General features: G+C 55.3%; 20 protein-coding genes and 3 long non-coding RNA genes across 53 annotated transcripts; 13 read left to right on the top strand and 10 right to left on the bottom strand.

Annotated features, from left to right (window-relative positions):
• Positions 1-6,895: 6,895 nt before the first annotated feature.
• On the bottom strand, positions 6,896-10,516 carry AUNIP (aurora kinase A and ninein interacting protein). The gene is made up of 3 exons (XM_086765181.1): positions 10,279-10,516; positions 9,565-9,700; positions 6,896-7,827 (listed from the first exon to the last, which is right to left on the bottom strand). Exons 1-3 carry the CDS (start codon positions 10,369-10,371, stop codon positions 6,896-6,898), a joined length of 1,161 nt encoding a protein of 386 aa, XP_086621307.1. The 5' UTR covers positions 10,372-10,516.
• An 846-nt stretch (positions 10,517-11,362) lies between these two features.
• PAQR7 (progestin and adipoQ receptor family member 7) lies at positions 11,363-15,347 on the bottom strand. 4 transcript variants are annotated; one of them, XM_086765183.1, is made up of 3 exons: positions 15,222-15,347; positions 13,543-13,675; positions 11,363-12,688 (listed from the first exon to the last, which is right to left on the bottom strand). In XM_086765183.1, the coding sequence occupies exon 3, from the start codon at positions 12,647-12,649 to the stop codon at positions 11,618-11,620; it is 1,032 nt and encodes a 343-aa protein (XP_086621309.1). In that variant the 5' UTR covers positions 12,650-12,688; positions 13,543-13,675; positions 15,222-15,347; the 3' UTR covers positions 11,363-11,617. The 4 variants fall into 4 exon arrangements, with proteins under 4 accessions (XP_086621309.1, XP_086621310.1, XP_086621308.1 ...); XM_086765184.1 differs by having other exon boundaries at positions 15,302-15,345; XM_086765182.1 differs by lacking the exon at positions 15,222-15,347 and adding an exon at positions 15,074-15,107.
• A 2,256-nt stretch (positions 15,348-17,603) lies between these two features.
• Positions 17,604-20,500, bottom strand: STMN1 (stathmin 1). Its single transcript, XM_010116724.2, has 4 exons — positions 20,405-20,500; positions 19,486-19,658; positions 18,508-18,699; positions 17,604-18,104 (listed from the first exon to the last, which is right to left on the bottom strand). Exons 1-4 carry the CDS (start codon positions 20,415-20,417, stop codon positions 18,036-18,038), a joined length of 447 nt encoding a protein of 148 aa, XP_010115026.1. The 5' UTR covers positions 20,418-20,500; the 3' UTR covers positions 17,604-18,035.
• Positions 20,501-33,097: 12,597 nt separating this feature from the next.
• PAFAH2 (platelet activating factor acetylhydrolase 2) lies at positions 33,098-37,228 on the bottom strand. Its single transcript, XM_086764828.1, is given in 11 exon segments — positions 33,098-33,663; positions 33,844-33,992; positions 34,101-34,209; positions 34,212-34,270; positions 34,386-34,477; positions 34,840-34,953; positions 36,202-36,316; positions 36,494-36,562; positions 36,673-36,769; positions 36,822-36,972; positions 37,139-37,228. Coding segments are annotated over 11 exon segments (1,140 nt in total). The 3' UTR covers positions 33,098-33,568.
• A 2,562-nt stretch (positions 37,229-39,790) lies between these two features.
• On the top strand, positions 39,791-47,717 carry EXTL1 (exostosin like glycosyltransferase 1). 3 transcript variants are annotated; one of them, XM_086765177.1, is made up of 12 exons: positions 39,791-40,091; positions 40,281-41,550; positions 44,442-44,535; positions 44,626-44,733; positions 45,165-45,284; positions 45,374-45,506; positions 45,586-45,704; positions 46,067-46,162; positions 46,264-46,350; positions 46,534-46,694; positions 46,771-46,942; positions 47,069-47,717. In XM_086765177.1, exons 2-12 carry the CDS (start codon positions 40,616-40,618, stop codon positions 47,207-47,209), a joined length of 2,166 nt encoding a protein of 721 aa, XP_086621303.1. In that variant the 5' UTR covers positions 39,791-40,091; positions 40,281-40,615; the 3' UTR covers positions 47,210-47,717. The 3 variants fall into 3 exon arrangements, with proteins under 3 accessions (XP_086621303.1, XP_086621301.1, XP_086621302.1); XM_086765176.1 differs by having other exon boundaries at positions 39,792-40,091; positions 47,024-47,717; XM_086765175.1 differs by having other exon boundaries at positions 46,771-47,717.
• A 103-nt stretch (positions 47,718-47,820) lies between these two features.
• Positions 47,821-50,133, bottom strand: SLC30A2 (solute carrier family 30 member 2). The gene is made up of 8 exons (XM_086764827.1): positions 49,868-50,133; positions 49,483-49,682; positions 49,224-49,370; positions 48,865-49,018; positions 48,620-48,776; positions 48,357-48,462; positions 48,137-48,271; positions 47,821-48,038 (listed from the first exon to the last, which is right to left on the bottom strand). The coding sequence occupies exons 1-8, from the start codon at positions 50,131-50,133 to the stop codon at positions 47,893-47,895; spliced, it is 1,311 nt and encodes a 436-aa protein (XP_086620953.1). The 3' UTR covers positions 47,821-47,892.
• Positions 50,134-50,904: 771 nt separating this feature from the next.
• On the bottom strand, positions 50,905-54,505 carry TRIM63 (tripartite motif containing 63). 2 transcript variants are annotated; one of them, XM_086764963.1, is made up of 9 exons: positions 54,318-54,505; positions 54,007-54,173; positions 52,685-52,853; positions 52,288-52,383; positions 51,896-52,129; positions 51,756-51,778; positions 51,446-51,570; positions 51,258-51,335; positions 50,905-51,149 (listed from the first exon to the last, which is right to left on the bottom strand). In XM_086764963.1, exons 1-9 carry the CDS (start codon positions 54,474-54,476, stop codon positions 51,139-51,141), a joined length of 1,062 nt encoding a protein of 353 aa, XP_086621089.1. In that variant the 5' UTR covers positions 54,477-54,505; the 3' UTR covers positions 50,905-51,138. The 2 variants fall into 2 exon arrangements, with proteins under 2 accessions (XP_086621089.1, XP_086621090.1); XM_086764964.1 differs by having other exon boundaries at positions 52,685-52,850.
• A 4,082-nt stretch (positions 54,506-58,587) lies between these two features.
• On the top strand, positions 58,588-67,202 carry PDIK1L (PDLIM1 interacting kinase 1 like). Its single transcript, XM_086764920.1, has 3 exons — positions 58,588-58,648; positions 60,823-61,124; positions 63,826-67,202. Exons 2-3 carry the CDS (start codon positions 60,840-60,842, stop codon positions 64,564-64,566), a joined length of 1,026 nt encoding a protein of 341 aa, XP_086621046.1. The 5' UTR covers positions 58,588-58,648; positions 60,823-60,839; the 3' UTR covers positions 64,567-67,202.
• LOC147598104 (uncharacterized) lies at positions 65,324-68,561 on the bottom strand. Its single transcript, XR_015260911.1, has 2 exons — positions 65,801-68,561; positions 65,324-65,689 (listed from the first exon to the last, which is right to left on the bottom strand). It is a non-coding gene; the product is annotated as an uncharacterized LOC147598104 (long non-coding RNA).
• Positions 68,562-71,625: 3,064 nt separating this feature from the next.
• Positions 71,626-75,236, top strand: FAM110D (family with sequence similarity 110 member D). Of its 3 annotated transcripts, XM_086765238.1 has the most exons (3): positions 71,626-72,336; positions 72,492-72,578; positions 73,565-75,236. In XM_086765238.1, the coding sequence occupies exon 3, from the start codon at positions 73,688-73,690 to the stop codon at positions 74,723-74,725; it is 1,038 nt and encodes a 345-aa protein (XP_086621364.1). In that variant the 5' UTR covers positions 71,626-72,336; positions 72,492-72,578; positions 73,565-73,687; the 3' UTR covers positions 74,726-75,236. The 3 variants fall into 3 exon arrangements, with proteins under 3 accessions (XP_086621364.1, XP_086621362.1, XP_086621363.1); XM_086765236.1 differs by lacking the exon at positions 72,492-72,578 and having other exon boundaries at positions 71,627-72,336; XM_086765237.1 differs by lacking the exon at positions 71,626-72,336 and having other exon boundaries at positions 72,448-72,578.
• Positions 75,237-75,259: 23 nt separating this feature from the next.
• On the bottom strand, positions 75,260-76,608 carry C22H1orf232 (chromosome 22 C1orf232 homolog). The gene is made up of 4 exons (XM_086765235.1): positions 76,367-76,608; positions 76,196-76,282; positions 76,014-76,111; positions 75,260-75,810 (listed from the first exon to the last, which is right to left on the bottom strand). Exons 1-4 carry the CDS (start codon positions 76,451-76,453, stop codon positions 75,552-75,554), a joined length of 531 nt encoding a protein of 176 aa, XP_086621361.1. The 5' UTR covers positions 76,454-76,608; the 3' UTR covers positions 75,260-75,551.
• Positions 76,609-77,156: 548 nt separating this feature from the next.
• On the top strand, positions 77,157-78,691 carry ZNF593 (zinc finger protein 593). Its single transcript, XM_086765071.1, has 3 exons — positions 77,157-77,372; positions 77,973-78,035; positions 78,221-78,691. Exons 1-3 carry the CDS (start codon positions 77,176-77,178, stop codon positions 78,360-78,362), a joined length of 402 nt encoding a protein of 133 aa, XP_086621197.1. The 5' UTR covers positions 77,157-77,175; the 3' UTR covers positions 78,363-78,691.
• A 2,849-nt stretch (positions 78,692-81,540) lies between these two features.
• On the top strand, positions 81,541-88,343 carry CNKSR1 (connector enhancer of kinase suppressor of Ras 1). 2 transcript variants are annotated; one of them, XM_086765024.1, is made up of 21 exons: positions 81,541-81,592; positions 81,979-82,136; positions 82,412-82,602; positions 82,706-82,790; positions 82,986-83,027; positions 83,118-83,417; positions 83,501-83,560; positions 83,974-84,042; positions 84,332-84,451; positions 84,607-84,692; positions 85,161-85,285; positions 85,371-85,492; positions 85,740-85,770; positions 85,868-86,040; positions 86,123-86,196; positions 86,587-86,658; positions 86,737-86,810; positions 87,037-87,101; positions 87,187-87,292; positions 87,542-87,723; positions 87,818-88,343. In XM_086765024.1, exons 1-21 carry the CDS (start codon positions 81,541-81,543, stop codon positions 88,016-88,018), a joined length of 2,388 nt encoding a protein of 795 aa, XP_086621150.1. In that variant the 3' UTR covers positions 88,019-88,343. The 2 variants fall into 2 exon arrangements, with proteins under 2 accessions (XP_086621150.1, XP_086621148.1); XM_086765022.1 differs by having other exon boundaries at positions 87,184-87,292.
• Positions 88,344-90,057: 1,714 nt separating this feature from the next.
• On the top strand, positions 90,058-101,557 carry CEP85 (centrosomal protein 85). Of its 2 annotated transcripts, none has more exons than XM_086764992.1 (14): positions 90,058-90,099; positions 91,469-91,540; positions 92,142-92,294; positions 94,561-95,285; positions 95,932-96,065; positions 96,983-97,100; positions 97,476-97,661; positions 98,022-98,174; positions 98,410-98,564; positions 99,050-99,170; positions 99,638-99,688; positions 99,775-99,882; positions 100,526-100,754; positions 101,015-101,557. In XM_086764992.1, the coding sequence occupies exons 2-14, from the start codon at positions 91,486-91,488 to the stop codon at positions 101,176-101,178; spliced, it is 2,352 nt and encodes a 783-aa protein (XP_086621118.1). In that variant the 5' UTR covers positions 90,058-90,099; positions 91,469-91,485; the 3' UTR covers positions 101,179-101,557. The 2 variants fall into 2 exon arrangements, with proteins under 2 accessions (XP_086621118.1, XP_086621117.1); XM_086764991.1 differs by having other exon boundaries at positions 92,142-92,300.
• A 1,913-nt stretch (positions 101,558-103,470) lies between these two features.
• SH3BGRL3 (SH3 domain binding glutamate rich protein like 3) lies at positions 103,471-105,448 on the top strand. Its single transcript, XM_086764990.1, has 3 exons — positions 103,471-103,656; positions 103,990-104,157; positions 104,551-105,448. Exons 1-3 carry the CDS (start codon positions 103,486-103,488, stop codon positions 104,614-104,616), a joined length of 405 nt encoding a protein of 134 aa, XP_086621116.1. The 5' UTR covers positions 103,471-103,485; the 3' UTR covers positions 104,617-105,448.
• A 27-nt stretch (positions 105,449-105,475) lies between these two features.
• UBXN11 (UBX domain protein 11) lies at positions 105,476-117,608 on the bottom strand. Its single transcript, XM_010128154.2, has 12 exons — positions 117,471-117,608; positions 117,063-117,163; positions 116,241-116,295; positions 115,116-115,192; positions 114,497-114,611; positions 112,314-112,531; positions 111,895-111,972; positions 110,407-110,527; positions 109,175-109,260; positions 108,866-108,933; positions 107,977-108,123; positions 105,476-107,158 (listed from the first exon to the last, which is right to left on the bottom strand). Exons 1-12 carry the CDS (start codon positions 117,475-117,477, stop codon positions 106,978-106,980), a joined length of 1,254 nt encoding a protein of 417 aa, XP_010126456.2. The 5' UTR covers positions 117,478-117,608; the 3' UTR covers positions 105,476-106,977.
• On the top strand, positions 108,818-110,370 carry LOC147598099 (uncharacterized). The gene is made up of 3 exons (XR_015260914.1): positions 108,818-108,948; positions 109,842-109,958; positions 110,192-110,370. It is a non-coding gene; the product is annotated as an uncharacterized LOC147598099 (long non-coding RNA).
• Positions 117,609-119,133: 1,525 nt separating the features above from the next.
• LOC147598098 (uncharacterized) lies at positions 119,134-122,714 on the top strand. 4 transcript variants are annotated; one of them, XR_015260925.1, is made up of 5 exons: positions 119,134-119,355; positions 119,849-119,930; positions 120,307-120,363; positions 120,566-120,797; positions 122,355-122,714. It is a non-coding gene; the product is annotated as an uncharacterized LOC147598098 (long non-coding RNA). The 4 variants fall into 4 exon arrangements; XR_015260924.1 differs by lacking the exon at positions 119,849-119,930; XR_015260926.1 differs by lacking the exon at positions 120,307-120,363.
• Positions 122,715-124,683: 1,969 nt separating this feature from the next.
• On the bottom strand, positions 124,684-132,504 carry CRYBG2 (crystallin beta-gamma domain containing 2). Of its 2 annotated transcripts, none has more exons than XM_086765152.1 (19): positions 130,501-132,504; positions 129,907-129,954; positions 129,687-129,805; positions 129,311-129,467; positions 129,078-129,217; positions 128,864-128,990; positions 128,538-128,573; positions 128,331-128,458; positions 127,999-128,125; positions 127,559-127,701; positions 127,361-127,487; positions 127,209-127,241; positions 126,984-127,096; positions 126,689-126,818; positions 126,406-126,545; positions 126,107-126,230; positions 125,456-125,614; positions 124,915-125,074; positions 124,684-124,772 (listed from the first exon to the last, which is right to left on the bottom strand). In XM_086765152.1, the coding sequence occupies exons 1-19, from the start codon at positions 132,490-132,492 to the stop codon at positions 124,684-124,686; spliced, it is 4,092 nt and encodes a 1,363-aa protein (XP_086621278.1). In that variant the 5' UTR covers positions 132,493-132,504. The 2 variants fall into 2 exon arrangements, with proteins under 2 accessions (XP_086621278.1, XP_086621277.1); XM_086765151.1 differs by having other exon boundaries at positions 129,907-129,951; positions 130,501-132,492.
• A 10,551-nt stretch (positions 132,505-143,055) lies between these two features.
• Positions 143,056-154,679, top strand: LIN28A (lin-28 RNA binding posttranscriptional regulator A). Its single transcript, XM_086765160.1, has 4 exons — positions 143,056-143,086; positions 143,946-144,124; positions 153,176-153,360; positions 154,466-154,679. The coding sequence occupies exons 1-4, from the start codon at positions 143,056-143,058 to the stop codon at positions 154,677-154,679; spliced, it is 609 nt and encodes a 202-aa protein (XP_086621286.1).
• Positions 154,680-160,655: 5,976 nt separating this feature from the next.
• DHDDS (dehydrodolichyl diphosphate synthase subunit) lies at positions 160,656-172,853 on the top strand. Of its 4 annotated transcripts, none has more exons than XM_086765048.1 (9): positions 160,656-160,970; positions 161,894-161,974; positions 162,849-162,965; positions 163,603-163,745; positions 165,076-165,192; positions 165,395-165,496; positions 166,146-166,260; positions 168,160-168,267; positions 171,236-172,853. In XM_086765048.1, the coding sequence occupies exons 2-9, from the start codon at positions 161,912-161,914 to the stop codon at positions 171,470-171,472; spliced, it is 1,002 nt and encodes a 333-aa protein (XP_086621174.1). In that variant the 5' UTR covers positions 160,656-160,970; positions 161,894-161,911; the 3' UTR covers positions 171,473-172,853. The 4 variants fall into 4 exon arrangements, with proteins under 4 accessions (XP_086621174.1, XP_086621173.1, XP_086621176.1 ...); XM_086765047.1 differs by having other exon boundaries at positions 161,891-161,974; XM_086765049.1 differs by lacking the exon at positions 160,656-160,970 and adding an exon at positions 162,189-162,388 and having other exon boundaries at positions 161,891-161,974.
• Positions 172,854-174,580: 1,727 nt separating this feature from the next.
• Positions 174,581-178,402, top strand: HMGN2 (high mobility group nucleosomal binding domain 2). Its single transcript, XM_086765234.1, has 6 exons — positions 174,581-174,959; positions 175,762-175,806; positions 176,165-176,194; positions 176,535-176,585; positions 176,945-177,040; positions 177,495-178,402. The coding sequence occupies exons 1-6, from the start codon at positions 174,945-174,947 to the stop codon at positions 177,528-177,530; spliced, it is 273 nt and encodes a 90-aa protein (XP_086621360.1). The 5' UTR covers positions 174,581-174,944; the 3' UTR covers positions 177,531-178,402.
• A 2,926-nt stretch (positions 178,403-181,328) lies between these two features.
• Positions 181,329-236,332, top strand: RPS6KA1 (ribosomal protein S6 kinase A1). Of its 14 annotated transcripts, XM_086765309.1 has the most exons (31): positions 181,329-181,534; positions 182,788-182,905; positions 183,887-183,984; positions 184,844-185,900; positions 185,984-186,076; positions 188,810-188,837; positions 189,290-189,327; positions 191,454-191,628; positions 192,044-192,965; positions 202,433-202,477; positions 218,279-218,332; positions 223,048-223,164; positions 224,277-224,358; positions 224,644-224,724; positions 225,525-225,604; positions 226,212-226,318; positions 226,921-226,958; positions 227,092-227,234; positions 227,796-227,866; positions 228,112-228,200; positions 228,420-228,484; positions 229,218-229,320; positions 229,628-229,755; positions 230,241-230,366; positions 230,833-230,922; positions 231,175-231,333; positions 231,525-231,686; positions 232,316-232,392; positions 232,559-232,676; positions 233,107-233,244; positions 233,577-236,332. In XM_086765309.1, the coding sequence occupies exons 9-31, from the start codon at positions 192,924-192,926 to the stop codon at positions 233,697-233,699; spliced, it is 2,238 nt and encodes a 745-aa protein (XP_086621435.1). In that variant the 5' UTR covers positions 181,329-181,534; positions 182,788-182,905; positions 183,887-183,984; positions 184,844-185,900; positions 185,984-186,076; positions 188,810-188,837; positions 189,290-189,327; positions 191,454-191,628; positions 192,044-192,923; the 3' UTR covers positions 233,700-236,332. The 14 variants fall into 14 exon arrangements, with proteins under 14 accessions (XP_086621435.1, XP_086621429.1, XP_086621434.1 ...); XM_086765303.1 differs by having other exon boundaries at positions 186,786-188,837; positions 189,290-191,628; XM_086765308.1 differs by lacking the exons at positions 181,329-181,534; positions 182,788-182,905; positions 183,887-183,984; positions 184,844-185,900; positions 185,984-186,076 and adding an exon at positions 186,566-187,046 and having other exon boundaries at positions 188,094-188,837; positions 189,290-191,628.
• The last annotated feature ends 11,262 nt before the right edge of the window (positions 236,333-247,594 follow it).

Below are 247,594 nucleotides of genomic sequence, written 5' to 3'. Positions count from 1 at the left end.
CGGGGAAGGCTTGCGCTTACCGCATCGACTGCGAACGGGACCCCCGCAGAGCGCCCCAGGGAGCGGCTGGAGCGGTTTGCGGCTGCCTAGAGCTGCCAGGCCAGGAACCGGCATCTCGGCTTCCTCCATTTGCCTTGCTTGGGAAGGAGGGGAGGTGAAGTCCTGGCTCTTTCTGCAGGGGGAAAAAGCCTCCAACGGAAAACCAACAAACAAAACATTTTCCTTTGGTTTCAGTCTAGGCAGAATCCCAGAAGGGTTTGGGTGGGAAGGGACCATTAAAGCCCACCCAGTCCAACTCCCCTGCCAGGAGCAGGGACATAGAATCATAGAATCATAGAACGGTTAGAGTTGGAAGGGACCTTCAACGGTCATCCAGTCCAACCCCCCTGCCAGGAGCAGGGACATCTCCAACCAGATCAGGTTGCTCAGAGCCCCGGCCAACCTGGCCTGGAATGTTTCCAGGGATGGGGCATCCACCGCCTCTCTGGGCAACCTGGGCCAGTGTGACACCACCCTCAGCGTAAAACATTTTTTCCTGATGTCCAGTCTGAATCTGCCTCCCTCTGTTCCAAGACCATCACCCCCCGAAGGTGTGTTATTTCCTTTTCTTGATGCGAGAATTCAGGTCAGGGAGGCCGCTGGCTTGTCTATGAGCATATGGTTGGAGTTTTTACCTTCCAGTGAGATGGGAATCTCTCTTTTTCCTTTTCATGCCCTGCCTAAATGGGCATGAACTGTGGGAGGGAAACATGTTTCTATCCACCTGGTAAGAACTACCTGCTTTTTTCCACCTCAGTCTCTGCGAGGCAAATGAGAAAGGGAGAGGAGTGGAGAGGTCAGGAAGACCTGGGGTGAATTGGCCTGAAACCATTTGAGAAGCTTTCTCTAGCTGCAAGCAAGTTGTATGATTTCAGCTTATTTCTTTGTAGTATGAAACAAATGGAGTGCTTAATGTTTGGAGCGGTGGGTGAAAATTAAGACCTGGGTTAGGAATAGCAAAACTCTCCTGCAGATTTAGAGCCAAAGGAGGGCCTTGAGAGGTGTCTTGGGAAGGAGAGAAGAGAGATAAAATAAGAACGTGGAGCTCCGGGGCCACAGATCTGCCCGTGACCTTCTGCACATCCCCATTATTCCCCTACAAGTTCTATAGTTCTGCAGTTTTCCTGTTGGGAGAGGCTGTCTCCTAGATCCCAGCCTGGATGGTATATGGTAGGGTGAAGAACAGTCTTCAAGTATGAGAAACCTACTGCTGGGGGGTGGCTGTTGTTCCCCCTTCAGAATGGAACCTTCCCCCTTTCCAAAATCCAGGAAAGTCCCCTCCTTGCACAAGACCTCACAGCTCGCCCTGGTTTGAGTGGGAAGTTAGACTAGAAACCTCCTGGGGTCCCTGCCAGCTGGAATTACTCTGTCATTCTGACATTTTTTAGTATTTTAGACAGAGTCCTGGGCAGGGAGCCCAAGAAGGTGAGCGCGTGGCCAGAGGTTGTCTGCCTTCTCTCTGAGCTTGCTTGTGTCCTGCTGACCTTTCTCTCGGCTGGGAGGGACAAGGGCTGTATGCACTAGGCCTGTGCTGTCTGTGCCAACGCCTCTTCTGGCAGCGGGGGAGGCCAGAACGGACTCCTCATGGCAGATCCGCAAAGTCGACAAAAGAGCAACCAGGTCATTGAATGAGTTGGTAGAGCTGGCTGGCGTGTGATGGCCCCTCGGGAGCGTTAGGCCTTGGTTTCTCTCTCACGCCATGCTCAGGAGAGGACCACGACAGCCTGCCAGGCACACTTGACCTGGCAGATCTGACTCTCCCTGTTAACTGTAGGCCGCCATAGCCTGCTGCCGGGCCCTCCGCGTGCCGGCCGCTCCCCTGCCCATCATCCCGGGGTGCCGGGGGAGAGCAGCCAAGTACGTGATCCTGCAGCGAAGAGCCAGCCTGAGAGCTTGAACGAGTTTGAACCTTACCTGTTCTCCCAGCAGCTATTAGGAAAGGAGGGAGGAGGACAGATCCTTGTAGAACAAGACCTCTTTTCCATCCCTCTTGCCTGATGTTTTTAACCTTCTCCCCTCTCCCGGGTCTCGATTCTGCTCTCCTGTTGAATGGAGGCTGGGGCAGCGGGAAGCCTCTGCATTTCATCCTGCAGCAGCAGGTCGAGGCGCTGGGGACGCGCAGAGGGAAAAAGTGGGGATGTGAGTCCACCTAGAGGCACGGCGCAGGCATTGCACGGAGGGGGGGATCACAGTGGAGTGTTTATGTGAATATCCGTATGTACAACAGAGATAAATATATTTTATATGTGTTTGTACACCTTCGTACGTATATGTTAGTTATACATGTTCAAATGCATACATATATGTAGATAGATAAAATATATGCTTTTAGTTATATATGTGTGTGAGAGCCGTTGAAGTAGTTGGAAGATAAACCTTCCCCTTTACCCTGGAGTAACATTAAAGGCTCTTCGGGCCAGGACATTGTCCTGAGCCCATGTTCTGTCTCACAGCGGGTACCTGGGATTTAACAACTTCTTGCCGCTGGTTGCCAGCTGAAGTCCAATATTTTTGTTTGCACACACTTTTTATAATATATCTACATAAAAAGGTATAAAAGGTTTCACATTTGCATCATGCTCAGGTCCCACATCATTTAATACATGTATGTATCTTCTAACAATCCAATTGTATTTAATTCTCGTTACTGAAATCTCTTCTTACCAACACTTAGAATTATACTACGTACCTAAACTGTCTTTATACCCACATACAGATCGATACGTTCTCATTAACTACTGTCCCCTGCCCCTTAACAGATAGAGATTATTCTGCCATTCCATGGGCTTCTTCCACTCCTCCAAACATCCATAAGAACAGGCTATGACTTGGGTCATCTGTCAAGGTGGGTGCTCAGGACAGGAGAAGCAGCTTGTTTGATTGTTAGGTGCCAACAACAGCTTGGTTTGGGCCGTTGCTGCACTCGCCCGGTTCCTTGCAAAGCTCAGCCTTCATCGGTTCAGGTTCTGCCTGCTACATTACTTCCTGCAACATACAACTTGCATCACAGATCATTTTTCCTCCTTGAGGCACACGCTGGGTCTCCCCATCCTTTCACATTACCCACCGAGCACGCCCAGGTCCTTCAGCAAAGACAGTCCCATGAATGGATCTACCTTTCCCCAAGCGTGTGAGGGATCTCAGTGATGGTCCGTCTCAGGCCACTGTGGGAAATTACAAGCTGCACACAGCTGTGAGAGTGCCACCTTGGAGAGGGGAGCTAGGAGGGCTGTTATCTCGGAGAGGGGAGCTAGGAGGGGTTCTATGGAGCAGGATGTTGCTGCTGTCCGGGAACCGCCGTTAGCCAGCAGGGCACATACTTGGCAGCCTTGTTGCATGCACTGGCCACGCGTGCGCCAACGCCTGGTCAGTACTCTGCCACTGAATCTGCTGAGGGGATAAACAGAGGCGGCTCGGAGCACAGGGAGAGAGGAAGGACCCAGTGCACACTCTACAAACAGGGGAGGCCCTGAAGGTGCTGCGCCTTCCTCCCTTTGCTGCTCTGACCCCGCTGATCATCATCCTCCTGCTCAGCGGTGTCTCCAGCTTAGTCGGGGCGGTGAGACTCTCACAAAAGGAAAACAATGCGCTGGTAACTGCTTATGCTGGGAACTGTAACTGCTTATGCTGGTAACTGCTTACGCAAGGCGAGAAATACTGTTGTGCTTTTAAATATCATATGCTGGGTGAATTTTGTGCATGGGAATCCTACGAACCAGCTACATAAATCGGCAACGAGGATGGGATTCCTGTAGCACTATATACAGGCTCCAAGGGGGTATAGGGTGTCCAAAAGAGCATCTGTAGGGTCCCTAAAGGGGATATAAGGGCTCCAAAGCGGTATATAGTGTCTCAAAGTGGGTCTATAGGGTCCCTAATGATGATATAAGGGCCCAGAGGGGCTAGAGGGAGTCCCTAAGAATGATATAAGGGCTCAGAGGCTGTTTTTAGGGTCCCCAAGGGGGTATATAGGATCCCAAAAGGAGCATATGTGGGTCCTAAAGGGAACATTAGGGCTCACAGGGCATATATGGGGTCCTAAAGGGGCCCTTAAGGGCTCACAGGGTGTATTGGGGGATCCCAAAGGGGCATATATGGGTACATAAGGGGTATAAGGGGTCCTGAAAGAGGATATAAGGGCTCACAGGTGGTATTTTGCCTGCCAAAGGGGGTATATGTGGTCCCAAAGGGGGTGTAAGGGCTCATAGGTGGTATTTTGACTCCCAGAGGGTGTATGTAGGGTCCAAAATGGGGTATAATGGCTCACAGGTGGTATTGTGGCTCCCAAAAGGGGTATGTGTTGTCCCTAAAGGGGATATAAGGACCCAGAGGGGCTAGAAGGGGTCCCAAACAGGGATATAAGGGCTTAGAGGGCTTTTTTATGATCCCCAACGGGGTATATAGGATCCCAAAGGGAGCATATGTGGGTCCTAGAGGGGTTATTAGGGCTCAAGGGGCATATATGTGGTCCTAAAGGGGACTATAAGGGCTCACAGGGTGTATTTAGGGGTCCCAAACGGGCATACATGGGCACACAACGGGTATAAGGGAACCTGTAGAGGGTATACGGGGTCCTGAAAGGGAATATAAAGGCTCACAGGTGCTGGTTTTGCTCCAAAGTGGGTACATAGGATTCCTAAAGGGGATACAGGGGCTTCCAGGTGTCCCAAGGAGGGTCTATAGGGTCCCTAAAGGGGATATAAGGGCTCCTAGGGGGTACGTGGTGTCCCAAAGTGGTACAGTGTCCCAAAGTACAGTGTTTGTGGGCCTGTAGATGCAGTGGCAAAGGCCAGTGAGGAGCAGCGAGAGCTTTCAGAGCTGGCACTTTTAGTGTGGGAGCAACCATCCGACATTAAATATTTTTGAGATTTATTTCCTATGGGTGGCTGGGTCGAAGTGATGGCTAATGTCAGGGTGCTGGTTGTCCAGGAGAGCCCAGAGCCGCAGTGTTTGTGGGCCTGTAGGTGCATGTTCTGGTTTTATTTAGTGGAGGGGGGCGGGGGTGGGCTACAGCAGTAGCTTCTGTAAGAAGCTGCTAGAAGTTGCTCCCCTTTGTTCAGCAGACTTGGCCAGGCCTAGCACAGACCCGCTGCTGGCCAGGGCCAAGCCAATTGGCGACAGAATGTTCCCTGATAACGCCTCTGCCATAACGTGTTTAAGACTGGGGAAAAACAGGGAAAAAAAGGGGAGATGTGAAGAAGCTGAGCAGGTGCAGAGAGGGGGAGGCACAGGCCTTGCAGCCGTCTGGCCCCAACTCGGCCCGGCCTGGCTGAGAGAAGTGGAGAGGAGATGAGATGTGGAGAGACCCTGAGAGGCGTCTGCCAGCCTGTTGTGAAGGATTTCTGGTGAGAGGAACGGCTGCAGACGCCAAGGGCAGTGCAGAAGGAGGGGGAGCAGCAATGCGGCTCCTGGCCAGAATTCCCCTGCAGCCCGTGGTGATGGCCATGGTGGAGCAGGCTGTGCCACTGCAGGCTGTGGAGGCCCACGGAGGGGCAGAGATCCCCCTGCAGCCCGGGGAGGCCCACAGATCCCCCTGCAGCCCATGGAGATCCACGGAGGAGCAGAGATCTCCCTGCAGCCCAGGGAGGCCCATGGAGGAGCACAGATCCACCTGCAGCCCGGGGAGGACCCCATGCTGGGGCAGGCGGGTGCCTGAAGGAGGCTGTGGCCTGTGGAGGCCCCACTGGGACAGCCGTTCTGGAGGGACTGCACCCCGTGGAAGAGATGACCCACGCCGGAGCAGTTCCACGAAGGACTGTGGCCCGTGGGAGGGACCCCACGCTGGAGCAGGGGAGGAATGCGAGGAGTTCTTGTCCCAATGAGGAAGCAGCAGCATAAAGCAACGTGTGATGGACTGACCATAACCCCCATTCCCTCTTCCCCCCTGTGCCGCTCCTGGGGGGAAGGAGGTAGAGATAATGTTAAGCCTGGGAAGAGGGAGGGGTGGGGGCGAGGTTGTTTTGTTCCCTGTCTCATTATCCTGCTGGTTTTAGTAACAAACAAACAGTTTTCCCCAAGTCAAGTTTGCTTTGCCCGTAACGGTAACTTTAAGAATCTCTCCCTGTCCTTATCTCACACCTCGAGCCTTTTCCTTACATCATCTCCCCCAGTTCTCTCGGAGGGTGCGGGGAGTGAGAGAGAGACTGTGCAGTCAGGTCCCATGTGGGGCTGAACTACAACAATGCGCTGGCAAGAGCCAATGAGAAGCAGCAGGAACTTTCAGTGCTGGCACTGCTGGTGTGGGAGCAATCGTCCGATGTTTGAACTTTTAAGACATTTTTTCTTGTTGGCGGCCAATACAAGGTGACGGTAAATGTCAGAGCGCTGGTTGTCCAGGAAAGCCCAGAGCCCCAGTGTTTGTGGGCCTGCTGTGTACAGGGGCTGGCACAACCACAGTCCTGAAATAAGCAGAGTGGAGCTGAGCCCAGTTCTTCCTCGAAGCAGCTAACGTGAAGCAGACGGTGTGGTTCCTGAGCTGAGGCTAGAAAAACCTTTAAATTTGGACTTTCAGGATCCTAAGAAATACATTCATGTTACCATCAGGCTTTCAGGCTGAACAGCAGCATGCTACATAAACACCAGGCAGTACCAAAGCCAGGCCTCAGCCACACAGACTGTAATCGTAATCGAAACAGTCAAACCATTATAAACACCCCTTCAAAAACTGTATTTTTATTAAAGGAAAATTTCAGAGAACAAAGAGGTTCTGCCCATTGCATGGGTCTACTGCATGTGCTGGCTACCCCACATATATAGAAACAATGGGCACACTTACCTAATTCCGACTGCTTTCTTACCAAAAAATGCTTTCCTGAGGCTTCACGAGGTCATTAAGCAACCCATTCAGGGTCACCTATCAGTGTTTAATCACTCTGTTCCCTTCTGAATCCTGCGTGAACAGCAAATCATAGCACACATCTAACCGCTGCTCTCCCGGTTTGCTCAAACTGCTCTTGGCACAGCCCTTGTGGGGAGAGTCGGGGAGCTGCCTGCGAGAGCTGCCCCTGTTCCTGCCAGGAGACAGGAGGTTCCGGCAGCGGTGCGCGATGACTCTGTTCCCCTCTGAATCCTGGCTGAAGAGCTGCCTGCAGGGACTGCCCAGTCCCCTCTCGCTCCCACATGCCTCCCGGGCTGAGCCGGCACCAGCGTTCTGGCTGCGCTCTCTCAGAGGCTGTGCTCTGGCTGGTCTTTGTGGAGATGAATCCAAGCCAGCAGCCCAGGTAGTGTCTCTCGTTATAGTAGGCTTTATATTCTCAGTCTCAGTGAAATCAATTAAAGAATTAACACTGCTCGACCGGTGTAGTTTCTTATTCTGGTTTGCACCGAGCCTTGGTTGGAAATCGAGTCTAGTCTTTGCCTCCTCTGGGAGCAGCTGGCCCTCTCGTTCGTTTATCTCGCAGTCTAAAGTTATGCTGCAGCTTGCTGAAACCATTCCTCCAGCAAATAAGTCAGACACGTTTCTGTGAGCGATGATCCGGTTGCCCTCTGAATCCTGGGTGAAGCTGAAGAAGCAGCAATCCTCTCCCGCCCCACTCTCCCTGTGGGACTCTGCTTGTAACAAGCAAGAGTCTGGCAAAGGAGTCGATGAGACCAGTGCTTTCTGTGCACGATGCTGGGCTGTAACCCGCACCCTCTTCTCCTCAGCTCTGAAGGATTCCTTCTGGGCTTCCTCCATCTGCGGCAAAGCCAAGATCTTCACAGGAAAGGCAGTCAAAGAAATACCTTTTTCTTTACAGTCTTTATTTGACATGAAAGGAGATGGCCTGGAGTTTTCCTTGCCTTTTCCATCTGAAAACAACATGGAATTGGTTAAAGCCAGAGCTGGCACACACGTTTCTCAGGGTTAGTCACTACCCACAGCATCATTATTTGATGCTTGAATCAACTGCTGCTTTCCTGCTCCTTCAAGTAGCGCCACACAGACTGTTCTACGCTGCTGAGCATTGCTGCTGCTGAGGCTGCAATGAAATGGCAGCCTAAAACATTGGAATGGTTCAAAAAAAGTAAGCTTCCCTCACATGAGATGCAAGAGATGCTCCAGCTTTAGCTTCTCTGCCTCCCAGCCTTCCAGGCACTTCACCTATGACAGTGCCTTTAACAGCAGCAGCTCAAGAATTACCAAATAAAACCGCACAGTGAAACTTCTACAGCTTGCATTCATCACCTGATGAAGGCATCAAGTCCCACGTTTGCTTCTGAAACCATTTAATATAAAATCTAACATAATTAACTTCTCAGTGTAAGAGAGCTCATCCCCAACTCAGCTTATGCTAAAAGAAAAAAAAAAAACAAATAAGAAATACTCCAGCATCTTAAATCCTACAGACCTGTGATGAACACCAGCAGCATTCAATGAATAGAAACACACACAGTGAGTAAGTGAATGCAATCAATTGAGGGAATCAAACAAAAAAGAGAAAGCACACAACACATTCAGAAGGAGTAGGAATAACAAATCCAAAGCAAAAACCATCAATGGCCCTGTCACAACACAAAAATTCTGTTAAATAATTAAATTGTACCATTCTTCTAATGCTTCCTCTACTCTGCTTATTGCTAAACTAGTTTAATGTTGATGAACTTACAATATACAAACACAACTTAAAATATACAAACAACTACACAATCCTGCACTGCTGGTTTCTGCATCCATTTCTCTCCATATTTGTTAATTTAAGACCCACAGACAAATCCCAGTTTTTTGTATTCCAGAGCACAAAGACAGCCTCAAAAGCACAGAGGTTGTGAGTTGGCTTAATCAGCTTAAATATTCCAGTTACCTCATGATTCCTTCGTCGGTTCGGTTAGGATTAAACATTGCATTCTTTAGAAAAGGCGTTGTCCAACCCTTCATAAAAAGCTTTCCTCGCTCACCTCCCTCCAACCCCCTTACAGGGAGGTTGCTTGAACCAAGTAACGTTAAGTTTCACTTCCAGCTATAATGTTCTTCCAAGGGCGTTTAACAGAGAACTTGGGGCTGCTATCGTTTAGAACAAACCTGGCAGTAATGCCCTGGATGCTGCCCCTTCCCCGGGCAGGGAGAGCTGCCCACGGGACACTGCTGGCCTCGGTGCTCCTGCCTGGACCGCGCAAGGCCCCAGCCAAAGTGGCATTCCCACCTGGGCCGTCCTTTATGTGATACTGTCGGGCAACCCAGAACAGGACATTTTTCCACCTGGACAGTTTATATCAGCATTCGGGCTGGGTCAGGCTTCCCAAGGCTCCACTGAATACTCTAGTTTTGTAGGGAGTAAAGCCTGGTGCATTATTTACAATTCAGGTTGCTCTCCAGTGAAGACTGGCTGTGACTGCTGTTAGTTACACTTTGGTCTAACACTGTAAAAGGTGCCTGCACGTAGATTAACCACCACAATAAAATCCTTTCAGGGAGTTCAAACCTTTAACCTTTACGCTCTTAGATAAAAAACGCGCTTTTCTTCCTAGTAAAGCTGCCAAGAAATAAAGCAAGCTGAGTTTCCTATTACAGCCTGAAACTACTTGCCTACAGAGGCTGTTCCACATTACCTGCCTGAGGGCTGAAGAAGGCAGAAATGGTGGTTTGCTTGGTGCACGGCTGAGAGGCTCTTGTCTGCATGAAACTGATAGAGGCGTGCTTCCTTTCCAGAACTCGACTAGATATTTTTGGCTTGGCTGTGAGAGACTGAGTAGGGAAAAAAAAACAAGTAGAAGGTGAATATATGCCATTAAAAACAAGCCTACCCTTCTTTCAGGGTCATGGCATAGTTCCCACCTTTGTTAAATCATAGAATGGTTTGGTTTGGAAGGGATCTTAAAGATCATCTAGTCCAAGCCCCCTGCCCTGGGCAGGGAAACCTTCACCAGGTCACTCAAGGTCTCACCCAACCCAGCCTTGAACCCTGCCAGCGACGGGGCAGCCACAGCTCTTCTGGGCACTCTGTGCCAGTGCCTCACCACCCTCACAGGGAAGAATTTCTTCCTTGTATCTAATCTAAACCTACCCTCTTCCAGTTCAAAACCATTACCCCTTGTGCTGTCCCCACATGCCCTTGTCAAAGGTCCCTCCCAGTTTTCTCGTAGGCAGATGCTTCAGCTCTTCCTGGGACACCATCCCAGCACGGCTGAGGTTGGAAGCGGCCCATGGGGGTCACTTTGTCCGACCCCCTGCACGAGCAGGACGCTCAGTCCGTGCGGTGCTGCACTGCCCGAGCTTTGCTAACCCCATCCCGCCCCTCTCACGCCTCCCGCGCCGAGCCCCACCTGCGCCGCGTTCTGCTTCAGCTCGGCTGTGTCCAGCCAGACATCGCAGGCTTCGGCCTGCTGGGCCGGGCCGCCCCGGCGGCCGCGCTTCATCCCCGGCACCTGGCCGTCCGCCTTCGGCCTCCCGGAGCTGAGCAGGGCCCCTCCTCGGGCCCCGGGGGAGGGCAGCGACCGCCGGCAGAGCGCGGCCGCTACCTCAGACGCGCGGCCCGGCCCGACTGCCCGCTCCCGCCATGGCCCCCCCGCCCCCCCACCACGCAGGCGCCGCTCCCGCCTGTCGCCCGCCAACGACCACCGCGCGCGCGCCCGCAGCGGTGAGGGACCAATCGGAGCGGCGGAACGGGATGAGCGGCAGGAGGAGCCCCGCCTACCCGGGGCTGTGCCCTATATAAGGCGCCGGGTCTTGTTGAGGGGACATGATGGCGGCGGGCCGAGGGTTGAGGTGCGACTTGTGCGGCATCGGACGGGTCTCGAGGTCGGGGCGGCCCCTCGGCAGGAGGTGTCCGAGTGCTGGCAGAGATGGAAAGGGGGGCTGTTGGGCTGGTCAGAGGGGAGCAGCACAACACCCATTTTTGTGTTTGTTTTCCTCTCTCAGGGGCTCTCCTGCCCCCAGCCCAGCTGTGTGCTAATCGCAGCCCGAGCCCTGACCTCCCCCAGCTCTCTCCCCTTGTCTTTATAAGCCACAGGTGTGGGGCAGCTGCAGGCCCAGCAGTTCCCTGCCCTGCATTTGCACCCTTTGTGTGCTGCTAACCCCTGCAGCCTGCTCGCAGGGCCTCCGTCCTGTTACTGCCTCCACCAAATCCACCCCAGCAGTGCTCCGTGCCTCTCCCACCCTCTCACCACGGAAGGGACTGGGCCCTGGCACTGCATGGAGGGCTCCATACAATTCCCTAAGCCCTATAAAAGGGGCCTGAAGCGATACTAAATACATTGGCTACCTTTGTTTATGGTTTATACGGGCTCAGCATGGTCTGACACAACTACCACATGGCATCTCCTTACCTTTTGCTGCGAGACCCCATAACTTCCAAGAACCCTTCCCAGCCCACCACTGTTAGGCTACAGGGCTGCAGCACTAACAACATTTTGTTCCAACTGTTTATTCAGACATGTGAAATAAACCAGTGTACCATTTTAAGAGCAAGCTGGAACTAATTCTGAAATTAAAAAGCATAAAAAGCAGCTCTTGCTTTCTCTCCCTATAGAGTGCATCGCAGAGTAATAGTTCATGAAGCATTTCCTTCCTCTTCGCCTCCAGGTTTGTGGCCAGATTGATGCCAGCATCGCCACAGCTGGCTGCAGAGTTTGGGTGAGCTCACCTGCTGCTCCTTCAGGGCTCTTACTCTTCTTTGAAGCTCAGCTTGTTCTTCACCTTCTGGGCCATGTAAGCAGCTGTGAGGACAGAGCAGGTCATGGTGAAAAGGCACAGGGCAGAGAATTTGTGTGCCAAATCACCCTGAAGAGTGGAATAAATCTGTCGCCTGGACTCATAGTCCAACACCACCGCCTCTATCTGTGCCAGCGTGCAGAGTACCAGGCACACGTGAAAAATCTGATGGCTCTGCCCAAAGAAGTGACATTTCCCAGGGAACCACTTCTCAGGGTAAGGGTGTGAGAAAAAAAAGGCACCAATGAGGAAAAACAGCACCTGGCATTTGTGATACAGAAGGGCTGGGTCAGCTCCGTCGGAGAGTGGTGTGGTGTAGATGCGGTGGATCACGGGGCTGATGTCCAGCATGTACGCCAGGCCAGAGGGCAGCTCCTGGCAGAGCCGGCTCAGAAGGTGAGCAGACTGGTGGTACTGGTACTTGGCGTAGCAGGAGCCGGCGCAGGACAGCCAGGCTAGCATGGCGGCCACTGGCATGTAAAACCCCTGGATCTTCTCGTGCCAGCTTGGCTCGATGGCGTAGTAGTAGTGACACAGAGCGCTGCCATACTGGTAAATGGCAACTCCCACGTAGTCCATGAAGAAAAAGCTGTAGTGCCAGAACTCGGATTTGGCCTGCAGAAGGTGAGCGAGCGTGCTGAATGTCAGGTAGGTGATGGACGCCACAATGATGATGAGGAGGGGTTGGGCGTGCAGGTCCTCTCCAAAGTCCACCCGCTGCGAGAGCTGCTGGAATCGCAGCAGCAGGATCAGTGTGGCCACCAGATGGGTCCAAATGTTGATGGCCTCATTGTGCTGCTGGAAGAGTGTCGAGAAGTAATAGCGCCAGGTCTGCTGCACCGGCCGGTAGCCAGTGTGGATGTAGGGCTTCCAGAAGACCTTTGGCACCTCCGAACTGCTAACAGTGGAGGGAGAGAGGGGGGCCAGCAGCTGAGGGACCTGAATTAAGAGGCGGCTAAGCTTTTCAGTGATGACTGTTGCCATGATGCAGACGAACTCTGGGTCCCTGCCACACAAAACCACCTTTGGGACAGAAATAAAGTTTTGCTGTGGAATTTAATAGTGACTTTACAAAAAAAAAAAAAAAAAAAAAAAAAAAATCAGGGGATGTGTGAATGCTTTGCCTGTTTGTTTTTTTTTTTTGCCCAAAGATATGTAAAATCATGCATGACTGGAGAATGGCCTCATTAGAGCTGAAATAAAAGAATCACCAAAAATAGTAATAGGAAGGAGGCTGCAGGGAGATTTAAGAACCCCTGGAGTGCCCCATGCCACAAAGGCGACAGACTGTCTGGAGGAGGACAGAGGTAGAGGACACAAGTATGGGGTTAACTGACACAATAATTAATACACCGGGATGCATCAGTCCCGAGCTCACCCCTTCCCAGCAGTTTGGGAACTACTAAACAAACTAAACATCCTAAATAAACTTCCCGCTCCAGGAGTGGCGCAGATTTTCCCCCTTGTAAACTGTCTGCAGGATCTGTCTTTCCAAATAACAATGAGCCACATTCCAACAAGCAGTGGGATGACCTGCTCTGCCTCACGAGGGGTGCATTTGAGAACATAAATAACTGTAATGCCCGTAACAGAAGATGTAACTTCTGCGTTTAGAGTTTTTACCGTCTTTTTTCAGCTCCTGATTTTCCATGCGGCTTTGCACAAGAACAACACAGCTCGAGTGAGTTCATCCTGTTGCATCACTGAGGTCCAGCAGTGTAATCTTTGCAAGCAAGCTTTCCATATTTACATTTTTGAGGCTGCTGTCCTTACCAAGATAAAGGCAGCCTTGCAGGCTTGTTCTGCCTTTTCATGGCACCCTTAAAAACATACTGAGCAGAACATGTTCGAAATTAGATTTCCCTCCCCCTCTTTACCTGCTCTTGCTGAGACAAGTTCCAAGAAGAAAACAGCCCGACTCCTGTCCCGCTCCAGTGCTGATTTATGCCTCAGCTCCTGGCAAGTGCAGTCATTTCAGGGACAGCTCAGACAGGAGAAACTCTTCAAAGTCTGGAACAGGAGGAGGAGGGAATGGGATTGTTTATTTTAAAAATCTGTAATTTCCTCATCAAAATGGAGCAGAGAGGTCTGTAACTCACGCCTGTCTGAAGCTGAGGAGCACAGATGCACATAAAACCAGGCTGTTTGCTGCTCACCTTCCCTCTTGAATGCTCTTTTCCCACTTCGCCTCGTTAAAGAGGCTCCATGTCAGAAAACAACTGGCCTGGCTCAGGGCAGCACCTTGTAGAGGGCAATCCCAACCCTTGCCTGGCCTCCTAAACCCTCCGGTAACACTGCAACATGCGCAGGCTGCCCGAGAAAAATTAACTTCATAAACCTCTTCCGGATTTGCAGCTACTGCGCTGAACGGAAAAAAAGCTCAAGTCCTGCCGGGGAGATATGGGCAAAAGCAGAACTTCCCACGTTAAGCTGTTTTGACCAAAATTCTGGGCAGTTTTGGAAGAAAATGCTGCCCTTTGGCCACCTGGAGAACTTGCCCATGGGTCAGGGCTGCCACTGCCCACGAGGACGCCTGGGCACGTGGGGAGGAAACTCTGCTCCACAGTGTGTCTGACCCTGTCACGGCTGCCAGGAGACACATTCCTGCAGAAAGGGCAGCCTTCCTTCTGCTTAGGGAGATGCTCTGGCAAAAGCAGCAGGAAAAGCTGCGTTCAGAGCAGCCAGGCACGAGGCAGGAAAGGGAGCAGTGTTTACTTCAGGTCCTCCAAAACTTGTTGGAGCAGGACTTAATCTGCAAAGCTCTTCCTAGCTATGAAGCCTTGAGCAATGCTCGGTTACGAACGGAGCACATCCTGCACACTGCTGGAAATCATTAATCTGCCTTGCCCGCTGAATAATAACCCCCACGTACCTATGCAGATGTCAATAACATTGCCTCAAATGCCTGTTATTTCCTACAGAGCATTTCCTTTCTCAAGCAGCATCCACCCATCCTGCTGAATTTTTTCTTCATGATACAGACACAGTCCTCAGCTGTTTACATGCCTGTTTGCTCCCGTGCATACATCGTGTATTTAACCCTCTAAAGTATAAATTGTTTGGGTTACGAACGGTTTCTTCTCAAGCACAAACTCACCAAGCCCCCTGTACACATGAGCCGAGTGCGTTTTTGGAGGCGGGGGTCCAGGCCCGGGCAGCGTCTCCCTCCTCCCAGCAGAGCAGGGGAGCCAGCCCTGCCAAAGCACCCCCCCAAACCCCCCGGGGGTTGCCAGGGATCGATCCCCCTCTCCTGGGAATTTGCTTCCCGGCTGGGGGGCGGTACTTCTGGATGCGGGTGCAGCTGCAGATCGGGGTCGGTGGGGTCCTGGACCTTGCCCCCCCCCCCGCCCCCCCCGCCCCGCGGGACCCCAGCCCCGGCCCCCCCGAGCCCCATCCGCGCCCAGGCACCTGTCGAACCCGCCGCAGCTCCGCTCCCCGCCGCACCGGGCTGCGCTTCCGCTGCGGCCGCCCCCTCTCCGCCGGACCCGCCCTGCCCGGCCCCGCTTCGGCACCGGCTCCCGCTCCCCGCCCCCAGAGCCCTCCGACGCCCGCTTACCCCCGGGCTCCGGGATGCTCCCGTTCCCATCCACCGGGACCCCGCTGGGCTGCTCCCGGCTGCTCTCCCTCTGGATTTACCTGTCACGGACGGGAAGGTCAAAGAGACCGGCGGGGTGCCCGCCCCTGCCCGGCCAGGAGCCGCGGAAACCGTTGCCTCTCCCGTTTCCCTCACCACACCCCTGCTACGGCCGGCGGCTGCTTCTCTAACTCGCTGCCGCACGGGGGGCTGTCGAGCCCGGGAAAGCAGCTGTGCAGCTTTTGTTTTCTAAGCAACCTGTGCGTAGCCCAGGTTCTCAGGGTTGGTTGGTTTTTCCCCTTATTCTCTCTCTTTCCTGTCGGAGCACCATCTCTGTGCTATGAGGTTCCCCCCGCCTCCCTCCTGATTCCGCTCTCTGATCATTACCATCCTCTCCGTATTTGTATCCTCCGTCTCATTCCCACCCCTCAAAACTTCCATTCCCCCCGCCAACAGTCCTCAGAGGAACCACTTAAGCTCAGACCCTGGGCATTACACTTAACCAGAGCTTACCGCAGGCAGACACGGAAAGCAGAGCTAAGATAAGGGAACAGAAGGCCTCAAGCTGAAATCTGACAGCTTTGGCGAGTCAGAAACTCACATTTAATGTCTCTTTGTGCTCTTAAACCATTTGGGGTTTGGCAGTGCTGCCATCCTCCTCCCCCACCCCTTGTAAAGATGGGGGGAAAACCCCCACACAATACTTGGGACACATGGTCTTTTCTCAGCAGGTAAAGACATTAAAACAAAGGGGCGATTTTTTTCGATTGCAAATTATTCCTGATCTTGTATACGGGAACTGATCCAGCGATCACTTAAGCCTCCATTATGTAGCACTAGATAGTCAACATCTTTCATAAGCACATGATGTAGAGCTTCCAGCCTTTGTCTCAAAGCTCAGCTCTGTATTCCCGTCCTCCTCACCTCCCCAGGCGGATCCTGATCCGCATCCCCATGCTCCCGGCTTACATGTTGATATGTGCCATTAAAAACCCAAAACCTGCACTGTGCCCCCACTGTAGATGGGTGGTTTCTCCCCAGTAGGCAGAAGTACAGTCTCTCTTACCTTAAATTACAAAGCATCATAACACTTCTGAAAATCCTTCAGGCAAAGGATCTGATCCCAGCCTTCCAGTGCACCAGGCCTGGCTTTTATCTCCTGTTCTTCATCCATTCAAACAGTGCAGTATCAGCTTTTGGTTAAGTACAACTCCGGTGCAATCAATAGCAGCAAATGTGATATAGGAAAGCTTTCTAAACTAAGGTTCATTCTTTAGCAAGCCCCAGAAGACAGGTAAAGGGTCTAGGACTCAGCCCCTTAAATAAAAAAAATAAAAAAAAAAAAAACCTGTACCAGCTTTTCCATCCTCAGAAACTGTAAGTGTCACCTGAGCAGTGCCAGATCCTCCAGGCATGGAGTTAACCTGAAAACAAACCTCACAGCCAAGCCTCAAGATCAAGGACACAGAAGAAGACAGGACCAAGTGTGCCTCACCGAGACCAGCACCACTGAATGTCTGACATTAACAGAAGCTGTGAAAACCAAGGCTCCCCTGCTCCGAGGGAACACTCCTAGTGAAGCCGAGTATCTCGGAACGTGACGCTGTTTACACCGAAGTTAGGTGGCTGTTCACACATACCTGCTGCAGCCTTCTCTTTACCACAGAGTAGCAAGAGTACTTGTGGATGTGCAGGACAGTCTCTGGATTTGTCTTAATTTTTTTTTTTGTAAGGCACCTGTACAATACAGCAATTCCATATCCAATACACCTAGAAAGCATCTCTCCTCAGAGCACAAGTTCAGTCGTATCCATTTCTCACACCCTAGAAAACCAAAGATGACACACATCTCATTGTGGGCAGGAGTTCATCTTCAGACCTGCCCTGTGGCACAGCGTACTATTCCAACCCATCTGCAGCAGACACCAAAACACAAATAATTCTTCTCCACAACAGCATTTTCAATACCAGCACAGAACAGGTTTCTGACTTTCGCACTCCAACACTGCAGGAAGCAGTACACAAGTCACTATTCAATAGCACAAGTCATCTTTTAGAAACCCTTACCAAAAAAAGACTCAGATCAGTCATGTGGTAACAAGGACTTGTTTGTTGAAGTGTCAGCATCCAAAGGGAGGTGGTTCTGAACTCTTTTTAACAAAAACACACAACAGCTGACAACCACCGAGGTGTCAGAACAAAGCTCTGATTGTAAAATTAAGACAATGAGCATGCTCTAGGGGGAAGGCAGTCACGTAGCATGCCCATGGATGTAAGGAAAAGCGCTGCTGCAGAGCCTTTCACCCAGCACTGTTGCAGACCTCAGCCAACTGATTTTGTTTCTCATGTCATTTTCAGAAGCAATTCTCATTATATCAGCACTGTGCAGCTTTATTTAGTCACTCAGTTACAGCAGTATTTTAGCAGACTGGGACAGAGTCAGATTTTTGAAGTGTAACAGATATTCAGCATGGAAGAGTATCTTACATATTCCTTTCACAAACGTCTTACAGAGCTGATACAGTACTAGCCATCAATCCAGTAGCAAGCGCACTGGAGTAGAAAAGGATGCAACAAGAAGATAGCTACACTGGAAAGACAACACTTTAGAAAAAGTGAAACATGGAAGGTCTCCCCTCTAGCCCCCAAAGAAAGTGTACAGTTTGGATCTAATTTTACAGTTCTACATCAGTTTCTAGAAACTTAAAAAAAAAACAAAACCAAAGATAAAACCACTGGCCAGTACAGTCTTTGGATATTTAGAGGAGGGGGAGAGAGTCAGTTTCCAGAATGAAATCAGTCGGTTTCAGCCTCACCAGGGTCTTTGCCTTCTTTGTTCTTTCGAACCTCTTCAATATGCTTGTCCTGAAAGACAACAGCAGGGAAGCCGTTAGCTGCCCAGGCACAGAGGCAGGGCTCCGGGCCGGCAGAGCAAGCCGCAGCTTGCTTCCCACCTCCCCCTTCAGCTCACAGCAGGAACCTGTGAGCCTGGGTTCCTGAAGAGGGCTACATGATGGAGCTTTGTAAGAGAACGCGAGATGCTGCTCTAACTCCATCCATCCCCTCTCCCCTAAGATGAAGATTCCTGCAAAGCCTTTTGAAGATGTAATAATCTTTCAAGAGTAGACCACTGCAGAACTCCCAAGGATGTCTGTCTATTCACAGCACCCCCGTCACTTGGCCATTTACCTGGCTTTATTTAGCGCTATTCAAAGCGAGGGGCACAGATAACCCCTCTCCCAAGGGGGAACTGAGACTCTACACCCACCTTCTCCCTCAAGCGTTCCAGTTTAGCAGCCATTTGTGCCTCGCGGTTTTCTTTGTTAGCTTCCATTTTGTGGGTCAGCTTCTCCTCTGCCATTTTGCTGAAGTTGTTGTTTTCTTCAATTGCTTTCTGAAGCACCTCTTTTTCATGCTCCCGCTTCTCAGCTAGCTGCTTCAAGACTTCTGCTTCATGAGACTAATAAAACAGAGAATGTACGCTTTGAACATAAACCAGATGATCTACAGAGATAACTACAGTGGAGTTGCTCAGAGAAAATATCTTCTGCTGTTTTACTGGAGAACAGCATAACCTTGTGATGCAGGACAGAGCTCCCTAGCGCTTCCTCCACCCACATAACCCGTATTTCACCAGTACAAACTACTAGGAAAGTTCAGTTTCTGCCATTACTTGCCAATCTCATTAAATGGGATTTTTCTGGAAAAGAGAACATGGACTCTGTCATGTTAACATTGATAGATTTTTCCTAGAAGATTCTTGCTTCTCGGAATGGTGAATCACTGTGATTCAGGTCAAACGGGAGGCTGCACTTCCATTAGTAAGCCTCTGCACAGCCAAGGGCTCCAAGCTACATCCTGACAGCAAGATCTTACATCACCATCAGACACTACATAGGCAAGCCTTCTTGTTACAGATTCACCACTTGCATGTGCTAGGAGAGAAAGTGAATCTGGTTATCATGTTGAAGACAAAAAAACAGCTTCTTCCCCTCTCAACTAAACATTTTCTCCCAGTTTTTCAAGTGACCATGCAAGATCACGTTGGGAACAAAGCTACGGCCTTGCAGACCATAACAAAGGTTCCCAAGAGCCCCAGAGATTTCAACAAATTTCAATTAACATTCCATTTACCATAACACAAACTGCTAATCACTTGTCCCAAGCAACAAGGGGATTTAAAAATAAGCTACACAGCTTGCACAGGCTAGTTGAGCAGAGGTCACTTAAGCTGTTTTAAATTTACCTTACGTCTCTCTTCTGCTGCTTCCAACTTCTTCTGAATCTCTTCCAATGACACATCCTTCTTCTTTGGGGGAGAAAGAGGGAATTCTGGGACTGCTTCCTTTGAACGGGGACTCAGTATCAGCTCAAATGCCTGCCCAGAGGCACGCTTTTCCAGTTCCTTCACTTGAATGTCTAAGAACATGGGGGGAAAAAAACCCAAATAAACAAACAGCATTTTAAGCCAGGAACTTAGGTTTAAGCTTAGGTAACTCGAACAAAAGTTCAAAACTCAAAAATTCAATGCCACAAAACTCACTGAAGGAGACAGGATCTGAGCCAATAGCTTTGTTTTAAGCAGCTGCAACACCATTCAAAAATATGGCAGGCAACTGTGTTTGCAATTCTTCCTCAATACTGCATCACCCAAGAGCCTGACATTTTATTTCAGCCTTTAATATACAGAGTCATGAAAACAACGGAGAAAGAATGATTATTTTTTTTCTCCAGTGACAAGTCTGAGGAAGAGTTCAAGGCATTTGCCTGAGACCTGACACAGCCAAGAACTGAAACTAGTTTTCAAGGAAATATGTAAGCCAGCATTCTCTCTTCAAACACCTCTGAACAGGCACGTCAGCCCTGCACGGTGTCAGTTGTACCAGCACACCAGTTTTGATCACCAAGATGTCTAGATGACAGTCAGCTCTGTTAACAGAGCAGATGGCATGCAGATGAGCTGAAGCCCATCTGCTAGCAGCCTCGCCTGGGAGGGCTTTTGGTGTTTTCACAAGCACCCAGGTTTAACAGCTCCTCCAAAGCAGCCTAGATCTGGGAGGAAAGCATGGTGACAACAGTTTATTTTACTATATTAGATTTTTAATTATTTCTGAGAAACTAAGAGGAAAAAAATACAAAAGTACTTCATACATAACACTACATACCAGAAGTAGCCATGACCAAGAAAATAAAACTCCAGAAGCCAACTCTGGGAGAGCTTCAATTGGTTGGATTCCTAGAAAACAAAGAGACATACCTTTGAACAGTAAGTACATGAATTTAATTTCTTCTAACTCCTAACAAAAGTTGCTAGGCCTGCTGAACAAAAGACAGTTGGGTGGGTTACGGCGGTCAGTAATTCCAGTCAGTCTGTGGGGCTGATGTGCACTGCTAGGAACAGCAGAGGTGTTCTCTAATTATTGGTGTTGCAGGATCTGTATGTATAGCCGGGCATTTTCAGTCCATTTTACTCCACCGTAATTAAGAGATGCAAACAAAGACTCCCATTTTCCCGTTAATCCAGCAGCATACAGTGCTATGGATCTTTCACATAGCACATACAGCTTTCTGAATCGAAATACGGGGCACAACAGGACAGCACAGGAATCCTCCCGCGACCAAAGCGCCTTCAGCGTGCGCATCGAGCTCATTTAAAAGTCGGTTTTATTTGTGCAGCTGAAGCCAGACGCTGCACAGGACGACAGGCAGGGAGCACACACGCTGCCTAGCATCCTTTGTTCTAAAGGGGCGTAATTAAAAAAATGCCATAAAGAGCTAAAAAAAAAAAAAAAAAAAAAGGGGGGAGTTTTTTCCGGTTTTTAAGCCGACGACTAAGTCGGGGCTGGGGGGGATACGCGGTCCCCGTACGGGCGGCGCTAGGACCGCGCATCCCCCCCCAGCCCCCACCGGTCCGGCCCCTCCCGCCGCCAACCAATAAGCGCCGAGGCCGTGGCGCGGCTGGGCAGAGGCCCCGCCCCTTCCCTGCACGCGCCTTTCCCACCGCACCGAATTCAAACCGCCGGGGAAAGAGCGCGCGCGCGCGGGCGGGGGGCTCGAGGGAGGGCGGAGCCAACGGTAACATCCGGGTACCTGCCACCCCCTGGGGTGGCCAAAAAGAAAAAAAAAAAAAAAAAAAAAAAAAAAGAGGCGGGGGTGCGTGGCGGGGGGGGGAGAACCGGGACCCTCGCCCCGCCGCCGTCAAACGGGGCTTCACGGCGGGTCCCTGAGCTCGATGGGGCGCGGCCGCCCGGGCACCGCCCCCTCCCCTCTCCCCCACTAACAATGGCGAGGTCCTGTCAGGGAGGGGAGGGGGCGGCTGCCGCAAGCAGGGCGTCGCCCCCCGGACAATGGGCATCCCCCTCCCCACCGGGATCGAGGGGGAGCTGGAGACGCGCCCCCCATTGTCTCCCTTCCCTTTGTCAGCACGAGAAGCGGGCGGGGACGCGCCCCCCGCGACAAAAGGGACAAAAGCGGCAGGCGCGGAGCCCCCTCTCCAATCCCCCCCGCCGGCCCCCCTCGCCCTGACACCCATTCCTCAAACCCCCTCCGCTGCGGCACCGCCGCCCCACACCTCCCGGACTAACCCCCTTCGCCTCCTCAACACCGCGGGGCCGCCGACGCCCACCCCGGGCGGCTCGCAGCCGCCACCGCCGCGGACCCACCTGCCCGCGCCGCCGCTCCGCTCCCAACTCCGCTCCCGCCCGCCCCGTCGCTGCACAAAAAAGCGCCAAACAACGGCACGTGACCCGCCCCGCCCCGCCCCCATTGGCCGAGCGCGGCGGCACGTGCCGCCCTCCGGGGTAGGCGAGGCGGGGGGCGCACGACCCCCCCCCCATTCCCCCCCCTCCTCTTTTCCCGCCTCCCGCTGCCTGCCGGGAGCCGTAGTCCGCCGTGGGCGGGGGCGGTGAGGGGCGGTGGCCCCACCGCGGCCCGCGGGGGTCCGGGCGGAGGGTGCGGGACCTCGCCGCCAAACCTCTCGCCTCCCGCGGGTCGCCCCGGGGCCGTGAGACTCCGTCCCCGCCCCGCGCCCTCCGCCCAGGCACGGAGGGCGGCGGGACTCCCTTTGTCTGCCGACCCGGCGTCTGCGGTATCGTCTGGTCAGGGCCGCCCGGCCCCTCAGGGGCTTTTGGGGGGAGAGGAGCTTGGATGGTCACCTCAGGGCCACGGCCACCTCAGGACTATGGCCACTTATTTCATGGCCCTTGGTCACCTCTGGGCCACAATCATCTTAGTGCCACGGCCACTTACCTCAAGGCCATGGCCACCTCAGAGCCATGGCCACGGTCACCCCAGGGCCACGGTCATCTCAGAGCCATGGTCACCTCAGAGCCATGGTCACCTCAGGGCTGTGGCCACTTTCCTTGAGACCATGGTCACCTCGGGGCCACGATCACCTCAGAGCTATGATCACTTATTTCAGGGCCCTTGGTTACCTCAGGGCCACAATCACCCTAGGGCCATGGCCACATACCTTGAGTCCGTGGTCACCTCAGGGCGGTCACCTCAGGGCCATGGCCACTTTCATCAAGACCATGGTCACCTCCAAGCCATGGTCACCTCAGAACCATGGCCACTTTCCTCGAGACCATGGCCACCTCAGGGCCATGGTCACCTCAGGACCTCGGTCACCTCAGGGATATTGACACTTACCTCGGGGCCATGGTCACCTACCTCAGAGCATGGTCACCTCAGGGCCAGTCAGTTATCTCAGGACCACAATAACCTCAGGGCTCTTGGTCATCATCGAGATGACCACTGTGTTCCTGTAGTCACCTCAGGGTCACAGCCACCACAGGCCAACCCCAAAAAGGATCTGTGGGTCTGACAATGCATTGGCCCCACAGGCCCTGGCAGTGTGTTTTTGGGGCAGCCGCATGGCTGCCCTCTCCTTTGTGGTGACAGCAGCAACTCAAATCAAGTCCAGAAAAGCCATCGTTCATGCAGATCCCATAGTATGTACATAACGGCCCCGTGAAGACAATCCGTCCTTGTCCTAGGGGCTGCATTGTGAGCAGTTCCCTTCCCAAGATAATGCCACTGCTAAGCGTCGATAAGCGGTTTGCTCACAAATGTGCTTTAAATGAAGTGGCTGCGTTTTCGCCTGTTCCGAACAAATGACTCCTGCACAATTCCTGTGGCAGTTTCCGTGCCACGGTCACTTGAGTTCCACCAAGAGTGGCTACGCACAAAAGGCAGATGGCCAGAGAACAGCGCAGATCTGCTACGCCGCAAGCCCAGCGCAGCAGCCTTTGCACCCTAAATACCAGAGAGAGGACTTTTCTGAGGGGACCCACCCTTGTCATGCACACCCTTTTGCACCAAAACCAAAAAAAAAATCCTACCTTAAGGAAGGTTAATATTGTGACAGAAATGCATAAAGCTTTCAAAACAGAGATTACTTTAAACACTTGCTCTGGTTTTTTGCTGATCTGACGTCTATTTCCATGGAAACCACATCCAGCCGCCGAGCTGCTAGAACTGGGAGAGGTTTCTGCTGGAGTGGCTCACCGGGCATGGGAAGAGCCATTTTCCAGCAGCATGGTAGAGCCTTTTTGTAGGTTTGAAGGGATTTCAGGTGCAAAACAGTTTGGCTGCTTGGCCCTTCAGGGTCACACCTGGTACTATTCACGGGGTTCCTGTCTCGGTACCAGCGGTGCGTGCATAGATATCACACAGGACACGTGTTTTTAAATGACACATCTTGAGTGCCTGGATTAAATCGCATGAAATGTTGCTGGAAGACAAAGCAGCCAAGAGACCATGCCACCGGCCTGTGTTTTGCTTTATCATTTATTAATTATCATCCATATGGATCAACACTGTGTTGGGTGCTTTCATACTAATGCTTTTTTAGTAAAATCAATGAGCTTATCCTGGGATCATCTCAGGATTTCCCAAAGGAAACAAGGCTCAGGGCTTTTTGTCTGGTACCTGTGTGGCTGCCTTTAGTCCGTCCTCAGCCCCTGGAGAGACGGTGATGAAATATCCTTTGCCGCCTTTGAAGAAGGGGTGCAGGCTGAGATAAAACTACGAGTCATGCAGAGGCTTTCTCAGCACTTTCCATCTTATTTCTTGGGCTTCTCACAGGGAAAGGAAAAAAGAAAAGAGAGAGAATTAAAAAAAAAAAAAAAGACTGAAATGTAACTTACCTTCTCTTGCAGATTGGCTTTAAAGCCAAAAATATTTCTTTCCGATAAGAATTCTCCTATGTAAGAGGCAACGTGGCTTATTGACGAGAGGCACGGAGCTGGGAATCAGATTTGGGATCTGTTCTCGCTGACATTTCCCATGCCGTGTCGCTTAGGTTGAGACTCTTCAGCAACCTCTTTACAACACCTGCCACAACTGGTTTCAATTTAAACCGAAATCTTGGAGTGTTATTGTGATACAAAGCGAAATAACAGCTCTTAGCAGCTGGAAAGGCATGGAGACGATCTCATTTTTGGCCTCGTTGCAAGAGTGGTTTTATTTTTGGAGCATTTCATAGAACCCATTTGTTGATGTGGCATTTATTTTTGTCTGATCTCAAGAAGAATGGACTATATGAAAAGCTTTTATTTAATTAGTATTTGATTTGTGTTTATTGACACATTCCTAAACAGACTCCTCTTCCGTCGAGCCTAGCAGCATGTGGCTGTGCTAGTTTTTGTCTATCGAATTCCTTATCACCAACAAAAGCTTTTTGCTATAATTCCAGGGTTGTTTTTTTTTTTTAAAAAAAAAAAAAAGCAAGCAGCAGTATGAGAAATTTCCTCCAAAGTGTCACTATTTAGCCCCAAAACGGGGTTTGAGAAGGAAGATAGAGTTGCTAGCCGAAACCCAACCACATCAGATGGATTTGTGCATCTTGAGGAAAACAAAGGACCACGGCAGAACCTGCAGAAGATATTCCCAGAGCAGAAAGGGACAAGGGCTCTATAAATTAGGAATATGACCTGCTCTCAGGGTCAGGGGCTATGATGCATCCGAGCCGGTGATCACTTAAAATCGTTGCCCTCGTGCGTCTCGCAGCCAGGGCTGTAACTGCCCACCGGTGACTCGAGGTGGGCTCGTTCTCAGCCCAGACCAAACATGGTTCAACACGCTCTGCGCGCAGTGAAACAGGGGAGCCAAGGTCTCATTGGGAGGACTCCTTGTATGTGTGAATTTAGGACATGACGTGATCAGATTTAGCATAAAGATTCAAGCGTCTCCTCTGAAGTGCTTATCAAAATATCCCACAAAGAGACTGACATAATTAGGTGACAACTCAGCCCACGGCAGCTCTTTTAACTCACAAAAATATTTAATCTCCAGTAGGAAAATGTGCTTTCTGAGTATTAAATTGCCACCCTTAAGCACTTGTGGTGGAGGAACTGACAGCTTATGTGTTCATCAGAGAATGTTTTAAAGCACCTTGGTAAGTCATATGAGCAAGCATTTGCTAAAACTGGTAACAGTCACTGCATTAGCAAAGTTCATTTTAAAACTAGAAATCCAATCTACTATTTGACCTGAGTCAATCAGTTTAAGTGATTCAATAAATAACCTGCTAGAGGAGACAGTAATTTAAAAGAAACTTGTTCTCAAAGGTAGAGAGAAGGGCTTCAAGATTTCTTTCTATCCGTGTTTCTCGGTCTTTGTATTAACCTTCAGCAATTTTTTCTCCGTGCTGCAGCTCGCCCATCTTCACGCTGGCTCTACTGACGCGCTGCTGCCCGACAAAGGTCTCGCAAGGAAAATGAGTGGCTGCTAAGCTCTCGCTGATCTTCCCGTAAAAACATTTTAATCCAAACACAGCCGAGGAGTCCACGGAATGGAAGAATAGAACGAGACTTCTAGGGAGTGTCTCCCTCACACTGAAAGCTCTTCCACGGGCAAGAAATGTTTTAAGGTAATTGACATTTGTTTACTGGAGGTGTTTAGGCTCGTACTATATTCATACTGAAAAACACCATTAAAAAAATGTTCTCTTCAGAACAAATTTGCACTTGCCCATGTGCTGTTGGAAATGATTTTTTTTTTTTCGAATCAGACAGGGCGCTGGCTTCCATTGCTAGTTCATTTTTTTGAGAAATGTGCTCAAACTCACTTAATTCCTCCAGAAAATGAGACAAGTCAAAGCACTCACCACAGATGGCGATTGCGCCTGCAGCAAGAAAGATGAAAATATAAATTAATTGCTTTGTTATTGGCGCAATATAACCCTGAAATGTCATACTCACCTCTTCAAATGCAGTCATAGGAATGTATGGTGTGATATCCGAATACTGTGGTGATGAGGGCTCTAAATAGGGTAAAAAAATAATGTAAGCTTCTAATGAACTAAAGACAAAGGCCCCACAAGCACTTTGCTGTCCTGGCAAAAAATTATCCACCACACTGAAACGGCGACAGGCCCTAGCGTAACGGCAGCGGCTGCGGTACCCACACGTGGGCACCTTCGTCCTGGCTGCATCCAGGATGCTGAACGAGACCAGGTCTTTCTCCTGAATAGTGAGCTCTGCCTTCCTTTCTTCCTGAGCAAAGAACTGCAAGAATTCCCTTCCCAGCCTGCTGGTAGATCTCCTGGCATGTTTTTCATTCTTTGTTTCCTAAGAAAACGAGGCTTTACATGATCAGCTATTTCTGTGTCTCTGACTAGTCTTCTCTCCCAGCTTTTAGCTTGGTGAGCCGGTCTCTGCCCCTCCGATAAATATGGGTAAGAGCTCGGTGACATGAATTCCACAAGTTTCTTGAAAACAGATGGCTGGGGAGAGGCAGGAGCGAGGAAAATACTTCAGCACAAGCCCAACTATTATTAGAGCCCAGAGACTTCACACTGAGGAGAGCTATCACAGACACTCCCAACAGCGGGTACAATTTCTGAGCTGGTTGTTTTCTTCACGGCACCAGCAGTTCCTCCACGACACTGACATGCAGTTGTGCTCTCCTGGGAGCCACCTGCCAGATATAAGGACAGACCTGTGTGGATGCTGGCTCCCACCTCCACTACGTCCAGAAACACGCAGTGAAAGCCGGCCTGGAGATCTCCTCACATTGCTTCCCCCCACTCCTTGCTCCCACAGCTCCCAACCGAGCCGGGAACCTCGGCTCGTTTCTCTACATCCTCCCTGCTTTTCCTTTTCTGCTCCCAACCGGAGTCCACAAATTTGCATTTCCCATATGGAACACCAGGAGCTTTGCTATTCAAGGAAGCCCATAAACAACTCACTGCCGAGAGTTCAAAAATAACTATGCCGCGCAGAGCTGCATCACCCAGCGACAGCGAGTGGCTGGGAGAGAAGCACGAATAAAGGGTTTATAGTTTGGGTTGTGTTGTTTTTTTGGTTTGGTTTTTTTTTGTCTATGAGCCAACAGGAGATGCACTAATTAGATTTCAAAGGTGTCAGAGTCAGCCATTTCAGCTGGGACAGAGAAAAGGAGGCAGCTTGATTTTGACAACCACATGGAATAGCAATGCATAGGGAAGCCATCAAATATTCAACAGCTACAGAAGATTCCAGTAAAGCCATTTGCTTTAGCTCTTTGAAAATGAAGTGAGGGGGGTAGAAAAGCTGGGTATAGCACTAATTATTCCCCCGTTCCTAATTAGTTCCCTGAATTTAAAATATGGCTTCAGCTCTACCAGCAGCTCAGCAAGCCCATTGTGCTATTAATACTTCCCTGGCATGATATAGTTAAAAATACTCCCACCCTTTCAAGACAAAATGTAGCTTGGAAGTGTCACGATGGGAGGAGTTCAGGGATGGAAATCCTCTTAAAGGAATACGACTTCGCCGATGTCAAATAAACAATATGAATGGGCTTGTACTGGTCCCCAGAGTGAGCCTGTTCCCACTAAGAGCAAATTTGAAAATAATGCTCGAAGCAGAGCTCTCAGGCTGCTTGCTATCGAAGCTATTTCACTGACAAAATCAGCATGCAGCCAAATGGTAACAGGTTCTGCTTATTTTTCAGAGAGATCTGCCGCCTGGGGAGCAGGTGCGTTTGCAATTCTCAAGTGCCCGGCATCCTTCAGACCATCAGGGTAAGGTCGAATGCAGATCAAAAGGCAAGATTTTGAAGCATTCCCTGCTCCTTGCATCCAACGCCGTGCTCAGGTAACGCAGGAGATCCTGACCAGCCCAGCCCAACAGCCACAGCTAATTTTTCCATGGTGATATCTATAGGTGCTGCTCATGGATGAGATCTGTCAGACAGCACGGGGAGAATAAAACCTGCCTCTTCCCACGGGATCTGTGAGCCAAGAAAACAAGGTCGTGGGCATTTTTACGGCACTTTTTGACTTCAGTCGGACGAGGAGGTTCAGATCTATGCTTTTGCGCTTTAGATCCTTTCAGGAAAATAAGCAGTTCCCCTCTCATCTCCATCACCAATTCTGAATCAAAACGGGTTAATTCCTGCTCCTTCCCCGCTGGCTCTTCACCCGCTGCCTGTAATCGCTCAGAAACGTCAGCGTGGAAACAACACCTGCACTTAACATTTGCTCGGTGCCGTTTGATCCCTTTTCCCCCCACTAATTTGAGTTCATAATAGATCAATATATTTATTAAAAGAAAAAAGACCAGACACCTCCACTGCAGCTGTGAGAACAGGCAAACAAAGCCAGCCTTTCTGGAGGAGAAACACAACTCTGTCTTTTAAGCAATAAACCATCCAACTGCTGCTGTACGCTAAAATCAATACCCGGAGAGATACACTTACGCTGCAATTGCCAACATAAGTGCTTCGTTTTAATTTAAAAAAAAAAAAAAACAACCCACAAAACCCCCCCCCCCAACCCAAGCCCTGCATGATGAACGTCGTTAGAGAGCCGTTACCAATGCAAGGCGATGAAGGCTTCCTGAAGCTGGTGGGTTGGGGGGTCCCGTGCCACCGTGTCACCTGGGGAAGGATGCTGACAGTCTCAGCACCTCCCCGCAGCCCGGTCCGGGGTGAAGATGTAAGCCGAGGAGTAAAAAAGGAGGATGGCATATTTGGGGTTCCCACATCGCGCAGTCCCCCGCTCTCCCCCACCACCACGCTCAGGTGCAAAGCACGAGCCGGCATCCACGGGGCTGAGCTCAACCTGCCCTTGCTAAAATGGGGGAAATATGGATATTGACCAAAAATGATTGCTCCAGTCTGTTTCAGGGGCTTTTTTTTTTGGAGTAGCCTGGAACTAGAGAGACCTTACACAGCCCCTTCTCTCCTTCAGCACTTCAGTTTCCCTTCTCAGTCTTTTTTTTTTCCTTTTTATTCAGGAACCACCTCTAGGGTCAGCAAGAGACTGCTCCAGCCTGAAATGGGACTTCTGCTGCAGAGCGAAAACTGTCGAAAAACCAGTTGTGCCCTCAAAATACCCTCAACACTGCTGGCAGAGAAAATGGGAGCCTGCTTGGCCCGTGGCACTGCATTTCAATGGCCCAGGAAATTCAGCAAGCATCACGCCTGCAGCCCAGCCCTGCAGCATTTCACCTCGAAACTGGCAAGCATGTGCCCTGTGCCGGATCCCGAGGGTCTGCTCGCTTGGCAGAGCCCTGGTTCTGCCCTGTAACCCAGCACGGGAGGAACTGGTGTTTGGGAAGATGACAAAGTTGAGTTGAATCCCTCACGACTGCGAGCATCTGGGGTTTCCAGCTCAGGGCAGCCCAGAAGCCAACGCGTTAGATGATAACAATTCCCTTTGGAGATTTTTCTTCGGAACTTCACCCAGAGCAAAATTTTTATTTGCCAATAGAATAATCCACATAAAACAAGCACATACTCACCAGTCAAAGGAACCTAAGGAACTCTGCTCAAGCGGGTGCTGCCTGGTTTGGGTTGGGAGCGGGGTCAGCCCTGCGCCTGTATCCATGCTGGTCTTCGGGGCCGGTATCACAGCCCACGCCTGGACACCGAGCTCCTCTACCAGAGCTCGTGCAGTTCTTGCTGCGCACACCAGGCTCACAACACACACTGACCTTCAAAAGCTATTGTGAATCCAGGCCTTGCTATTTTCCTTAAAAATACAAAAAAAAAAAAAAAAAAAAACAAAAGGAAAAAAAAAAAAAACAAACCCAAACCCACGACAGTGTCACGGTAGTTACAAGGAGGTTTTAACACATGTCTCAATTTGCATTAATTAAATCAACAGGGAAGCTTCAATCGAGTGAATGAGGTTTTTTCCTGAGTGGCAGCAAACGCTGCGGCAGGCTGGAGCTGGTAACTCCAGTTTGCTGCCTGCATGTGCGGCGGGATGGGGAGGGATCTGCCGGCTGGAAGGGGCTTCCCAGGAGAGAGGGAGCCGCAGGCAGGACGGGCTGGGGGTGGGGATGATGAGAAGAAGGCTCTCAGCTCTAAGATCCTGTTGGATTTCAGCCCCAAGCCCGGAGAGCGGAGAGCTTTGAAGCCAAAGACGGCCGGCGAGCGGAGGTTGCTGTGCGGAGATAAGCCGTGGGTAAGAGGAATGCGTCCATTCACACCCCAGCCGTGCTGCAAGCACAGCTGTGAGGGGAATATAAATGGGCAGCGCTGGTTTTTATGCATTTATTTTTAAAGCCACCGGTTTGAATATTAAAGCAGATCAGACACATCGAAATGCTTGGCTGGAAGTGAACTCCTTCCAATGCACAACCCGCCAGGGCAGGGGACGGCTGGGCTGCCAGCGCCCGCCAGGTAACGGGGCCGGTGTTTCCTTCCCACGTCTCTGAGAAGCAAAGTCCCTCCGTGGATAAAACATGGGGGATTTACGGATCTAAACCCCAGCTGTTCCACGTTCAGACCCAAACTGCTGCATTGTAAGGACACATTGGCTGAGAGCTGGTGCTGGTGGGCTGCTGCGGCAGATCGCACACCGGGCTGAACCGTAACTCCGGCTTTTTGCCAGAAAACCCTCCAGTGTGGAACAGGCAACCTGGAGAAGCCTGGGCCACCCCAAAGACCGGAGGGCTCTCCGGCCTGGGAAACGCTGGCTTCCGCAGAGCTGTCTCAGCCCCTTTCTTCCCAACCTCCCGGGCCCAGCAAAGCAATCCAAGCAAGCTGGGACGCAGGGAAAACACCTTCCTCGCATGCTACGCTGGGGATTTGTGCCGCATTTGTGCTGTCTCCAGCCTGGAGGCTGGAGCATGTAATGGGGATCTGGAGGAAAGCGCCGCTTGCAAGGGGAGCCTGATGGAAGAGATGGCTCCAGGGTGGATTTTAGAGCAGACGCGGTAAGTCAGTGAAGTAGGAAAGGGCTTGGAGAGGGCTCCTGCGCCAGCAGATCGCACGGAGAGCACAGAGGGGCCGATGGAGTGGAGGAGAGCGGGTGCCTGCCCTGCTCCGGTGATACCAGGGACTTTTCTGAACTCTCCTCTTTGCTCCTGTGGGGTTTTCCTGCAGAGGCACAACACCAGTTAGGAACATGGTCCTGGGCGCAGAGGCCGGCTCCGGAGCGGGGAGCAGAGAGATGCAGGGCCAGGCAGAGGGACATCTGCCCGCATTCCCCTCTCCCCCACCCCCGTCGGCACTGGGGATGGGAATAAGCAGCTTTCCATGAACCGAAGGGTTAACGACTGTCAGAGTCACCCTCCAGCACAGTCGGTTTTTGCCACCCCCTTCCCGAAAGCCTTTACATAAGACTCTTGCAGAATTTATAGCCTTGCTGCAGCTGTGCCGTGCTGGAGCTGCGACCGGGCTGCTCCCCTCTAACTGCCAGCACAGATCCCCCACCGTGCTAATTCGGGGAGGAAAATGGGATTTGATTTCTGCACCAGTCACTGTCTCTCACTGTTAAAACCTGACGGCTCTGCCCCCTCTCCGGCTCACCCGCACGATTCCTCGCATGCGTCGACCTTGAGTGTCCCCCACCTGCCCTCAGCGTCACGACGCAGCCGTCTTGAGGCTCCCTGGGTTGTCACACCCCAGCCTGCTCCCAGGGCTAGAGACGGTGTTTTAGGTGTAAAATAATAATAAAAAAAAAAATCTGGAAGCCTCAAAAGCGCTGAGGTCTTGCTGTTCTGTTCACACCAGTCCTTTGTGTCGCTGGAGAGCGGAGGAGGCATTAAGCGATGTCCTTCCTGCGGCTGCACAGCGCTGCACCGTTCCCCCGAGGCCGAACCGGAGCATCCTCAGCCCCAGGACTCGCCCTCGACTAAGAGGGGCCGGGGGCCACCAGCGAGGCGAGGATACAGGCGTCACGGTGACACAAACGACGCGGGCACCGGAGGAGCGAGATGCTGCTCTTCCTTGGGAAAGGGCTGTGCTGGCACCCGTGTCACCCGCCATCACTGGGTGAGAAATAGCAGGTGCTACCCAAACCCCCATCTCCTCCGGCCTCGGCACCCCAGGAAATCCTGCCTCCGTGTGGCACCAGGCACTGCCGTCTGCAGCAGCTTCTCTCCGCGATGGCAGGAGGTGAAGCAAAGCCGGGGCTCCGGCTGCCGCCCCCCAGCAGGAATGCCACGCTGCCGGCAGCGGGGACAATGCAAAAGCAGATGGCGTGCCAGGAGCCCGGACGTTTGCCGCAGCTGCCGAGGCAGCGTGTCCAGGATCACCTGCCGCCTCTCCCGCCGCAGCGCCAGCCGGGACCCCGGGGAGGGTCTGTGGTGGGGTCAATCCATGCAGCTCCGCCGGCTTCAGCCCTTCCTCGGGATGGCTGAGGATCGGACCTCCCCTTAAAAAGCGCCCCTTGCTCTAAGGTCTCTGGTGTAACCCAGGAACGTGCTGCAGGGACTTCCCAAGCGCCTTGTTCCCACCGCCAGCACGTGCCCGTTCACAGCGTCGCTCTCCGCACTGCAAACCCCGGCTGGGCTGGTTCCCTGCGGTCCCCAGGGCTGATCTCAGTCCTGTCTCACATCCCTGCGTGCTGGGGTGCTCAGAGATACTTCTAGCCAGCCCTTGTTTACAAACATCCTCTCTCTTTCCCCTCTCAGATTTTAGGTGTGGAGCCAGCCACCCGGCCAGCTTTCCAGGACGACGATAAGATTTTCATCACCTTTGTGCCTGGAGCCCTGATACCGCATCTCTTCGCACCGGTCCTTTTGGCCACGGTTGAACTGCTCCGTGGCCAATCACCCCCCGCCTCTTCCTGCCAGATGTGCCACAGCTGCGGCCGATCCAGCGGTTCTTGTGTGCCTGAAGGGTGTCACCTCGGCCCAAGTGACAGCCGACTCAGGCTTTGGCCCCGGGGATTTTATTCCCTCAGCCCCACCAGACCTCACTGTGGGCAGCGCTTGAGCAGGGCGACGCTCCTGGCACGCTCCCAGCCACCAGCCATCTTCCGAGGTGTAAGGTCCTGCATCCCCAGGTCCTGCAGTCCCCATGGGTCCTCCTGCCCTTAGGAGGTCGGCTCATTTTGGACAAGAAGCAGCCGTTTGCCCAGTACCTGGCTCCCGCCAGCAACCTTGTTACAGGTTGGAGTGGCAGAACGGTGCTTCAGCAACAACCAAGTCTCCGACACCTTCGAGGAGGTTGTCCCATCGACCAAACTCCTCTTGCAGGTCTGGATGGGGCAGAGATGGTGACGGGGTTACTACAGCGATGAGCAGTCCGGCTCCGGGCATAAAGGAGGAGCAGCCACCGGACCCCTTTGCTTTGCGCAACGGGATGGGAAGCACCAAACCCAAGCCCGGGGAGCTCCCGCGTCCTCCCGAGCCCCCAGCCAACCCACCCCGCGCCGTACTGAGGTGCCTTTGCAGGAAGGCCAGAGCCGCCTGGCTGGTGATGTCCAGACCCTTGTAGGGGTCAAGGGTCCCCCTCGCGCCGAAGATGCGGCTGACAAGCTTGCCAGTGAGAAAGGTGAAGTCGGTCTGGCTAAGGTGCACAGATCCCCTGGGACAGGGAAGGGATTTGCTTCAGCAGGAGCTGGGGAGCTGGGACACAGCTCGTAGGGGCTCCCAGGAGGGTACCGGGGGGGGGCGCCCCCAGCCCCTGACTCACAGGATGGTTATAATCTTCGTCTGGCTGTTTCTGGAGCTCAGCCTCTTCATTTTGGCAATGCTTTCTGATGTCTGGAACTTCTCGGTGTTGATGAAGAGTACGGGTTTGGGCACTCTGGGTACAGCGTGTTCTCCAGGGGGAACATCCAGGCGTCGAGAGCCACCACGCACCTGCAGCAGGACGGGGGCCTGGCACTGCCACCCACGCCACAGCTACCCTTCCCACCAGGATGGGCCACGGCTCCCCGGAGCTTCCCCGTGGCTCCTCATCCCCGCCGCAGCTCACCTGAAGCCGGGTTCTTTCACCAAGGCCAGCACTGCTGTCACCCCGCCGAAGGAATGGCCCATGACGGCCACTTTGGTCAGATTGATGCTGTCCTGCGAAAAGGAGAAGCCTGAGGAGCCTGTGCCCAAACCTCGCTGCAGAAGGTCTCTAAATTAGGGAAGAAAAAGCCAAGGGAAGACAATCAGCCCCACTGCTCTGCCGTCTGCAAAGGACGTCATGCTGCTTTTTCACCGCCGGTGCCATGGGACCTGGCATGGATGGAGCAGAAGAACAAGAAGAGAGGCACCGAGACACTGAGCCATGGGAGGCTGCGGCTCTGCACAGACCCTGCTCGTCCCGGGAGGAAAAGTCTCAGGCAACAAGGACTGATCCTGCCAGCCAACGGCACCCGGACCCCCCCCATCAACCAAACCACCCCCCCGGCTGGTCCTCCAGCACCGACAGACCCAGGTACCTTCAGCACAGAGAGATCAAAGTCCTGGTGAAGGGCGTTTGGGACAGATTTACCGCTCCTGATATCCTCGAAGAGCCGGAGTGCTCGCACGCATTCCTCCGCTCTTTGGTGAACCTGGGAGCGAGAGTTGCCCCTTCCTCGGTCAACCCAGCTCCTCCACCCAACAAGTGTGGGGCCAGATCCTCCCCCTGACACCCCTCTCAAGCCACTCAAACCCAGCGGGGCTTTCTCTCCACGATGGCAAACGGAAAAGCAAGCGAGAGGCCGCACCGCAGCGGCTCCCATGAGGATGCAATGAATTTGTTGGAAGGGTTTCTTTTTCGTTGCTCTTTTTAATTCAGTTAATCTGATCGCACAGGCGGCTGGAGAGGAGCAAAAGATCTCTGCCGAAGCCCTCCGCCGGTGCCAACGCCCGCGGGGAGCCCAGGCCCCCCGGCCCACCCCAGCTGCCGGGGGCAAACCTGGACCTCACCCCGAAACCCAGCCTGGGGGCTGCGTCCAGGAGCAGCAAAAAACCCCAAACCGCCGATTTGGGAGGGGGAAGCCCCGACCTGGAGCCATTTTGGGACTATGTCCTCTGCTGCCGTAAGGACACAGCTGCTGTTTGCCCTGCACATTTAAAGATCTTCCCCCGAGGCGACAAGTGACAAAAAAATCAGATCAAACCCCCTCTCTGTGCTTCTCCCTGCTCTCCGCGACACAGAAGATGCCGTAACTGAGGCTGACCCGGCAACCCCTCCATCTGTGATTTATTTATTGTTCACCCTCGACGTTTATCCTCATGGGTTCACCTTGTGAGGCAGCACATACACAAAAATAAAAGGCTGGGAGGCGATTTAAGACTGCCAAAAGCAGCTCCAAGCGCCGCGTTTCCTAGAGAGCTTTTCTACGACAAATCTCAACTCGGTGCCCTTTGGAACAAGACAGAAACGAGCAGGGAGGAACCTGGCTCAACAAGAAACCTTCCTGCTCCCCAGCTGTCCGGGGTAATCCCGCAGGGACAAAAATCCCAGCGTGAACAAACCTGGCAGCCGGTCCGCAGCCTGGCCAGCCCGCGGCGCTGGGCTGGGCAGAAAGCCCGTTTCTCCCTGGGGGTGCGGGTGACGTTAAAGCATCCGGGGACGCAGCAAAGCCCAGCCTGAGGTCAGCTGGAGCCGGAGAGAAACCCGGTGAAGTAGAGATAATAAACAGGTTGGACAGATTTTTCTCAGCTCGCAATGGGAAAGCTCAGCCCCAGCACCACAGCGGTACGGGGTTGGGGAGGGCAGGAGATGAAGACCCCAGGCACGGGGAGCCAGCTGGGCTTGCAGGAGGGATGTCACACCTCCTGGGTTGCCCACCCTGAACCCCCCACCCCGGTACCCGCTTGTTTCGGAAATAAAATTCCTTCTGCCCTTGGGGCACCTGCTGGTAGGGGATCCACTCCTCCCTCCCAGCCTCCGCTGGGCACAAATAGGTTGCCAAGGCAGAATGGTCCCTGCAGCGGCGGGAAGGCAGGCAGCCGTGTCGTGGGGGGCACCGGCAGCTCCCCCGGGGCGCGACGTCCCGCCAGCCCCATCCTGCCCGCCTGGCGGAGGGTCGGCCACGCGGGATGCACCGGCGAGATCGCTTGTCCCTCTTGGCTGGCGAATTCAGCAGGGACCGGGGCACCCACCTGTGCTCCAGTGCTGCCACGGCGAAGCCCCATGATGCCAGCTCGGAGCAGATGGAGGAGTACAGGGTCCTGCCAGGGACCGAGGGGCGAGCGGGGTCAGGGCCAACGCATGGCAGGGCCACGGGGGACGCAGGACACCCACATCCCCTCCCCCCAGCTCCGCTTGGGGCCTGTCCTACCGAAAAGCTCCCAGGCCGTGGGAGAAGATGATCAGAGGGTACCCGCTGCTGCTGGGCTTGAGAGGCCCGTTCCAGCTCACCGGCACCTGGCAGGAGCGAGGACGAGGGAGCATCTGGGATGGGGGCCGGGGTGCTGGCCACCCCCTTACCAATGGCGACGCTGAGCAGGGGCGCGCACCAGCGCCGGCTGCGGTGGGCTAAGTTGGCCAGCCCGCCACTGTACTCATAGTGCGGGATCCAGAGCGGCCGCTCGGCCCGTGCCCGGGGCAGGCAGAGGTAGAAGAGGCAGAAGAAGAGCCCCTGGGGGAAAGAGGGGACAGGGGGGACGCAGTGGGGACAGCACGGGGCGGCGGTGGCCATGTCCTCGGCGAGCTCAGCTTTGGCAAAACACAGCTGGCAGCAGCCACCCTGCTGCGCACGGAAGCCTGTCCCTGTCCCCATCCCTGTCCCCGTCCCCATCCTGTACCTGCCGTGTGCGGCCCACCATGACATCCGTGCGGCCCACGTGGTGAGGTCCCTTCCCCAGGGGCAGCACCAGCGACTGTGTCCCCCCCATGCCGCCACGGCCCAGCCTTGGCAGAGGGATGGGGTCAGCCCCATGGATGGGGTCAGCCCCCCCCAACCGGGGGACCCCTACTCAGTCCCTGCTCCTTTTCTCACCCCTCTCCTGTGGCCCAGACCCTGGGCAGCCCCCCAGCGCCACACCAGCAAGTGCACCGGTGGCAAAAAGAGACAGGAGGCTCCCAATTCCCACCCTACTGAATTCCCACGGGCGAATTCTCAGGGATGAAACCCCGCAGTTTCTGTCCCGGGCGCTGCCAGAGTGGGATGGTGGCCTGACGGCTGGTCTGTGCCCGATGGGGCAAGTGGGGGTCAGTGGGACCTGCCCCACAGCCACCCTGCTGTGGGGCACCCGTCCCCATCCCCATCCCTGTCCCCTCCTGTGCTGGGGGACGCTGGGGTTTGGGGAAGGCAGCGGGGCCAGAGGCTGCGGAGCTGGGGTGGCACAGGGGATGTGCGAGCGAGGGGTCAGTGCAGGGCTGAGTGCGAGCGAGGGGCCATCTGCCAGCCCTGAGCACCCACGCGAGCCACTGAGGACACGGGGCGGGGGGACGGACGGAGGGGGGACGGAGCCCTGCAACCTCCAGGACAGAACTACAGCTCCCAGCAGCTCCCCGGGCTGGGGAACCACAACTCCCAGTATAGCCCTGGCCTGGGACTACACCTCCCAGTATGCGCTAGGTCCCCGGACTACGCCTCCCAGTATCCCCAGCCAAACTAGAAATCCCAGTGCCTCCCAGAGCCCTCCCGCAACTCCCAGTGCTCCTCCCAGTTCCCAGTGCCTTCCAGCTCCACCGACAGCTCTCAGTCCTCTCCACAACTCCCAGTGCCCCCCTCCCAGCCTCCCCCCCCCGCGGTTTCCAGTGCCCCTCCAAAGCTCCCAGGGCTACCCCAACTCCCAGTTTCCCTCCGTGTCCCCAAATTCCCAGCCACTCCCCCCCAGCACCCAGTATCCCCCATTTCCCCTCTCCCGCACTCACAAGCGCACTGGGTCACAACTCCCAGCACGCACCAGTTTGCCCTGCACTACAGCTCCCAGTGCCACCCGTGCACGTCGACTACAACTCCCAGTAGCCACGAGTGCAAAATCACAGCTCCCAGACACAGCTCCCAGTGCCCCAGCACAAAACCACAGCTCCCAGTAGCCGCCAGTGGAAAATCACAGCTCCCAGTAGCTATTAGTACAGGACACAGCTCCCAGTGCCCCCCAGTGCGGGACACAGCCCCAGTCTCCCCGTCGCAGCCGTGGCCCCTCCGTGGGATGCCGTGGGCGGCCGTGCCCGTGGGGAGCCCCCTGACCTCGGGGCTGCCCCGTCCCTGCTCCTGCCCCCCGGGGCTGGGGGCTGTCCCCACGTGTTCCCCCACCCCCCCAGAGGTGCCCCGGGGCCCCGTCCCCACGTTCCCTGGCCTCTGGTTAATCCTCTTTCCGCAGCTAAAGCGGCCCTGGGCCCACGGTAATCCCCACGCGGCCAGGGATTAACTCCCCGCGGGGCCGAGCCGGCCCGGCCTCGCAAATAAATAAAATATCCAAAGATTTGGGGAAAAAAAAAAACAACCCGTCCCTACCAAGCCGCTGTGCACGCAGCCCTAGGCCGGGCTCCGCAGCGCGGTCTCCTGGGTGCCCGGGGAAACTGAGGCAGGGGATGGGCACCGGATGAGACCCCGGGGCTGTCACTCTGTGTGGGTCCCCTGGGTCCCACCCGGCTGCTGGGGCAGGGAGAGGGGACCCCAGCCAAAATCCACCAGCGCACCCACCTACCCCCTGGGGCTGGTGGCACCCTGCACCCATCTTGCCCAGAGGCCGGTCCACCCGCAAGCTGAGACCGGCCAGGTTGGTACACCCATGGACGAGATCCAGCGTCCCGTCACGTCCCGGCTTGCCCGGCCGGCGGGTAAGGGCGGAGGGCGGCCGGCGCGGCCGGGGATGCCGGGGCAGGGTGGGAGAGGCGAGCCCCGACCCGTCCCCGCTGCCCGCTCCAGCGCACGCCTGGCTCCCCACGCGTGGGCTCAGCACTCCCCCCCCGCCATCATTGGCTGGAGGCAGCCGCACCCGAGGGCTGAGACCAGACGGGCGGGCCGCCCTCCTCGGGGCTCCCCGGCACCCGCGAGCAGCGACGCGAGTGGGGCCGCGGGCCCTCGCGTGGGGTCCCCCAGCGGGCGGGCGGCGCAGGGACCCTGCGGAGCCCCGGGCACCCCCTCTGGCGGCGCGTGGGGATCCCCGTCCCACGTGGGCTCTCTGCGGGAGGCGGCGCTCGGCCAATGGAAAGGCGCCAAGGGCGGAGGGGGGGGGGGTGTGTGGGGGTGTGTGTGTATGACGGGGCGTGCCCTCTGGCCACGCCCACGGGAGCGGACGGCCAATGGGAGACGGGCGGGCGGGGCCAACGGTGGGAATAGGACGCGGTGTGACAGATGCGGGCGAGCTGGGGGGGCACGGACCGGGGCGGGGGGGACACGGGCGGACCGGGCACGGACAGGGGGACCTGGGACAGGGACAGCCAGCCCCGAGGGGGGGGGGGACACGGGGAGGGGACAGGGGGACAGCCAGCCCCGGAGGGGGGGGGGCGGGAAGGCGACTTGACACGGGAGCAGGCAGCTGAGGTCTTGCACAAGCAGCCGGGGGGACACGGGGACAGACGGACAAGGTGACAGATTGACAAGAGAGGGGACACACACGCCCCCAGCTTTGCCCGCCCCCCCAGCCAGGCGGAGACCCCCGGGACCGGGGCTACGTGGAGCCTTCCGCACCGGTACCGGCTGCTCGGCTGCCTTCCCCGAGCGGGGATGCAGCGGGGAGCCGGTTTTGGAGATTTTGGGGGCACGGCGGCCCGAAACCCACCTGGGGCTGCGTGTCCCCAAAGGTAACAGCGGAGGGGGGACACCTCGTAAACAGGGAGGACACCGGGTTTGGAGGTGGGGAAGGAGCAGGGGGCTCTGGAGGGAGTGGGAGGTTTTATTTCCAGGAGGGGTCTGGGAAAAGGGGGGTCCCGCCGTGGGGACACGGTTGATGGCAGCAGGACAGTGACGCCGTGACCTCTCCCCTTCTCCAGGGATTTGAAGCTGGGCCAAGCGGCGATGGAAATGTCATTGTCGCGGCGCGGGGGCCTAGCGAAGTAGACTCTGCGCCGCGGGGAAGGGAACAGGACATCGCCGCACCGAGCTCTGCTCCGCAGCTGGAGAGAGGGACGGCCCCGAAAAGCCAGCGCAGCCCTGGGCAGCGAGAGAACCGTGGGGTTTGTCCACGCTCCCGTGGGCTGCAAGGGCCACAGGACCGTACCTGGGGGCCGGGAGCTGCCCCGTCGCCCTCCGTTCAGGACATCGGCCTTTCGACCAGACCCTGGTGCCCGTCTGAGCCCGATGAAGAGCCAGAGCCGCACGTGAACCTATGCAGACCAGGAAGAAATACATTTTCCTGACTTTCCTCGCCTCTTGGCTCCTGCTTTTCTTCTTTGGAGGATATCAGCTGCGCCATTTCGCTTTCTTTTCCGGGAGGAAAGCTGAAACCCGGAGGAACTGGCCTCGCTGGACGGATCGGTCCCTCCTCGAAAGCTTTGCGGACCCCGAGGAGCTCCAGAGCGATGGGGACTCCTCGCTGCCGTCACCCCGGGAGCGGCGGGCAGCGTGGCTGAGCGTCTACAAGAACAGCAGATGCCGGATGGAAACCTGCTTCGACTTCTCCAGGTGCGAGAAGCACGGCTTCAAAGTCTTCACCTACCCCCGGGAGAAGGACCAGCCCCTCTCCGAGAGTTACAGCAAAATCCTGGCCTCCCTCGAGCGCTCGTGCTACTACACCCCGAACCCCGAGGAAGCCTGCCTCTTCATCCTCAGCATCGACACGCTGGACCGTGACCACCTCTCGGCTCAGTACGTCCATAATGTCGATGAGAAAATCCGCAGGTTCCCGCTCTGGAACGGCGGCCGTAACCACCTCATCTTCAACCTCTACTCGGGCACCTGGCCCAATTACACCGAGGACCTGGGCTTCGACATCGGCCAGGCCATCCTGGCCAAAGCCAGCTTCTACACCGAGAGCTTCAGGCCCGGCTTCGACGTCTCCATCCCTCTCTTCTCCAAGGACCACCCGCAGCGTGGCGGGGAGAGGGGCTGGTTGTATCGGGACTCAGTCCCCCCAAAAAAGAAGTACTTGTTGGCGTTCAAGGGGAAGCGGTACCTGACAGGCATCGGCTCCGGCACCAGGAACGCGCTGTACCACATCCACAACGGGAAGGACATCATCTCCCTCACCACCTGCAAGCACGGCAAGGACTGGGAGAAGCACAAGGACACGCGCTGCGACAAGGATAACGTCGACTACGAAAAGTGAGTCGGAGACGGGGTGGGAATGGGGGTCTGGCGGGAGGGGGACGCCCCGCAACGGTTCCCGCCCCTCTGAGGGGCACAGCCAGGCCCGTCTGTGGCGGCTGGACCCCCGGACATGGGGAGAGAGGGAAGTTTTGGGCTCTCCCAAAATAGATGCGAGTTTCATTTCCATAGCGGGGAGCGAGGCGCTGGTTGTTCAGGGCTTTCCTGTTCTGTATTAAAGTTGGAGTCATCTGGCGAGAGTGGCTCTTATCTGCAATCACCGCGGCCGCCTCTAATACCATTTCCCATTTTCCTAACGCGGATGAATGATGCTTTTCTTCTTCCCCCTCCCGCCCCCCCCCAACACAAACGTTCATCTTGGAGATGAGCCCAAAATGTTCCCCCCGCTCGCCGGCTCCGCTAAAAGTCCCGCAAAGCCGGTGAGTCCTTGGGCATCGCGGCGCGGGCAGCCCCAAGCTCACCCGGGTGTGTCGGGGTGGGAGCTTCCCTGGGTGTCCCCCCTTCACGAATGGGGATGGTGGCAGCTGTGTGATGGAACTTGGTGGAAAAATAGAGGGGACAAAGTTCTGTGAGTCTCGGGGGGGGGGGGCTCCACGCTGCAGGGACGTGCGCCGGCTCCTCGCCTCCCTCATCTGGCTCCTTGCCTCCCTCATCCAGCTGCTCAGGACCCGTCACCCACGCGTGACGGCCCACGGCTGGAAAGCACAGGCCCCATCCCGCCAGTGACAGGCAGGTCCCCGTCCCGCTGCCTGGGGACATCCCGCAGCCCCCCAGCCGGAGAGCAGATGGGCAGAGGCCGCGTTGGGCATCATCCTCAAAGCATCTTAGGAGGTGCCGGGAGGTGAAAGCGGAGCCGGGGTGCTGGGATTAGCCGGGGCTTTGGGATGGCTCGGGCACCGCGTGGCCCTGTCCCACAGTTGCCACCAGCCCCTGCAGCGGAGCCTTTTTGGGGATGGGCCGTCGCTGGACGGTGGGAGATGCCATGGGTTGATGGGATGGGGGGCCCAAGGCCAGCCCTGCGCTGTGCTGAGGGGCGGTGGGACGGGGGGGTCTCGCTCCCGCCCAGCCCAAGTGATCCCCGAACGCTGTTGTGTTTGCGCGTACAGCGGGACTGACGCCGCGCCCGGGACGGCTTTAGGCAGCAGGTAGACGGGGAGCACGTGGCATGGGACAGCGTGCTCGTGCGTGACCCTAAGCCTCTGCCATCCCACTTGTCCCCACGGGACACCCAGGCAAAAAGCCATCAACACGTGTGTCGCACCCGGCCAGCTCCGCCTGACCTCACGCCAGGGATTTGTGCCCTCCCGCCCCGGGGAGAAGATGTCCCCAGCCCCGGAGCCGGGACAGTGGCAGGGTGGCGATAGGGACAGGCCACCGCGGATGGCAGAGTGAGACCTCGGTGGCCCCGTTCTTCCGGTGCATTGGGGATGTCCCCGTCGGCTGGGGGTGGCAGAGGGCAGTGGAGGAAGGCCTTGCTGGGGGCTCCACCGCCCTCCTTGCGCCCAGGGGGCTGCCGGAAACAAACCGGCTCTGTGCCGGGATAAAGGGCGGCTTGTAGCAGCACTGCGGTCTGGCCCCGCTGCGGGCTGCTCCGGGTTTCAAAGCAACCAAAACGGGTTGGGAAAAGCTCTCTGGAGCCGACGGATCCCACCGGTGGCACCGTGCCCAGCTGGAGCCACGGAGAGGCCAGGCGGAGGGAGCGCGACGGGCGCCCATCCCGGCTTCTAACAAAACAAGGAAGCCCTGATGGCGTGATTACCCGGAAACCACAGCGCGTCAGGAGCGAAGTATTTCCATGGGGAGGTTTTGGCCCCGCAGCCTGGCCGGCGCCAGACTCCCCGCAACGGTCGCCTGCAAGGGAAGGCTGCCCGCAGCCGCTCTGCCCCCCCCGGGACAGCGGAAATGGCCCCGCGGAGGTGCTGGGGGTCAACGGCCAGGCTGGGGGTCCTCAAGGAGCGGGCGGCAGCGGGGCCGCAACGAGGGCCTGAGATGTTGGGGTGGTTCCTTCGGAGGCGAATTCTGATCATGAAACTTTGTGCTTTGGCGTTGCAGCCGATTTCCCCCACCCCAGGGCGCCGGGACGCTCCAAGGTGCTCCAGCACCCACGGAGGGCACACATCTTCCACCCCAGGCTGGGACCAGCCCCACGTCCCCACCGTGGGGAGACCCTTCCCCCCGGTATCCAGCACGTTCTGAGCAGCCCTTTGGCCTCGCAGCCCCCCCCCCGGCTGGACCATGCACGTCCCTCCCCCGGCCCCTCCAGGACCCAGCTGCCCCATCCCTCCCTCCCCGTGGGCAGGAACAGGCAGGGTCTGTCCCGACCTAAAGTCAATATTGGATTTTCCGGCGCGGTCGCGGGGACCCAGCAGCGGCCGCACCTCTCCCCGCCGGCCGCACAGAAGGGGCTTTCATAGCCCCGTGGCGCCAGCCCAGCCCGGGGTGGGGGCACGCTGCCTGCACCCCCCTCTGCCCCCACCGAAACGCTGCAAGGGCAGGCAGGGCCCGTCCTGCCCGGCAAGTCTGGGCATGGTGGAAGAGTCACCGCAGTTTCGGGCTCAGGGGTTCAGGCGCTGGCTTTCCGTGAGGTTTCGCTACAGGTGGGTGCAGGGAGCAGGGTCGTATCCTGCCCCGCCTCTTTGAGTTGAATTTGGTTCCTGGCCCTGCCTCAGTTTCCCTTTCTGACCGTGGGCACGTCCCTCCATCACCCAGGGCATCTCTGCTCCACCAGCCCTGCGGAACCAGGGCTTTTCGGGGACAAAATCAGTCCCGATCCATCCCAACACTGCCGTGGGGATGCTCAGCCTCGCTGGGCACCAGCGAGACCCCCTGGGATGTTCATGGGCCGGGGGGGCCATGCCTGACCCCCGTCACCTGATCTCCCACCCCAGGTTCGACTACCAGGAGCTGCTGCACAATTCCACCTTCTGCGTCGTGCCGCGGGGCAGGCGCCTGGGCTCCTTCCGCTTCCTGGAGGCGTTGCAGGTATGGGGTGGTGGGGGACGGGACAAGGGACCCCCACCCCGTCCCGGGATCCGGGGGCTCTGTCCCAGCCTGTTTGGGGTCCCGCCGCAGGCCGCCTGCATCCCCGTGCTGCTGAGCGACGGCTGGGAGCTGCCCTTCGCTGAAGCTATCGACTGGGGCAAAGCTGCCGTGGTGGGCAGCGAGAGGCTGCTGCTGCAGGTACCCTGGCCGGATCCTGCCCTGCGCTGGACACGGGGACCCCTCCTCGTATTGACACCCGCATGGAGCCCCCAGTAGAGTTTTGGGGTGAAACCTCCTCAACAGAGCCCGGCAGCCCTCCCGTGGGCGAATGCAGGGGGGTCTCATCCGGCCCAGAGTGGGGGGTCTCATCTCAGCCACGGCTGTGAGGCGTTGTTCATCTCGGGGGATGCAGGTGTTGAGCATCTCCCCAGACCCAAAACCCTTCTGGGGTCCTGGGCCAGATCCTGCTCCAGGGGGAGGAGGTGGCAGAGCCGCAGCGGGGCAGCAGCACAGCATCCTTGGCCACGGGATGTCCCTTGGGATGGAGGTGGTGGAGGCAAGGCAACCCCGCCGGGGGGTCTGTGGCGGGGGGATGAGGTGAGAAACCAGCTCCCCCCGCGTCCCCGCAGATCCCCTCGGCCGTGCGCTGCATCCACCCGCAGCGCGTGCTGGCTTTCCAGCAGCAGACCCAGTTCCTGTGGGACGCCTATTTCTCCTCTGTAGACAAGATCGTGCACACCACGCTGGAGGTGAGCCCTCCCCCACCAAAATCTTCCCCCCCCCAAGCCCCTCGGGGTCACAACCGGGGTCCTGAGAGCACCTCCCCGGCCTTTGGCAGATCATCAAGGACCGGCTTCTCCCGCACCGCTCCCGCTCCCGCTTCCTCTGGAACGCACTGCCTGGAGGGCTCCTGGCCCTGCCCGACTTCTCCACTCACCCCGGGGATTTTCCCTTCTACTACCTACAGCACGGTAGGACCTCGCCTGCCCCGACTGAGCACGGCAAACTCAGTCCATGCCACACCGCCTATCCTCTCCTCACCTTTTCCAGGCTCCAGCCCCTCCGACAAGTTCACAGCTTTCATCCGGGCAGTCTCGCTGGCTGGCTCCCTCTCCCAGTCCATCCTCAGGCTCATCCAAGCCGTCTCCGGATCCCAGTATTGCGCCCAGGTTGGGGGAGCCGAGTCCTGTTCCGCTCGGTGCAGCTCCCGGGGACAAAACGGGAGGGATGGGGCAGGGCCCCATGGATTGGGAAGGGCGAGGGTGAGGTTGAGGGTGGCTGATGGTGCCACGTTTTGAGGGGCACAGCTGTCTCCCCAGTCTGCTGAGGCGGAGGTGGGATCACCCGTGGGTTTATTGTGGTCCAGACCATGTGAGATGGTTTTGGGGTGAGCTGGGTTGGAGCAGGTCCTGCTGCGGTGCTGGGTGGGGGGGCTCTGCCGTGGCCACCCTGCAAACGCCGATGCACCAAGGCGCCTCGAGGGGTGAGCCTGGCCAAACACCCCCGGACATGCTGGTCCTCCCCACCGCAGATCCTGGTGCTATGGAGCTGCGAGAAGCCACCACCACCCAGAGGGAAGTGGCCCCGGACCACCATGCCCCTGACCATCATCCAGGGCAGGAGGAAGGTGAGGGGAGCCGGGACGCAGACCGGGAGCCGGGATGCAGGCTGGGAGCTGGGGGCATCCACACCACAGCACATCCCAACCTGATTTTCCCCCCGCTGTAGCTCAGCGACCGCTTCTTCCCCTTCCCGGCCATCCAGACGGACGCGGTGCTGAGCCTGGACGAGCACACCAGCCTCTACACCAGCGAGGTGAGGCCGTGGGGGCTGCGGTCCTTGGCCCCGCGCCGAGCCGGGAAGGATGCTCAGCAGTCACCGCGGGGCTGGCAGGGAGCAGTGCCTGCTGTCCCCGTGTCCTCCATGCCCAGGGGCAACGGGGAGCCCCCTCCCATGGGTTCCCGCAGCCCAGTGACACCGTCCCCCGTCCCGTGCCAGGTGGACTTTGCCTTCACGGTGTGGCGCAGCTTCCCCGAGCGCATCGTGGGCTTCCCCACGCGGAGCCACTTCTGGGATGCCAAGCAGAGGCGCTGGGGCTACACTTCCAAGTGGACCAATGAGCTCTCCATCGTCCTCACCGCCGCCGCCTTCTATCACAGGTACTCGGCCGGGCAGGGGCCAGCGGGACAGGGGGCTTGGCTGCATCCTGGCCCCCCACCTCGCTCCCTCCCCCAGGTATTACCACAGCCTCTTCACCCAGTACCTGCCAGCGGGGCTGCGGGAGCTGGCGGGTGGCCTGGCCGCCTGCGAGGACATCCTGATGAACGTCCTCGTGGCCGCCGTCACCAAGCTGCCGCCCATCAAGATCACTCAACGGAAGCCAGACAAGGAGACCGTGCCCCAGCAGGTAGGGTGTGAGGATGGGGACACAGGGACCCCCACACCCGGGGCGCGGAGCCCCTCATCCCCACGCTCCCCTCCTGCCAAGGTGAAGGGCACCGCGGGGACGGCCGGCGGCCGGCGTTTCTCCCAGCAGCAGGACTGCCTCAACCAGTTGGCGGACTGGTTTGGCTACATGCCCCTGGTGTCCTCCCAGCTGCGCCTCGACCCTGTCCTCTTCAAGGACCAGGTCTCCGTCCTGCGCAAGAAATACCCACGCTTGGAGAAACCCTGAGGGCTGCCGGGGAAGGGGGTCAGGGCCGGCCCCGGGTGCCCCGTTCCTGGCGCGCGGAGCCCTCCCGGAGGGGGCGGTGGCTGCTGGCGGGGTTTTACTCGTTATTGGGTTTTACCAGTACAATAAAAGCGGGTGGAGAGGCAGAGTCCAGCCAGTGGCCGTAGGATGCGGGGCGGCGGGCTGTGCCCAGCGAGGAGCACTGGGATCACTGGTGGTTTGGTGACGCGTGCTTCCACCACAGACGGCCACCCTGAGAATAACCTGTGCGGCACCTGGCCGCACACGCAGCCTCCCCGGCCCCCGGCCCCGTGGGGAGGGCGAGTCCTTTGGCTTCCCGAGGGCAAACAAAGCAGCGATAAGAGGCAGGAGCGGGGCGAGCGTGTCCTCCCTCCCCCCAGCTGGAAAGGGTCCCCCGCTGCCTACCAGCGCTCCCCAAAAAAAGGGAAAAGGGGCGTTGCAGGTGCTTTTTTTTCCCCCAACCGAATAGAAATTGTGAAAATTAAGGCAATCGCTGGCTTTTGATCTGTCCCTGCCGCCTTCGCTCGCAGCAGCCACCCAAGATAACACCCCGGTGCCGCCAGACCCGACATCCCCCCCCGGCACAGCGCCCAGCCCTTTGCTCCGCTTTATTTTCCACGTATGAAAAGTTTCACCCCTCCACCCCAGGAACGCGAGGGGGCTGCTCAGTCGCAGGGGGGCTGGCACTCCCGGCAGTCCCGCATCTCCTCGGAGTAGCTCTCTACCTGGATGGTGGTGGTGTGGAAGCGGAATGTGCCCTGCAGCCGGGAGCTGGCCTCCTCCAGCACCTCCTGCGCGCTGGCCCCCGCGTCTGCGGGGAGCGAGGGAGGGGGTGTCGGGGTGCGGGTGAACCCCTCTCCCCAAACCCTTCCCACCCTCCGTTTTGTCCCCGGGGGCAGCGACACTCACTGATGGCGATGTGCACTGAGAGCAGCGGCTGCGCCGCCGTCAGCGCCCAAATGTGGAGGCTGTGCACGGCCTCCACGCCCTCCACCGCCAGCAACGTCTCCCGGACGGCGTTGAAATCCATCCCTTTGGGGGTGCCTGGGGAGGGGAGCCGCCAGCGCTGCAGGGACGGGGGGGACGCCACACCCTGTGGCCCCGGACCCCCTCCCCGGTGGGTCCCTACCTTCCATGAGGACGAGGAGGACGTCGCGGAGGATGGTCAGCGTCGTCCCCAGCACCAGGGCGGAGAAGAGGAAGGTGCAGATGGGATCCACGTACTTGTACTCGGGCTGGAGGGGGGTGGGAGAGGGTGAGGCCCCTCCAGCACCATCACCCCACCCCAAATCCCCATCGGCACCAGCGAGGAGGGGGACTCGGTCCCCTCTGTCTCGCCCCTGTCCCTGGCCAGGGCTGGCTGAAGCTGCCGTCCCCTGTGACCACCCAGACCTTGAAGAAGATGATGTAGGATGCAACGAGGACCCCGACGCTCTGCAGCAGGTCCCCCACGACGTGGACGAAGGCAGCGCGGACGCTGGTGTTGGGCTGCTCGCTGGCCGCCCCGTGGCTGTGCCCATGCCCCGTCTGATGCAGAGCCACCCCCATCCTGCGGGCAGGGCAGGGGTGACGTCCCTGTGGCCAGCGGGCACAGGATGGGGGACATTTTGGGGGGGGCGAGAGCCAGCTGTACGTACACGACGTTGACGGCCACGGCGCAGGCGGAGGTGATGAGCATGACGCCGCCCTCGATCTCGTAGTCGGCCGACAGCAGGCGCTGGGCCGCCAGGTAGACCAGGACGCCCGTCACCACCCAGATGGAGAGCACGGAGAGCAGGGCCCCCAAAATCTCTGCGGAGAGACCACCCCCCCCGCCCCACGTTGCCGCTCCAATGCCACACCAGGCCTGAGCATCCTCCCGGCCCCCCCGGCCGGGGCTTTGTCAGGGCTCCCCGTGTCCCCCACCCCCACCCCCACCACGGTCCCGGTGGGAAGGGCACCCTGGGATGTTCTGAGTGCTCCCTGGGGTCCCCAGGAGCAGGTGCCACCCCATCACCTGCCCGGTGCCAGCCGAAGTTCATGGTTTTGGTGGGGGGGCGCGAGGACACCCAGAGCGCGAAGAGGCTGATCATGATGCTGGCGAAGTCCGTCAGGAGGTGGGCTGCGTCCGTCAGGATGGCCAGGCTGTGCGCCAGGTATCCGCCTGCGGAGAGGGGACAGAGGGGTGGCACTGGGGCTCGCATCAGAGGTGGGTCTCAGCCCAAGCCGGGCATGGACCGGGACCGCCCCAGCCGGACCCTGCACCCACCACTCACCCACGGCTTCCCCCACCATGAAGGCCAGGCAGACGCCGGCGGCCAGGTAGAGCTTCCTGCGCGCCCGCTGCTGCTGGCCGGGGTGGCCAGTGGCCCCCCGCGCGTGGCAGTGCCGGCTGCGCCGTGCCCCCAGCTCCAGGATGGGCGCCTGTCCCTGCGCTGAGTTGTGCCCGTTCTTTTGCGCGGCCCCCAGGTAGGACCTGCAGGCGAAAGGGGCGGTCGGGGACCAGAGCGGGGAGCCTGGGGGGATTTTGGGGAGCGGGTTGGACCCTGAATGCTCCCCCCTAGCCCCTTTCCTGGCCAGATGCCTCCGGGGGACCCCACCTGGGAGCTCCATGGGGAAGAGGTGACACCACGTCCCCAGCTCCCCCGCGCACCCCCCTACCCGCCTGCGCCCTCGCTCAGCAGATGCTGTTTCTCCCCTCTGGCTGCCATCCTCTTCCTCCTGGGCAAGGGGCCGAGGCGAGTGACCTCGGTGCGCGTGGCCGGCGCCGGTGGCCTCGGCCCGTGTGAAGCGGAGGGGACTCGTGTGCAAAGTCCGGCCGAGGGAGGGAGGGCCAGGCCGGCTGCAAAGCGCCCGCGGCCGGCCGGCCCGGGGTGGGCCTGCTCACCCAGCACCCCGGGGGGCTGCTGACGGAGGGGGGGAGACATCGCTCTGGGACCCTCCATGGGCACCCCCCCAGAAACCGCGCATCAGGGCATGGGTACAGCCCGCGAGGCGGGGGGAGGATGGAACAACCCCCTGTCCCCGCTACAGACACGCGGTGACCCCCCTGGGCCCCCCCGGTTTAGATCCAGCCGAGGAGCAGCCATGCGATGGATAAGCCTGGGACCAGACCCTCCCCCACCGCAGTGACTGCTGCCCACCGCCCCAGCAAGCAGCACTAATTATCCTGGGGCTAATTGCAACCACGGCACAGCCCGGAGCACCGCCACGGGCGCTGCCTCAGTTTCCCCTCAGGCAGGGGCCGAGGCAGGCTTATGTTTCAGCAGGAGAAAAGCATTCGTGGGGTATTTTTGCGTTCATGGTGTGTTTTTGCAGTTCTGTGCTCAGCCAGCAGCAAACCAGCAGCCCAACGCCGAGGCCGTAGCCGTTTTTGGACCTGGCACGTCCTGGACCATTCTCACCTTCCCCGCGCTGCATCCCCAAGCCTGGGGGAGCGCTGGCTCCGGGCACCCCATCACCAGGAGATAAATCCTGCCGGGTGCCGACCTGTTACATCCCCGGGCGGGCAGCCAAGCGCAGGGTGCCAGCGCTGCCAGAGGTGCTAATGAGGGTGAAAATTAAGCGTTGGACCAGGCACTGGCAGGGACACAGGTGATGGCACCGGCCTGGCAAAGCCACCCGCATCCCCAGTGCCCACCGTGGGGCTGGCAAGCCAAGAACGAGAGGTGAGGAAAAAAAACCACCCAAACCACCAGTTTTCTTTACAAAATACACAAAATTCAAATCCGTGACAATTATATACAAAACAAGGAAGATACAAAACGTGCGGAATTGCCCTGTTTGCACCCGTATAGAAAAGTGTCCCGTGCTGGAGCAGGCGCCGGCTCACGAGGCTGCCAGCCCCCGCGGTGCGTTCCCCCCGTCCCAAATCCTATCGCCGGACATCCTGCGCCCGCGGCGTTTCTTCTGCGCCGGCAACGTCGTTGTGGCTACTGGGGAGCTGCCAGGGAGAAAGGACGGGGGATTGAGAGGGGTTCCAAGACCCCAAAGCTCCTTTGTGGGTCCTTGAGGGTCCCGGGGAGATGGGCTCGGCCGTGCTGCCCCTTACCCATCACCGTCCTCTCAGGAGTCGCGTCCTCCTGCACCTCTTCTTCCTCCCCATCAAAATACTCCTCGTCTTCCTCAACTGCAAAGAGGTGGCCAAATGTCACCACGGGGCCACCGGGGAACATGGTGGGTGCCACCAAGCGGGTGGGAGTTGGTAAAGGAGCATCAGGGGGTCGAGGGCTGGGTTACCAGGGTCGAAGTCCAAGGCGTGGACTGCCTCGGTGAGGTGGTCCAGGCTCACAGAGAAGGCATCCATGTTCTCATAGCCGTGCTCGATCTTCTCCAGCCTGCCACCCTTGGAGGCATCCACGATCCTGGGCAGGGAGAGCATGGCCATGTCCCCCCTGTCCCCTCACTGGGATGGGGGACCACAGGGTGCCAGGGTGGGGGGGGGTCGAGGCACCCCCATGCTCACCACCTGGGCACCCTATGGCTGAATCCTGCCTGGCTGCAGGACGGGGGCTGGGATCATTGAATTTTCCACAGTTTGGGCACTTACATTTTAATGAGCTGCTTGGCATTCTGTGGGGAGCAAGAGGAGAGGTGAGTGGAGCTGTGTAGCAGCCGCTGGGATGTCCCGGAGCCAGTGGGACCCCATGTAGGCACTGGTCAGGGCGTGAGGAGATTTGAAGGTCTCACCATGAGGAAGGCGGCCCCTCCGGTCTCCTCCATCGCCTGGATGGCCGTCTCCACCAGCCGGCTCGACTTCTCCAGCTGCTCCTTGTACTGGTGGATGAGCCCCTGGACGAAGCCCGTCTTGTCGCCCTGCTCACGGGTGATGCGCTCCAGCAGCTCCGACTTCTTCTCCTCCAGCAGTGCTGCCAAGGCATCGAAGCGAGCGCACAGCTCCCGCTTGGCCGCCTCACTGTTCTCCTGCGGGGATGATGGACAAGGGATGCCGCGTGCGTGTCCCTCGGCACCAGCAGCATCCCAGGGGGCTCCCCTGCTCCCTCTCCACTATCCCAAATGCCCCCTCGGCTGAGGTTTCACCCCCCTGGGTTTCGGTGGGCTCCTTTTCCCCCTTTCCTCACCTCGGTGCTCCGGCACGAGTCCTCCAACTGGGAGATGATCGTCTGGATCCGGTCGTTCCCCGCCACCAGCATGGAGATGCAGTTGTTCAGCTCGGTCTGGGCACGGGCGGATGAACAGAGTGAGCTTGAACCCCAACAGAGATGAGGACGTCTCCCACTCCGATGTGGGGATGGGCTGGGCACTGCCCAGTCCCGGCTCCACTCCCCTCACGTCCCCCCAAGCCACAGCCGCTCTAAATATAGGCTGTCTCCTGGGCGAAGTCACCCGGGGGCTATTAATACCCCATGAGTGGGTCCCAGTGCTATTTGTGGCCGTCCCAGCTCAGCACATCACCCCGGGACCAGCCGTGTCACCTGCCGCCCCCCCTGTCCCCATGTCCCCCCCCCTCCATGGCACCTTCTGGCCCTGGAAGACGGTTTGCAGGGGGGCCACCTCGCAGTCCTTGTGGGCACCGAAGACTTTGCACATGGAGCAGGTGGGGACCTCGCAGGTGACGCAGTAGATGTTGATCCGCTCATCTTCGTGCTCCTTGCACATGGGGTGCTCGCCCTTCTTCAGCGGCCTGCTGGAGAGAGTGGCACGGCCGCGGTGACGTCCCCATCAGGGTGACATCCCCAACCTGGTGACATCCCCATGGGGGTGACATCCCCGTTACAGTGACATCCCCACTGTGGTGACATCCCTGCTGATGCTGCGCAGCCGCCGCAAAATAAGGAAAGAGGCCAGATCCCGGCGCAACCCCGCACTTGCTCCTTCTGCAGCCACTGGCCTCAGTGCCTCCGTAAGCCCCAAGCCCAGTAAGCCTCAGTTTAAACCAGTTCAGCACTGGGCACGGCAGCAGTCGGCACTGGTGGGCGAGGGGGCCCCGGTGCTGCGTTCCGGGGACGCTGCACAAGCGCCTAATTTTAGCCTTGGGCTGCTGGGATTTGTTGTTGTCACCCAACGCATGACTGGGGCAGGGGCACCCAGAAAGCCCCGAGGGGGTCCCAGCTTGGGCGGGGGAGGTTGGGGGGGGGGCCTGCAGCCAAATCGTCCCCTCTGCAGCAAGGAGGGACATGGGGACGAGCCAACCCAGAGAAGCAAAGACAGGGCTGGCCCCTCAAGCCCCCCTCCACCCCCGGCAGCCGCAGACACCTGCCACGTGCCATCGTCCCCGTCCCCATGGCTCTCAAACAATATTTACAGCAGTTCAGGGAATTTGGCCGGGGCCACCACTCTGCCTCGAGAACTTGTGACCCTTCCGTCTCCCCACCAGCTGCATGCTTTTACTGTGGGTCCCCCCCAAATTGCCCCTATGCCCCTTATCAGCCAGCAGTGCCCTCTGTCACCAGCAGAGCCTGGATTTGTCCCCCACACCTCTTATCTCCCACCCAAGGCTCCAGCTACGGAGCACGGGGTGGGGGGCAGGACCTGCCCCACTGCCACTGCCGCCCCAGGGACCCACCATCTCCCTGAGCCACCCAGAGACCCAAACTGCTCTGGATGGGGGGGATTTGGATCAAGGGAGGAAGATTTGGGGCAGAAAAGGAAGTTTTGAGTCAGGGGAAGAAGATTTGGATGGAGGAGCGTTGAGCCAGCAGAAAAGCCCCCCAGTTTCTCGCCCAGCTGCAGTCTCCTGAGGTGCCGACGATGGTGCTGGGGCATCTCCAAATCCCCACGTCCCCAAATCCCCACATCCCTGACGCCGCAAGCAATCGGCCACAGCCGCCCGCGCCAACCTGGAGCACTCCTGCTTGTAGATGTCAATGATGTTCTCCACCAGCAGGTTCCTCTGCAGCCCATAGACACCATGACGGTCCAGCAGCACCTCGTGACGGCACGACGGGCACCGGAACCGGCCCCCCGAAATCACGCTGCCCCGGCTCTGCCAGTACGGGTTGGCAGCCTAGGAGGGGGAGATGAAAATCAAGGTGGGGGTCCATGAGCATCCCCACAGCACCGCGAGCATCCCCGTGGCACCACCAGCATCCCAGTGACCTCCAGCCTGGGCAGGGGTGGGGTTCGGGCCCAGGGACCCCCCCCTTCTCACCTGGAAGACGTCGTTGGCACACTTGCGGCAGAGGTTGTGCTGGCAGGGCAGGATCACCACCGGCTTGCTGAACATCTCCAGGCAGATGGGGCAGATGAGCTGCTTCTCCAGGCTCTCCATGGGGCTGCCATCCCGCAAGATGCCGGCTTGGAAATCCATCGGCACGACGGCGGCGGTGCGCTCCTCTCACCCGCTCTCGGCTGCCGGTAGCACCCCTCATCCCAGCTATTTATAAGTCGCTGGCCCGGTCACGAGGAGCCAAATCCCAACGTGGGGTCGGGTGTCCGGGGAAGCAGCACGCTGCACCTGTCACACGGGACTGAGCCATCGGGATGCCGCCCGCGGCAGTAAACAAGCCAGGGACAGGCTGTTCGGGAGGCCCTGCCCGCCCGTGCCGCGGGTGCTGGCACACCGAAATCAGAGCTAGGGGGTACCTACGGCCAGGCTTGGCCCCGGGGCCAACAGCATGGCCAGATCCTGGGGCTGGACCCCACAACGGCGTCAGGGTGGGGGCGCGGAGGGGCAAAAATGCAGCCCCACGGTCGTTCAGACATCACGACGGGGCCAGGAGTGGGGCAGAGCTGAGGCCAACAGCGGCGGGGGGTGGCTCGTACGGAGCATCTCCCTTTGTCTCCTTAAATGTGGCCGCTGCTGGGGTGCAAATGGCACCCTCGCCTGTGGGTCCCCAAGCTTGGAGGGGAGAGGCAGCACCGGGGAGACGCAGCCCCCACGCCCGGCACGGGCACCAGGGTCCCCGGGCAGCGGTCGGGGGGCTCCTCCACACCCCCAGCCTCAGGGGAGGGCTGCGAGGGCCTCTCCCCGGGCCAGCCCGCGCAGCTGTAACCCAGCCGACCCCTCTGCTCGGTTGCAAAACCTGACCCAGAAACGGCGAGGGGCACGCGGCCCAGCACCGCCCTTTGGGATCCGTACCCGCCAGGGAAAACAGTCCCGGCGCAGGGGTGCTGGCGCGGCGATAAACAGGGTGCTGTGCCAAATGCCAGCGCCCGGCCGCCGGGAGACCTGTAAATAGGGGCAGCTGCACGAGGGGTGAGGGGTAATTATAGCGCTGTCGCCTTCGGGGCACGCTGCGGGGGGACGGCGGGGTGGCTGCCGCTGCACCTGCAGCGACTGCAGGGAGGAGGGGATGGGTGCAGGGGTGTAGGGGTACATGGGTGCACAAGTAGAGGGGTATGTGGGTGCAGGGGTGCGTGGGAGCACAAGTCCACGGATGTATGGGTGCATCGGTGAACAATGGATGCACAAATGCAGGGGTGCATGGGTGCACAAGTGCACGGGTACATGGGTGCACAAGTACAGGCATACGTGGGCATACAGGGTGCACGGGTGCATGGGTGCACAAATGCAGAGGTGCATGGGTACATGGGTGCACAGGCAAATTGGTGCAGAAGCCCAGAGATACATGGGTGCAGGGGTACACGGGTGGATAGATGCAGGGGTGCAGGGGTATGTGGGTGCATGAGTGCATGGGTACAAGGATGCAAGAGATGCATGGGTGCATGCATACATTGGTGCAGGGGTAAATGGGTGCACAAATACATGGGTGCACAAATGCAGAGGTGCATGGGTACATGGGTGCACAGGCAAATTGGTGCAGGAGTCCACAGGTACATGGGTGCACAGGTGGATAGGTGCAGGGGTGCAGGGGTACGTGGGTACAATGGTGCAGAGATGCATGGGTGCATGGGTAAATGCGTGCACAAGTGCAGGGGTACACGGGTGCACGAGCGCACAGGTCACTTGGTGCAGAAGCCCGGAGGTACACGGGTGCACGGGTGCAGGGGTGGATAGGTACAGGGGTGCACGGGTGCAGGGGTACGTGGGTCCACGAGTAGATGGGTGTAACGGTGCAGGGATGCACGAGTGCATGGGTACATATGTGCGTGGGTACACGGGTGCACAGGCACACGGGTGCAGGGGTGCACAGGCCGCATTTTCACCGCAGCCAGTCCCCCCTCCCGGGGCAGGGCAGCCCCGCAGCTGTTTTGGGCACTCCTTGCGGGCAGGCTTACGTGTTGACCAAGTGACTGTGCTGCGACCGGCCAAGCACATCTTGCAAAACTGTCCCCGTTTCGGCACTTGGGGCTCTTCCAGGGAGGTGCCGGCATGAGCGCAGCGCGGGGGTCGGAGCCAGGAGCGGGGCACCTGCCTGAGCACCCAGCTCCATGCCCACGAGCTGGGCCTGCTTGGGGCTGGCATTGATTAACTAATTGCTTCTGGACGTGATTAAGGGGATTGGCGGGAAACGGAGGGGTTGTGACGCCCTAATCGGCTTTCAAAACCCACAAGGGGCTTGTGGGACCCTAATTGGCTCGTGGCGTTAATCACCACCCGGCTCATTCCCATTCACCGGGGAGAAGGACAGCGTGCTTCGGAGCGTATCTGTGCGGCCTCCGCTCGCTCTCTGCAGGCCTCTGAGCAGCGGGTGGCCCCGACTACTCACAAAATGGCACCATGAGGGCTGTGCAACAGGTGGAGGGGCAGCAGGGGCCGTGATGGGAGGCCTGTGCCCCCCAACTCCTGCGCACGGGGTGGCGGGGGGTACGTCCAGCCCCACAGGCTGCGGAGGACAGTGACAGCCAACATGGCTTCACCAAGGGCAGATCGTGCCTGACCAATTTGGTGGCCTTCTATGACGGGGTGACGGCATCGGTGGACAAGGGACGAGCAACGGATATCATCTAGCTGGACTTGTGCAAAGCTTTTGACACTGTCCTGCACGACATCCTTCTCTCTAAACTAGAGAGGCATGGGTTTGATGGATGGACCACTCGGTGGATAAGGAGTTGGCTGGATGGCCGCACTCAGAGAGAGGTGGTCAACGGCTCAATGTCCATGCGGAGACCAGTCACGAGTGGCGTCCCTCAGGGGTCCGTGTTGGGCCCGGCCCTGTTCAGCATCTTTGTCGGCGACATGGACAGTGGGATAGAGTGCACACTCAGCAAGTTCACCGATGACACCAAGCTGTGTGGTGCCGTTGACACGCTGGAGGGGAGGGATGCCATCCAGAGGGACCTGGACAGGCTGGAGAGGTGGGCCCGTGCCAACCTCATGAAGTTCAACCAGGCCAAGTGCAAGGTCCTGCACCTGGGTCATGGCAATCCCAGGCACAAATCCAGGCTGGGCGGGGAATGGATTGAGAGCAGCCCTGAGGAGAAGGACTTGGGGGTGCTGGTGGATGAGAAGCTCAACATGAGCAGGCAATGCGCCCTTGGGGCCCAGAAGGCCAACCGCATCCTGGGCTGCATCAAGAGAAGCGTGGCCAGCAGGTTGAGGGAGGTGATTCTCCCCCTCTGCTCTGCCCTGGTGAGACCCCACCTGGAGTACTGCGTCCAGTTCTGGAGCCCCCAACACAAGAAGGACATGGACCAGTTGGAGAAGGTCCAGAGGAGGCCACGAAGATGATAAAAGGGCTGGAGCACCTCTCTTATGAGGACAGGCTGAGAGAGTTGGGGCTGTTCAGCCTGCAGAAGAGGAGGCTCCGGGGAGACCTGAGAGCGGCTCCCAGTGCCTAAAGGGGGCTGCAGGAAAGGTGGGGAGAGACTCTTCAGCAGGGCCTGTTGCGATAGGACGAGGGGTAATGGTTTTAAAATAGAGGGGGTTAGATTTAGATTGGAAATTAGGAAAAAAATTTTAAGATGCGAGTTATAGAACACTGTCCCAGGTTGCCCAGAGAGGTGGTGGGTGCCCCATCCCTGGAAACATTCCAGGCCAGGTTGGCCGGGGCTCTGAGCAACCTGATCTGGTTGGAGATGTCCCTGCTCCGTGCAGGGGGGTTGGGCTGGGTGGGCTTTAACGGCCCCTTCCCGCCCAAACCCTTCTGTGATTCTATGAGGAGAGGGGGCAATGGCAGAGAGCAGGGCACGAGGAGGGGGGACAGCTCTCTGCCAGGAGCTGCGTCGCCATCACAGAAAGCCAGAGAGCAACCGGTGGTGCGAGGAACCCTGTGGGGTTATTTTTAATTTATTTTTTTAAATTTATTCTATTTTTTTTTAATTTATTGCCAAGCAATTCATTAATAAATTATATTTTTAAAGCCCCACAAAACACGCCCCAAGAAAAAGGGGGGAGCCGTGGGGGGAGGCTGCAGCTGGGGATGCACAGGGCGCCCCGGCCGCGCGCGCCCCCGTGAAAGCCCACGAACGGCGCGCGCGCCCCTTCCCCGCGCCCCGCCCATGAACCGGAGAGGGCGTGGCCCCGCGGGGAGGGGGCGTGGCCTGCGCGGGGGCGTTGGTGGCGGCGGCGGCGGCGCAGGGGGAGGGGGAAGCCCTATAATGGCGGCCGCGCGGAGCCGGCGCGGCGGTGGTCCTCAGGTAACGCGGGGCTCGGCTCGGCTCGGGCCCGGCCCGGTGGGCGGCGGGGAGCGGGTTCGGGCGGTCACCTCGGTGTGTCAGAGTGGAGGGTGGGGCTGCGCGGAGCGGGGACCTCCGCCCCAGCTGTGCGGGGTACCCCGGGTACCTGCGGGGTCGGCTCCCCTCCGCGGGCCCCGCTGCCGGCCTCCGCCCGAAGCGAGGTGATTTCCCGGGATAAGGCCTCCCCCTGGGTGCAGGCGGGGTCCCGGTGTGGCAGCCGCTCGCAGAGCCTGGAGGAGCAGGGCGAAGGGGAGGGGTGCGGAATTTATTTTATTCCCTAATTATTGCTGCCGACGAGGCGGCCGGGGAGGGAAGGCGTTTCCCGTGTCAGCAGGCTGCAGCTTCCTAGGCCTGCGAGGAGGGAGCAGGGGCAGGCCCGGCCTGTTCGCTTTGCGCTGTCCGCGCCGTGCCAGGGCCGCGCAGCTTGGCGTGAGCCGCCCCGGGGAGCGGGCCGCCCCTCTCCTCGGGTGCGGCGATGAACCTCGGCGGCGTTTCCAGCCCGGCCCGGCCCCCGCGAGGGCGAAGGAAGGCAGGTAGCAACCCAGGCCCTGGGCGGAACGACAGCTCCTCTCTGGTAACAGCACGCAGCTCTCAGCGTCGGGGGAAGCTCTCTGCTGGTTTTGAACCTGATGTGACAGTGTTTGAGTAACGCAGCCTTTTCCTCAGGAAGTATTTGGCCGCTGGTGACATTGCAGATCCTGCTTTTCTCCCTTGTATGGGAGAGGCAGTTGGCCCGTCAAAGCTTAACGTGCAATCTGCAGTCTTGATCTGTTCCTCATGAGCATGCTGCAGGCTCAGCGCGTCTCGTGCACATGCGTTTCTTAGGCACATCACATTCCAGTTCAAAACATAAATGCTGATCACAGAGCTTTGCTGAAAGGTTAAAATGTCTTTGTAGTATTGCCCTGAGACTGATGATACTTCTCTTTCTCTTTTTTTTTTTTTTTTTTTTTTTTTTTTTCCTTCCCTAAAAAAAAAACCAAACCTAACCCAGTGGAAAACTTCCTACTAATAATGAGCTGTTTGATATGGTCCTCATTGCCTGGTTTACCAACATAAAGAGGATTACATTTATCTCTGGCAGTCTTATAAACTATTTCAGTTCTTACATACTAGTTGTGATTTTATTATTATTTTTGCGTTTCATTCTGTTTGATCAGTGATAACTGGCCAGCCAAGTTTGTTGTTGGTTTCTTTTTTTTGGGGTTTTTTTTTTTGGTTTTTTTTTTTTTTTTCTTTCCTCCCCCTGTCTATAGTCAGTGTCCCGTTTTGTTTTTTTTGTGTGAAGGTGGTACTGGTGTGTTTTGGTTTGTAATCTTGCAGGGAAGTGTGAAGGGCAGTTCATAAATCTGTGACAGTGTTTGGTGGCTTTTCTGTGTGTGTGTGTGTGTCTTGTTTAACTTACAGAGCAATATCTTAACTTTTATCTTTGCCCTGTTGAGCAAAACTGAAAGTTAGACGCTGGGTACAAGCTTCTGCAATCAGTTGCCCTTTTTAACTTTTTCTAACTGTGGACTCCCCACTCAAAGGGCACAAAGTGAAAAATCATAGAAACGTAAAAAAATCGCAAGTGATCCAAAGCATCCTTCTTAGTATCAGTAAAAGAATTTCGTGATTAAATTACAACAAAAAGACTTACCTGTGCAGTCACCTCTGCAGAAGGCAGTGTTAATTAAATCTGTTACTGCCCAACCGCAGGCGTCAACTAGAACCTCTTCTCCGCTATCCCGGGCGCAGATGGAGAGCATGATACCGCGTTATTCCTGCAGATGTTCACGGAAGACACGGACAGAAAGGAGCAGGAGCACACGGGATAGTCCTGTCTCGGCACAGTACAAGTCTAGATTTGAATTGTTGCCACCTTGAAAACTGGGCTGTATTTGAAATCTTAAGTCCTGACAAAATGATGTCATTTTGCTTTTAAGTAGTCCGTGGCAACAGGTCCAGGTTTAGAGAGTAGCTTCTAGAACGTTCTAGCGCTTGAATGCACATTGTGTTCAGTGCTCGGAGGCGCTGCCCTGTTAACTGGAGGGTATTGGTGGGCCTCGTATTGCCGCACCGAGCCACGTGGGGGAAAATACAGCCCGGTTCTTGTTCATAAGTTTTAGTTCTGTGGGTTTTTCCCCCTTCCCCAGAACCCTTGATCTTGAAGATGGTGAGTAGCCAGCCTAAGTACGATCTAATACGGGAGGTTGGTCGTGGCAGTTACGGTGTGGTGTACGAAGCAGTCGTCAGGAAGACCTCCGCACGGGTCGCGGTGAAAAAGATTCGGTGCCATGCTCCAGAGAACGTGGAACTAGCTCTGCGTGAGTTCTGGGCACTTAGCAGTATCAAGAGCCAGCATCCCAACGTCATTCACCTGGAGGAGTGCATCTTGCAGAAAGATGGTATGGTGCAGAAGATGTCCCATGGCTCCAGTTCCTCCCTTTATTTACAGGTACATGAAGCTGAGGTAATGGGGTGGAAGTAATTAATATGGATGTGTAGCTGGGAGGGAAGGAGGTGGGTAGCCAAGATTATATATATTTTTTTTTTTTTTTGAGGTATGCATAGTTAGGAGAGGGTTTTGTTAACATTATTGACACCCAAAAATTATTTTGTATCTTTAAAAGAGTGTATCTCTTGAACAATCACCTGTACCTCATAATTCCAAGCCATGCCACTCTAAAAGACACCAGTTTTGGGTTTTTTCATGCACATCTGCTTTGATAATTTGAGAAAACGCCACAGGTAAAGCAGAAGGGAGGTGCAGGCTGTTGTGTTACTTGGTGGAAGCCGTGCTGCAGGGTTAATGAGCAGACACGTACAGAGTTGTGAAGAATTTCTTAATCCCAGATGTCCTTGGAAGAGGAAGTAACCATCTTGATTTAGGAAGCCAACATTTAAAATTCTTTCAGAAATAATAAGCACTTGGTAATATGCAGTGACAGGTTTTCTTTTTTTTTTTTTTTGAATAATCAATGTTAATCTCTTCAAAGAGAGCTATGATAAATAAGGGAATAAATATCATTCCCCCTATGTGGCTACTGAAAGTGTCCCTTAAGCCGCCTTCAAGTTTGAAGATGCATATTTTTGAAGAATAAGTAGCTCTGGAAAGACTTTGAAAGATAATCTGATTGATTCCCTTGTCAAGAAGCTGCCTCAACTATAAATCATCCCCTGGCAGAAATTTGTCTTTCTGGTTTAAAAAGTCAGTAGCCTGCTCCGTGTTTATTGTGTTATCCCTAGTCAGCTTTTATCATTTCAGGTTTTATTGTTGTCGTTCTTGCGTGCCTAATGTAGGACCTTTTGTTACTGAACACTCATCTGTCAGCCCTTCACGGCTGTCCGGATCCTGTTGTGCCGAGCGCTGTACGAGCCTGAGAAAAGGGATTCTTGCCTTTGTAGACTCGCCGTAACTTGGTAGTTGTTACTGACCTGCTTTCCTGAGGGGATCAGGGTGAAATAATTCTGGCCAGCTCACGGGGGAGTAATGAGTGCCTTGCCTTCCGAGCGGGTAGTGGATCTGAAAGATTTTGCATCAGACTGGGCAGCTGTACATGGAGGAGCTGAAAAAAAGCAGAGTGGAACTGGTGGGGGAGAGCTTCCAGATCACCTGCAGCACTGGTTTTTGATGGTAGTGCCTGTGAACAACGTAGATCTCGCCTGTGTCGGGCACGAGCCCTACAGATTGTTTTTCTAGTCCAGAGAGCAGAGAAGAGCAAAGGGCAGAGCTGAGCGGACTCTGAAGAGGCTGGGACGCTTTATAATAGCGTGTGCTAAAATGGAGAAAATCAGATCTCCCTTGGCTCGCCCTCTCCTCTCCCTGCCCCAGGTGATATTACGTTACAGAGCTGAGCGGGTGCAGGCTGTGAGGAGGCTGGCTGGGAAAGGGGGGATTGGTGTCTCCCGAAAGGCTTTGGGGCAGGTGCTGGACTGGTGTCAGTTAAAGGCAGTAAAGCGAGAGTCCTCAGCTAGCCTGGTCTGGTGCTCTGCCGCTGTCACGGGCGTGGTGCTGGATTTTGGTGTCTTGGTGCTCTGAACGGAGATGTGAGCGCAGCTGCTGGAGAGCCTTCTGGAGGGGAGAGCTGCGTGCCGGGGCTCGCTTGGCTGCTGTCCCGCGATACCTTAATTTCACTGCTACTGCCTGGAAGCTCTACATAAACATTTTTCTAGTTCTAGCCTGGATTTACTGTTTGGAGTTGGTCTGGTTTGAGTACTAGTTGCGCTAGCGATTAAAGATTAATATAAATTGCTAGTAATTTTGCTCTTGGATGGAAAGGCCACTTTTTTTAAAGCACTTTAAAATGCCTCTCTAAATATTCATAGCTACCTTAATTTTTGAAAGCCTATAGGGGCTGTGTTTGGTTTAGTATACATTGGTTTACTACTAACAGAAATAATTGCAAGATCTACCTTCCGGGGCGTGCTGAGAGCCACCTCAGGGGAGCTGAAGGGGCAAATGTGTAGTTGTGTAAACAGGATTAGTAAAACATTGCTGGTTTTACTTTGCTTTTTGTACGAAGTAGCTGTGAGAACTGGCTGCTCAAGCTACTCGCGGCTTCTACTCTAGAAAATAGCTCGTCATGATGGTGGGAAAGGTGTTTCGTGTTCAGCTGTGCCCGCAGATCAGCGTTCTCCTGAGTTAAGGGATCCCGTGTTGACGCTTGCTAGAACACATTCAAGTGTAAGGAATGGAGAACAGGCTTTAAAAAATCTATCCTGGTGCTGCTTCAGCGGCGGAGGACAAATACAACCCCCAGCACTGTATGGAGTTACTTGTGGAGACTTTGTTTGTACGTTAAAGTTGTTAGCGAAATGGGTGGGACGGGCTTTGTTGGGGTGGGACACTGTCCAGCTGGAACAGATGGGAGCGCAGTGGCCACCAAGTATCTGTCAAAATACTGTTATCTGGGTCTAGCTCTAGCTTCTGGGCAGGAGCATGAGCTTGATACGCTTTGCACGCACAAAAATAAGGAGGCTGTCAAATACGTTGTGATTTTTTTTTTTTGCGTAAATTTGGCGTAGTTTTGTTTTCACCAGTTGCAATATCTTGCTCTCTGGACTGTCAAGAGGAAGAGCCATACTTTATTTTTCCATTGTATCTTTATATTCTTGTGATTGTCAGGTAGTGATGACGTTTCTTTTCCTTGTTGCAGCTTGTAGAGACCTCGTTAAAAGGAGAAATAGTCTTTGACCCCAGAAGTGCTTATTACCTCTGGTTTGTAATGGATTTCTGTGACGGAGGAGACATGAATGACTACCTGTTGTCCCGAAAGCCGAACCGCAAGACCAACACCAGTTTCATGCTTCAGCTCAGCAGCGCGCTGGCGTTCCTGCACAAAAATCAGATTATTCATCGTGATCTCAAACCTGACAATATTCTGATATCTCAGAGCAGGATGGATGCTAGTGACTTGGAGCCCACCCTGAAAGTAGCTGATTTTGGGCTGAGTAAAGTGTGTTCAGCCTCAGGACAGAATCCCGAGGAACCGGTCAACGTAAATAAGTGTTTTCTGTCAACTGCCTGCGGGACTGACTTCTATATGGCCCCCGAAGTCTGGGAAGGGTACTACACTGCCAAAGCAGACATTTTTGCGTTGGGGATTATAATCTGGGCAATGTTGGAAAGAATCACCTTCATAGATACGGAAACAAAGAAGGAACTTCTGGGGAGTTACGTCAAGCAGGGGACGGCAATCGTGCCTGTTGGAGAGGCGCTTCTAGAAAACCCGAAAATGGAACTGCTCATCCCCGTAAAGAAAAAATCCATGAACGCTCGAATGAAACAGCTGATCAAGGAAATGCTGGCTGCCAACCCGCAGGACCGGCCTGATGCTTTTGAGCTGGAGCTGCGGTTAGTCAACATAGCTTTTAAAGACAGCGGCTGGGACACGTGAGTCGTGTCCCCCTCCGTAGAGCTGCTTCTCGCCTGACTGATGGTGCAGCTTAATGGCAGTAAAAGGAAGGAGCCTGAACTCAAACCTGCAGGGTGTAGTTTCTGCCAAACTATTCTCTCTGAGTTTCATAAGCGATACGAATGAGTTGGCCGGTGCGTTAACGATGCGTTGATGTGTATAATACCGGGATGTGACACGCAAGTGTAAGACGGGATGAGGTTCGTTTGTGTGCGCTGGCGGTGGGAAGTCGTAAGGGCTGGGACTTGATTCCCAGCGCTGCGTCACGTTTTGTACATTCCGTTTTCCTATGTCAGTATTAGGAACTCTCATGGAAAAGGAGGTTTGCATGCTGGTAGTGCAAATCTTCAGGCTGTGTAAAGTAATTCTGTGTATATATTTACGTATACGAGCGACTGGGAGCGTGTGCAACTTTCCTTAAATTATTTGCTATGGGTCTGAATGATTGGGGTCTGCTAGAAACCTCGGTGAAGAAGACAGATGATAAGCATTCCTTCTTCTCCAGGCCTGAATAACTATTATTATTTATTTTTGTTGTCTAATGTCAAAGATAGGGTCTGAGACTTGACTTTGTAGACAAAAAATGCAATGCAAGGGGATCCGCAGTTTTTGAAGTGCTGATGTGGCCAAGCTTAGCACTTAAGTTTAATGAGCTTGTCACAGAGGGAGTCAAATTACAAATGTTTGCAATCAGGTGCTAGCACGTTGGCTAGTTCATTAATCATTTGATTTTGCGTGCTTCTAGTAATCAAATACTTTATTAATCAATTGATCTCCAGTTTCGCAACATGCTCTCTACCCTTGTGTCTACAATCCAGTGGCACCTTGGGTACTCGACATAGGAGAGCACGTGAGCCGAGTTTGTGGAAATGTGGACTTATTTAAAAGTCCTGTTTATTTAAAACCACAGCCAGGAGGATGGAAAGCTTTGAAGTGGTTGAAAGGCTGCTTATCCCCAGCTCTTACTCCACAGAAGCAGACTGATGGTGCTGAGAGAGGTTTCCCCGAGGCCGCCTGAGGCTGTGGGCAGACAGAAGCTGCTCTGTGGGAGTGCAACACTTTGTTCTTCTGGGTGCAGGACCGGGACCTTGCTCCTCAATTTGACCTTTTGGAAAAAGTAGTCTTTTAAAATTGCCTTTCAAAGCAGATGTGTTAAAGCTGCAACAATGGCCAGTTTTCTTAATAAAATCAATTTAATTTTTTTCCCAAATCTTACCTGAAAACTGCCGTAAGCGTTCCCTTGTGTAACTGGCATCTCGGATCCTGTTCCCTCTTAGTGCTGTGAGAGCAGTTCTGATCACTGTTTATTCTGCCTGCGCAAGAATAAACAGCACAAACTATATATATATATATTATTATTCTTCCAAAAGCAAAGGATTGTGATTCTACCAAACTTCTGAGGCTTTACAGGCTACAGCTGGCTCTTATGTGCAGTTACCATGGGGCCTTAGTCCTTAATCCTGGTTATTTTGCTTCACTTCAGTGTGTAAGGCAAGCTGTCCAAACAGTGATTCTCGGGCAAATCCACTTTGCTGTCTGAAAGCAGCGTTTATTGTTTAGAAGATGCTATAGAAGTAACTCTCGGAAGACAGTGCTCCCAAGCACAGTGGAGCGTCTCGCTTCGGTGTGAATCGGCAGGGACGGAGGCGACTGCGTCATACCGAGGGTGCAGCCTGTCCTGCGTAGATGTCCCAGCCTCGCTCCTTCCCTGCAGGGAGCTTAGCCTAGAGAAGAGAGCCTGTCTGTGAGTAATGATAAGGAGACATCTATTTTTTTTTTCCTTGTGTTCTAGAAGCAGAGATCTGTTTGTCCTCATATTTTAACTGTGTTCAGTACAGCTGAAGCCTCAGCTTGTTAAAGGAGGAAAACAAACCTCTCGCTGTCTGTGCCAGCACTGTTTCACAGTACTTACGTTTCAGCGTGGTCGTCCGATGAGTGAAGCCCTAAGAGGGTTTATCATTTTCCCATGGTAAACTTGAGAGCTTTTTAAGAATACATTGCTAACTTCCTCCTCTCTTGCCCCCCACCAAAAGTAAGAATCAACTATGTTCTCTTAAGGTATGAATCTACTGCAAAATAATACTTCTTACCTTTAAGGCGCTTTGCAAATCGTCTGAGTCTCCTCTGAAGTATTTCAAGGGACGAACGCTGAATGTGCTGCCTGCCTGCAGTGCAGAAACGAGCGAACGGCACAGGAAAGCGTGGGGTTTTTTGACTCCCAAAGTGTTTCTTTGCACTGATTGCCACTTTAAAGGGTGGGGGTACCTGAAATCCCTCTCATGGTGCTTAGCCTTTGCTGCTGGGTGACACTGAGTGTTTCCTTCATTAACACTGAATGGTAGTCCTCGAGGTCTGTGTTCTTTCTTCTTTTTTTTTTTTTTATGGTTCTTGTTGTCTTTTTAAAAGCTTTTGATAAATCAAATTTTTGTAGCAGCTACAGAGTTATTCACCAGCGTGACACAAAATCAAGATACTTTTCAGCACTCAGACTTTTTTTTTTCTCAAATCTTTCTTTAAAAACTGTAAAATATATTTATGGAGAATTTATAATGAGGAAAACTATTATGTAATTTATTAAGTTCATGACTGTTTTTGAAATAAAATCTGAATTTCAATGAAATTTTTGGACTTTCTACAGAGAAATGCTTTCTTCTCAGTCAATGCAATGTCACCTAGGTGTCAGCAAGGCTGCAGAAGGGTTTATTTGCTGCGCTAGGATGGAAGTAAGCTCTAGTGCTTCGTCACAGTCACACTGTAAGTGATCCTGGGCTTGTAAAAGGTGCTGGGTTGGCTCACGCTGTGGTGCTCAGCCTCTGGGGGTGGCAGCAGTGCCAGACTTCCCTGGTGTGTCACGGGTTGCTGGAGGACTTGACAGAGCCAGGCCAAACGGGACGTGGAAACGGAGCTGGCTGCTGGACCGGCTGAGGTGAGCCATGGCCTTGGGGACCCTGCGGCTTCTGCCCAGCCCTTTACGAATCAAAGCAGTGCTCTTCTAGGTGTGCTGCTTCGTTTTCAAAGCAGGGATTAAAGACTAAAAGCTAATTTATTGCATCCAGTACATAATGGAAGTAGTTATTACGAGCAGGGTGAGTACCACCCTGGGCTGTAAGGACATCTCCGGCAGGCTCTGCCTGTCCCACTACTGACACTACTGGATTTGGGAGGCTGCGGAGAGATGCTGCCGCTCTCCTGGGCGTTGCCGCTCCTCCCTCTGAAGCGAGCCTTTCCCCTCCAGCTCCGACAGGCACTAGGGTAGGATTTCACCCAGAAAGCCGCCAGCCCTCGTTCTGGGGGTGAACCTTGTCGCCCACCTGTGCCAAGGGCTGAAGGCAGCCGGTGAACGTGTTGCTCCGCTGTGTTTGCCCCTGCGTGCGTGGGCCGAGCGCCGCTGGCTTTGTCTGGAGCTGGTGGAGGGAGCGGGTGTCTGCAGTCTGGTGGGGCAGCTCCTGGGGCTGAGCCAGGTGTAAATGATCCGGGCTGGTCCATGCCCTGAGAAACCTTAGAAATAAAGGTTTCCATTTCTTATACGTGAGGCAAAAGTCTAGTAGTCATTTGCATGTTTTAATTAAAAGTGCTCCAGAACAAAGGGTTGTGCAGACTGGGAATAGTGCAAACTGGAAATGCTGTAAATTGTCTTGTCTTGCCATTTCTTACCCCTGCGACAAACCCAAGCCCAGTCATCTCCGGCGTGCCGTGTGCTTGCATTGTCGCGCGCGGATTCCTTTGTATCCTCGTGCCAGAAGTAGGCAGATTCCCCACCTGGCAGGAGCGGTGTGGTTAAATCTGTGAGTCAATGCAGTTGTTGCAAAAGAGAGAGGGGATTGAAATTTAGGTTACTTTTTATTAAAGGATAAGCAGCTTAATTAAAGGAGAGAGTCACAGCTCTCTCATTAGATCTACGAGTGGTGATTTTAAATATAGACACAAGCTAAATTCCTCCCACACAAAATTAAGAAAACTGAGCCTATGTACTCAAAATTTATCTATGCCATGGCGCTGGGGGCGGGAACCTGGAGTTGGGTGTAACTATCGCTGCATCGCGACTTGAGCAGCCCAACCTGTGCCTTATTTTCCTTGTTTTGCAGAATGCGGAGGCCTCGGGCTGCAGCTTGTCCCTGCCATTTCCTCAGGCAGGGCTTGGCTAGGCGATCCCGGCTCCGCAGCGCCGGGCTCGGGAACTCGCCGTGTTTGTGTTTTCGCTTTGGGTTGGTTTGAACGGAGTTTTCTTTTGGCCCAGCCAATTGCAACCCCTCCGTAAAGTGCTGCGTAATGGCAGGCGTTGCTTTGTGGTTGAGATAAAGCCCTGTCCCAGGGAGCCAGCAGCTGCCTTCCGCCTGCCCCTTGGAAGGGTGCCCTCGCTTTGGAGAAACAATTATTTTTTTTTTTTTTTTTTTCCCCCCTGTGTGGTGGCTGGATGAGCACACACACTCAAGTCAGCCTTTGGACTGTGGGCAGCACAAATGGCCGACTTTGTTGCTTTTCCCTTTGCTCCACCAATGTCCCGTGAATCCTTCTGTGGGGTGTTGATCGTCAAATGCATTTCATTTCCACCGGCAGTCTGTGTGGTGAATGCAAGGAGTTGTCCCTCAGAGAGCTAGGCAGGAGTATTTAAACACAAACTAACGGACGCTGACTGTTTTGTTTCCTTTTCGGTCTGAGGGGCTGGGGAGCCGTTTATGCAAAGTACGATTTCTATTCTTAAGGGCGGTGGAGGAAAAGGGATGTGTCTGAAACGCCACATACCGTCCAGAGTGTCTGTGCTGTTTGACGAAGCGTTGGAGGTGGAAATACAAGACTGAGCTGCTGCAGATCTCTGTTCCCTGGCTCTCTAAGTGTTTTTGGGGAGTCTGAGACCACTCACATAAGCAGAGCAAGCGAAGCACCAAGAAGTCGAGCGTCCCGAAGGACGAGCCAGCGCCTGTGTTGCGTCACCGTGAGAGGAGCCGCAGCCTGGGCCATGTTCTTGTTAAATCTGTTTGTTCCCAGGTGAATTTCGAGATTATTTGGGTGCCTGAAGCAGAAAGCAATTGCATAAGGAGCAGCCGGGGCCGGTGCAGGGGCCCGGGCTGAGCGGGCAGCCGGTGGCCACTCTCTAGGGCAGCCCCGTGTGCCCCGCTCCCATCCCAGACTCCGCCAGGTGAGGTGTGCTGGAGGGTTTTCCTAGAGAAGACTAAGGGAGAACCGCCGATAGCATTGCGAGTGCTCAGAGGCCTCTTCAGTCTGTTGGGTCTGAGATGAAAACAAACCCAACCCGAAAGCCTTGGCAGGTCCTGTGCAGCAGGCGGTGGGTTCAGCCCAGGCGCTCGCCTCTGGCCCTGGGGGGGTTTCCCTCAGTCCCGGCAGCTCCTTCTGTCTCTCTGCTCTTCCTAGCTGTCCCAGTGGTCCCAGTACTGACCTGTTTTGCTTCCCAGACACCGGACAGGTGGCAGAAGTCAGCAAGGCTGACTGTGGGTTTGAAGCCCCCGTTGGGGGCATGAACGCCCGTGGGAGCCTTGGCATCTGCTCCTGGACCCAGCTGCTCTCTGGTTCCTACTTGCACCAACTTGTGGGTGGCTGCCTCAGGGTAGGTGCTGGTTTCAGATTTATTCATGGCCCTTTGAGCCCTTGATATTTTTAAACTTGTATAGCAAGCCTTCCACTCCTGCCTTCTCCTGCATCCTGAGCCCTCTCTGGCTTGGAGCCACCCAGCTCTGAAGCCCGCCAGCTCCCTTGGGCTGCTCTCCAGGCATTCCCGTGGACCTCAGACCAGAAGGGGCTTTTGTGAGCTAGCCGTGCTCCGAAAAACGATGGAGGGAGAATCTGTGCTCTCAGATTTGTGACCTTTGAGGACTTGCTCAGAATTTCTCTCCCACCATCCCAGTTTCCATACCCGGCCCCAGCAGTGGCTGGGTTTTGCCCGGGGTTGCTTTGCTCACCTGGCACCGTGCTTGTTTTCCCAGTGAGCTGGGAGGGGAGGGAAGCAGAGCCCCATGGAGGAGCAGAGAGCGCCTTGTCAGAGCTCTCCGTAACATTAAATAAAAGCAAGGGACTTTGAGCATCCATGTGATGAAGAAAAGCCACCTGGTGCATTCACAAGGGGCTGATTAGTTGGGCAAATCCCTTCCCAGAAGCTGAAGTGACAAAACCCCCATCACCTCCCCAGGGGAAGCAGGAGCTGCCCGGGATGCTGATGCTGGGAAGGGCTCCTCACGCCGTCCCGAAGGGAATCAGCCGTGTCCAAACATAACAGTTCAACAGTAAGTGCCTGGCGGGTGCTCCGAGGAGGAGCCGGAAAGGAGGATAGCCGCTCCGTCTGCCTCGCTCCGGGGCAGGAGCATCCCCCGGGAACACCTCGCACCAGCGGAGAAGGGTGAATCAAAGGCTGCTCTTACTCACTTGTGGCTTTACCAGAACGGCTGCAGGGATTACAGCTTGGAAAATAAAACCTGTCCTAATAAACAGTGTTTCACGTTGCCTGGAGTTAAAAATAAGATTGTGCCGTCTGCTCCTCTCCCACATGGGAACAGAGGTGTCCCCTTCCTGGGGACAGATCACTGGGCTGCCACGGGTTTCTCCGTCACTCACCTTAATCCTTTTCCCCATCTTCCTCTAGAGATGCTCAGGTTTGCTCTGGCGTGGCCCCATCCTGCGCACAGAGCTTGAGCACTGCTGGGACAGCTGCCTGTGTTGCTCCTCTCCAGGTTTATTGGAAGAGAACAGTTGGTTTGTCCCTTCCTTGCTTTCACTGGGATTTTTTTCCAGTGCTGGCAGAGCTCAAACAAGCCCTGGCTGCTCTCATCCTGCTCAGCCTCCATTTTAACCTATGTTTTCGTCAACCCGGGACTCCTGGCCCTGACCCCATCCTGGCACTGGTGCCGTCGCGCAGGGAGGTGCTGGACACCGACCCAGCCCCGGTTCCCGGCAGAGGCTCCCCACCAGCAGCACCGCAGGAAGGAACTGGGGTGGGGGCTGGCGGTGCTCGGTCCCATCTCGTCCAGGGACAGAGCGCCCTGGCCTGCGGGTCCCGGGCCAAATGCCACGGCTTTGTCCCTGCTGGAGCCTCCTGGTCCCCCAAGTCCCTGCAAGCGGGTTGGGCTGGGCTGGACCCCAGCTCTGCATCCGTACTGGCTGGGGGATGGATGGATGGAGGGAGCTGATGGGTCTCTAGGAAGCACTGGGGGCTTTTTCAGCTCTGCTCCAAGGGGCTGGGAGCCAAATTTAGGGTGCAGCACGTCTTTCCCCCACCCAGCAGCTGTGGTGGCATCTTTGCAGCCCCCCAGGCCGGTGCTGGGGATGGAGGGGGGCTGGGGGCTGCCCCCCTGGGAGTGCTGAGCCTTCCGGTCGGGGACAGGACAGTGGTAAAAATAACCGCTGGGCCAGCTCCAGCCCATTGTGGCTTCCTGCGATTTACAGCCCTTCCCGGGAGGAAGAGGAGGCAGGATCTGGCCTGGCTCGAGGCTGGCTTTGACCCTTTCACCACCAGCAGAGAAGGTGCCAGAAGGAGCCTTCCTCCCTCCTTCTCCCTCGCCATGCTCGGGATCCTGGGCAAGGGGATCACGGTGAGCTCCTGCTCCTGAGTGGCACCGAGCACCTCGGGCTGGACGGAGGAGAAGCTGTTGGAGTGGACGTGGTTTCCCTGTCCCGTTCCCAATATCCCCGTGTGCACAGAGGGACTCAGTCCTGCCTGGGACGGGGCAGAGATCTCTGCTGCGGATCCCGACATCCTGACCAGGCTTCCGTAAGGAGGAGGAGGGAGAAGGAGAGCTGGCAGAGGTGAGCTGGAGCTGCAGGAGAGTTAATGCTGGTGGGGCAGGGGGAGGGCAGGAGGTCATGCTGACAGGGTGGGCGCAGGACAGGCTCCTGCTGATGGTGCTGGCATGGCAGGGGTTAACAGGATGGCTCTTCCTCTTCCTCACCATCTATATGAGGCTCCTGTGAGCTCTGGGCTCAGTTTGCTGCCGGCAGCCAGAGGGGCAGGAGCTGGGTGAGTTTGGAGCATCCCTGCGTGGGCTCAGGTGAGTGGGAGCAGCTGGGCACGGAGCCTGGCAGCTGGGCTGGGCAGCGCGCGGTCGCATGCTGGGCACGCTGGGGTGAAGCCAGTGGGTGACAGGACCGCGTGCTGGGGGCACCTTCCCTTGAGCAGCTGCCGAGCGGCGCCCAGCGCCAGGGGAGGCTGGGGAGCTCGTCCCTTGGGAGCACAGGAGCAGACAAACTGCGCGCCTCAGTTTCCCCGTCTGTACGCGGGGGGCGGATGCGGTGTTGCAGCCCACGGGCAGAGCGTGGAGGTGCGTGGGCAGGTGGTTCCTGGGCTGTTGGCCTGTGCCGGGCTGGGTCAGCTGCTGGCTGTGGGGCAGCTCTCCATGGCCGTTCGGGCCTCTTCAGCTCAGCGAAACCATCTGCTTTGTGCATTTACAGCCCCCCCACTCAGGCTCCCCGGCACCCACCTCCACCGCTGGATTCGTGTCCCCGCACGGATGCTCGGGTACCGCTGAGCGAGACCTATCGCACCCCAGGGCCGGTAAAAGCCCCTTGGCTCCACGACCCCCACGCGCTGAGCAGGAGAGGTGCCTGCCAGCTCAGCCTGGCTGCGGGGAGCACGGCACAGAGCCCCCAAAACATCCCCCAGCCCCTGCCCCACTTGGGCCCGGCCGGGGCAGCTCGCCAGCTCTCCTGCGCGCGGGGCCTGCGCTGGCTTTGTTCTGCTGTCCCTGCGCTCGGAAAGATAAGGCGGCCGGCTCCGGTATTTTTTCCTGTTGGAAGTCGCTCCTGGGATGCGGGTGAAGCCGGCGGATGCTCGGCGCTTCTGTCTTCCTGCCCGTGGATTGTTCCCGCCCGTGGAATGTTCCTGCCTGCCCTTGGCGAAGGGCAGGGCTGCCCTGCCCTGCGCGGGGTCGAGGGACCCCCCCTGGCTCCGCATCGCCCCCCGGCTCCGCTTCAACCCCCATCATCCTGCAGATGCTGCATCCTTGGTGCTGACCCCAGCTCTCCTCTCTCCACCCAGGGCCGAATCCAGAAGAGGAGTGAAGCTTCGGGAGCCTCCTCAGCCGCAGCACCGGACCCTCCCCCGGCAGCCGCCCAGGAGGGAGCAGAGGGACCAAGGGTGCAGTTTTGGGGCTGAGGGGTGATGGTGCCCCTGGGCAGCCCCCCTCTCGCCGTCTGCGCCTCCAGCAACCTGCGCCTCGTGGCCCCCGGCCGCGGCTCCCCCCTGGCCTGGCTGAACCGGGGCCCCGAGTGCCAGCGGGAGCCGGGGGGCGGCGGGGGTCGAACGCCCAGCGCCGTGGAGCGGCTGGAGGCCGACAAGGCCAAATACGTCAAATCCCAGCAGGTCATCAACAGCCGGCAGGAACCGGCGCTGCGGGGCTGCTCACCCCGGCTCTCCCCTCGTGGCTGGCATCTCCTCGCTCGCCAGCAGTGTAATGAGTTGTGTCAGGGCTCGGAGCTGAGCCGGGAGGGTCCCAGGAAGCTGCCGTGTCCCCAGTCCCCTGTGTCCCGCCGAGCCGGTGGCAGGCGCCTGCTGAGACCTGACTCGCTTATCATCTACCGGCAGAAACGGGACTGCCCGGCGGGGGACAAGGAGAACGCCAAGAGCGCTGGGCTGGTGCGACGCCTTTTCCAAGGACCCCTCAGAGACAAATCCCCCAGCTCCCCCCCCACCAGGGGGCTGGGCGAAGGGTCACCAGCCCCCCAGAGCCCCGAGACCCCCATGCTGTGGGCGCCCAGCGAGAAGGAGGAGGCGATGACGCCAGGTGCGAGCAGTGGTGGTGGCAGCGGTGGCATCTTCCCACTGCCCGGCAGCCCCATGGCGCAGCCCCCCCAGCCCCCTAGCAAGCAGGCACTGGCTCTGCGCGTCTCCCTGCCACTCTCGGAGAAGGAACGGTTCTTCAACTACTGCGGCCTGGACCGGGCACTGGTGGAGCTGCTGGGGCGGGAGCGGTTTGGGCCGGCGGGCTGGGATAACGCCTCGGCTCGACACCCCGGCTCCTGCGATTCGGAGCCCGAGCAGGCCTCGGAGGGCAGCGAGGGGGACGCGGGGCAGGGTGAGGAGGAGCCGGACGCCCGGCTGGGCTCCACCGTCTCGGTGGTGGAGCGCAACGCCCGCGTCATCAAGTGGCTCTATGGCTGCCAGAGAGCCTGGGCGGCTGCCAAGGAGTCCACCGTCTGAGCGGAGGCAGCCCGGCTGGGGACGAGGACGTCCGTGTGGGTCCTCTTGGCAGGACGCGGCCCCTCGGCCTCGCTGGAGGTGGCCATGGACCGGTGACGTCGTGGGTCCCTGCGCTATGGGGCTGCTGCTGGCCGGGAGGGCCACCAGGTCTACCCCTCTCCAGAGCCACCAGGTCTACCCTGCACCCACGGCTGAGCACCGTGGGGGCACCCGAGGGGCAGGCGGGGAGGGGGCTCCCCCGGCAATTCCCTCCCTGGCCTTGGGGTGCACCAGGCCACTGTCCTTCCCCTGCCACCCTTCTTCTCCATCCTCCCCGTCTCCAGCCCGGGGTGGTGGGATGGGGCTGCAGCCCCCTCGGCCGCTCACGTCTTGCACCGGCTGCGGGCTGGGGGGGGGTGGGCCGAGCCCAAGCCCCCCGCCACGGGCAGTGCCCACCCCTCAGCCCCCTCCTCCCTGGAAAAGGGGCTGCCAGGGCCAGAGCAGTGCTCAATAAACCTGTTGTGGGGTTTTTTTTTATTTGTTTGTTTGTTTGTTTTTCTAGCCTGGCAGCGTGTGTGGTTTGTGCAGGCAGAGCCCAGGCTGGGCGCGAGGGGGATGGTTTGGGGCTGGCGGTGGCAGCTCTGTGCGATGGGGCTACTGGGGGCAGGGGGTTCGAGGGCCAAGAAAGCACCAGGCAGGGCTCGGGGAAAAGGGGCACCTCGAGGTCTTTAGTGCAGACACATCGCCGAAACCCACCACACAGCCCTCGGGCGCGGGCAGGGGGCTGCCCACCCGCAGCGGGGGGTGTCGCTTGAGCCTCTGGAGAGCCCGGCGGGTGCCTCCTCTTCTAGTTACCCTTGGGTGCATTTTTATTCCGGATTTCGGCCAGTTTGCCGGCCAGGAAGCCCCAGTGGAAGGCCCCTTCTTCCGGCTCCCGCAGGTCACCGCCGTCGTTACCTGGCGGCTCCCCAGGGCTCTCGCCGGGTTCCGGGGAGGGCACCTCCTTGTCCGGCCCCGACGCCTGCTGCCACTTGGTAGCAAAGAGATCCCAAAAACCGGGCGCCTTCTCGGAGGGGGGCGGCTCAGGCGGCGAGGCAGCCAGCGGGCTGGGGAGAGAGCGGGGATGGGGACGTCGGCGTGGGACCTTTCTTGACACCCAAGCTCCCTGATGTCCCCCTCCTGTGTCAGCTGTCCCCTCGCTGCCCCCAGCCCCATGGGTGCAGGTGGTGGGCCAGGGGGATGCAGGGGCTCGGATGGATCCAGGATCTGATGTTCCCCCCCGCACCGCCTCCCTCAAATTACGACTTACTGGTCTGCGCAGGGCTCCGGGCTGAGCAGCTGGTGCTCGTCCTCACGGGCGAAGAGGGATGACAGCGTCCGCCAGCCCCGGGCACCCACCCCCTGCACCTGCGGGGGAGGCAGCAGCGGGGTCACCAGGGACCTCCAGGTCCCAGCAGGCCCCCCCCACCAGCCCCCCCGCCCCCTCCTCACCTTCCTTGCTAGCTGGGACATGGGGCTGGGTCCCTCCTCCGTCAGTGTGGGGGGCTCGGCCGTCTCCATCAGCTCGGGGGGGTCTGCCTGCAACGAAGCCTCCACGTGAGGGCAGGGGGAGGTCACCCCGCTTCGGCGGTCCCAAGGTGATGACCCCCCCACACAACATACCTCGTCCTGCAGCGCCCCATCCGCCCTTGCCCCCCCCAGAGTCTGCAGCACTTTAGCCTTGTAGAGCCGCCAGAAGCCCTGGGTCATGGTGAGGGGCTCAACGGGGCCAGGAGCTGGGTGCCGCGGGGAGCGGGAGGGGTGCGGGGCTGGGCCCCCCCCGTGCCGCCCCAGCGATCCGGTGGCTTCATAAAAGTTTCAGGGGCCACTTCCAATGCACAAAGGGGAACCTGAGCCTGGCCTGAACCGGGGGCAGCATAGGGGCAGCTGCTCTGGTCACCCCCAACCCCCTCCCTCCACCCCCCTGCCTCAGCCCCCCAGTGCCCCTCACCCACAGGGGACGCCCAGGGCTGGGGCTGCCCCAAGCCCACAGCGCGAAGGAAGCGCCGGGGCTCAGCGCTGCCCTCGCCATGGCTCTCCATCTATAATTGATCACCCAGGGTGAAGGAAACACGATCGGTGCCGGGACACGGTGCGCTGAGCCCTGCCCAACTCATCGCAGCAGTGACCGGGGCAGGTCCCCGAGGCCAGGCCCTGTGCCCCCCCCGCGGGGACAGCTGGGGACAGCCTGCGGACGGCCGCTACCGGCTGCTGGGGTCGCACCTGCGACCCCCCCCCCCCCGCCCCGGGGCCGCGCACGGCCGTGGGGCAGAGCTATGGGGCCGCGACGGGGGCGTGGCCTGCCGCCGAGTGGGCGTGGCCTGCCGCCGAGTGGGCGTGGTCTCTGTCTCGCGGGCGGGGCAGAACGGGGCGGGGTGGGGCCTGTAGTCAGTTGCGCCTGCGCAGTAGCGCGGTGCCGGCGTGCGTCCGCCATGTCGCCGCGGAACGGCCGCCGCACCGGCGCCCACCGGGCGCACTCGCTGGCTCGGCAGCTGAAGACGAAGCGGCGCCGCCGCGACCTGGACGAGATCCACGGGGACCTGCGGCCCGAGAACGCCGCTCGGCTGCTGCGGCAGGAGCCCGACCCCGACATGCCGGGCTGCGCGCAGTTCTACTGCCTGCACTGCGCGTGCGTGGGCCGCGCCACGAGTGGGAGGGGGGGTCCCGGTCGCGGAGGGGGCTGGGAAGGGACGGCTCGAACCCTTGGCAGGGGTGGGGGGGCTTGTCCTGGTCCTGGGGGGGGGGGTCCTTGGCTCCTGGAGGGGAGCTGGTCCTGGCGGGGGTGGGCTCTGACCCCGCGTGGGGGGAGCTTGTCCTGGTCTGGGGGGGGGGGGGCTGGCCCTTGGAAGGGGGTTGTCCTGGTCCTGAGGGGGTCTTTGGCTCCTGAGAGGGGGGCTCTGATCCCTGGTGGGGGGAGCTTGTCCTGGTCTGGGGGGTGCCGGCCCTTGGAAGGGGGTGCTCTGATCCCTGGTGGGGGGAGCTTGTCCTGGTCTGGGGGGTGCCGGCCCTTGGAAGGGGGTGCTCTGATCCCTGGTGGGGGGAGCTTGTCCTGGTCTCGCGGGGGGGACCCTGGCCCATGGGGGAAGCTTGTACTGCTCTGAGAGTGGGGCCCCTGGCCCGTGGGGGGCTGGCTCCAGGAGTGTGGGGGGACCGTGGCCCCTCAGTAGGGCTCTCCCCAGTCCTGCTCCAGTCTCAGGATCCCCTGACCCCCGGCTCTTATCCCCCCCAGGCGCTACTTCGTGGACATGACGAGCATGAAGGAGCACTTCAGGTCCAAGGTGCACAAGAAGAGGTAAGCAGGGGGCCCGAGCGGGGCCCCGAGCCACCCCGTGGGCCCGTGCCCTGCCCCAGAGCGGGCTGCAGCCCCCTGCCCCCACTTCTTCGGGATGAGGCGGGTGGTGGTGTCAGTTCGGGGCTGGTCTTGTTTTGACGAGCTGGGGTAGAAGCCTTCAGCCCCGTCCTCTGCTGTCCCCGCAGGCTGAAGCAGCTGCGGGAGGCCCCGTACACGCAGGAGGAGGCCGAGCGCGCCGCCGGGATGGGCTCCTACGTCCCCCCGAAAAAGGTGGAAGTGCAGACCCAGCCGCTCGAGGAAGTCACCGAGATGGAGGCCTCCAGCTGAGCGTGGACTGAGGGGCTGCGTGGCTCCGTGAGGGCGTCTTTGTCCTCAGCTTTGTGACAAAAACATGCCTCGGCGCAGCCCGCCAGCAAGCGAACGCACTGCTCCTCCTGCCAGCCCGTGCCAGAGCACTAACGAGGAGAAGGAGCCAGCGAGACCCCGGGTGCCCTCGCTGCCTGTCCCCCTTTTCAGAGAAGGGGGAAACCGTTTGTTCCCGAAGCGCTGGCGCAGCTGTACACTGGTCTCTGCGCTTTTTGGAGCGATTTTAGGCCTCTCTCCTCGGGTCAGAGGTTGACCCCAGTGACTCACCCATTAAAAAATGTCAGCCAACAGCGTTGGGAGCTCTCTGCGAGCGTGACCCACCCTCCCAGCGGGAGGACGGCAGCCGCTCCTCGGGGCGGGGGGCGACCTCTCGGCGTTGTGCTCTTCCCGATCGCGCAAAGGGAAAAAATATTGCCAGCGTCCGTGCTGGCCCGGGGGAACAGCCTTGTCCCGGTGCTCCTGCCCCGGCGGGGTGGCACAGTTCCCTCTGCTTTGCCCTCCTGGCAGGGGATTCCCAGCCTACTGGTAGCAGATTTGGGTATGTTTTTGGGGGGGGGGAGGGAATATGTGCTTGAGTGGACTGCATCAGGCACTCGGGTCTATAGCGATGAGGTGCTGGCCCTGCCCGTTTGGGCCTCCAGAGGGTAGTGCTGGCGTCCCCATGGCAGGGACGCTTTTAGGCTGCTGTCCCCTAAAACCGAACACCTGCAAGTGATTTCATCGGCTGCGGCCGCGTGCGCGGCGCGATTGGTCTCGTGTCCACCAGCCTGATGCTGCTGCGGTCCCGCCGGTGACCTGGGCTGGCTTTCGGGGGGGGATTTTGTGTGACAGTGCCACCGCCTGCTGCTGCAAATTCCTGCAGAGTGGCTCCTGCCGATCCCTCAGGCCGGAGGTTCATCCCTCCTGCTGAGCCGGGGATGGGACGCAGGGCTGGAGCGGCGGAAAGGCAGCGCGACACGCGGCGGTGCTCGACAGGAAAGGGTTTATTTCCATGCAGCTGCCCGGATTTGTGTGGTTCCCCCCCCAGCCCAGCACCGGGGAGATGGAGGCAGCTAAATCTAGCTGGTAGCATCTCGCTGGGGGCAGCTCCGTGCTGCGGCTCTGCGTGGAGCCGGTGGGTTCAGGGGAAGGTTGCGGACCCCATTCCAGCGGGATGCGCCTGCCTGGGGGACGCGTCGCCAATCCCGTGGACCCATCTCCCCCTCCCCGTTTTGGAGAAGCGGGTCTGGTCCCGGCCGTCCCCGCCGCGTTACCTAATGGCGCTCGGCGCTGACCTCCTTTTCGTGGGGCCAGGCTGGCTGCGGCCCCAGCGTGGTGCGTGCGAGGGGCCCCCCAGAGCCCTCTGCTTAGGGGGGGAGATGGAGATGGACGTGGCACCAGGCTCTACCATCCGTCTGTCCGTCCGTTCTGCCTCTGGTCTTGTTTTGTCTGGATCCTGGTGTCCTACAGGGGTTCGGCCGGCAGCTCTGGAGCCAGGAGGTGGATTCGCCGTTTTCCATCCCAGTTGATGAACCGGCTCCCAAAAGCAGGGACAGAGGGACAGAGGCGTGTGTTCCCCCCTGGCCCTGGAGCATCGCACCGCCCAGGCGTGGAGGGAAGGGCTGGATGTGGCGCAGATCGGCTGGAAAGGATTCGCATCCGGCAGCTCTGCTCAGGCGGGGGCCAGCGGGAAAAGGGGGAGCCCCGGGACCCCCCTGGGACTGTTCTGTGACCCCTCCGGCCCCTTCCTCACGGCTCCGGGGGGGCCTTGGTGGGGCCGGCCATCCTCCGGGCGCTGTAGAAGGAGAGGCAGAGCCCGGTGGCTGCCAGCAGCAGGGCCAGGGGGGTCAGCAGCCGCCCCCCTGGCTCAGCCCCACGCCCCGCCGCCAGCTGCATCTGCAGGGGGAGAGAGGAGAGGAGAGGGGAGGGGAGGGGAGCGCTGCGAGACCCCCGCACCTCAAATCTGACAGGGACAGGGGGCCTGAGGCCGTGCCCTCGGTGTCCCCATCGCGCCCAGCTAGGATGTAAGGGGAATGGGGGCAGATTTGTGGGCCCCCCAGGTGTCAGGATGCTTTCTGGGTGCCCCATGCAGCGTTTTGGGGCTCCAGCACCAGCACCCTTGCTGCCAGCCTGGAGCGAGGGTATGGCCGGGCACGGCTCCCACGGCCGGCGGGCCTGGTCAGCAGTGTGGGCAGTCGCGGGGGTCCCTGTGGGCTGCCCCCCACCCTGCTCCCCCCTTACCTGCAGCAGACGGAAGTACCCCGGCGTTAAGCGTCTGGGGCGGATGACCATGGCGTGGCGGGGAGCGGCAGGATCAGGCCCCGTGGGTCCACAGCGGGGCTGGGCCCCCCCGCACAACCCCGAGACCCCCGTCCCAGCTGCTGCGAGGGGGGTCCGTGTCTGTCGCCCGCTCGCCGGCCCCACGGCCCTCTCGGAAAGGGCGGCAGGCACCCGGCGAGCGCCGAGCAACTGTCAGCCGCAATCAGCGCCCGCTGCTCCCCCAAGCGCACACGCCGGGGCGGGGGGAGACGGGCGCCGAGGCGCTGGCGGGGGGGGCAGCGCCAGTCCAGGGCGGGTTTGGGGGGGGGGAGAGCCAGGCTGTGCAGGGGCAGCCCATCTGCAGGCCTGTGTGGGGCTGCCCCCTGCCTCAGTTTCCCCACCTGCGAAGGAAGGGGTGGGAATTGTGACTTGGGGAGGGGGGGTGTGAACCTCCCAAAATACCCGGGGGAGGGGGCTGAGCAGGGGCTTCCCTCAGGCTCTCTTGGGGGTCTGTGGGGCAAAACCTCATGCCCGTAGGGTGCCTGGCTCCTGGGGGGGGGGGCACCCACTGGTGCAATGAGTTCTGTTGGGACTCAGCCCTCATTGCATGCGGTGGGCGGAGGGGGACACCTTATCTCACAGCCGAGGGGAAACTGAGGCTGGGGGGCTCCCGTTTCCCCGAGGGGGTTTCGGCAGCCGTGCGTCACCGTCCGGCCCGTGATTCACCGGGGCGCGTCGTGGGGCCTCGCCCTGCGGGGTCGTACTGGATTGTACTGGGTTGTACTGGGCGGGCGGCCTCGGCGGGAGGCCATGGTGAGCGGCACGCGGGTGCACCAATGGGGCCGCCCATCCCTGGCGCAGGTGAGCAGCCGCTCCCGCCACCGGTTCCGGCCTGGCCGCCATGGAGCCCGTGGGTGCCTGGGGCCCCGCTCAGGCGGCCGCCTGGCTCCGAGGTGAGGCCCCCCCGCGCCCCGGCTGCCCCCCAACCGGAGCAGGACCCTGCTGCAGGCCCTGGGTGGGGGTCTGGGGTGGGCTGTCCCTGCTTTGGGGATACACAGGTGGCCTGGTGTGGCTCGGGGGGGGGTGGGCAGCCTTTTTTATCCCTCACCCTTTGTTCCTGGGGCGGGGGGGGGGAGATTCCTGGATGGGGGGGTGGAGAAGGGGTCTGGTTGCCTCGTTGTCTGGGCTGAGACCAGGCAAACTCGTTGCACGGAGGGAGCCCTCCCAGCAGCCGGGTGTCACCCAGCCAGGGGCAAGGGGGGGACATCGGTGCAGGGGGGTGGGGGGGGCGGTGGGAACCCTCTTCCCCCTCCCAGTATCCGGCTGGTGCTGCGGGCAGGGCTGGACGCGGAGGTGCAGGGGTACCCCTTCGAGGCCTGGGGGCTGGCGGGGCCCCAGCTGCTGGGGCTGTCGCCGGGGGTCCTGGAGACGCTGGGCGTGTGGCGCCTGGGGCACCAGGAGCTGCTGCTGGAGGCCGTGGAGCAGCTCCGCGCCCTGGTGAGTGCCCGCACCCATGGGTGCTGCGGGGGTCCCGCGGCGGGGGCGGGGGGGAGGGATGCGGGGGGGTGGGAAATGGGGAAACCTTGGGCTGGGAGTGGGGAAAAAGGGGAAACCTTGGGATGGGGGGGGGGACGGGACGTGGGGACACCCTGGGCTGGGTGGAGGTGGGATTCGGGTGCACCCTGGGTTGGGAGGTGAGGACGTGGTGGAGGGCACCCCAGGGACCCCTGCTGCCCTCCCATCTCCCGGCACCCGTGTCCCCCCCACCGCAGGACGCGGGGCTGGCGAGCACCAGCCTGCGGATGCTGACGGAGAAGCTGCGGGAGCTGGCGCAGGGCACCCAGAGCCTGGTGCTGGGGGGGTCCCTGGCAGGGGCTGCCCCCCGGCCGCCCTCCCTCACCCTCCTGGCCCGCGTCGTCGACCTGGTCGGGGCCGCCAAGGGCCTCTTCTCCTGGCTCAACAGGTCCGGGGTGGGTGAGGGCACCCGTGGGTGCTGGGTGCCCCCCCGCGTCTGGGCCTGAGCTCTCTGTGTCCGTCCCACCCCCCCCCCCCCCCCCCCGCCCCAGGTACCTGTTCTCCACCCTCAACGACTTTTCGGCCACCCGGGACATTGTCCTGCTCTGCGCCCAACTGGCGGAGACCCTGCAGCTGGTGGGTGCCCAGTGCGCTGCCCCGAGGCCACGGTGATGGGCAGGGGAGTCAGGGTGGGGAGGCAGCCACTTGCTCTCCTGTCCCCCAAAGTGTCTGGGGGGGGGGGGAATGTGGTATGGGGAGGGGTCCCCCTAGCTGGGATGGAGGGGGGCTGAGCCATCCCATCCCGCTCAGCCCCACGTTTTGTCCCCCCAGGACTGCCCCACAGCTGAGAGGGATGGCCGGATCCTGCAGATCGTAAGTGCTGGGTGAGGAGGGGGGTGGCGGGCATGGGGGGGGCCAGGGCCACCCCCCTGAGCCCCCCCACCCCGTCACTGTCACCCGCAGTGCCAGCACATCGTGGGCATCTGCGAGAGCATCGTGGGCTGCAGCCCCCCGGCGCTGCTGGACTGCAGGGCTGTGCTGCAGCGTGTGGGGCTGGTGCTGCCCCCCGGCCCGCGGGGCAGCCCCCCAGTGTCCCCCGCCACCCCAACACTGCCTGCTGGCCTGTGGGGGAGCCCCCCAACATCCCCTGACACCCCGATGCCACCCCCCAGCCTGTGGGGGGGGGCCCTGACATCCCCTGACACCCCAACGCTGCCCTCTGACCCTCTGGGGAGCCCCCCGCCGCTCCCCACCACCCCGCTGGTGAGTCCCCAGTCCCCTCCAGTGCCCTCCACTGCCCCGGGACCCCCAGCACCCCCCTCACACCTCCCTCCTGTTCTCCTCAGGGCCTCGAGATCACCTCCACCAGCTCCTGCCTGCACTTTGTGTCTGCCACCGCCTCAGAGGTGAGTAGGGGGGGTCTGTCACCCCCTCCTCTTGCCACCCCCAGTCGCCCCCTTTTAGCGCCTGCCGTGGGGAATTCTGCCCGTCCCAGCTGCAACCCATCCAGCCCAATCCCACGAGCCTCTTAGGGCCCTAATCCATGCTCCCCCCCGCCCCGGCCCCAGAGCTGGGGGTGGCTGTCTGTAGCTGAGACCGTGCAGCTCATCTCACGAGTGAGCACAGCCCAGGCCGTGGTGGGAGCCCTCCTCCGCACCCTGGTGCCACCAGCCGCTCCGCTCTGGCTGGTGCTGCGCAGGGTCAGGCTGCAGGTTAATGGTTAACCCCCTCCCAGTCCTCCTGTAGCGCGGATTAACTGGGGGGGGGACGGTGAGCACCTGGGGCTGGGCACCCTACTCCCACCCTGCCTCTGCCCCAGGCCCTGGCTGCCCACGAGGGCCGCATCCTGCCCGGAGACGAGATCGTGCAGGTCAACGAGCAGGTGGTGGTGAGTTGGGGAGGACGGCGGGGGCTCGGGTGCTGGTTTCGGAGTCCCGGCATGGCGGGGGGGGGCCGTGGGCCATGGGAGCTGTGGCCACGAGGATTTGGAGGACGTGGGAGCTGTGGCTGGGGAAACGCGCAGGATACAGGAGCCACGGCCAGGGAGGGTGCGGGGGAGGCAGGAGCTGCAGCTGAGGGAGGTTTTGGGGATGCGGGAGCTGTGGGGGGTGTGGGGCGGCCACGGGGCAGCGTGGGGCCGGGGCGACGTCCCGTGGGTCAGCAGGGCGTGCGTGCAGGTGGGCTGGACGCGCGGCAACCTGGAGAAGAAGCTGCTGGAGAAGGCGAGCGGGGTGACGCTGGTGCTGAAGAAGATCCCCCTCGGCCCCCCAAGCTCGCCCCGCTCTCCCAGGCAGCAGGTGAGCTGTCCCAGTCCAGCCCCAGTGCCGCACTGGGCCGTGCTGGGAACCAGGCAAGAATGCTCGGAGCTGGGCATCTCCCACCGCGTTGGTGGTCCCTACGGCGCTGGGGGACCACTGTGGGACGCGGGCTGGCCCTGACGCTCCATCTGCAGCTCCCGGGAGCATTTCCGGACGCTGCGGATCCCCTCGGCAGCGGGAGCGGCGAGTGCCCAGGCAGCCCCGTGTCCCTGACCTCCAGGTGAGCCCCCTCCCCTGACACCCCAACACCCCCAGTCCGGCCAGTGCAGAGGCGTTTGGGTGCGCCTGAGGCCCCTTCCCAGCTTTTTTTGGGGAAAGAGGTGCCGGCAGCACGGCAGCTGCCTGTGGTCAACCCCGGAAAGCCACCAGCGGTCTTAAGGAAGGAAAAGAAAGCGGCTGTGTTTGTAATTCATTCACTTGGTAACGTTTTAATGGGGTTGAAACTATATTTAGACGTGACCCTTCTCCTCTCCTGGAATGGAAAGGAGTGTGCCGAGCCGGCTCTGACTCCACCGGAGAGCGCGGAGGCCGCTGGAGCCAGCGCCGAGCCACCGCCGCCACGTCGCCTTCGTCCTCCTCGGGCAGGGAAAGCTGCGGGCGCTCGAGCGAGCGCTGGCCGGACTCCAACAGCGGGACCCCCGTGGCGGTGGAGGGGATTTTCGGCTCAGGGACTCCTTTTTCCCCCCAGTGCTGCTGCTGACTTGGACTCGGGGCCGGACTCGGTGCCAGAGCCTGTCACCGACGGAGAGGACGAGCAGGACCCGAGGCTGCCCGGGGCGGCTGTGGGAGAGCTGCCAGGGCTGCCCGGCCGTGGTAAGGGGGGAGCAGAGGGGGTGTCCGGGAATAGAGTGGTTTCTCCCTTGGGATGGGAGGCTGCAGCCCTGCTCACTGGTTGCAGGTGCTGCGGAGAAGGAGGCAGCGTGGGAGGGTGGCACCCCGAGCTCCCCAGGCACCCCCACTGCCGCCGGAGCCTGCGCCGCGGAGGCAGCGGGCGCAGAGCCCAGCCAAATCCCTGGAGAGGTGAGAGCTGGTGGGAGAAAAGCCCTGAGCCTTGGGGGGACGTCGGTGGGTGTCTTCATGTCCCGACTGAGTCAGGAGGCAAATGCCCATCCCTGGGGTGGGTTCCCCTCCGAGCTCGCTGCTGCGGGGCGTGCGAGCTGGGGGTCCCCAAGGAGCTGCGGGTGCTGCTGGGGGAGCTCAGCTAACGCTGCGCTGCCCTCGCCCCCCTGCGTCGTCCCCAACCACTCGTCTCTGTCTCCTCATCCAGGGCAGCCCCCCGACGGGACGCAGAGCAAAAGGTAAGCAGGACGCTGCCAGGGCTGGGGCAAATGGGGCTGGGGGCTTTCCCCTCTGTGCCCCCTTCTTGATCCCCCACCCCAATGCTGCGGCGGGCAGGAGTGGCGACCAGGCTGAGCCGCCGGCGGGTCTCGTGCCGGGACCTGGGCCGGGTGGACTGCGATGGGTGGCTCCTGAAGAAGAAGGACCACGTCGGCTTCATGGCCCAGAAGTGGAAGCGGTGCTGGTTTGTGCTGAAGGGCCACACGCTCTACTGGTACCACCACCCCAACGTGAGCGGGGATGCTGGGTGTCCTCGATCCCCACGTGGGGCAGCCGAGGCGGGCGATGAACGCGGCCGTGTCTCCTTCGCAGGACGAGAAGGCTGCAGGTCTCATCAACGTGGCCACCTACGACCTGGAGAGCACGAGGGAGCAGAAGAAGAAATAGTGAGTGGGGTCTGTCTCGCCGTGGACTGCCCAGCCGGGCGTGGAGGGGAGGATGCTGTCCCAAGGGCGCGTGCCGATGAGCTCTGCTGGGTACCACCCGTGTGTCCCTGCGGTGGTGGTGGGGTCCCCACGGGGCCGGTGGGATCCCTGTGGAGACCTGACCACCACCACGGGGACACGCAGGTGGGATACGGCATGCGAGATGGGAGCCCTCGCTTTGAGCGAGATGTGCATCGCGCTACCGGTGTTCCCGGGGCTGGGGAGCGTCTCCAACAGCGGGGGAAAAGCCCCGGGCTGGGTCGGGATGGCGGGGCTGTGGGACGGGGGAGGCTGGACAGGGCTGGCTCCGGTGCCGGGGAGCCCCAGCAGCGAAGGCTCGTCCTCCTCCAGTGTGTTCCAGCTCTCCCATCAGAGGTACAAGCCCTTCGTCTTCGCCGCGGAAACGCTGGCTGACCTGAGCATGTGAGTGACGCGACAGCCGGTGCCAGGCCCACCGCACCGGGCTGCCCGTCACCCTCCGGCTGTCCCTCCTGTCCCCAGGTGGGTCAGTCACCTGATAACAGCCAAAACGAAGTACGCGCTGGCCCACCAGTCGGTCCCAGACAGAGAGGAAGGTAAGGGGCCCTTCCCGGGCTGGGAGATGGGGACCCCACGGGGAGCTGCGGGCTGGGAGTCCTGGTGGGGCCCCTGCGTGGGACCGCTGGGAGCCGTGCCCGTGATTTGGGGGAAATGTGAGAAGTGGCCCCTGAGAGGAGGGCTGGGGTGGCGCTCAGCCCCGGGGAGGGCTGGGGGAGCAGCCTGCTGCTTCCCGCTCCCGCCGTCCTCCCCCGTGGCCTCCAGACTGCTACAGCGAGACGGAAGCCGAGGACCCCGACGAGGAGTCCCCCAGGCACGGCTGTGACTCGGTGAGTGGCCCCAGGGGAGATCCCGGGGAGGGGACGGAGGGTCCTCGTCTCACCTCTCGCCCTGTCTCTCCCCCGGCCAAAGAAGAGGCTGCAAAACGCCCCGGAGAAAGCCCAGCTCTTCCTGGCCAGCGGGGAGCCCAGCAGCGCGGCCAGCAGCCCCCAGGGCAGCCCCCGGCCCTGCTCGCCCATGGGTAGGTGCCGGGTGGTGACATCTGTCACCCCGCTGCCTCCTGCGCACCCTTCGATTGAAGTTAGGGGCACCCTTTTGCATGTGTGCGTGCGTGCGTGCGCAGGGGGGGCGACTCGAGTTGGGATGTCTCTGAGCGTCAGGCCTGTAGTGTCTCGAGATCCTCTCGGGGCGAGGTCACGTGGAGGGGCATCCCCGCCCCAGGATTTGGGGCTGTCCCCCCCACCCTATGGTGTCCCCTCTCCTCGCTCAGACCCCGCCGGGGAGGATCTCGAGTGCCTGATGCGGTGCCTGAAGCAGGGCGGGGTGTCCCTCATCGGGCAGCAGCGGTTCCTGACGCAGGAGCAGTGCCGCAAGTCCTTCGTCCGGCGCAACAAGAACCCCCGCATCAACGAGCGGGTGCACGCGGTGCGAGCCCTGCAGAGCACGCTCAAGGTGGGAGTCCGCAGCACCCCGATCCCCCTCCAAAGCCCCCCCTCTCCCCCCGCCCACGGGTGGGCACCCCAAAACGCGCCCCTCTTCTCGGCAGGCGAAGCTGGCGGAGCTGCAGGCTCTGGAGCAGCTGCTCGGCGACGCTGCGCTCACTTCGGAGAAGTTTACGCGCTGGAAGGAAGAGCACCAGGAGCTGTACCAGGAGCTGCGGGAGTGGTGGGCAGGGCGGCAGGGCCAGGACCCCGACGGGGCGCTCGGGGCCGAGCACAGGCCCCCCGAAGAGGCGGCCGAACCCTGACACCCCACCAGGACCCTCTCCGGCACGGACCGTTGCCGATAAAAATCACAGCGCTGCGGAGCAAAGGGGGTGTTCTCCCGTGCTGGTGGGGGGCGCGTGGGGGGACTGATGACGTTTTTGAAGGCTCAGCCCCCAGCGTGGACCTGGCGCAGGAGTGGCTTCTGCTACACCCTCGCTCCCTGGGGTGGGACGCTGCCGTGACAAGGACTTTTTCCTCGGCCGCACGTCGGCAACGGGGGCCTTTTCCTGCAGGAACGCGCCCCCGCCATGCACGCTGACCCGGCCAGGGTTTCTCTGCTGTAAATAAAGCTGTGTCGATGAGGAACGATTGTGCCGTGGTTTTTCCTGGCGCTGAGGTGTCCCCGCGGTGACAGCCAGCGCCCGCCCGTGCTATGTGCCACCAGGAAAGGGTTGTGGCATCCCAGGGTGGGGGGCTGAGGGGCTCAGGGGGCTTTGTGCAGCTGGTCAGGGGCAGGAGGGGGAGGAGATGTGGTCAGCTTGGAAATGGGGAGGGCCATCCAGTCCCGTACAGACGTGCTACAGCTGGGACGCTCTTTATTCGGCTGCAGGGGCTAAAACTGGCATAAGGATTAAAGCACCACCAAGTAACAAGCGAGAAAGCATCCGCGCCAGCTTGCTTTTAAGTGAAAAATTACCGAGGAGGAGGTCAAACGGGGAGCAGGCCCACCTCTTCCACCCAGTGATGGTCCAGGGGCGGCCAGGGGTGCAGGACGGTCACAGCGGGAGGCTGAGGAGCCCCTGTCACCGTCAGCATCATCCGGTGACGCTTGCGGCAGGAACCAGCCTGTCCCAACACCTCAATAATCCACCTCATACGGGGCAGCGGCCAGCCCCTCCACGAATCCCCGTTTCCTGCAGGAGCTGGTGGCCAGGCGGGTGCCAGCCAGCACCTCGGCCGCTCCGCCACTCCAGCCCAGGTAGAGACACGTCCCCAGGTGGAAGCGGTCTGCTGGGGGGGTCTGCAGGCTGGCCAAATCCTGCAGCACCCGATGAGCCATGTAGGAAGCGGCACCCAGGTACGCGGCACCTGCCAGCATCAGCAGGAGCCTGGCAGCAGCCACCCAGTTGGGCTGCGGTGGGGGGGCCCACCACCGTACCCCCAGCATGGCCAGGGCGTAGGCCAGGACCCCCAGCAGCAGCAAACCCACAGCGGCCGCTCTCGGCACCCGCACGGGCCAGAAACGAGCCACGTCCTCGGCGAGGGTGCGACAGGCCGGGCCCTGGAACATCTCCACACAGCTCTCCCAGAGGCCATCGCTGAAGAAGAGGTCGCGGGGGTAACCCGGGCCACTCGCGCAGCTCCCGCCACCCTGGGGCGGCCATGGCCGCCAACAGCAGCACCCAGCCCGTGGGGGGCCAGTGCCAGGCCCCAGGCTGGGGAGAGGCTCCCCATGGCTAGCGAGGCCTCGCTGCCGGCAGTGCTGCTGCTCCAGCCGCCGCTGGCCCTGCCCATGGAGCGAAGGTGACCCCGCGCTTCACGTCAGGAGCCCCGGCGTGGCCCGGCATAACGAAGGGCCCCGCGCCGCGGCCTCTCAGCCAGGACAGCGCTGACCTTTCCGGCCCAGCGGGCAGAGGGGAGTGAGGGGGCCCAGCTCGGGGCGGCCGCCCGGCCTGGGGGCCTGGGCTGGCTGGGGAGCCCCGGGGGGGACCCTGAACGGGCGGTGGAGTCTGTACGGTGGGGGGAACTGCGGGACTGGGGGGGACTGGGCCGGACTGGGAAGAGACGTGCCCTCCGCCGCCCCGCCCTCACACACCGCCCGGCTGGGCCCCGCCGCCGTCGGCACCGCGCACGCGCAAGGTAAGGGCCAGCTCGTCTCCTTCAGGCCCCGCCCTACGGACGGCGGCTGCGGACAGTTTTCCTCCGCCAGAAACCGTCACTCCCTCCGCGAAGCTGCGGGGCGGGGAGCAGCCTTCGGATGAGCCAATGAGAGAGGGGCGGGGGCGGGGCCGGCGCGCCCGATAGGCTGCGGGGCCCTGCCCCTTTTCCCGCTGCCACGCCCCCTCCGGCGGCTGTAACGGTCGCGGCGCGCGGGGCAGCGCGAGCGCGGCGGGAGAGCCAGGTGAGGGGCTGGGGCCCGCCCGGGGGCCCTCCCGCCGCCGGGCCTCACCCCCCCCCTCGCCCCTCGGGGGTGTGGGGCAGCGCCCCTCCTGTGCTCCCCCTCGGTGAAGCCGTCCCTGCTCCTCCGCCTCGGGGCGGCTCGGCGGCCCCTTCCCCTTAGGGACCCCCCCAAACTCGCCCCCTCCATCGGGTAAAGCGCTGCTCCCTCTCTCTCCGTCGCCCACCGCGCCCCTTCCTCTTTCTCCTCCTTTTTTTTTTTCTTTTTTTTTTTTTTTTCTTATTTTTCACGTGTCCCTTGCTGCCCCCTCCGCAGGGCCTGCCCTGACCCCGCTGCTGGCCGGGGCGGGTCGGTGGGGTGGGGTGGGGTGGGTGAGAGGCGGGTGCTGAGTGAGGCGGGCAGGCTTGGGTTGCTTTGTGTGGTTTATTTCAACAGCGTATCTTTGAATTTCCCTGTTGGAGCCTGAGATTTAAACTCGGGAATTTCAGAAACATACGTAAATTGAACAAAATAAGCACCGTGTTTAGCCAGAAATGTTCTATTTATTTGCTGTCTAAGTAAAATGCCACATCTGGTTCATTATCCTGTTGTATTCCCAATGTCTATCCTACGTTGTAAAATCTGTATGTGTGTGTTTTCTAAGAATTAATGGTTTCCATGAGCTCTTTGAATCAGTTGAGCAAAAATCTGTAAGAGCTGGTAACTGAGGATTTCATGTTTGACTGGGGGAGAGGTGAGAGGCCTTGGTTTTCCACAGTGAAGCCCGGGAGCTGTAAATTATACTTGTATAATTAGAGGCAGGAAATTCACTGCCTGAAGTACTCAGATAAGCAGATAAATTAAACCAAAGCTCTGGGTAGGTGAGGGTTGTCATTTATGGAACAGCAATGCGAAGTTTTCAGTGGCTGCCTTCTGCCTGTAGTTGCTCAGTGACCTCTACAGAGGGCAGAGATGAACTGGTTCAGAGTGAAGACTTTTAAAGAAAAATTTTTAGTCTCTATAGTCATAAAGCTAGCGTGTAGGTACCGTGGTGACTGATGCTCTATAAATAACTACAATGGGGATAACACATGCCTCAGCTGAAAGGCGCTGCTGAACTCCTGCATACCTAGAGGATATTGCAAGCAGGAACTCTCCTCGTTTCTCAGGCATGAAGAAAACCTACGATAACTGCAAGGGGTTTAAAAGTATTGCCTCTGTTGCTGCGGGGAGGAAACAGAGATACCCTCAGGAGGAGATGCTAATTAAATATGAAATACTGTCTCGCTCTGAGTGAAGAGAAGCTGATATGTGTGTACCCTTTGCTTGGTTAGTGGGAAAAGGGCTCGGTTTATGCCAGTTTAAAATGTGGGGTTTATTTATTGCCCTGTAGTTCACTGGATAGATAAGATGGCTGCTTTTGAGAAACATCCAGACCTGAGGCCCCAGCAGAACGATCCGTCAGGTAAGCACAGTCCTTTCTTTAAAGCCCTGCTGTTACCGGATCCTGTTTCAGTTTCTTTGAGGAGACAGGTGGCCCTGAGAAGAGTTCTTTACCAAAAGCTTTTTATTAAAAACCCAATATCTTATTCTTGCAAAATAAAACAATTGCATGGGTCTGCAAGGGTGGAGAATCATTTGATAACAAACCTCTCTCTTGAGTGGTACCTGATAAATCTGGAAGAGTAATGCAAAAATGTATCTTTAATTTAACCAGTTTTGCTGTCTGCCAACGCTGCCCCTCTTCTTTTTAGTCTGAGTACCAGGGCATCAGCTGAGTGTGATATCACCAAACTTATCAGTGGGAATATAATTTACTGCTTTTGCATTCTGACTTCTGTAACAAGATTGATTGTTGATATTATCTCACTTCTGTGTGCTTGCTGCTACTTCCTTTTTCAAAAGAGATTTCTTTAGCGACAAGGGGAGTCAAGTAAGGGTCGGTTTGGGTTTTGGTAGCATGGGGAATTAAGTATGGCTAGGATAATTAGGTGTGGCTTAATTAAGTACATTAAAAGGCTTTTCAGTCTGTTGGCTACAGCGTAGCCCTGGCTTATTCTCTCCAGATCCCAGCACCAGTCAGAAGAGTCATTTCTTGGAGACTGACTGGAAAACGCCGATGTTGTCTGCAAAGTTCCAGAGCCGTGTCAGTCGCTGTTCAAGCGAGGCCGACAGCGGGGACGGGGGCGTTGGGACCTCCTGCTCGGACAGCACAGAAGGTGACGGTCAGTGTGGGACGGCGCAATAACAGCCGCAGACTTTACGTTTCCTTAGGAGACTGACAAGCGTTAAATAGCCTGATATTGCTGAACCCTGGAATGTAAAACTCGGGGAGAGCAGAATCTAGAACGATGTTTGGAGGCTATTTCAAAACTGGTGCCTCAGTTCACAGATACGCTGCCTGAAATATAAACAAGTGATTACGGACCTTGCTGTTTCTCTCGGCCAGTTTGGTTATCTTCTAACTGTAGTAAGCGTTTTTTTAGCTGACTGAAAGAGCCACCTTGGTGATTTGTGGGTTCATATTGACCAGCAAGTGATTTATCAGCAAGTCTGTTGTGTGTTGGTTTGGGTTTTTTTGGGTTTTTTTTTGGTTTTTTTTTGGTTTTTTTTCAAAATAATTTATAGGTGCCTCTAGAGACTTCAGCTCAATGTGCCTTTGTGCATGTCTCCTTGGTGTTAGAGCTGTGTGCTTCTCCCTGAAGAGTGCTGGAGCCTTGCCCTCAGCTGAGGCACGTTCTGTGAAATTGCTTGTCCCACCTGTATTTTCCTCTTCATCCATGAAAGTGACATTAACCACTATTGATTTTCTGATTCTTCTTCCAGCAGCAAGGAAGTCTGTGATGTTCTTTAAAACAATGCACTTCACGGATTTCTGCCTTTCACAAGCTGCCCTGAGCCTTTTGAATGAGCTGTAGATCTTAATAATGTGTGAGTTGAAATGAAAGCTTTTTAGAAAGCCTGGCTTGTGGAAATATTGCTGGAAATATTACTAGAGAGTATGTTTAAGTGTCCAATCTGACCTCTCCCAGGATAATAAAACACCCAGTTACACACTGAGGGCAGGGGAGATGATGGCTCTTTCGGAAGTTGCTCTTCTGAACGTCTGTAAGGTTGAAGCCTTGTTTGTAAGAGCCGAGGCTGAGTCGCAGCGCTGACAGTTGGCTGAACCGCCCTGACTTTCGGGTCAGGACATTAGTCAGAAGTGTTGTGACGACCATTAGCACACTCAAGGACCGATTGCAGCATCCGCACGTGGCGTGCTGGTCAGAGAACTCGAGTTCCTGATAGTGATACTGCAGTTTAAATTTAGAGGCTGTCAAAGGAAATGGTACTGTCTCTTCTGTACCCAAGGTAAACATGCTTGTGACTGCTTGGTAGCATGGTGTTCTTTGGAGTTCCTAGGCACAGCCAAGTAGTGTGTAAGGGATTTTCCCTCCCTCCTGTTCATTTTTGAGGAGAAGGTCTTGTGCCTTTATTGCGATAGATCTCTTGCAGTTTGATGGTGGTCTGCAGAATCTGTTTTTAGCCCTGTTCAAGCTGTAACCTTTTATTCCTCCTTGTAGCAATGCTCTGGGGTTACAGACAGGTGGAAGTGTGACCTAACAGTCCTGGTGTTGGGTTAGGGAAACATCATGTGGGGACGGGCCTTTAGCCAAACCCATGGAGAAAATGAGTTTGTGTATCTGGGAGAAACTTGGAATTACTGCGGTACAGAACGTAGCGGGACGAGGAGTGGGAACAGGCGCTTTGCTGTTTGCCTTTCTCAGCTCTTGCTGTATTGAAACCTGAGAGCTGCTAAGAATAACCCTCTATTTCTATGTAGCCAGGTTTGGTGCCCGTCTGACAGGATGGGCTCACGTTGGGGTGCATGTGCTGAGCTCTGTCTTATTTCCTGTGGCAACAAGGCAAGAGCCATTACTCTCGCCTCTAGAAAAAACTCTTCTGCTGCAGTGTCCTGGAGGAGTTCGAAGGTCAACCGCTTGGTGATCTGGTGTTCAGCTGTGTTTGAAGCTCATCATGGGCTTAGTGAAGGCTGCGCTTAGCTTTGGGTACGGTTCAGAGTTGCTGAGCTGTGGGACCGGCAGAACAGAATCAAGGTCTCAGTGTTCAGCTGAGTAAGTTTTTCAGCCTTTTTATTCAATTTAAAGGACTTGATTTCTAAGCCTGTAGAAAGATAACCTTATTGATTTAAGATTATACTAGAGTAGTTTGAAAACAAGGAATTAAAAATGTGTACTGAACTAAACTTGGATTCTCCCTGTGGTTTATGGAGCTAGGAAAATGTCAGCAGGCTCCTGAAACTTGTAGTGAGGGGGAATACAGGTCTGCCTTACGTTTTGCTACTGCTTACGAGGACATGCTTAGAGGGAAAAGAATCAGTTTTTAAAATTCTTTCAGAAAGTTGTTCAGCAGAGGAAGAGCTGTTCAAGTCAGAATATTTTCAGGATTGTAATTAAAATATCACTTTTCTTCTTTCCCTAGACTTTTGCAATTCCAGTAACGGTTCCTCATTCCGACCCATCAAAACCCAAGTGACCATCCCAACAGCCCACGTTATGCCTTCTACACTGGGTGCCTCGCCCTCCAAGCTGCGCTCTGTGGGAGACCAGAGCTGTTCACAGAGTACTTCCAAAGCTGCTATGCCGGGATCTGCTTCTGAACATGCAGGGCTCATGAGAAATGAGGACTTTAATACCAGAAAGTCGTCTCAGGTGCCACCCAGGGATCTCTTGCGTCACTACGGGACTTCAGGGCAGAATGGTTTGGAGCAATCCTGGCATCCTGTTTCTGATCACGTGAGAACAGAAGATACTTGGAAGTTTGACATCCCTGCCATCGAGCGCACCCTTAACCAGTCTCTCTTTCTGGATAGTTTCTGCACTGACCCTCTCCACAGGTTCCAGAAGTTCAATCCAGCCTCTGGGGTGGCTGAGGCAGGAAAGGACCATTATAAGGTGCTGCCAGAGAGTAAGCAAGCGGCAGGGGCTAACGGAGCCTGCGAGCCTCAGGACGGGACGTGGCCGAGCGGGAGCAGGCTGATGCCAACGGGACTCCAGGCCAATGGTTTCTTTTCAAAACCTGTAACTCCTTCATCTCAAGCATGGATGCAAGAAGCTTGCACGCTACATCCGCACGAGAGGGGCTGTGAGCTCAGTGCTTGGAAAAAACAGCTGGAGAAAGTGCAATTGCAAATAGAGCAAATGCAGGTAGGGAGCTGTTTGTATGAATGTATGAATTTGTAACCCTTCCTGTCTCTTTAGTCATGAATCGTTGTCCCAGACTTACCAAGCAAGGGGGAAAATGTTTGATGCTTCTCCCTGTCTTACACTGAAAGTCTCTCAATTATTTGCTCTGAAACATGTGGTGTCGCAGGTATTGTTTGATGTGCTGCTTATGTAGAGCAGCCCTGTATTATGTTACAGCACTGCACGTTTCGGATCGAGAGGTGAATATCCTGTCTGCTGGGAACTGCAGAGAAAGCATGCCAAGAAGTTCTTAACAGTTTCTAGAATAATTGTATTCTGTATCTAGAGTTAGGAAACAGACTTTTTTTTTTTTAAGATGCATAAAACTAACTGCAGTTTATTAGGTGGAAACAGTCTAACACCTCCTACCAGCTGTACTCTAACAGAGACAAATTGTTTCCAGTGAGCTAGCACAGTGATCTAAAATTATTTATTCATCTCCAGTTGTGCTCGGGCAAAGTTACTTGTTCTTGGACATCGACAGAGACTGAAATAGCTATGTCCTGGCATGCAGATGAGCACACAGTGTGCAAAATAGCTCTAGCAATGTTGCAGTTACCTCTGTGGAGCACAAACCTCTCCCTCCTCGTTTTGCCTTTTCTTGCAGTTACAAAATGGAGGTGCCTGCCACCATCCCATGATGTATTCTCCTTCGCTGCCTACACCTGATCCAGCTCAGTGGATCAATATCCTGAACTCCAATGAAAACCTGCTCAAGGAGAAAGAGCTTCTCATTGACAGGTGAGAGTTTGATACAAACATGTGGTTTAAGGGGTCTGGTGCATTTCCTTTTGGAAAGGGGAGATTTTGAAAATGCCAAGGAAAACTCGTATCTCAGAGTCCCTTTTACCCACTTGAGTTTTTGTTGCAAAGAATAACACAATGACCTTTGAAAACAGACTATTTTTTTCGTGAGCTCTCCTCCCCTTCCTCTTGGAAGTAGGATGGTGATCCCAAAGGGTTCAAACAGATCAGTTTTGCTTATGGTTTTCTGTGTTTTGTAAGGGATAAAGATTTGTTTACATCACAGTTATCTGGAATGTGATATCTGGAATCCAAAACGCACCAGCTACCGAGAGGAAAATTAACTCTATCCCTGCTGAAACCAGGACAAATGTCAAAACTATTGCCTTTTTGCTTGAGGACTTTCTGGGAGCTCTTTGATATCTTTGCTTTAGGCTTGTTCTTTTTCTGTGAGTTTGGACTGGCAAACACCGCTTCTCATACCTACTGCTAGTGGTCCATAAGCCTTTAGAAAAAGTAAGTCCTAATGAAAACCACCTTCAGCATTTGGACTGTAAATACTTTTTCTTCTTGCACATTTTGAGTCCTCTGGTGTCTGTTCATTTTACTCATAAGCTCCGCAGCCGGGCTGGATCCTCCAAAGCATGCAAAGCTTGGGTCTTTTTATGTATAATCATTGCTGGGCAGGGGAGGCTTTGGAGGGAGGGGATTGAAGAAGAGTTAATACCAATTGTAACAGAGTTAAAATAGATATCTTTCAGATCATTTCTCTGCAGGTCAGTTTTGAGTTGCAGAGTTGTCTTTCTGTTCTGCTTGTCACTGTATGGAGCATTAGAGTTGTTGTGGCACTGTTGACGTTGTATTGTGCTCCGCTGTGTGTTTGAGAAGAGTATATTACCTGGGTTTTTTTACAGACAAAGACAACACATATCCCAGTTGGAGCAGAAGGTCCGGGAAAGTGAACTGCAGGTTCACGGTGCCATGCTTGGCTGTCCAGCACCCTATGGAGATGTCTACATGTTGAGAATGCAGGTAACTGGCTGCAACAGCGTGTCAGTAGAAATACTTGTTGAATCCAACGGCCCTACCACTTCTCGTTAGGCGTTTCCTGAGTAGGAGGGCTATGCAGAATAAAGCTATCCTTTGTGTGGGGTCTCAATTGCCTCTCTGAGATCCTCTGTGATTCTTGAGGTTTCCAGCCCTGAAGTACTACGGTTTGTTCAGAAGCTGTGCTAGTGGTACAAACGCCTGGCAGCACTGACAAGTGCTATTTCAGATACCGCGGGATGTAAGATGGGCTGAATGGTGTTTGGGAATTAAGAGGGCTGAGAACACAGCTCTGAGATAGCGCGGCTGCTTAGTGGCAATTTGTAACTAACTGAATTCATAGGCTGTCTCTGTTTGCAGGAGCTGCAGCGGGAGAACACCTTCCTTCGAGCACAGTTCACAGAGAAGACTGAATCCCTCAGTAAGGAAAAGATTGAATTGGAGAGAAAACTGGCTGCTGCAGAGGTGGATGCAAAGCTGGTCCGGGAGTCGCTGAAGGAAACTATGCAGAAACATGCAGAGGAGTTAAAGAAGCAGGAAGAAAGGGTATGATCCCATTGCTCTAGAGATGGGAAGGCCATTTTCTTCAAGAAACTAAGACTCAGTGTAGTGCCTAGGTGAAAGTTTTCTGTGGTAGTGTTGTAGGTATTTTCTGATCTCCTTGTAGAATTCTTTGGTTTATAAGCAAAAGCCCTTCTTCCTGCAGTTAAAGTATTTCAGTGCCTCTTCTTTTAACCAGAGAAGCAGCCTGTCTTTAGCTAAGTGAGCAGAAATGCTACTGAGTTAAGGTGATGTTGTATTTTGGTGTTGAGTGCTGTAGAAAAGGGTAGATGAGAGGGCGTAAAGAGGACTGAAGAACGGAAAATAAATTATATAAACTGAACTTGTATATTACTGTGCCTGCAGGTAAAGGGAAGAGACAAACACATTAATAATCTTAAAAAGAAATGTCAGAAGGAATCTGAACAAAACAGAGAGAGACAACAGAGAATTGAGACCTTGGAACGATACCTGGCTGACTTACCAACTCTTGAGGACCACCAGAAACAGAGTCAGAAGGTAAAGATTCCTCTAAGCTGTGATGATAGCTCTTCAGATACTTTCTCAGGTTGCTTTTCTGCAGCTGCTCAACTAAAGTTGTGGTCTGGCCTTTTTGGAGGAGGAATATTCTGAGCTATAGCTGAGAACTGCCATGTGCATAGTGAAAATCGGCATTGCAGATGTAGTTGAAACATGGTTTGTGTGGTGAAACCCCTGGGAGGTCTCTAGAATGTTGTGATGGTCTTTGTTGCAGCTGAAGGAATCTGAACTGAAGAGTACTGCTATGCAGGAAACAGTGCTGGCACTGGAAACAGAGCTTGGAGATGTCCGAGCCGCTTTCAGGGATCAAGAGATGCAGCTAGAAACCCAAAAACAGAAGGAGCTGGAGCTTCTTTCCACTGTGCACAGGTAAAAAAATCAGGAGGATTAGAATAAACTTCATCTTAGCACTGAAGAGCAGTGGTGAGTCAGCACAGCCGCTGTCGTACCTGTCAGTACTAGGTTACCATGGATTTGTGGTGATTATGTGAGCACTCACCAAAACACCATGTTCAAATTCGGCATGCCAAGGGGGGAGAGTGGGAGCAGAACCAGATGGCTGAAATAAAGGGGGCCTCTGATTGTCACCTGGGTTTGTCTGTGTCCTCAGGATACTGCTCTCAACCGTAACTCCTTGCAAAACAGACCTACGTGATCCATAATCATTGCGTCTCTGCAAATGTGCCAATGTCATGGGCAGGGCTGCGTCCGGGGAGAGGGACTCCCTCCTTCACAGCCCTGGCCGTTTGCAAGCTGGGATGCAAACAGAGGAACACTGACATCTGATATGAAAATCATTTGCCTCCTCATATTGTTTAGTGAGGGAAACACCCTAAATGTTCTGCTAATTTCAGCTTGCAGGACAAGTTGCAGCAGTGTGTAAAGAATGCAGAGAGAGGACCCCCTGCCCAGGATGGGGAGAGACAGAAAATAGAAAATGACACTCTGAAGAAAGAATGTGACTGCCTCAGGAAGGTAACAGGCTGTCCTAGCCGGGAATCACACTTTTTTCCTTCCAGTGAGTCACAGCAGGCACTAAAATGAAGTCAAGGACTTCTGCAGTCATAGAGGCAGTCACAACTACACTGAAGCAGCAGTTCCTGGAGTTCCAGACTGAGGGGTTTTAAAAGCTTTTCTTGGAGTGATTACCATGCACTCCTACGGTAACACTGTAGAGAAGTTGCAGAATGCAGAAGGGGGGAGAGGAAAACCACAAGAATGCAACTTCTCCAGTCTGTTTTTAGCTGGTGCTTCTAATGGTGCCTTTTATCAGGTGCCTTTCATCAGGGAATCTAAATCGACTACTAGCAGAGGCAGTGATTAGAACAGTAAGTGGACAGAAAAGAGGAGGAGGGGATGCTGTCCTACTGAAGGAAAAATCAGTCCTGGTGGTATTACTGAGTCTGTGTGGCCACTTCTTTTGCCTCTGCTTTTGATTCCAGATCATGGACAAACAGCAGAAGAAGATGGAGCAGTTGTCCTTGCAAGTAAAGGTGAGAGGTGACTGCGGCGGGACCTAGGATTTGAGAGTCCGCTGTGAAGTGAGATAGACTTACTACTTTCCCATGGTCTGTTCCAGAACCTGGAAGAACAGGTGGCCCAGGAAGAGGGGACAAGCCAAGCTCTGAGAGAGGAGGGGATGAGAAGAGAAAATGCACTGCAGCAGCTCCGGACCGCTGTGAAAGAGGTCAGAATGGGAGTGTTTAGAGTGCCCATGCACAGCAGTTGAACGAACAATGGATTGTCTTTCAGCAAGACCCTTAATTTGCAGTCAGCAGCACAACCTCTCCTGCTTCCTGCTAGTCAGTCGCCCTGTCAGTGCTCTGAAAGGGGCTCTTCTCTGTTCAAAAGCAGGAGGAGAAAGGCAGTTTCTGCCCCAGGAACTTCAGCTGGGGCTGCGGGTTGTGGTGGAGGATGCTGAGCTTGCCAGCTGGGGGCAGCAAGGCGGTGAGCAGGAGCCCAAACTGGACTACAGCCCTGGCAGAAGCGCAGGGCTGAGCCCCGCTCTCAAGCCTAAAGGAAGCCAAGCACAATGGCAGCCCTTGAGGGAAGGGACAGCCAGTGCTGGGGTGAGCGCCTGGCACACGTTTGGCTGCATCACACCTCGGTGGGGACGGTGCGGTGTCACGGGGCGCTTCCTGTCTGAGCCAGGAAAGCCAAATGCTCACATGCTATAGGGCTGACACTTGCTCCTCTAGCAAGACTCTGGAGGGCTTGATGTAAACCAGCTCCTCCTGCCCTTGGTGCTCCCATCGTCATCGAGCAATTCCGTTACATTGCTTTAAGTGTGCTAGTTCTGTACCACTGATCTGCTGTGTCCATTTTTTTAGCTTTCAGTGCAGAACCAAGATCTCATCGAGAAGAACCTGACCCTTCAGGAACGGCTCCGGCAGGCAGAGCTAACAACCCAGCCGCTGCCTGCTGAGACAGCTCGCCTCGCCCAGGAGCTGCACGGCGAGCTGGCCAGTTGTCTGCAGGATTTGCAATCTGTCTACAGCGTTGTCACTCAGACGGCTCAAGGCAAGGATCCCAATATCTCTCTGCTCCTGGGCATTTGCTGTAAGTATGCAGAGTGATGGCAGAGCAAACCCTGAAAAGAACTTGCATATAATGTAGCATGAAAGGTTCTCATCTTTCTAGGATTCTGAACCCTCTTTCTGCTGTTAGCTAGCTCTAAAGGCGTGTGCTGAAATAACTAAATGTTAAGTAGTTCCTCTATTGCAAATGTGTGTTGTTTTTTTTTTTCTGGCTCACTTGCAAATGTGTGTGATCCTTGGTCAGAATTGCATGTGAGGTAACTCCCTCCTCTGACTCCACAGCTGTGCAGTGCTCTGCTAAGGAGAAGGACGACTTGCTGAGCCCCGACGGACTTGCAAAGAAACTGGTGGAGGTAAAACAGCTTCGCAAAGAGGTGAAGGACTTACGGACGGCAATATCTGACAGATATGCTCAGGACATGGGAGACAACTGCATCACCCAGTAAAGAACACTCCCCAAAGTAAGAACAGGAAATGAAGACTTGAAACACTCGGGAGTTTAAAGCTCCTACAACTCAGAACCTATTCAGCACTTTACCATCCCTTTGCTCGGGTACAAGATGTGTGACTTGTCCAATCTGTGAGAAATCAGGGGGTTTGTTGCCAGAAGTGTTTCGCTGCTGACTGGCTAACTGTTCAGGGCTTCGGTGTCAGGCTTTGCAGTAGCTTTGATCTTGTGGAATGTGTTTATACTGTGTTTGCTGGAGCTTGTGTGGTCTCTGATGCTGGGAGATGAATTCTGAATTGCCTTCCAGGCACGCCAAATGCTGAACATGCAAATGTGACAGTTAAAATCATCACTAAAAGAAAATGTATGCCCTGGTCTTTCTGATAAATTCTCTGTGCAGATCCTGTGTGACTCGTAAGACCAGAGGATTATCAGAGTGTTCAGGGGATATCTGTGGAATTCATAGGCGAGCAGGTGTGCCAGTTATACTACTGCAAACTACAGCAAGGTGCTGCAGGCTCCTCAGGTGCTGTGTGCACAGGTCTGGCTTGGATGCATGTGTAGCTGTTCGTGGAGCAGGACCTGCTTTGCTCAGGTAAATGCAACCAGAGTCTTTGGTAGCCAGCAGGAGTTGGGGGGAAAAAGCAGCACTAAAAGAAGACTCTGTAAATGCTCCCCCTGGGCACTCGTACCCCAAAAGCCTTAAGCGTTTTTTTTTTTTCCCCCCCAAAAATAGCACTCTGAGCGTGGGTGTGATTCGGACTTCAGGGGAAGTGGATTGATGCCAAAGTGCCTTCATGTGCTCGAGAAATCTCCAGTCCCCACACTGCTTCATGTCTAAGGCATCTGCTGGCAGAGTGGGGACCTGCTGTTTCTTGTAGCTGCCTTTAGAGCCATCACAAACAATCCTGGGGAGCCTCGAGTGCCCGTAACCCCCTGCCAGAGCCGCAGAGAGCCTCTGTGCCTGGGGGGACCCTGCCACAGGCCAGTTGGGAGGCACTGCTGCTTGGCTTTTTGCTTGACTGGGAGAAAGCTGTGCTGATCTAACGTGGCACAGCTTGATCCGAGAGCTCTTCCTGATGCCTACAAGGCAGCGACCACTCAGGTTTTGTTGTAGCCCTGCCCCTCGTTCTCTGGGAGCTCCCTGCTCCTCTGCTAAATAATGGGATTTCTAAATAAATCAGCACGAGATGCGGTTCGCTTTGTCGTAACCCTTCTTAACCTTAGTGGCAATTTGACAGTACCGAGTGCTTGCTTGTGACAACGCTGTGGTGCTGAGGTGGAACGGTTTTGGTTAAAAAGTCAGTTACATAATGAGGGGGGGAAATAGTGCTGAAACTTGTGTCTGTTTGGTTGCTCTTGGTTCACGTTGGGGCTCCCAGCCCTAGATTTGTGAGAAATGCGTTTGTTACTCCTTTGTGTTAAAATTGAAGACCAAATCTGTTTTGTTCTTAGCGTTTGGCTACCATGGGTGATGGTGGCAACTGGTTAGCTTGCTGTCCCGCGCCACCCCCTGCACAGCACGGGGAGAGCGCACAGCAGCAGCGTCTGCCGGGCTGCTGGCTGTCTGCCCCGCTCTTTCTGCGTCTGGTGTATTACGTTTCTGCCTGTTTCTGTTCCCAGGCTGCTGATGCCATGGACTGAGGTAAATGTGGGCCAAGGCTATTTCTTGAGATCATTTGTCCTGGCTGCTGGGGAGCTCTCTAAGCACTGGGGTGCAGAGCAACTCCAGCTGTGAAAGTTGTGCTCTCCCGCAGGTTAGCGGGGTGCTGTCCCCTTTCCCTGCATTCTCCTGGGGTGCAGGATCTGCTTCTCAGGTGTTGTGTTGGGGACATCTTTGCCCCTGCAGAAATGAGACTGTGGCTGAAAGCACCTTGGCCTTGCGCCTGGCCCCCGGTTCCCGGGTGGGGAAGAGAAATGCCCCCCTCCTGCCAAACCGGACCCCTCTGGGGTGATGCCATCAGCCGTGCCTGTGCCTGCCGCTCCCCGTGCGGGGCAAATCTTGGGCCTTTCCTTACAGATGCGGCAGCACCACGTTCCCACCCTGTCCCGCCTTCTCACCCCGTCCCCGCGCTCTGCCCGGTCCTGCGTGTGTGTGTCCGTGTCCGCACACCCCCCCCCCCCCCCGATGCCGCGTCGCCTTGGGCGCAGCGTATTTATCCCCGCCGTTGTCTCACCCACTTGTTTGTACTGAGTATTTTGAGTATAAAATAAAGCTGCCCTGCTTCACCGCCGCGAAGCGCTCCCGTGCGTTTTGGGGGGGGATGCGGTGGCTCCCCCCGCGGCCGGGCCCCGCCGACGCCGCATGCCCGGGCCCGCCGGCCCCATTGGTCCCCGCAGTCACATGCCGGGCGGCGGCGGGGCCGCTCCCTCCTTCCGAGCCTCCCTCCGCTGGGCTGTGAGCGCAGGGAGCGGCCGCGATCGCAGCATGAGCACCCTCAAGGTCTACAGCACCTCGGTGACCGGTTCCCGGGAGGTGAGCGGCGGGCGGCGGGGCTGGGGGCCCCTCTTCCGCGGGGTGGGCGTTTCTTCCCCGTGGAGCTGTGAAGCCCACCTCCCCCCCGTCCCTCCCCAGGTGCGCCCTCCCCTTCTCCCTCTGCACCGTCCCCTTCTTCCCCCGAATCCATCACGCCGTGCTGGGTGTCCCCCCCCCAGCCCCCACGCAGGGCCGAGCCCCATGGGGTTTGGACCGTGGCCCGTAAGGAGCGGTCGCTCCCTGGGCGCTGCGCCGAGCGTGGATGGGGTGCGTGCCCGCCCTTTGGGCCCCTCTCCAGCTCCCCATAACCTGCCTTTCCCGCCCGGGTTCCAGATCAAATCCCAGCAGAGTGAAGTAACCAGAATCCTCGATGGGAAAAACATCAAGTACGAGCTGGTGGATATCTCCCAGGACAACGCTCTCCGGGAGGAGATGAGAGCAAAGGCAGGCAACCCCAAAGCCATCCCACCCCAGATCGTCAATGGAGACCACTACTGCGGGGTAAGGCTCGTGCTCTGCGCGGGGGATAAGCGCAACGGAGTCTGGGTGGTGGGCGATAATTCTGTCCCCTTTTTGCTACCAATGGTGTCAAGATGCCTTTCAAAAGGCATTTCTCGTGAGGTACGCGGATGAGGCGCTGCCAGGGTTAACGGGCATTTGCAGCATGGTGGCTTGTGAAAATGGGACTCTGGCAGGGGGACTCTGGGTGAGCGTGGGCCGAGGGGCTGTGCTGCACAGAGCTGTCCCTGCTGCACTCTGTCACCCCACATGTGACTGTCGCCCGTGTTGTGAACCAGTTTGTGCTGTGTGCTCAGGGGACTCCGTGCTGCCTGACCCGCAGGAGCGTACGGCTCGCTCTTGCCTTGTGAGCGACTGTGTGGCTTTTCCCTGCAGGATTACGAGCTCTTTGTGGAAGCGGTGGAGCAAAACACCCTGCAGGAGTTCCTGAAGCTGGCCTGAGCCCCGGGCTCCCCTCGCATCCTGGACTCTACCTGCATTCCTGAGCACCCTCATCTCCGACCACCTTCACTTCCAGGTTGCCAGCGCTGTCCTGGCACCGCGACCTGTCTCCCAGCACACGACCAAAACTACTCATTGCAGCTGCCTACGATTCCCTCCCGCCTATCCCTGGTATCATCTCAGAGGGATCCAAAGAAAGTCTGCGCATGGCCTTTGAACAGAGCTGGGCCTGGCTCACACTGCAGCTTCCAGTGCCTCTGTAAACAGCAAAGCCTCTGGGGCTGTGCGAAGTGCAGCCGTCCGTCAGCCCTCTCCTCTGCAGGGAGAGCTTCTGCTCCAGGAGGGAAGGGCTTAGGGTTGCGTGTTACTTCCCGCTTCTCCCAGTTGCTGTTAAAAGTGTAAATCCTGCTGCCTCACTTCCTTTATTATTATTTTTTTCATTCATCTCAACTGTAGAGATTATGGCAACTAAGTTGATTTTTTTTGTTTGTTTTGTTTTAATGCAAAAATACTGCACAAAGCTGGGGTCTGACCACCCGCTGCGGAGCAGGCCAGTGTCACTCATCAGGCTGGCAGGGTGATGGATGGTGGTAGAAGTGGGACCCGCGCTGCTCCGTCTGCCCTCTGCCGCGATGCGGTGCCAGGGCTCCCTCGTGAGTGTTAATGGCTCAGGGCTGCTCCAGAGCAGCTGATGCTCCGGCTGTCTTATCTTTCCTCTTTGAGTTGGCTTTTTTTGCAACCCGGACCAAGTGCATTTTGTTTTCCTGCCAAAAAGCGAGTTTATAACCAGTGTTGTCTTCTGAGATGCTATTAAATGTTGCTGTACCTTTCATGTCGGTACTCGTGGGTTTCTTTTAAATTTGATTTTATTTCGACTACAGGTTGAACATCACCTTACGTAATGATTCAGAGTCATTTCCAGCTCGGAGAAGCTGAGTCAGTTGTACTTGCTGCTGCAGCCTGACACAAAGATCTTAATACCTTAGATCGCTGCTAATCAAAGACTCACGGGACTTGTCTGAATATCCCACAGCGCGATAGTGACAGGTACCTCTCTCCAGCATTCCTCTCCTCTGTGTGGTAAGAATGGCAGCCTGGGGAGGGACAGCTTCAGCCAGAAACAGGAGTGAAAAACACCCCTGCACAAAGATCTGGTCGGTTATAGACCAGGGGATAAAGGGACAGGGAAAAGGCTGCCCTATAGGAGGGTCCCCTGCATTTGTGAAATGTGAAAAAAGGAGGAAACTCTCTTAGAGCTGTGGGGACCGAGTCACTGGTCGCGGGGAGCCTGAGGAAGTGGCTGGCTTGCATGAGTGGCGCTTCCTGTATTTGAGTTGCGCAGGGTCCAGCTCTGGTCGGAGGGGTCCAGGAAGTGCTTTGGGCATCCTGCCCCCTTCCACAGCAGCTGTGCCTTTGAAATCTTAACGGAAGTGGAAGCTGCAACTAAAATGGTTTTACTGGGAGCTTTTAGTGAGGGCTGGGTCTCTGCTAGAAGGGAACCTGCCAGGAGGTGCTGCCTTGCACAAGTGGGAGTGTCATCAGCTGGGAGGTTGTCATGGCTGAAACAGAAAGAATGTGCAGGGGAAAGGGGCCTGCAAAGCGCAGCCCCAGCCCGCGGGAGAGGGAGGAAGATGCTTTACTGAGGGTTCAGCAGAGAAGCAGCGAAGGGATTAAGCTCTTCTCCAATGACATGGTGTCCTGTTGCAGCATCCAGCTCCTGGCTGCAGCCGAGGGAGGGAAGGAGGCTGGCAGCTCGGGGCCCTTGCAGGCGGGCTCGGCGTGGCTGCGAGCCTGGGCCCCGCTGGAGCTGGGGGCTGTCCAAGGGAAGGAGTTGTTCACGTACAGGAAATCCAGTAGCAGGATCTCCTGGCTGAGCCTGGCTCCGTCCCAGCGCTGCAATGGCTGAAGGCCTTTTGGTTTAGCTTTGCCAGGGACCATATGACTGAGCCTGTTTCTCTCCTGGTGTAAGTGCAGTCGAAATCTCTGGGGAGCAGCTGTACGTGGAAAGCAAATTGACTGTGGGTGTTTGTCCCGCTGCTATAGAGCATTCCTGAGCTCGGTACCAGTGTACAGCTGGTGGCTTTCCCTGGGCGGGGATCAGCCTGTGTAACCTTCAGCAGAGGTGAGAAACCAGGCCTCCGGTCTGAGCTGACAGAAGTGCCCCTGTGTTAGGAGCCCACCTGTCTTGGGGAAAAGCTGAAGGGAGAGGCCAAACAGCTGCCTCCAAGCTCTTCTCTCTGTCCCAGGTAACACCGCAATGAAACTAAATCTGGAAAGACAACCCTCTCCTCTATTCACACCCAGGGGAGGTTGTAACAGCTAATCATGCGAGGCAGCTCCTTCCTCTTGCAGAGCTTGGGGTCAGCAGCTCTTGCTAGGAGCTGCTAAGCTCCTGTCCCCTCTTGTTGGGAAGAGTCTCTTTTTCTGCAGCAGCAAGGAGGCATTGGGGATCAGGCCGCATTCCTGCAGGCTCCTGGAGTTGTCCGTGTACACCCTCTGGGGAAAAGTACTGATGATCTCATACGAGTCGGAGTCTCCACCCCTAGAAAAGAACAGCACAGTCTTTCCTACACACAGGATCCCCGAAGGTTTTGCGGAGATGCTTTGGCTGATCCAGCTGCAGTTACGTAAGAGCAGAGGGAGAGACTGTTTCACAAGCACAGGCTGAGCAGAAAAAAGGTCTTCCTGCCCAAACTGCAAATGGCCAGGCACAGAGCGGCCATTCCAGGCTGCACAGCTGCAGCGGGGAAGGAGGCTCTGCCTCCCAACAGCAGTGCGCTCATCGTGGGCTCAGACAAAGGCCAGAGCTACAGCGCGCAACAGGAGTGTCCCCAACTGTCCCCAAAGGGATGCGTGAGCCCTTGGGCAGCATTAAATGTGTTGGGATATAGAGCTGGCTGAGGAAAGAGCAGTGTTTGTCCAGCAACGGATCCATCAGCCACGCTGAAGGCAGCAGCTCGGCTTCCAGGCTGCACCAACACCTTGAGAATGTTGGCGACAATCAGGTGAGTGCTGCTGAGCAGCTGGGAGGAGGCAAGGGCAGTGATGGACCTGGGTCAGATGGCAATTTTGAGAGGACAAGAGAGTTTCTCTCTGCTGCCATGTCAGCTTTTTGGGTACGAAACGCTCTGAGCCAAGCGTGACCCTGGCAGTACTGCCCAGAGAGCATCTCTGGTGTTGGGAGAAGCCCAAGCAGTGCAGGGTGCCCAGCAGCTCCAGGGGCCAGGACTGTGATGCCCAGCCCTGCTCAGCTCGGCTGATCTGTCTGAAGCACAGCTCCAGGGCCTTCAGCAGCAGCTGAGAAACGTTCCTTGGGGCTCTACTGAGCTGAGTGAAGAGGGAAGGAAGTCCCAGGCCTACCTGGCACGAGCGAGGTGTTGGCGCAGGTCCCCTATGGTCTCTGTGAACAGCATCTTTACAATGTACGTCTGCTCCCCGCTCTCGGATTTGATGCGGAGAGTGCAGACATCAGGGGCAGAAGCTTCAGCCTCTTCAGCTCTCTTCACCCTGGAGATTAAAAAAACCTCATCTGCTGGTGACAGAGACTGTGCTCTGCTCAACGGGCAGAGCCTCTGGGCTGCCAGGGTGATTGGAATGAGGAAGAGGTGTTTCACATTTGGGAATGTCCTTGAGATGAACGAGGGGCTGGTCTGACTGCGGGTGAGCAGACTGACCCACTGGCCAAACGGCTGCTTTGCTTTACCTGCTTAAAGGTGCTTTGGAAAGAGGGTTGCTGACCTTTTTTAGCTTTTTCATTTTAGATCAGGGCTGTCTGGTAAGTATTTTGCCCTACTTTTTTGATTAAAAATAATCTGCTTGTTTCTTTTTTCATTAGCTATTTGGGTCTTGTCTTGCCAGAAGACTGAGTGGAAAAGTGCTGTTAATGTGACCTCCCAGTTGGGATCGGTTTCCTGGAGGAGATTCTCCCATTCACCATGACCACAAACAGCTGCTTAGGTGGTTTCAAACTTAGGCCTTGGCTTGCTGTCGGGAGAAGTATTTTGCAGCAATAAGTACTATTTTGAACAACTTGTTTTTGTTAGAGACATAAAAGATTCACCATGAAAAATTCAGAAGTCTTCCCAAAAAACCAAACTTGGCTTTTTTTTCTAATTATTTCTAGGGTATAAGAGAAAAGGAGCAAATCCATTTACTTCCTCAACTGAAACCCTTGAAATAAACCCTCAGTGATGAAATAGGAGGAAGATGAGAGCCTGACAGGGCAGGGATGGAGGGGCTGTGCCTGTACCTCTCCAGGGCAGACAGCCTGGGTGTCTCCACCAGGATCTCTTTGCTGCTCCGCGCCCCATCAGAGCCCTGAAACCAAACCAGGTGAGTGTCACCACTGCCTGCTCTGCACAGAGAGCAACCAGGGCTGGGAAAGCCCAGGAGCGGGTGCCAAAGTGCAGGGTGTGCTCTGGTGGAGCCTCGCTGGGAGGTTACGCAGAGCTGAGAGGGGCCTAAGGAGGGAGGGGGTGCTGGTGCTGTGCAGGGCGCTGAGCTCAGGGAATTGCTGCTGGCCACCTCCTGTGGGTGCTTTGGGGGGGTCCACTCGTACCTGCTGCGCTGCTCTGGCTGAGCATCGGACGCCCATCGCTTCTCCGTGTTTTGAGGACTTACACGGCTCCAAGGAGACTTTGGCACCTGCCAGAGCAGAGGGGAGATGAGTCCATGTGTGTGACCTTTTTAACAAACGATTTTCCCCAAAATAGACCGATTTGGTGAAATGAGAGAGCACAACAGCCGACAGGGAGAGCTCTAACCTCCCCTAGCTAGGCCGAGACTGGTTCTCGGTCTCCCCCGTTGAACCTTGTCCCACTTTCTGGCCCACTAAATGATTGTCAGCATCAACAGTGAGCAACTGTGCAGCCTGTTCAGCACACAGCCGGGAGGCACAACAGGTAGTGAACAGGAAAAACTGAAACCATGAAATATTTTACAGACTTGGAAAATTTTTCATCTTCTGAGGATGTATTTATAGGTCTCCATTCCTTTTTTTTTTTGTGGTGTCACTGGGCAATATTTTTTTTTTTTTTCCCCCTCCACTACTTGGGTAAAAGAAACATTTAGCACAACTTCTGTTTGTGAATGGCCTTGAGATGAATGAGCAAGTAGTAGGTTTTCTGGCTGCTGGGCAATGCGCGTGTTCGGGTTAGTGATGCATGCACAAACCCACTATTCTCTGTCTATATGGCTGACTGCATCTGACTCTCCAACCCTGACAGGTATTGCTTACACAGACTGCTAGAGTCTAGAAGCAAAATGAGGAATCTGTGGCCTGGCCTTATGTCTCTTGTTCTCTTATGAAAGTCTGAAGAGGAATCAGCTCGTATTTGACACAGGTAAGACTGGTTTGGCTTGAGGATGTCCACCTTTACAGAATGAACTTGTAGGAGAACCAAGGGTGGTTTGCAAGCTACTCCCCCCAGAGCTGCATGGTTTCCTCGGCATCCTTCGATGCTGATAAGGGTGACACTAGAAGGAGCTTGGTCTTTCAGAAAGGCGCAGGGCAGATATGTTTTTGGAAAAGTGCTGATCTTCTGATCTTTTATTGCTTGTAATGTCTCTTCTTTAGGATGATTTAATGATGACTGGACACCACGTGTGCTGCCTGCCTCCCAGCTCCTGAAGCAACACTGGGGCTACAGGCTCAGGGCTCTGACCCAGCAGTGTTGCTCTCTTCAATTACACCCTACACATTCCCCTCCTACCAGCTGGACTGCCCCAGTAAGGTTTCGATTCTCCTCTTCAGGAGTTAGCTGCATTTTTAAGGCAGGTTTAAGAATTTACCTGGGATCTCGGTGGTTGCCTGCACCTCACTTGATTTTGAATGGCCAGCCACTTGGCCGTAGCCAGGAAAACTCCCTGGAAGGTCTCTCTCCTGAAATACCACGTCCCTTCTGTCAGTGACCTGTTGAATTAAAGCCAACTGCCATAAGCAAATCTGACTGTGGCATAAGCTTGTTCTCACTGCATCAGAGCACAATAAACCACAGCAATGACCACTGAGACTTGTAAACCCCAAATGAAACAGAGAGAGCTGCTCCAGCTATCCAAACTCAATTAAATGCATTTTCAGCTCCTATAGGCTCTCTAACAAAGCAAATCCCTGGCATGGCAGGGAAGCTGCTCATCCATCTCAACAGGTACTGGGCAGCTATTCCTTTCCAAGAGTTGTAAAAAATGTGCTTGGACCTCTCCTCTGTGTCTGCTTCCACACTCGAAAATGCTCTCTAGGTGGAAAGTGATGTGAAAGCAGCAGGCTGGGGGTGGAGAGGGATTTGCCTGTAAGAAGCTGCCATGGGGACTGTCAGATGGCTCTAACAAATCGAGGAAGGCAGAGTGCTATCTCAAGGCTCCCAGCAGTGGGGAAAGCTGTATAAATAGGGGGCAGTCTTTCTGTCTGGGTTCCGCTTATGTTCTGGCTCTCTAACTCAGATGCATGCGCTCTGTGTCCGTACTTACTCAGACTACTGTACTGTCCTGTGGCTTCCAGATGTGGCCAGCTATGCATGGATTATAGGGAACTGCAGTTCCAAGAGCCTTGCACAATCCTCCTTCTTCCATCAGACTTCCCAACTACCACGCCTACCAGCTCACTCTGGCTGGCTGAGCTCATACGTGCCCGTGCAGTTGTGCCCTGCTTTCTTTGTGGCAGTGGGTAGGTGCACCCCTCTGTGTCTGCTTATTTTTCAGATGCACTTGAAGACCTAGATTAGAGTCCTCTGAGGCTCTCTGCCTGAAAATGTGGCCTTGGCTTTTTGCCATTTCTGAGAACTCAAAAAGCGGGGCCCAAAAGAACCTCAGGTGGCCAAATCCATTTAAACTGTGGCACAGTAAACTCTCCCGACATCCTCCTTGAGAGATTGATCTGTTCAATCTGGTTTTAAAGGCTTTTCTAAGGGAACTCTTTGAGAACCTTTTTCTGCTTTTTCTTACACAGCTCTTCAGAGGCTGCACGTACTACTTCTCTTCTACAAAGCCTGTTATGCTCTTAGAAGTCTTGTTCCAAGCTAAGATTCACTGAGGCAGAGAAACCGTTCAGTCCTAATGCCGAAACGCTCGCTCACTTCCTGTAACGGCTCTAACAGGTGTGCTCCCAGATATGCTTTCCCTGAGACACACATGTGCATAATTAAGCTGTGTTCAGAAACCTCAAACTTCATTTGCTGTGGGGAGCATCCAGCAGATCGGTGAAGGAAACTTGAACAACTTTCTTGGGAAGCAAGAAAGCAATTTCTTCCCAAAAGCTGATGAATAGGGTTTTGCCCTGCTTACCTGCAAAGGGACGCCATCTGGGTAGCGCGTCTGCAACTCTGAAGGGAAATAGCCATCCATAATATCCTGCAGGCATTGCTGGAACAAAATGAGAGCTCACCGTCATACCTCAGGCTTTCCATTTATCTCAAGACTGAAACATTCCTTCTGGGCTGCTCCTATTTGTGGTGTTATTGCCACGCAGAAAAGTCTGCATAAAAGACCCAGAATCTCCATCTCTAAAAATTACTGCTCAAAGACAAACTGGTCTGTAAAGGCACCGTGGGAACACAGGTGAGAAGCTGGAGGTCTCAGTAGCTGCTTCTTTCTAGGACTGAGATGAGCTCACAAGCCCTATTCCTGTCCATTCCCTTTCCTGAGACTTAGTGAAGGATAGCAGGATGGCTCTAAGTCCAATTCCTCTACAGCCCTTTCTGTACCTGAGCGGATGGGTCCTCGTAGGGCCGAAAGGGTCCGTTGAACATGACAATCCCATTTTGGTACAGCGTGAGAGGGAGGGGTTCTGGCTGTCTCAGCCGAGCACCCCCAGGCGTGTGCTCGATTTGAGAAATGCCTTCTCCAGCCAGCACATTCAAATCCTTCACATTTTCCAAGATTAAATCAAAATCAACCTGGTGTTTGGAAACAACTGCTTCACCTGTGGCAGAGGGATCAGAGTTAGAGGGGGAAGGGGATGCCAACTAAGCAGCTTTCACCTGTGTGTGAATTGGAGTTGTGTTTGAGTCCTAATATTTTTGGGCTGTCTGTGCTGCCTCTTCATGCTTTGCCTTTCGCACTTTTTCAAAGCGTGGTGCAACACCGCTGCTGTAGTGCAGCTCTGCCAAGTTTACATGGGTGTGTGCAAAACCGCAAGGGCAGGGCAGCAGCGAAACAGCCCTCTTGCTACACAAGCTACTATAATTCCAGAGCCAGCTACAGATGCAGCCAGCTCCTTGTCTTTGGTTGTCATTTCAGAAATGTTGTGTTGTCCCTTCATGTGGTGCTGTTGCACAGAGTGAGGAACTTTAGTTGGATTAAATTGGATAAATGGATCAGGGCAGACTTGCTGAAAAAATGCCGGTGTAAACACAGGCAGCTGCCTGCTCCTTGCCACCGGCAGGTTGTTCTCTCTTGCTGGGACACTGCTGAGGGTGTTTATCTAGGTGCTTGAGGAGGGTGGTAGGGTGAAGCAGTAAAAGAGTCATGATGGGACAGAAGAATGAAATCAGAAGGGGAAATGAAAGAAGAGACATAGGCAGAGGTAAAGCCTTTGTTATTGCCCTGGTTTCGGCTGGAATAGAGTTAATTTTTGTCCTAGTAGCTGGTACAGTGCTATGTTTTGGACTTAGTATGAGAATAATGCTGATAACACACTGATCATGGAACAGTTTGGTGTTTTAGTTGTTGCTAAGTAGTGCGTAAGTCAAGAACTAGTCAGCTTCTTATGCCCTGCCAGCGAGAAGGCTGGAGGTGCACAGGAAGCTGGGAGGGGGCACAGCCAGGAGAGCTGACCCAAACTGGCGGAAGGGATGTTCCATACCACAGGACATCATGCTCAGCAATAAAACTGGGGGAGCCGGCTGGGGGGTGGATCGCTGCTCGGGGTCAGGCTGGGCATCGGTCAGCAGGTGGTGAGTGATTGCACTGTGCATCACTCATTTTGTGCTGGTGGTGTTATGGTGTTATTATTTTCTCTTTCTTTGCTGTCCTATTACACTGTCTTTATCTGAACCCACAAGTTTTCCCTTTTTTTTTTTTTTTTTTTTTTAATTCTTTTCCCCATCTCATCAGGGGCAGAGGGAAGAGTGAGTAGCCAGTTGTGTGGTTCTTAGTAGCCAGCTGAGTTTAGCCGTGACAGGTATTTTCTCTTCTGCTTTTTTTACAATTTGACAAAGGAGGGCGGGGGAAATATCCCTTTAAAAGGGTAAATGAGCTGAAAGCAATGCAAATTATTTCTACTGCTTCTCCCGTCTTCTCCCCTCCTGCATCTAAGGGACGGAAGGATTAGCTAATATTTGCATAGTGGTTAGGAAGCAGCGTTGGCTGTACAGCCCAAGTATTCTTCCCCCCGCCACCTCTGTTACCACTTCCTGAGAAGCCATTGCCAAATGTGCTTGGACCCCGTACAGCACAATCAGGTCCCAATCAAACCACTCACGTGGGAGTTGGGAGGAAAGGCAAACAATGCTCTGACGGAGCCAGACTGTAGGGGTAAGTTGCTACAGCTACTATATACACAAAGCATCTCCTTCCATTTTCCACCTATCTTATGTCAATGTTATTAGAGCAATCGAGCTTCAAACGTGTAGGGGATGTGAACTCTTCAGGAAGCAGCTGCTGCGAGAGTATCCTTCCAAATGGCTGAGCCATCGGGTTCTCTCCTCTTCCCCTAGACGGGGCTTACAAAACACAGGTATATTAAACACCAATATTCTGCCTGGCTTAGCTCCTTGTCTCTGTCCCTGAGACGGACTGATGTGAAGACCTCAGCACAGGATCACAAATTCTGAAGACCCAAATTCTGGGTCTTTGAGGCTTATCTACTCTGGGCAGTATCATACCTTCTCTAAGCAGGCAGCAGGAGCTAGGATAGCTGCCTCAGCAAAGAGTGCTGCTGCTTTACCTGGCTTCCAGAGGCTCCTTGCTGGCAGCTCTTCTTTGTCTTGGAGCAATTCTAAATCTTCCAGCTGTTCATGTCTCTCTCCAACCCAAATCAGACCATAGTCATTTAGAAACCGCTGTGAGAGGAAAGTATAAGTCAGCTTTGTAGAGCAGAGCTTCAGAAAAGTAGAAATGGAAGCCTGAGAACAGTCAGCTCTGACCGTGAGAAGCAGAAGGGGAGGTGAAACTGCAGGTTTGTCTTGGGCCTCTTTGGCCCTGGCAGACAGACAAACTCACTGGCGGGGTAGTAGCAGCTCCATGAGTAGTAGGCAAGAAGGAGAATTAAAGTATCTGTAGTGATACAGGGTAATCTCCCAAGACAGTAGCAGCTGCAGAGAATATTCCTGCAGTCCTAGAAATCAAATTGAAGAGGCTTGCAGGAGGCACAAAAGTTTGTGTATTTAAAAAAACCTCCTACTGCCCTGTAGCTCACATCCAACCTGTTCTTTCTTTGCAGAAGAGTGAGGTGAAGAATTGTGATGATCGAAGTGGCAGCTTGAAAAAGCCCAAGCAGCCTAAGACTGCAACAATCTCAAACCAAAGGTGCAGATGGCGTAGGGCAAGTGAAGCAGGTGTCTCACCTCCATCTCCCAGACCTGGATCTGCAGCTGAAGGCACCTAATTTCCAGTTCCTCTGCTGTCGATGAGTCAGGAGCATCTGAAAGGGAAGACTTGTTTTTTCTGTGTACAGCCTTAAAGAAGAGCTATAGATAACCCGCGTCACACAGCACAGATGCCCCAGCCGTACCTTCCTGTCCTGTAAGTGAACCCAAGCCCGTACGCACAGGAGCTAAACATGAGCTCTGCATGCTGGTCCCTGACAATTCAACCTGAAGCAGTTCGATAAAGATGCTGACAGACTAAAAGATAGTTGTGAACGATACTGGTGAAGTTCTGTGCTGTGGGAAGCTGATGTGAGTGGTGCTGTTTGCAATTATACAAAGAGAATTGCTTGGCTTACTCAGTCTTAAGGGACCTACTGGAAAAATGAGCAGGTGTCCACTGAAGCTGGATCCAGAAACCTAGGCTGAATGTCTACAACAATGCATGATGAGGAACAAAACACAGGTTTGCGGTTTCACAGCCATATTCTTGTTCTCTGCTCAGGAAATGGAGAACTTACCACAGCTTTGTGTTAACAAGGTAGTTCAGCCATTGTAGGAAACGTGTCTGGGCTCAGCTGGAGAGCTGCTGGATTCCAAGGAACTGAATGCAAGGAAAGACCTTCAGTGACTCACTCAAAGCTGGGTTCAATTTAGAGTTAGGCTGCCTTACAGGACAAGTGAGCCAGGACCTGTAATACTGTTCAAGATTCCAAGTAGATCTTTGGTTTCACTTAGCTGTAAGCAGCTCTATTTTTCCAGCCGGTTTGAACTCTGCGGTATTTGCCGTTCTTTTTTTCTGACCATCCTCAGGTATCTGTGCGGTTGGTCTGTGCTCATGGAAACTTAGTAACCCAGAGAAAATAGGGCAGGAAATAATGTTTTGCACTGCAGCAGAAAAGCCGAGTAAGAGATGAAAGTATAAAGTGCGGATCTGCTTTGGCAAACAGTACCACATGTGTGTAACTGATACCGCTCACTGAAGAGGCGCTCGGGCTTTTAAGGCAAGGATGGCTCAGAGGGGAGGTCTCCGAGCCTGCTCTGGTGCCGTACCAGCAGCTCTGTACCACAGGAGCAAGGTGCCAAGGGTAGAACAATTTTTACCTTCTCCTTTCTGAAGAGTCCTCATCTTCTCTTCAAGTTCAGCAATCCTCCGATCCTTCAGGACCAGAACAAATAACGAACGTGTTTAGTTCCTTGGCCTTCAGGACCCTGAGGCACAGTTTGCTTAATTAGTCCTGGCTGGCTGAGTCAGCGGTGCACATACTCTCACCCCACTCGGAGTCAGGCAAAATAAGGGTCAGAAAGGCTGTATCACCTCACAGACACCTTAATTAGACTCAAATAAGGGGTGAGGTATCAATACACGGCTCCAGGAATAGGTGAGGAACACACTGACCTATCTCCCCCTCCTCCATCTGCACAAGAGCTGTTGGCAAACACACAGACTCCTGCCCCCGTGCTTTCTGCTCAGGCACAGCTCACGCTCTGACCTGCACTAAGTGGCTGATCTGGAAATGAAACCAGCATCTCTGCAGCCACCTCTTAGAAAGGAGAAGAAAAAAAAAAAAAGGGGGGTATTTATTCTAAGCTGCAGTAGTGCAAAGAGGTCTGCTCCAGAATGACTCTGCTGTATGAGCAGCTGCTGTTTCAGAAAGCAAAAGGAAGAACGGAAAAGTCTGAAGCCAAACAGCTAATGATATCGGTGACAGGGTGCTGAGAGTCTTTAAGAAGTCACAGCAGGGGCTGTCCCACCTCAAGGACTGCTACAATTCCTCTCGCAAAGGCTCGTTTGTGTAACTAGCAGAGCAGGCTACAGATTAACTTGTTTTAGCCCAAACTAGGCCTGAGCAGGTGTAATGCTACTGTGCCTTCAACTGTCAAAGCAGGGCACAGAACCGTTTTGGTAAGGGGCAGGATTCTTACCTTCAGTTGGATTTCTTGTGCTTGTTTTTCTACTTTTTGTTCCAACAGAGTGATTTTTTGCATCATGGAGGACATGAGATCCGTGTCAGCGTGAGCTGCGCCTGAAAGCACAAATACAACCTGTTACCTCTCTGAAATGGCAATCGGTATCGGAGGCGTATCTGTGCCTAGGGGACCCCACTTAGGAATTCCCGTTCTGCCATGGCGGGTGGGACAAGGGTACCCTTTGGGGGTACTGGGTAGAAACCCCTTGGCTCCTGAGTGGTAGGGAGACAGCTGTCACCAATAGCACGCTGCGTATGGGAAGGGGACCACAGGAATTAGCCCTGGCCTCAGGTATTGAGTCCACTAGACTGTTACTGAGCAACTGTGGTGGCCCAGAATCCCCTCGTCATTGAAGGACTTTACCCTGCATATTCTTTTTCTGCGTTGTCCCCCTTGAGCAGGAGGGGAGAGTGCCTTGCACTGGATTCTTTGTCCTAGGAGACGGGCTGTCTTCTGTGAAGCGGCACGAAGAGCATGAAAGAAAGAAAACTGGTCAGCATTTTGGAAGCAACTTCTCCAAAAGCAGGTAAAGAAATACCAGGGTTAGGCGGAGGGAAAGGGAGGGCAGGAGAAAGCAGGGTGGCCCGGTCCAGTCGCTTCCATGAGCACTCTCACTAAGGAGTGTTTGTGGGCGCTCGTTATGAGACAGGACCCAAGGAACGGTGCAATCTCAGCAGCTGGGAAGAGTGAACACAAAATGGAGCTAGCAGAAAAAAAGCCAAAATACTCATAAAGGGCATCCCGCGCTGCACAGGAAAGCAGAAAGTGGGAATATTGAGCTACTCTAACAAAAAGTACGATACTTTGGGATTAACAGAAGCAGCAAACTTCACTGGGAGTGGAAAGGGAGTTTTTACTTTAAGGTCTAGTAGGAAAGATGTGACCTAAAATGGAACTGTAAAAACAGATGAAGCTCTGAGGTGCTCTAGGGCTTGCTGAGGATGCGGAAACCTTTTGTTACTTATCTGATTGTGGACACATACAGGAGAGAAAGAGCTACAGTCACTGCAAAACATGCAGGATGGTAAGAATAGCCTTAGCAGTGGAAGCAATGAGCCTGGGACAGCTCTGCCCTTTTAGTAAAAATAAGAGAGGATAATATGTAAAAATAAAGCATAAGTTCATTAGGATTTGCTTGATGGGCAAATTAAAAAAAAAATTAACTGTGCAAAAAAAGCCTGAACAGTATGTTTTTCTCATCAGCCCGTCTTCCCGGTCCATACATCCTTGTTTTCTGGGCAGAGTGGGGTGTTCATACACCCCGAACTTGCAGGAACAGTTAAAATCCTTGACCTGCCATCTGTGGGAGCTGCCTGAGAGCAGAGGCAGTGAAACTCGGCTGAGTGAGGCGCAGCAGTGCCTGCTGCGTCAGGGCGGGAGCGGGTGAAAGAGCTGAGGCTTGCCATGCCACTGCAGCTGCAGAAAGCAACTCTTCTCTGCCTGAAACAGGAAACGCAAGCGTGATACGAACCTGTGCAAGGCCTGACTGCTCGCTGCTCCTGGTACCTGCTGGGGACCGATGCCGGCCAGGAGGCAGCAGATAAGAAATTGTGGGGGAGTTTTATTCGAGCTGGTGTTTCTGAGCCTGTCACTGTCATGTGCAGCCCCGTGGGTCCCCAGAAGGCCGGTAGCGATCAGGTTTTTTTTTTTTGAGGGATCGTTGGTAAAAAGGGGCTTAAAATAACAGGGGTAACCGGGTGCCGCCTGGGGGTGCCTGTGGGCCCCGAGGGGGGGCCGTCGTGGGTGGCAGCGCTGGGGGCACCTCGGGGCGGACCCTCACGGTGCGTGTGGGGGCTCCCAAACCGGGGGGGGGGGGGGGAGTCCCAAACCACGAGGGTCCCCCCGCTCCCCTCCCACTGCGGGAGCAGCACTCACCCCGCCGCCGCCATCGTGTTTACCGGTGGTTGCTACGGCGACGCAGGGCCGCTGCGATTGGCTGAGCCGCGGTCACGTGGCGGGCGAGGCGGCCCGAGTACTACACCTCCCGGCATGCACCGCTGCGACGCCCGCCGGGACCCGCGCTGCGGGCGATCCGGTCTCCCGGCCCGCGGCGGGGCCGTCGCGGCCTGCGCTGCCGGTTGCTCCCCAGACCGGTGCCTGCAGGCGGGAGGCGCCGGGGCAAGGCCTCTCCGTTTGTCCCTAAAGGAGGGGAGGCCCAGGCTGCCGGCTGCCTCCGTTCTGCGCGGCTGCCAGCCAGGCCGAACCTCTCCCTGCCTGTTCTCTGCCCTGCACGCCTGCCCACAAATTGGTGGGTTTGTTTTTTGGTTTGTTGTTTGTTTTTTTTTTTTTAATTTGGCTGCCTTTCATTTCAGAGCGCTTCAAACGTTTCCCGGTGCTGGGGCGGGACCTGGTGCAGGAGCGTGGCGTGCTACCACGCTTCCTTTCCTCAGCTGCCCGTAGCTTCAGCTCGCAGGCACAGCGTGTGGCGCAGCGCGGCCTGAGCCGTCTCCCCGTTTCCTCGCCTGCCTCTGGCCTCCCTGTGTTCCAGCAGCGCTTTCCCTCACCCGCACGCGTATTTAGCCTCGCTGACGCTCTGGTCTCCACCCAGCGCGTGCCGCCATCCCTTTCCCTGCGCGTCCCCCGCCGTGCTGCTCCGCTCTCTGGAGAGCTCGGCCTCGCCAGCTGGACGTGAGCGGGACGGGCCGATTTTTAGCATGGGTGTTGGCTGTCCCCAAGAGACTTTAATTTTGACTCTTCTATGAAGTGCAACAATAAAGTAAATTCAGTGAAATTTGCTGCAGAAAAGCCTTCAGTTCTGGGCGGAGGCTAGTGATGGGTTTGCTGCGCTGGGATGCGCTTCACCAACACAAAACCAGACAACAGGTGCGTTTCACACCCATGCTCAGTGCGTTTCAGTAGCTTTATTTATTTCAAATAACCAGAAAATAACCAGATCCCTTTTGTTTCCTACTGCTGCAGCTGAGATCATGAGGGAGCTCAGAGATCTGCTGTGAGGAGACAGATGTCGCGGGGCTGGAAGGAAGCATTTCCCTGATCCGTTACCTGGATCTGGGTACCCCAGGCTTGTAACTGAAATTCAGAGGGGCAGCTTAGACTCAGCTTTTGCCTCGCGTTGCGGGGAAGGAGGTTTGTTACACGGCGCAACACAGAGCCCTTGCAGAAACGTTGGCTGTGATTTGCAAACCTTCCCAGTGAACCAGGGAGAGTTTAACCCGTAACCGCTGTTAATCCTTCACAGGTGGACAGGAGCCCCTGGGGAGAAGCAGAGCTTGGCCTGGGGGATTTCACACTCCAGGTGGCATTTTGTGATGTGGGAAAAGGCCGGGCGAGGGGCTCGCTGCCTTGGCTGGAGACGGTGGCCAGGGCGTCCCGCTCGGAGCCGGGCTGTGCCGGGGAACAGGGGGAGCAGGAGCCGCTTTCGTGCTAGGCGTTGGAGAGGCGAGGCTGAAAGGGCTGGAAATTCCCCGTGCCCCTGTCTTTCACTTTCTCCCTTGCAGAATCATCAGCAGATGCGTCTTCCTGAAATCGCCCTGGGTGCAAACAGCCCTTTGAGGTGGCGGGGCTGGTGCAGGGAAGGAAGGTGTGATTGGTGAGACAGGGCCACCGCCGTGCTTAAAGCTGTGAGCAGATGAGGAAGTGTCCCAGCACGCCGTGCGCCAAGCTCTGACCATGCAGCCCCTCCAGCATGCCCACCTGCTCCTCCTGCTCGCCCTGCTCGTCCTCTGCACGGTAAGAGAAACCCCATGGCGCAGGGCACAGCGAAGGCCGCAGGGTCCTGCCAGCTCTGTCCCATGGGTGGGACGGCAGTCGGGGGGCTGTAGGGTTCAAACTGGCGGGAGAATTTGTGCTGAACTGTAGCTGGAAACCTGAGCATTTCACTTTCTATTTGACTTTAACCTTGGCTTTCTTACCAGGGGCTTTGCACTGTGGTCTGTAAGGTCGAAAAACATCCATATGTTGCTTTTTTAAAGCATTTTTTTTTTTACTGAAGCGCGTGACTTATATCCATAACCTTCGTGCTTAGCTCTCCACCCCGTCCTGCAGCCTCTCCTTTGCATGCTGGCCCCAGCCCGTGCCTGCTGTGGGGATGCTGGGGACGCTGGAGATGCTGGGCACGGCCGTGGGGACGCTGGGTGGGCACACAGCTGTGTGGTTTCCTCTCCTCTCTCCCCTCTGGAGGTCATTTTCCTTCCTGCCACAGAGGCGTGGTTGGAGCGCTGCGCTGGTGTGTGTCGGCTCTCTCCTGGGTGGGGACCTGTTTTGTGGGAGGGAGAAATGCGCCGGTGCTTTTGGGGAGGGCGATGCTAATTTGGAGCAGCTCTCCGGATGATTTTATTTTTTGGTTAACAGGGTCAGATTTCTCTGTGCTTGTTTTGCTCACAAACTTCACAGAGCTGCTGCCAGCTCCACGGGGTCCGTTTCCCTCTTGGGAGCCTCACGGTGCAAGAGAGCCTGCGAGGGGGCAGAGCTGGGCCTTGGGGCCTCACCCTGCCCCTGTCCCGGCTCCGGAGGACCCGAGGAGCGGCGGCGAGGGAAATGATGGAGGGAAATGGTGTCCCTTTTCCAGCAGCCCAGGGCAGAGCTTGTCGCTGCAGTCACCGTTCAGAGGCGTTAACGCACAGCCGCTCACACTAGGAGTCCCAGAGAGAGTTGTCCTGCCCAGCCAGGGCAGGAGGGGTTCATGCAAACACCTGAATTTGGAAAGAGCTTTAGAGAGGGAAGGAAACTGCCCCGAAATCACCACCCCGCCTGTGTTACATCTCACACTGACTGCAGCCTCCCTGCTTGCGACAGCCCCGAGGGCCGGGGATACCCCCTCCTCCTTCCCCTCGCTTCCCGCACGGGTGTTTCCCAGCTCTGCTCCTGCACCCCACATTCTCTGCCACAGGGCCGGGGGGGCCACCACGTCCCCAGCCGCTTCCTCACAGCGGCCTGAGGGGCAGAGACCGCCCCCTGCTTCTGCTTCCCCCGCCTCCCCTGCAAATTGGAAATTCCAAAATCCCCCGGGTGAAACAAGGCCATGATGCGAGGGAACGCTCGCGTCGCTCCCTGCGTTGGGAAAACTCAAATGGTTTTCTGTGTGATTTTTGGTTTTGTTCTGAAATGGTGATTTCTGTGTGCGGCGTGAAGGAGAATCGGCTGCGGGGGAGGCAGCTGTGTGTTCCCCATTGGAAGGGGCAAGGTGGGCGCTGGGCTGGCTGAGGGTTCTTGGCGTGGTTTCCACCCTGCGCCGCTGTCCGCTCCGGTTTGGAGCGATGCTTGACGCTCTCTCGTTTTCTTTTCCAGCCCTTTGGCCAGGTGGGCAAGGCGGAGCAGGTCCCGGCCAACCTCTCCAGCACTCCCGGCCTCCCCGTAAGCAACCTCAGCCCCCTCTGTGGCAGCCCACCCATCCTCTCCATCGCCCTGGCGCTGGCTCTGGCTTTCTTCCTGCGGCTGCGTTGACCCGGACGGGGCCAAAACCGCACCTCGTTCTTCCTCGACCCCCACCAAAAAGCCACCGCTCCCAGGATGGCGTCCCCTGCCCCGCCGGCGCACGGAGGACCAGCCAGCGCTACGCCATCGCCCCCACCCCCCTGCCCCTGGGTGTTCCTCATCCCTCCGGCCTGCAAAACAAGGGCTCTTGAGAAATAAAAGCGTTGGTGTCGAGGCCTCTGCTGCATCTCCGCCGTGGGGCTGGGTCGGCAACGGGGCCACAGCACCGGCCTTGAACTCTGGGTGCTGCAAGGGGGTGGGGGGGGCTGCGTGGGGCCAGGCCTGACCCCCGCCGGTGCCCTGTCCCCGCCGGACCTTTGCGGGGCTGAGAAGCAACCGCGGCCCCGCTGCCGGCGCCTGGTGCCCACCTGCGTCCCACAGCGCCCCCTGCCGGCCCGGCGGACCACCCTCATCACCGCCCTCACCCCTACGGTGAGTCCTGACCAATCCCAGGGCGGGGGCTTGTGCTCCCCACCAATCCCACGCTGCCAAGCTCCCCGCTGTTAGCCAATCCCGGCCTGGCTGGGGGTATATAAGGGTGAGTGAGGGGTGCGGGAGATTTTAGTCAGGCGCGGCCGTGGGGGTGGAGGTGTCGCGGCCTGGGGTTTTTGCTGCTCAAGCAAAGGCGATTTCCCCCCTCGGTGATGTCCCTACCTACCCATCGGGGCTGAGTGTGTGCGTTTCGATGTCCCTCCCTGGCTTCCAGGCGCCTCAGTGGTGCTGCAGGCCCAGCCCAGGCTCCCTGGTGGTCTCCTCCGTGCTCCCACCAGCGTTTCTTCAGAGGCCAAGGTTGCGGTGCTCACCCTGGCGCTCAGCGACTGGCTCTGCAGGCCTGGCGTTGCCCTTTCCGAGCAGCCCTGGCTGGCACCGCTGCCCGCAGGCAGCGGTTTTGGTTCTGGCCGGTGAGAGGCTGCCTGGCAGGGGAGCACGTCGGAGCTGGGCGTCCCCGTGCTCCGCTCTGCCGTCCTGCGCTTACGCGTCCTCCTGGCAGGACAGGTCCTGGGACAACCGGGGACGTGTTTCAGCATAAAGGTGGACATTTGATGACGGCTGCTGCCGAAAGCTGGAGCAGTCACCGACCGGCTGGATATGCCTGATGTAAGGACCTTGGTGCAACCAAATCTGCTGAGGAAGCCTCCTGGGAAGGTGCTGAGCTGTCTGTTGCCGCCAGAGCAGCCCGGTTTTGCTGCAGGGATGAGAAGTGATTGCTGCCCAAACGCAGTGACTCTTCCCCAAACTGGGCTCAACCTGCTCAGCAAACCAGGCCCTTGCCAGCAGCCGTCTGCTCTTCCCCAGCAGCAAGGACAGAAGCGCCTGATGTCTCTGTGTGTGGATTTGTCACCCCACGTCCCTCCTGGCTCTGAGTCACGTCCCCGGGAGCTCTGCGCTCAGGTGGAGGAGACCTCTGTCCTGGGGACCTCCGAGATGAGTGACCTGAGCCACGCCGCGGCTCTGCAGCATGGACGCCAAACGCTGCTGAAGCAGAGCTCGCCCTGGGGTGGTACGACCGGGACACCCCCACCCTGCGCCCGCAGCACGAGCAGGCTGGGCTCCCCTCTGAGCTGGCGCTGCTGGGGTCCGGCAGCCCCCCGTGCTCGGGGGGGGGGCGCACAGCTTCTCAAAACCCAGGACCCCGGAGCTGCTTGCAGCCCGTGGACATGAGAGGGCACTGAGCGCACATCCTAGGAACAGGATTGGGCCCCTGGGAGGGTGGGGAGCAAGGTGCTGGGGTGAGGGGTAGCTCCCCAGCGTGGGGGCTGCCAGGCTGTGACCAGGACAAGGACAAGGACACCAGCCACCCAGGCAGAGCTGGCCCAGGCCGGGCGGGCTGTATCTTACACACGTACATAAATACAGTTTGGAGGGGGAAGTTCAGAGGGGAAGCTGGGGGCAGCGGGCTCTGCCGCTCTCCGGAGGGTCCCACGCCGGTTGTGTCCGTGGGGTCCTTCGTGAGCCACCAACGGGGCTCCCCGGGAGGGAGACGGGGTGCTTCTCCCCTCGTGATGGAGGCGATTGTGGGCATCCTTCACACCAGCAGCAGGGGCTGAGGGGTGTTTGGGGTGCGGCGTGCATGGGGTAGGAGTCACGGTGTCCCTGTCCTGCCCCGTGGCACTTCTGGGCGTGAGGGCTGCACGCCACCCCCTCATAGCACCTCTGTGTCCCAGATCTGCGTGGGTCGTTCCTCAGCCGCGTCCCAAACGATGGCGTGGTCCCGGTCATAGGATCGGCCACCTGCGGAGTGAGGGGAGGGTCTGAGGAGAGCAGACTGCGCTCCTGATGGCGGTGAAGGGGTGAGTGCCCTATCTCGTGGCCAAACGCCTCGGTTTTGGGGGTCCCTGGGAAAGCAGCCCCTGTGCCGGCGCCGAGGCCTCACCCTTAATATCAAGAACCATGTCCTCGAACATCTGGCTGCGGATCCGTCCCTGAGAATCGACGCTCCAGGTCTGACGCGGCATCCGGGTCTCGGACCACAGCACGGCCTTCGCGCCCTTCCCAGCTGGCCCGATGACCTGCAGGCTCATAGTGGGGGCCACCTGCAAGGAGCGGCGGTGGCCGGGTCAGCCCGCGCCTCTCCATCACCTCCACTCGGAGCAAAGGCTTGGAGCTCAGAGGGGTCTCCCCGTAAACGCCGCTGCTTCTCGGGGGGGGAGGTGGAAAACCTCTCAGTGAGAGGTGGGGGCAATTAGGGTGATGAAAACCTCTCGGGGGAGGCAGAGATGCCTTCACCTCTCCAGGGGAGACTTGGGAAGGAGCGAATCAATGAATCTTTTGGGACGAGGCCGAGGATAGATGCTGGGAAGGGCTGTTATTAGCCCTAGAAGATGGCTCTGGGGTGGGGAGTGCTGCAGCAGGAGTCCTGCCAGGGGCTCCCCTCGTCCCCTCCGCGGCGCTGGCTGTCGCATGCGCGCCCTGACCTGGTTTTTGATCAGCCCGTCCTCATAGTACCAGACCGAGCTGCTCTGCTCGCTCAGGCTGGAGACCACCACCCGCCCCGCTTTCATGTCCTCCACGTCGTCGGGGACCAAGAGGTAGAGCTCCAGCTCCCTGCTCCTGATGCGGAAGTAGATCCGTCTCTGGAAAGAGAGGAAACCTTTTTGGCACCGAAAAGCCCTGCTGCCTGCGCCTCCGGCCCCACGCGTTGTGTCTGGCCGGAGGGTCCTCCCCGTCCCCCCGGGAGGTCCCTGCCTCTCCCAGGGTGACGGCCGTGGCCCTGGCCCGTCTCTCGTAGCCGGCACGGGCACGGCTCTCCCCGCCGCGGTGTTTTGCAAGGTGCCTGCCCACGGGGAGCGTTTCGCCACCACAGCGGCCACTCCCAGGGCGGGGGACAGGGATCTGGGGGTGACGGTGCTGGGCTGGTGGCACCGTTCACGGGCCAGAGCTGCCAGCAGCGCGCTGCTCTCTCCAGGCCGTGCCCCGCTGCTTCCCCCACCTCACCCGGAGCCGCTGCCACGTCTTCCTCCCGGCTGTCGGGACTGGCAGCTCTTTAGCTCCATGTGAGCTGCCTGCCTCGGGGTTTTGGGTTCACCCCCTCGCGTGCCAGCACCCCGTCCCGTCCCAGCACTCACTTGGCGGATGGGGTAGAGGGATCCCACGTGCTGGAGCCCGCTGTACGTCAGCCAGTTGGTGATTTCGGTGCAGTCCAGCAGCCACTGGCGCCCGCGGAAGTCACCGTGTTCGCATAGCACCCAGCTGTGGGGACGGGACGGGATGGGATGGGATGGGATGGGATGGGATGGGATGGGATGGGATGGGATGCGATGGGATGCGATGGGACCGGATGGGATGGGATGGGACCGGATGGGATGGGATGGGATGGGATGGGACCGGATGGGATGGGAGGAGAGCAGGGCTGGGGCTCACTTACATCCCGCCTTTGACGCGCACCGACAGCACGTGGTTGTTGAAACCCTCTGCCTGGAGACTCCGCACTTCGCTGTTCAGCTCGATCTCCTTCCCCTCAAAACACTCCAGCCCGTGCAGGAAGATGGAGGGCTCTGAGAAAAACTGCGGGACGGAGGAGGAGACCAGGCGTGAGGGGGAGGAGCGAGCACCCATGGGTGCAGAAGGGCTCCAGGGCTGAAGAGCCGGCACCGGGGGTACCCACGGGAGGGGAAAATGGGGGTTCCTGGGGGATTTTGCCCGCTCACCACCGGGACCTTCTTCAAGGAGCGGATGGCGGTGGAGGAGAGGCAGCCCATGGCGCTGAGCGTGGGGTACTCGCCCTCGGACAGCACGTGCTGCTCCCCCGCGAAGGCCTGCCCGTCGAACAGGATCCAGCTGGCGGGGATGACGTGGCCGTCATGGTGGGCATCCATCCCTCCTGTGGCCCCCCAGCACCCCCCGTCCCAGGGAGCCCCCACAGATGCCTGCAGGGCTGCCAGCTGGGGTGATGTCCCTGTTCCCGTCCGCAGCCGGGGACAGAGAGGCCCCCGGACGCCCTACCTGCCCCCGCGGACTCTGCAGGAGCGTGGGACGAAGGCGCTGGGCAGGGCGGCCTGGTCCTCCTCGAAGGCGACGTGGTCCCCTGAGAAGTCGGGCTCTGAGAAGAGCAGGATCTGGGAAGGGGGAGCGGAGGGGCTCAGCGAGGTGGGGGAGCATCACCACCATCCCACAAGGGACCGTGTCCCCCAGGGGGGCACATCCCCCTCCCCATCCATTGCCCCTGACCTTGGAGACGAAATGGAGGTTGTGTTCTCCGACCTGGAAGCAGACAGAGCGGGGCTGGTTGGCATCTTGCGCAGTCCCGGTCCCCACCGGCCCCGTGCACGGTGGCACCGGGGGGTCCCGCGGCACAGGACGGGGGTGTCGGGTGCTCTCACCTGCAGGATGGGCTGTGCTGAGGCGATGCGGCAGTCCGTGGCACCCCAGTCTTCGCAGTTGCGGTACACCCCTTTCTCCAGGATGTACTGCTCGCCCGAGAAGTTGGTGCCCTCGTAGGCCACCCACCTGCCATGAAAACGTACGCGCTCAGCTCCTCACCTCATCCGTCCCCTCCTCGCCCCCGTCCCCGCACTCACACGCCGCTCAGCACGTGGATGGACTGGGTGACGGGGCCGTAGCCGGCCAGCTTCGTGTCCGGGAGCGCCTCGCTCAGCTCCACGCTCGGGCCCTCCTCGAAGTCCATGGCCTCGAACAGGACCAGCGCCGGGTCGGAGAAGTCCTGTGGGGAGAAGGAGCCCCCCGCCCGAGCCCCTCGGTCTGTCAGGGGAAGGGACTGCCGGCCGGGAGCTCTCCACACACGCGGCCGGGGTCCTGCCTGGCCTCAGGGACCCCAGGGAGGGTGGGAGCCACTCTGGGCACCTAGACCTGTGCGTGTGCTGAGTTTGGGGGAGCTCAGGCCGTGCCCAGCTGCCTGAGGCAGGCAGGGAAGGCTCCCTTTGGGGGATGAGGATGGGACTGGAGGCAGGGGGCTGGCTCCGGGTCCATCCCCAAGCGATGCCACCGCCCCTGCCCTCACCGTCCGTATCAGCCGTAAGGACACCAGCTGCTTGCTGTAGCCGCCCCACTGCCTCCAGTCGTGGTACTGCCCTTCCTCCAGCAGGTACTGGTGGCCGCGGAAGCCCTCCTTCTCGTAGCCGACCCAGCTGTGGCACAAGCAGACGCAGGCAGTGAGGTCTCCGCAGGATTTCCACGTGCCGGGATGTGGGGACAACCATCCACGCAGCTCCAGCGCCGCCCTCTCCTCCGAGCCATCCCACAGCCCCGGGTGGCTCCTCCGAGCCCTTTCCCGGGGTGACCGTCACCTTCCCAGCCCGCTCCAGCTGGGATCGCCCACCCAACGCCGCTCACCAGCCACCCAGGACATGCAGGGAGCCCACGGTGGCCAGCGCCGGCCCGGGCAAGCGCTTCAGGTCGTAGACATCTCTGCTGATGGTGAAGCTGCGGCCCTGGAACCCCGCGGCCTCGTAGATCAACACCTGGGGATGCGGCGGGGTGAGCGCGGTCCCACGGCCGGCCCGGCCCCGTGGCCTCCCCGCGCGCTGGCCCGGTGCTCACCTGCGGCTCGCCAGGTCTCTCCACGACTGGGCAGCCCTGGAAGGAGAGGGAGCCCCAGTGAGGCTGCGGTGGCAGGAGGGGACGGCGTGGGGACACCCAATTCCCCCCTTTAAAGCTTGAGCTGGTTTTTGGGACATTTTCATTTGAGAACAAGCTTGTTTTATTGCTTTCCTTCACCACTAAGCCACGGGAGCGCTTCTCAGAGCCACATTCGGCAAATTTCCACACCGAACCCTCGCTGACGTGAACCAGGAACCGCTGGGAGATGCCCAGGGCTGGTACGGCCCCGGCACCCCAGTAACCGCGCTCCCGCTACCACCACTCACCAGCCTGATGGGGTGCATGGAGCAGATGGATGGGTCCTTTGCTCCCCAAGCCTTTAAATTGGGGTACCCCCCCGGCTCCAAAACGTAGGGGTCATCGTCGAAGAAGGGCTTGGAGTAAACCAGCCACCTGGGGAAGAGGAGGGGAGCATCACGCCCCGCTCCAGCCCGTGCTGGAGCCCACGCAGTGCCCACCCGGCCCCGTGGTCCCACTCACAAGCCCGAGTGGACGACGATGGAGGCGGCGGTGAGCGGCTGGCCCAGCGTGCGGGTGTCTTCGGCCGAGTCGGTGAACTTCAGCTGGGCGCCTTCGCTGTTCTCCTCCGCAAACAGGCTGATGGCGGGGGTGCGGTAATCCTGGCGGGGGGGGCAGAGCGGCGTTACGGGGACCCGGAACCCTCTGCTTGGTGAGGAGGGAGCGGGAGGCTCGGGGGGGTTCCCTGCGCTCACCCGCACCACCCTCTTGAAGGAGCCGATGCGGAAGGGCCGGCTGGCGCGGGGCTGCCCACTCTGCCCGTACGCCGTCCAGGGGTTGTCGATCTCCACGTCCCCCTCGGCCAGCACGCACTTGCGCCCGTGGAACTGCGGCTTCTCGTACATCACCCACCTGGGAGCAGGGTGGGAGCAAGGGGAGGGGAAAAAACCAATCCTGCTTTTACCCGCAGCTGTGGGTGGGGATGTCCTGCCGCCACCGCGATGCTGGATCGTGGTAATTAGTGCTGGCGGGACGGTCGCTGCGGGACCCCGGGCTGGGACCCGGCACAGGGAGCGCGGGAGCCCCGGCCAAGCCCTCGCTCTGTGTCCCGGCCGTTCTGCTGTGCCCTACCCGCCTCGGATGACGCGGATGGAGATGGTGTGCGAGAGCTCCCAGGACGTGGCGTCGGGGACGTCGCCCCAGATCTCCCGTTTCTGGCCCGCGAAGCCAGCCTCGGAGAAGAGGATGATCTGGGAGGAGGTGACACAGCGGAGAGGTGCTACCGCACCGCACCGCACCGCGCCATGCCCCGGCTGGCCGGCCCAGCCTGGCCCCGCCGCGCTCCCTGTACCTTGCCGGGTCTCATGTTGATCTTCTCGACACCCTCCTTGTCCTCCTGCTGCAAACAAGGAAGGGGACGGGCGCGTGAGGGGCGCAGAGGGCCGTCGGCCGCACCAGCCATCTCTCCGCGGCCCGAGGAAGCCACAGCCTCGCGTCTGGCGTCTGCCGATCCCTCCCACTGCCCCAAGCAGCCACACCTCGAGCATTCCTGCACGGCCGTACATCGGCCTCCCCGCTCACCCCGGGACCCTCCTGTCATCCACGGTGGCCCCCTTCCATCACTTGACCTGGTACCCTTCCGTCACCCGCCCCGGGACCCTCCTGCCACCCAGGACGGTGCCCTCCCATCACCCATCCCGGCACCGCTCCATCACCCACGCTGATATCGTCCATCACCCGCCCTGGTACCCTCCTGTCACCCTCCCCAGTACCCTCCCATCACACCGGGGGCTTTCACCCGACGGCTCCTCCAATGGGAAGCACAAACCACACGCTGGGAACAGGGGACGATGCTCCAGGGTTCGGACCCCCCCCGCCTCCCCAGGGGGACCCCTCCCGCTGCGTGCCCAGGAGGACAGTGTCTCTCGCTGCAGGATTCACTCACCGGGACGTCGGCGAGGCGCAGGGCCGTGGTGCTCTCTGGCTCTTCGGTGACAGGAGAGATGGAGCCCGGACTCGGGGCTTCTGGCAAGGCCATCTCGGGGCCGGGGTGGTCATCGGGGCCCAGCCCGTTGTGGTCCCCGGGGGTGGGTGAGCCCGTGTCCCCACCGTCCCTGCCGGGCAGCTTGAGCGGGGTGACGCTGGGGGTGACGAAGCGGCTGTAGAGCACGCTGTTGTCCAGGCGCGAGTAGGGCTTCCCCTCATCGGCTGCGGCCGTCCGGTGCTCCAAGAAGTGGGAGAGCAGCGCCACGCCCTTGAGGACGTTCCCTCGGAAGAGCACACTGCGCTCGGCCAAGCTCCCGGCCACCGGCTTGGCCTTTTCCTCCGCTCCCGCCTGGCTCGGCGTCCCCAGGAGCGAGCTCCCCTCTGCCCGGCCATCGCCGGCCACGCTGTCCCCGGGCACCCCATGGTGGGACCCCACCCGCGCCCGCTCCTCGGGGCTCAGGTAGGGGTTCTCGATCTCCTCCTCGGGGGTCTCCTCCCGCCGCCCCGGCGGGCCCCGCACCAGCAGCTCGTGCAGGGCCTCGGGCAGGGAGATGGGGGCCCGGGGGGCCACGCGGTCCTCGTGGATGGGGGGTAGAGCGGCGCAGCGACTCAGCGACGACGGCCGGGGCTGGCGCGGGGCCTTGGGTGCCTTCCGCATCTCCGAGGGCTCCATGTTACGTAGCGTGTCCACAAAGATCTCCATGTCCACCAGCAGCTCGGGGTCTTCCTCAGTCGCATCCGCGGGGCTCTCGGCCGGGGAGTCAGGGGCTGGGGGCTCGGCAGGGGGCTCTGAGCTGCTCTTGGGCTCTTGGGCCATGCCCTGCGGTTCCTCCGTCATCTCGCCTCCCTCCAGCTCAGGCTCAGCCTCTGGAGATGCTGGTGCTTCGGCTGAAGGCTCTGGACCGTTGCTCACCTCCGAGGAGGGGTCTTTGGGGCTGCCACTGGCTCCCGAGGGGCTGTCTGTCCTCGGCGGCGTGGCTGGAGTGGTGCCGTCCCCGTCTGCCGCGCTTCCCTCTCCCGTGCCGGCCGGATCAGCCTGGCCGCTGGCGTCCTCCGAGGGACACTGCGGGGAGCTGGTTATACTGGTTTGTGGGTCCCCAGGCCCGTCGCCGTCTCTTGGGGTTGCGTTCACCAGCGCGGCTTCGGCTTGCGGTGAGCGTTTCTCCCCGGGGGATCCCTCGGCCGGGAGCCCAGCCGCCTCTGCGGTGCGCGGCGAGCTCTGCCCGCCTGCTGCGGCCCCTGCAGAGCCACTGCCATCCTGCCCGCCGCTCTCCCGCTGCGCTGGGGCCATCGTGGCGGCGGCAGCGTCGTCCATCCCGTTTCGGGCTTCCCTTCCCTCCGCCAGCCCCGGCTCGGGCCCGGCTGCGTCTCTGCCCGTCCGTAGCACGGTGACGTGCCGGGCCCTGGGCAGGGCAGGGGCGCAGCCGGGCCCGGCCGCGCATGGGGCGCCGGCACCCGCGGCGGGGCGACAGGCGGGTCGGGTGGGGAGGAGGGTGCCGTGCACGTAGCTCTCCCTGTGCACGGGCGTCTCACGGGGGGCATCCGCGGGCGGGGGGACGCCATCGCCGCCAGCCCCCGCCTTCCCCCTCTCGTCCTGCCGCCGGGGCTTCTGCGCGGGGGAATACACCTGCGAGAAGATGGGGCTGTGCGCGGCAAAGTCCTTGAGGAGGTTGACGGAGGCCGAGCGTTCCCGGTGCGTCAGGGTGGCGGGGCCGGACGTCGTCTTCTCCACGATCTCCCTCTCCCAGGCTTGCAGCAGGAGGGAGACGCGGGAGGGACTCCCCTCCCGGCCCCGCGCGCTGCCCGTGCTCTCCAGCCGCCGCGACACCAGCGAGACCTTCTGGAAGCGGGACCTGCCCTCGGGCCCCGGAGCGCCCGTCGCCTGCTTCATGCTCAGCTCCGCGCTGGAGACGAAGCCCCTGGCCTTGGCGTGCCGGAAAGGCGAATCCATGCCGGGGGGCCGGGGAGCGGGGGCTGCCGCGGCCCCGTCACACCCCACGCTGGCGGAGCTGTGGGGAGAGAAGGAGACTGAGCAGAAACCACCTCGCGAGGAGCAGCCCTGGACCCTGAGCCAGACCCTAAACCCCTTGGTGATCCTGCGGGACGTTTTGGGGGGGTCCCATGAGCGCAGGAGGCGGCCTTGGGGCTCTCTGCAGTTTTTGGGGCGCTCACATCACCCATCCCAGCACGTGCAGGACGTGGTGGGCCTCTGCCCGCCCGCGCCACCGCTCCTGCATCCGGCACGGATGGCGGGGAGCGTTGCCGCGTCGCCAAGGCGGGTTCGGCAGAGCCTGGCGGGCCGGCGCGGCACAGTTGAGCATGCTGTGCTGTGCCGTGCCGTGCCGTGCCCCGAGCTGCGGGATGAGTCAAGCGGGCGGCGGGGCCGCGCCGAGTCAGCAAACGCAGCAAACAAACAAGGCCAAAAAGCAACAGGGAAGCTGCTCCACGGGGGAAAAGGGGCTGGCGGGGACTGGGGCCGCAGCCGTGGGGTTCACGGGAGGAGGTGGGCACCTGAGCAGCATCTTCCCTTCACCCTTCCCCTTGCTGCTGGGCGGAGGTGGGATGCGGCCGTCAACCCCTGCATCCTGTCACCACGAGAAAACGAACCGCACAAACCACCCCGACCCGGGCGGGTACCGGCACCCGGCCCCTGCGCCCGCAGTGCGGCCAGCGTGGGCGTCACCGCGGGGCAGGGGGACGGGGACACCCGTGCCACTCGTCCCGTGGAGGGGATGCTGGCGGAGGCGTCGCTGTGTCCCTGCCCCGGGAGGGTTTTATTGCCGGGTTTGGGCTTGGGAAGCTGCTGACGCAGCAGGTGCCGGGGAGGGAGCCGGAAGCGCGGCGGCATCTCCCAGTTAAGAGCCGTTGGGTGTCAGCGCCCGGTTGCGGGACGGGGCTTTGGGGTCAGCCCGAGGACAGGCTGGGGCCAGGGTCTCCTGGTTGGGGACGGGGACACGGCGCTGCACGGCTCCCAGGGCGAGGGGCCCGTCCCGCACCACCCCGAGCTGGGCTCCCTCCAAGGGGGCTCTGCCTGCCCCTGCGTGGGGTGGGGGAGGCCGGGGGCGGGCGGAGGAGCGGTGGGCGCAGGCAGCTGCCTGTCCCTGCTGCCAGCCCGCCACGCGTCCCTCCGCGTCTCGCTCTCCCCGGCCCGGCAGGTCTTTCCGGTACAGATAGGAAGGGTTGGTGTCATTTTCCAGGAGGTGATGAGACCTCGTCTAGGACAGCCAGCGCCGCTCCAGACTGGGACCAGCCTGGGCAGGGCCACACATCTGCATCGGGAAAGCCACAGCTGGATTGGGAAAGCCGCAGCTGGATCCCCAGGGTCACAGCACCCGTCAGTGGAAGAGGGATGGGCGCACCCAGCAATGCTCTGGGGACAAGCCGGGGGTCAGAGCGAACGGCCCAGAGCGGGGGCAGACTGGGAGCGGCACTGCAAGCCGAGGGGGCACATGGGGACCCCCACGCTGGGGATGCTCCCGCCTGGCACCCGCTTGCCCCCCGAGCGTGCTTCAGCACTGGTTTCTCGAGCACTCGCTGGCGGTGCCCGGCCCTGCCGTGCCCGTGGCCCCGGGGTGGCACCGGGACTGGGATGCCGGCTCCGTGCAGCACCGGGGTGCTGGGGGGAGGCGGGAGCTGCTGACTCAGCATCACGGCTGCCTCTCACCTGGAGCCGGATTTCCAAAGATCTCCACCTCTGTCTTTCCCATCCCACCCCTGCAGCTGGATCCGACACCCGGTGCCACCCTGGGCAGCCCACTGCTGCACCAGCCCTAGGAAAGGAGCCCACCCTGGAGCCCTGCTCCGCCTCAGCACCCCATTTTTTGCTAAAATATTTCCCGCTGCAACGGTGGGTCAAGGACACGAGGACACGAGAGCACAGCCCCGCAGCCGCCTGGCCGCCCCTGCCCGTCGGGACACGCCGCGCTGGATCCCGGCGATATTACCACACCGGGGCACCCAGTGCGGCTGATGAATCCCCCCTGGCCAAGCCGAGCCAACCTGCTCGGCTCATTTGCTGCCTCCCGTCATCCCAAAGGGTCTCCCAGCACCCAGCCCCAGTCTCCCAGCACCCAGCCCCGGTCTCCCAGCACCCAAGTGAAAGGCGCAAGGTGCCGTTTAAGGTTCAGAAGGGACGGAGGGGCCAAGGGCAGCGGCTGCCATTGAGCCGGTGATCACGGATTAAGCCGAGCCTCCGGCCGCATCGGGCTGAGCCCCGTCACCACGGGATGAGAGCGGACCTGCCGCCTTCCCGAAAATCCCCAGTTTGGTTTGGGCGGCTGCTGCGCAGGCTGGGGTTCGTAACGAGGGCAGGGGAACTGCCGTCTCCCTTCGCTGCCCCTCGCTCCCCCAAGCCCAGTTGTGTGCCCCGCGGGGAGGAGGGGGGCAGGGGTGACAGGGGTGCACCGCCATCCCCCCAGCCCCGGGTTGCGAGGCCACCAAAGGTGCGGGAGCCCCGGGTCGCTCCAGTGGCCCTTGGGGATGCACTTGGGTGGCAGGAGCTGGGTTACAACCCCAGCAGCCCCCCAGATTCGGGGACTGAAGGTGAGAAGGGCAGAGCTTGGCCTCACCCCCCCAGCACCCAGCCCTGTCTCCCCTCCTTGCCCAGTGCCAGTCCTGGGCGAGCTGGGCCCCATCCCAGCACCCGCCGAGCCAGGATCCAGGTCCAAGCACTGAGCAGCCTCCACGGGTGGCAGCCGGGACGCGAGCACGGGTGCTCTGCGGCTCCCAGCACCGCGCAGCCTCCCTCCTCGCCAGCACCCGTGCCAGCCAGGCCGGCCTGGGTGGTACCCCGTACCCGGGGGACCCTCACCCTGCACCCCCATGTACCTGCCGGCCGAGGGTCCCGCTGTGCCGACCGGGTGGCGAGCGGGGTGCCGTGCTGTACGGCGCCAAGCGGGGCTGAGGGTGCTGCTCCCTGCACGCCGCGGCTGGGCGGACCGGCAGAGTCACCCGCCGAGCACCTAGCCCTCGCCGAGCACCCAGCCCTGAGCACCCAGCCCTGGCGCAGCGCAGGTTTGGCATTCCTGAGGTGCTGACAGCCGGGGAGCCGGTCAGGCTGGTTCCCCAGCACCCAGCTCCTCCGTTTCCTCCGACTCAGCAGCGCCAGGAGGGAGCCCAGCCGGCCCAGGTGGCTTTGGGTGCTCCCGAAGCCCCCGCCCGGCCACCCCGTCCCTGCCACCCATTTCGGTGAGGGTGCTGGTGACCTCAGAGGGGGTCACGGTGACCGGCTTTGTCACTGCACCTCCAATCAGCGCGCCAGGTTGGCCGGGCTCGGCCGCTCCGTGGGGTTGGCGGGGTCCTGACCTACTGCGGTGCGGGGCCGGGGGTCCCCGGGGCTGTGATTGCACCCAGATTTGTTGGCTACCTGGGGTCCCACGCGGAGCCCCCGGCACTGCAGCACATTCCCGGGAAACTCCCAGTGCTGGGGCTCTCGAGGGCCTTTGCACTGGCCTGGGGACGGAGCGAGGGTCACAGTAGCCCTGGGCCACTGCAAGAGACCTGACCCCGGGGCGCGGGGCCCGTTCTGGGCACGGCTGGGAGCCACAGCCACCTGCCCCGTATCCTCGCCCTGCCCTCCCGCTCCTCCCCAGCACCCATGGGTGCCCCGCCACAGTACCAACCTTGCCCTGGGGCCACCACTCCCGGCTGCGGGTGTGGCCCAGGAGCCTCCTCGGCCACCGCCAGCCCGGTGCAGGTGGCCGCAGTTTGGCTCCGGTGTGGCTCTGCCGGGAGCGTGAACGGGAAACTGCCGGGTTCAGGGGCCTGTGCTGAATTTGGAGAGGCGAGGTGAAGCCTCTTCGCAGGGAGGAAGAGGAGGAGGTGGGACCAGGTTGTCTCTAACAGACACGGCCCCGTGGCCGAGGATGTGGTTCCCTCGCCAGGGCACAGCCCCACACCAGGACACCCGCCATCGGTGACACCGCGACGGGGGCAGAAAATCCCCAGGAAAGCAGAGGGAGGTCACCAGGTCCCCCCTTGCTGAGGGCACTGGGGGCACCGGGAGCCCTCTGAGATGGCATGGAGATGTTGGGCCTTCCTGTCCCAGCTGGGAGGACTGAGGTGCCACCGCTGCCTACGGCGGGGACAGCGGGACCTTGGCCGCCCACCAGCCGATGTCACCGGCCACAGTTGCACAAGGAGCCTAAAAAAGTGCCAGGAGCAGCAGCAGCCTCGGCTGGGGCTGGCCGACAGCCTGAGACCGCATGAATGGCTCCCGTTAAACAGGGCGTTAACTCTGAAACCTACTGGTGGCAAACACGGACACCGCTTTGAAGAGAAGCGCTCGGCGAGCGCGCACAGCGGCTCTCAGCTACGGCGGCAGCCCCAGCCCCCTGCTCCCAGGTGGGGTCCCTGACCCACGGGGGCTGCCCTGCTCCCGCGACACTGGGGAGGGGACAAGTCCCACACTCACTCCAGCACCTCCCAAAAAGCTGCCCCGCAGAGGAAGACCAGAAGAGGCCAATTTCTCCTTCTCCCCCCGCCAACACCCTTTGTGGGGAGAGCAGCAACGAGCTGTTCAGCTTGAGAAACCACATGTGAAGCGCGACACAGGCGGGGAGCGGCGGGGAAAAGGGTTGGGGGCAGAAACCTCCTTTCACACCAGTTTGCGTTGGAAGAAGAGCGCGTGCATGTGCCTGCGTGTGCAGGCGCCAAACCAGCCGAGCCAGCTGGCCGTGGCTCTGCGGGAAGGAGCTCCTGGCCGGGTCCCCCAGCACTGCCAGGGCTGGCTGGGGAGGGTTTAGTCAGCACTGGGGAGGGTCCTCCCCGGGGCAAACCAGTTCCCCGGGGCACTGGGAGAACTGGAGGGACACTGGGGCGAACTGAGACCTTGAGTCACTGTTTGCGAAGGGAGGGACGAGGCAGGCTGCGGGGACAGGGACGGGCTCGGCTGCAGCACCCGGGGCGAAGGGGGGAGACCCCAGAGCACCCCGGTGCGCTGGGGAGAAGCGGGGGGCCTGCAGAGCCTGGAGGGGGTGGCAGGGTGCTGGGGCGGGGTGTGGTGACAAGGTGCCCAAGGGGGTGGCAGGGTGCTGGGGGGGATGACGGGGTGCTCAGGGGCACCTGTGCAGGTCACCCACTCCTGACAGCACCCAGCACCCACCCAGTGCTGCTCAGCACCGGAGCAGCTCCCCCTCCAAAATTTCCCATCTCCCCGCCCCGCCCGCGGTGGCTCCACGTGAGCATCTCCAGCACGCGGCCGGAGCTGAGACCTGACACGCTCATGCTATGTGTGACCTGCACAACCCCCTCGCATTCCCCTGGCCTCAACCCCTCCGGTGCCCAGGGACGTTGCCAGCATCCCAGCAGCAGCACCCAGCACCCATCCCCGGCCCATCCATGGAGCCAGGATTCCTGGCAGCGCAGGGTGCTGGGGTCCCCAACCCCCCTCCCCGTGCTCCCCCTTGGCCTGTGGTTGCTTTCGGTGTGGGGGCGGCCCTGGCAGCGGGGGCTTTTTGGAAACATCCCCCAGCCCTTCCCGGCCTTTTCGCGCTTCTCTGGAGTTGGATTTTCCTGGAAGAGCTTAAAATAACCCCGGGGTGTTGACAAGAAACGGCTTTGGTGCGGCCACCCAGCTGGCACCCGGCAGGGAGAGCAGGAGCTCCCTGGGGTGCACCGAGCGTGTCAGGTCTCTGCAGCGGCACGCGGGGATGGGGATGCTCCAGGGAGAGGCCTTTGCCCATGTCCCCAGGGCTCTCGTGGCACCTGCGGTGGCAGGGACAGAGTCACCCCAGCCCCTGGACTCCCCCGGGTGATGCCGAGCTGAGGACTGTCCCTAGGAAGGGGGCTGGCGCGGGGCATCTCCCCACGGGTGGCCTCAAAGCACCTGAAAACTCCTGGGCATGAGGCCCATTTTGTGGGTAGGGAAACTGAGGCACAGCAGGAGCAGGGGGCTGAGAAGGGTCTGAGCTGACCCAGACCCACACCACCCCCCGGGCTGTATTTTGGGGGGCCGGGGGGGGGGGGGTTTAACCCCTGTGCCCATTTGCCCTCCCGAGCACACAGGGCTGTATCGCCTACAGGCAGAGCCCCCACCTTCCTCCTCGAGTGAACGCTGGGTGCCCCCACCCCATCCTCGTGGGACAGGCACCTGGAGGGTGCTGCTGCGGCCACACCACCCCTGCAACGAGTTTCCCGGTCTCAGCCAGGGGAGGGGGGCGGAGGGCAGGGTGGTGTCGGCCGCAGCTGGCAGCGCTTGGAGGTGATGGGCTGTGAATAAAGCAGCCAGCTCAGCTTCCCTGGCATCACCCTGGCTGGGATTTTGCAGGGGGGCTGGGATCTCTAGCACCCAGAGGAAGATAAAGACCCCTTTGCCAGACCCCCCCATGAGAGGAGGAAGATGAAGAGCAGGCTGAAGCTTTGGGAGGTGAGATTCAACTGCGGGAGGAGAGGCTCTGCCTCCTCTCCCGGTGCCCCGGTCTGGGTCCCTCAAAGCCATTTTCTCTCGTGCTGCCGGGGTTTGCTGTTGGGGGGGAGCGAGGCTTGAAGTGGGGTGGGGGGATTTAGGGGAGGGGGGGGTGAGCCCTGGTCCGCTGGAGGCTGCGGCCTCGGAGGGAAAATCTTTTGGCCATTGATTTCCTGTTATCAGCCAGGAGGAATATGCACGGGGCTGAAACCCCCATCGATCCCTGCTCTGCAGCCCGTTGATCGGCTGCTGCCCGAGGGATTTCCTGGAAGGGAGCTGGGGATGCGAGGAGGAGCTGCTGAATTTGGGCACCACCCAGAGCCCCAAACCCAGAGGTGTGGGGCACCCACACCTGGAGCTTGAAAGGAGCCCTAGGGGAGCATTTTTGGGGTGTTGGGAAGGGGGAGATCGGTTGGGGCATCCTTGGGAGCACACCTGTGTCTCCCAGAGGTCGATGGCTCCCCAGCGCTGGGATGTACCGGAGCATCCCTCAATCCTGGGGCAAGCGGGGGCCGGTGAGGGGGAGGAGTGGCACCGTGGCCTCCGTTATTGATCGCTCCGTAGCCAAAGGTCAGCGGCGAGTGCGCAAGGACAGGGAGAAGGGAGGCGGGCGGCTCTGGGATGCGAGGGGCTTGTTGCCAGCACTGGGGCTGTGCCGTGGGGGGCCGGTGCTGGACTCGGGGAGCACGGGGTGCCGAGCTGACGTGGCGAGGCCGGTGGGAATTCCATCAGGAATTCCCATCATGCAGCTGGCCACTGGCCACTGCTCCCCGTGGTGCCTCGGTTTCCCCACCAGCAGATTGGGTGGGGAAGGAAGCGCCGGGGGGCTGCGGGGGAAGGGTCTGTGCCCCCCACGGGGACTCAGAAGCAGCTTTTGAGCTGGAGTCTGCCTTCCTGGTGGGCAGGGGACAGTGACCGTGCTGGGAGACAGCACCGCGGCCACAATAACGCCATTTCTGGGGCCGTTCCGCTCCCCGGGCCCAGCCCTGATGGGATCTGACGCACGTGGAGGGCACTGGTCCCCACCTCTGCCGAACTGTCACCCTCGGGACTGGGTTTTTCACACTGGAGCCAGGCAATGCCGCGCCGCTTGTGCGAGGATCTGCGACACTGGATCGTGGGCAGCACTGCTGGAGCTGGAACGCTGCCTGCCCTGGCCCCGGCCATACTGGGAGGGGGAAGATTTACAGGCTGTCAGAGCTGGGGCCAGAGGTCAGCAGGGGTCAAAAAGTCCATTTCGGAGAGGTCACTGTCCACTTCTTTCAATCTAATGAAGCCATTATTTGTGAAAGTGGCCGCTTTGCCGGCTATTCCCTTGAAGCCGAGCAGGGCGCAGCGACCAGCTCTGAAAGAACAGGAAGGAGTCCCCTTCCCTTTTGCGTTTGCCATTCAACAGGACCCCCAAAAACAAATACACCATGCACAGAAATATGATGTGGGGCAGGGGGCTGTCGAGGGAAGCTGCCTGGAAGTGGTACCGTGTTCAGGGATGTGGCTGCATCGCTTGGATGGGAAGTCACTGAGGACGGGTGGAACTTGGGGGATGCTGAGGAAACTCGCTCCTGAGTTTTGGCAGATTCACAGGAAAGCGGCTCTGGGGGCTGCTGTACCCCTCATCCACCAGGAAGGGGCTGGTGCAGGAAGCTGGTGCTGCCCTGGGACATCGTTCCCAAGCGTGTGGGCGCTGGCATCGAGCTGTCCCCTCTGCAGACGGAAGGGACAGAGCTGTTTCTCAGGGCTGCCCTGCAAACCTTGGCCCTGCCCAGCACCGGGGGCTTGTTAGGTGCCCCTGTGAGCTGAGGTCACTCATGGGCTTTTTTTTCTTTTACAGAAGTGAAATGCACAGGCAGGCAGTGTCCTGGATGAAAGGGAGGAAGCGGGGAAGGAGGTGGGATGTGCTGAGAGGAACAGAGCCACGCGGAGGGGTCTCCTGCGAGTATTAGGGGGTTCTGCCCCTTCTTTCCTCTCACCCCAGTTATCCCACAAAGAAGAGAATGGGAACAAACGCAACTCAGGAGAGGGTGCTGGATGCACCCCGGCTCCTGCAGCCACTGGGATGGTCCCACAGCGGATCCCCACCTGGGATGGCTGTGGCTGCCGACAGGGAGAGGGGGAGTGTGAAGGTGAGTGAGGGTGAACGTGCACTGTGATTTCCCTCTCGCCAAGACCATCCCCAGCCCGGCGTCCCCTCTGCCAGCCCCGTACCATGGGCAGGGAGCTCTCTGGGCTGCTGGAGTGCGGTCACAGGTGGGAGTGGGGATCCCGGGAAGCACCTGGATGGACTCTGCTCTCCTGTTGTCGCAGACAAGGGGTTTCTCTTGGCTTTGGAGATTTGTCTCAAGACCAATGTGAACAAGACACTAGTGGAGTTTCCTCTCCTCACCCTGTCTATCACTGTTAAAACCACTGTGAAGATGAGGTGACACCCTATGAACATCATGAAATGATTAATGTTGCTGTGGGAGGGCCACGGGCACCTCCTGCTCCACCCGTGGGACCCTGGTTCACCCTTGCTGTGGGAGCTGACAGAGCCCCGGGGAGGCAGCTCTGCCCTGGCTCCCGAAAACCCACCCCCCTCCCTGCCCTCGAGGTGCCCAGGCAGAGGAACTGCATCCTCCTCTTCTTCCTCCTCCTCTGCTGTCACCCCAGATCCAGGAGTGGGAGTCTGGGCGGGGGGGGGGCTACTCGGCTCTATGAGGAGGGGGCAACGCGGAGCCCGTGGTGTGGGTGGCCGTGGAGGGGGTGACGTGACGAGGGAGGCAGCGCCGGGGACCCTGGACAGCGCCGGCGCGTTCAGCACCATGGCCAGCGCTGGCGGCCGCGGGGGTGGCGGAGCCCTCGCGCGGGGCTTCCCCACGCGAGATTTTACCGGCAGCACCGGGTCGCGCCGAGGGGTCGTGTTCCCCCTCCTCGGCTGATATTACGGTTCCCGGCGTGCCCCGCCGCCGCATGGTGCCTGCTACCCCCGCCCCAACCTCCACTCAATGGTCCCACGCAGGGCGACTCCCGCGTGGGGGGGGGGGGCATGGTCAGCGCAAACGCCCCCCACCCGGCTCACCCCTGCGGCAGGGGATGGGGGGGACAGTGCCGGCTCGCCCCAATTTGTGGGCGGTGGGGAGTGGCTCGCTCCCACGCACACCCCACAGCGCCCGGGAGGGGCGGCGGGCGGCGCTGTGCCCCCACGGGCCGGGGCGGCGGCGGGGCATTGTCCGCCCGCCGGAAATGGTCACTCGCCCTTTGTCCTCGCCCGGCCCTGAGGGGACAACCGGCCCCCGCCCTCGCCGGTGGGGGGGGCACAGCCGCGAGGGGGGTGCGTGTCCCCATGGGCGCGCACGGCCCCGGGGATTTGCACGGTCACGGGGGTTGCACGCCCCACTCGCAGGACACGGGATGGGGATGGGGGTGCAGGAGGATCCCGCTGTCCCAAAAAACCGTCCGTCCCCCGCCCCCCCACCCCGGTACCCCCTCCCCGCCGTGTCCCGGGGCACGGCCCATGGCTCGCAGGTGCGCTCGTGGGGGTTCGGGGGGGCGGGAGGGAGCTGGGAAACAGCGTGGAAAGTCCTCCCGGTCTTGGGGGTCCCACCTCCTCCCCCTCCCGGGGGGCCCATCTCCCCTTGACAGGTGGCCTCGCCCCTAAGTGGGGGGGGGGAATTACCCCCCCCCCCCAAATCCCTGCCGGAATGTGTCCCCGTTACCGGGGGGGGGTGTTAATTAGGATCACGTGGGGGCGGGATGGCGGAGCGAGGCCCGGCGGCCCCCGGCCACGCGGGTGGGTCCTGGGGGGGGGCGGGGGCTGCTATTGTCTGCGAGAATTTGGGAGCCTTTAAAAAAAAAAAAAAAAAACAAACAAAAAAAACCCTCCCGCTCCCTCCCACCCCCATTGTTGGAGTGAAGATGGAGTCAAACCTCTCCCGGCGGGGTCTAAGCCGGGGGATTTTTTTTTGTTGAGTTGGTTTTTGGGTTTGGGGTTTTGTTTTTTTTTCCTTTTTCCTTTTTTTTTTTTTTTTTTTTTTTTTTGGCTGGGCTGATACCCTCGAAGCTGGCCGAGGAGGAGGAGGAGGGAGGAGGCGGTAACAAGCCACAACTCGGAATTTGCAAGCGGGTGTCGGGATGGGGTCTGTTTCCAACCAGCAGTTTGCAGGTTAAGTTATATTATTGTCGCAGCCCGCCTCGGCTCCGCGATTATTAATAACAGCCCGGCCGGGGGGGGCAGGGACCCCCCCTCACCCCGGCCCCCCCAGCGACGCCGGGCCCCGCGCGGGTTGACTTCCCCGCTGCAGCTCTGGGGGGCGATGGGGGGGGGGGGGGGGCGCGATTTTTTTTTTTTTCCTTTTTTTTTTTCCTTCTTCTTCTTTTCTTTTTTTTTCTTTTTCTTTTTTTTTTTTTTTTTCCCTCCCCCCAGCCCCAGGATGAGCCCAGAAGTTTGGGGCCGGTGGCGGCTGCTGGGGTTGTTGGGGGGGGGGTCCCCATGCAGCGAGGGGGGGATGCTGACGGCAGGGGAGAGACTTTCCCCAGCGTGGCTTTGGGGGCAGGGGGATTGCGGGTTGGTATTTTGGGGGAGTTTTTCCCTTTTTGTGTGGGTTTTTTTTTTTAACTTTCGGCTTTTTGTTTGTTTGTTTTGGGGGATTTGGGGGTTTTTAAAAAATTATTTTTAACGTTTTTGAGGGGAGAAGGGATTTAGAGCCCCCACCCCACGCACCACCCGGCTCGTTCCTGCTTTCATTTCCCCCCAGCTCCCGGCGTGATCCCCAAGCACACGTGGAGGCAGAGCTGACCGCTCTGTTTGGGGCTTTTTTTTGGAGGTGGTGATGGTTTGGGGTTTGTTTGTTTGTTTGGTTGGTTGGTTTGGTTTGTTTTTTGGTTTATTTTTTAATTTTTCCAGCCTGGGGAACCCGAGCAGGATTTGGAAGCTTCTGCTGCAGGCTGGATGCGGGGTTGCTGGGGGTGGTGGGGAGGGGGACACCCACGGGTGCTCAGCGGCTCTGTGGGTCTCTCCCCAGGTGCGAAGCCGGGTGAGGAACCGTCCGGAGATTCGCCCAAGGCCGAGAACGAGCCCCAGCCCCTGCACGGCTCTGGCATCTGCAAATGGTTCAACGTCCGCATGGGCTTCGGCTTCCTCTCCATGACGGCCAAGGGAGGGGCGACCCTGGACTCCCCCGTCGATGTCTTCGTGCACCAGGTACCAGATCCCGCGTGGGGTCCCGGGGTGGGAAGGGAATGAAGCCCCTGGAATCCCCAGGGAGGATGCGATGAGGGACGGGGGACCCCCACACCACCTCCATGTGAGGTCGTGGCTTCCCCCCTCTCCATCCCATCCCGGCATCCCAGGCCAGCCGGGGTCTCCCAGGCTCGGTTCCCCAGAGCGAAGCGGGTGGCGAAGGGCAGCCCAGGGCTCCTCTCCGGGGACCAATCCTGTAAAATGATCCCTGAACGATTTCATTTTCCCATCGTGGTTCCCTGGGGAAGCCCCTCGGAGCCGGATCCAGGGGAGCAGGTGCCCACGGGGCTGAGTGGGATGTGCTGGAGAGGGGATGCTGCTCACCCCATGGAAGGATCTGGGGAAAAGCTGCTTTTCCCCTGGGAACAGGGGTGCTGGGAGCCCTGAGCCAGGCAGGAATGCAGGATTAGGCCTTCCCCAGCCGGTTGCTCATCCCCAGCGTGGAGGTATCTCCTTGTTTTGGGGTGTGGGGTCACCTACGTGCCCCTATGGATCCTGTATGATAGCGACAGTCTTGTGTCTGGATTTGATCCACGCGCACCTTGCTGAGCGGGTTGCCCTACGTGTGTCGGTGATCCTGCGCCGAGGGAAAGTCGTGGATTTGGGGCTGCGGCTGCTAGAACGCCCCCCCAGCTGGTGTGGGGAAATCTGCCAGGGGACCCCAATTAGGGGCTGGGGGAATGGGTTGGGAGGTGGTGCCCAAATCAGGGCTGGGGGGGGGAGATGTGGGGCTCAGCGCTGGCTTGTGTGGAAAGGTGTCTGTGGGGTGAGGGTGGCCCACGGCCCCTCGCCCTGGGAAGGCAGCGGCTATCTGGGCTGGGAGGATGAGTGAAGGGGGCTCTGGAGCAAACACCAGTGGTTTTGTGGGCACGGTTGGGAGCAGCCACGCAGGATTTGGCAATGCCGGCTTCAGGGAGTCCCTGGACCAGCTGGCTTCGGTGGCTGCTGCTCGTCATGGGCTCAAGTCCCCCCACATTGGGGTCTGTGCTGTGGTCTGCTGAGCTGGGGGTGCAGGACTGAGCCCTGGGTTGTGCAGGGCTCCTGGGACTGAGGGGTCCCGGGGGTCTCTCACCCCTTGCCCACGCGGCTGGGCTCCCAGCGGTTTGGCAAGAGAAAGATAGCCAAGGGAGAAGCAAATCCCTTCTTTGGCTGCAGCACGGTGAAAGCGCCTTGGTCGGAGCCACCATCCCGGGCCGGAAACACTCCGATCCAAAATCAAAATCAGCCGGGGAAAACCGAGATCCCGGTGCTCCGAAAGAGCAAATGGGTCCTCGCATCTCACAGCGGGACCCGGCATCTGTGAGGGGAAGCCTCCCTCCCCTCCTGGGGGTTTATTGCCCCCAGACAGCCTGGTTCCCTGATTGCTCTCGCTCACATTCCTACAGGAAAAGAGAATTAGCCGGGGTGTCTCTGCTGGGAGCATCCCAGCACCCAGGGAGAGCGGCAGCTTCCCAGTATCCCCCAGTTTCCGGGGCCAGAGGAGCTGTGGGGTCCCGTGTGCGGGGTTTGCTGTGTTTGGGAAATGAGGTGAACGTGGGGTGAAAGCGGGATATTTGGGGTAGCAGAGGGGCAGCGTGGTTCCCTGCCGCAGCAAAAGGCAGGGGCTTCGCACCCCCAGAAGTGAGGCAGCTTTGGGCTGATGCCGAGTCTTCCTCCACGGTTCGGGATTCACCTCGTACGCCGCTAACGGGCGGCACAAAGCCACCGCTCGCCTGCGGCGAAACCAGCACGGGCTGATACCAGTGGCTCTCCCGCTGTGGAGAATCCTAATACCAGCTCGGATCTGGCTGCCCCACCGAGAGGGACCAAACTCATGCTCCCACCCTGGCCTTGCCGCTTTTGGGTAGCTGGCGGAGGAACGAGGACCCTTCTGCCGATGATCTCCCCGTTCCTGCATCCGGATGCTTCCCGAGAGCCGCTGCCAGCTCCACTGTCCAGAGAGGGAATCGGGCCAGGGAGGGCAAAAGCCAAAACTGGCTCGGGGGGAACACAGACGGGACAGGGGGTCAGGGTGCCCAGCACCCACCACCCACACCACACACCATTCCCCAAACTGGGCGTTGGGGTTTAACACCCCGGAGCCCCCCATCACCCCCGCTCGTTCCCCTCTTCATTTACATACGTGAATGATGACCCACAGGAAGTAATTGTGGGAGAAAGAAGGGAATTGGCCTCTTTAGATCTATTAAATCACTTTATTACAGGAACCGGGTCTGAATGGCCCTTCTCTGCGGGGAGCGCGTCTCCATCTCCCTCTCCCTTTATCTGATCACAAAGAGATTCAAATCTCGGCAGGACAGGAGACTAACAGGGCTCCTCGGGACTGCCTTTCCCCCCTGCTTTGTGAGCTAAAAATGAAGCATTTGGGTTCAAACGCCCCCCCCTGCCCCCCGGACACTGGAGATGGATTCATTTGGGGGGCTGTGGGGAGGCAGGGGGGATGAAGGACGGAGGAGTGGAGCAGGTCGTCCTGGGACGGCAAAGGGCCCGAGCAGCACCCGCGAAAGGGTGGGGGTCTCGAGGCAGCAGAAATGGGGGTGGTGCTGGGGGAGACCCCAAAGCTGCGGTGGTCCCTCAGGGATGTGGGTCCTGGGCTCGCAGCGCTGCTCTGGGCATCGCTTACAGGAGCACGGGGTGGCTGGGGAAGGTGACGTGGGAAAGGGAGAGGAGAAAATCTGGGCACCCTGTGACCCCAAGGCTCAGTGTCGGTGGCCGGAGCAGGGGGAGCAAGCGCAGCCCGGCAGCTCGGGGTCTGCAGCCCAGCCCCAAACCCAGCCCCATGGCCCTGGCTGAAAGCGGATCGGTCCGGCTCGGCTCGGTCTCTCCAAGCGTTTCTCCAAGCCAACGGGTCTAAATCTTTGATGAAGGCAACATCAGTTGGGATTTTTTGGTGATTTTTCTTGTGATTTTGGCTGCTGTGGCCGCAGGGAGTTCGGTGGCATCTCGGTGCGGTTGTCCCACGTGTCCTTGCGAGGACGGAAGGCCGTGCCTGTGGTTAGATCTGCCGGGACATGGCACTCCCGCCCTGCCCGAGCGCCCGGGGCTGGGGATGGGATGGGGCAAAGGGAGATGACGGCTGCTGTTGGGCCCGGGGATTTGGCCGAGGTGACCTGGGCTGTTGCCCACCCCGCGCCCGTGCCAGCCCCCTGTGCGCAGCCGGGGTTGGAGCCGAGATGCGAGCATGAGATGAGATCGTAAAAAAAAAAAAAAAGCGCACATGTTTGGAGGCAGGTCCGTCCCTGAGTGCACAGGAGAGCAAAGGCGAGGATTTTTCTGCCGGGAAGCAGGGTCCAGCCTTCCCATGGGGGCCCTGCTGCCTTTCCCCGAGGCTGGGGTGCAGTGCGGGGTCTGGCCTGGGCGATTCGGTTTGTGCAGAGCCGGGGTGGCGGCGAGGGGCCGGGGGAGCCCGCTCAGAGCAGCGCTTTGGGTTAATCGGCGTGTTGGACCCGCGACGCTCGTAGCAGCACGGGGCACGTGGAATATCTCACTTTTTCTGCTTTCTCATGCGCATCGCTCCTGCGTTTTGCTCTCCGGGACCGGGGTCACCCCACAGTGCTGGGTGGGCACCCCGAGGCGTCGGCGTGGGTGGCTGCAGGACCTGGGAGCGCCGGGGCTCCGCGTGTCCGTGGGGAAGGGATCCCCTGGGGTAGAAACGCACGTTGGCGTCTCTGCTTTTGTGGGAAGAGGGTAGGAGCAGTTTGTTTGGGGGTTTTTGTTTGTTTTTAATAATGACTGGAATAAAATTGTACTGCTTGTGTACCATGTCCTGATGGCAAATAGTGAGAGAGAGCGGCTTTATTCCAGCCCTGAAATTCCCTCAGGATGCACACACACAGAAGAAAAAAAAAAAAAAAAGCCTCCTGTCTCTGTCTAAAGATTAACCGATGGCTGCAGGCGCATCCCTTCCCCCAGCTCCCCCTCTCAGCCCCAGGGCGAGGGGCAGGGAGAGAAAACACCCTTAAATGGTGTCCCAGATAAAACTGCCCAAATGAATGGGATTGCTCCAGTTAAAACTGGGGAGGGTTGGGATGGAGCTGGAGAGGGCCGGGACGGAGCCGCTGTCCTGGCGTTTCCTTTTCCCCGTTTCCTTCGTCCTCGGGGATGAAGTCAAAAATTGGCGACGGAAGATGCGCTGCCACTCCCGGCCGTGCCCCCGTTTTATTACGGGAGTGTGAAATTAATATGCGGCCGCTGATCCCGCTCGGCTGCTCCCTGGGATGTGCAGGGAGGGTTGGGCACCCTCAAGGTGGGGAAAAACACAACTGAAGGCGCTGGAAGTGTGGATTTAGCCGATGGATTAAACTGTGGTGGATGCAATTTTTCCGGAATTAGTATCTAGTGTTTAATTTTGCTGGCTCGCGGTGGAAAATTAAGAGCAAGCGTGTTTACTTTGGCAGGAGAGTGGCTTTATTTTGGGGTTTATTTGAATTGGGGGCAAAAAAAATCCTTGGGAATGTTGCTCTAGGTGACAGCAGGGAGAGACTGGAAAGCTCTGGTGATGTTTCATTAAAGCTCCCCGGCAGGGTCCTGCTGGTGTCACCCCTTTATCTCCGCGCCGGAGCTGGGCTGAAGGGTGGTGGCAGCATCGCCCGGTGACAATCGGAGCCGTGCCCCAAAAGCTGGGCGAGCGTCAGCCCCTGCCCACCGGCTCCCTCGAGCAAGGGCCGAGGAAGGGGCTGCTCTGCCACACTGGGGGCCGGGGACGTGTGTCACCCCCAGGACGGGCCCTTGGGGGTCCTGGTGGGGTGAAGGCGGCCGGGACACGCGGGGCTCTGCGGGCTGCTGGGCTCCCCAGCCAGGCCAGCTGCTCTGTCGGGGCTGGCTTGAGGAAAACAAGAGATTTGGGGGGGACGGGAACGCTGCGGCTCTGGGGGACAGAGGGGCATGGAGGTCAATGGGGCAGCAGGGTGGCCGGGGTGCCCTGGGCGCAGCTACGAGCAGAGGGCACTGCAGACGGGGCACCCCCAGCCTGCGGGAGAAGGTGGGGTGCAGTGATGGGGGCGCAGAGCCCCTGGGCAATCCCAGTCCCCACCACCAGGACCTGCCGGGGGGGCCATCTTTCCTGGCCCCATGGGCCAATTCCCCTCTGTGAAGTTGGGGAAACTGAGGCACGAGCTTTGGGCTGGGCTGCCCGAAATGCTCTGGGCACGGCCCGGCCGTACCCCGTGGCACAGCTCAGCGCTGCCGCTCCTGTTCCCGCCGCCGCTCTTAACCCGGCGTCCCGATCCGGTTTGTTTTCCAAGGGATTTGAGTTGAAACGGCTGCGAGGCTCCTGCGCTGGCGAGAGGCGAGGTGCGACGGCCACTCCGCCCCAGGCCCCTCCGGACACAAAGATGGTTTGATTGAGTGGCCGGGGCCGGCCGGGAATAAATGTCCCCTTGTGTCGCGCTGGGGAGGCTGCGGGGACAATGGTGACCCCGGGGCCGGCCGAGCCCCTCTGGAGTCCGGCGGGGGGGCGGGGGGGGCAACCCAGAGTCCAGCAGTTTGGGGAGTGGTGGCCGGATTTGGGGTGCTCCACCGTGCTGCCCCTCCGGGAGGGGAACAGGTCTAACGCTGGGATCTGGGGTGAGGGATTTGCTGCGTGGGAGGAAGAGGAGGGGTGAAGGCACCCATGTGCAGGTGGGGAAGGGTGGGGGACGCCCCGCGCCGAGGGGACGGTGGGCAGCGCTGGGCTGCTCGCGTGCTGCGTCTTTGTCTACTGTAAATAACCGCCGAGCGGCCGGGGTGCGGGACGGGTGGCGAAGCGGAGAGGTGGCCATGGGGACGCCTGGCGAGGGGGTGCCGGGGGGGCTGCAGAGAGCTGAGCGAAGCAGTGCCGGCTCGGCTTCTGTTTCCTGTCCCACTGGTTAACTCTGGACCCTAATGATAACAAGGGAAATCCTTGCTCTAGGAGATGCTTTAAAACAGCTTTATTGTGGCAATGCTTTGTGATCCCAAGCCTGGGGGAGCCCGGGGTCACCCTACACCCCACCCCTCCCGTGACAAAACCGCCCCCCTAAGACCCCCCAGCTCTGCTGTGGGACCCAGACCCCAAACCCCGGCGCCCAACGGGAGAGTCTCGTTTCTCCCGCAGCGGGCGAGCCAGGCGCAGGGGCTGACATGCGGAGGGGCCGCAGGGGGTCAGAGGGGCCTCGGCCATGCCGGCCACCCTTCCTCCCCCCACCGTGGCCTGGAACTCCTGGAATTTGGGCAGCGGGAGCTCGGCCACCGCCGGCCCTTTGTTCTCGCTGGCCGGTGGCTCCCGGACCCGGCCCTCCCCTGCGCTCCCCCTCATCCCCAGCATCCCCAGCTCGCTCCAATCCCCCCCCCCCCTTCCTCTTTTTATTTTTTGGGGAGGGGAGGCCTGGGAAGGCTCCGGCTTTGTGTGTGGTGCGGGCCGGGGCCTCTGGGCCCCTTCCTTTCAGATGCAGGAGGTATGCAGCTAATTCAATGGGCTGCAGTTTGATTACCTATCTGATAACAGAGGAATGCCAGCAATGCGTGTGTTTTGGGAAGGGGGCAGGGGGGGGGATGCGCGGGGACCACCAGCCACTCTGCAGCTCACATCAAAAGGCTGCGGGTTGGGGTGGAGGGGCGGGGGGAGAGCTGGGGTGCCCTGGCCACTGCCCCCCACCCCTCCTTCCCCGGGGAGAGGGCGTTTCCTTTGGCCTTTTGGCAGAGGGGGCCGGTTGTCATCCTCACCCGCTCCTGGAAAATAAATCGCTTCCCCCCCGCTCCCACCCCCAACCCCGTCCTGTTGCGGTAGCTTCTTCTCCAGCCCTCCTCTTCCTCAAAATGGGGGTAAGGGATGGTTGGCGGAGGGGAAGGAGCGGGACCCCCGGCAGTGGGGGCAGGGGGTGCAGTAATTTGGCTGCCTACGGGTGATGGTGCCCAAGGCGTGGGCTGTGCTGGGGGACGTCCAGCTCGTGCCCTGGGTCCCCCTTGCCACGGTTTGGCTTCTCGGAGCCGAGTGCTTGGGAATTTCCATCTCGGCCGTGTAAACACAGCTGGGCTGGCTGAGGCTGTAAACACCCCCGATCGGGCTCGCTGGCTCTCGCTCGCCGTGGAGCCATGCCCCCAAAACGCCGTGGCTGCTGCTTGCGTAGGGCAAATTCGCCACCCGGGGCAGCCCCCCACCGCCCAAACCGCCTCACGAGGTGGGGTTTGAGGGGGCACGGTGAGGACAGGGCAGGGTCGGTGGGGTCCTTTGTTGTGCTGGCGGGGGCTTGGGATGCAGAGCTCCTTGGGTGACGCTCGGCAGCCTCCCGGTGATGCTCAGCACCGGGGGAAAAGCTGGGGTTGGAGAGAAGGGTCTGGCCGCCGCGCTGAGCGTGGCAGGGTGTTTGCCAGCAGTGGGTGAAGATGGCACTGCCCAGGTCAGCCCTGGACAGGCAAAGAATGCTGCTGAGACCCTGCGGCGTCCTCCTGGTCGTTGGGGAATTGCAGGTCGCAGTGTGGCTCTCCCTTTTGGGAGGAGCAGCAGGTCAGAGAGCAAAGGTGGGTGGCAATCCCATCCATACCGCCCTGCACCCTGTCCCAGTGGGCGAGGGGACTGGATGGACGTGGGTGACTTGGCCCACCCAGGACGGGGCCCCAGGGAGCGGAAGGGGCAGAAAACCAGCAGAAAAAGAGGCCTTGAGGGTTGTTCCTCAAGCTCTGCCGCGTTCCCATTCCCTCACGTTCCCATGGTCCGGCAAGACCCCACTGAAAAAAATCCACTGGGAAAACCCAACGGCTCCCTTTCCTCCCTCTCGTAAAAGCAGAGATGCTTTTATGGGGTGCTTCCACACAGGTCCTGGCGAGATTTGGGGTGGAAGAGGGGAAGCGACCATGCCTGCCCGTCCCCGAGCAGCGTGCGCGCGGAGGCTGGGTGCGGGAAGAATGGGCAGCCGCGGCCCACGTGACGCGAACTTGCCGGGCCATGAATGGGGGAGATGCTCCATTCATAAATGCAAGGTTTTGCCGCAGCCACGCAGGCGTTGGCGCCGGCTCTGCCGGGAATGCCCAGCTCGCTGGAACTGCTCCTCCCTCCGCCAGCAAATCCCCCTTAACTCTTTGCTCACGCTCATCGTTTGGGCTCCGCTAACGAAGTTGAGTGAAAGCCTCGGCAGAATCGCTGCCCCGGGATGCAGCGGTCCCCGGCAGAGCAGGCGGCAATGCTGGCAGTGGTGCTCGTCGGCAAAGCGGGGCAAGAGATGCCGGCCACGTCGCCCGGCTCCTTAATGAATTTGTTCTGCTAAAACGGACAGAGCTTGTGAAGGGGGGGGGGATTTTTTTATTGTCCTCCCCCCGCCCCAGCCTGGGTCTTTCTGAACTCCCCAGTTCAATTGCACGGTGATGACCGATGTGGCAGTCCTGGGAGGGATAGGAGATGCTCCCAGCAGTGACAATCCAGGGCCAAACGGCTGCTTAATTAATTATTGGAGGCAATTAAAGGGCTTGAACCAAGGAGAGCTGCAGCGAGGGGGCTGGCTGGGACCCCGGGCCAGCAGCACCATCTCCCAGCCTCTGGCCTTGCTGCCCGTGCAGGGGGGTCCAGCCCACGTCCCACGGAAGTGAGTGGGATCGCGTGTGCCTGTGCAAAGCCTCTAGACCCTTTTGTCTTTTGAAAGTGACTTTTTTTGGATCTCCCCGCCGGCATCCCCAGCCCAGGGGGTCGGGAGGCGCAGGCGCAGCTCTCACTGCCCAGCCCACGGCGTCGGTGGGAGAGGGGGGCTGTTTTGCAGCACACGCTGCTGAAATTGGGGTCAGAGCTGGCTCCGCTCACCCTCGCTTGCCAAACCAGCTAGCCCTACTCAACTGGGGGCCTCGGCTCACTGAAGGCTCCGCATTATCAAACCAGGTTCCAGAGATTTTAGGGAGATGAAAGTGCCTGGTCAAGCTTGGTCCCTGATGTCTGTCCCCTCACAAGGGAGAGGCGCGGGGGATGCTGTCACTTCTGGTGCCACGGGAGGTGTTTGCTGGCCTGGAGTTTGTCATGTGGACACCCCGGCTCAGTGCTGACTCCCGTCCTTTCCCTGTGCTCCCCCCCAGAGCAAGCTCCACATGGAGGGCTTCCGCAGCCTGAAGGAGGGTGAAGCTGTTGAATTCACCTTCAAGAAGTCGTCCAAAGGTTTGGAGTCCATCCGAGTGACCGGCCCGGGGGGCGTCTTCTGCATCGGCAGCGAGAGGAGACCCAAGGGCAAGAGCCTCCAGAAACGCAGATCGAAAGGAGACCGGTAAGGGGTGGCCGGGACCTGATTCGGGGCAGGGTCCGAGCCCTGCGGGCACCAGGAGCCCGGGACCCTGCCTGCGGCACAGGGATGGGCTCGGGTCCGGCAGCGACCCTTCCTCTGGGAAAGTGGCTTCCTTCAGCGGTTAATGAGTGGCAGATGGAGCTTGGTGGGGAAAGGGCAGCAACCCAGCAGTGAAAGGGCAGAGGTCAGGGACACCCCGGGCGGTCGCTCCCCTCGTCTCGGGGAGCCGCGCTGCGCAAGGGTAATTTTCTCGAAGAGAAACCCTTCCTTGTGGGAAGGAAATGGCCGGACGTCCTGGCAACATCTCCCATGGTGAGGCTGGGAGCCCCAGGGCGAGTTTCTGGCTTCGTCCCCCCTCTCCTCTCCCATCCTCTCTGTCCTGGCTGCCCGGAGATGCCTCATCCCGGCTTTCCCAGTGGATGCTGGCCGCACCAGCCGGCTGTTCTCACAAGCGGGTTTTAAAGTTAGTCGGAAAGGAATTGGGAAGGAAAAGGAAAGAGCAAAAGGTTGTGGCTGTCCTAGCTGGAAGCAGGATTTAAAATGGACCCACGGCAGCTCCCTCTGCCCCGCACCCGGGGGACAAGCGCTGTGAGGATACAGCTGTGAGGGAAGCCACGGCTGGGGGTGTCCCCACACCAACGGCCATGCTCCCTGTGACCGTTCTCCTGGCTGGGGCTTGCAGTGGTCCTGTTGCCCGTTCCCGCTCTGCCGCTGGCTTTTGGTTCCTAGTGTGTAACCCTGGGTCTGGAGACACAGGACCCGGAGGGGTGGAAGCCCCCCAGCATCCCCCAGTTTTTGTCTCCGAGTCCTTGGTTTCGGTGCGGGGGTTTGCTGCCATCTCCTGGGTACCAGCAGCGCCACGGAGCCAGGTCCAAACTGGCTGTGCTGGAGCTGGGGCTCTGCGGGGACCAAACCCAGGGCCGCCACCCACCCGCAAGAGCCGAACCCCACATCCTTGCAGCCACTGGGCCATTTTTAGCCCAGCTCTGACTGCGAAACCAGATGGGTCCCAGGCACGGCCACGGCAGCATCCCACCTCATTGTATTTCTCCTCCTGGAATATCTCTCCTCCTCCCCCTCCACGCAGATGCTACAACTGCGGTGGGCTGGACCACCATGCCAAAGAGTGCAAGCTCCCGCCGCAGCCCAAGAAATGCCACTTCTGCCAGAGCATCAGCCACATGGTCGCCAACTGCCCCGCAAAAGCGCAGCAGTCCCCCAGCTCCCAGGGAAAACCTGCCTACTTCCGAGAGGAGGAGGACATGCACAGCTCGGCCCTCCTCCCCGAAACCCGGGAATGATGGCGGGTGGCAGGGAGGGGGGGGCTTCCACCGGGATGAAAAGGCTTTGACAAGGCAACGGGCAGCCGCGGGGGCTCGGAGGAGGGACGGCAGGGTGAAGGAGCGGGGAGGGAAGACAGCAGCGCTAACGGTGGGGACCTGCTGTCCCTGCACAGACCTTTTCCCCCTGCTCCCAGCCCAAAGGAAAGCCTTTGGGATGGCTTGTTCCAAAAATAGACGGAGGCAGCATCCAACAGACCTCTTCCAGCTAAAAAACAACAAAAAAAAAAATCCATATTTGATTCATCTTTATTCTTTTCTTAAATGAAGCCAGGCAGCAGTGTCTCTGGGAGGAGGAGCAGCAACGCAACATCTCAGGGAGGAGCTCACGGCTCCTTGTTCTCCCGAGCTCCAAACGGGCTCCGGCACAGCCCAGGCAAACTGGGGGGACCCGCTCCTGTGCATGCCCCGTCCCTCTCTGCCCCAGGGAGGGAGGGCGAGGGGGGGAAGGCTGGCTGCAGAGCGCCGGGGAGATGCCCGTGGGCCGGCCTCGCGGGTCTCTCTGCCCCTCGCGGCTTCTCACTCGGAGGTCAGTGCGAGGATTTGCAGTTCTTCTGCGGCCGCCCCATTGCCGAAACCAGCAGAGCCCAGATTTGGGCTCAGTCTGGAAGGAAATGGGGCATCTCTGGTGGCTGGGCTAACACTTGCTGCCTGCTCATGAGCTTTGGGGAGATCAGATCAAAAGAAAAGTAAAAAAAAACTTTGGTTTTTCCCCCTAAGCCTTTCCAAATGCCAGCCCAGAGGGTCCGAGGTGTTTTGTGCAGCCAGCTCTTCCCCTCTAAGGCTTCTCTCTGCCTCCAAAACATGGAGCCGGGGAGCAGGAGGGCTTCATGGAGCAGAAATGCTCTTCATCAAGCCTTGGCCGCCAGACACGGGGCAGAGCCGGCTCCCGGGGCTGTTGCTGGGAGCATTTCCCTCAGAGGTTGCGTACGCAACCCCCCACCCCCGGGGCTCACGCAGATCCAGCCGTGCCCTGATCCAGAACCCAGCCTGCCTGCGCCTTCCGACGGGCTCTGGATCAAACCCACGCAGGACAAAACCGCGCCGCTGCTCCTCCTGCCCGTCCCGTGCCCCTGGGCTGAGCCTCCCCAGGGGCAGAGGAAAAGGGTGCCCCAGGTCCTGTCCTGCTGTCCTCCCTCCCCGCCGGCCCCCCCGAAGCCTTGCCTTTATTTATTGGCCCCGGCAGACAGCCCTTCTCCTGGGGCAGCCTCCCTCTCCGTGCCAAAGCCAACGCCAAGTGAAACCTGCACTAGGACGTGCGTGAATGACGTATCTTTGGGTTTGTTTGTCGTCTTTGTTTTGGGTTTGTTTTTTTTTTTTAAATATAAATATTCTGGTTTTGTATTTTTGTATATTTTAATCTTTAAGAAAAAAAAAAAAAGAGAGAGAAAGGACGTAATTCCTGCAACTTATTCTCAGGTATTCGAGCAATCTCAGGGATAAAATGCCTCTGTAGCCCAGTGCTGGACAGAGAGGAAGGTTTTTTCTAACAGCACAAAGACGTGACGGAGTTTGTGTTGGAAGTGTAGATCTACCTCACTGGATGTTCGCTAGGTGGACTGACATGTTGTCAAGTTTTTTCGTTGTGTTTTTTGGTATGTTTGGGGTTTGTTTTCTTTTTAACTGTGTTTTAATAGAGTCTCTTTCCCTTTCCCCCCTGGCCTAAGGAGGAATTTGGGTCTGTAGAGCCGTGTGCGGGGATGGAGAAGCCAGGCAGTGCCACGGGGCAGGGAACAGCTGCTAGAGCCCGTGTCGGCTCCCCAACTCCAGATTTTCTCCCAGCCTGGTGGCTTTTGAGGACTGTCCTCCATTTCTCTCTCCTGTTTACACTCACACGTCCCCTCCCCGCCATCCCAATGGGAACTCTCCAGTCCACCCCGTGCCCATGCCTTCCCTGTTATCGCCCGTGGGCTGGGACGTCACACAGGCTCCCAGCAGGCTGGTGCCGTGTGGCTGAGGGTCGGAAAGCTGGGATGGGGGTCCCAGCCCGCTCAGGGGGGATGTTGCAAGTGCTGACAGCGGCCAGGGAGGTTGGCGGGAGGCTGAGGGTTACCCTCAATCCCCTGCCCTAACTCTCCCTCGAGCCAAGGGCTGACTGCTGTCCGTGACCTCCTGGGACGAGGGACCTGGTGCCAAGGCGGATCCAAGTCCAAGGGAGGTGCAGCTGCTCCATCTTTCTTCTCCCTTTCCCGGCTTCCCCCAAATGCTGGCTCGCGATGGCCAGGGGAAACTCTGGATTCCAGTTTTTGGGGCATTAACACTCCACTTTGCAACCCAGGGGCTGGCTGGAGCCTTCCCAGGGAGGGCATCTCGCTGTGCCGGCGTGTCAGGACGTGGGCACGGTTTCTGCTGTTTTTTAGGTAGCGATAGGTTTAGATGAGGAGCAGGGCTGGAACAGACGGGGAGCTCCTACTCCATCCTCGCCAAGGGGCATCGCCAGGGGAACCCCGCTGAGGCTGCTGCAGCCCGGTGACCCCGCTGAGGCTTTGCTCTGCCCTGCAGCACGCAGGCACCGGGGGGACGGGGAGCGGCTCCCCAGCTGCTTGCCTGCCCTGCTCCAGTAGTTTTTGTGGTGAGGTGGTGGTCTCTTCTTGGGGGGGTGGGGGGAAGGACTTTTTAGTTCTTGACTAGCAATGGGATCTATAGAAAACGACTTCAGGAAAACAGCTTTTGTCTGCACGGGGTAAATGCAATAGAGCGCACTGGGCTGCGCGTCTAAGCCTGGGCCTTGGTCCCGCTGCCGCGTTGCGGGGGGCTGTTGGCCTCCCCTCGGCGCCTCGGTTGTGCCAGGGAAACTGCTGCCCCCCTAATTCTCGTATCTGTCTTGAAGAATCACGTAGGACCTTTCCCCCCTCACCCCCAGTTTAATGGCTTGGTGATTTTTCTGCTAGATTTCTAGTGTGTGTAAATACCTCTGTAAATCTTTCCATATTCTCTCAGTGTTCTCCTTGACTATTGTTTACAAAAGTAAGAGGGAAAAAAAAAAAAAAAAAAGAAAATAAAAATAGCCAAAGCATCTAATAGGTTATGGACCAGGGAGACAGGATCTTCTCTGTATACTCTGCCTTGCAACTCTGTGTGGGGATACGAGCTCTGTAACCACCCCTGTCCTGGGCTCACGCAAAGAGCAGGCGGCTTAGAGAATCACTCAGGTTTTCCCTCGGGGCCAGCGTGGTACCGGGATCCAAGAAAACAGGGAATTTTAATCTGTGAAGGGAAGCCACCTTGGAGAAGATGGGATTGATTCGCATCTTCTCGTTGCATTTGCCGTTGTGGCTCTTCCCGTATCTTGACAATAATTAACTAAATTGCTGCACCATCACCCACCCCGCCCGCGCGCGGCTCGCAGGCGCTGGGCACTATGCATTACGGGACGGCGGATCGCGGGCGGCTGAGGCTGCGCACTCAGGGTCCCGCCGTGACACAGGGAGGGGGAGCGTTTGAATGTATCAGGAAAAGCTGTCCCTCACGGGAGGGCGTCTGCCCCGCTGCAAAAGCCTTGAGTCACAAGATTGTCTACGAGGAGACGGAAGAATGTAATCCATGTTTACTGCTAGCAACCAAAGCTTGTTTGTGTCAAACTCGTGAATTTTTATGACGTGGGTGGGAGGGAGGGGATAATCGGGGTGGCCCTGTGCGGCTCAGGGATGACCCCGAGTCCCTGCAGTGAGATCCTCGGTTCCTGTTGCTGCGGGTTTTTCCCCCTCCTTCATATTTTTTTTTTTAATTTGTTTTTGTACCAACTATGTAAAATTTGCTTTTTTTTTTCTTTTCTTGGAAAAAAAAAAATAAAGACCATGAGCAATGGCTGTTGGTGATCTCTGTGTGTGGTTACTGGGTTTTTTCCTCCCCTGGGTTTGAGAAGCCCAGACCCGAAATGTGTGCTGCCAGGGCCGGGGGGGGGGGGGGGTGCTGGGAACTGGGGTATCCCACAGCTGCCTCACCTTGCAGCTGATAACCAGTCTGGCCGTGCTACCGGCTTCCAGTCCCCCATAACCACCCTGACCTTACTCACGACCAGCCTGCAGCCGCTTCTCCCCGTACCCCACCACTCCCCACAGCCCCCCACAACCAACCCAGCCCCACTGCCAGCTTGACCCATGAGCACCCCAGTTGCACTAGGCCGCCCTAACTCTGGCACGGGCTGAACTGTCAGCCCATAACCACCCCAGCTCTGCCAGCAGCCTCCAGTCCCCCACAACCACCCTGGCCCTGCCATCGGCTTGCAGCCCCCCATAACCACCTCGGCCCTGCCATCGACCTCTAGCCCCCTGTCACTGTGCTGACACTGCCATCAGCCTCCAGCCCCTCATAACTGCCCCAGCCCTGCCACCAGCCTCCAGTCCCCCACAACAGCCCCGGCCCTGCCATCGGCCTACAGCCCCCACAACCGCCCCAGCTCTGCCATCACCTACAGCCCCCCACAACTGCCCTGGCTCTGCCATCACCTACAGCCCCCATAACCGCCCCAGCTCTGCCATCACCTACAGCCCCCATAACCGCCCCAGCTCTGCCATCACCTACAGCCCCCATAACCGCCCCAGCTCTGCCATCACCTACAGCCCCCCATAACCGCCCCAGCTCTGCCATCGCCCCCAGCCCCCATAACCGCCCCAGCTCTGCCATCGCCCCCAGCCCCCCACAACTGCCCTGGCTCTGCCATCGGCCTACAGCCCCCCATAACCGCCCCAGCTCTGCCATCACCTACAGCCCCCACAACCGCCCCAGCTCTGCCATCACCTACAGCCCCCATAACCGCCCCAGCTCTGCCATCACCTACAGCCCCCATAACCGCCCCAGCTCTGCCATCACCTACAGCCCCCATAACCGCCCCAGCTTTGCCATCGCCCCCAGCCCCCATAACCGCCCCAGCTCTGCCATCGCCCCCAGCCCCCCACAACTGCCCTGGCTCTGCCATCGGCCTACAGCCCCCCATAACCGCCCCAGCTCTGCCATCACCTACAGCCCCCATAACCGCCTCAGCTCTGCCATCACCTACAGCCCCCATAACCGCCCCAGCTCTGCCATCACCTACAGCCCCCCATAACCGCCCCAGCTCTGCCATCACCTACAGCCCCCATAACCGCCCCAGCTCTGCCATCGCCCCCAGCCCCCATAACCGCCCCAGCTCTGCCATCGCCCCCAGCCCCCCACAACTGCCCTGGCTCTGCCATCGGCCTACAGCCCCCCATAACCGCCCCAGCTCTGCCATCGCCCCCAGCCCCCATAACCGCCCCAGCTCTGCCATCACCTACAGCCCCCCATAACCGCCCCAGCTCTGCCATCACCTACAGCCCCCATAACCGCCCCAGCTCTGCCATCACCTACAGCCCCCATAACCGCCCCAGCTCTGCCATCACCTACAGCCCCCCACAACCGCCCCAGCTCTGCCATCACCTACAGCCCCCCACAACTGCCCTGGCTCTGCCATCACCTACAGCCCCCCATAACCGCCCGGGCCCTGCCATTGACCTGCAGCCCCCCACAACGGCCCGGGCCCCGCCAGGCTGCCTCAAAGCCAAGCTGAGCCTCCTTGTCAGCCTGCAGCTGCCCCACAGCCACACTGGCCTCGCCGTTGGCCTGCAGGCCCCTCCTTCCCCGAGCTACCCCTGCCCTTCCGCGTTGTCCCAGAACCGCCCGGGCCCCGCCACGGACCCGCAGCTCCCCCGGCCCCCGCCCCGGCCCCCGCCCCGGCCCCCGCCCCGGCCCCCGCCCCGGCCCCCGCCCCGGCCCCCGCCCCGGCCCCCGCCCCGGCCCCCGCCCCGGCCCCCGCCCCGGCCCCCGCCCCGGCCCCCGCCCCGGCCCCCGCCCGACAGCGCCCCTCCGCGCATGCGCACGAACCCTGCCCCGCCCCGCCCCGCCCCGCCCCTCGGCGCCGGCGGGGTGACGCAAGCGGAAGGGCACGTCATCCTCCGGCGGGGCCCGGGGCGGCGGCGCGGTGCCTCGGTCTCTCGTTCCGCCGGCCCTCTCCCACCCTCGGCCGCCGCTTCCCTCCCCTGACCGCGCCGGGGGAGGCCTGAGGGGACGCCCCGTTCCCGCCTCCCGGGCCTGGCTCACCCGGGCGGGGGGATCCGGGTGCCCGTCCCTCTCCCCTCCTCCGCCTCCGCTCGCTGTCGGTAGGGCGAGCGGCCCGGGGCCGGGAAAGCTTCCTGGCTGCACCCGGCCGGCTGGGCCTGAACGGGTCGCGTCGCTTCTGGTGCCGTGTCCCTGCCGTACGGGCGCGGGGCTCCGCCGTGAAGGTCGGTTTTTAAGGTGAGTGTGTAAAATCGGCTGTGGAAGAGCGGTGGCTGCCAGCGGCCGGAGGTGGCCCTGGAAGGGGACGTGTTTCCAGCCTGAGCTGGTCAAGGGGAGCGCGTCAGGAGCCGTAGTAGCGGAGCCCGAGGTTCGGCGGTGCCCCGCTGTAATGGTTTGTGGCTGGGCATCCCTTCCCGAGGGAGGGGGCAGAGGCGGCCCCTACGGAAAATAAGTGCAGTCGGTGTAATTCGAATCTGCTTCCGTCCCTGGTCTGGTGGGATCTGGGTGGTTGGATCTGGGCCGTTGATCCCACAGCTCTCTCTTCAGAGCTGCTTTGCCTGCTTCTCTCCCAGCTGGGAGAATTGAAGATTAACGTGGAAGCTCAGCAGGCTCTTGTACCTTGTTAGCTCAGACCAGGTCTTAGTACTCAATGTGCAGATAACGTGGCAGAAAACCCAGTATTTTTGCAGCTCCCGAGGCTGAAGTTCTCTGCTTACGAAGGAAAAATATCAGTGGTGGCACAAGTGCGGGGTAGCTGGTGATGTAGATGTCTGCTTCGTTTGAAGGATTTCCAACACAAAAAAGCATTGAAGGTCAGTTTGCGCTGCTGCCACCCTGTGACTCGCCTGGCCGCAGCTCGGATTACAGGTCTGTGCTAACTCACCAGCTAGTTCGGCTGGAAGGCACAGGTTTTTTTTCCTTGTTACCAGCTCGTACAGAATCCACTCTGATGATGTATAGCAGGAAAGTTCCAGAGCTCGTTTCTGAGCTCCCCCATTTTCTGGTTATTTGGAGTGTTTGTACAGGTGATTAAAAGGGCTCCAAAGCAGATAGTCAAAGCTTAGTTTTGCAAGGTGATGATTTGTAGTGTTGCTTGGGGCTCAGACAGAATCTTCTGCACCTCTAACCCCTTTGTTTTCATCTTCCCGTTGAAAAAGAAGAGGAGCTCTCGGTAAAACATGTCGTGGATCAAAGAAGGCGAGCTGACCATCATAGAGAGATTTTGTGCCAACATCATTAAGGTGAGGAATGAATTTGGCTACCAGCTTCGTCAGGGTTCAGAGTGGAACTGTCTCTGTGACTGCTCTGCTGTGTTGTTGGCAAGGATAGATATTAATGCTGGCACTGGATGTACGTCCCTAAACAGCGTTCGAGGACGGAAAATTACTTAAGCTTAGTCTTGCAAATGAGCAAGGCTGCAGGCAGTGCTTGCCAATAATGAGCTTACACTCCCAGGCTTCCATGTTTTGTGCCCTTGCTGGTGAAGGAGAGAGAGAAGCAAGATGGTCGGATCATGAGTCTAAGAAATTAAACAAAGTTTCTCGTGATTAGATTAATAACTCGCCAGTTCCAGGAAAATTCTGTCCTTGCTCAGCAGAGTCTGGAGACTGGTGGTGCTGTCCTTCTTGCAAAAGGATCTGTGCAGACCTAATGAGGTCAGTGGAAAGGAATACTCCTCTTAAGTGGGGGAAAGTCTCGTGACTCTTGTTTTGTTTTCTATAAGGTTGTTTCTGTCTGTGAAAATGCCCCTGACCTCTGAAATAAAAAAATGCGTGCAGTTCCAGCAGCATGAAACCGTGTGCACCCTCCCCTGTAGCTGTGGCAGAGCTGCTCTCCCTCCTACAGTTCTGTCATGCGATAGAAGTGGGAAGGGCAAAATTGCTTTTCAGTTTAGGCAATTGTTAATACTGACATGCTTTTTAGCCTAAACGGGGGTGAATAAAGAGGTAGTTAGCGTCGTACTCTTTCCAGCTCCAGACTTGAAGGCAGGAGATAGGCACTGCACTCCTACAAATAGGCAACGCTGCCGGAAACAGTGAGGCTAAACTCCCTGTGATGAGAGACGCCAGCTTGGCTGTTCACTTTCTGGTCTTTGTGTTTCTCCTTATTCTGTAGGCAGGTCCAATGCCCAAGCATGTTGCCTTCATCATGGACGGCAATCGCCGTTATGCCCAAAAGTGCCACGTGGAGAGGCAGGAGGGGCATTCGCAAGGCTTCGATAAGCTGGCACAGGTGGGAAGGACGTTTGCTGCCTTTCTGTTGTGTGTGTGCAAAGTTAGAGCCGTGCTTACCAGCTGAGTTGTTCACCACTTGACTGGTGCATTGTGTTCCTTTTCTTCACGGGAGTCAGGCCTGTGCTTGGAGCTGAGGTTAGTCATCAGCCTTCCCAACTCCAGGTCCTCTCTCTCTTTCTCTCTTTCCTGTTATCTTGCAGAGTCATTCTAATCACCTGGTTGTCTTCTCCCCTGTTTTACACTCTATTAAAATATCTACCTTGCAGATCTTGAAGCTTTTAATTCTGTAAAACATGTTGAATTTCTTTGAAAAAGCTTTGAAAGGTACGGTATTATATAATTTGTAATGCTATCCACAAAAAGTACTTTCCCTAGCTGGATTAGTCCCATATCTGTTGTGGATTCACACTCTTAGATATTGATGTTTTCCTCCTCTTCTTTAAAATGAATCTGAAATTCTCATCAAGTGGTTTTAATTGTCGGCCCTGACGATTGTTTCTTTTGATGCAGTCTTAGCACGGTGGCAAATGACAGGAAGGTTTTAGCAGTGGAGAAGCTGGGTCTTGCTGACCTGTCTGATTTCCTGAGTCTGCTTATCTGACTTTTGGTTTCTGTTATGTTTTGTCTTTTTGCAGACCCTACGGTGGTGCTTAAATCTGGGCATTCGGGAGGTCACTGTTTATGCTTTTAGTATTGAGAACTTCAAGCGCTCCAAGGAGGAGGTGGATGGACTGATGGATCTGGCAAGACAGAAATTTAGCCGCCTACTGGAAGAACAGTAAGAATCCTCTCGTTTGTATCCCACAGGATGGAACTAAAGCAGGACACGAGTAAGAGGTGTTACAGGGATGTTGGAAGTTGTGAACGTGGATTAAATGAATCTTCACCTCCAGCTAGAGATTTGTGTTGAGGGGCTCTGCCTGCCTGGATGGGATGTACAGCTCCTGAGCACGCACAGCCCCCAGCACACTGGATTTGAGGCTGTAGCATATGAGCCCAGCACAAGTAGAAATTCCTGCTTAGCACTAGAGTGCTCGGTGCCCTGTTTTCATGAAGTAGCAAAGCCTTGTCTTAAATTCTTTCATGGTATTCTTGGCAGGTCAGAGTTTAGCTTGGCAACTCGCTGAGCGGTAACTTGAGACTTTTACTTCTGGGCACATGGAGTGTTGGGTCGCTTGTTGGAGTTGGAGAACTAGTTCAGGTATTGCGCATGGATGGAACCAGTACGGATTTGAGCGAGCAGGGAGTTGTGTTAGTGTCCTGTTGCTCAGTGGATGTGTTTGTTTCCCCACGCCTGACTGATGTGAAGAGTGGTGTGTGGAAGAGGTCTTTTATCTGGTTGAAGTAAGTTTGAAAGGCAGTGAGGGAACACAGTTGGAAAAACAGGAGGGAGAGGGTAGCGTCTGTGCGCTAGTAGAAGCTGGGAAGATCAGGGCTGTCTGAGCACCGCAGTACACCACAATTGGAAAAGGCTGCTTCCCCAGTTCATATCGAACGCAGCCCTTCGTCAGGCAGTGTGTAGCACCAGGCAGGCAGCAGCAGGAACCCGTAAGATCCCACGGGGTGTGGTGTCCTGTCTGCTCAGAATAATGCCGTAGCAGGCATGGATGATTTCCTGTCTCATCTGACGTTCACTCCACCACCCCCATCCCGCCCTCATCGATACATTAATCTTTCCTTACACCGGAAAGGAGCTGTGCTACTCTGTGGGTGACCAATAGTCATTTTAATTTTTGATTAGTTATAGATGCCCAGAGTCTGTGGTTGTATTCTAAGTTTTCCATGTGGATTTTCCTAACTTCAGGTAGGAACACCTAATCTGTGATAATTTTCTAGTCCTTTGGTTATGTCTGTACCTGAGGGACTTGTATGGGGAATGATCAGTGTCCCTTCAGGGAATGTTTTGGGGAGATCAAATCTCAGCCAGCTTTCAACACCTGAAAAACATTTGGTCACTTTGCCTTTTTCTAATTCTTAGTTTTGCTGAAGCTGTGCTTGCTACCTGCCTGCTGTTTTCCTTTGGTGGATGTTACACAAGGCGAACATGGCACTTGTGCAGTAGGGGCTGATCTGTTTTCAGCAGTCCTAACTCTTGTTATTGGGTGTAGGGAGAGCTTGAAGAAGCATGGAGTGTGTATCCGTGTCCTTGGAGACCTGCCACTTCTGCCCTTGGATATTCAGGAGCTGATTGCCCAAGCTGTGCTGGCAACTAGGAACTACAACAAGTAAGTAACTCGCAGTTTAAAGTAGCTGATACTGCCCGTCTTCCTCCTCTACCTGAAGGCTGAGCCTTGGCAGACATGCTACTCGTTTGGTTTTTTTTTCCCTTTGTCCTACAAGCACACATAACTGTTGTAGATATTCTTCTTTCTGTCATCTACTGGACCTTCCTTCAGTTAATCTTTCACATCTTTGTCCTCTGTTCAGATGCTTTCTAAATGTCTGCTTTGCGTACACATCGAGACATGAAATCAGCAACGCTGTCAGGGAGATGGCGTGGGGGGTGGAACAAGGACTGCTGGAACCCAGGTAACTCCTGCCTTTCTGTGTGAGGCTTCATAGATGAAGACTGCCTGTTTTGCCTCCTACGCTTTATTAATAACTTCTCAGAAGCCAAGTGGCTCTTAAATAGGTCTCATCAAACCAGTATGACTGGAACAAATGACTTAAAGTTACTATGCAATGTTTGGTTTTTATTATTTCAGTTACTGTGGTGATAGATACACAACCAAGACAGAAGAGAAGTTAGGTCTGTGTCTTAAGTTAGTTTAAATGTGCAGGCAGATCTTTATGCCACAACGGTTGCCTGCTTGGGTGGCAGTTTTGGCTGTGAGGTCAAACAACAGATGAATCGTGAATACTGAACTGTTCCTCCACCCTGGAGGAGATGGAGTAGTTAGCACTCTGTTCTCTGCTCCAGGTGGAAGTCCTCACAGTCTGGTTTCAAAGAGCATGGTGGGGGATGCTCTGGGGGCTGAAAGAGCATTAGAAATAGCCTGTGGAGCAGACAGCAGCCTGCATCAGAAGCAAGTCGATGACTGGCTGTGGTACAGCTCACCACCCAGTTTTAATCTGCAGTCCTGTGTTTATAAAAAAACCCTCAGTAATTCTGATTTAGTAGTGCTGCCTCCACCGGGTCAGGGAAGTGATGTTAATAAGATGCATCTGTCTTTCTTAGTGATGTGTCTGAATCGTTGCTTGATAAGTGTCTGTACACCAACAACTCCCCTGACCCAGACCTCCTGATTCGGACCTCTGGAGAGGTTCGATTGAGTGATTTCTTGCTCTGGCAGGTAAAGTTTTTGTTTTCTCCTTGAAATATTCCATCTTTGCATCAGAGAGTGTTCTGCTGACTGCATGTGTGAGCTGACATGAGGGCTCTTAAACTCTGTCTGCCAGGGGTCGGGTGACTTCTTGAATGGACTGAGTGCTGGGGCACCTCTGAGGAATCTGTTTCTTGCAGTTCTGTAATTGCCTAAAATACCTTGCAGCACAAGTCTGAAACTGTATCATCCTGAAAACACTTAATTAAAAATCACCAATTAGTCGAGCTGACAGCGGTCAAGGAGATCATGTATTGCTCATCCTTTTGCTCCTCTTCTCACATTTAGGTAATTTCTCATTTGACTGGTAAATTCCTGGCTTAGATTAATTTAACCTGCAATATGTTTTCTCGGATGAGGAAATCCTAGGAAGGATTTCTAGATTCCTGGGAGAGGTGTCTGTCACATGTCAGCTATTGGAGGAGTGACCCTGTAAGGTACATGTAGTGTACATGCCTGACTCAGCTTGACTTTCATAAGGAAAGAAGACCCTGCAAGACAGCTTCTAAGAGTGGTAAAGTCAAATCGGCATGGCCAGGCTGCTGAGTTGAAACATAGTAAGTTCTGAATGCGTATGGCGTTCATGTATTTGCAGTTACAGTATCCAAAGCCGCTTCCATTTCTCTCTCTCTCCTGTGCTAGGCAGTATTGACTTCTTTGTAACCCAAACCTTGCAGGAGAACATCTGAGTCAAGCTGCTTTACTTAAAGCTGGCATCTTGTTTTATGTGTACAATTTGGAGCCAAAACCCAATTGCCTTTAAGCAACCACATCAAATGTTCCTATTCCAACTTATTTAATTGGCAAGTTCACTGAAGCTCTCTGGCCTGAGTTGCGGTTGCCTGCTCAGGCATCCCCCTCTCTCTCCTCCCTGCATTTTTGTCAGCTCTGCAGACTAACATTTTCTTGCTCCTCTTGCTGGTAGTCCTGGCAGAGATGCCTTGGAGACAGTGAGCTTGTAACTGGTGGAGCATTACTGGGGAAGCTGGTGCTCTCTGAGTCCGCCTGGCGTAGTGCCCCTCTCCCGTGCTGTAGATCACAGCAGAAGCAGCGCAGGAGCGCGTGTGCTTTTGCTTCCACTCTGCCGGCTCCCACACCAGAGCGTTAGTGCGAATTTGCCCTTGCTCGCAATCGTGTGTGTCCTGACAGCCACAAAGCGGGAGAAAATTGTGCTTTCACGATGGTTACCTGCTGTCAAAGAAAATGTCCTTACAGTGTTTTTTTTGACACTAAGATTTTCTGTAGCATTACAATTTTAAGAGTCAGGCAGTCCTTTTTAAGTGTTAAGATTTTGTAGTAATGGTCATAGGAACACATTTACCTGAAACTGAGAAACTTCATGGCAAAAATAGGTTTTAATTTGAAAGCTTGCATCTTTCAGCTCTAGGATATCTTCAGTGCACTGCAACTCTTAGATTCATTAAGCACTTTAAATGCCATGAGTGGGCAGCAAAGAATATGTCGTTTGATGAATGGCTTAAATGTCACGTCCTGATCCTCAGTTCATCTGTTATTCCCTTAACTCAGCCTTCGGTAGTCCGGTGTTGCTATTTTAGTTTCGTTATATGTCTGTGATGCCTAAGCTATTAAAAATACCTCTGTGAAGACCGACATAGCACTAGAAAGAATCCTGTTGGTATTTTTACAGGAATGGATGACTAGTGTCCCAGCATTAAAGACTAATCAGAAAGACTCTACATTGTGCAATTTCAAACCCTGCTGGCTGGTATTTGTTTCAAGTACAATCTGATAACACAGCCTAGGTAAAATCTTTGTGGGGAAACTGGTATAGTTGGACCAACAGAGCTGCATCTTGATGACTTTTCCCTTGCTAGATGATTAAACTGTTGGTGATCTTGCTTTCTGCAGACATCCCATTCATGCCTGGTGTTTCAGTCAGTCTTGTGGCCAGAATATTCCTTTTGGAACTTGTGTGAGGCTATCCTTCGGTTCCAGATGAACTACAGTGCTTTACAGGTAAGGTAGATGCAAAGCTCAGCGCAGCAGGTTTTCTGCACAGCAGTGTGCAGAGATCAGGTGAGAGTGTGTGAAGTGGGAAGAGAGTTGTTAATTTAGTGCGGTTAGTGAAGATCTTGTTTCAGTAGCAGCTAATGCCAGATGTGTTGCTTCTTCTGTACCCACATGGCTTGTTACAACATCTTGGTGTGTGGCCACTCGCCTCCTTTCGGGAATATCTAAAGTATCTGAAGTCACCACTCTGCTGCTCCTTGCTCCTTCCAGCAGGTGGAAGTATCCGTCCCCACTCCTGGGGAGTGACAGGACAGAACAAGTAAGCACTCCTGATTTGCTACAGGGCAAAATCAGCCAGTTTAACTCAAACCGCTTCAGCAGTGGTTTAAGCAAAGAGTTCACTCTGGAACGAGCAGGGAGAATTTGCATGCTCTTCCTCTAACTCTGCTGTAGTTTTTAGGGTTGTAACAAGTGGGTTTAGAGTTTCCTTTCTGGGAGCTGAAGTGAGGCTGTGAGACACTGGACAAGTGTCCTCTTGGGGGTCCAGATGTGCGTACCGAAGAGATCGTTCCTATTGCTGGTTGTTGTTCCTCCCCTCTTAGATCTGTTGTTATGAGCTCTCCCTGACCCGGTTCAGGTAAATCTGACCAATTTGGTAGTGACTTAGTAATCTGGCTATTTTTAAGCAAAACCAGTTTGGGAGCTGGAGCTCTCGATTGGAAATCTGGGGGGCAGGAGCTTGTAGCACAGAGGCAGCAGTAACTGGCAGGAGGAGGAGCTCGCTGTGGTGACTCTTGCCTCCACTGTGTCTGGTTGCTGAGTGTGTCTCTTCCTTAATTCTCTGGTTTTGGTTTGGTTTTTGGGTTTGTTTTTGGTTTGTTTTTTTTTTAAGACAGGCATTATATTGCCCATTTCTGCCTCCAGGGACCTTGCTCACCTTTGAGAGTTGTCAAAAAGGTTATAGACGGTCGTGGTTATGGGTGGATTTAATTTGGTCCAATCAGTCTGGAAGCATTCAGATTCTCCACGTCCTTAACCTCTTTTGTTCCTCTTTCTGCCCCAAGTCTGCCCTCTTCCTACCAGCAGTTCGTTGTATTAATACAACTAATGGCAGTTCACCTTCTGCATGAAGAGGAAAGTAAAAAAAGCAGTAGTGTTTGTCATGGACATCAGCTTTGCCTCTGTCTGGAACCGTAAGGTCACTGATTTTGCTCCCAGTGCTGCTTCTGTTCCTAGCTAGTTGCATCTTTCTTAGTTCTTTTTTGTGAGTCTGTGTGTGTTCAGGCTATGCTATTATCAAGATTTCTTATCGGTCAGACTTGTTCCTCAGCTTTCTTACTGCGAAACTCGCTTTGTCCACAGTGGATGAGGCTGCCCTTGTTTTACGGGATGCAGCCCAGTTGTGTGGAAGGGAGGACTTCTCACTCAAAGGAACTGCTGAGATTAAGAAGCGCTTTTTCAGGTTTGAAACAGGTGATCTGGAAAGCCCAAAGTATCTGGAGCTCTTGAAACAAATTGCTGTGGTGGAAGGGTTGCTTTTTGGTGAGAACGGTGGAGCTAGGGCTTTGACTTGCTGAGAAGCCAGAATATACGGCAATAGCCGTGTCTACTTTGGGAGAGTGCCGCTGTGTTCAGGACGCTGGAGGCAGTTACAGTGCCGATAGGCAGCTGGATGGAAGGTTTGACAAGGAAATTTGATTTGGAGGTGTTTGACAGAAGATCACTCCACAAACTCAAGCAGCATCACATTTAATAGCCATTTTCATTTTCCAGTCAGCCTGCTGCTGAAGGGAGTCTGCTAGCTGGTTGTTGCTCACCGCTTAGTCCCAGGTTGAGGTGAAAGCTGCTTTTGGTACATGGTAGGCAGAGGGAGAGAATGCAGGTGTTCCTTGGCAAGGCTGCCCTATGGAAGTGGTCACACTGGGTCTTCTCTGGTGAACAGACAGAATTTCACGCTGTCCAAGGGTGGAAGTCTTACGCTGAACAGGCTGATGATCTTTGTGTTTTAAATAAGCCGAGCTACAGCAGTTCAGTGGGCTTTCTGTAGCTAGGGATATTTCTACTCTCATTCCCAGCACAACAAAAGGTAATTTACAGTGCCAGAGCTTAGACTACTGACTTGGGCACAGGGCAAGTGTGGTGAAGAGTGAGTCAGGCTCTCATTAGAATAATTATATCTTCGTGCTCATTTGAAAGGCCAGCACTCCCTGTGTGTGTGTGTGAGCTTCTGTCACAGTGACCAATTTTACTCTTTTGAAAAACGAAAGCCTAATATTCCTGCATGCAGATGTGTCTTTGCTGTTGGAGGCTATGCAATAAAAAGTGATGTTCTGCAAAAACATTTCAAACACTTGAAGGGTAGGCAAGGATAGCTACTGCCTTTACCTTTCTCCTGCTCATCCTGCTGTGTCTAGAACCGGTATGTTATTAGATCACAGGCGTTTGGGAATGCTGAGCCCACTCTTGCTTTTTTACTGAAGCTGATTAGCTCAATACCTGATCATCAGCTCAAAGAATTGCCCCTTAAATCATTGTTCTGAATCCCCTAAAACCTTTCTGCTGCCATGTGATCAGGATCAAAGTTTCTGTGATGACACTGGCGAGGATAGTGTGTGTGCACGTCTGCGGTTTGAAAGTCCTCTTGTATGCTGTTCCTCTCTAATTCTGATATCTGAGGGTTTTGCCACCCTCTGTCGTGACCTTTATCTGTTTTAACTAGGAGTTAATGCTGTGCACAGACCTGTGTCTTGGGGAGAAGGTTCAGAAGGATATCTCTGTATATTTTTTTTTATAAGCAATCCAGTAGGCTGCTTCAAAGTGGAGGAGGCGCGCTCAGAGCCACCCTTCATTTAACCTGCAGATTGATGGCCAAGCAGAGGCTGTTTCTTCCATAACCTGTGCTGCCTTGCATCTGTACCACGGATGAGCTGAAAGGCCTGGTAAAGTGCTAACGTTCTACTGCTTTTCACTCTAGAAGGCCAGAGACTCCTACATGGAGGAAAGGAGGCGACAACAGATGGAAAGGGATCAGGCTTATGTGACAAAGAAGCTGCAGCAGGAGGGGTTTGCGTCCCACGGAGACTCTCGGCGCCGACGGACACTGTTGCAGAAATGCACCGCCATGCGGGAAGAGAGAATCCAGGGCTTTCTGCAGGCACTGGAGCACAAGAGAGTGGACTTCTTTGAAAGATTGTGTACGGTGTCTGCATGACATAGGTGCTGGGTTGTTCTTGGGAAGACAATTTCTAACTGTGTTAGAGGGAACAGCTGCTGCCCAGAGGAATTCATTTGGTGTGCTTTTGCAGCGGGGACGCAGGGCTGCTGTAGGACTTTACGTCCCCGCTGGCCCTGTCCAAGGACGGGGACAGAGTACTGTGAACCTTTCTCGTTCTGTGAATGCTGCTGAGGAAGGTAATGCCGTCCTTCTGTCTCGCCTCCCTGCTCCTGATGATGGAGAATACACACACCCCACCATATCCCTGCTGCTTGGTACTTTGCAGGCCTAACTGTTTTGGTGACAAGAAGTTACCTAAAACAAGCTTCCAGTTCTGTTTGACTCATGAGTTGGCCCAGGCAAACCAATTCAGTCCTGTTAAATCAGTCTGGATTTGAATTCTTTATGTGGCTTCGCAGTAGTGAGACTTCTGTTGAGATTTCCTCTGCTGTGCCATAAAGGGAGCCTTCCTCTCTGTAGGGAGAGGATTATTCCTGGTGTAGAAGAGAGCCCTGTGCCAAGCAGTGGCAGAGATATTCCACACTGCCTACTTCATGACAGCATCTTGTCTTTTCCCCACCTTACTGTGCTGGTTTTGATGTATCTGCTCTTGGCTTCCAAAGAGCTAAAGCGAGGTGGTGTCAGCCTCGCCATAAAGAAAAAAAAAGAACAAAAAAACCCCCTCCAAAGCTTCATCAGGTCCTGTGATCCCTTCTGAGCAGTGTGTAGGGAAAACTCAAATGCCTAAGATGCGGATGTTGGAACAGACTGACTGTGCTTAGGAAAGAGGCTCTGAGCAGGCAAGGAGAAAGGATTGGTTGGGAATTAGCTTCATGGCTTAAAAAGGAAAAGAAGTTAGCTAAAACCAGGTGATGGATACAGTATGCCAAATCCCTCTGAGACCTCTCTCAAGCGATGACTTCACGTCCTGTTTCCAGGGAGTGAGGGTGGGTTTAGTTCAGGAACACAGTAGCCAAAACCAGCCCCTGACCACAGCCAAAATGGTTTAGAAGGGCTGGTTAGCTGATTTTAATGGGAGTGGCTGGAGCAGTTGCGGAGTGTTTGTTCTCAATTTTCCATCGGCAGGGAGATGGACTAGTTAATTTCCAAGATTGTTTCTGTCTCCAATTTCTCCTGGTTCCCGTCCCCATAGTCAAAATAACAGAGAATGTCTTGATTTTTGTTTCTGATGCACATGCAGGTGCAGCAGTACCAGCTATTGCTGTTTTTAAAGTGTTCCTTTTTACCTCCAGGTGAAAACTAGAAAATGCAGATCTAAAAGACATGTAAGTGCTGCAGCCTCAGCACTTTGACTGTGATTGTGAAGAAGATAACTACGTTGTCAAATCGTGAATAAAGCATATTCGTACCAAACTTACTTAAAAAACAAGCCGAACGTTTAAAAGTACGTGGAGCTTATTCTAAGGTGTAATGAAGTTGGCATCCAGGTCTAATACGGTATTGTTTAACCTATGACAGACTCCTCATCCGATTCCTGTTAGACTGAAAATGCTTGGAAGGCTGTGTTCTTTTTACAGTCTAGTGTGAGCAGTTTGCTGATGCCCCAGGGCCTGGCCGAATGAAGCTCCGTGCATGAACCTCCTCTTGTGTAAGTAGCAAACAGCTTGGATAAAAGCGTGCTGAGATGATGGGACCTGTCGATTTTAAACATCTTTTACTGTATTTTATTTTCTCTGTCTTCACATTTTAGGAAGCTATCTGTGGAAATAGCTTACTCTCCATGAGATAGAGCACTCCCCAGTCTGCTTTGCCAGGCTGATGAGGAGACTGTCTTCTACCCCAGACTGTATTTTTGCCTTTAAACAGAAAAAATAAGTTTTCAGTTGTGTTATGATGCTACAGGTGACCAAAGCTACAGTGGTGGGGTAGTAGGGCTGTTGCAGGTGTGGTAATAGAAAGATCTGGTTTACAGAAGGCTTGCAGGGAAAGTTTTTAATCCCTTTTATAAAAGCCATTGCTGTAGTAGGGGAGGAGAAAACATCAGTTCTTCAGGCAGTGGAAAAAGGCTTGTGTTACCTGGCAGCTTGTTTATTCCACCTGCATCAGTTATTCCAGTAAAATGCCACTTTTCCCCGTAAGCCATGCTTCGTTAGAGGGTGGGCACAAGTTGCACAGGCAAACTGCGAGTTTCAGGAGCGCATCTTTCCCACGAATCTTTGTGACAGTTGTGAAAATAGAGCAACAGCCTTCCTTCAGTGAGAATTTAACTTCTCTAATTCGTGTTTGTACGGCGAGGATGTGAAAAATCAGCATGACAGGAAAAAAGGTGCTCTTCTCTGAGGTCTGAAAAAGCCTGAGGGAATACCTGGGGATGGGAAGGGGAGACGCGTGCTCCTTGGGGTGTTCGGATGAAGTTCAGTGAGATGGGGGGAGAGGGCTGGGGACAGCGGGGTGCTGTAAGGCTGTCCTGTAAGGGGGTTTCTAGCAGAGGGGCCGTGCCTGTACCCAGGTGTGAGAAATAGCCCCGGTTGGAAGGAGCCCAACTTCATAACTCACTTAGTGCAAGCAGTGCACACCTGTGTGAATTCAATGTACCTTTTCCTGCATTTTGATTATTTCCCTTTTATTTTAGCACAGCCTCTCTCTCCCCCTTCCTTCTGTTTGCCTGTAACTCTCCCTCTCTCCCTCTTTTACAGGAAAAAGTGCGTGCCCTGACCGCCCAGCCCTGCGCTGTCTCCGGGAGCCTCTCCCGCCCAGCCCAGGGGCGGGGTGGGGGGGGCCGGGGGGGGAGTTGCCGTGCTCACCGGAGGGGCCCCGCGGCTGCCGCAGTGCTGAACGAACAGCTCCGCTCACCTGCGCGCCGCTCCGCGCACCCTTGGGCGCCCCCGCACCCCCCGCGCCGAGGAGGGGTTGCGGGAGTCCCCTTTTCCCCGCCTTCTGCGTTCCCGCTTTTTCTCCCCCCCCCCCCCCCCCCCCTTTTTTTTTTTTTCGCCTGCTCCCCTCAGCGTTTCCCGCCCCCGGAGCAGGCGCGCGGGAGGAGGGGGAGGGAAAAGGGCGGGGGGCGCGAGGCCCCGTTGCGCGCGCGCCACGGCCTCAGCGCGGCCCCCCCGCCTCCCCATCCTCCCCTCATCCCCGCCTGGCCCCACCCCACGTGACCCAGGCCAGCCAATGGGCAGGCGGGGCGGTGGGGATCCGGCTGGAACCGGTTGGGCCGCGTCCGGCTCTATATAAAACTTTATAAACACCCGATTCAAATCAGTGTCGGGAGCCCAGCGCGCCCAGCCGGGAGGGAGCCCCCGCCAAGCCGCCCAGACAGCCGCTCCGCTCCCTCCATTCCCCTCTCCTCGCTCCCTTCCCCCGCTTCTCGCCGCCGCCCCGCACCGAGCGCGCCCGGCTTCCCCCACCCTCCCCTTCCTCCGCCTTCTCCCTCCGCCCCCTCACGCCGCCCAGCCGAGCTCCCCTCGCTCCCTCTCACGCACACACACACACAACACGCCCGCACGGAGCCATGCCGAAGAGAAAGGTACGTGGCGCCGGGTCACCGGGCCCCTCTCCGCCGTAGGGGCCTACCTTCCCGCCGCCCCCCCACCCCTCCATTACTGCCTGCGCCTGTGGAAGGGGGGAGGGCGGGACTACGCGCTCCCCCCCCCCGCCCCCTCCTCCCCGCTTCGGGGCGGTAACGGTTGCGAGGTGGCGCGCGCGAGGCCCCGACGGGAGTGGGGGCGGGGCGGCGCGGAGACCGTTACCGGCCGCGCGCGCGCCCGTGTGGGGGGGTGGGAGTGGGGCTGTGCTAACGGTTGCGGCGGGGGAAGGGCGCGCCGGTCCGATCCGGTTGGTTTTGGCGGGAGGTCGGGGCGAGGAGTTGAGGGGGGGAGGGGGAGCGCCGGTGGGGCGGGAAAGGGCGGGAAGCGATGGCGCTGCTTTGCCGCCAAAACCGCCGCCCCACGGGGGCAGCTGTGGGCGGGAGCGGGGCCTCCCTGAAGGGGCAGCGCCGCTCCCCCCCCCCCCGCCTCCGGGGAGGCGTCTGCTCCCGCCCCGCTGCGAGTGGGTCTGTGTGGGGCTCCCGGCCGGGGGATCCCGTGGCAGAGGGGCTGCCGCCCTCCCCCCAGGCCCCGCCGGTGCCTCCAGCCCTTCCCTGGATCTCGGCGGCCTCCGGCCCACCCGGGCCGAGGGGCAGGTGAAGGCCTGGCACCCTCCGGGAGCGGGTTGGGAACGTTTCCCTCGGAGATTGGGGGCTTAAAACCAACTGCTGGTGCTGGTATGGGGGGGAGGGCTGAGCGTGCCTCCCCTTAACTTGTCGGTGTGTCTTGTGTTTCACCTCCTAGGCTGAAGGAGATACCAAGGGCGAGAAGGCCAAAGTTAAGGATGAGGTAAGAAGTTCAGTATTTTGAGAAAGTTGGATCATAAAGTGTTTACGTTGGATGATGAAGTTTAACTTCATCAAAATAGAGAACTGGGGAGCAGGGGGAGGGTTAGGCCTAATTGATTCTGACTTTTCAAAGTAATAACTTTTAACCTTAACCCTGAAAAATCTACTTAACTACTGTTAGTTAGTAGTAGTGATTTAAACATGATAGTCTCCTGTTTCTTGAGAACAGGGAAAAGGGGAACTAAAAACTTAAAACATTAGTTCTGAGATTTTGCTACTTTGAGATTAGAGTTATCTTAGGAGTTTTTGATAGTTGATATTTCATCACCTTGAATTCAATCATTTTTCTTTTTAAACAGCCACAACGGAGATCGGCAAGGTTATCTGCTGTGAGTATTCTCTTGTTGAGCAGAGATGTCACAACACTTATTTTTAAGTATTTTTAAGTATTAAGTATTGAGTATTAGGTTCTGCATCTGTGTGAGAACTGTGGGTATTCTGGAGAGACGCATTGTTCAGCTGGAAGAAAGTTTCTGGTTTAACAAACTGTCCCATTGTGTGGTGCTATGGGAGTGGTAAGATAATTGACAAATCAAGTTAAGTGCTTCAATTTCAAATGTTTTGACTTGCTTTTCTAAAACTAAACTATTTGAGTTGAATGTTTTAAAAAAGTAGTATGTTTCTCTTAAAATAATTTGAATGATATAATGGTTTTTTTCTCACTTACAGAAGCCTGCTCCTCCGAAGCCAGAGCCTAAACCTAAAAAGGCAGCTCCAAAGGTAAGTCGTTGCATCAGCGCTGTTGTTGAGAGGTAAATCGGTTATGAGGTTTAGGTTTGTCCGGTAATAACGCATAAAACTTTGAATGGTGTTGTATGTAGTGGTTAAATAGAACTACATCATCATTTCTGTAAAGTTGCACTGAAAACTTTTAAATTTTACAAAACTTGCATAAAAAATACCAAAGTGAAGACTCCTCACAGTTGTTGTCTGTCTCTTAAAGATGCACGCATTTGCGTGTTGTGTTCTTTTCAGGCCAGCATCCAGTGTTGTTTTTTACCATTCTACTTTTTGGATTCTTGTGGCTTAATAACTAGGTGTTGGTAATTGTAATGGCATACATCCTCTTACATTTACAGAAGAGTGAGAAGTTGCCCAAGGGAAAAAAGGGGAAAGCTGATGCTGGCAAGGAGGGAAACAACCCTGCAGAAAACGGAGATGCCAAAACAGACCAGGTATAACAGCGGCTCTGGCAGCTTGTGTTATGCCAGCAAATTATTTTTTTCCATATCTAACGTAGACAGGTCTAGGCTTGCACTAATGCAGAGGAATTAACGCTTGATTATTTAGACCTGTTGCTTGTGACACTAAGAACACATCAACAGATGGAGGGGGTGTGTCGCTTGGTTGGTAAAGAGTTAAAGTTGTCTTTTTGCCAGTTGAAGTTGCCACATGAAAGTTACTGTTGTGCCTTGCTCTGAAAACGCGTAAAGTTCGCGTGTAATAAAGCAGCTTCAGGTTGCCTTTTACAGTACTTCAAATGTTAAATTTCGTTTTGTTAAAAATGATGGTGATGCAGCCCAGATAAGGTTTCTTCTGTTCAGAGAACCGCTGTTTAGAAAAAAAGAGTTACCAGTTGTTTGGTGCAAGTGCGTGCTGTGTATTGACTGGTTCCCCTTTTTCTTTTAGGCACAGAAAGCCGAAGGAGCTGGTGAAGCCAAGTAAAATGTGTGAATTTTTGATAACTGTGTACTTCTGGTGACTGTACAGTTTGAAATACTATTTTTTATCAAGTTTTATAACAATGCAGAATTTTGTTTTACTTTTTTTTAAGCTATGTTGTTAGCACACAGACCGCTTCGTTGTTGTGTTGGGGGAGGGGGGGGCAGTGGGGACAAATGTCACTTAGTCTATTTCTCAGAATCTAAATTTTAATAAGAAAAGTTTTCCCAGTCCCCCCAGTTTTTGGAAGGAGAGCCCTTCCTGAATAGAGGAGGAAGGGATTCCTTCGTGCTGCACGTCTGTTAAGTTCTGTGAAGTGTATCTGAGTGAACATCGAAGTTCCCAAGATGCCTGTTGCCGACTTCAAAACCCCAGGTCGTAATGCCCTCCATATTTCCTTTCACGTCCTCGTTGTTTGCCTAGAGCCCATCCCTCCGAAATACGGCAGAAAACAGCATTTTGGGACTTACCGCTCTAGATGCATTATCAGGTGATCCAGACTTCTGTCTAATTTGGGATATAATGGCTCTAAAAGGAGCTGTACTTCCTCCTTTTTTATTGTGTATCTTCAGATTAAGAAACCTGCATTTCAGTTTTTTTCCTCGAAAAGTCAGGGTAGGTTTGTGAAGAGTTGTTAAACAACATGCTAAATGTGAAAGTGTCCACCCTCACTCTAAACTTTTCCCTCTACGAGTATGAAATGAAGATTCTTCAGTTTTATAGCAACTTTTACGTTTTGGTAGTCCATGAACGGAGGGGAGTTTGACAGTTGTTGTAAAATGTTGCGGATTGTAGCCCATGTCCTGCCTAAATTACCATGATTGTTTATGAAAAGTACCTTTAATAAAGCTGGATACGGTTTGGCTTGGACTGTTCTTAACGCCTTTCTAATTTCTCTTGCCTTTATTTCACCTCTGCTGTGTGGTTATAACGTCGGAAGACTACTTGGTGCGTACATGTATGCCTTTGTATTGAGGCAATGTTTTGCTAATGGCCAAGAATTTGTTTTAAGCATCTTAATTCCGATAATTAATTCAGACTTAATTTGCAAGAGAAAAGCGAGATTTTCTTACCCAAAAGCTAGATCCTTGCAGGATGTTTTGAAACTTGTCTTACTAGGAGGCACATCATGGAGCATGTAAGTGAGCGTACTGAGGTAAATTATCTTTGTTACTGTCTAAAAGTAGTGCCATACAAAAAGGGGAAGAATACAGCGATCTTCCAGGCACTGTGGAGAAAAATAAATTTGGGTAAGTTTTTCTTGGTGGTGAAACCAGAACTAGCTCCATCAAACTGATTGTGTGTTAGATTTCTGCACTTAAGCTTGAATACTGTTGCTTCTGCTAATCAAATACAGACCTCGCTGTGGGAGTTGACTAAGCAGGAAATAAGACTTGTTGAGTAAAAACACACATTTTTACAGTCGTGGCTTACGCTATAGAGCAGAGCCAAACCGAAAATGCTCATGTGTGAATGTCTCTTTCAGTAACAGACTTGAGTATTTTTTTCATCTCTGCTTGGCCTTCTCTGGCACTCCAGTGTCTATTCTCGATTAAGTTCAGTGACCTGTTTCAACCTGTGCTGTTCTCAGAGGCAATCCAAAGAAAACAAATTTGACAGCAGTTTTGTGTCTAGAACGCACGAAGTGCTAAGGAAAAGGCTGTTACAGTAGCGTGACGTTGTTCTGATCCACTGTGCCGTGTCTTGCAGAAGAGACTCATAGGGAGCAAGAGCAGTTCCAGCGCCTGAGCGAGAGGGCTGGTGGCAGGTTTGAGCTCTGGAACTCCCAGCGAGTCTGAGTTTTCAGGTACCAGAAGGAGATGAGCCCTGAGGCTGTGGCGTGGCCTGAGACTTGGTCGCAACCTGGGTGATGCTGTAAGTGCTGTCTGGGCAGTGAAGTTGGGATTTCACCCAGTAATAATAGTGTAATTATCATTACATTAAAGCAATATTTTAATTAAATGTTTTTAAATCGGGAGATTTGAAATAACCGACTTTGCTTTTGTAGAGCATTATGTTGTTGGGCTTCTACAAAGAGAACGAGCAGTTCCACGTGAATGGGGTTTGGTCAGGTTGCCAACTGGAATGCTCTGGTGTTCCCTGTGAGCGTCTTTGTGGTCGGAAGGTCTCTTCATCCCCATGTCATTAAATAAAGTACTGCTAATAAAGTGTAATTGCAGGGTTTCTTTTTGTTGAAGAACTTGCTGCTTAACTATTGCTCAATCTTTTCAATGCATAGAAGTCTAAACCGTGTGGTGCTGTGCGTTTCTGTACAGGACGTTTTCTCCAGCCGAGCAGGAAAATGATGATTTTATGTGGTAACTGCCACGTAGGTTTCTCTGTAGTTCTGCAGCCCTGCTATCTTACTGCTAACCAGGGAGCGTCCAAACCTCATTACGTCTCGGATGTACTGAATTCACCGCCTTAATGTCTTTGCCACACGTTGCTTCACGCTGATACCGTAATAGGCTTTGGGAAGTACGGACACTTTCATTTCTGCTACAGAACTCCAGCATTTTCTTTTATCCTGGGCTGGAATCTACTTGCTGAGCAGAACGTCCCCTCTCCTCCATACACGTAAAAGTTGCTAGAGAAGTTTTAACCCTCCTGGATAGTCTGCGTCTTGGCTAGGTGAGGGATCTGCCTGTCTCTTCTCCACGTAGTGACGCGCGCGTTCGGTGCTGTGAGGTTTGAACCTTTTGCTACATCTGAGGTCTTTCCTACTGGACGTGCCCTTGTGCTGGGGTTACTGGGCTATTGGGCTTGGCTTGATAGGCAGAGCTCCTCTATTTCTCCTTAAGCAAATAGAGGGTAAGGGATGTAAATCCAGCTAATTGTTTTTGTAAATTAAAAGCTAAAGAGCAGGCAACCCTGTGCTGCAATCTGTGCATGTTTAGTGGTTAGGATAGCCACAAATCTGCATCTCCAGCTGCCAGAATGCCTTAAGCTAAACAAAAGTTTTTCTCTTAAATTGTAATCATTTTACATGGAAAATGTCTCTGTGTATCGTCTGGGAATGGATTTATGCTGCCAAGAGCCTTTAAAAAGCTGGCCTGTCAGGTGGTCCTTGCATTAGCATGTGTTTTTGTCCTATTTCTTTGAGCGGACAAAAACGAGACCACCAGTGTTGGACAGAAAGAAAGCTAACAGGAAAACTACCCAATGATCTCCTGTTGAAGGGTACCAGTGCTATGCAATGATGTGCAATTATTTTCCAACTTAAAACACAGAGAGCATCCTATTTTAAATCAAGCTGAGAATTTGAACATTAAAAAACCTTCTGGGAATTCACAACAACAGTTCCTGCTTGCAGCTGATGTTGAGGAAAGACCAGGGATCGCACTAACTGTAGGTAAAAATACCAGTAGTAGGTGTAGAGACAAATAGTGCTGTCAGAGCTGGGCTGTATTCCTGGGCTGTGCTCAGGTGTCCTGTCTAGGAATTTGTCTCTGTTGTGGAAGACATCGTCCTCTGTTCTTTGTCCACGATTCTTCCACCATGCTTCTCAAATATTGCTAACTTGAGGACCGGCAATGACATTTTGGAAGGGTAGGTCGGCTGGGATCCTGGTCATGCCTGGTCAGCCGTAGCACTTCATTTTCAATGGTTACATTTTTGGAGGTTACTTGAAAGCTGTGCTAGGCTGTTAGGCGGGTACGCGTGATGTGTCCTGTACTTAAAATAAGACACAAAAGCTTTTTGTCTTTCTGCTAATTACCCCAGTTCTGAACACTCACTGTCAATTTACATGATAATTTTTCTTGTTCTGTTGTCTGCTACCTTTCCCACGTTCATTTTATCCATCCTCTTACAGAAAAACTTGACTTGCGCAAGAGACGTAGAGTGAACCAGAAGCTTGATGCAATGTGCCGGGGGAATCTGTTGCTCTGAGTTGCTTGTATGCAGAGGGGAACAGCCACGTCCAGGATCAGAATGGCAATGAGTAGGTTCAGTGTTCCCCATCAGGCTTGAAGAAGTAGCTGTGTACCTGTATGGTTTAAATCCAGGTAAAATCAGTGGCTATGCCACTAAACTGTTTCTCAGTTTATTAATTGCAGCACAAATTATCTGGGAAATAGACCCAAACTACTGTTATAATTTATTTGTCTCTTAATGAGTAAGATTGCAAAGAATGGCTGAGTTCTTCATGACGCTGAAACCTTTGGCAGGCTTCCAGCGGAGCCTGTGGATGATTCTTGTTCTCCTAATATTTGAGGTTTTTTGCTGGGGTCTTAGGAACATTTGGATTACTGAGAAATGATAGAGCAAAGTCTCTCAATTCCTCAGAAGCAGTATACTAAGTGATATTAAATTAAATTAAAATCAAGTAGAAGTTAATGTGAGCTAGTTGCAGGCCAGTGGGTCGTTTATTGTAATCCTAGAGAACCATCTTTACCCCAACCGTGTTTTTATTTTCAAGTAAAAGTTGGGCTAAAAAAAAACACAAGAAAAACTGAACTAGATGGTGTTGGAAGGACTCCCCAAGACTGATGAACTCCTGTCCCTGCTCCTCCTAATGCAGTGCCCCTGGATTAACAGTTTTGAGTTTCAGGATAATTTACTCCTGCAGCAGTTTTCATCTTGTATTCACAGAGCTCGATTATATTTGGAAAAAGTGACAGTAGCCTCCTCCTGTCAGCTGAGCCGTGCCATGGGTGGGTATGAAAAGGAACAGGGAAGGAAAACGGGCTCAATTTCAGCGAGCGCACCCAGTGAATATTGAGTTGCAGGATCGTTTGTGTCAGAAGAATCACCTAGCTTGATGGCACAGGGATTTCATTGTCCCTAAATCATCCCAGATAGGGTAATACCATACCAGGGGACTAATATTGCTGACTATAATTTCTGAGAAATGGGTCTTTATCCTGCAGTTCGTAGAGATGAAATGGAGCTGTAGTTAAACTCAATTTACAGAGCGAGCCCGTCCTCATTTGAAGGGGATAGGAAGGAGATGGCACAGGGGGAGCTGATTCTGCGTAAAGTTTGATTGAGGCTAATGAGGAGGAGATACTGACTAATAAAGAGCTTTAGTAATTTCATATTAGGACGATTTCTGATGTGAAAGGCTGGGCTTTTTTAAAAACTATTTTGACAATTTTGGTTTTTAACCATCTCCTTGCAACGGGAATTTTTAAGGTGCCAGAAAATCTATGGCGTGACAGAAGAAATAGCAACAGAAAACATTAGGGAAAACTTTCTATATGTGAGATCCTATTAAAATGCATTAAAGCCTCCAGATGAGAGTATTTCATCACCTTAGGTGCATCAAACCAGCCTGGAGAAAGTACTGAGAGAAGGCAGACGGAATGCTCCTACAGCGGCTGCAGATGACCCAGAGATGTATCATCGCATCGCTCCACCTTCCACAGCACCAGCAGGTACTGGAAGATTTTGCATTTTGCTGCCAGATACTTAAACCCCAAACTTTCTAGGTTTTTCCCTTCTAAACAGATGTGATAGTGGATTTCATTTTACCTTACTCAATTATCCCACTGAGTTTACTTTTGGATTTTTAACAAACTTTGTTCCAGGCAACAGCTCTCCTCTGCTCTCAGGCTTGTTGGTTGCTGCTGTTGTGTATATGGCAATCACGAAGCGAGAAAGGAGCTACTATTAGATTACTACTAATCTCATTACACTAGATTACTATTTTAGCATTGCCCAGACAGGAGATTTTGTGTGCCTTTATGCTAATAAAGTGGTATCTCTGTGCTTATTCTTGATGGAAATAAGTGTTATCTCAGTGTAAGAGCTGAATGTACATACATTAGGGGTTCCTAGTTTAGCCTGAGGACTAATTGTAAACCCAGGCAATTAAATTACTTTTTCTTGTAATTTCTGTCTTACTGGAGATAATAGCAGAGATTGTTACTATGTTGTGAGTGTTTGGTGAATAGGTTTTGTTGGACTGCAGCCTGGTTTGAGATGCCCAGGTTTCCCTGCCACGCCATGACCAAATTAGCTTCCATGTTGGCAAGCCTTGCAGAAATCAAGGAAGGGAAATTCCATTGATACTGAATTAATTTCTCTCGCATGGATTCAAAAGTAAGCTGGATCTGAGGCGTGCTGGCAGGTGAAGGCTGGATTTGGCAGCCTCCCAGTACCTCCTTGCCCCAGCCCAGCGAACTCGGGGATTTGCGTAGCGCTGTTGATCTTATTTATTAACACCGCTTTCATTAACAGCCTGTTCCTTCCCTTCACCACACGGTGGTACCAGGAAACACAGAATCAGTGCTTGGAGGCCAAGAAATGGCAGGCAGCGTCCAAACGCAGCACAAGCTGCCTGTTAGCAAACTTGGGAGGCTGGAGTCTGGTTTATCCTGTTTTATCACAATCTAATGCCTGTTATTTGGTTTTAGAAAGCGGGATAAGCGCTCCTCCAGCAACCTCCATCCGCCTGCTCTTCTGCCACCTTCAGAGGATCAGCGTTCAGACAAACGATAATTGCCTGAGCAGTGTGAGTCCCCTCTGAGCCTCTGAGATGTATCTATACAATCACAGTATGCGAGTGCTTTCCAGGTTTTGTTATATTTTTGCTTGAAATCCGGATGGAGTGTTCAATTCATCATCAGTTTACAGGCATAGCTGACATCTCACAGGACCTATCTCTGCTATAGCAAGCCTTTGAACTTAGGCTTCCCAAATTCTATTTTAAGAATCACTGGACCATTCCTTTTCTTCCTCAGGCAGTTCTAGCAGCTGCTGTGGCACATGTCCTGAAAGTTTAAGCCTAAACTAGAGCTGCTGCTATCCATCTCATCTGTCCTCAACTGGGGAAGGGATACTTTATCTTAAACCCAGATTTAAATAGGTATCTTATAAGCCTGGCCACTTTTAAGCATGTTGGTACAAATTTCTTGTATCAGACTTGCTGCATCTTCAACCTGGGATTACAGAATAAATGGTATTGTTCAAAGAAATGATACTTCATTGAAAAGCTTCCTGCACTTTTTGTCATGTCCCCTTTTGCTTTTGTATGCCAGTATTTTGAGTGCACGTGCTTCTTCTCTACAAGCTAAATGCAACGTAGGAAATCACATTGTAAAATCTGTGCTAATTCACAATGCTCCTTAAAAGTCTGACTAGCCTGATTTTTCTGATGCTATAAAAGTCTGTGCTGAGTTTGCTAGCTGGCAACTTTGACCAGCATTGCATTTGTTAAGTCTCGCAGAATGCCATCCTATAATGTGTATTGGGCTGAAGCAATGCCATCAATTGCAGAGAGCTGTTTTTCATTCACCTTTTACATGATGGAATACCTTAGTCATTGGGTTATCTCCTCCTAACACATGCTTTCCATGTTTATCTCTACCAAGGAGCAGCGCGTAAAGTTGGAAAGGAAGTCGCTGCTTCCCAGACTTGGCGAGATTGCATGTGGAGCACTTGACACCCTCATGATACTTCCTTGAAGTGGATGCCAAACGGAAAGATGAGCTCCTGGTAAGCCAAACACATTCCTTTTCTTCTGTTCTCAGTACCTGCTTGGGGTGAGGATTTATGTATTTATGGGATGAACTGGGCAAAACACTACCCAGAATTATAGGGAAAAAGCAGAGATTTCCAGTCACTGACAAGTATAAATGCTGTGGCATGAAGACGTAGCGAACACTGAAACCAAATGTTCAGGGATGTCTGAGCATGTGCTGTACTGAAAAACATGACGTAGATTTTATTCATGTCTCTGTTAAACAGGCTCCATCACCATGCCCCTCTAGTTCCTAAATAACAAACCTTCAGTGATTATTCTGTGATCAGCCAAACGAGCAGACCAGGGTTCTTAGCTGTTTGCAGGGGACTGCTTTGGGAGTTTGGTTTATTGATTAATTCAGTAAATACTCAATTTCTATCAGCAAAGCAAGGATGAGCCAGCCTTAAGCTGAGCTTATGCTTTGTATTTGGGGAGGAAAAGAATAGGGCAGCTCTGCCCAGAACCGGGGATGCTGATAGACCCTTTCCTCCTGTGGTTCACGGAGCCGGTCAGGCTGGCAGCCCCACAGCCGCCTGAGCGGGCGTACCGGTTAGACTGAAGTCTGCTGCCCCAGCTAGGTTATATTCCATACAGTGCCTGGCTTGCACATGTAAGTAAACAGATTGTTTAAGATAAAACGCCCCAATGTCATCCCAAGGTCCTTTTCACATGCTGTGTGCTTGGCACTGCATTTGTGCATGTGCTGCCTTTGTGCACCAGAGCGGTGATATGTACAACAATTTATTTTTTTAAATCAAAGGCGTTGGGCTCCTGCCCAGTATGAAGAAACAGTGTCTGAACAGGTAGTTCATTATGCAACCAGACGTAAGTGAAGACAGAACGGTGGCTTCTTTGCACTTGTGCGCAGCTAACCCAGCAGCAGTTCCCATGCGCAGTTGCCTTATGTAAGTCTCCATGCAATACCGGGCTTTCCTCACAAGAGGGATTCTTCCAGCGTCACTGCCTCACCCACACTGGAGTTCTGCAGATTTTTTGCATTTCAGATGCAGTCCCCATCTTACGCTGGGAGGCAGATAACTCAATTTTCCCTGCGACTGCTGCTGAGAACTGCAGGAGCATGGTGGGTAACTAACCGATGCTTGGAATAGGCTGGTTTACCCTGTTCTTGATCCAAGCTGGTGTGCTTTCCAACATAACCCTTGCACTTTACTGAACAATTAATTTCTGAAGCCGCAGTGCTGATATTTAAACCCATCCATTTCTGTTTGTATTGTGATGATATTTAAACCCCTCCACTTCTGCCTGTATCGTCTGTTCCGAAACGCTTCTGACAGCAGGCAAAAAGTAAGCTCGTGATCTTGTAGAAGGGACATTTGTCCATTGGTAATGGACTCCCATATTAATTTCCAAGGAGCTGGCAAACAGCTGCCAAAAAAATTGTTTTCCTTCTCTGATCAATACCTTTCAACAAGTAGATGATGTTACTGAGCATTAACAGCTAATAGCACTGTGTTTCTTGCGCTGTTTTAAGGACTGTAGCATACCCCAGGCTCCTTATATTTGAGAGAAGATTTTTGAGTTAAATAATGTTACATCAGACGTTATTTATTATGCATTTCCAACACACTGACCCTATTTCCACTGACCCTGTTTCCACTGTATCTTATGCTGGGCTGCTGTCACAGGACATTTGTCTCCACCGTTATGTTAGTGGCTTCTTAGGTTAAGGGGAAATTATTCTGTGCAGACTTTAAATAGACAAATAAGACAGCAGGTCTGGTCAGGACTTTCTAAAACCAGGTTATGAGCAAATATCTGATTTCCCACAGGAAAAGAGTAAAAGAAGCCATCACCTACTATGCAAGTCTCATTTTTGCTGTCACTGAAGTCAGCAGCAAAACTCAAACTGTCTTCCGGAGTTGGAACCTTTTAAAGGCTCACTGCCTCTGGCAAAACCTTTACTGATACAACCCAGTGGGTGCCGAAGCTTTTGCTTATCCATTGGGTGACAAAATACCTGTCTCTGAAGATTTTACTTTGTAAATTACTGTGACTCAGTGGCTGGAGATGCACGTGCAAGCAAAGCAGAGGTGAGCGAGATAGGCTGTCCCATCGCCTGCCCCACCGATGGTGAGGACGTGTCCCTTGAGCACTCTGGGTGCTGGAGGTTTTTCTGTGCCTTGAGCAGTCTTTGATTATTTTATTTTTTTTAATGTGCCTATTTTAGGAATTCTTGAATATGAATGTTGGCACACATTTCTCTTTAGAAGATATTTAGTCCCCAGTGGTAGAACTTTACCATCTGAGCAACACTACCCTCCGCTTTTTACAGTGACAGAGGAAAGACACAGTCGCAGTGTAACCAAGAGATGGCTTTTGGTCACACGGGTGCCCACAAAGTTTAGCATAAGAAAGATACAAGTCAGCTTCTTCTTTTTAGTCCTAGAAATTATATTTTCTGAGCAATTCTGGAGTATGACAATGAAATGAGAGCAGCACACAAGAATCAGGCAGGTGGATTTTTAGCCTGCTAACAGAAAACCCTTTGGGCTGAACTTTGAATTACTCGCTAGAGAGTAATTCTGAAAGAGGATTTTTCTGGTTAAGGATCAAGTGGTTCCTTCCTCATCAGGAGAGGTGTTAAGTACTCCAGGTAACCTCACCAGAAATGCACCAAGCCTCTCCTCAGAGAAAGCCAGAAAAGGCGCAGCGGGACAGTCCTTACATTTCTAATCTCCCACACAAGTACCTCTCTCGGAAAGAGGAATGTCTAAAGAGCAGTCTCCAAGCTCCCTTCCTTTACTCATCATGAAGGTGAGGGGAGGAAAAGAGCAATTTAAAAAGCAGAAACAAAAAGTTCCCTCCACTGTTAGCAAATTCTCTTCTGCTGTCAGGTATTAATCCTGTCCCCGGGGAAGAAAAGAGGGAATATTTGGAAATAGTCAAGCAGCAGAGTACCAACCTTGTATTTTTGCACCATTTTATGGTGTGCTGAGAGACCTGTAACACTGCGAAATATCTAAGAGCCTTGTAGTTTTTTGTAGTACTGATGAGGGACAGAGAGATTTTCTTTTGCCGGGTAATAGAATTTCTGGCATCCCTTAACCTGTTGTGCCTTTTGTTCACTCCCCAACAAGGAAACCATTGAGCACCACGTAGATGTATCTGCTACCTGACCATGCAAGCCAGCTGAGTCGTAGCTGTGCTGCTGCGCTGTCTTAATTGGTTTCTAAAATACAGAAAACAAGTGTTGTTAGAAGAACCGTTGGAGACCTGCTTCTCTCTCCCTGAGTGATGAAGCCACCTCTTTCCCACACCTCTCTAGAAAATCTTGCTTGTATGATGTCTTCCTATGTAGCACAACTGGTCATTAGGCCAAAATATTCCTAGGCAGGATAATTGCTTATATTTTGGAAGTTTATTTCTCTGGTTATTTTGGGGATGTCAAGGCTGGATGTGTGCAAGTCTCTGTTTTGTAAGAGGACTAAGAAGTAAAATACTGCCAGTCATGAGTGTAACAGTCCTGAACAAATCAGTAATAAAGTTTGTTTTTTCCCCTAAGGAAAGTAGTTTACTGAGGTCCTCAGGCTTCTCATCAGATTTTCTGAAATTCACTTCCAATTTTGAAATTGTTTGTTTGGTTTGGTTTTTACTTTGAATGATGGCATCCCAAACTGTAGAACGGGGTAGTTGGGAACAGGTAGTTGTGTGTGCCCTCTGTTAAGCAGGACAAGACTTGTTCAGTTGCATGATGTAGGCTTGAGACTGCGAACACTGGAATGACATTTTCCTCTCGACAGAGTTGAGTTTCTGTTGAAACGTGGTTTTGTTTTCCCTACCCTGTCTGGAGAAGCTGGGACCTCTGAACCGCAGTTTACTCTGTAAGTAGCACAAAACTCAGGACATCTATTTGTATCCACTTAAAAGCCCCATCACTTGTTTACAAGTTCTTAGACCTAAAAGAACCGTAAAAAACAACTCTACTTAGCGCTGTTGTTTACTCAGCTTTCTCCCTGGCTAGGGGACAGTGAAAACAGGCCCGGCAGTTTCACTTCTGTTTACAGTTTCTAATAGTTTTCTCTTTCATCTTATCACTCCCTCGCATAGCGCTACACTGAAATGAGCTACAAACACATCTGTGTGCTAATTAAAAACACAATTTGCCGGGTAACTCTCTATAAATAACTTACTACCTGGGCTGCAAACCTGCTTTGAAAATTAAAATTAAAAATAAAAGTAAAGCAATTGCTTGTATTTTATATGGGGTTTTGTAAAAGCCTTTTTCAGGTGTAGTTTCAGCCACACTTGACCTCTTGTTTTTCCTTTGAAACAGGGAGCTGAAGTCACTGGAGCCTGCAGAGTTCTGCCGGGGTGTGTGTGTGCTAAGGCAACAGAAAGCGCGTGCAGCTGGCGGAGTCCAAGTCTGTAGCAGCTCGTCATGAATCCAGAAGGCTGAGCAAGAGCAAAGGCTGAATGGGCTGTGAAAACAGCTCCTCTGAGGTCCTAGGAAATAGCCAAAGGTTACGACAGAACCAAATGCAATTGGGCAGAGCATTATCAGACTCACATAGTTCAAATACCAAAAAAGCAAGTCACCTCCCACTCTCCCTTCAGATGATGTTAAGAAGAGATGTCTAGGTTCGAAACAGAAGTTTTTTCTCCTTTTGTTTGGATGTCAAGGGTTGTGTCCCACATAGGAACAGGAGCAGACCACCACTTGTTTATTTGCATCCAGGAAAGGGAAGGTAACTGATACGGGAGACAGGCAGCGATTGTATCCATGACAACCAGCAGCTATGGCCTCGCTGCGCAGCTCATTCCCCACTGCCTCCCATTCCTTCTCAGTGCGCAACCTGGCTCCGACAGGTCCCTCTCCTCAAGGCACCTCTTAGCGCAGTTCACTGTTCCAGAGAGATAGGAGCCAACAGCTTAATCAGTTCTGCTAGCAAAACTCTTCCCTGGCTTGAGCTGTCCGTGTTTCTGCCAGGGGCTCGCTGGGAGATGTTTCAGAAGATCTGGTCTGTGGGAAGGACAGCATGGTTTGCAGCAATACCACATAAAAGCAGAGTGGGCTTAGCAGATTAATAGTTTGTAGAACCAGCAGGCAAAATGCAATATATTCTCCAAAAGAAAGGACTTCAGACATGCTAGACACCTTCAGAAATGCAAGCTGAGCAAGGTAGCATGATGCTCACCTTTGCAGGAAGTATCAGCAGAGGTTAAAGGCGTTTGCTGTATCAATAAGCCTTCAGTCTGCACAAACCCTGTTCAGGGGAATGAGAGCTGCCTGGGCTGTGCTCCCGGAGGAGCTCTTCATCCCACTGCCTGCTGTGGTGTAATTTCTGCATTCTGACCGCTGCCTGGACCTGCCTTGGAAAACACTGGCATTTGAGGCAGCTGCAATTGCACACAGCGCTAAGGAACGGAAAGAAATCTGTCAGAAAAGCAAAACACAATTCTGCTGTTAAGCACAGCCAAAGTTTCTCATTTGCAGGGCCCCTGCTTTATATCTTCAATGTGATGTTTGTACCACACTAAGGAAAAATGTGTCCCTGGGGTCAAAACAAGGTGATCTATCACTTCTTCCTTCATAGTGGAAAAACAAAGCAGAAGAGGCAAGGAAATGAGCTCGTGAATTGAGAACTGGGGATTAGAAGACAGGACAAGGAGTTCAAGTCCTACCCTGACAGCCTGCTGAAAACATGACTCGGTTTCCCTATTAGTGCAGCGAGGATAACAATGAACTACGGAACCGATTAGTCAATCTTAAAAATACAAAGAGGGTTGCTGCGAGCTCTAATTAAATGACTGCCTTAGCGTAAACACAAAGCAGATTACACGAGTGTGTAGATCATAGCAGGCATTTGGGACTCAGCCCTGCGAGTTCTTGTGCCTGCGAGCTTTTTGCATTTCCTTATATGTGTAAGAGCAGCATAGCACGAGGCAGGCGGTTAACAAGAGATGCTGCCTGGCTTCAGCAAAAGGAATGGATACGATGAGCCATGGGAGCACTGGGTTAGTGTACGGTTAGGTGGAAAATCACCTGGGCAGCTCTTGGAATACTGAGGAAAAACTGGATCTGGTAATGTGGAAAAGGACCAGTCTTGATACATCTGCTTTGGAAGTGCTTCTTTGGGGATAACTGGCTTAACATCCAGTTATCTTGTTGTCGTTCTCCCTGAAAAGGAAACATTACACACCAAAAACCAGCCATCTGCAGAGGCTAAAATATCTACAATTGTATTTGAGGAGGGTTTGATGTTTTTAAAACCAAGCTAAAACCGCAGCATTTTGAATTTTCAGAAAATGCGATGCTGACAAAAGGGCCACCCAGCTGATCTGGAGTCTCTGTTTACCACAGCAGCAGCTCTCCCCAGAGATGTCTCAGAAAAATGCCAGTATATATGTTTTAATCACAGTATTTAGCCGTGACAGCCACCCAAACAGCAGGCTCTGCTGTTCAGCTCAGAAGAACACTTTTTGTACCCTACTTTCAGGACAGGAGCTGCTTTTTATAGCTGTTTTTGACTAGGAAATAAACCCTGAGGGAGACCACTACCTCATTTCTCCACCACGTCCTGCCCTGGACTCACCTGCAATCCGGTGTGGCATGTTTCACGTTCTGCTCATCAACTAGGATTCGGCGTTGTCTGGTGCAGGAATCGAGGGAAGGTCAGTCTGATAAAATATTGCTTCTGTCAGCAGATAAATTGCTTCTCTTTGAGTCCTGGAGCTGGGGACTGAGAGACCTTAGCTTGTCTGCCCAGCACTGCTGCTAAATGCTGTGGGATTACCTGGGCTTTTTTTGGGGTGCTAGTGTAATTTTGAGGATACTGTAGAGCTACCTCAGCAAAAGCTTCTCCCAGCCTTTAATAAAAGTAGCCGCAGAGATGCAGGGGATAATTACACACAAATCACTTGCGGTCTCCCCAATATCTTTAATTTGCTGTTGTAGTAAAAGAAGTGGGCAGGATAATTTGGTAGTTTTATTTAGGTGCAGTGGTACTCGTGGGTTTAGAGCCCTTTTTCTTCCAGCCTAAAGAAGTCATTTCTCCACAAAGCTTCATAATTTCTGTCTTTTGTCAAGTTCACGGCCAGGCTGCCTGTCTTTCTGCTGTGAAATATGAAGGACTTTCTGCATCTCAGTAGACCTGCCGGGGGTGGAAGAAGCGACGGGTTCCCATCTCCCTTCCTGCACTGAATCGCAATAGGCCTCACTCTGCCTTTCGACAGTTCCTCTGGATGTTGCCTGTTAACTTTTCACTGTGACCTTGAAAATGAAGACTTGCTTTTCTACTGGTTACTGTAGCACCCCGTGGCGGCCAATTTTCAACACTTCAGTAGGAATTTATTTTATTTTTAACATTTTTGTACTGTTTATAGTAACAACCATGACCTTGGAGTCAGAAGTTTCCCAGGAGTTAATGACCAGCCTGGCTGAGATTACCCAGCTGCAGATAACCACTCAGCACCTGATCCTCCCTGACTTCCACACGTAACCCTCCTCGGAAGTTGGGAAGGATTTGGTGGGTCGCCTGATAGGAAATGGCATTTGTGCCTGCCATTACGGCTTAAATATTCTCTGTGGGTTTGTCACCCAGCTGGGAAGCTCCCAGTGCACCAGGACGCGACATCCAAAGGTCAAATTCATGGGGCCTGGTGTTAAAGCATGGCAGGTCACAGAGTGGTGTCTCATTTTATTCTCCTTCCAGAAAGGATGCAGAGAGCACCATCCTACACCCACCTCTGCGTTCCTACCCCGGACCCATCTGACAGGCAGGCAGAGCAGAAGGAAAGGGAGATGTGTTTTGCAAACAGATGAAGAAGGTAAATGGGATGCTGGTATTGACCTCATCGTGTTATTGATGCTGTTTAAAGCAGGTTGCAGCAGCTGGAGGATGGATGTAACCAGACGGCACGCCGTGTACCAGGCAATGAGGGGAAATTATGGACAGCTTTGGAGCTGAATGAATAACTCTCAGCAAGATCTGCTTCAGCTTGCTCCAACAGTAAGTGACGTGAGTTTAATTGGCTATAACAGAACCTCACTTAGTACCAGTCAGGTGGATTCGTGTTATTTAATGCCTTCATCTGAGGCTCCAACACTTACGGGGCTCTGTGCACAGGACTTGGAGACAGCAGTTCCCAGGCTTGGCTCAAACCTTGCTGTCACTGTGGGAAATTTTTACACTCTATTCCCCCACGTGCAAAAAAGATGACAGCTCTAGCCTAAATCACAAGCAGGTCCTGATGATGACTTACAGATTAGCTTCAAGTGCTGTGAAGATTAACTGGAATTTTTTTAAGCACTGGGCTCTGTCCTAATTTGGATTTTTTTGGGAGTTTGCTGCCCTCTCTGAACAGGTGAAGGGCGAAGGGCTGTACAGCCCCAGCTTCTCAGGACAGCTGCCCTCAGAACGCAACACCCCAGCTGTATATGCTTTCACTTAGGCTCATTAAGTATTTTCAGCCACACCTTGATGAAGTCAACCATTAGCAATGCACCCTTTTATTTTTTTTTTTAGAATCATAGAATCATAGAATGGTTAGGGTTGGAAGGGACCTTCAAAGCCCACCCAGTCCAACCCCCATGCAAGGAGCAGGGACATTCCCAACCAGATCAGGTTGCTCAGAGCCCCGGCCAACCTGGCCTTGAACGTTTCCAGGGATGGGGCTTCCACGACCTCTCTGGGCAACCTGTTCCAGTGTTCTACAACCCTCATTGTAAAAAATTTTTTCCTAATATCCAATCTAAATCTACCCCCCACTATTTTAAAACCATTACTCCTTGTCCTATTGCAACAGGTCCTACTGAACAGCCTCTCCCCATCTTTCTTGTAGGCCCCCTTGAGGTACTGGAAGACCGCTATCAGGTCTCCCCGGAGCCTCCTCTTCTCCAGGCTGAACAGCCCCAACTCTCTCAGCCTGGCCTCATAAGAGAGGTGCTCCAGCCCTTTTATCATCTTTGGGGCCTCCTCTGGACCTTCTCCAACTGGTCCATGTCCTTCTTGTGTTGGGGGCTCCAGAACTGGACGCAGTACTCCAGGTGGGGTCTCACCAGGGCAGAGTAGAGGGGCAGAATCACCTCCCTCGACCTGCTGGCCACGCTTCTCTTGATGCAGCCCAGGATGCGGTTGGCCTTCTGGGCCAAAAGGGCGCATTGCTGGCTCATGTTGAGCTTCTCATCCACCAGCACTCCCAAGTCCTTCTCCTCAGGGCTGGTCTCAATCCATTCCCCGCCCAGCCTGGATTTGTGCCTGGGATTGCCATGACCCAGGTGCAGGACCTTGCACTTGGCCTGGTTGAACTTCATGAGGTTGGCACGGGCCCACCTCTCCAGCCTGTCAAGGTCCCTCTGGATGGCATCCCTCCCCTCCAGCGTGTCGACGGCACCACACAGCTTGGTGTCATCGGTGAACTTGCTGAGGGTGCACTCCATCCCACTGTCCATGTCGCCGACAAAGATGTTGAACAGGGCCGGGCCCAACACAGACCCCTGAGGGACGCCACTCATGACCGGTCTCCACATGGACATTGAGCCGTTGACCACCACTCTCTGAGTGCGGCCATGCAGCCAACTCCTTATCCACCGAGTGGTCCATCCATCAAACCCATGTCTCTCCAGTTTAGAGAGAAGGATGTCGTGCGGGACAGTGTCAAAAGCTTTGCACAAGTCCAGGTAGATGATATCTGTTGCTCATCCCTTGTCCACCGATGCCGTCACCCCGTCATAGAAGGCCACCAAGTTGGTCAGGCATGATCTGTCCTTGGTGAAGCCGTGTTGGCTATCACCAACCACCTCCTTGCTCTCCATGTGCCTTAGCATGGTTTCCAGGAGAATCTGCTCGCTGACCAGCCTGTAGTTACCCGGGTCTTCCTTGTTCCCCTTTTTAAAAATTGGGGTTGTGTTCCCCCTCTTCCAGTCATCGGGGACCTCACCAGACCGCCACAATTTCTCAAATATGATGGCCAGCAGCTTGGCAACTTCATCTGCCAGTTCCCTCAGGACCCACGGATGGATCTCATCAGGTCCCATGGACTTGTGCACCTTTAAGTTCCTCAGATGATCCCGAACCTGCTCTTCCAGTACAGTGGGCAGTTCTTCATTCTCGCAGTCCCTTCTTGCGCCTGTTTTTTTTAAACAAATAATTTTATAATGAAATGTGAAAGCATGGTGCTTTGGGGTTTGGTAAAACGTGAGTAGAAGAGAACTTTTTCCTATTTGAGAAACCTAGTAGGTGAGAATAGCCGTGAGTTATGAACACTTGTGCTGATGGCGTCTTTTCTCTGAGGATCTCCAAACACCGTAGGAAGGTGGATGTGTTTTTTTAATTCCTGTTTTGTAGGGAAGGCGGAGGGGAACTGTAGGCAGTGATGAGCAGTGACTCACTGCACATCTCAAACTTGCAATCCGGATTTCCCAGAGCATTTCCTGCATTAAGCGGCAATATCTGAATTGTGTCACTGACTTTATCCTCACCACCTCTTCTTCTGGTGTTAGGTAGTGTTGTGTGTACAGTGAAACAGCTGGACACTCCTAGAGGGAAGAAAAAAAATATATATATATCCTTCCAGGGCACAGAAGAGTGGGACACTTGGTGCTATGTGTGAAAATATTTGATTGTATGAAAATGTTTGGTGTTCTCGGAGCCTTGAGGATTCCCTCGCTAGACATGAGGGCGCAGCCACTGCCCCTCTCACCTTGCCAGGAGCGAGCAGCACCCTACCAGCAGTTTTATGCTCTGTTTCCATCCAAAATTTACCAGGGCGAAAGGCAGAGGGAGGGGTGCAGCTGGCAGGGGTCGGATCGGCCCCTCGCACCTCTGTTACCCACAGAAGGATGCGTGTGGCATCTCCTTTGTCCCTGGATAAACTCCCCCCACCCCGCACATCGGGATGCGTTTGCTGGATGCTTCCAGCTGGAGGGATCCCCGGGGACCCCCCCCCCCACCTCCCGCCCCGCAGCTGGGCGGGCGGAGCTGCCCCGCTCCGCCCCGCTCCGCCCCGCCGTTCACCGGCCCGGCCCGGCCCGGGAGAGCCGGTGCCCAAGGCCGGGTCCGCGCCGCTGCCATCCCGCCCGATCCTGCCGAGCCCTGGGAGGGGGGCGATCCCGCCGGCAGCATGCCGCTGGCCCAGCTCGCCGAGCCCTGGCCCAACATGGAGCTGGTGCATCTGGACACGGAGGTGAGCGGGGCACCGGTGGACGGGTGGCGGCGGGGGGGGGCTCCGCCGAACAAAGGACCCTCCCGGCTGCGGTTCCGCGTGGGGGGGTGGGGGTCGCAGCCCTGCGCTACCGGCTGCTGTGGGTCGGGGCGGGGGCTCGGTGTGTGCACGGCGGGGCTGGGGCTCCGGGCTCCTTCCAGGCGGTGATTATTCGGGGAGCGCGAGCAGCCTGCTCCTCAGTCTCCTCCCAGACACAGAAAAACGATCCTTGCTGGAGGCCCGGGGAATAAATATCTTGGATTTTGGGTCTTTCACCTCCGGGCTTCCTCGCTATCCATCCTCCCAGCTGGCCTGCGTTTCAAACTCCAGTCAGGGTCCTGTGTCACTTTGCTCTTCCCTCTTGCTTTGCTCTTTTCCTTCTAATTAAGACCTCCGAGCCAGATGTGCAGGACAGTGCATGGCATCTGTCCGCATCTGCACCACAGCCATTTCAGAATAAAGGGACGGCTTGTAGCAGTTCTCACCCGTCACAGAGCAGCCAGCTGCGGCACTGTGCTCTGGCTCTCTTTACTTAAACATCTCCTCGCCCAAACTGGAACTAGCGGCTCTCCTGGAGAAACCAGAGGGGTGGTGGGGGTTTTGTCCCAGGTGTTTACTCAGACCTTGGCGCTTTCCAGTCGTTTGGGCTGGATTCGATGCTGTCACGCTCCTCTGTCATACCTAGGTTCATCAGTCAGATTTGGTCGTTGCTATTTAAAATTGCCTCTTTAAGAGATCTCTGCTTTGAGTGGAGGCAGCATTTTACCGCTGCTGCCACAACAGCAGGGGTGTCTGCTGGCGATGAGAGGTGAGGTTGCCGAATTTTTATCGGCCAGATACAGCACAGCTTCTCCTAGAGAACCCCCCCGGGCGGGTGGGGTGCTGTGCCAAGGGTCTGCCTGTGCTGCGGATGCCAAGCGGCTGGCACGAAGGTGCAGTGGGCCGAGAGCATCTGCTCTGAGGCATCGCGTGAGTCACAAGGATGGGTTTGTGCTGGAAAGTGGGAGAGGAGGGAAGTCCTGCAGCAACTTGATCGCGATTTCTGAAACTGCGTCGTGCACCCAGAGCCAGGGTGCAGGTCATTGCTGGGGGACAGGGCTTTTTATTCGTGGTTTCTCTCTGTTCCTAAGTAGGAAGACAGCCTGAAAAGCTAGACAACGCAACTACGCTTGTCATGGGAGGAAACTAATGCCGATGCCCAGGGCAGTGAATGCTGAGGGCGAGATCCGTTTACTACTTAATCCCAGGTCTCCCAGGTGCCAGGCAGGCGCTGTGTCAGCATCACGGGATCTCTTCTGAGCGAAAACAGCCGGGGGGGTCCAGTGTGTTTGTCAGCCCGAGTCAGCCGTGAAGATCATGGCAGTGGCAAGGGCTGTTTTCCTCATTGCATTAGTAACGGGTGTGTTAACTGTAAACTGAAATGGGAGGGCCTGCCTCTGGCTTCTGAGCCATCCCCTTCCCCCATCTCACCTTGGCCAGAGCTCCGGGTCAGGGTCAGGAGCCGCGTACAGGTGATATTTGTACAGATCAGTCTTTCTACATCTCAGGATCACAAGTGGGATGTTAGCAATTTACCTCCCTTTGTTTTAATGTGAGTGAGTGTGTGCGCTTGATTCCAGTGAGGAAAATAATAAAGATGTTCTTCACCTCTAAACCTGTCTGCCATCGCCTGGGCCAGGTATCAGAGACTCCCCTGAGATCCAGCAAGCGTATCCGCAAACAGCGGAGAGAGACTTGGGGGCTTGGGGGCAGTTTTGCACCTTGAGGTTAGAATCGCCAAAGGTTGGGGCCCAAGGAGAAAGTTTTCACCTCTCCTGGACAAGGTGGCACTGCTGAGAAACTGAGGAGACTTCTCTGGAACACCAGTTGCGTAAATTGCCCTGGGATCCCTGCCATCCAGGTTAGAAACCGGCTTCCTTCAACCTTTGCTTTCTGAGTCATGGAGCAGGGGTGCTGTCACCGTGCTGGTGGAGGCATCAGTCCTATTGTTAAGGGATTTGGGGTTTTTCCACTGCGCTCTGGGAGCGTTGGCCGGCTGCTGCTGGGGACAGGCTGGTGCCCCTTGTCGCGGCCCGCCAAAGTTCAGCCTGGAGCTGGGGAAATGCGTGGGAGTGGGTGGCTGTGGGAGCTTGAACTGATCCCTTGCAGGAGACAAATCTCTCTGTCCTGGGGACTGAGCTAGCTTTGTAATATTTTTTTCTTTTTCCTTTTTTTTTTTCTTCCCCTCTTCTCTCTGCTGCTTCCATTATTCAGAATATTGCTTATGTAGTAGAAAAACCTGGCTTGGGCAGAGTACAAGCGATAGAGAGTGGAGTTGAATGACTTCATCACCATAGCAATGCACGCTGTCATCGGGGCTGTGCTTTTCTTTACACTCTTAAACATACGGCAACACAACTGACGTAGGATTACGCCAGACCCAACCACTTCAGGCTAATTATTTTTGCCTGTGTATGTATATCGTCCTTTATTGGGCAGGAACTGGTCGTGAATAACTATCTTTTTCAAGCATCTTAGCTGAACAGTGCATAAAACAATGATCAAAAGACAGAGGAAGCCAAGTGTCTCTGATATGCCTTGTGCGTAGACTCTGTTTGGGCTATGTGAATTCTTTTGGATATCTTTATTTTTGCAGAATCACATCCTTTCTCTGAACTGCAATAGGCAAGATCCATAAATTACACTTAATAATAAAAAAATGCCTTGTTCTTGTATGAAAGTAGCAGAAGCTCTGGGGTGAAGGGTTTCTTCCCCCACTCCTTCCTGCTTTAATGCTTCATGGTTCATCCAAGTTGGGTGAAAGAGCTTCCCTGGGTACCCGGTACCCTTGTTGTGTTGTATATGGGCATCTCAGAAGTGATCAGTCAAAACCTAGAGGTGCAGAAATAGCAGCAGGCTGGTTTTCTAAGCAGAGCTGTCGATAATCCAGGATGGCTTGTGCTGGTGGTGCTAACTATAGAGCGCAGCCCTTGATGGCAGCAGGAGTGGGCACGGTCTCGCACCGTCCTGCCAGGGGTGCAACGCGTCCTGGTTTCAGATCAGAGCAGCACTGTTCTGTAAATTACTCCCTGTGCTGTGGATTATGTGGAATTAAAGGGATTTAAAATGCAAGATGTCCTAAGATAAATATCTCCCAAGTTCAGCCAGGCTGGCAGTTGCGTAACTCCAGTATATTTTTCTGCGTGCTATTAAGAAAACTTATTAGAGCAGTGTGTGCAGAAGGGATTTTGCGTTACATCTCGGGGAATTTTAGCTGTCACTCGCCCAGAGGTGCCCTCGCTACCAGGCTGCCACTCCATGTGCCCATCAGATTAGCTCTGTAATCCCCGTTTCCGCTTGCCCCGGAGCGGTGCTGGCTGGAAAGCCGCAGGGACAGGCTGCTGGCCCCCGCTGAGGTTCGTGCTGCTGCCTTCTTGGTAGCCCAAACCCTGCTCTGCCACCATCTGCTGCCCTGGGCACCCAAGGGAAGGAGCCGTGCCTCCGTCCCGCAGCAGGTATTGCCTGGTTGCTGTCTGCAGGGAGATCTTTGGGGTTGCTCTCGGAGCAGGACATTCAGAAGGCTCCTTTACAACCCCAAGAACAATGTGCTGTAGGAGGGTATCTGGCAGGGAGGCACACACACACGCTCTCGCTAACGTGCTGTTTGTGGTATGCAGGGGGAGTGCAGAAATAGGGCATTTTAAAGAGACAAATGTCAAACCAAGAAACCCACAGACTACTTAATCTCCGCTTACAACACGGTGAATGGCCATATTTTATCTCGGGAGGTGATGAGTCTGTAGCTGTGAGCTTGTTTCCATCTTGGACACTTACAAATGGCTCTTGAATTCCATACGAGGGAATGACTGTTTTTTTCTCTGGGGTAGAAGGAAACACTTGGCTTTAAATTTTGCAATTCTCTCCTTACGCATCCGCCTTACGTCAGCTTGAGAAAGCAACTGTTTCATCAGGAGCTTCATCTCTCTAAGACCATGGACCTACATGCCCAGGAAACCTCCCTGGCATGGACGCTGTTCTCTTTCTTTCCACACCCCTTCCGTCCCCAGGTAGGATGGATTTCTGTCAGCAGCAGCGTGCAGGACAAGTGTTCCTCGGGGTAGGGAGCTGATGAAACGCAGCACTCCAAAGGTCTGGCAGGTTTGGAGGTAGCACACGGTGTCTCCTAGCTTGTCCTTAAAGCTGAAGGGTTGGACAGACCCTGTGCTCATCTTCCCAGGGAAATAAAAGAGCTCATCCCGTGCATCAACTGACACGTGCCTTGTAGATCTGTTCTCCAGACCATGAGCCAGGCACTGCTTCCCTCTGTCCAACAGGGAAATTCTGCTTCTTCAGCTGTTTTAGACATAAACAGCCCTCCCTGAGCTGTGGGTTTGATTAGCAGTGAGTTAGGAATTGTTGATCAGTGACAGCTGAGCCAGTAAACATGAGCATGTTTCCAAGTCTGGTTATCTTGAGCGCATTGTCTCCCCCCTCTTTGTGGAGACTACACATAAACACAGTGTCTTACTTCACTTCTTAGCTATTCTTTGTGCTACCGGCACCGAGAGCTCCGTGTAAACGGCGGGGCAGCATTCCTCTGGAAGAACTTGGCCTGGGTGGCAGCGCTATTGCTTTTTTCAGCTGTTGGCTGAAAATACTTAGGAGCTTAAGCCCAATTTAAGTTGGTACTAAGGTGAGTTATGGAGCTCAGAGTGGATCCATGTAAATATTGCAAGGCCAGCGTCAGGCCAAGAGGCCAGTGGTTTTCTTCCCAGCTGGTGTGGTGGGACTCGTGTTCTGTGAGGTGCTGCAGCCTGAGGTGGGAGTGGAGAGACCTAAATGTGAAGATACCTGGAGGTTCTGGACTCCAGTCTGTGGATCTGAAGTATCTGAAAACTAAACTTGTGCTTAAATTTAGCTCTTTAGCGTTACACCTTTTATTGTGAGCTAGGCAAAGCAAGCAGGTAGGCAAGTGCTTTAAAACCAGCAGTGATGACCTGACCTCCTCTGGGAAGCAGGAGAGAGTGAGCCTGGAAGCACCCAGTGGTGTTGTAGAAAGTGAGTGCAGCATTAGAGGGGGGTTTTCTCAGCAGCCCCAAAGTTCTCTTAAGATCAACAATTACAAGTTTTGCTTTGTATTGAAACGAAGAAGTTAAATTTGCCCCAAGGGGGAGAAGGCAATAGTGTAGTCCTAAGGTTAATGTCAGGTTGATGTCCTCTTGCTTCTTCAGGGAAGGAGCGGACTTTGCTTCTGTTAGATTCCTGAAAGACTCTAAAATTCAGGCATTCACCTAAGAATCTGAGGCTGAAATACAGTTGCATTGCAACTCTTCTCCTGGACCACAACATCTGAAGAGGAGTGAATACATTTGCCTGTTCTTTCACAGAAAGAGAGGAATTCCACAGTTTTTGGAGCCTGAGTCTGTAGTGCAAATAGATGTCAAAGCAAAATCTTCTTGCCCTTGTTTTTCCCCCACAGTCTGCAGAAAACCTTTTGTACGTGCTTATTCTGCTCTAATTAAATCCCACCCACTTTTGCTCCTGCCGGCTTCTCCAGGCACCATGCAGCGCTGAACCCGATACGTCTTTGGTTCAGCGCCGAGCGCGACCGGCCGATGCCACTCCAGGCGGTTCAGGTCACCGCTGTGACTTTGTACGGAGCTCCAGCAGCAGAAGCTGGACTTGCAGGCTGGAGGTGGCTTGGAGCCAAGCAGGTGGTGCGGATTTCCTGCAGCGGTATCAGCTGCGAGAGGATAATAAATAACTGATAAATGTTCATTTTAAAGCCAACATTGTGGCAAAATGGCTGTTAACTGCACTCTAGCACTGCTGGCTTCTTCCAGTAGCCCCAGAGAAGCAGTGGAGGGGGTAGCGACGGCGCGGGTGCGGGAGGCTGCATCTCCAGAGCAGTTTCTGCAGCACGTGCTGCCGAGGGGGGGACTCTGGTACCCACCGTCCCGGGGATCTGTGCCTGAGGAGTGCAGGGGTGCTGGTCACCCCACAAGCGGTGGTCGATATATAAGCAGCTCTCATTTCAGCTGGAGGAAGTGAAGAAAGTCTTTGAATAAGAGACTTTTTTTGTTGTTGTTGTTAAACGAGTTGGGTTTTCTCCTTGGCAGAAAGTGTCCTCTCGGTGTATGGGGAGCATTCAACTGTCTTGTACCGTGTCTGAAAGTGGCATCCTCCCCAGTTTGTCCTGCATGAAGGCCTCTCAAAGCCAACAGCCTTTGTAAGAGGCCGTAAGGAGCGGTCCCATGCCTGGCACGTGCTAATGGCAAGTTCTCTTCCTTTGCAGAATGGGCAGGTGACTTCAGAAGAAGGTGGGAATCCTCCATCCAAGGTAAAAACGCTCTGGGGGTACGTCTGTAAGTCAGCCCTCTGAGCTGCGTGTGGGGCGTGAGCTGACTTGGGGAATGGGCTGGGGGCAGCTATCTTTTAAATCCTGCAAGCGGCTGCTTTGTAATGAGTGCATGTGGGGTTGTAAGGGACTGGAGTAGGGGAAGAGAAAAGATAAACCCTCTGTTGTCCTATCCCTTTGGTCATCCAAACACAGCTGGGAAGTTCCCCAAAGGGCCACCTCAGCCCAGCACACATGAGATGAACTAGAGGCTGCAGCAGAGGGCTAAAGCGAGGATCCCTGGGGTGTTTCAGTGCTGTGTTTACACCCTTCTCTGTGTTGTGATCTTGCCAGACGGTGTGAGAAATACAAGAGTATTTGATGGTTTTGGCACAGCTGCCCTTGCTGAGTGCCTGGTATCTGTTTATTCTCTTGCCTTGGTGGGGCTGGGAGAAACTCCACTTCAAGTTGCCCTTTGTGTCGCCATTAACATCAGCTGGGAATGGCAGAGGGAACTGAGCTGCTGTCTTTCATGTTTTGGGCAAGGATCTTAATCTGTTAGACCTTCTTCAGACACCTAAAGCTCTTACTGCGCCACGCATGGGCAGCATGATGTTGAAGGACTCGATTTCTCTGATGTGAGCCCTCTCCAAGTACGAGACTGCAGACCGATGTTGTTAGCGTGGGCATTTCCTAATTGTGTCCATACTTCTCTGTCCCGCAAGACACTGTGCGGGGCAGCAAAGCCATTTCAGTACCTTGAAATCATAAGCCTTTCAGGATTTCCTTTTCTGATATGTACATACCATAACCGTGAAGAATGACACAGCGTGTTTGATTTGGCTTGGGAGACCTTGCTGAATGGGTTGTCAAGAGTTTGTCCTGCGCCTTACCCTTGGTGAGTGCCCTGCAGCAGTTCCTCTCTCTGAATCATCATCCGTGCAAAAGGCCATGGGGGCTTATTGTATTGTTTTTCCAGTTGGTTACCATCGTATTTTTAGTAAAAGAAATTTAAACCTAAAAAACAGTTGTCTACTTTTCAGCCATTTCCTTTTCCAGGAACTTAGGCTGTACTTACAGCATTGCCATTGCATCTCGCTTACCTGTTCCGTATTTCTGTCCCAGTTGCTAGGCTGGCACTTTTCCAGTGGCCTGCAAAGAAATCTGGCGTGGGTCAGATGAACTCAGGTCAATGAGACTGTGCACTTCTCTCCTCTGAGAATAGTGGTTTTACAGTTCTTCACTGTGCCTGCATCTTTGGCATGGAAAAAAAAAAAAATAAAAATCTGTCTTTTCTGGTTGGATTCCAGCTGGGCTTCTAAGACTTGAGACTTTGCCTTTCATCTTCAAACACTTGGCTAAACTGCCCTCCTGTAAAAGAAGCTGAAGGATGTTGCTTTAAAAATAAGTGAAGGTTTTTTTTCTTTAAAGGACATCACTGGGATGTCCTGGGGTCACCCTGGCTGATTCCGTCTGTAGATGCAGCCCCACAGAAAGCTCATGCAATAGAGGCCAGAAAGGGCTTGGGGTTCTCTGCTGCTCCGTGTCTGTCCCTCTGTGGGACGGGGAAGTGAAGTCTCCATTGCAGCCTGGGAGCTGGAGCAGAGCAGCAGGCAAGTTGTCCAGCATCCCACAGCAGGGAAACCACAAGAGCCCTGTGCTATGTGCAGGTGTCCTGCTTTGCACTTTTCTGAGGTACGGTGGCCAAAATGCCTGCGAGCGGTGTCTGACAATCCCATTTTCGGTAACCTTTGAACACATGAAGCCCTGCTACGTGCTCCTGAAATAACCTCAGTCGTGTTTTCCAAGTTTGTACACGGTACATTTCCTTCCAGCACAGACAAATGAAATCCCTCCTATAAACACATACCTTCAACTTCAGGGCAGACTCCAGCACTCTGAACCAGCTGTGATGCTGCAGATGGGGGAAGCAGGCAGCGCGCTGAATATCTGTGTATTTTTCTGTTCATTTTTGGGGTAGACGTTGTCAGCAGCAGCTTCTGGCACTGGCTCTACCTACAAGGACTAAAGAAGGAGAAGTAAGCAGCAGTAAACATCTGAGGTTGGCTGTTCTCAAGTCGAAGGTTGCTCAGGACCCCTCCTGTGCCCTTCTGTTCTAGCTGTGTGTGGAGAGCTGTCAGGGGAAGAGGCACCTTTATTCTAGGTTTGTACTTGCTCTCCTTTTGCGGCTAATTCTATGATCTCTTCTAAAAATAGCCAGCGACAGCGGCGATTACTCAACACCCACACAGAAGTGCCATCCCTCCTCCTGTCCCCGTAAGTAGGATGCTGCCAGAAGTAGAATCGTTATTTGCCTGGGCAATAACCAAAGACACTTTGCAAAGGAGGAAATCCAAGAGTTCCTCCAAAGAGTTGGGAGCTTCGCAGCTGGTAGGGCGAGACTGATGCAGTCTAATGCCTCTATCGTCATCTCACCTGCTGTTGTTGCGCATTAGGGTCTTTGGGCATGAAACATGATCAAACAGTCACTGCAGTGGCAGCGAGAGGATGTTTTGGGCCAGGCTGGCTGTGATCTGGTACTTGTAGCTCCAACTCAGCTTCCTACCTAGGACAGCTGGTGCATTTCACAACTTCTTGTGGCTTTTGTTCCTGTGTAGATTCCCACCTTTCAAGAGCAATTGTGGTACACAAGTCCCTGCAAGCATTGTACCTCGGTGTGTTTATCTGAGTATCTTGGAAATGCCTGCAAGATCCTACAAGTTAGGCAGGGAGCTGTCTGGAGCGTCTCCCTCCCTTTGCATGGTCACAGGGAAAGCAGCCTGGGTCTGCAGGTGGGGCCATCCCAACAGCGTTCCAGCTCTGTGGCTGTAAGGATGTCCAAGCCAAACCCTCTCCTGACAGCAAGCACAATCCTAAACTGCTCATGCCCAAACCCTTGCTTCTCTGGATGTTCCCAGTGTATCCCTACTGTAAGAGTTTGCAATCTGCCAAGCAATCCCAGCCATGTTCCTAAAACCAGACAGCTAATCCAACACCGCGTTGAACAGGAGCCCTTAGCAAAGATAGGTACAAGGATGGCTTTTTGGTTTTCCTCCCCTCTGTGATGGTGGTGTTTGACCCTGTTTAAATTTGGTGTTGGCTTTAGGATAGCAGCATAGGTGGTGCAAGGTTTCAGCGCAACGTCTGCGGGCTGCTGAACAGAAGAGCTGCTCTTTCACGTTTGTCTTGGTGGTAGAGGCTGATGCTCATGGAGCAGGACTGCTATCCTGATATCCTCCGCATTTCAGGGCTCAGGGCTTGCTTTCTTCCTGTTCTCTTTCCTTTGACACAGCCTGTGCTGACACCGAGAGAAGCGTCTCCTGCGACAGCCTTGGGTTAACCTCAGCTGCGTCTTTGCGCAGGTCAGAAGCAGAACGGGAGGTCTCTTCGCCTTGCTCTCAAAAGCTGCTCTGCCCCAGGGACTAATTGGCAGCGCTGTGCATTGGTCTCTAGGTGCTGAACCTCATTCTCTCCTGTGTTCTTTAGGTTTTAATTGTCAGGTAGGCTGAAGATTGGTCCTTGTTCCGCTGCGGAACGGCAACAGAGGGCTTGAATTCAGCGGCAAAACGGAACTTCTCATAATTGGGGTTTTACAGCCTGCTTTGCAGCCAGCTTGGCTGAGGGGTGAGCTTCTGCTCCCTGAAGGTACCAAGTGTGAGGAATTATGCACAGAAGTACAACACCCAATTAGCAAAATCACTTCATAATGAAGAGCAGAGGAGTGGATTTGCAGCACTGCATGTGCCCACTCTCTCTCGGGAGGTAACGCTGGGGCAGGCCGGGAGTGCTGATCGGCTTGTTCTTGGGTGATAATCACAGTGCGCACTGAAAACTGGGGAAGTGAATGAGTAACCTCTTCCAGCTCGGCTTTGCACCATAAAAGAGACCTTTGAGATGGGAGCGAGGGCTTTGCTCTGCTGCACACACCAGGCTTGAGGTGCCCCACCTGCTCAGGCTGAGCCTTGCTGTTAGGCGGCAAACCATAGTGGGAACGCTGTAAAGGAGACCTCTAGTCATGAACTGTGAATCCTTCCCACTCCTCCAGCGGGATGTAAGAGAGGAAGGCTTTGTGTTGCTCCATCGTGGCATTCTGCATTAGTGCTTGCTCACAGCTCTGCTTTCCAACATTACATCCCTCTCCTCACCCAGATTTTGCGCCCTGCCTCTTGCTGCACGCTTCACTGTCTGGCAGAACATCCATTGACAGTTGTCCTGTCTTCTCTGGAGCTGCATCACTGAGTGGGTGCTCAGAGGGGAAACCTAAAGCACTGTCTCTTCACAGTGGGGGAGTCATCCGGGACCTGCTGGCCGCCAAAGGGCAAGTCCTGTGTGCCCACCTGGTGTTCAGGTAACGGAGGTCTCTCGTTACGTAGGCTGCATGCTGCCAGCATTGCATGTGAACTCCAGCTCCAGGCTGATTGCAAACCTTGTTGACAGAAGACATGTCCACTGTTCTGATCCTCGTCACTACTGGACACCTCTCCAATCACAGCCTCTTAACGTGAAGGGTTTTAAAACAAACAAGTTAAATGCTCTGCTTTGAAACGGGCCCGGCGTGTTTGCACAGCTGCCGCTGTTTTCTCCAAGAACTGGAAAGCTATCGAACATGGGAAGATACAGGTACCTCAGCAAATCCCTTCTCTGCCCACTGCCCCTCTTCTGTTGCTTCCAGCCCTCGGTCGAGGGCGCTCCGGCCAGTCCATTCCCGCAGGGCTGTGTAGGACCTGGGATAACCCGCTGGGAGCAGAACATCCTCAGCGTGGCATGGTGCTGCCTGGAAATCCACCTTCCCCTCTGCACCGCATGGACTGGCTGCAGCGATCACCGGTCTCTTAATGCTCGGCTTTTTCAGTGGTAAAGCTCTTAGTTAAAACTGGCGGCTCCGTCTTGTCAGTTGAAGTAATCAAGTGGGTTTGTTTTTAATGTAATGCCTGACAGCTGCCTGCTTGTTCCTGCCAGAGCATTTGCTCTTCATCCTTGGCAAGGCCGGGCTATGGTTAACAGCAAGTTTCTGAGCTCTTAAAAAAAAAAAAAACAAAACCCAAATAAATGCCTGTTTGAGGAGCAGAGTCTCTGATGAGCTGCAGACTCTAATGAATAATTGAAGAGGGGTCAGTTTACAGGACTTGGACATGAGGAATGAAGCACAGTCTGCAGAGCAGCACTCGAACAGCCCTCCCACACGGCACGCCGACCCATCAAAACTGCTCTGGTTTCTTCTCTTCCATTTCCATCCCCCTCGTGGGTTTATAGAAACTGCCTCAAGGTCTATCTCTAGAAAGCCTCTTTTATTGAAAAAAAAAAAATAGTAATAATCCTTTACTGTGTGCTGTACCTGGAGGAAACCTGTGTCATCCATCTCCCCGTGAGAGTTACAGGAGTTCTTGAGCCTACAGCAAAGTGAGGGATCCGCCTGCCAGCCCCTCCTCGGCCAGGCTTCTCCAGGCTGGGCTGGGTTCAGACGGCACGGGATTGCTGAAGTCAAGCTCTTTGTGGACCCAGGAGGAAGCGGAAGCAAGGCCAGAGCTCTGCCGGTGCTTCTCCGGAGGGATGGAGGAGCAGCAGGCTCCTCTCTGGTTGAGGGAAAGGTAGATGGAGGGCAGCTGCAGGGGACGGGGTGGCAGCATCTCCCTCTGCGGCAGGGACAGCAGCAGAGGGCTGGTGTCAGAGGACCCCGAAGAGCTCAAACTGAAGAACTTATTTGCATTTGATTTTTGAAGTGGTCGGAGTGGGACTGGGTCTCTGGAACGTGCCACCCCAGCCAGGTGTGTTGCTAGACTTGAGGCTTTGAGTCCCCTTGGCTGGGTTTGCTGGGGGATCACTGGCGCAGGTGCCAATCTGAGACTCTCCCTGCGCACACGAGCAGTCTCTCTGAAGCCCCTGCAGCTTTGCCAGTCTCAGCTTTATTTGGAAGCTGAAGCCTAGTTTTGATACAAGCAGTAAATTCCTTCCATAGCAAGAACTTTTTTCCCCCCAGTTGCACTGTTCTGCCTGCCAGGGGCTGCTGTGGGGCTAGGGGAGGCTGGGGACCATCCAGGACAGTCCCAGCTGTTCCCTGAGGACTCCTGCCTGGCCCTTCTCCTTCACCCTTAGGAAAAGCCACTTGTGTGCCTGGGGCTGCCTGCACGGTGAGGAAGGCAGAGGCGTTGCCTCCCAGAAACTCCAACTGATCTCACTGCAGTGATGCTCTGAGGCAAAAAGGGTTTTCCAACTGCAGCGTGAAATCTGGGTCCTTCCCTTGTCAGTCCTGGAGCGCGCAGCCAGGAAATGTCACCCTTATGGAAAATGAGGGCTTTTATCCCTCGTTTGTACTTGAAGCCTTGGTCTCAGCAAAGCTTCTGGTGTGGCCCTGGGAACACAGAATGGACTGCAAGCACAACCTTTTTGTGCTCCTGTAAGCACTGTGAGACGTGGCGGTATCGATTTCCACGCTGTCAGAGAGGTGTATTTAACCGGACCGCTCAGGCTGGCCCAGTTACAGACTGGGAACAGGCAGTGTCTGCTTACAGGGAGGCGATGGCTCTGCACCGACATCGGGCCAGCCAGAGACACCGGGACTGGGGTCCGCAGTGGTCTGGGGGTGGGGGGGGGAGCATTCCTTTTGTGCAGCAGCACCATGAGGGGAGCCCCGGTCCCTGCATAGAGAAAACGGGGGGAATAGCTCCTTCAAGTAGCATTTCTCATACCTTAGGGGAGCAGGACAAGACATGTGACTCCCAGTGCTGAGGGTGACTGTAATTCCCGCACTGTGGGGTTTGGGAAGGGGAGAGCTGATGGTCTTCACGTTACAGTCCCGTCCCCGGCACGCAGGGCAGGTGTGTGCCTGTGTCATGGCTGAGCCGCAGAGTGGTGGGCCGCTGGCTGCATCAATATTTTTTTTTTACAAGCATTAAATGAAAAGTTGTGCTTTGCTATGGCAGGCACTCATCCTGTACGCTCTCAGTAGGGTGCTGGTAACAGCTCAGGGTGTGTTTTGGACGTGGGGTTTTTTTCTCTTAACATTGCTATAGTTCAGAGCCACCATGAAAAGATGATTATCACTTTCCTTTCTATGCGTCTCACGGCGTGTCCTTCCCGGAGGATGGGAGAGAGCTGGGTTATTCCCCATACCAAAGCCTGGCAAGTACCAAGCAAAGGCTTTCCCCAGTCCTGAGACCACTTTTTGCGTGTCTTGCAACAAGAAAACTGCCGGCAGCATGTGTGCTGTGGGAGGAGTATGGAATTCCTGCGTTCCTGCGATAGAGAATAGTTTCCACATCCCACAATAACTCAAGGGGCAGCAAACAAGACTTGGTTCTCACTGTGAAACCAGCGTTGTATTTTATAATTCGTTTCGAAAGAGGCTTCATCTTCTGTACTGAAAGTAGCAAACCTGTGTTGTGCCTAGATGGAGGGCAGTGCTTTTACGCTGCTTCCTAAGAGGAATATTCTTCGTTCAGAAAAGCCTGGGACGGTGTCTCCTGGTTTTACCACCATCAAAGCACCAGTTGATCTGAATTTACTGAGAGTGGACCTTTCCTCCTTGCTGGGAACTGTGTGCAGGGCTGCAGGAAGGGGAGGCAGTATCCTTTGCACTTTCTAAATGGAGACTAATTTGTTCTGTAGCAGCTGCATAATTAAGTAGTTCCTTATCTCCTGGCTGTTAAAGGTGTTTTCCTCCTCGGCGTCTCATTTCACTGGGTGCAAAGTCCTGCCGGGTCTGAGTGCTTCTCTTGCAGCTCCGTGGTAGGCTGCCGTGGCACGGGAGAGCTATGGGGAAGTCTCGGTGGGATTTGGGAAGATGTTTTGCCTGAGCTTGTATCTTGAGCTCAAACTGCTCATTGTCAGCTGATCCTGCCCAGCTGTGGCTTCTAGTGCCTGGAAAGGGTGGAGAATTTTTTAATTTTTTTAATTTTTTTCTAAGAAACTTGCGGGATCTCTTGCCAAAATGCCCCTGGAGAGAGCCAAGAGCAGGGAGGAGACTGGGAGTACGAGAGGGATCCCTGTGCCTGAGCCTCCCTACTCTTTCCGTCTGATAAGGGATCCGAGCTCTCTGGCGTAAAGCAGATGTTTTTGTGCTCCTGGTCAGATGATCAGGATGTTGTGAAGCAAAAGGTCTTGCCTTGCCATGGGAGCTCTGCTGTGTTGAGGCCACCTTCTGCTTTCTCCCTTCTTGAACCCCAGGCTTTGCATGAGACAGTATCTTATCCTGTTATCTGTTCCTAGATCCTCCCTGGTTTCGGGGACAGAGGTGTTTATGAAATGGGTCCCTTTGGCTCCTGTTTCAGAACAGAAACACGTTGGACGTTGAAGATGCTCCGAGTGCCACCTGCTGGAGTGTGCTCAAGGGGGAGCGGTGGCCGGGCAGCCAGCCTGGCAGGGTCCCCTGGGTCTCTCAGTGCCTTTGGGGGTGACACAGCCTGTCCCACCGGTACCTGTCACTGCTGTCCCACCGTGCTCTGCCGGGAAGTCCTGTGCTCTGTTACCACTGCTCCACTGGCTGTTGCCAGCACACGCTGGTGTCTGTTTGTGGCTTCCAGGATTCTGCAGTGCTTCCTGTGACAGCTCCATCCACCTCCACGGAAGGTGATGCGGGTCGCTTTCTTGCATACAAGAGGAGTGAAGTTGCTGGTGAGAGAAGGGGCTCATGGAAAAGAGTGGAACTGCTCCATCTAAACACCAAACAGGGCAAAACTGCGCTGTCTTGGTCTGAGTTTTCCCTTTTTAGGGATTCTTGTAGCCTCCATTGCAGGAAAGCAAGATCACTGCTCAGAGTGGCAGCAAAGTCTTTCCCACAGGTGGCCAAATTAATTTTACACTGAGTGTTTGGCTGCCTCGCTGAGTGGAAAGGAATTGCTCTGAGGAGAACAGCGGAGCGCTTGTAGGATGCTCAGAGCCTACGGCTTTTGTTTTAAGCCACAGAGGGAGGTTGCTGGTGTTATCCAGGCCATGATGGAGTTGGTTGTTCAGTTCTCCCAGCTGCCTTGGTCCCGTAAGAGTCTCTGCATGAAGGCAGCAATGAACAGGATTTCCAGACCCCAGCACTACCGACAGCCTCCCGGGGCCGAGGTCCAACTGTGTGTCCTGGCTTTCTTCTCTTCTCCATCCCTCCTTCCCTGCTTTTTGGTTTGTTTTGTTTTTCCGAAGACCAATAAAACAGTCCTCGGAGATGGTGTAGGGTGAAACCTGCCTCTTCTCCACCGCAGTGCTGTTCCCTCTCAGTAATCCCTTCCTGCAAACTTCTACCAGCAAAGCCCCTGCCAGGAATCCGCCCCCATCCTTATCCACTTATCGGGAAGTTCCAGTTGCCGAAGTCTCCGGTGCTCCTTAGCTGTGTTTGTAGAAGTGACTTTGTCCAAGACTTCCACCTTCAAAGCCGCCTCGCAGTGGGCGCTGCCTCCCCCGAGCTCTGGCTGCCTCCCGAGGCTTTTGTCTGCCAAAACAGCAAATGCCCTTGTCCAGCCTGAGTTTAGTGTAAGGGACTAACAAAGCTGTGTCTTTCCCTGCAGATCCTCTTGGATTGCTCGAAGAATCTTCCTCTTCTTTTAAGCTTTGTCCATGACCCCAAGCATTTACGCTGTCCTGTTTCCCCCTCCTCCTGCAAAAGCTGTTGCTGATTCTCTGATGTCTTGTAGGGGCATGGGCTCATCTCTTCTACTGCCTGCTTTTATAAAACCCACAGGACTGAGCAGGGTTTTCCTGCTCTGGGTGTGGTTGGAAGTAGCTGAGGAGCTCAACTGAGAGGTCTCATCTCTTTTCTTCCCAACATGTTGCAGATGTGGGCATGCACATACTAAGCGAAAGGAACCCTGTCTTACAAAATGCTATGAAACGATGGTCAGACCTTTCTGTGAGCAGTCAGCCCTGCGATGGTGCTGGATTGGGGATGTTCAGGATGATGCTGGAGTGGGAAAACCAGAGCCCAGGAGGTTTCATACCTAGAAGCGAGGGCAGCTGTGGGGCCGAGGGAGCTGGCAGGGCCCAGGGAGCGTGGGCTGGGATTAAACCGGTTGGAACATGTACGGGAGAACAGGACAGAGTCTCCTCTTGGGCAAAGAGGCTTTAAAATCTGCTTGAGGATTCAATATTTTTTTTTAATTGTGTGTGTAGTATGTGTAAGCACGAAAGAGATAGCTTTGGTGTTCAATCTTTGAATACAACCTTGATACCACAGTGCCTGCTTAATTAGATAGGGTGAAACTCTTGAATTCTCCTAGGTGTGTTTTTTTAACTTCAGCAATTGAATGAAATTAGTATGTTCTCACAAAATGTTCTGCTTGGCTGACTTCTGTTTACAACTCCTCTTCTAAGCTGTAGCGAGTGACAGGCCAGGAAACATCTCCTTTCCTGAATAAACGCGGAGTAGCAGCACCTGCTTACTCAGCCCTGGCTCCTGATCTTCCCTCCCGGCAAAGCCCCAGGAGCGGTGGTGGGCTGCGGTGGTGACCACGCCGTGTGCGGGACATACACGTAGCACAGGTGCAGGGTGACATTTCTCAGCTCCCAAGAGGTCCCAGAGCAGTCGCAGGCTTCTCGAGAGGCATCGCGCAGAGGGCAGGTTTCCTGTGGGTGTAGGTAGCATCCCCTGCCTTGCTTTCCTGGAAGGCGACAAAGCGAGTTTTAACTGACGCGACCATCTCGTTGCTGTGGGCAGCACTTCCTCTCCTGTCGAAATGGCTCTGCCTTGAGGCGCAGCTCCCTTCTCCCCGTCTCGTCTCTCTAAACAGGCCCAGCCTGTCCTCCGTGTTGGCTGGTGTGTCCCTTCAGACGCAGGTAGCGCAAGCTGAAGCACTTTGCTTTCCAGGGATGTCCCTGCTCAGGGACGAACGGTGCTGCTCAGGGACAAGCATCTCACAGGATTTCTCCAGCTGAGTCCAAGTCTGGAGGCTCCCAGGAGCACCGAGGGTGATCCACCAAATAAGCGCAGACAAAAGTACGTGGTTCTGGCCAATTCTTTGCTTGCACATGAGACCAACTGTCAACCTTGCCCAAATAAGGCCTTTGCAGGAGGGCAGGCAGTGGCTGGGGAGGTTTCTTTGTTTTGTTTGTTCCCCTTTTTGAGAACCACCACTTTAAAAAAAAAGCTCCAGACAGAGCAGCCTTTGCCTCTCTGCTCTTTACAACGGCAAAAAGCAGACTCGCTTCCTCTGCCGAGCTGAGGGCACCTCTTGCTTCCCATTTACTTCAGGCTCCCTCCAGAGCAGGAGTTGCTGTTCTGCAGGGAGGTTATTGCTCTAGAGTAGGCTGCATGAAATAACTTCATGCAAAAGCTCAGGAGTGCGAAGCTCCCACTCCTGAGGCCAGCACCTGGGAGCAGTCTGCCCTGGAGGGGTCTGCACGCAGAGGTCGTCTTCATCCAGAGCTTCTTGGCCAGCAGCTGAGTTCTCTGCTGAGATGTCCCTTTGGTCTAGCACGGGGGCATCGGTCCCACTTCAGCAGCATTTGGATGTGACAGCAGCTGGCTCTCTTCAGGCAGCAGTTCTTCACACCATCACCTTCCTGTTTATGAAACTCTGATCCTTCCCTCCTCGATGCTGTTCCCAGTGCTCGGTGGGATGTAACTGGATCCTGGCAGGAGGCAAAGGCAGTCCCTGGTTATTCTGATTTAAATCTACAGGGCTAGCAAGTGTCCTGTTTTATGGAGCTGATGTTGGGACTTGCTGGAGTTTAGCCCTACGGTCTCGTCTGCCGACACAGAACTGGATCACAGCATCTTTAAACTGGGCACCATTTGTGTCTGGCACCACTGGATTTGGGGATTGTCTTCCCTAGGACTGGTGTGCCCCAGTGAGCAGAGAGCAGAGACGGCGAAGCAACGGAGGTTTGCGCTCTTGCAGCAGCCTGTCCCTCCACGGCTGTGAACGGCATCCGAAGCGGAGAGCTGACGGCTTCAGCCCAAGGCCAGGACTTGGGTTATGGTCTCTAGGTTTAGCAGAGGGGCTTCAGGACGGGCCTCTTCCTTATGAAGAGCCTCAGGAATTCCAAGTGCTGTTTCTAGGGGAGAAAAGGGACCGGCAGGCTGAGCCAGGCCCCTGGCAAGGCAGGACGGGGCGAGGATGCAATTCTTTGTGCCCATACTAACACACAGGTCAGAAAACTGATCAGAAGAGAGGCCAGACCACCAACCAGGGCCCTGCATCGTCCATCTCACGCTGAAGCATGCCTGCCTTCAGCTGCTTTAATTCCTGGCACAAGCTGTACCTGCCCAAATGTAAGCTCCACATCTGTGTTCCTCTGCTGCAGGACTGTTTTGAGCTCCCTTGTGCCACTGAAAAGGGCGCGATCCCCCCGGGAAACTGGCTCTAGGAGCAGGAAGGAGCCATCGGGATCCTCCGTGCAGGCACAGCTGCAGCCTGGCAGCAGTCTGAGTGCCGCGGTCCTGAGCAGCACTAAGCAGCTTAACGGCTGCAAAAGTTGCACGGATCTGGAAAGAAGTTTGGCAGGAACGGTGACTTTTTTTAAGGTGCGGAGTGGAGACAGCTAAAGGGATTCTGTAAAACAGCAAAGGACCTTGCAGTGAGACTGGTGAAACAGCTGGGTAACTTTTGAAACCATGTAGGGCATCTGTTTTGCATAGATGAAATGCAGATGGCCTCTTGATGGGAACTGGGTGTGAGCACGTGGCTCGCTCTTTTCCTTGCAAATACAGAAACTGGGAGAGAACGGATTCGGAACGGCAGGCCCTATTATGGGATCCCTGGATGGGCAAGAGCAGGGCGCAAAGCCATGTCACGGGGCAGGAGCTGACCCCTGAGCGAGCGGGCAGCACTGTGCAACCCTCCCGTGAGCTGTCAGCGTGCAGAGCTCACTCGGGGCCTCAGCAGCGTCCCAAAGACCTGATAGGGCAGATGGCCAAGCGGTGACTCCGACACGGGGCAGGAATGAACCGGGGAGGGATGCGGGAGCTGCCTCCGCCTGGCCCCTTCCTTGGAGACCTGCGCTTGGGCCAATGCTACGGGGAGAGCGTTTGTGCTGCAATCAGCGTTTGTGAAGCATTTTGAACTTTGGGGAAGAGAGCTACGTGGACTCTCAGTTGCTTGTTGCTGTCACGTGTGGTGGCTGAAATTGCTCTTTCTGTGCCTCTTTTCCTGCCTGTGACATGGGGGACTACAATGACCCTCTTGAAAAGCCTGCAGAGATTTGCTGATGGAAAGAGCCGTGCCTAAGCGCCCGTAAAGCCATCCAGTGTTTTCGTTTGGCTGCTGGCATTGTGCAGCCATCGCTACACAATGCAATTTCCCCATACGAAACGAAACCACAGTTTCCTTTCAGCGAAAACTCCCAAAATACATCCCAGTGACGTAACTACTACACTTAGGGTTCTCGTGCTGGTCTGGGTGCTGCAGAGTGCTCGACGTTCCGAAGCCAGTTTGCAAAGTATGGGAAAATAGCAGCCTAAAGCTTTGGAGATGCTGAGGCTCCTCTTCCGCACCAAGCCAAGGATCCAGGAGGCAAGTGTTTAGCTGATAAAATATCTGCTCTGCGTAGAGTGCTGTGCTCTGTCTCTTCTGCAGGATGCAAGAAGGTGGTGAATCGTCTGACCTTAGAGAGCCAGACCTTACCCAGTTTTAACTGAAAACCTCTCTGTTGGAAAAGGCACTTCTGATGGTAAAGCTTTGTAAGAAGTGTCTTTCCTAGGGTGCTGCCAGAATTTGGGAGTGTTTTGGGACCAGAGCATGTGTTGAAGCAACAGAAATTAAAACAGCTTCTGGTTAGTTGTTGATGAATAGGAAGTAAAATGCCAAAAGCATAATCTGTTTCTAGCTCTTGCAGATTTTTTTTTTCCTTGCATTTAGATGTGACTGTCTCAATCAGCAAAGTGACAAAATGCGAGCAAAAACAAACCTGTCTCTTGGCTTCTGGCTTGTAAAATCCTTCCTCAAAAAAAAAAGGGGAAAGTAGGAAAGAGGACTTGTATTTTGAACTTAGTGTTGGAAAAAAAAAAAACCCTGTATGTATGTCTCCAGCCCCTGATCTAGGATGACTAAGCCATCTGTGCAGTTTGAGGGCGGCATTGGGAAGTTCAGAAGAAACTGTCTCCTCCTCTGAATTCATCAACCTCCCGGGCTCAGACCTGGCCGATGGCCGGGGCTGTCCTTTTGTTTTCCAGGAGCAGCAAATATCATTTCCCAGTGGGGCAGGAGTCTGTGTAGACTGGCCTCCCTGGGGCTGTGGGTGGCAGAAGGTGGCGGGGAGCTCACAGGAGCAGCGTCTTGTGCTGGTAGGGTGGACCTGCAGAGAGATCCGTGCTTTTGGGAGAGAAACCCATCCATCCCCAGGACTTGGTGCTCAGGGGTTGGTGCCTGCTCACTGGTCGGAAGAGTGAAGGAGCCGTGAAGGAGCGGGTTTCCCTGTGGATGGGTGTGATCCCCGGGGTGGGGGAGCCGCTGAGGTTTTTCTGATCACTTCTGGGCGCTCAGGAAGGGGTTTAGTTACGGCTTTGGTAGATGTGTCAGCCAGCTACCCTGGGCATCTGCTTCCCACGGTGGCAGCGGGACAGCCGCCTTCTCCCAGACCCAAAGAGATCTTGGCTGTTCCTGTAGCAAGGGCAGAGCAGAGCGGTGGTGGGGAGGAACGGGAAGAGGTGACCGCTAGGCCCCCTCCGATCTGATTCAGTCCTTCCGGAGCTGAAAATCAGTTAATTCTTAACTCTAATCTCGCTGTTTTCACACAGCTCCTCCCTTCCCTCAAGGCTTGCTTTCTCTTCTCTCGCCTCTCCGTAGCTCTTGTCCTACTTTCAGGTCGCTCTGTGCCCACCCGGTTGATGTTGCTGGCGCCGAAACGCCCTGCCAGCGCCGCGGGCTCCGTCCTGCTGACACACTGCTTGAAAAGGCACACGAGAAGTCACAGCTCGAGTCTCTCTTAGATTCCTTCTGCCTGCAGTCACATGAGCGTTATCTCATCTGCAGCCAAAGACTTGAACCTCTTGGAAGAAATGTTTCAAATCTGATTTGATTTTGGGGGAGGGGGTGGTTTTTCTATTCAAACTTAGCGCGTTATCAAAAAAAAAAAACAGGTGAAAGAGGACCTAGATGTGATAGCAAATCTATGTACATAGTTATAAACATACGGCAGGCTTGGAGATTGACCTTGCAAAAACTTCCTCTTCTCTGAAGTCTGAGTTTTTGGGGCGGAAGGAGCCATATTCTGGCTGAGCAGCAGTTCTTTTCTGAGCTCCCTTTAAGTGCTTCTGCATCTCTCCCCATAAGGGTTCACAGGATTGCATCTGGCCCCAGAGGCAGCACAAACTGACATTTCTGAGGCTGCTCAGGGACCTGTCAGAGCAGCTGGGCTGCCTTGCCCTGCCCTCGAGGGATGTGGTGAGCTTTGGTATTTCAATATGTTCCTCCTGGTTGCTTTAGAAATGCTGAGCGCGCCCCTGGAGAGAAGCCCTCTCTTTGCCACGGGGGTGCCAAACTTCCCTGCAGACCCAGGACACCGCTACCAGAACAGATGCTTTTAGAGTTTGTCCAGGTGTAGCTGAGAGTAAAACCTGATCTAGCCATTAATCAACCTGCCAGAAATTCATTCTCTCTCCTTGGCAGTGGTGCTCTGATTCTTGGGGAACATGTGTAACCAAGTGCCGGCACTGCGTCCTTCTCCACCCCCTGTCAGAGTTTATCAAAGCCTTTAGCGGCAGCTGGCTCCAACTGCGCTCCTGGAGCCACCAGCACAGCTCAGAATCGCATCCCGAGGAGCGATGGCTGGTGGGACGCTGCCACTCACTGTAAACAGCTCGCCTGGTCTCGCTAAACAAGTTCGTTGGGAAAACTTCAGCGGAGTATCACAGTCCCTCTGTGCTGACGCTCGTTTGTTGTCCCGCAGGCAAAATCAGACATCACTTGGATAGAGAAAGACCTTGTGGACGCGGCAGACAAGGTAAGAGAGCCTGCTGCAGATGTGCACCTCAAGGAGACTCATGCGTTCAATCTGCACTTTGTCCCATGATGCATCGTCCCACGTATGCGAGGGCATGAGCAGGGCTTGCGAGGAAAACCAAACCCTTTCTTGCAGCATGCCGCTACCAGCCCGCCTCGGCTAGGTAGGACGGCTCATACGGAAAACAGCCATTACTCACCTTGCTCACGTGACATCCTAGACTTGACTTCATCCTCCTCCTCCTTCCTCCCCACACCAGGCCCCTTTCCGTGCTGTCATTTATGTCTCCTGTGGCTTTCTGATCTTGTCAGCTTGCAGGGGCGGGCGCTCCAGCGTTTCAGTTGTGTGGCTGTACAGTGGGGTTTTTTTCATTGCTTTTCTGAGACTCCCCTCCCCACGCTGAGCGCCTGGTAACACAACACGCACAATTGTTTCGGTCGGGACAAGATTTATCGGATCTTGCCAGGCCCACGTGCGGAGAGCTGGCTGGCTGCGTCTCCTGCATGGCTTCACTGAGCAGCGTAAAGCTTCCTTGGGAACGGTGATGTTCATCTTTGGCCTGCACACAGTGGACACAGTTTCTGCTTCACCGGTGCTGTGGCAGAACGCAGGAGGTGTCGGTATGAACCGAGTCTCCTGGAGACTTGTGCTCAGCAGCTGCACGGTGCTGTTCCCTGCTGCTCTCTGGCACCTACTCCCAGCTCCTTTGCTTTGGACCTCACCAGCTCCTGAGGTTCCCTCTGTGGAGCTGGGACCAGCTGCCTTGCTGCTGTTAAGTCATTTGTTTCTTTCATTATTGGCTCTCAAAGAGTACGGTGTAGGGGCGAAAAAGGCAAGACAGTCATAAGTAGTCTCTCTGGGTCCAAACCAAGATCCTCTTTTCATACTCTGCACTCTCAGAAATCAACGCTGACACAGGGTTATTTCTAATTGCAAAGGTGCGTGGGTGACTTTTTACTCATTTCAAGGGGTTTCTGTCTGTCCTGACCCAATGGAAAGGTCAAAGGGGAACGGGGTTGTAGGGGGAAGGAGACAAAAATGGTTGGTTTTAAAATAAAAAATACCAAGTGGTCTAAATACCTCTCTCCCATCCTGCCGATAAATCCAAGCAGCAGTTGTTTCAGAAGCTGTCTGCATCAGAAATGCCCTTAAAAATACCTCGCGTGAACTTCCCAAGGTGGCTCTTAGATAACCAGCGTCCACAGGAGGAACTTCTGTGCAGCATAAAGCAAACGGAGGACTAGATGCAAATCCTAATGATGCCAGAGGATTTGCCCATGGGATCGATGCGTCCTGAATCCCATCATCCCATCCCACGCAGGCGCGTCGTCCCTGTGCTAGTGCGAGCAGAGAGGTGTGCAGCTTTCCGAGGTGGCGTCAGACTTCTGTGTGGGGTTTCGTGAGTTTTTCCTCTTCCTTTTTAAAGAGTAAGCGGCTTTTGAGAATATTCCCCCGTTGTGGAAATACCCTCAAAGCTCGCAGCCTGACATGAGATTGATGCAGCGCTACCTGGAAGTCGCTTTAACTAGACCGTGTATGTTTTCTGTCAGCGCCTTGTCTGAACCAGGGAACCTAAATATGAACAAGGAGCTGTGAGATTTTTTATTTTTTTTTTTTTAAAAAAAAAAGCAAAACCAGAAAAAAAAAAACAAACCCAACCACAAGCGCTGTTGCTGGGGGAGTGGGAGCGTGAACTCGCCTCCGTGCGACAGAGTGCCTTGTCTCCACTGCGCATCTGCCAGCTGGGCTCTAACCACCTGTATCTCCTCCATCCGGCAACCTCAAGCGCGAGGCGTCCACGCAGCGCCGCAGGAGCCTTCCTCATCCCCAGGAGCTGGCCGCGCTTCCCCAGGAGCTCGCGGGGGTGGTGGTCACCGGGGTTGTGCGATGTTGATCGGGATGGGAGAATGGAGAGGGACCCTAAACTTCCTCGCATCTGCGCGTTCCTCACGCTCTGGCTGCAGAGGAAGCATCGAGCCAAGCCCTGCAGCCTGCAGCTGCCCGTGCCCAGCCAGCTCTCCAGCCCGGTCAGTACTGCTGCTACCTCGCTTTGCTTCATTTGATGTCACTAGTTGCTCGTCCAGCTGGGCCGATGCTTCAGATGGATATTTGGACCAGTCTGGTTTGCTTTTTCTGCCTTCTGGGATAGTTTGCTTAATGGTGCCATCGGACGAAAGTTATCTCTCTGCAAGTAAAGCCTGGTTGTGCCGCAGCTCGGTGGCATGCGGGTGCTTCTGTGCCGGAGACGTGTTCTGGTGTGCTGCTACGCAAGCAGCCGGTCTCCAGAGTCCTAACTGTTGAACTGCGAATTACTGGGTGAGTCCGTGGGAGGAAACCTCCCTTGTGTCAGCAAAATGCCAAATGGCATCTCAAAGCTTTTCCCAGAAAGCCATCAGCAATGTCTCCGCCGATGCCACTTTTGGTCCAGTTGGCGTGTGTGTGCTTGCTGCTGTGGTCTGGCTGGCAGCTGCGTATGCAAATCCCTGCCTGCCCTGAGATACAGCCTGGGCTGCTGGAACCACTTGCAGTTGGACACACTGGGTCCTGCTGTTGGCCAAGGTGAAGAATTCCCACAGCTGTGGCAGTACGTCGCTCCACAGCTCCTGAGGGGCTGTGGTGGGAGGATGGGTCCACGTGCTTTGGAGGTGGATACTGGAGTTCATTTTAAACGTTCCTCTCCACGCCGCTTAGGTGTGTGATGCCACAGGGCGAAACATGCACGGCTGTACAAGTGCTGACACTGTGTAGACCTGGTTTCTCTCTAGAATTTTCATGAAGATGGGGAGGAAGGGAAAGAGCCTACCCCTTCCACTGGTCCCATCCCTGGGTCTCTCCCTGGAGAGCTGAACAAGGTGGAAGGGCTGGCAGGAGGAGACCTCCTGGCTGACTCCCGCTCAGGCTCTTGGCGAGAAGGGGGAAGTTGTTCCTAACCAACAGCTGTCTGCCACGGACTGAGCCTCCAAACAACACCCGAGGTGTAAGGTGGCTGCTTTAAGCATCATGTGGAACATGAAAATGTGTTGTTATGGGGATTAGAAGGTCTTTCTTTTCTGTAGTCACTGAGGGCAGCAAAAGGCAGGATAAGGCGCAGGGAGCTCCTGTCCCCCTGCCCTCTCCCCATGCTCGGGCTGTACGTGCTGTTCCGCGGAGAGCGCGGGCTTCTTGGCTGGGTCTTAGTGTCTGAGCGGTGCGGGATCTGGAGAGAGCAAAGCTGGCAACGTGGAAACAAAGCCACTTCCTAATCTAGAGAAAAGCCAAGCGTGAGAACGGGAAGGGAAGGGTGCTCAGTGCAGGTAGGCAACCACATCCGCGGGCGCGTGGCAAGGCCACCCTCCTCGAGAAGGTGGGGGAGGGCGGGCAGGGTGCTGGGGTGCGGAGGAGAGGCAGGGCCTGAAACTTGGTTCCTGTTTCTAAAAGCTGCTTTGATTCGGGGGGTTCCAGACCGAGGACCTGAATAGCTTTAGAAAACAAAACGTAAATTCTTTTTCCCCAGCTTGGCAAGGGGAAGGACTAAACAGTAGTTCCAGCTTTCTGGCAGCCTCTGATGGCCACAGCTGCCCTAGGGCCAGGCAGCAGCTGAGTTTAACGCCCTTTGGAACATAACTGCTGGCCTTCAGTTCCAAGTAGCAACCAAACCACATCCCACACTGGGTAACGTGGGACTGAGGTGCTGAGAAGCCTGGGCTTGCCCTTACAGGACGTCCAGCTACAAGGCATTTCTGGCCTGAGTGAGATTCACCTCTGTCGAATTGGGAAGGGGAAGCCAGCCTGCCCTGCGGGCTCTGCCCGTGGTCAGCTGGGAGAGGGGCTGGAGCAGGTCACGCTTGGAGGAAACCGGAGTACAGATCGACTGGCTGGGTGTGGTGAAGAGAAGCAGAGGGAAAAGCACAGCTGGTAGACTAGTAGGGTAAAAGGTCTCTTTCTATTTGGGATGCAAACAGGAAGTATCACAAATTGTTGAGCTGAACTCCGGGCTTTATGCACCGGAGGTGTGGACGAGGTTTGCTGGGGAGAGGAGGTGTTTCAGCATCACCTCGGGGTCTGTGGCTGTTCTTGTGTGCTGGCCTGGCTTCGGTGGCGAATTTATTCTAGATACTGCTAAATAAATCTTTTTTTTTCCTTCTTTATTTTTTAAAATAAAAGAATGTGTTTTAAACAAAACATATGCCAGAGACCTTGGCTTCCCCTCAATCTTCTTGAAGGCTTGAGTCTGTTAAAGCATCATCTGTACGTGCTGAAGATGCACTGAGACTTCTGTTGCTGAGTTGCTCAGACTGCTGAGCAGATGGGCTCCAACATGTCTGATTTTTGCCAGCCCCGGCCGTGTTTTGACAACAGTGCCGTATTTTTGCGTTGTGGGATTTTTAGTGGCATAAACACTCTTGGTTTTGCCACCAGCGCCTTAAAAAGGAAGGTGCTTTTCAAGCGCTCTTCTGAAATGCAGTTCAAAGAAACGCAACACCTGCGGTGCGAGGAGCGGAGTCTTTGGGGAGAGCACAGGGTATTTAACGAAGCTGCCTGGTGCAAGGCTACCAATCACTTCTTTGGTGCAGATGTTGAAGTCAGGAGATTCCTGTGACAAGCACCAGCTTTTACAGTTCTCTCAGCTGTGGTTTCTGTCAGTCCGTAGCTAGTCCTTGTTCCTTAATCCAGTAAGGCTGGCTTTCCCCTGGTCAGGAGCGTATTCCCAGACAAGCGTGTCCCCTCTTTTTCAGGGCGAAGGTGTTGTGAAAGAAATCAACATCACGCACCATGTGAAGGAAGGCTCCGAGAAAGCTGATCCTTCGCAGTTTGAGCTTCTGAAGGTGCTGGGACAGGGCTCTTTCGGCAAGGTAAATTCACTTCTTCCTGTGTGTCATGCCAGATAAATTATTTTGATGATGGAAGGGACTGTCCCCAATGAAACTCTTTTCCTGATTCCCACCAGATGGTGAGAATCTGACTGGTGAGCCCACTTAGCAAATGGTTGCTTTTAACTTGAAAATCTGAAAGGCAGCTGTAGCGATGCCTTCTCCTAAGGGCCTGTATGTCCAAAGCTCCCCTGTAATTCTTTTTTCAGATGATCAGAAGGAAAGGAGTAGTGTCCTGCTCGTGAATGCAGGTGTCACAGAGGGCAGAAGGACCTCTGCAGCTCTGTAGTTGGCTGCCAAGCTGTCAGTGGAACTGAGGACTTGTGAGACTTGGGCAGGTTCCTCTCTTCTCAGAAATGATGCTGTGTGCCAAGGACTGATTTTGGCCCCTGTTTACGGTCCAGTTTCCCTTCTGTGAAGGGGGAAGGAAGTAGCCTGTAACTCTTATCTCTCTCTATGTGTAAATAATCTAGGTCTCTTGGAGACCATCTGCTCGCACATTAAATCAACTTCACGTCAATCAGTTACCGGCGCTAACAGTGGGGGCTTCTACAGGGCTGTATGCTCTTGCCTGGGCAAATGCAGCAGTGGCTTGATGCAAAAGAAAGGTGGTGTGGTTTTCAAGGTGCCTAAAACCAGGTAGAATAGGACATTAGGGAAGGGAAGGAGGTAAAAATCCAAAGAGGATGCAGGACCTGGATAATGAAGAGTTGATCTGGCTGTCAAACCAGCGAGGCTCCAGGAGGTTTTGTGGTACATTGAGGCATCAGTGCTTCAACTCACAGCTCCAGGCGTCAGCCACAGCCCCACAGTAACTGCAGGAGTGAGCGAGAGGTGTGGAAGACTGGGGAGGAGGAAGGTGCAGTATGAAAGCATGAGTACTGAAATGGCTGGAGATAGGGGGTGAGAGGAGTCTACACACAGCACGTCCCTGAAAACCTCATGGGGTTTCACATGGAGAGCTCGAGGTACATCTTACTGGTCCTGTGGCCAGCTGCTTCTCAGGGTTGCTGTGAGGTTTGCCACTCTGGGAGCCATCCAGCTCCTGCTGCTGATGTTTAGTGCTTGACTAATGTGGTGCTCTTCTGCCTCAGGTTTTCTTGGTGAGAAAAATAACACCGCCAGACAGCAACCACCTCTATGCCATGAAAGTGCTCAAGAAGGCAACGTTGAAAGGTAGGAGGCCCTTACTGCAATGCTCTTATCGTTTGTGCCTTAAAGAGCACCAGGGAAATGTAACAGCAGTCACTGCTGGCCCCGGGGTGATCTGGGTGAACGAGAAGTATCTGTATCTCAGCCAAACAGCCTCCTTTTTCCTCTGTCTGTAAAAGACCCTTGTTGCAGTGACGGAGGCAGGAGAAGATCTGGCTCAAGCTGCCTGGTACTGAAGGGCTTAAGGCTGGGGGCACTGGGGTGCTGTGTGCTTTTCTGTCTCTGAGCTGTTCCTCTCTCTTCCCACAGTGCGTGATCGAGTAAGGACGAAGATAGAAAGGGACATTCTGGCTGATGTAAACCATCCCTTTGTGGTGAAACTCCACTACGGTAAGCACGGAGCTGGTTGGGATGCTGGGAGAGAGGCGCTGCAGGCTCAAACAGACCCTGACTGCTTTTAAGCACAATAAAGAAAGATGCTACTACAGGCACGCCTGCCATGAGCTGGTAGATGAGCATGAGGCATCCAGCAGCAGGCTGCAGGGAGGATGCTGAGAGCCTCTCATGGTCCCTAACAGGCTTCTGGAGATACCTGAAATGGAGAAGAGGCCTGGGTCAGTCTGTATCCCTCAGTGGCTGTGCTGCTCTGGAGTCTTCACAATCCCCTGACACAAATCCTCTCTGGAAAGGTCTTTGGTCCCGTGCCTGCTCCAGCTATTGAATGGCAAACAGAGCATAGACCAGCAGCAGAGGTTTAAACATCAGATCCTTGGGATTAAAACATTAAATCAGGAGAAACTGAGAAAGCAGAGTTAACTAGTCAAGCCAAAGTTTGGCCAGATTAATGCTCTGACCCTGAGGAAGGGGAGGACAGCTTCTTTCCCTGTAAAGTGACCAGTGCCTCGCTGGGGAAAACAGCCCTTTCAGTAGGTCATCGCTGGCTGAAAGGGAACCAACCCCTGCTAAAAGCAGGATTTTCTGCAGCACCAGAGTGCTGCTGGTGAGCTCATTTCAGCATCACGGACAGGCTATCTCATTTATCCCAAATAATGAGCCCTACCTGTGTTTAACCTGGTAACCACGCAGGGCATCTGCACAACTGGAGCCATTGGGATTTAAGTGATTAATGTAACGCCATGGAGCCTTCCCTCAGCAAAGGGGTCTGATTGCTGCTCCGGCTTGTGTTTCAGCATTCCAGACAGAGGGGAAGCTGTATCTCATCTTGGATTTCCTCAGAGGAGGTGACCTTTTCACTCGGCTTTCCAAAGAGGTGGGTATGCTCTGGCATGAGCATGAACATGAGCCAAGGTGCTCAGTTCATCTCTCCTTAATTGCCTGGAGAAGCAATTGACCCTTGCAAAGTCTTTGAGAGGAGTGGAAACAACCTCCAACCTGCTGCTAGCCCAGAGCTGGCAACAGGAGAGGATGTCTCAGGAACCCTGTCCTCTGGCAGAAAAGCAGCAGCGTAGGAGGTAGGTCTCGCCTCTGCAGCAGCTTCTGCTGAGCATCACGTTAAGAACGAAAACAGGCAAGAACCGTGTTCTGCTGCAGCGTTGGCTGGTTGTGTCACCTCGCTGGGACAGGGCGAGGGCAGGGAATGGGAGGGGTGATGAGAAGTTGTGCCAGGTGAAGACAACTGGGAACATAACCTGGTTAACATAAGCAAAGAGTTTTTTAAAAACCTGTCTGCTGCTTAGCAACCTGCTTTGTTTTTTTGGTGTTGCTGCTTAATTGATACTTTAGGATGGCGGGCGAAGCCTGGGAAAATTAGGTGTGACAGGGCAGGAGGGAGCAATGTGGATGTGAAAGGTCTTGCATGGGTCCCGCTGCTGGCGTTGTAACCCCAGCGTCTGTCTGCTTCCTCTCCCTTCCTGCAGGTCATGTTCACCGAGGAGGACGTGAAGTTCTACCTGGCAGAGCTGGCTCTGGGGCTCGACCACTTGCACAGCCTGGGCATCATATACAGGGATCTCAAACCAGAGAAGTACGCGCGGCACAGCTGGGGCAGGGAACACAGTCCTTCCTTTCAGTCCTGCACCTGTAGTCAGCAAACGGTTCAGCCTTCTTCCACAGAGGCAAAGCTGAGTGATGCCCAAGGCCGGCCAGATGGAAAGTGGTGCCAGTCGACAAGGCTCTTGCTCCTCAGACTGGCAGTTATGGCCGGGAGGGCTGTGGAGGCAGCGTGTGTGCCCCACGTGTCTGAGCAGTAATCCTCGGCAGCCTCCGGGCTCCAGCTTTGAGCAACTGAGAGCCTTCGGAGGGAAAAGGCACCAGGCTGGGCCTCTGCGGGGACGCGTGCCAGCTGCGTGAGCTGGTTATTCTTACCTGGGGTATGCGGGGAATCAAAGGTGTGACCCATGTGAGTCATTCGTTCAATGTGAAATTGAGGGCGTAGAGAGAAGGGAGCTGCTCTTTGTCCCGCTTGTGTTTTGGTGATGGAGCTTAAAGCACCAGGGAAAGGGACAGGTAGCTTTCTCCTCTGGATTCTCAGAGCATCTCAGACCAGCCTCTGATGTGTGTGCTTGTTCTCACCATCCCGTACTGCTGCCAGTAACAACTTTTTTTTTTTTTTCATTCATGCTGTAGCATCCTCTTGGATGAAGAAGGACACATCAAACTCACAGGTAAGGCGCTCCACAAAAGCCTTGTGCTCCAGCAAGCTCGGTTCTTGACACACAGAGCTTCTCTTAGGCCTGTCTGCTCTGCGTGATTGCTCAGAGCACGTGGGTGCGTGCTGACAGTTTTTCTCTGACGTAGATTTTGGTTTGAGCAAGGAGGCTATAGACCATGAGAAGAAAGCCTATTCCTTCTGCGGGACGGTGGAGTACATGGCACCAGAAGTCGTGAATCGCCAGGGCCACTCCCACAGTGCTGACTGGTGGTCGTACGGGGTGTTAATGGTATGTACCCAGCCAGTCTGGGGACCTGGCTCAGCAGCTGCTCCAACCGTAGCTCTGAAACACGCCAACGTGATTCCGCACATCTGGCAGATGTGCTGACCTGGGAATGTTCTCCAGGCTCCCTGCAAGGGCTCTGTCATGGGCTGCCCAGGCATCCAGCCAGCAACGTGCGTTTTTCGGGGGAGGCAGAGCTGCTGAGGCTGTTGTCCTAGTGAGCGCTGGGGTGAGCAGGGTGTGCGTGGGGGTGTCCGTGGCCGCCCCAGCGCTGGGATGTCTGTCAGTGTGTGTGCAGATCTGGTGCCACCGTCTGGCAACTGCTGAATCCGAGTGCTCTCGCAGGAGCAGGCGCTGGCTTGAACATGTTCCCGCTGCAAATTTTGTGAACCGAGCTGTTTCTGAGAAAATAAGATCTCTGCGATCTTTTTTAGAGCTAGGCTTTTGATCACTTGCAAGCTTTTCGCTAGCTTTGGCGAGCTCCCAGGTGAAGGTGCGGTGGGATCTGTGCAACCCTCAGGCTTGCTCAGATGTGTGACTTCCCCCCTTCTTCTCTTTCCCTCTCAGTTTGAAATGCTCACTGGCTCGCTGCCCTTCCAGGGGAAGGATCGTAAGGAGACGATGACCCTCATCCTCAAGTAAGAGAAGTTTCTCTTTCACGCCTGTATAGGAGGCGAGCTTCTGCTCTTTCTCTGAGCGTGTTGCAATTTGGGGGTTCTTGCAACTGAGTGGCATTATTTGGCACGCGGTTTTATATCAACAGTTTGAAGGGCGCAGTGAAAATGCCAAACAGATGATTGTACTTTCAGGGGTGGAGGTGCTGCAGTTGGCTTGTGGGTTGACTTCTTCAAACCTGCAGCTGATTGCATAACTTCCTCTCCAGAGCAAAGCTGGGCATGCCGCAGTTCCTGAGCTCCGAAGCACAGAGCCTCCTGCGAGCCCTTTTCAAAAGGAATCCAGCCAACCGATTAGGTAAGACATATTTTTTGGTTTTTGAATACACCTGATGCTGTACCGGGGCCTCTCGCATCCTCCTGGGTCAGCAGCATGTTCACGCTTGTGCTCGATTAATGGGGTCGTTTTGTTACAGCCAGGTTCCCCGCAGTACCTGGCTGTGTTGCGTACACGGTAGCCTTCACTTTGTCCGTGGTTCTGATTTAACGCAACGCACTCCATGGCTGCGTCTTTCAGGTTCTGGACCAGACGGGGCGGAAGAGATCAAGCGCCATCCTTTCTACTCTACCATTGACTGGAATGTGAGTATCAGAAATGGAAAAGCAAACTCCTGCACCACTCAGCACCAGTCCTGCAGTTCTGCTGGCCCCAGCAGTAGCGTGCTCATGATGCTTGCAGACTGCCCAGCTGTGGGAGAGCTACCAGCCCCTGTTTCCATCTGTTCCAGTAATCCTTCCTGAAATGAAAATTCTGTTTGCCATGTGAATAACTGTTTCAGACCCGAGCTGCCTATGATCTCACCTGGGTTTGAATGTACTCCTCTCTCACCAGCAATGCTAGGAAAGCTTATTTCAAATTTTTGCTTCAAGAAGCAATTTAAAAGGGATGCTTGTGGGAGTGCTGGGATACGGATGCCCTCCCGGGGCATGTCCTCTGGCTGTCCCGGGAGAGATCTGTGTCAGGGCAGCCCTGACGGGCGTTAGGAGGAGATGGAAGAGCCTGGTGAGGTAAATACTTTACGGGTACTACTTTTGGAGTATCCTCCAACTTATATCTAGAACACTTTTTTTTTCTTGATTTAATAGATGGTAGAACTTGTAGTATTTCTCCACAAACTGACTCAAAAGCACCCCACCGGCCAAGAAGTCTTCCCTCAGACTGCTGAGCTGTAGTTAAATGCTAAGCGACAGAGCTGTTTCTAGTTTCACAAAATCTCTTCTTGGCCTCTCGTTCCGAGCGAGCCTTTGCACCCTTCTGAGTGTGTACGAGAGCATTGACCTGTCGGAGCGCTTCTAAGCTGTCTTTGTTTTGCAGAAGCTGTACCGCAGGGAAATCAAACCACCCTTCAAGCCTGCAGTGGGCCAGCCAGATGACACCTTTTATTTTGACACAGAATTTACGTCGCGTACACCGAAAGGTTTGTATGAGTTCATGCAAAGCCAAAGTTCCCTGTGTGAAATGATACTGGATGGCTTAATACTGGTTTGCTGGTGCCAGCAGGGCAAGGTTGCCTCCTGCTAGTGCTGCCAGCTCCAGATGGTTGGAGTGCTGAGGAGGTGGCCCAGACGTAGATACCTGGGTGTTAGGGATAAGCTGGGTGCTGTGTGCTGTGGCTCTGCTCTCAGATAACCTAAAGAGGAGCCATAGCTCCAGGGGAGTAAGGGGAAGGCTTCTGCTTCCGCAGGGCTAGCCCTCTTCAACTTGTCTCTCCACTCCTGTCGCAGATTCCCCAGGCATCCCCCCCAGCGCGGGGGCCCATCAGCTCTTCCGAGGCTTCAGTTTTGTGGCGACTGGATTGATGGAGGATGGCAAGGTGAAACCTGCCCAGTCGCCTCTGCATTCGGTGGTCCAGGTAAGAAGCAGGGACAGAGGAACAACTGTCTGAAGCTGCAGTAACACCCCAGAGTGGCTCTGCAGGACCTCTGTACCACCTGGAGCAGAGCTAATGGGAAGCCTGAGGCAGTGTCTTTCTGTTTTGAAGTCTTGCACCCTGTTCTTTCATTTCTGTTGACTGTCATGTGCAAAAGTCATCAGGGCAATGTGAGCCTGTTTGCTGTCCTCTCCCCAGGTGGACCTGTGCGAGCGAGAGGTCTGTGTAAAAGCCCTTGGCTTGGCAGATGCCACTGAAATGCACCATGCTGGATGCAGACAGTGTTAGCCCACTGACCTATATCTGCCTGGTTCTCTTCTCCTCCCTCTCCCCAGAGGGAGGAGAAGCTGTGGGATGTAGCAGACAGCAGTCTGTCAGCTCGCTCTGTGTGGCAGTTAACTCATCACGTTGCACAAACCTTTCCCTGAACCCTCCCAGCTCATCAACTCCCCGTTCTCCTCTTGCAGCAGCTGCACGGCAAGAATGTCCAGTTCAACGACGGCTACGTGGTGAAGGAGGCGATCGGTGTCGGCTCCTACTCAGTGTGTAAACGCTGCATCCATAAAGCAACCAACATGGAATACGCAGTCAAGGTCTGAGATTTACCGTCTGAACTGAACTCCCCTGTTAGATTTCTGTTCATCCCCATAATGATCAAAGTAACATCCAGGAATTAAACCGCTTTCCCTGCTTGTGTAGGGCCTAAACGGACAACTCCTGTGCTGCTGTGCATGTAACTGCACAAACTTTCTTATCTAGGAATAGCAGGGAGGCGGTGCTCTCCTCTCTCAGAGGGAGGACAGCATCTCACCTTTCTTTGCAAAGTTTGCTGTAGCTGTGTCAGCTCTTAACAAATAAGCCAGATGTAAAACTTTGGGGTTTGGGGACACAGAACTGATGAGCGACTAGGGGATTTCTAGAGCTTATTGCTAAAGAGGGCAGGGACGGGGAACGGCTATGGTGCAGGATGTCTGCAGGGGTCCAGACACTCAGCTTGGTTGCTTTGTCCTGGCCCCTTTCCCACCCTGCTGAGGCTAATGCTTATCCCTGCTCTTGCAGGTTATTGACAAGAGCAAGCGAGACCCTTCCGAGGAAATAGAAATCCTCCTGCGATACGGGCAGCATCCAAACATCATCACCTTGAAAGATGTGAGTGTGACTTGAGTGAATTCTCTTGTATTTTGGTTTAGGAACTGCGGACTGGTCTATGCTGGGGGGGCCACAATGCAGCTCCAGCACGGGCAACCCAATGGCCCAGCTCAATGTTTCGCTCTGGGGTGGGGAAGTGTCCCCAGACCCACCTCTGCGTCACTGAATTCTGTCTGCTTCTTGGTGGCAGCAGTCCAAAAGGGAAGCTCTGGAAGCACTTGTTGGTTAACCCATCCTTGCTTGCTTCGGTAGGTGTATGATGATGGGAAATACGTGTATCTGGTGACCGAGCTGATGAGGGGAGGGGAGCTCCTGGATAAAATCCTCAGACAGAAATTTTTCTCGGAGAGGGAAGCCAGTTCGGTCCTGCACACCATCTGTAAAACGGTGGAGTATCTGCATTCCCAAGGGGTGAGTGTGGTTACATCTGTTTTCCTGGGAAGCTGTCTGGCACTGCGCTGCGCTCCAGCGAGTCGCTGTGCCTGTCAGGACTGTTATTTCTTGCTGGTGTTGCCGTCCTGGCAAGCCAGAGCCGGGGCTGAGTGTCCTGGTGCAGCTTTGTCTTCCTGGGGTACGAGAAGGGCACTTCCTTTGCTCCACAGGTGGTTCACAGGGACTTGAAACCCAGCAATATTCTCTATGTGGATGAGTCAGGAAACCCCGAAAGCATTCGCATTTGTGACTTTGGCTTTGCCAAGCAGCTGAGGGCTGAGAACGGCCTTCTCATGACTCCCTGTTATACAGCAAACTTTGTGGCACCTGAGGTAAGCGCCGTACTGACCCGAGATCCTTCGGTAGCTCTCGTGTCCCTCCCCTAGCCAGTGCTCTCACTCGGCACGGGTGGGTCTGCCCTGCTCCTAACTCCTGCTCTGGCATATTCTGTCCTGGAACAGGTGATTTCAGAAACACCACCTGGTAATGAACAGATTAACCGGGATCTCCAGTGCCGTTACAGTGCAGCCCTCCAGCTTGTACTGCCCTGATGGGGGACTCTGCTTAGGGAGACCGAGGCTTTAAAATCCCAGTGATTTTTCTAGGCTGCTCCTCTTCCTGATTCCCACTTTTAAAAGAGGTGGGACGATTTTCCACTCAGCTGTCTTGGTGAAGAAGAAAGAAAAAGAGAGGCACGCCATGGAGCATGCGTGCAATGTTACAGCACTGCAACGTGGCTCCTTTCTTGTTTGTCACTTTGATGTGCCTGTGCATCTGTTCCATGAAACTTCAATCTGATTTGAATCCCCATCTTTAGTCCAAGACTTTGCTGTTCAGTAGGGCTCTAGGAGCTTCGCATACAAACTGCACGCAGGGGTCAAGCCACTCTTCACAAGCTGAAGTGAGCTCAGTGACAGGAACCAAGCACGCTTTTTTTTTGTCCTTTGCTTACTCTGTTCAGGTACTAAAACGCCAAGGCTACGACGAGGGCTGCGACATCTGGAGCCTGGGAGTTCTCCTGTATACGATGCTCGCAGGGTAAGTGCCTCTGTCTCGCTGGAAGCCCACAGCTGGGCTGTGACCACCTTGCTCTCAGACACGCTCCGCAGTGGCGGTTGGACCTCTCCTTGCTCACTGCTACCTGGAGGTGCTCCCTGGCTGGGTGACAGGACAGCAAATCCAATGCTCTCTCTTCTGTCCTCAGCTGCACTCCGTTTGCAAATGGTCCCAGTGACACTCCAGAAGAGATCCTGACCCGGATAGGCGGGGGGAAGTTCTCCGTCAGCGGAGGGAACTGGGACACCATTTCTGATATGGCCAAGGTACGGTCTGGTATTCGCCTGCCTTACGTTAAAGGGCTGGAGTCAAGCATGGCCAGTTGCTGTGAGGCAAGTTCAGAGCAGGTTGGGGAGAGAAGACACGAGAGAGATGAGAAAACCAGCAGTGTAGCTTCCGTCCCATGCATATCTCCCCCACAGCAGCTTAGCAGTGTGCCTCTCCCCACTTTGTTTTAGCTGTGGACGTGAATATTTGCATGCAACACCAACCTCGTGCTTGACCCGTGTGGGGTTAGCTGCTGTGTTGTACCTCCCACGTCTACTGAAAACATATTTTATACAAAAGGAGATCGATGTCTGGCGACTTTAAACTTGGCCTCTGAATTTAAATCCTAATTTGGAGGCAGACAGGTGGTATTTTTGCATTTAAAGTATGAAATCCTCTGAAGTCTGATGTTCTAAATGATGCCTTTAGGATCTGGTATCAAAGATGCTTCACGTAGATCCTCACCAGCGCCTAACAGCCAAGCAGGTCCTGCAGCATCCGTGGATAACGCAGAAGGACAGCTTACCCCAGAGCCAGCTGAATCACCAGGACGTTCAGCTTGTAAAGGTACAAAGTCTGGGCTGGGCCTTCAGCTGGTTCCTTAAATGCCTTGGGCTCTTTGAGAAGCAGCGCTCCAGGGTGGGGAGTGGTGGTGTGGGCAAAGCAGGACAGCAGCTTAGGCCAGGGGAGGCAATACAGGACCAGCTCTTTTTTTTTGTCAGGAAAACCTAGGGGAGTTCTTTAACGGCTTGTCAGTAGAGGAAGGAGATTTAAAGAAAAAAGAAAGATGCTTCTGGTTTTGTTTGTGGGTCTGGCTGCTCTGGTCCCTCACCTCGTCAGGCCGTGAGTCCGCAATACCTCCTGTATATCTAAATCACTTCTCGCCCCTTCTCTCCAAGGGGGCGATGGCTGCCACGTACTCTGCACTGAACAGCTCCAAGCCAAGCCCCCAGCTGAAGCCCATCGAATCCTCCATCCTGGCACAGAGGCGGGTGAAGAAACTTCCTTCCACCACGCTGTGAAGCTGGGGTGCTCTGCAGCCGCACGGTGCGGAGCAGGCGCGCCAGACTTTGCACACCCGCTGAAGACGAGGGGCAGGAGATGGGGCGGTCAATGCTCCCTTGAGGACTTCTTCCCAAAAGGCCAAGTGCCTTCCGTTTCTGAAAGACTGGCTCCTCCTTGTGTGGACTAATCTTTGCCCGGAGAACTTCACTGTAAAACGTTTTTGAAGTGTAAATTGTCAATTTTTAAAGACATCCATCTGTGTATATGAGAACTAGAATGTATAACTGATGTCAAGTGGCACTAAAAAGCAGCTCTGATTCCCCCTTTCCTGTGTAGGGACAGGTATTTGTTGTAGCTGCATCATTTCTTGGAACTGATCCTCTCCAACGCCATTGCAGCTGGAAGACTGCATAACGCTTGGGGTTTAGGCTTTGGGGTTTTTCCTCTCTTGAACCTTTGGACGCTGTTCCCAAAGTCAACCCTGCAGACTCTTAGCCAGCAGCACTTCCCTCCCCTCCACTTCACTTTTTGTGCGTCTATGTTCAGAGTGTAAGGTCGATTTTTCAGACTGCTCTCTCCTGCTCTCCCTCAGCCCAGCCAGGAGTTCTCCAAAGAAAATAAACCCCAGGTTTTCCAGACACCCCCTCAGAGGCTCGGCCGTCTGGAATACCTGTTGGGTTTGGCTCATTCCTTCCCTCTGCCCTCCCATCTTCCTGTCCTCCCCATCGCTCCCTGGGGAGTTTGTCACCCGCGCAGGTGGGGACGACAACGGAACCTTCTCCTCAGCACAGATGAGGCTTTGGGCTGGCTCTGGCTGCTGCTTTTACCGTTTTTGGGTTTCCTTTCCTTCAGCGGGAACCTGTGAAACACCATCCTTTTTTTTTAAATTTACCTTTGTTCTACAGCTGGTAACTCAGGGTTTCTTTCTGAATTGTACAATAAACGTGTCATTCAGTTGATGTTATTTTACTGACTGACTTTTAGCTGCAGAATAAGCGGCCCCAGTCGTTTCCCCACGTCCTTGCCTGCTTTTTGGGAGATGCGCGAAGCTTTTTCATCTGGCACTCTGGTGGGAAAACCGGCCACATGTTATGCCACCTCCTCTCAGGTGCAATACCTCATTTTGCAGTGGGAAGCAATTAGAACCAGTTATGGAATAAGGAATATGGAATAAGTTATGGAATAAGGCAGGAATGAGCAGGAAAGGCGGCAGGCTGCGGGCTGCTGAGGGGAACTTCTTACTCTCAGGACATCTTAGTGCTAATAGAAACCAACACCTGGAGGCAAACTGTGCTAAAAATAAATTCCCGGCCCATTCTGACTTGCAGGGAACTGCTGGAGCTCCCTGGTTCGCCGGCAGTTGTTTCTCGGCAGGAGCTGAGAGCTGTGGGGACTGCAGACGCTCAGGTGCTCAAGGACGCGAAGGAAGCCAGCAAAGGTTCTCATCTGAATTTCTGCTATTTTTGGTTGATCATATGACAAGAGGGAAAACTTTATTTTTTGCTTTTCCCTTTCGCTCAGTCCTCGTTGACTCTAAAATGGAGAATTCCATCACAAATTTTTTTCCGAGATGTACAGCTCTACCACCATCGTTTTACTCCCTGGAGCAGCCAGTGAGAGGCTTAAATAATCACGATCTTTTTCTCTATATTTATTCTAAGTCCTGCCCTAGTGTCCGGTGCTGCTGAGAGGAGGAGACCTGTGCCAGTGCTCACTGGATCTTCTCACTGGGTTTGCAGCCCTAGCAGAGCTGGATGGAACGTTTTGCTGATCGCTGGGGAGGAGGACACTCCACCACGCAAAATGCCTTCTTTACAAATACTTGCGTTCTCCTCCAGCACGATGTTTGCGTCGGTGCCGGTGAACCTGCCTTACGTTTCTTACAGCTGTGCAGTGACTCTCGTGCCAGTGAAAAGGTGTGCAAATTTGGGGTATCCGAAACAAATACAATCATTATAAACAGCTTCTTTCTGGAGCTGGCGTCAGTCCCTTTGGGTGCTGGTGGGATTGAAGCAGATTCCTCAACAGTTTTTCAGAATATTTCCTACGTTGCACTTCAAGGGTGGGGTCTGAAGCAGCGGATAGGGCTGGATGTGGGGGTGAGCACCACTCTCTGTGAGCCGCCATCAGGATGGGTCTGCGACCAAACCTTCGCCCTGCTTGGCTGGCAGCTGGCTTGCTCATATGAAACTGTAAATGTTTTCAAACATCAGTCAGGAAAAGCATTACAACCTTTGCTTAACCCTCCCTGTAACGGTGCTGCTGTGAGGCCAACGGGCGACAACTCACAGAGACGTAGGACAACTGGGTGCGGAGCTCTGTGGGTGCAGGGAGAGCAGCCCAGGGCTGCTGCAGACTCTGCCTGGCCGTGAGACGATACCCAGAGTGTCAAACCCCTCCACCTCGCCGGGGTGTTCAGTCAGAGGAACATCGTGTCTGATGCAGCTGTAGCTTCTGGGACCTCCTTCACTTTGGAGAACAGAGCCAACGCGAAGGGCTACACCTTGCTTTCTGGGGTGTTTTTAACCATTTTGTTCTGAGTGATCCTTCCAAAATTAAAAATAAGTCTTGATTTTTAGTTCCAAATCAACCAAGTGCTGTTACTTTTTTAATTCCAGTGCTCAATAAAAATGGATATTGTTGATCTTTCTGTGTTTGAGAACTGCGGGTGTTTGTAACGGGTCGGGTGGGCCCCATCACTCCCTTTCTGGTTTTGTCCTGACAGTGTTAAACCTTTGCCGAAATACGGTGGGGACCAACTGCTGTCATCTTAACTGAAACTGCGCTATGTGAGGTGAAAGTGGGTCTGTGTCAGGCTGGGTCTCTGATGCCTGTTGGGGGGAGCTGGAAGGTGTCCTAGAGAAGACCAAATGATCTGCTCTCGCAGCAGTTTGAGGTCGTTCAGCTTTAACTTGGGACAAAGAGATACAGCTCGCCTTGTCTTGATCTGAAAAGGGACAAAAACGCATTTAACTTTCGTACATAAGGAAATCTTTACCAGGAAAACTGCTTGTGTTGTTTCAGGTGCTTAACAGTCGGCGTGGCCGTTAGGATTTTGTCCTGTACAAAAGCTCGCAGGAGCAGGAATCCTGGAGTCCAACCTCTGCTAGCGGAGTCTGCCTGGAACTAATCTGTGCAGAAATAGCGTGTGAATCCACAGACAAGGAGCCTGAAAAGTAACACTGAGCAGCTCTCTTTATAGAATTCAGTGTCTGTATAAGAAAGGTGAAACTTTGCTACTTTGGGCTGTAAGTCGGCAGCATTTTCTGCTGCAGAAGAGGCTGACCCAGCTGAGAGGCTGTTCTCCTCCTTCCCACGGGGTGAAGCAGTCGTGCCTTCCTCTTCACGATGTGGTACTGACCTCTGTCAAAGTAACCGCTGCATAAATAAGTGTATTTTGGCCTGATAAACTTTCCCATCTTGGTTATTTAGGCTGTCTTTAAAGCTGAAGGCAGCAGTTTAAAACTTTCTCAGAAATCATCTTTTTTTTTTTTTCCTTAGTGAAACTTCACCGAGCAACCGATCTGCTTTTTAGCTTCCCATCCCCTTCAAATCCCTACCTTCAAGTTAGTTAATTTAATTATTTTTTCTTCTTTTGCCATTTGTGGACAGCGAACCGTGCAGCCGGTGGCCTCCTGGGTGCCACCACCTCCTCCTGGCAGCCCCTGCCGCCTTCCCGAGACCACGGAGGCTTCGGAAACGCTCGGTGACTGCAAGCGTGTTCGACGGTATGTGGGGCGGATGCTGCGCTTTCATGTAGCATTCAACAATTTAATCCCTCTGTTAACGCAAAGAAAACATTGAAAATATTTCAAGGTCTTCTTTTGCAAGTACATAGGCGGCTCTGAATAAAACCTTCATTCATGCTATGAAAGCTGGAGGTCCGCTGCCACCCCATTTTCTTGCCTCTGGTTATTAAAACATCAAGCTGTCGTACTACTTAAGCTCGGCTAACTCGCTGCCTTCCTCCTTTTGTGTTAGGCTGGAACACCTGCCATTAATACTAATTCTACTCTGGAGAGAAACCTCCTTTCAGATATGCTTGTCTGAAAATAAATTGACATGTAAAAGGTCTCTTTTGTCGAGAAGCGCATGTAAAGTGCCGGCGTAAGAAGCCGATCGCTTACAAAGGGAGCCCCTGACTCTTCAAGCGGTGTGTGCGGAGGGGGTTGGAAACGTTCAGTGTGGAGGGCGATGCTGTAAACGGGCTGGCGCGATACGGCCAGAGCAGGATCGCAGCGCTGCATCCTCCGTTCCGTACCAGACTGTCAGATTTGGGGTGAGTTTTGTCTAAACCCGCGGTTTAGACAGATAAAACTACTGCATTGTCTCGGGGTGAATGGCTGGGCTCCAGAAGGACCCTGTTGGAGAAAATTCTTTTTTTTTTTTTTAGATAAAGTGTTGTTATTAAGAATACCTCCTTGATTTTTAACACATGCAACAAAACCTGAAAGCACTGGTAGGGAGACGTGGAATGAACTCCAGGGCTCTGTTGTTTTTCCTGGGACAACAGTTTGGGTCACTTTTGTTTCGGAAGCAGTAAAGAATCCTTGGTTAGAGCATTTATTCCGTCACACAGGCAGCAGTGAGACAGCAAGAGGTAAATATTTTTATTTGTAATGGGGAGAATTATTTCCTTTGGCTTCCTCATACCTGCGTAGGCTATGGCTCTCTCCTAAGAAAAAGTTTTTAAGGAGGTTCTTTGGGCCAGGCTTTGGAGTGGAATGACAGTGCTTCAAAATCTGCTTCAGTACGGCAAAGATGGCTGGGGTCCCGTCACCGTGGATGAAGACTGAAGTTTTGTGGTGTGGATCTGGCTTTCGGCTGCTGCGCGTTGTTTTTCTGGGCCTTCTGGCAAAGACCTCATGCACTGCGTAACGAAGATCAAGTCGAAACACGTTCAGGGTTTGAAAGAACACAAGCGAAACGTGCCAATTACAGAAACCTCGTCGACGAGCCAGTGTCACTTCTGGTTTATCAAACCAGTACCAACTCCCGCGTGCTGCTTAGCTCAAATGCTGTCTTATTTTTAAACAGCAGATGGTGTTAGAAACCTGTAACAGGTGGAACCTCTTCAGCTTTATGTGCGAGATCAGAAGTGGCAGCAATTTCTCGTTTCCCCAGGGGTGGTTGCTTCCTGAGATAAACAGCAAGCTGGCCCTCCTGGATATTTATTACAGAGGGGAAAACTTTTGAATCGCACATGTTCCTAGGAAAGAAAGCCATTCTGGTTTGACTCGTTCTGGTTATAACACAAGGCCTGGTCTCCATAATCCTCTGTTAGCAACTCTAAAAGAGATGTAGGGGGAGAAATGAGCTGCGTTTGCTGGTCTGCCTCAAAATCCGGCTCCAATCTGCCGTAGTCTATTGGTTTCTTGTCTAGGATAATGGCACTTCGCACGCTTAAAGTGTTTTATAAACATTTAATTACTGCACCCTTTGACTCAGAGCCAGGAATCTCTCACTCATCTGCATCTTGCAAGGTTTGTGAAAATGATATTCAAATGACAGAAGTACACGAAGGGCTGAGTTCAAACTTCGCTTGAAGAAACCGCCGTTGGTTGGGATCTGCGAGCGGCGCCCGGCTCTGCCGCCACGTTTGCGAAGTGAATTGCTGCTGCGGCGGTGGAAACGGTAACTCGCTTTTGAATGCCTGTAGATTTGGGGGTTTGCCAGGACCCCAGCACAGGGAGCTGCATTTGAATCACGTTAGGGAAACGATATGCTAAGTTCTGCTCAGCCTGTGCTGACGAACTCCTGAGGCCGGTGGGGACGGCGGCTGTGTCTAGACTGGGGCTGTGTTTGATCCCCAGTCCCTGCTGTGCCCTCTGCTGCCGGAAGCAGTAGGAAAATCATTATTGGTTAAAAGTCGCTTTTTTTTCCTCACCCACCAAGCTACTTGGAATTTTAACATCTCTTCTCCACACCAACCCCCAGCTCTGTTTATATTTAAAAAGGGAGAGAAATGCAGGCTTACGGCGTGATTTTGCTGCTGTGCCATCAGCACGCCTGCAGCCTGCCCTCCTCGCTCGGTGTCCCAGTCTGCGGGGAAGCCCCCGGTCGTTGTGGGGTTTGTGGCACTGAGTGGAAGCCGCAACTAAACATAAAAAAGCTGGGATCGGGTTAGTAATTTCTATCCAACCGTCTGCCTCTTTCAGCAGCTCCCTTTCCTGCACAGCAGACTGTTACATGCAGACTGCGTGTGCAGTAATAGGAATCATTTACTTTCCATGAAAAAAAAAAACCCCGAGTTGTTGGCCGGCTGTGCGCGTGCTTTTGTGGACGCACACAAATGATCACTCCTGGTCGGGGCAGGAAACCCCCATGAGAGGGTTTTCCTCTATGGGAACACATACGAGCTGACGCCGCTCTTGCTGGCTTGGTGAGGGGCTGGAGGAGAAAACCGAGGTCTGCACCAGCGAACGTTTCCAGTCCTCCCTGTAACTCTGAAGGCATTTTGTGAGTCCCCTTTAATAAATGCGTTGCTGGCGATCAGACCCTTTTTCATGAGACAGCTCCCCAATTTCAAGGCCCCAGATCATTCGCTGCCGCACTCACTCTCTGCTTAGTGCGTCGCGAGCACGCGATGAGCAGCGACTCGCAAAGTGAAGCAGGAGTCCCCCTCTCCGGCGCTGTTTAAAGAAGGGGTAGGGAGCTCCTCTGATCCTTCATTAAAGCTGGCTTTTCTCCTCCTGGCAGAGCAGATTTAATCAGACCCGCCTCCCCGTTCCAGCTGCCGGGGTTGAATGCTCTGATCTGTGCACTGGGTGCACCTCTAATTACGGAGGCAATTCCCATGGATACCAAGAAGAATTGTCTGTACCGGCAAAAATTATCCCAGCTGGGAAAATGGTGAAGGGAAATGTGGTGAAGTATTCGGGAAGAGACTTCCAAAATTTTCTGGAAATGTAAGTGAAAAACATTTCTGGTGTTCTTGCACCCCAATGTGCAAATCTTCACGGTTTTAAAACTAAGACATGGGTTGTTTTAATTCTGGTTTGCTGGAGCTAACCCAGAGCTGCTGCTTTCTCGTGCGAGTGGAGGAGCAGAGCAAAACTGAATTCCCCGCACCCCCCACCCCCGTTATCTGCTTTTTCCCCCTCGCTTTTGTACCCCACGGGATCCCTCCTGCTCAGCCGTGCAGCACGAGAAGCGCGTTTGGAGAAAACGGCCAGCAGTTCGTGTTCCCATCAGGGCAACACCCTGGGCGAGGCGCACGCTCTCCCCACGGAGACGCCCGCCGAAGGGCTGGTAATTCTGGTTCCATCTGCGGTGCCGGTGGATGGGGCTTCCGCAAGTTACTCCCCTTTACGCCATCGTTCTTCTGCCATGTGTGAGTTTGAATAACTCATTTCTGTATAAGTTAATAGTTGAAGGTCTTCTTGAGGTCTGCTCAAGAAGAGAGAGGGGGAAATACCTAGGCATGCACTGCTCAGATGTGGAAAATTAAACAAATATGATTTTAAATGATTTGGTAATTGTTCAGCTGCAAAGCCTTATGTTCTAATTGCACGGGGAGAAAAGAGACTTTTTATTCAACTACACAAATAGAAAAGTCTTTTTGAGTGTTGTTTGGGGTTTTTTTATTTTTTTTTTCTTTGGAGGTTTTTGTGAACATCCTAATCAACTCCACAATGCTTGCAACTTGTATTTATGTCACTAATTTATCTCCAGCAGGAGCTCAGACACTTCTCAAGATGCTGCTAGCTGATGTCAACACAGAATAAGAAAAGCTGCAGCACCATTAGGTTGGATTTCCATCTCTTTCTCATCCAGGGCACCTGCTCCCCTTTCCCTCCCCTCCCTGCTCTTCCCAGCTGTTTGTCTGTCTCATTTATGTCAATTAGGGATTCAATGCTGCCTGATTTAATTGGCCTGACTTTCCCCTCTAACAGAACCCTGAGTGAAGGCAGGGCAGGCGGCTCTCCTCCCTGCCTGGGGACGGGGTCTCTGCGGTGGGTGGGAGAGCTGGGGCTTGTTTGCGGAGCGGAGCACAATAACCTGTTTGTTACCGGCCGCGCTGGGGAGGCTGGTGACCTCCTAACGGGGCTGGGAGCTGGGCAGTGATGTCATTTGGAAGCTGAAGGGTATTTCTGAGCGGTGAAAGAATTTGTGCAACCCGCCGCTCACCTCGGGTTGGCTTTTAGTGTGCCGGAGAGGTCGAGATTTGCTGCCCCGAGCCGGCGTTTCCTCCTGCCCAGAGGCTGACTCCACGTGCACCGAGATCAGTAAGCAACACAGCTTCCCCGCCCCGCGTCCCTCATCCTTCTTCTGGAGCCCCAGCCGCCCTCCGCAGCGGTTAACCACCAGCGAGGCTGACCCAGCCCCGGGTTTCACGGGGTTTGACGTGGGGGCCTGACCCTCTCCCCGCTTCGGGCAGCAGACCTGGAAGCAAAGCAGCTCAGGTGAAATCTTTGCCATCCCTCCACTCCCGCTCCGTCAGCCGAATCCCAGGAACCAGACCTGACCTACTTCTCCCTGGCTCCTCGCTTGCGTGTCCCTGGCAAACTATGCGGCCCTTCTCCAGCTCTCAGCAGTTTGGAGTTTCCCAAATAGCCGGCCTGAGAGGCGTCAATGTTAAACAGCAACAGTACCATCTAGTGACTCGGGCTTACAGCAAGCATCACTTAGAAGGCGAAGAGGAAATCTGTGAATTAGGGAGGCCAAGCAAAGTCCCAGATTTGCAAATGAGATCCTATCTCTCGGCTCATTTGGATTTAGGAAAGAAACCGTGCTGATGCGGCAAGAGTCTTCCTTTGAGAGAGCCGTGCTGCGTCGCTTCCCCGGGAGACGATCCCATTTTTAGCCTCCTGACTCCCCGCTGAACCCAGCCCTGCCCCACGCTCCCTCTGCCGGGAACCAACTAATTGATTTAATGCGCTCACAACTTCTCGCACGCCCACTCGCATGCACAACAGCAAATCCTTGCGAACGTACGAGACGGAATTCAGGGCTGCGGCGGTTTCGCGGTCCCAGGAAATGGGCACCTTTTTGCTCTGATGAGCCACTGGTGAAATCCTGAACTGGATGCGTGAAATAAACAGACATAATTCAATTTATTAATCAAAAATGGGCCCAAAACTGAGCGTAAAGGGCCCACTCCAAGCAGATCTGAAATTACACACTCTCCTTCACAGCTGAAGGGAGAAAATCAAATCAGAGCATTTCTTTCTCCACCAAAGGACGTTAGTCCTGATACGGGCTCGTTACGCCTCGCTGGCGTTCATCGTGCGCAGGAGTTATCCCTGTAAGAATGCTGGTTGACCGAGGCATCGTTTGGAGGCACCGACGGGCTACGGCGTGTTCTGCGCTTGAGGTGGCCACTTCTCACAGCTGTTCCGCAACACACGTGCACGCTACCCCTTTCCAGGGGAGGAGGCTGTTCCCACGCGCACAAAACGCGCCAGGTTGAGGAGAGGTGACACAAAACCCAGGGCTGCAGAAGTTCAGAGCTAAAACCCGCTCTTGAGCCTCGTAAACGCCGCTGGTACCCGCAGGAGGGATCGCTTCGCTGTCTAACCAAACGTCCCCTCCTTGCTGTCAAGCGTGCAGCACTGCCCTGAGTCCGCTCAGCCTGGCTCGTGGGCTGACGAGTGCCTGACAATTTTCTGGTTTCAAATTAAACAGAAAACTAAATTAACAAAATTAATTGTTTGCCGTGTTTTTCCCCGGTCGCCAGCAGCTGCCCCCGGACCTGCAGCCAATCCAGAGCCCCTCTCCGCCGTCCCGAGTAGAAGGTGGAGCACTGCGCGAGGTCCTGCCGTCCACCAAGTGTCAGTCATCTTAATTTTAAATTACTTTTGTACAGCTCGGTGTCAAAACGATTAAAGCATGAAAAGAAAAACTGAACTAGAGGGAGGGAAGCGGGGGGAGAGAGAGAGAATGAATAATTTACCTTGCATTTACGGCAAGGACACTCAGATTTCTTTAACTCCTCAACTCTGAGAAGCCTGAAACTTTTATTTCCTCGACTGTAACGTGCTTGGGACTATTGTCTCATGGTCTACAGGGAGGCAATAACTGCTCGCAGCACAAAGCCCTGATTTTATCTGTTTTTTTCCCAGACAAGCCTTTTCTCCGCGCTGCGCTCCCCGATTGTTGCCATCGCCAGCACAGACAAACCCACCCACACGCAGCCCTTTTCTCCCCTTCTCAGTGCGCCGCTCCCGTCACCCGCAGGTGCTGTGCTAGACAACTACATACCCAGAAAATACAGAAATGCATCATCAGCCGTGGCCTTAAACCTGCAAGAATTAGAGTTGTGGGATTTCAGTGTAACATCCCTGTAGCTCTCTGCGTCTAGTTCACACACCCAACCCGTGTGCACTGCGGAGATTTTGGTTTTGGGGCACAGACTGCTTTTATCTCTCTTAGCTCCAACCACGGCTTCTTTCCTTCTTTCTCTTTCCAGCCGCTGAACGGTACAATCAGTGGTCTCCGAAATATCATTCCAGATCTGTTCAGGCCAGAAGAACAGCAGGAGGATTTGTAAGAGGGCAACTTGACATCACCAGAAAATGTAAGAAGACAAAGTTAGCCACTTCTGTTGATGTTTACTGTGTCTTCAGCTTAAACAGAGGAGCATCTCCCATTCATCAAAAAAAAAAAAGAGTGTAAGTATTTTGAATTATTTTGTCTTGAGGGACTACAAATTGCAATGAGGTGCCTCCGACAGACGATCGCTGGTAGGGTGACAGAGCTGTTTGGGAAATCAGAGCGGCTTGATACTCGAGTGTAATGTCTCCTGCAGGATGTGTGTGGGCTTGAACTGATCTGTCAAATTCAAGCAGAGAAAACAATTCCACTAATAGGTGTTTTCCAAAAAATGAGCATGCCAGCCTGGCAATTTTTGTTCTGTCTTGTGCTGTCTTCTCACTACCTCTCCTCGGCAGCCAGAGAGGAGACACCTGTATCTTCTCCCTGCATTTTACTGCTTTGGCCATAGGACTAACGCAGCCTCGCCAGATCCCAAAGAGCTTGCGCGACGGGTTGAAAAGCGTGCTTGAAATTTCCTCCTCCAAAAGCACCTGCCCGACCTCTCTGACGTGTTTGCTTTGGCGCGGCAATCCCCACCTCTCTTCATCCTCACGGCTGTAATTCCGTGAGCTGCAGCGTGGTCTCCGGTGAGAAGGTGGGGCAGGAGAACGCAGACACCCTGGACGGCAGCTCGTTCAAACAAACGGTGCCTCCTCTCTCTGCCCCCCGTGTTGGTGCCGCCGGCACTCGGAGCGTGGAAGCGGTGTGGGTTTGCACGGTTTAGGAGCTGTGACTGGGCGGCAGCCTTGCACGGGCTTTCGCTAAAGCACGCAGGCACGCAGACATTTATTTCATCAATAGTGAGATTCCCTTCACTTGACAATGTTTCTTCAGCTGCTGAGTCACAAATACGTAATTTCATATTTTTTTTTTTCCCTTTCCAATTTGGGAAGCTCCCGTAGACTTCCCTCATCCTCTGCCACAGGCCTAGAAGGAGGCTTGAAAGCCGAAGAGCGGCGTCTCTTGCAGTGCGTTTCCGTGATATCACTTCAGACGTTCCGTGTGGGAGTAGTGAGTATCGAGTACTCCGGTCTGATAACCACAGCTTTCCCTGTTTAATACGCGCTCAGTGCTCGAACAGCAGCGATATAAAACTGACACCTTTTTTACTAGATTCTGCTGGCCCAGATTCAGCGCGATCTCTGCTCACTTGAGTGACTTTAAAAATAAAAAACTTTGTCGGCCGGAACATTAAAACTACAGGTGTAAATACTACACCGGAGCTGGTAATTATTTCAAATAAAGCACACTTCTCAGCCAGATTATCTTATTTTTTTTGCCTAACCAAGCAGGACTGCCCTTCTCCCTGGCGCTGGAGAACCAACGTCACAGCAGGAGAGGGATTTGTCTTGGACCTATCATCAACCACCCCGTTAAATCACTTCCATCTGCAAAATCTTTACCTTTCTGTTATGCAACAGTTTCAAATTCTAAATGGTCTGCTGGCTAGGCAATTAACATCATTAATTGAACAAAATTCAGCTAGAATAATTGATGTCTACTTAACGGCAGAACCTGGAAATTTCACGGTGCATCTCTGCAGCCAGCAGAGCCGTGCTGAGGGGCGCAGCGCTGGGCGGCGGCAGGTGCGTTGTCATCGCCCGGTTCTTGGGAGTCACTCAGAACGCTCCGGTGGTTAATAGCAAACTGGTCGATACTGGAGTGGCTGCCGCAAAAAACCAGAGGACAAACAATAACTTACTCGGACTAGAGCACGCGAAAAGGACATTCAGGAATAAACCACTTTTTCTCAATTAATAGTTCATGTAATCAGGGAGCTGTGGGCCTTTTTTTTTTTTTTCCCCCAACACTCAAATTTCCTGCAGTTGGACAAGAAGAATTTGAGTCCTTCGTTTTAATGCGTCGGGGGGTTTTTTAGGCTTTTGATAATCCTCCCATGATAATTTAAACTACCTACCAGGCAACGTAAAGCTTTTCAGCCCAGACTATTGAATCGGCTCTTTGTTGGCAGACACTTTATCCCCTTGAAGTATCCAGGATGATTTATTCTTACGGGACGTGTAGAGAAGGTGACATTTTCCTATCTCCTGCTATCTAAACACAAGACTGCAATTACTCCAAAACACCGAGCACCAGAACGTGGTGCGCTATCGGCTTTTCGACAGCGGCTGTTTATTAGCTTTCCCCAGGACCTGCCTTTTTTATGGAGGAGGGGGGAAAAAAAAAGGGATCTGGAAACACTCGATTCTCAGCCAAAGTTTTTTGAAGGAGTTGTTTTTGTTTTTAATTTGCTGACTTGCTCCAAAGAAAGCTGTCGGTGTGTACGCTCGCAGATCTGCTGATGAGTAATCAGTGAGCTTTTGTGTTTTAATATTTTGATGGTAGAAGGGAAGCAGTGCAAGCCCGACAGAATAAATACATATATTTACGAGACGTTCTGTACCTATTGGAGTACAAAGAGCAAAATAATAAAAGTGCAACAAAAAAAGTAACTAACTAAATTGTATTTAAAGGGAGCTGAGGCCTAAAACAGAGCAAGGATCATCTTTTAATTGACCAGTGCTGGAGGAGCGTAAAGCCAGTAGATGTTTTCCTCTTTGTCCTCAGGAGCTGGGGCCGCTCGTTCCAGTAGACCCTGAACTACGTAATTTAGAGCGAAAACCGACGAACGAGCCAGCAGCTTCAAAGAGATCAGGAGGCCGAGGACAACCTTCACCCTCAATTTACATTTGGGGTTTAGGTTTGTAAACGAAGCCACGTACAGGTTTAGGAATGGTGTTAAGGAAATGGGAACGTACGACAGGTGCCGGGCATCTCGAATCAGGAAATTTATATGGAAATGCTTGGTCGCTAACAGGATTTACAGGTATCTCCGTGCTATAATGGATCTTTCTCTTCCACATAATTTCATTACGTGTTGCCTGCTTTTCCTGAGTAGTCCCAGCGTCCCCAGAACTCATAGATTCAGCGGAGGAAGGGTTTTTTTTTTGTGTCAACCAGAGAGGCCCAACAACTCCACGTTTACAGGGTGGTAAACTCTGGGAACTGGCAGAGCTGGAGATGAGCTTGTAGCAGGCAACAAGCTGGAGAAGACAGAGGACGCAAGGTCTCATCTAACGAACCACGCGGTGTTTACTGACGCTGCGTGTCCTTCTCTCTATTACAGGCGTTTACCAGCGGGCTTGCTTTTCCCCTCTTGTTTTTTCCACTTCATTTTTTTCTGCGGCTTGCATCCGCTGTGCAGTTTTACTCTTTTTCTCATTAAATGATGCACATACGAAGGTGCAGACCCCACAGGGCTCTCGACCTGCGGGTACCCTGGAGCTGAGCCCGAGGGGAGCGCGGTTCGGCCCCTTCAGCCGGCTGCGGTTTGGGAGTGAGGGGAAGCGTGTCCGCACCCGGGAAAAAAAAAAAA

This window comes from Chlamydotis macqueenii, chromosome 22, assembly GCF_036417535.1.
Source record: "Chlamydotis macqueenii isolate bChlMac1 chromosome 22, bChlMac1.mat, whole genome shotgun sequence".
Lineage (NCBI taxonomy): Eukaryota > Metazoa > Chordata > Aves > Otidiformes > Otididae > Chlamydotis > Chlamydotis macqueenii.
This window is presented reverse-complemented; position numbering and strand designations above follow the sequence as displayed.

Coding starts and splice junctions, on each gene's coding strand:
- HMGN2 (XM_086765234.1), top strand. Junction 175,807..176,164: donor AGGCCAAAGTTAAGGATGAG/GTAAGAAGTTCA, acceptor CTTTTTAAACAG/CCACAACGGAGATCGGCAAG. Junction 177,041..177,494: donor GAGATGCCAAAACAGACCAG/GTATAACAGCGG, acceptor TTTTTCTTTTAG/GCACAGAAAGCCGAAGGAGC.
- EXTL1 (XM_086765175.1), top strand. CDS start 40,616: ATGCAGACCAGGAAGAAATACATTTTCCTGACTTTCCTCGCCTCTTGG. Junction 44,536..44,625: donor GCTTCCTGGAGGCGTTGCAG/GTATGGGGTGGT, acceptor GTCCCGCCGCAG/GCCGCCTGCATCCCCGTGCT. Junction 46,351..46,533: donor CCAGCCTCTACACCAGCGAG/GTGAGGCCGTGG, acceptor GTCCCGTGCCAG/GTGGACTTTGCCTTCACGGT.
- LIN28A (XM_086765160.1), top strand. CDS start 143,056: ATGGGGTCTGTTTCCAACCAGCAGTTTGCAG. Junction 144,125..153,175: donor TCGATGTCTTCGTGCACCAG/GTACCAGATCCC, acceptor GCTCCCCCCCAG/AGCAAGCTCCACATGGAGGG. Junction 153,361..154,465: donor CGCAGATCGAAAGGAGACCG/GTAAGGGGTGGC, acceptor CCCTCCACGCAG/ATGCTACAACTGCGGTGGGC.
- CNKSR1 (XM_086765022.1), top strand. CDS start 81,541: ATGGAGCCCGTGGGTGCCTGGGGCCCCGCTCAGGCGGCCGCCTGGCTC. Junction 82,137..82,411: donor TGGAGCAGCTCCGCGCCCTG/GTGAGTGCCCGC, acceptor CCCCCACCGCAG/GACGCGGGGCTGGCGAGCAC. Junction 85,493..85,739: donor CCAGCCAAATCCCTGGAGAG/GTGAGAGCTGGT, acceptor CTCCTCATCCAG/GGCAGCCCCCCGACGGGACG.
- UBXN11 (XM_010128154.2), bottom strand. Junction 116,296..117,062: donor CACAAGAAATCCAACTGAAG/GTAAGAATCCTG, acceptor CTGGTCCTGAAG/GATCGGAGGATTGCTGAACT. Junction 111,973..112,313: donor ACGAGGACCCATCCGCTCAG/GTACAGAAAGGG, acceptor ATTTTGTTCCAG/CAATGCCTGCAGGATATTAT.
- DHDDS (XM_086765048.1), top strand. CDS start 161,912: ATGTCGTGGATCAAAGAAGGCGAGCTGACCATCATAGAGAGATTTTGT. Junction 163,746..165,075: donor AGCCGCCTACTGGAAGAACA/GTAAGAATCCTC, acceptor TATTGGGTGTAG/GGAGAGCTTGAAGAAGCATG. Junction 165,497..166,145: donor CAAGGACTGCTGGAACCCAG/GTAACTCCTGCC, acceptor TGTCTTTCTTAG/TGATGTGTCTGAATCGTTGC.
- PDIK1L (XM_086764920.1), top strand. CDS start 60,840: ATGGTGAGTAGCCAGCCTAAGTACGATCTAATACGGGAGGTTGGTCGT. Junction 61,125..63,825: donor GTTCCTCCCTTTATTTACAG/GTACATGAAGCT, acceptor TCCTTGTTGCAG/CTTGTAGAGACCTCGTTAAA.
- CEP85 (XM_086764991.1), top strand. CDS start 91,486: ATGGCTGCTTTTGAGAAACATCCAGACCTGAGGCCCCAGCAGAACGAT. Junction 92,301..94,560: donor GGACAGCACAGAAGGTGACG/GTCAGTGTGGGA, acceptor TTCTTTCCCTAG/ACTTTTGCAATTCCAGTAAC. Junction 99,171..99,637: donor AATGTGACTGCCTCAGGAAG/GTAACAGGCTGT, acceptor TTTTGATTCCAG/ATCATGGACAAACAGCAGAA.
- AUNIP (XM_086765181.1), bottom strand. CDS start 10,371: ATGAAGCGCGGCCGCCGGGGCGGCCCGGCCCAGCAGGCCGAAGCCTGC. Junction 9,701..10,278: donor TGAAGCAGAACGCGGCGCAG/GTGGGGCTCGGC, acceptor TTCCCTACTCAG/TCTCTCACAGCCAAGCCAAA. Junction 7,828..9,564: donor CTTCTTCAGCCCTCAGGCAG/GTAATGTGGAAC, acceptor TGTTGTTTTCAG/ATGGAAAAGGCAAGGAAAAC.
- C22H1orf232 (XM_086765235.1), bottom strand. CDS start 76,453: ATGACCCAGGGCTTCTGGCGGCTCTACAAGGCTAAAGTGCTGCAGACT. Junction 76,283..76,366: donor ATGGGGCGCTGCAGGACGAG/GTATGTTGTGTG, acceptor GCTTCGTTGCAG/GCAGACCCCCCCGAGCTGAT. Junction 76,112..76,195: donor TGTCCCAGCTAGCAAGGAAG/GTGAGGAGGGGG, acceptor CCTCCCCCGCAG/GTGCAGGGGGTGGGTGCCCG.
- RPS6KA1 (XM_086765302.1), top strand. CDS start 196,078: ATGCCGCTGGCCCAGCTCGCCGAGCCCTGGCCCAACATGGAGCTGGTG. Junction 229,756..230,240: donor CTCTGCATTCGGTGGTCCAG/GTAAGAAGCAGG, acceptor CTCCTCTTGCAG/CAGCTGCACGGCAAGAATGT. Junction 233,245..233,576: donor AGGACGTTCAGCTTGTAAAG/GTACAAAGTCTG, acceptor CTTCTCTCCAAG/GGGGCGATGGCTGCCACGTA.
- SH3BGRL3 (XM_086764990.1), top strand. CDS start 103,486: ATGCCCGGGCCCGCCGGCCCCATTGGTCCCCGCAGTCACATGCCGGGC. Junction 103,657..103,989: donor CGGTGACCGGTTCCCGGGAG/GTGAGCGGCGGG, acceptor CCCGGGTTCCAG/ATCAAATCCCAGCAGAGTGA. Junction 104,158..104,550: donor ATGGAGACCACTACTGCGGG/GTAAGGCTCGTG, acceptor TTTTCCCTGCAG/GATTACGAGCTCTTTGTGGA.
- STMN1 (XM_010116724.2), bottom strand. Junction 18,700..19,485: donor CAGCAGAAGAGAGACGTAAG/GTAAATTTAAAA, acceptor CTGTTTTATTAG/TCTCATGAAGCAGAAGTCTT. Junction 18,105..18,507: donor TGGAACGCTTGAGGGAGAAG/GTGGGTGTAGAG, acceptor GTTGTCTTTCAG/GACAAGCATATTGAAGAGGT.
- FAM110D (XM_086765238.1), top strand. CDS start 73,688: ATGGTGCCCCTGGGCAGCCCCCCTCTCGCCGTCTGCGCCTCCAGCAAC.
- SLC30A2 (XM_086764827.1), bottom strand. CDS start 50,133: ATGTCTCCCCCCCTCCGTCAGCAGCCCCCCGGGGTGCTGGGTGAGCAG. Junction 49,371..49,482: donor CATGGTGGGGGAAGCCGTGG/GTGAGTGGTGGG, acceptor CCCTCTCCGCAG/GCGGATACCTGGCGCACAGC. Junction 48,777..48,864: donor GCCGTGGCCGTCAACGTCGT/GTACGTACAGCT, acceptor CCCTGCCCGCAG/GATGGGGGTGGCTCTGCATC.
- CRYBG2 (XM_086765152.1), bottom strand. CDS start 132,492: ATGGATTCGCCTTTCCGGCACGCCAAGGCCAGGGGCTTCGTCTCCAGC. Junction 127,702..127,998: donor CCTTACGGCTGATACGGACG/GTGAGGGCAGGG, acceptor TTCTCCCCACAG/GACTTCTCCGACCCGGCGCT. Junction 126,819..126,983: donor TGCAGAGTCCGCGGGGGCAG/GTAGGGCGTCCG, acceptor CATCCCCGCCAG/CTGGATCCTGTTCGACGGGC.
- PAQR7 (XM_086765183.1), bottom strand. CDS start 12,649: ATGGCAACAGTCATCACTGAAAAGCTTAGCCGCCTCTTAATTCAGGTC.
- TRIM63 (XM_086764963.1), bottom strand. CDS start 54,476: ATGGATTTCCAAGCCGGCATCTTGCGGGATGGCAGCCCCATGGAGAGC. Junction 51,779..51,895: donor GAGGGGCCGCCTTCCTCATG/GTGAGACCTTCA, acceptor TGCTCCCCACAG/AATGCCAAGCAGCTCATTAA. Junction 51,571..51,755: donor GCCAAGCAGCTCATTAAAAT/GTAAGTGCCCAA, acceptor CTCCCTGCCCAG/GATCGTGGATGCCTCCAAGG.
- ZNF593 (XM_086765071.1), top strand. CDS start 77,176: ATGTCGCCGCGGAACGGCCGCCGCACCGGCGCCCACCGGGCGCACTCG. Junction 77,373..77,972: donor TTCTACTGCCTGCACTGCGC/GTGCGTGGGCCG, acceptor TATCCCCCCCAG/GCGCTACTTCGTGGACATGA. Junction 78,036..78,220: donor TCCAAGGTGCACAAGAAGAG/GTAAGCAGGGGG, acceptor CTGTCCCCGCAG/GCTGAAGCAGCTGCGGGAGG.